Genomic DNA, 220,401 nt, shown 5'->3' with positions numbered 1-220,401 from the left:
AGTGGCAATAAGACAATGCTATATAGTATGCTATATACTGGTGACGGACGGAAGTACTACTGATCCCAGCAGTACACGCTGACTGTGGCAGTACAGTGGCAATAAGACAATGCTATATAGTATGCTATATACTGGTGACGGACGGAAGTACTACTGATCCCAGCAGTACACGCTGACTGTGGCAGTACAGTGGCAATAAGACAATGCTATATAGTATGCTATATACTGGTGACGGACGGAAGTACTACTGATCCCAGCAGTACACGCTGACTGTGGCAGTACAGTGGCAATAAGACAATGCTATATAGTATGCTATATACTGGTGACGGACGGAAGTACTACTGATCCCAGCAGTACACGCTGACTGTGGCAGTACAGTGGCAATAAGACAATGCTATATAGTATGCTATATACTGGTGACGGACGGAAGTACTACTGATCCCAGCAGTACACGCTGACTGGCAGTACAGTGGCAATAGACAATGCTATATACTTGTGGCGGAAGTACTACTGATCCCAGAAGTACACGCTAACTGGCAGTACAGTGGCAAATAGAAAATGCTATATACTGGTGGCGGAAGTACTACTGATCCCAGCAGTACAAGCACGCTGACTGGCACTACAGTAGTATGACTAGGAGGCTGGGGGGGCCCTGGCTAGCCTAGCTGGTGAGAGAGTCTAACCTGCCTGCCTACCCAAAGCTAAACCCAACTTCAAGTGGCGGAGAAATGACGCAGTTCGTGTATTTATTTACCCGAACCACGTGACCCGCTCGGCCAATCGCAGTGCGAGCCGCGTGTTCGAGCCCGAACCACGTGACCCGCTCGGCCAATCACAGCACGAGCCGAACGTTCGGGAAACGTTCGGCCATGCGCTGTCAGGCCGAACATAAGTTCGGCCACATGGCCGAACGCATGGTCGAACACCACGAGGTGTCCGGCGGAGCCCGAACCGAACTCGAACAGCCCAAAATCCTGGCGAACCCGAACAGTGGCGAACACTGTTCACCCATCACTACTCAGGAGAGTGGGAATTGGATTGTACCCCATGTGGCCTGTCTGGAAGTTATTGGGTGAATCTTGGAAACTATAACATTATAACCAATAAGGGGCACCAGACAGGGATGCCCGGTATCTCCCTTGTTGTGCACCCGGGCTATAGAGCCACTGGCTGAAATGGTGCGGTGATCCTGGGAGATAAAGGATTCTAATTTGGGCATTTTGTTTGCAGATGACTCCCTCTTGTTTTTGAGGGATGCTCATGGTTCCGTCTGACAGACTTTTACCACCATAAATACATTTGGATTTTACTTGGGTCTCCTTGTTAACCATTCTGTGACCACCTAACACAGGATGGCGGCCGCAGAGTGGCTCTCTCGTTCCTCAGTCACGCCATATGGTGTCATCTCACGAGGAGCGAGATTAGATAGGAGCTCGTGCCCGCACAAGCGTGAGCACCTGTCAGTAAACAGAGCCGGCTGCAGTGATCAGCCTGCCAGCCTGCGATTGCAGCTGGCAGGCTGTTTTTTCATAATAAATTAATAAAAATGTATGTATAGCGCTGCAATATTGCACAGCCCTGTACAGAGGGCAGCCTTGTAACTTAACTGTCCCTCTGATGGGCTCACAATATAATCCCTGCCGTAGCCATATGTCTAGGTATGTTTAGTGTAGTGTATGGATCGTAGTGCAGGGCCAATGGGGGAATGGAGAGGGATATAAAAATATACATTTAAAAAGAGAATAACAGGGTGTATATATATATATATATATTGCAGCAGCAATCAAATACCAACAAAGGAAAGCTCTATTAGTGAGAAGAAAAGGGGGTCAAGTTAATTTGTGTGCTAAGTTGTATTACCGAGCAATAAACAATTAAAGTTGAGAAGTGCTGCATTGTACAGAATCGCCTGGTCACTAGGGGGTATAAACCTCTGGTCCTCCAGTGGATAATTGAGACAAGTCATGTTTAATGCCCCTGGATCTTTTTCTTCATCCCACATTCCTTGAGGATATTACGTCAGAGTGTGTCACATCAGATATTTACAATACATTGTCCTGTCCCCTGACCCTGTACAGTCTGAGAAGTGAAATATGGCTTCTTTAATTGATCACTGTAGGGGTACGATTGTGGCATGTCCTAAACGTCCCCTATCAGCAGTGGCTAGAGCTATCCTGGCCAAAATGGTGATGATGCCAAAACTCTTATATATTATGCATAATTCACTAGTCTGGCTCCCCTTGGGGATTTTTTTAAATATTAAACGAATATGTGAGTCATTATCGAATTAAAAAAAAAAGCTCCTGGAATCAGGCTGGAATATCTGCAGTATCCTAAGGGCATACATGCAAAAATGGCACCCGGAGATTTGGGCGCAGGGTGAAACTGAAAACCTGCCCCTGCAAAAGTCCCGGCAGTGTTAATTACTATTCCCCCTCCAGGCTGCCATGGACTCAGGGAAGATGCAATTGGGCTGCCAGCCGGTGGCTGAATTGCACTGGGTTGTTATTCGTAATTTATGCTCCGTGTTTTGCCAGCGCCCAAATTACCCTCTGAGTGTCGCTATAGCTGTAATTCACATTACAGCCTATGGGGGGGGGGCTAGCGGCACCCAAATGTCCAGCGCCCCTTTTACATGCCCCTATCCTAAGGATGGGGGGACTAACAGTACTATTTTATGGCAGCACAACTGCAACATCTAACGGGTTGGGATGCCCCTGACTTAGAAGACCTCTCTAGAGACTTGGTGAACTGGCCTCTGAGGTCTCACTCTGTGTATCACGCTCTGGAGGCATCTGTATCATCCCATCAGTTTCCTAAACTCTCTACAGTTAATGCTGAGGGTCTGGCTTAGAGCAAGATCTAGGCAGGACGTTGTGGGTTATTCCTGCCAATATTGGGGAAATATGTCTCCTCCCGAGTTTGATATATTGACATGTAAAATGTGCTGGTCAGGTAGCGGCCTGCATCTTCTTACACAGGCGCTAAAGAGGAACTTTATCCCAGGAATGAACTTCATTCCAATCAGTAGCTGATACTCCCATTCCCATGAGAAATCTTTGCCTTTTCTCAAATAGATCATCGGGGGCAGAGGGGGGTTTGTATGGCCAGGCAGATACTATGGTGAAACCCCTCCCACAGTGTGATGTCATGACCATGGTTTTCTGTCTGTGAACCTCGTTGCATTGTTGGAAATAATGACTTTTTCCAACTGCTAAGCAAGCAGTATCTCCCTCTGCAAATTTGGTAATAAAGTTACTAAGTATATATTGTTAATAATACAGAGATTGCCATTCCTCAGATGGAACACTTGCTATGTCTCCTGTGTAGTGAATAGAATATAGAGATGACATGATTGTCAGCCCATCACATGCTGTTGTCACTCCCATGATACACAAGGTGTCACTGTTTTGGGTAGCACAGTTGTTATACCGGCTGTACTCAGCAATGGGCACTGATGTGCTGTGTGTGGCTCTCAGGGACTCCTCTGGTGACATCTCTCTGCTCCTGCCTCAGTCTCTGGTGACATTTGTGTGACAGCCTCTTGTCAGGCCACCGCTGGCGTAGCAATAGGGGATGCAGAGGCTGCATGAGCAAACCACATAGATTCCTAATGCAAGCCACAGAGGCCTCTCCACTGTCACTGCTTTACCTTCATAGTAACGTTTGTCAGTCTCCAGCATATCAGTGTAGGAGATGTGAGTAAAGTTTAGTCTCACAAACACATTTTTGTATAGAAATACCTGTATACATACATGTAGATCTGTTCTGTACATGAGTTGTGAACAGGGGCGTAGCAATAGGGGGTGCAGAGGTAGCGACCGCATCGGGGCCCTTGGGCCAGAGGGGCCCCGAAGGGCCCTCCCTTAACTACAGAATTAGCTCTCTATTGGTCCTATGCTCATAATAATCACTTCTATAGATACTTTGAATAGTGGTAATCATTAACAAACTGTTCCCCATCCCCTTCTTGCACCTCTGACACTGTAGTTGCCATTGGCAGATTTTGGTGCGCCGTATAAATTGTTATGTATAGAGTGCTTGGGGGGCCCCATTTTAAAACTTGCATCGGGGCCCACAGCTCCTTAGCTACGCCACTGGTTGTGAAAGAGGGAAAATGAAGAAGATAGAGGCATTCGTTTTCCATACATGTTCTGTCTCTTCCATAGTGGTCTGCGGGTAGTTCCAGGCGTAATGTGGATATGGAATAACTGTAGTAAATTGTATGACAAAAGAAGGGGAGTGCATCACATTGAAGGCTGCAGTTTGCATATTCTCCACAAGATGGCGGTGTCACACACAGGAATATCCGGATTAGAGGAGGAAGTCAGAGGAAGCACAGAGGAGACATTGCTGCTGCTGGAAGACGAGGTAATATTTATTTATTCTATATTGTTTATTCTGCAGCACCTATTGGAGTGCAATGAGCAATTCCCCTTAGTGGGGCTCACAATGTAATGTGCCCACCGCAGTCATAGTCTGATGTTCTGCCACAAGAGGTCAGGGAACCAAGACATAGCTTCCAACTGTCCCTTTTCTTCATTTGCCCTCTTCCGTCAGGACTGAGGTTCAGGTCTATGTAAATATATATATTTTTCTACTGAAAAATGTTATTTCCATGACTCAACTTTATTCTCCTCATTTACATTGATATATTTCTTATTTCCAAATGTTAATATAAAGGAAATCAACTGATGATAGAAAGGACCAGTGTGGTTTGAATGATAAAACAATGTTTTGCTTTTTAACTCTTTGTGATATGCCTGATGATGGGTTTGGTGGTGGGGGGGGGGGGGGCAGGGTTGGGGAAAGGGGGGGGGGGTGTTAGAGGTGTGGCAGGGGTCTTGCTTAAAGCGGACCTGAACTCAGAACTGCTCTCTGCTCTAAAAGATACACAACAGCATAATAACCTTTAAACAAAAACATTTCCTTGTTGCAGCTGATACAAATCCTAAAATACATCTGCACAGTTTCTACTTCCTGATTCATGGAAGCAGACATATTGTTTACAGCTTGTACTGTCAAAGGGGCTTATCTGCCATAGGCAGTCATGTGACACGGGGGGGATATCACATTACAGCTAGTGATTAGACACAAATGAGGGGGAATTACACAGGCTAAACCATTTAAATACATACAGGGTGCATTTCTGTTATGTTTTCCTTGTATCCTGTGCAAGAGTTCTGGTCCACTTTAAAGTGTCCCTTTTTCTTATCTCAAAATTATGGAGGGATTCCATTTACCATCTCACTGACCATCCATGTTGGATATGAATCTTAATTCAGGATTTTATTATCAGACATTTTTTCTTATTGTAAAGTGACATTTCTGGGAAGGACCTCCAGGGTGGTAGTATGAGAGAACACTGGCTCCTTTCCACAGGCTAGGATCAGGGCCGATATTGTACTTTTCACTTCCTAAGGGAACCTGTCAAGATCCATTCCCCCATCCACTCAATAGTGATGCCCCAAACTGTTCGCTGGCGGACATTTCCTGGCGAACATCGTCTGTTTGCACACCGAATACATGGAGAGTATGCTCCGCCCCTCATACATATTCAAGGAGCAAAAAATTAAGCCCTCGTCCCGGAGTCAGGAGACACATGGCAGCCAATCAGCTTTCCCTACCTCCAGGACCCTCTTTCCCCTATAAAAAGCCAGCACGGTAGCCATTTTCCATTCTGCGTTTGGCTTCTGTACTAGGCAGATTAGGTACTAGAGAGAGCTGTGCTGCTGACGGGGAGAGCATTAGTTAGGTTTCTGTGTTCTATGGGTTTAGTGCAGTTTCTTGCTGCTACAGTACTAGTTCACCATCTAGATAACCCTACAGCCCTTTTAACCAGTTCCCATCCTGCATACAGTATAATCACGTCGTCTGAAGTGGCTCCTGAAAGCCACATGACGTGAAAATAAGTTACTGCAATTTTATGAGCACAGGGTGCGTGCTAGCACGCACCTGGGCTCATTAACCTCTATCATCCATCCTACACTAATCACGCATCCCCTTCCTGGGGTCTGATCCTCCCACACCCCGCCTGATCCCTTGTACTAAGCCCTCTTCCCCCATGCATCAATTGGGCAGCAGGCAGGATTAGCAGCATGTAAACAACATACCGAACGGATCGAGTCCCGGGTTGATGACGTCATCAAGCCGGGACTCGATCCGTTCGGCATTAAGACACAGGCAGCAGTGATGCACGGAGGGGAGGCTGATCGCGCTGGAACGAGGTGAGGTATGTTGTTTACATGCTGCTAATCCTGCCTGCTGCCCGATCAATGCATAAGGGAAGAGGGCTTAGTACAGGGGATCGGGCGGGGGGATGGGGGGGTTGTTTGAGAGTGTGCAGTTATGTGTACATAACAGCCCATATAGCATTAAGGGCACACCTACCATTAATGGGGGGAGGGGGGCATAGAGGCACATCTGGCTAGCATACCTGGCTAGCTATGGGGGTGGGGGAGCCAAGGGGCACTCCTGGCTATCTATGTGGAGGGGGGGGGGGGAACAAATCTGCACACCAGGCTGTCCATGGCAGGGTAAAAAAAGGGCATATCAATGTGTTGATACTGGGGGCAGGAGCTAATAAGGGGCACATCTGGCTATACTGGGGCAAAAAAGGGCACACCTGGCTATCCATGGAGAAGTGTGGAAATAGAGGGGTACATCTGGCTATCTGTGGGAGGGGAAGAATAGAGGGGCACACCTGGCTATCAATGGGGGTGGGAGGACAAAGAAGTGAATCTGGCTAATAAAGAGGCACATCTGGGCCTTTTATATGGGGAGGGGCTAATAAAGAGCACATCTGGCTGTTTATACCGGGAGAGGGCAATAAAGGGGCACACTTGGCTATCTATGGGGGGGGGGGGCAGAGGTAATAAAGTAGCACACCTGGTTATCTATGGGTGGGGGGGTATGGCGGAGGGGAATAAAGGGGCACATCTGGTTAACTACGGGGTGGAAGCTAATAAATGCATTTTAGCTTTTTGAATATGTATGCCATGAGGTTAAATTACTGTTATTTTGTCAAATACGGCTTGTAATTACTGATAAAGTACAATGCAAAAAAATGGAAAAAATACACCTTTATTTACAAATAATATATTGTCGCCATACATTGTACTAGGAACATAATTTGAATGTTGAAATAAACAGGACACATGGGCAAATACAATGTGTGGGTTTTATCTATGGTAACACTTTTTAGTTTCAAACTGTAAGGTCTGAAAACTGAAAAATAACGACTTTTTTCATTTTTTTTCTCATTATTCCCTTTACAATGCATACAAAATAAATAATTCTTAGCAAAAAGTACCACCCAAAGAAAGCCTAATTGGTGGCCAAAAAACAAGGTATAGATAATTTATGTGTAATAAGTATTGATAAAGTTATTGGCTTATGAATGGGAGGAGTGTGAAATATAGAAAACTGCTCAGGAGTTTTAGGGGAAAAACACCAGGGACGCGAAGTGGTTAAGGGCTGTATTTTTTTTTCTTGTGATATTGCTGGTCATTGTGTCAACAGTGTACTCTAGATGTTGGAGACCAGTGCAGTGCTGCTAGTGCTACAGCAGTTCACCCAATCGCCCTTGTAAGGGCTGTTTTGCTTGTTATTGTTATATTGCTATTCCGTGTGTGCAGTGCTGTTGCAGACAGGTGTGCTGGTCCTAGTAGTGCACCAAATAGATAACCCAATAATCCTTCACCACGACTACTATGTCATCTAGTATTAACTACTGCCCTGTATAAGGCCTCACTGGCAGGGCCTACAGTTTGAGGTGATTGTTGCACATGCTGTTAAGCTATCTGTGTTACTTGACCTCAGCCCGACCATAGGTGCTGGAAAACCACAATCGCGTGCACTCCTATGAATGTGCGCACAAGCAGGGTGACCACTGCGCACCATTACACAAAGATTGCGGCCAGAGAGGACTAACATTTACGTCCTGGAGGTGTCAGCTAGTAAAAACAATTATTTGCTCACCTGAATTTATCACTAAAGCTAAATTTGCATTTGCAATCTAAAAATCTGATGTTCGCTACATTACTGCCACTCAACTACACTTTATCTGGATTTTTACAGTGGGCTCCTGGCAATACATTCACCACTGATTCACCACTATTTATGCTGTAATACAATCGGTTCATAATATACAATTTTTGCCAAAATAAACAGCAGCAAGTTAACACAATGGGAGTGCTGTGTGTCTCATGTCCAAGAGCTAGGAAAATGCAAAGTGCAAGTTACAAAGCTAGGCTGTTAAAGTGTACACAAGGCGACATGTGACATGGTGAGATAAAATGTGTATATATTGTACAAAATATAATAATAACCAGGCTGTTTTACTTACTTTATTTTGTTGCCTAAAAGAGTTAATTTCTAGGCATTGAAGTGACAGCTTCTGTCCTGTCGGTAATTTGTCAGGAATGTAGTAAACCTCACTGATAAGCAGATTACAGCCATAAAAGTTTTCCTTTCGGAATACAACTTCTGAGGGCAGGAAGAGATAAAATACATGAACTATTGACCTTTTTCTAACTCTGGGACACTTAAAGGATACACGAGGTGACATGTGAGATGATGAGATAGACATGGGTATGTACAGTGCCTACCACACAAATAACTATGCTGTGTTCCTTTTTATCTTTCTCTGCCTGGAAGAGTTAAATATTAGGTATGTAAGTGGCTGACTCAGTCCTGACTCAGACAGGAAGTGACTACAGTGTGACCCTCACTGATGAGAAATTCTAACTATAAAACACTTTCCTAGCAGAAAATGGCTTCTTAGAGCAGGAAAGAGATAAAAAGGATCAATCGATCATAGATTAAAACAGTTAAAACTTAAAAAGGTAGATTTAAACATAAAATAAAACTGTGGAATATCTGAAATAGTCATTTTTAGGAGAAAGAAGATATATACAATAATTTATTAAATTAGTTTATTTTCGCCTCGGGTGTCCTTTAATAGGCTGCCCTGACTAGAGACAGTCAAATATTCAGCCTACTTTGTAAATGTTTCAATATAAAAGAAAACCATGGGATACTTAAAAAGGTCATATTTAGGAGTAGGAGGATAAATATAATTGTTTATCTCATCAGTTTATTTTCACCTCGGGTAAACTTTAGAGTGTATCTGTAGTGAAAAAAGTGCCCCAAAGTGCTCTAAAATTCAGAGGAAATTCCCCATTGATCTGGTGGGAAAATTGCATGGTGTGTATCAGGGCCAGATTTCTGGAAAGGCCACTCAGGCCCGGACTTTTACTGATTATTGTAGTATTTTTTATTGTCATTTTTATTATTAATATATTTTGAACCTGAAGTCGCTCAATCCATATCAGAAATATCAGAAATTCAGAGTGGAGAGTTCGGTCTCTGCTTCATGGAGAGGAACACTTGGCGACCATGGACCTCAATGATGCGTAATTGTATATCCCTCAGGAGCACCAGAAGTTCCTAAGGTTAGCAGTAAAGTCGTGCACAGGGACCCAACATTACCAGTTCCAGGCCCTGCCATGCAGCATTGCAGCAGCACTCTGTATCTTTACGAAGGTCCTGGCAGAGGTGATAAAGTCACTAAAATTGCAGGGAGTTGCAGTCTTTCCCTACTTAGACTTCCTGATAATTTATGCGCAGACAGAGGAATTAGTTCATATGCACAGGGATCTGTATTATTGCAGGTGGGTTGGTAAACCATCCAAAGTCAGCATTGTCTCCAACTCAGGGATCAACTTTTCAGGGATTTTTCTGACAGAACAAAATCCAAAAAAGTTGCAGGATGGAATCAGTCAGCTGTGCAAAGCTCTGCAGAGCTCCCTAAGAATGATCCTGAAGGTCCCGAAGTTTCTCACAGCTTCGTTCCCAACAGTAGAATGGGCACAATTGCACAGTCGACCATTACAAACTTGGTTGTTGCAAGTATGGGACAAGTCCTAAGCAACTCTGGACTCTCATGTCCCTACCAGAGATGATGAGAGTCTAAAATGGTGGACAGAGACAGACAACCTGGTTCAGTGAAGCGTGTGGTGTCAGGAAGAACCAGTAAAAATTTACACAGATGCCAGTGCTTGGGGCTTGGGGGGCAATCTGTTTAGGACCACATCTGCAAGGCAGATGGTCAGCAACTCTGAAGTCAAGTTCAACCAGCTTCAAGAAGTTGACAGCTGTACAGGAAAGTTTTCACAAAGTCACATCCTGATTTATTCCGACAGTACCACATCGGTGGCCTACCTCAGCAAGCAGAGATGAACCAGGTCCCCAATGTTGAGGTCTCTGTTCATAGCAGTCTTATCTTGGGCAGAAACAAAGATTTCCTTGATTTCAGCAGTTCACGTGAAGGGCACGTTAAATTGGGAGTCAGATTATTTAAGCCACCACACATTGGCTCAGGCGTAATGGGAACTCCATCCCTAAGGTCTTCAGTCTGTTAATAGAAAGGTTTGGTCTTCCAGAGATAGATCTCTTAATTTCTCCACAAAACGTAACGCTTTAACTTCCTTCAAAGGACTCCCACTTCATTGGGGATGGATGCTCTGCCTTGGAGGTTCGACCTGGCTAGCACCTTCTCCCCTCTGAATCTTCTGCCCCAGGTGTTGCGGAAGGTCCAGAGGGAGGGGGTCAGAGTTCTGATCTTAGCTCCCATGTGGCCCAAGAGGCCGTGTTTCGTGGATCTTTTATGCAGCAGCCCCCCTTTGTTCTTTCCGAGAGACCTGATCTACTTCTGCAAGGCCCTCTACTTCATCCCAATCCAGAGTTATTCAAACTAGTGGGTTGGAATCTGACAGGGTCATTAATATGCTCATAGCCTGTCGTAAACCAGATTTATATGAAGGTATGGAAGTTCTTGGTGTACTTCTCATACTAGACGCTTGAAGTTTTTGAGTTCCGTTTTAGCATTTTTCTTGGACAGGCTAGAAAAAGTCTCTTGTTAAGTACTCTAAAAGTACAGTTCTCAGCCCTCTCAATTTTCCTGGAAAAACCTTTAGGAAAGAAGGGTTTGATTAAGGATTTCTTTAAAGTGGTGTGACAGTTGGTGTCAGCTAAACAGATTTTCTGATTATTGGTGATCTGCAGTATCACCAACAATACAGACGCTATACCTGATTATGTGGTGATCTGCAAAAACACCAATAATGCTAGTATAGCCAGACACAGGACTACCAATGTGAGATAGTGTAGTGTTTTGGTGCAACCGTAACTTTCATAGTTTTGTCAGATCTTAACAGGACAGATTTCACCAGAACCTCCCCAGTGAGGCTGGGAAAGGTACAGACAGGAAATGCAGAGGTAGTATAGCTGGTCTCTGCCAGGGGTGCTGGCACGAGACAAGAACCAATCAAACGGATACTAACGGAGCTTTACCAGATGGCCTGGAATGACTACCAGGCGACTACAGGAATGGGCGACTAGTTCTCACCAGAGAAGCTGGCAAGGAACTAGTTAACAGGTAGCAAGAAAGCTACGCCAGACCTTTCCAGGGGGGCTGGAAAGGTGATACTAGTGACTCAGATGGTTTTGGCAACGCCTTCCAGAGAAGCTGGGAAGGTCCCCTCAATCACTAGGCCACACCTCACCAGTGGAGCTGGTGAGGATAATGAATAAACAACGAGTGCTCATCAGTGGAGCTGATGAGCCTCAGAGCCACATAGACTAGGCCCCTACAGAGGTGCTAGCTGACAGTGGCTACACGGCAGTACTAAATACGTCCAGACCTCCGGGGCTCTGTGAACACACTAACAGATATGGTAACCTTGTAGTTTGGCAAGACCTCACCAGTGATGCTGGTGAGGTACGAAAGATACACTGACCGCTGGTGAGGTACGAAAGATACACTGACCAACCGTATAATAAAGTACAAACCCTAGCAAGCTGGGGATACTTAAACTGGAATAGAATCTCCCGAGGAGTGGGTGATTCAGACAATACTGCAGGCTAGTGATTACCTGAGATACAAACAGTACTGCACTAATGATCACCTGTGGAGCAGGTGATTCAGACTGTACTGCAACCTAGGAAAAGGCGACACAAACAGTACTGCACTAGCAGGTGATTCAGACTGTACTGCAGCCTAGGAACAGGAGATACAAACAGTACTGCACTAGCAGGTGATTCAGACTGTACTGCAGCCTAGGTGTAGAAAACGCAAACAGTACTGCACTAAATAAAAACTTCACCAGCGCAGCTGGTGAAGCTAGCACCTCACCAGTGGCGATGGCCCACTGGTGAGTAGAATGGTCTGACAGGCAAGATTCGGCAACAGAGAGGTAAGTATCAATACAGAATCGTGAGGCAAGAGAGTAATCGGTAATCAGGCAGAGGTTCAGCAACTAGTAAGGCAGATAGGTGAAAGTACAGGATCAGAAAGCAGGAACAGAGTCAGGAGGAATAGCAGAGTCTTACACAGGAGATCAATACAATACAATATTCTAGTCTAGGTGTGAAGTCCTTGGCATCAACACTTGAGAACTAGTCTAAACAAATAAACAGTAATAAGGTAGCAATATCCTAGACTAGGTGTGAAATCCTTAGCATCAACACCTAGGATCTGGTCTAAGGTCTGAGCGCTAACACGCAGAGTATTCACGACAACAGACAAGGACAGAGTAACAACTCCAGGTTTAAATGCTGAAGGCAGATTCAAGCAGCCCCGCCCGAGGGGCTGAACCAACCTGCAAGGTAGATTGACAGGTAGAAGTCAGCTGACCACAATGTCAGCTGATCTGTCTCCTACGCCCATAAAGGTCCTTTTGCTCCATGCGCAGGCGTGTGGACTTAAGCTGCTGTGCAACAGAGACCCCTGTCCCACCTGAGTCGGGAAGCGACACCCGGGATGGCGTGGCCGCAGAGGTGACATCAGGTGTGATAGCAACTGCGCTGCTTTCCACCACAGAGGTAACATCTTTGATCGTTACAAGTGATTACCAGGATTACACCACTTGAACAGAAAATATTCCTTTAGTGGGACTTATCATTGGTTCAGATGCATTATCAAGAGAACCTTTTGAACCGATTTCAGTGTGTCTTTAACAGTTTCACAGCATCAGAACTTTGTTTTTCTTATCCAAGCCTCATTTTTAGCTGCACAGATGCTAAGCTCCGTCCCATCAAAGAAAAATGCACGGGCATTTTCCCCCTGATACAGTGCAAAGCATGATGGGATTTCTGATGTTGTTGTTCTCGTTGCATAGCAACTGGGAGGGGTGATCAGGACACCAGACAGTTTGAACTGTGTCTCATGCTCCCTGTCACCTCCTTTCAACCATAAAGATGGCTGCCCTCATAAAATCGTAAACATTTGCCTGTTCTTTCAAAGCAGGGTGGGTAAGAGATTGTATTACCCATCATATATTAATTGTTTAGGCTGAAGTTCCTCTTTAAGCTGGTATTGCTGGTTGCGGTTAAGTCAGCTAGAAGGTTGAGTTATTTTCAGGCTCTGTCATTCAAAGATTTTTTCCTTTGCGTCTTTCCTAACACAATTGTGTTTAGGTTAGGTCCAAACTTACTTCCGAAGGTGGTATCGGATTTCCACAGGTATATACAGAATATTATCCTACCGTCATTCTGGCCGAATCCTTCTTTCAAGAAAGAAGAGTGTCACTGTTTAGATGTCAGAACTGCAACAGTTACTTATCTTGATAGAATTAGAGAGTTCAGGAAAACAATTCAGCTGTTTGTACTGTTTTCTGGTTAGTGTACTGGTTAGGGGCTCTGCCTTTGACGTGGGAGACCAGGGTTCAAATCCTGGCTGGGGTCAGTCAGTACCTATTCAGTAAGAAGTCCTTGGGCAAGACTTCCTAACACCTTGAGCGAGCCCTTAGTGGCTGCAGCTCTTGAGCGCTTTGAGTCCAACAGAAGAAAAGCTATACAAATGTTAGTATTATTGTTAGGATTATTTATGGAAAGAACAGAAGGTGCAGCCTCAGAACTGATGGATATACCAGGCGATTGCATTAGCATAAGAAGGTTACTCCCCCTGTTTGGGTAAGAGCTCATTCCACACGCTCCTTAGCTACCTCTTGGGCTGCCAGGCAGCAACATGGACAAGAGAATATCCTTTTTCAACAAGACCTATCATTTGGCAGAAAAGTGTTTCAGGCTGTGGTCCCCTCCTAGATGGTGTAAGTATTACTTGCTTGTCTTTCCTATGGTGTCCCATATGATGGCTGGAGAAAAGCGCCTGTTAGACTTACCGGTGACTGTGTTTCTGCCAGTATATGGGGCACCGCCTATAACCCCTCCCTATCTTGCTCACTTTTCTGGAATGTATGTTGTAGATGGAGGATGTCTGTCAGATCACAGTTTCATGTGTCTTGGTGTTGGTCGCCCTCTTGTCTCAGGTTTCACTCTTTGGTTACTTTTTTGATGAACTGAGGAGGAGGGGGCGTGGCACCTTTTATAATGCCCTTGTGTTAGTGTTTCCACAAAAGGAGATGGGACACACCTCTCCTAATGGTGTCCCATATGCTGGCAAGAAACAGCGTGTCCGGTGAGTCTAACGGGTGCTTTTTTGATCAAGAAAAACTATGACATTTTCCTGAATTATTTGATCTGTCTGCCATAGTGAAAAATGAAGGGCTGTGGAGTCGGTACAAAAATCATCCAACTCTGACTCCTCAGTTTATTGGAATCACAGACTCCAGGTACACAAAATTGTTTCAACTTCTGTTCTCCAAATCCACAGCCCTAGAAAAATGATTATGTATTTTTAGAAACAAATGAATAGTGAATGATCAATGGTTTGATTTTTCAAACTATGTGATGAATCAAGAAAATTAATTGAGCTTAAAAGATCTAAAGAAAAAGATTGTATGGTGTATGGCCACCTAAAGAGGTTGTAAACTGTGAAGCAGGTGGTTTTGGTGCACGACGCTCACCGCCGCGCGGTGCACCATAGCAGCAATGTAATGCAGCGGGGGGAGTGTAAGGGAATTCGGAGCTCTGGCAGTTGCCAGACCCCAAATTACATCTTCCTCCAAGTTGCGACAACTCGAAGGAGGAATAGTACTTAACGCCGCCGAAGAATAGTTTATCGGCAGCAGGGAGAGAACATCATACGGCTCGCCCTGCGCCCAACTCACCGGTGATGCTTACGTATGTACTGGGGTGGTGTTTTTTAAAATGCACAGCCGTCTGTGTTGCAGAACAAGGCCATAAGGTTAGGCCCTTATTATTGTGTGATAAATGTTTCAATTGTGTGTCATGTATGAAATATTATCTGTTAAAAAACAAAAACTGAGCAGCATGTTCACATGTCTCTGTATGTAAGTTAGTGTCTGTTGTAAATAAAGTGAATTTAAGTAGGTGGGTGAATAGTGGGGGTGGTCTCACTTTCTAGGGGTGTGGACTGTGAGGAAGGTGTGACATCATAAGCAGTCGTCCTCCAGGCCCACAGTGTGGAATGAGCTTTAAGAAATGAGTATGTACAAATCTTGTATTACCCTCACTAAGGGCAGCCGTTCTTATTCTCATATCGAGACCGGCATTGGGATGTTACATCGCACCTATTACACCCCGATGCACTTGCAGAGAATCTACCCCGTGAAACGCAATGTACTGCATGCTTTAGAAACTGCAATAGAGCAGAGTCTATGGCACATATATGGTGGTATTGCCCGGTAGTAAGGGACTTCTGGGGTGAGGTTGTCTCTGCTTTACCCTTGAACGGACCATCTCAACAGAACCCTTGATGTTAATACTGGGGGATTAGCCACCTGGTTGGAAGATTCCCCCACACAGATTAGCTCAGCATATAGCAAAGGCAGCCAGGCTACATATCGCAAAGCAGCAGCAGCAGCCTACTCTATTGATGGAAGCAGCTGAAGGCATAGTAACTGACATCCTTATTTCTGTTAATTGTCAGTGACTTGTTCAAGGTGTTCACAGAGACCTGGCAACCCTGGGCTGCATATATGGCAATGCAGAGCCCCAGTCATTAGCTCCTGCTCCTCAACAGTGCCTAGTGTACTTACAATGTGTTCCTCATTACCTGTAGGGGTCTTGGACCCTATTTTCTGCAATATGCACTATTATACACTGCGTGTACCCTTTGATCCTGATTCTGTGCTCCCGAGTTTATTTTATACTGTTTTGATGTAACCTTACCTTTCAATTTATATAATGTATTCTGATGGGTTTAATTGCACAGGCTTTATATTGTGGGGTGTCTGATATGCTTGTTGTTAAGAATTATTAACTCTTTAATAAAACTCTTTGAAATTAATAAACAAGTATGTATATGTATGGGGATATATAGTCGGGACTCCCACAGTGCTGATAATCCTCTGTGTAATATCCCTCTACAGATACCAGCTTCCTGTATAGATCACGTGACCACCTTACTGAACATGGATGAGAAGCAAAGTTACATGACTGAGAGGATATTAGACCTCACCCTGGAGATCATCTACCTGCTGACTGGAGAGGTGAGGATGATTCCTGGGAGGTCACATGACAATATTGTTGTCTCTGTTAGTAGAACACACAGCTGTGAGAGGAGGACTCTGGTAATGAACATGGTATTACTATTGTTTATGCTTTAACAGAATCATAAGATAGCGAGAGAGAAATCTGGTGAGCTAATGATGCCCAGAAGTCATCTGCGTGGCCCCTCCCCCATCACAGAGCCCCCACCTCACTCCCTGACACCAGAGAGGATCAAGAAGGCGATTCTAGAGGTCATCCACAAGATGATGGAACTGCTGACAGGAGAGGTGAGCAGTGCTGGGAATTATGGGAGATTATTCAGTAACAGCAAGGCGTGTGTGTCACAGAACAGCCGTGAGAAACGCAGGCGAATCGGAGGGATTCGCGCAGTCCATTTTCTGATCGCTTCCTGGTTAGATTTGCACAGTCATTGCAGCGAACAGAATGACATTCCTTCTTTTAAAAGACAGCAGGAAGCCTTCAGCAGAGTGTCCCAGGCACCCAGCTGTGCTAAGGGCCCATCCATCAGATGAAGTCAGATAAGTAGCCTGACAGAACCAATTTAATGGAGAGAAAGTGAGACTCCTCGGCCCCGATCTCAGCAGGGAAGCCGACACGTAGCCTTCTGCCTAGCTTCAAAGAGCCCTTCACCTAGAACTGACCTGCTGTAATTCCTAGATGTCTATAATAATCCATAAACTGCTATATTTGTCATATTTCCTGTGTTATAAGGCTGGCAGGCCCTCCAAACTCACAGTGCGTGCTGGGCTTTGCCTGGTGCTGGTACTGAGAAAGTTTCAGAACATTCTGAGGTAAGGGGCTGTCAGGAAGTTTGAAAGTGCCCTGGTGATACCACAGAGGTCCTACCCCTCATGTTTGGTATCAGGGTGCTGGGTAAATCGAGACAGATCTGAAAATGTTAGTAAATCTGCCCTGACCTGTACGGTTTTGTGAGATAGAGCCCATATATGGTTAGATATGATTTTTGGTCCCCAGCAGAGGGGGAGGACTCATCTCATGTTCTAAGGGGGTGTGTGGTTCCTGCCCTCACTCCCTCCTACTGGATCAGGGGTATAAGAATGGCAGAGGACCCAAAATCAATGTCCTCCACTTTGAAACATCATCCTGATTACATCCTTGCCAGCTTGATTACATGCTGGCATCTGGCTTCTTTGGACTTTGACACAGAGTCCTCCACTCTGAAACCAAGGACTTAGCATTTCTTTCCCAGAAAGGACATATTTCCACAAACCTAAGTATTTTTTCCCTCCTTTTATTTTCATACTGGCTATTACTGTTTCTGTAATTGTTGATTTTAATGATTTCTGTATATATTAATTATTTATATTGCGTTTTTAATAAATGACGCTAACGTCCTTTATTTGTTCAGCTACCCTGTTATTCAGCCGCACAAACTGAACCCGGGCTTCTGAAGAGTCGCTACTATTGTTGCTAGCTAGACACAATATAGTGTGTTTAACCGTTTTATTTGCAGCTCTAGAATCTGCCAGTCAGTGGGCTCCTCTGTCCCACGGTATCAGAGGTGGCGGCAGTTATACCCTGAAATAGTGTGTAAATTGTATTACCGTGACTCACAGGCTCCCTTCTAGTCGGTCTGCTGCCAAAATTCCAGCGTTTTCTGTGCACCGATTGCGACCACAGCTTGCATAGTCTGTGTGCTGAACCCGTTTTGAAGGCATTTTGCGGTCCGGCCACTAGGGGCCCTGTGACAATGTTTCTAGATGGTGACTATATCATTGTGTGTGTCAGGTTCCTATAAGGTGTCAGGATGTCACTATCTATTTCTCTATGGAGGAATGGCAGTATATAGAAGGACACAAGGACCTCTACAAGGACACCATGATGGAGAATCAGCCTCCCCTCACATCACCTGGTAAGAGGAGACTTTCATTTCTTGTAAAGAAAAGAGAAGTATGGAGGGTCCATCTAGAGAATTGGTTCTCAAACGTTTTCAGCAGAGGGCACCCCTTGACAAAATTAACAACTGAAATTCAATGTGGTTTAATAAATTGAATAGCAAACAACATAATAAACATCACATGAAGCAACAATAATATGTCCCCTTTAGTTACACAGCAGTTAGGCACCTAAAATGCACCTGAAACAATATACACTCAGCAACAGTCACCTAAAACAACACACACGCCACGCCCCCAAGTAATAGTTACTCTGATCCATGCACCCTTAAAATGTTCACCATGCACCACTAATAACTTGCACCTTGCACTCCTAAAAACTTGCACCCCTAATAGCTTGCACTCTGCACTTTGCACCCTTAATATCTTGCACTCTGTAGCTTGCACCCCTAATAGCTTGCACTCTTCACCTTGCACCGCTAATAGCTTGCACTCTGCCCCTTGCACCGCTAATAGCTTGCACTCTGCCCCTTGCACCGCTAATAGCTTGCACTCTGCACCTTCTACCCCTAATAGCTTTCACTCTGCACCTTGCAACCCTAATAGCTTGCACTCTGCACCTTGTATCCCTAATAGCTTGCACTCTGCACCTTGCACCCCTAATAGCGTGCAGTCTGCACCTTGCACCCCTAATAGCTTGCACTTTGCACCTTGCACCCCTAATAGCTTGCACTCTTCACCTTGCACCCCTAATAGCTTGCACTCTTCACCTTGCACTCCTAATAGCTTGCACTCTGCAACTTGCACCCCTAATAGCTTGCACTCTTCACCTTGCACCCCTAATAGCTTGCACTCTGCACCTTGCACCCCTAATAGCTTGTACTCTGCCCCTTGCACCGCTAATAGCTTGTACTCTGCCCCTTGCACCGCTAATAGCTTGCACTCTGCCCCTTGCACCGCTAATAGCTTGCACTCTGCACCTTGCACCTCTAATAGCTTGCACTCTGCACCTTGTACCCCTAATAGCTTGCACTCTGCACCTTGCACCCCTAATAGCTTGCAGTCTGCACCTTGCACCCCTAATAGCTTGCACTTTGCACCCCTAATAGCTTGCACTCTTCATCTTGCACCCGTAATAGCTTGCACTCTTCACCTTGCACCCCTAATTGCTTGCACTCTGCAACTTGCACCCCTAATAGCTTGCACTCTGCAACTTGCACCCCTAATAGCTTGCACTCTGCAACTTGCACCCCTAATAGCTTGCACTCTGCACCTTGCACCCCTAATAGCTTGCACTCTGCACCTTGCACCCCTAATAGCTTGCACTCTGCACCTTGTACCCCTAATAGCTTGCACTCTGCACCTTGCACCCCTAATAGCTTGCACTCTGCACCTTGCACATCTAATATCTTGCACTCTGCACCTTGCACCCCTAATAGCTTGCACTCTGCATCTTGCACCCCTAATAGCTTGCACTCTGCACCTTGCACCCCTAATAGCTTGCACTCTGCACCTTGTACCCCTAATATCTTGCACTCTGCACCTTGCACCCCTAATAGCTTGCACTCTGCACCTTGCACCCCTAATAGCTTGCACTCTGCACCTTGCACCCCTAATAGCTTGCACTCTGCACCTTGCACCTCTAACAGAGTGCTGCACATAATTCCAAATGCCACTATAGTAACCCTCCTCAGTTCCCCACCAACCATGTAACATAGCTTGAGGAGGGGGACACTGCACATAACGGGGAGTAATTGGAAAGGGGGATCTTCCAAATTAGTGTTTTAGCTATTTAAAAGCAATAGTAAATGCTTGGAAATTGTTTAGAATCAATTATCGTGTACTATGATTAAATGTACAGTATATTTGTCAAGGGGTACTTGTGATAATGTTTACTATGCTAGGGGGTACTTGGTGAGTACAGGGTTTTAAAAGGGGTACATACCAATTTAGTGTTGAGAAACACTGATCTAGCAATGTGCTGCTGGAAGAACCAGTCTTAAAGCGGACCTGAACTCAGAACTTCCTCTCTGCTCTAAAAGATAAACAACAGTCTAATATCCTTTAAAGAAAAAACATTTCTTTGTTACAGCTGATACCAATCCTGCAATAAATCAGCAGTGTGACTAGTTCCTGCTTTCATGTGAGCAGACATAGGGTTAACATCCTGGGTTTACAAATTAGCTGCTCTGCCGAGGACTTCCAGAGCTGATGCAGATGAGAGATCAAATTACACTTGTGGTTAGTCACAGATGAAGGCTAAACTCTCTAAATACATACAGGATGCATTTCACCATGTTTTCCTTCTGTCCTGCAAGAGTTCAGGTCCAGAAAGTCCTTAGAGTTCCACCTGCAGGTGAGTCTGGGAACTGCACAGCTCCGAGCAAGAGGGGAGACATCTGCTAGTAGACAGTGGAAGTTCTCACCAAAGTTCCTTAGTGCTGCCACCAGCAGGATTACACATGCACAGGCCATGACAGTTAGACTGCAGTCTATGGGTAGTCAAGCTGCAACAGGCACCCCATGCACCAAAAAAGCCTGCATCACCGTGCAGATCCCCATCATCTGATAAACACACAGAGACATTGGCCTCAATTCACTAAGTTTATCTCCTGTCTTTAATAACGTTTCTATAGTTATCACCATGGTGATGAGGCATGTAGTATTCAGGAAACATTTTACCTCAGGCAAACCTAAAGTTAACTCTTCTGTCTTTGTTAACTCTTCAATCCTTAAAATAACTCCAGAATTCTAAAGTTAAAGACAGGCTAAGGCCTCAATTCACTAAGCTTAACTCCTGTCTTTAATAACTCTTCTGAGCTATTTTACAGTTATCACCATGGTGATATAATTGTGATAACTGTAAAACAGCTCTGAAGAATTATTAAAGACAGGAGTTAAGCTTAGTGAATTGAGGCCATAGACAGTTAATTGCGCTATTGGCCGGACACTTGCCTTCCTCCGTCCCCCCGTGTGATTGGCCGGCTTGAGATGACAACGGCACTTCCTCCCCCTGCAGTCACACTGCATTATGATTGTTGTGAGTGCAGGATGTAAGCGCTGTGAGCGAGAGAGTAGGCCACGCCCCCCTGACGAAGTCGGAAGCCGGCGAAACTGTGGTAGGGAACCACTCTCCCCCATGGGCCGCCACACCGCCACTTAGCAGCGCAACACCCAGCGACGGTTGTGACATCTGCCACCCGTTCGGTGGCCTGTCTGGACAGGCTCACCAACTGGCCGGTGCCAGCACCCTCCGGTGCCCTGAGTTGATGCATCTGTGAGAGACTATTTGATGTCATGTGACAGCGGACTCTGCCCCTCTGCCTGACACAGGGACACTGTGAACATACAGACTGCTCAACGAGGAATGGGTGAGATGCCACTGTGCACAATCTACTAATTGCTTGCTACGTGCTCTGAGCAAGGCTGAACTAACATGCGAGATGTGATGTACAGGGAGATCTTGTTTGCTACCTGTTGTTTGGAAGCTGCTTTGCTTGGATTAAGGTGGTAATTTGGCTTGTGCTTGCTGTAAACTGTCACTGCTGCTTACCTGCTCAGAAGCTTCTGCTGTTGCAATTGCTGCATCCAATCAAATGTGGACTAATGGTTTCTAACCCAGAATGTTATGAGAACTGTTGAAAGTGTCTACATGTAAAAGAGGACTGAGGAGTAGAATACTCACTAAACAACTACAGTGGCTTGCAGAAGTGTTTGGCCCTCTTGATGTTTTCCACATTTTGTCACATTACTGCCACAAACATGAATCAATTTTATTGGAATTCCACGTGAAAGACCAATACAAAGTGGTGTACACGTGAGAAGTGGAACAAAAATCATACATGATTTCAAACATTTTTTACAAATAACTGCAGAGTGGGGTGTGCGTAATTAGTTAGCCCCCTTTGGTCTGAGCGCAGTAAGTTGCCCATAGACATTGCATGATGAGTGCTAATGACTAAATAGAGTGCACCTGTGTGTAATCTAATGTCAGTACAAATACAGCTGCTCTGTGATGGCCTCAGAGGTTGTCTAAGAGAATATTGGGAGCAACAACACCAAAGAACATACCAGACAGGTCAGGAATAAAGTTATTGAGAAATTTAAAGCAGGCTTCGGTTACAAAAAGATTGCCAAAGCCTTGAACATCCCACGGAGCACTGTTCAGGTGATCATTCAGAAATGGAAGGAGTATGGCACAACTGTAAACCTACCAAGACAAGGCCGTCCACCTAAACTCACAGGCCGAACAAGGAAAGCGATGATCAGAAATGCGATCAAGAGGCCCATGGTGACTCTGGACGAACTGCAGAAGTCTACAGCTCAGGTGGGGCAATCTGTCCATAGGACAACTATTAGTCGTGCACTGCACAAAGTTGGCCTTTATGGAAGAGTGGCAAGAAGAAAGCCATTGTTAACAGTAAAGCATAAGAAGTCCCGTTTGCAGTTTGCCACAAGCCGTGTGGGGGACACAGCAAACATGTGGAAGAAGGTGCTCTGGTCAGATGAGACCAAAATGAAACTTTTTGGCCAAAATGCAAAACGCTATGTGTGGCGGAAAACTAACACTGCACATCACTTTAAAACACACCATCCCCACTGTCAAATATGGTTATGGCAGCATCATGCTCTGGTGGTGCTTCTCTTCAGTAGGGACAGGGAAGCTGGTCAGAGTTGATAGGATAATGGGTGGAGCCAAATACAGGGCAATCTTCGAAGAAAACCTCTTGGAGTCTGCAAAAGACTTGAGACTGGGGCAGAGGTTCACCTTCCAGCAGGAGTCAGGACAACGACCCTAAACATAAAGCCAGGGCAACAATGGAATGGTTTAAAACAAAACATATCTATGTGTTAGAATGGGCCAGTCAAAGTCCAGATCTAAATCCATTAAAACATTAAAGGCTTGACCAGCGCTGCATATAGTCATGTGTCACTCCCACCACCAGCACCACATGGAGAGCGACTCACCCTTTAAGGTGGACCACAAGTTACAATGGTCAGAAAGCGCATCTGGGGCATTCAAAGGCTCCCCTCACCAATACACGCTATCCCTCCTCTGCTGCAGCCACCAATATTAAAAGGGTTCCAGCTTGTTCCACTTTAAACGTTTCCTGGGATAAAAGACATATCACTCATAGCGCAATACTGCATAAAACATCAAGCCTTTATTACATAGTTTTTATAAACTATGGGATAAGACTAAACTAAAATCTTTAGACCTTTTAGCCTCTTTTTATTGTTAATAAATGTCTTTTTATGAGACAAACTAGCGTGTTTTTTCAGCACAGTTCCTCCATAACCACGCTGGAGTGCACATTTTTAATAAAGTTTGCTGAGGGGGGGGGGGAGCCAGGATGAACCTGGACCAATCATAGAGCCCCAGTATAGTTTATAGAACCTCTACGCCGACACAGCCCCGTGCCCCTGATGAGTCACGTGTCATATTATGAAATCGATAGGGCAGAGCTGTGAACGGCGTTCTCGCACGTACAGGCGATAGGAGAGAGGCAGGAGTGGACTCGCACGAGCAGGGATTGAGGACACCTTTGGCCATACCGGGAGGCCGAGCAGGGGAGAGCCCGCGGGAGAAACTCTATGCGATGCCAAACTCGTGGAGCTTGTAAGTGCAAACCTGTAATAAAGGCTTGATTTTTTTTATGCAGTATTGCGCTATGAGTGATATGTCTTTTATCCGAGGAAACTTTTAAAGTGGAACAAACTGGAACCCTTTTAATATTGGTGGCTGCAGCAGAGGAGGGATAGCGTGTATAGGTGAAGGGAGCCTTTGAATCCCCCAGATGCGCTTTCTGACCATTGTAACTTGTGGTCCACCTTAAAGGGTGGGTCGCTTTCCATGTGGTGCTGGTGGTCGGAGTGACACATGACTATATGCAGCGCTAGTCGAGCCTTTGATGTTTTAAAGAGGATCTGTCACATCAAAAGATCCCCTGGGGGGTACTCACCTCGGGTGGGGGAAGCCTCTGGATCCTAATGATGCTTCCCACGCCGTCCTCCGTCCCTCAGGGGTCTCGCTGCAGCCCTCCGAGAATAATGACGTCAATATTTACCTTCCTGGCTCCTGCGCAGGCGCTCTGACAGCTGTCGGCTCCGAACTACATGGAAATACCCGATCGCTGTCGGGTCTGCTCTACTGCGCAGGCGCATGTTTCCGGCGCCTGCGCAGTAGAGCGGACCCGACTGAGATCGGGTATTTCCGTGTAGTTCGGAGCCGAGAGCAGCCACAGCGCCCCCGCTGGAGCCTGCAAAGGTAAATATTGAACTGACAGTCGGGTCTGTCGCCGGCTGTTAGGAGGGCTGCAGCGAGACCCCCGTGGGACAGAGGACGGCGTGGGAAGCCTCATTAGGATCCGGAGGCTTCCCCCACCCGAGGTGAGTACCCCCCAGGGGATCTTTTTGACGTTACAGAGTCTCTTTAATGTTGAACGAGAGGATAAACTCGCCTACTATTGACTTCAGCGAAGCCTAAACCATCTTGTTATGGGATTTTTTAGCACTTGAAGGGAATTGGAAAAGTGCTTTTTAGACATTTAACTGGACTAATTCAGATTTGTACTCAGGGTGACTCACAAGTTTCCAGTAACTGTTGAGCCACCGGATGTGTTTTATCTAGTATACTTTTTATAATTTACTGTTTTATCAGGGTTTATTTTTTCTAATAGATGTGCAATACCTCTGACCATACCTTATTGATCCAATATAGTGTGCGCAGGGCTTAACCAGCTCTTGCTGGAATTGAAAGACAGATCTAAATCCAATCGAGTATCTGTGGCAAGATCTGAAAACTGCTGTTCACAAACGCTGTCCATCTAATCTGACTGAGCTGGAGCTGTTTTGCAAAGAAGAATGGGCAAGGATTTCAGTCTCTAGATGTGCAAAGCTGGTAGAGACATACCCTAAAACACTGGCAGCTGTAATTGCAGCAAAGGTTTGGAATCATGTATGATTTTCGTTCCACTTCTCACTTGTACACCACTTTGTATTGGTCTTTCACGTGGAATTCCAATAAAATTGACTCATGTTTGTGGCAGTAATGTGACCAAATGTGGAAAACTTCAAGGAGGCCGAATACTTTTGCAAGCTACTGTATTTGTCCCAATCCGGACAGCATTTGATTCCCTAATATCTCATGTATGTTTGTATGGTGCACCGGTGAGTGGGGTGTGCTCTGTATGTGTGGCGGGGTGGCCATCCCATGCGGTTTTAATTTGCAAGCCGTCCGAGAAATGTTTGCAACATTAATAAAGGAATAGCTTTGTATTTTTCTAAGTCAGCTGTGGGTATTATTTTTTGCTTTATGACACGCATGTCAGCCCTACTAAACCACTTCAAACTTTGAGTAAATACAGGCTGTTAATTAACTGCGTGTGAAAATAACTACAGAGTAGGTAACTTAACTACAGGAGAGTTAACTTAACTACAGAGGAGGTAACTTAAGAAATGAAGAGATAAGATAACTCTCTGTGTGGAGGTACTTTTTCTCTTGCTTTATTATCTCCAGCATGATCTTAGTGAATTGAGGCCAATGGCCTCAATTCACTGAGGTTATCTCCTGTCTTTAATAACGTTTCTGGAGTTATCACTATGGTGATAAGGCATGTAGTATTCAGGAAACATTTTACCTCACCTCAGGCAAACCTAAAGTTAACTCTTCTGTCTTTAAGTTAACTCTTCAATCCTTAAAATAACTCCAGAATTCTAAAGTTAAAGACAGGCTGTTAATTAACTACATGTGAAAATAACTACAGAGGAGGTAACTTAAGGACTGAAGAGATAAGATAACTCTCTCACTGTGGAAACTTATCTCTACACCTTAATAAGGCAAGATTGATGTATGGATGTAAGTTTTCTCTTGCCTTATTATCTTCAGCATGATCTTAGTGAATTGAGGCCAATGTATTTAATCAGTGTGTGTGTTTCCTACAGATGGATCCAGTAACAGAAACCCACCAGAGAGATATACAGGTCCTCTTTATTCCCGGGACTGTCCACAGGGAGATCCCACCATCCTCCACCATTATCAGGTATGTGGGGCTGAGAATCTACAACTCAAAAGTGACTTCAATTCTACAAGATGATATTTTTCTATGCAGTTAGATTATTAATGCTCTACTTTTCAGGATGTCAATTTATATATTTTTATGTTTTAGGACAAACAACAGATTGTTATAAAAGTTGAACAAGAGATACATATGACAAGTGATCAGCAGTCGATGGAGGAGGACAATGTAATTGGGACAAAACATGCAGCAGGGGGGCGTGTAAAGGTAATTCGGAGCTCTGGCAGTTGCCGGACCCCAAATTACATAATAGTATTTCACGCCGCTGGGTAGTTTAGTGGCAGCAGGGAGAGAACATCATACGGCTCGCCCTGCGCCCAACTCACCGGCGATGAATACGTATGTACTGGGTGGTGTTTTGTAAAACGCACAGCCATCTGTGTTGCAGAACAAGGCCATATAGTTAGGCCCTTATTATTGTGTGATAAATGTATAAATTGTGTGTCATGTATGAAATATTATCTGTAAAAAAAAAACTGTGCAGCATGTTCACATGTAAGTAATGAATGTAAGTTAGTGTCTGTTGTAAATAAAGTTAATTTTAGTAGGTGGGTGAATAGTGGGGGTGGTCTAACTTTCTAGGGGTGTGGACTGTGGGGAAAGTGTGACTTCATAATCAGTCGTCCTCCAGGTCCACAGTGGGGAATGAGCTTTAATAAATATGTACAAATCTTGTATTACCCTCACTAAGGGTAGCCGTTCTTATTCTCATAGCGAGACCAGCATTGGGGTGTTACATCGCACCTATTACACCCCGATGCACTTGCAGAGAATCTACCCCGTGAAACGCAATGTACTGCCAGCTTTAGAAACTGCAATAGAGCAGAGTCTATGGCACATATATGGTGGTATTGTCCGGTAGTAAGGGACTTCTGGGATGAGGTTGTCTCAGCTTTGCACTTGAACGGACCATCTCAACAGAACCCTTGATGTTAATACTGGGGGATTAGCCCCCTGGTTGGAAGATTCCCACACAGATTAGCTCAGCATATAGCAAAGGCAGCCAGGCTACATATCGCAAAGCAGCAGCAGCAGCCTACTCTATTGGTGGAAGCAGCTGAAGGCATAGTAACTGACATCCTTATTTCTGTTAATTGCCAGTGACTTGTTCAAGGTGTTCACAGAGACCTGGCAACCCTGGGCTGCATATATGGCAATGCAGAGCTCCAATCATTAGCTCTTGCTCCTGAACAGTGCCTAGCGTACTTACAATGTGTTCCTCATTACCTGTGGGGGTCTTGGACCCTATACTCTGCAATATGCACTATGATACGCTGTGTGTACCCTTTGATTCTGATTCTGTGCTCCTGAATTTATTTTATACTGTTTTTATGTAAACTTACTTTTAAATTTATGTAATGTATTCTGATGGGTTTAATTGCACAGGCCTTATATTGTGGGGTGTCTGATATGCTTGTTGTTAAGAATTGTTAACTCTTTAATAAAACTCTTTGAAATAATAAACAAGTATGTATATGTATGGGGATATATAGTCTGGACTCCCACAGTGCTGATAATTCTCTGTGTATTATCCCTCTACAGATACCAGCTTCCTATATAGATCACATGACCACCTTACTTAACATGGATGAGAAGCGAAGTTACATGGCTGAGAGGATATTAGACCTCACCCTGGAGATCATCTACCTGCTGACTGGACAGGTGAGGATGATTCTGGAAGGTCACATGACATTATTGTTGTCTCTGTTAGTAGAACACACAGCTGTGAGGTAAGGACTCTGATGATTCTATGATTCTGTTATGCTTTAACAGAATCATCAAATATTGAGGGGGAGATCTGGTGAGATACTGATGCCAAGAAATCATCTCCATGGACCTTCCCCCATAACAGAGCCCTCACCTCACTCCCTGACACCAGAGAGGAACAAGAAGGAGATTCTAGAGGTCATCCACAAAATGATGGAGCTGCTGACAGGAGAGGTGAGCAGTGCTGGGAATTATGGGAGATTATTCAGTAACAGCAAGGTGTGTGTCTGTGTGATGACTGTATTATTGTGTGTGTCAGATTCCTATAAGGTGTCAGGATGTCACCATCTATTTCTCCGTGGAGGAGTGGCAGTATATAGAAGGACACAAGGACCTCTACAAGGACATCATGAAAGACAATCAGCTTCCCCTCACAGGTAAAGGGAGACTTTCATTTCTTGTAACGAAAAGAGAAGTATGGAGGGTCCATCTAGAGAATTGGTTCTCAAACTTGTTCAGCAGAGGGCACCCCTTGCCAAATTAACAACTGAAATTCAATGGGGTTTAATAATTTCAAAAGCAAAAACATAATAAACATCATATGGAGCAACAATAATACAGTATGCCCCCTTTAGTTACACAGCAATTAGGCAACTAAAATGCACCTGAAACAACATACACTCAGCAACATTTACCTAAAACAACACACATGCCACGCCCCCAAGTAATAATTACTCTGATTCATGCACCCTTAAAATGTTCACCATGCACCACTAATAACTTGCACCTTGCACTCCTAATAACTTGCACTCTGCACCTTGCACCCCTAATAGCTTGCACTCTGCACCTTGCACCCCTAATAACTTGCACCCCTAATAGCTTGCACTCTGCACATTGCACCCCTAATAGCTTGCACTCTGCACATTGCACCCCTAATAGCTTGCACTCTGCACCTTGTACCCCTAATAGCTTGCAATCTGCACCTTGCACCCCTAATATCTTGCACTCTGCACCTTTTACCCCTAATACCTTGCACTCTGTGCCTTGTACCCTTAATATCTTGCACTCTGCACCTTGCACCCCTAATAGCTTGCACTCTGCACCTTGTACCCCTAATAGCTTGCACTCTGCACCTTGCACCCCTAATAGCTTGCACTCTGCACCCTGTACCCCTAATAGCTTGCACTCTGCACCCCTAATAGCGTGCACTCTGCACCTTGCACTCCTAATAGCTTGCACTCTGCACCTTGTACCCCTAATAGCGTGCACTCTGCACCCCTAACTAATAGCTTGCACTCTTCACCTTGCAACTCTCATAGCTTGCATTCTGCACCTTCTACCCCTAATAGCTTGCACTCTGCACCCTGTACCCCTAATAGCTTGCACTCTGCACCTTGCACCCCTAATAGCTTGCACTCTGCACCTTGCACCCCTAATAGCTTGCACTCTGCACCTTGTACCCCTAATAGCTTGCACTCTGCACCTTGCACCCCTTATAGCTTGCACTCTGCACTTTGCACCCCTCATAGCTTGCACTCTGCACCCTGTACCCCTAATAGCTTGCACTCTGCACCCCTAATAGCGTGCACTCTGCACCTTGCACCCCTAATAGCATGCACTCTGCACCTTGCACCCCTAATAGCTTGCACTCTGCACCTTGCACCCCTAATAGCGTGCACTCTGCACCTTGCACCCCTAATAGCTTGCACTCTGCACCTTGCACCCCTAATAGCTTGCACTCTGCACCTTGCACCCCTAATAGCTTGCACTCTGCACTTTGCACCCCTAATAGCTTGCACTCTGCACTTTGCACCCCTAATAGCTTGCACTCTGCACCTTGTACCCCTTATAGCTTGCACTCTGCACCTTGTACCCCTTATAGCTTGCACTCTGCACCTTGCACCCCTAATAGCTTGCACTCTGCACATTGCACCTCTAACAGAGTGCTGCACATAATTCCAAATGCCACTATAGTATTCCTCCTCAGTTCCACACCAACCATGTAAGATAGCTGCACATGAGGGGGAGTAATTGGAAAGGTGGATCTTCCGGGGCAGCCAGCATCAGTGAAAAAGAAATAAAAAAATGGCCGCTCACAATACAAGATGGGAAGGGAAAGCTGGATATTTCCAAAGTTACTTTTATGGAAATGACCCTTTATATGTCGGCTTTCTCTCCTATTCTAACACTAACTTTCCCCCGTTTAACACCTAACACTAACCTTCAATTCCAATCCTAACATTCCCATTCACTCTTATTGCTGCTAAACAAGTTTGGCTACATTAGAATGTATATGTAGCTGAACTCCATACCTAATGGAGCACAGTCCTTGCCACTCCCTCCAACCACTCGTACAGCCATATGACTGCTTAGAGATAGATGGGTGCTGCTTTCCTGTACCAAAATCCAGGTCCACCGTAATGTTAGTGTAATTATTGGTCCTGCAGATTTTGGTTGTAACTAGGACCAGACCAGCCCATCAACAATCTGTGCATGCCAATCACTTTCGAGGTTTAAAGGACAACTGAAGTGAGAAGACTATGAAGGCTGCCATGTGTATTTCCTTTTAAACAATACCAGTTGACTGGCAGCCCTGCTGGTCTGTATGGTTACAGAAGTGTATGAATAACACCAGAAACAAGCATGTAGCTAATCTTGTCAGATCTGACAATAATGTCAGAAACACCTGATCTGCTGCATGCTTGTTCAGGGTCTATGGCTGAAAGTATCAGAGGCAGAGGGTCAGCAGGGCTGCCAGGCAACTGGTTTTGCTTAAAAGGAAATAAACATGGCAGCCTCCATATACCTCTCTCTTCAGCTGTCCTTTAAACAATACCAGAAGATCACTAATGAAATACTGGTGTCTGTACAATGGATAAGAGATATGAAACTGTTTATTTTTACAAACATGCAATCATACAAATACACACACCACATTACACCTGCAGTCATACAATGCATAACACAGGGTGCACCACAAGTACCAAAACTCCTCTAACTAGCTTTACGATGGCAAAATATACAGGAGCACCAATCGCTCAATATATGAGCAATGGGAATATACAGGATCACAGAACACTCAGAATATATACAGGAGAGGATAAATCTAATCAGCATACAGGAGGGAAATCAGACAGGCAGAGGTAAGCCAGGAAATCAGATAATACTGATAGGCAAAGAGTAGTCAGGCTAGCAAAGATCAATGCCGGGAAGTCACAGGAACAGGAACATGGAGCAAGGGACACAGAACCAATGGCCAGAGCTGCCAGCAACAAGCAGAATGATCTCGCAATGTGCTGCTGGAAGAACCAGTCTTAAAGCGGACCTGAACTCAGAACTTCCTCACTGCTCTAAAAGATAAACAGTATAATATCCTTTAAAGAAAAAAAACATTTCTTTCTTACAGCTGATACCAATCCTGCAATAAATCTGCAGTGTGTCTACTCCCTGCTTTCATTCAAACAGACATAGCATCCTGTGCTTAAAAATTAATTAATCACCAAAGTTCCTTAGTGCTGCCACCAGCAGGATTACACATGCACAGGTCATGACAGTTAGACTGCAGTCTATGGGTAGTCAAGCTGCAACAGGCACCCCATGCACAAAAATAGCCTGCAGATCCCCATTATCTGATAAACACACAGAGACAATGTAATCAGCCCCTGTGTGTGTTTCCTACAGATGGATCCAGTAGCAGAAACCCACCAGAGACATATACAGGTCCTCTTTATTCCCGGGATTGTCCACAGGAAGATCCCACCATCCGCCACCATTATCAGGTATGTGGGGCTGAGGATCTACAACTCAAATGTGACTTCAATTCTAAGAGATGATATTTTTCTATGCAGTTAGATTATTAATGCTCTACTTTTCAGGATGTCAATTTATATATTGTTATGTTTTAGGACAAACAACAGATTGTTATAAAAGTTGAACAAGAGATACATATGACAAGTGATCAGCAGCCGATGGAGGAGGACAATTTAATTGGGACAAAACAGGAGGAAACTTGTAAGCCTCTCAGTCAAGGTTTATGTGAATAGTTTTTAAGAAGCGCTAAAATGACAATTTCTTACTATCACAGCTTATCATACAGTCATTTGGTTTTGGCCCTTATTCTGACCAGATGACCTTTATCAACATATCTCCCCCAACTCGTAATATGTCTAGCAAATGAGGAGGAGATACTTTACACCATATGAAAGGCCCATCTCTATTCCTCAGTATAATATCATAGTACCAACAAATGAGGAGGAGATACTGTACACCATATGAAAGGCCCATCTCCATTCCTCAGTATAACATCATAGCACCAACAAATGAGGAGGAGATACTTTACACCATATGAGAGGCCCATCTCTATTCCTCAGTATAATATCATAGTACCAACAAATGAGGAGGAGATACTGTACACCATATGAAAGGTCCATCTCTATTCCTCAGTATAACATCATAGTACCAACAAATGAGGAGGAGATACTGTACACCATATGAAAGGCCCATCTCCATTCCTCAGTATAACATCATAGCACCAACAAATGAGGAGGAGATACTGTACACCATATGAAAGGCCCATCTCCGTTCCTCAGTATAACATCATAGCACCAACAAATGAGGAGGAGATACTGTACACCATATGAAAGGCCCATCTCCATTCCTCAGTATAACATCATAGTACCAACAAATGAGGAGGAGATACTGTACACCATATGAAAGGCCCATCTCCATTCATCAGTATAACATCACAGTACCAACAAATGAGGAGGAGATACTGTACATCATATGAAAGGCCCATCTCCATTCCTCAGTATAACATCATAGTGCCAACAAAGGAGGAGGAGATACTGTACACCATATGAAAGGCCCATCTCCATTCCTCAGTATAACATCATAGTGCCAACAAATGAGGTGGAGACACTGTACATCATATGAAAGGCCCATCTCCATTCCTCAGTATAACATCATAGTACCAACAAATGAGGAGGAGATACTGTACACCATATGAAAGGCCCATCTCTATTCCTCAGTATAACATCATAGTACCAACAAATGAGGAGGAGATACTGTACACCATATGAAAGGCCCATCTCCATTCCTCAGTATAACATCATAGCACCAACAAAGGAGGGGATACTGTACACCATATGAAAGGCCCATCTCCATTACTCAGTATAACATAATAGTGCCAACAAATGAGGAGGAGATACTGTACACCATATGAAAGGCCCATCTCCATTCCTCAGTATAACATCATAGTACCAACAAAGGAGGGGATATGGTACATCATAGGAAAGGTTCATCTTTGTTACTCAGTATAACATCATGTTCCCAAGGAATTGGGAGGAGTCATATCGGTTTACATTATTCGGGACACATTATTGTTAGCTTTTTCATTAGCGGAATTCTGAGGAAAAAAAACTGGTTTTAGACCAACAAGCAGATCTGCACTGAAAAAAAAATGTCTTTTTATCAATTATCTTCACTTTCCCATTTTTATCATCCCCAACAGATGGACAGAATATGGGGAGCCCCTCGGAGGGACGTCTTATCCCCCCTCCAGAAGATGCTGCAGAAGATAATGGCGTCACACAATGTTCTCCAGGAGGAAACCCCATTACTGGAAATACACATCACAGGGATCACAGTGCGACTAGAGCAACACATCCCTGTAGCCCTGGGAAATCTTCTGATAAACCAGACACTATTATTACAAGTGTAAACTCAGCAACTCACACCGAGTACAAAGCAAACAGTCACAGCCCTGAGCATTGCCTTTCATATTCAGAGTATGGGAAAAGTATTAGTAGCACAAAATCCCTTCTCAGTCACCAGAATACCGAAACCAGAGAGCATCCCTCTTCATATTCAGAGTGTGGGAAAGAATTAATTGACAAAGGAGTTTTTATCAGACATCAGAAAACTCACACTGGGGAGCAGCCTTTTTTATGTTCAGTGTGTGAGAAAGGGTTTGCTCGCAAAGGTGAACTTCTTAGGCATCAGAAAACTCACACTGGTGAGAGGCCATTTACCTGTTTAGAGTGTGGGAAAGGGTTTACTCTCAAAGCTAACCTTCTTAGTCATCAGACAACTCACACTGGTGAGAGGCCATTTATATGTTCAGAGTGTGGGAAAGGGTTTGCTCTCAAAAGTAACCTTCATAGGCATCAGAAAACTCATACTGGAGTGAGGCCTTTTACATGTTCAGAGTGTGGGAAAGGGTTTGCTCGCAAAGGTAACCTTTTCAGTCATCGGAAAACTCATACTGGTGAGACACCGTTTACATGTCCAAAATGTGGGAAAGGGTTTGCTTTCAAATGTAACCTTCATAGGCATCAGAAAACTCACACTGGTGAGAGGCCTTTTACATGTTCAGAGTGTGGGAAAGGGTTTGCTCACAAAGCTCACCTTTTAAGTCATCAGAAAACTCATTCTGGTGAGTGGCTATTTACATGTTCAGAGTGTGGGAAAGGGTTTGCTTTCAAAAGTAACCTTCTTATACATCAGAAAACTCATACTGGTGAGAGGCCATTTACATGTTCAGAGTGTGGGAAAGGGTTTGCTCGCAACGCTCACCTTTTAAGTCATCAGAAAACTCATACTGGTGAGTGGCTATTTACATGTTCAGAATGTGGGAAAGGGTTTGCTTTCAAAGCTAACCTTCTTAGTCATCTGAAAACTCACACTGGTGAAAGGCCATTTACATGTTCAGAGTGTGGGAAAGGGTTTGCTCTCAAAGCTAACCTTCTTAGTCATCAGACAACTCACACTGGTGAGAGGCCATTTACATGTTCAGAGTGTAGGAAAGGGTTTGCTCTCAAAGGTGACCTTCTTAGGCATCAGAAAACTCACACCGGTGAGAGGCCATTTACATGTTCAGAGTGTGGGAAAGGGTTTGCTCTCAAAGCTAACCTTCTTAGTCATCAGACAACTCACACTGGTGAGAGGCCATTTACATGTTCAGAGTGTGGGAAAGGGTTTGCTTTCAGAAGTAACCTTCATAGGCATCAGAAAAGTCATACTGGAGAGAGGCCTTTTACATGTTCAGAGTGCGGGAAAGGGTTTGCTCTCAAAGGTAACCTTTTCAGTCATCGGAAAACTCATACTGGTGAGACACCGTTTACATGTTCAGAGTGTGGGAAAGGGTTTGCTTTCAAATGTAACCTTCTTACTCATCAGAAAACCCACACTGGTGAGCGGCCATTTACATGTTCAGAGTGTGGGAAAGTGTTTGCTTTCAAAGGTGACCTTCTTAGTCATCAGAAAAGTCACACTGGTGAGAGGCCATTTACATGTTCAGAGTGTGGGAAAGGGTTTGCTTTTAAAGGTAACCTTCTTAGTCATCAGAAAACTCATACTCGTGAGAGACAATTTACATGTTCAGAGTGTGGGAAAGGGTTTGCTCTGAAACGTTACCTTCAGAGGCATCAGAAAACTCATACTGGTGAGAGACCTTTTACATGTTCAGAGTGCGGGAAAAGGTTTGCTCTCAAAAGTAACCTTTTCAGTCATCGGAAAACCCATACTGGTGAGACACCGTTTACATGTTCAGAGTGTGGGAAAGGGTTTGCTTTCAAATCTTATCTTCTTGCTCATCAGAAAACTCACACTGGTGAGAGGCCGTTTACATGTTCGGTGTGTGGTAAAGGATTTGCTCACAAAAGTGAGCTTCATAGGCATAAGAAAACTCATACTGGTGAGAAGCCATTTACATGTTCAGAGTGTGGGAAAGGGTTTGCTGTGAAATATAACCTGCTTCGTCATCTGAAAACGCACACTGGTGAGAGGCCATTTACATGTTAAGAGAGTGGGAAAAGGTTTTGCTCAGGAAGGTAACCTTCTTAGGCATCAGAAAACTCACACTGTTAAGAGGCTTTTTACATGTTCAGAGTGTGGGAAAAGGTTTGCACTCAAAGCCAACCTTCTTAGTCATCACTCATGTTGACAATATACAAATCTTAAAAACCTAAGCAAAGCCTTCAGCAATGTCACACTGGTGAATGGACATTGTCAGACAGACAAGTACAGACTGCTGGAAATCGTTTAAGCCTTCAGCTATAGCAGTTATCTCACAATGGTGAGCGGCTTTTTTCATGCTCAGAGTGTACGAAATCACAGAAGTGATGCCTTCACATACATCAGAGATGTAACACTGGTGGGCAGCCTTTTTCATGTTCAGAGTGTGGGAAATCTTTCAAAACAAAGTCAAAACCTGTAGCTACATCAGAAATGTCACACTGGTGAGCAGCTTTTTTCGTGTTCAGAATGTGGCCAATCTTTTCAACATAAGCACAACATTCAGCTACATCAGCTGTTAGTTGCTTTTAGGTGAAAGAATTGCCATAAACTTTCTTACCTTGTGAAGGGGTTTGTATAATTAAATATTAAATCTTGCAGCCATTGATTCCTAAATAAAGTGACATTTTGAGTATTGTCTTGGAGAGGGAGTGGTTACTGCCTCCTTTATGGAAGCTCTAGTTATTGTTGTTTTTTTTACTCAGTAAAAATGCACAGATTGATGAGTTCTCAACTAGTGGTGTAACAGCATAATTAAAAACTATATAGCAGAATCCCTACATAGCAGACCCCAAATGTCCAATAAAGATAGTTTACCTCATCCCAACTCCACCACGAAACAATCAGCCACAAACCATACATCCACGCAGGCATATTCACCGGACCCCCGTTCTGTGGCCACCCCATGAAGGGCCAATACATCAAAGTACACACCGACGTGACTCCTACAGCAATAGGAAAAGGAAAACTACCCTAAAAAAGAGAAAAAAGAACAGAAGAAAAAAAGAAAGCAGCCAACACAGAAACACAGCACAGAGGAGCACAGCAGGGGGAATCACATGTACTAACATCACCGTTATCTTCCACTGTGATGTTTAGATAAATTCTACCAGTGGGAATATTCATGTTATTAGGCTGCTACAGGTCAGAATACTAATTTGCGTTATCAATAGTGTTATTAAAGTCATACCTCATCAATCCACCACATTCATCTCCACACTTCCAGATTACCAAACCTATTGCAATATCATACATCTTTTTGGTACAGCTAGTTACTTCAGCTGATCCCATCCCACACGTGTGCATAACCAGTCATAACAACAGTTACCACACAGAGGACGCACACTAGACTACCATCCTCTTACTTCCCTTACAACATCCTAACCTACATTCATATTCCCTTCCTTGCATGTTCATCCCCTGTCTCAGTAATGTCACCTCTTCATGCAATAAAACAAACATTGCCTTTTCTTATCCGGGAGGCCTGTCTACAATTCTTATATAATGTTTTCTGTAAGTTGCCTCCAGATCCTATATGCTGTGTTGGAACAATCATATCCGGAATAACAGTGGACAAACATCTCATTATCACAAAGGACATCCATACTGGTGATCCGTTCATTCAGAGCCGGAGGATTGGAGCTCTCCCAGTTATTGATTATCCTATTTTTAGCAACAATCGTGCTGATTTCTTTAATTAGAGAACTTCTAATATTTTTGTTATTTTCTGCACAGCTAAGGATCGCATCACGTGCTGTGAGAACAAAGTTTTCCTTTAATACATTTTAATCAAAGGTAGATACTGTATGTTCTCCCCAAATCTTTTAACTGTGACACAAGACCACCACATGTGCAGCACATTCCAAACCTCCTGTCCACACCTCCAATACCTGGCACTCTGGAAAATTTCTGAATATTAACAAGCATATTATACCATCTGGCAATTGTTTTAAACTCTATGAATTGTAACCTTGTATTATGAACTCTCCAAATGTTGGACCATATTTGCGGCCAAAGGTTTGACTCTAGATCTTTTTCCCATTTTTCACAGTAAGGTGGAAGACTAGTAACATTTTCAGTATACCTTAGAAGTTCATATATCCTAGAGAATGGTTTGTCTAATTTTCTTATTTAATAAAATATGTTTTTCAAGAATGTTTAAATCCTCTTGTATGTCCTTATTTCTAGGGTCTTTTTTTTTTTTTTTTTTTTTAAGTCTCACTTGAATAAAGCCCCATACTTCATCCTGTTTAGTGTTCTTTAAAATACTGGGGAGGCATAAAGTAGGATCCCCCTTGATGCTGGGTCTTGATATTTAGATTGTTCTTATCAAACCAAGATACACTTATACCGGGGGAAGGCAGGGAGAGGCTAGTTTCTCAGTGCTATTTTGTAACCACCCAGAGCAGGATTTTTAATGTTGGCCTGACTAGAGGATGGGTGGATGAAGAATAGAGTCTGTAGATATTATTTGGAATTCTGGAGAACACAGAGTTGAAGTTACATACATTCTCCTTCAGCCATGGCCATATTTGGTTGGGCTGCTTGGAGGAGATCTCGACCTTCCAGTCCAAAACTCTAGTCAGATGCAAACTCATATAGTAGTTAAAAACATTTGGTGCAGCCAATCCACCCTCCTCTCTCCTTCTTGATGCAAGCTTGTAGCTGAATCTATGTTTAACTTTGCTCCTTATGAAATTTGAAAACCTTTTGTGCCAATTCTGGAACTACATGCTGGGGAGGGGAGGCCACTGGAAGACTTTGCAGCAGAAAAATAAGCTTTGACAGAATCAACATTTTAATACTGCTGATTCTGCCGATCACAGTAAAGCAAAGGCGGTCCCATGACTGAAATTTCTTTTTACCATCCGTCACAATTTTTAGGAAATTCATTTCAAATAGATTTTAAGGGTCACAAGTTGATGCCTAAGTATTTAATTGTGTGATTAATTCCATTTGTAATTGTTGTTTTGTTTTATTTTGACTTCTGTCATAGGGGAGCATCCTAGATTATGTATTACCATTGTTTCCACTATTAGGCTTAAAGTTTGGATATCTAGAGAAGGTATCAAATGGTTCCTGGCCTTTTGTAATGGATTTAATCGGCTTGGTTGAGACAGAACTGGGTCATCTGCATATGCAAGGATTTTCTCTTCCTTTTTGTTTTTACCCCTTTAATATCACTGTCCTGTTGAATTGATTCATTTATTGATTCAATACTGAGGTTAATTATCCACTAGGATAGTGGACAATCCTGTCTAACTCCATTTGTAATTCTGAAAATACTGTCAATATAATTGTTTACCTCCACGCCTGTGCTTTGGTTGTTATATAGTTTCCAAATTTTTTGATAAACACAGATCCTAGACTTAATTTTTCTAAGGTAGCAAAAATGAATTCTCTACAAAGGTGGTTAAAGGCTTTTTCTGCATCCACCACAACCAGTACTGCCCCCTCGCCTCTTGTTTTGCATCTGTGTATCAAATTCATTGCTGTATAGATGTTATCTTTAATATGTTTTTTTTTTTCATGAATCCCATTTGTTATTTCCCAAGGATGTTTTGAATTACTCTGTTTAGCCTGTTTGATAGATTTTTTTGTGTATTTTTTTTTCTTTCTTTTTTGTGTGTATATTTTAACATCACAGTTTATAAGAGAGATTGGCCTAAAGTGCACACATTCCTGATTAGATTTCCCCTCCTTCAGGATTAGTGTGATTGCTGCAGGATTGGATTCATCTGAGACGGTAACTCGGCCTTCCTCAATGTTGGCGAGGTTACAGAAGAGAGGAGCCAGAATTGGTGCAAAGTGTTGATAAAACTCCGTACTGAACCCATCAGGACCTGGGCTTTTCTTTTTAGGGAGTTTTGCAGAACTCTGACTTGCACACTGGGGAGTCTAGCTCCTCTCTCTCTGCTTTACTTAATGTGGGAAGACCTATATTGTCCAGAAAGTCTTCAGGATGCAGGAGGTCAGATAGAAGCTCTAGTTATCTTAATACCTAAACCTGGGGAAGATCCCCTTTTGGCTGAAATATACAGAACAATCTCCCTCCTTCCATCAGATATTATAATAGTGGCCTAAATTTTAACACTCAGACCATCCAAAGTGATTAATACATTGGTTCAGCCTGATCAAAACAGGTTTATTCCATTGAAATCAACAGTGATAAGAGCATATCTGATTATACAAGCCTCTCCCACCAACCCAGGTAATAGAGCCAGCTTGTTAGTAGAGATAGCTGAGGCTTCTGACAGTGTTGAGTGGTTTTATTTGTTCTTGAAACTAGAGACAATGTGTTTTGGACGTAAGTTCATCAAATGGTTTAAAATCCTCCATGGTCTGGACCTGATCCAATTCACTTCTTCTCCTAAGTTTTCTCTTAGGAGATCATTTTTCATGTTCTATTTAAAATAACTTTTCAGCACAAAAAACAAATGTAGGTGAAAAGGTTCTGTCAAAATTATCCTGCGTGTTTTCTTGCTTGCTGGTTGCTTAAAAGGCAAGATGTGAAAATATCACCTAGGAGAAAACTTTGGAGAGAGTGAATTGGATTGTACCCCATGTGGCCTGTCTAGAAGTTATTGGGTGAATCTTGGAAACTATAACATTATAACATATAAGGGGCACCAGACAGGGATGCCCGGTATCTCCCTTGTTGTGCACCCGGGCTATAGAGCCACTGGCTGAAATGGTGATCCAGGGAGACAAAGGATTCTAATTTGGGCATTTTGTTTGCAGATGACTCCCTCTTGTTTTCAGGGGATATTTATGTTTTGTTATGACAGACTTTCACCACCATAAATACATTTGGATTTTGCTTGGATCTCCTTGTTAATTGGTACAAGTCATGTTTAATGCCCCTGGATCCTTTTGTTCCAATTCCTTGAGGATATTACGTCAGAGTGTGTCACATCAGATATTTAGGCATTGTCCTGTCCCCTGACCCTGTACAGTCTGAGAGGTGAAATATGGCTTCTTTAATTGATCACTGTAGGGGTAAGATTGTAGCATGTTCTAAACTTCCCCTATCGGCAGTGGCTAGAGCTATCCTGGCAAAAATGGTGATGATGCCAAAAATCTATATATATAATTGAGTAAGTGCCTCAACCTTCAAGCAAGAAGAAGTAGTGCCCTGCTCCCAGGGCCGGGCCAAGCAAGAAGAAGAAGTAGCGCCCTGCCCCCAGGGCCGGTCCTACACTTGCCGCCGAGCTAGAGGGGCTAGTGGGTAGAAAGGGGGTATTGGGCAGAGCGGCAGGGAGGGGGGTCGGACCCCCCCTCTCTCACCAGGGTCCCCCATCTGCGCACCCCTTCTAGCTTAAGTTCTATAATATATACACTCTAATGAGTTCTGGTTCACCATGAGCTTGCTGGTTAGTCTGTACCTCTCGGTGTTACAAGCCCTACTACATACAGCCAAATGAATCCATGCCATGCACTGATGAGGATCAAACAATCCAAAACAGTCTGTATGCATGTCGGATTATTATGGCTCTGTACAAATAAACAAGCAGACACATCATTGCATTCCAGCAGTTCTGAAAGTGTGCTTAGCTTCTAAGGGCAACAATGGTTAATTTGCATATATTCAGCAGTGATGCACTGGGAGACATCTCAAGCTCACTCCAACCTGAATTATCACAATTTTTTTCTGTTTTAAGAAAGCAAACTTTTGTTTTCCTTAGCTTAAGTTCAGCAGCAGCCGCTGCTATTAGTAAGAGGCAATGGGCGTGGATGACTCACCTCTTCCGCGTTCCAGCATGCATTCCACTGTCGTCACTTCCTGCAATGCCGTCCACTTACAATACAGTGGGCGGCATTGCAGGAAGTGACGACAGTGGAAAACACGCTGGAATGCGGAAGAGGTGAGTCATCCCCGGCCGCTGCCTCTTACTAATAGCGGTGGCTGCTGCTGAACTTAAGCTAGAGGGGGAGCGCAGATGGGGGGACCCAGGTGAGGGATGGAGGTCTGACCCCCCCCCCCCCCCTCCCTGCCACTCTGCCCAATACCCCCTTCCACCCGCTACCCCCTCCAGCTCGGCGGCAAGTGTAGGACCGGCATTCATAATTATGTGGCGTATGCTACGCCGCGGGTCGGCTAGTCTTATATTATGCATAATTCACTTGTCTGGCTCACCTTGGGGATCTTTAAAATATTAAATAAACTAAAACATGAGTTAATTTGGGATAAAAAATCACCTTGAATCAAGCTGGATTATCTGCAGTATTCTATGGATGAGGGGGAACTAACAGTACCAAACCCCTGGGTTTATTTTATGGCTGCACAACTGCAACATCTAGTGGGTTGGGATACCCCTGACTTGAAAGACCCCTCTAGAGACTTGGTGAACTGGCTTCTGAGGTCCCACTCTGTGTATCAAGCTCTGGAGGCATCTGTATCATCCCATCACTTTTCTTAACTCTCTACAGTTAATGCTGAGGGTCTGGCTTAGAGCAAGATCTAGGCAGGACGTTGCGGGTTACTCTGGCCATTTTGGGGTAATTTCTATTCCTGAGTTTGATAAATTGCCTTTTATAATGTGCTGGTCAGGTAGAGGGATGCATCTGCTTACACAGGTGCTAAAGAGGAACTTTAACCCAGGAATAAACTTCATCCCAATCAGTCAGTAGCTGATACCTCCTTTCCCTCAAGAAATCTTTACCTTTTCCTGAATAGATAACCGGGGGGTCTGTGTGGCTGACATGGTAGTGAAACCCCCTCCCACAGTGTGATGTCATGACCATGGTCCTGACAGTTTTCTGTCTGTGAACCTCATTGTATTGTTGGAAATATCAACTTTTTCCAACTGCCAACCAAGCAATGTCTCCCTCTGTGCATAAAACTCTCAGCAACGAACATTCCGTACAGATCACCTGGCAGGACTGAAGCGGTGGCCGCCTGTGATTCATTTTTGAGAATGTAGATCAGGGAGAGGAAAGATTTTACAATAGGCAAACACTAACTAAATAATCTATATGTGAGTGTTGTAAAAAATAAGCAGTTCTATTCAATATGTTGTTTTCACTACAGGTGTTTACATTTTAGCACACTGCCCCGCTCAGTTGGGTGCAGTGCGAGCTAAATGACTGCTCACCCTGCTGCTGCCGAATCATGGCATTAAATACTAATCCTCCTTCGAATTGTAGCAACTTGGAGGGAGAAGTAATTTGGGGTCCTTCTGTATAATTACTGTACTGAAGTACTAAAATCGCACATTACAACCTCCCCTCAAGTTGCTGTACTAGGACTGCTAGACGGCAATCCAATGAAAACACACCAACAAAGTCTGATGAAACATTTATGCTATTATGCCAAGCGCAAAATTACCCTTCACTGGAAAGATATGAGAGCTCCGACCTTGAACAGCTGGCTTCGAAACAGTGAATGCTGCCCTACTATTGTACAATCTTACCCGTAGGGTAGAGAGGCCTGCATTGGGTCGGGTACCTGCGGAAATGCGGGTCGCGTTCGGGTACCCATTTTGATTTTTATCAGGTTGCGGGTCGGGGTGTGGGTAGCGAGTCTGCAGGTCGGGTGCGGGTACCAGATTCACCAGAAAGCGGGATGCGGGTCGGGGGTGGGTAGCGGGGCTGCGGGTGCGAGTCTGAAAAATTAGACCCACACAGGGCATCAGGTCGGGTACGTGTGGGTTACCCGAAATGTGGGTCGGGTTCTGGTACCAGTTTTGATTTTATCGGATTGCGCTTTCAGGTGCAGGTAGCGGGTCCGAGCAGATATCAGATTCACCAGAAAGCGCGTTGCGGGTTGTGCGCGTGTAGCGGGGCTGCGGGTGCGGTTGGGGTGCAGGTCTTAAAATGAGACGCGCGCAGCCCTCTACTATAGGGCATGTAATTGTCCAAACACAATTGATAAAATATGGGCAGATTGGAAAAAAACAAAACACTAATCCAGATTCTTAAAAACATAGTGGTCGGGGCTCCAGGGGAAGGAGGACACTACCCCGGTTCCTGCCTTTTTTCTTCTCTCCTCTTGCTACTCATCTTTCCTCACTTTCCTCATCTTGCTTTTTGATAACGAGAAAAAATATAACGCGTAAAGAAAATAGATTGATTCTTAGCAGATTTAAGATTCTATATTGTTCATATAATATTGTTCTTAGACCTGTGTATTAATCTTGCTCCCCGTATATTGTATTGTAACAAGTCAGCATTGATCTAGATATTGAGCCAAACCGAAGATCTTCACTCGCCCCCATTCTGCATGATGATATAGTTGTAATATACTGCCAGATTCTGTCATATCGGTTCTTTTGACTGTAATCTTTATTTTTTACTTTTTACAAAACAATAAAAAAAATTGGATTCCAATAACCAAAGGTTAAAAAGTAGCGCTCCACAACACAGTGATTAATATGGTAAAAAAACTGTCACCAGTTCCTTCAGATAAGGGGTGCACTTGCTCACAAAGTCCACATATATTTTTCACTCAAAGTTCAATTCCAATGAAAGCAGCTCTCCAGTCCAGATATTCTTATGTCCACCAAAACAGGAGGAATTGGATTTCCTTATAAAGACAAACTGCACATAGCGCAATACTGTATATAGATAAAACACCCGGTGGTAACCTCAGGACAGATAAGTAGTGCCTTCACCACTAGGAACACTCAATGGGGTACACTCCCCCAAGTGGGTTACACTCACCGTGTCCTCTCTTGGTATAATAGCATATCAGCCCTACAATAACCTGTGCGTGGAACCTTAAAACCAAAACCTTTAAAAAACAAGAACCGGAACTTCCATAGTGTAAGACTGCAAAATGCTTTTAATAGCTAAAATCAGCATCAACTCTGCGTACCAGATATATAAAACAAAGCGTTTATCTGATCGTGTCAGCCACCACCGCGGTCGTATCCCGCTGCACCGCACCCTCCAATTCCTCCTGTTTTGGTGGTCATAAGGATTGGAGCGCTGCTTTAATTGGAATTGTTGGAATTGAATAAAAACATTTTGTTAAAAGAAGAGATTCTATATTGTGGGGGGGGGGAGGCAAAGACTAGGCTACAAGGGATGCTATATTATGGAGGGAAGGGAAGCACTAGATCACCGTGGATGCTCTATGGAGGAGGAAACTGTGTAGGGAAGGGAGGGGACCGCTAGACACATGACACCAGATAATTTTATAAGGTAGGGAAGAGGACACTACACTCCAGGGAACTGGTTAAGGAAGGAAGGTGGGCCACTAGAATTCTGGGAACTGTAAAGGAGTGGGGCACTAGACACAAGGGAGCTGTATATGGGAGGCAGGGGGACCACTAGACAACAGTAAACTGTCTATAGGAGGAAAGGGGAACCCAGACCCCCAGGGAACTGTATAAGGGAGGGAAAGAGGCACTAGATACCAGGAAAGTGTATAGGAGAGTTAGGGGAACTACTAGACACCAAGGAGCTGTATAGGGTAAGGGGGTCCACTAGACACCAGGAACTGTATAAGGAAGGGAGCTGGGGTTCACTAGACACCAGGGAACTGTATGAGGAAGGGAGCAGGGGTTCAGTAGACACCAGAGAACTGTATAAGGGAGGCAGGGGGGCCACTAGGAACTAGGGAACAGTATAAGGAAGGGAGGGGGCCACTAGACACCAAAGAACTGTAAAAAGGGAGGGGAGACCAAAATACACCAAAGAACTAAAAGGGAGGGGGGATGGTTTAGACACCAGGGAACTATATAGGGGGCACTGGACACTAAGGAATTGTATAAGGAAAGGACAGGGGTCACTAGACACCAGTGAACTGTATAAGGAAAGGGTGGGGTGTCCACTAGACAACAGGAAACTGTATAATGTATAAGGGAGGGAGGATGACCATTAGAATCCAGAGAACTGTATAAGGGAGGTGGGGGCACTAGACACCAGGAAACTGTATAGGTTGTCCTTGACTTTGTCCCAGTTTTCAATTTTGGCCCACTTTGTATTTGAGTTTGCCCAGGAGTCCTGTGCCAATTTGTCTAGTCACAGTTTTGGGCTACATAAATTTAGTTTGTTTACAGCCCATGCAACACATTATACAGAACCGCTAACTTCTGCAGCTCTCTGCACGTCAGGATGCACAGCTTCCTCTAGTGACCTAAATGGGGAGTTGCACACACCTGTTTCCCTATTATCTCTACGCTTGTCTGCTAGTGGCTCACGTCAGCTGGTTGCACAATGATGTGCGGTCATGCATTGCAATGCTCTGCAATCATTTCTCCTGCACTGTTCTCTGCATCGGTTTTTCTGCAAATATTTCCGTCTGCTGTTCATGTGTAATTTCTCTCGTCGTCATCCGTGTTGTTCTTCTGTATGGCTTGGAGACCAGTGCCCCGCCCCCATTTCTCTATTCTTCATCTGTATCCTTCTTCTGTGTGGCTTGGAGACCACTGCCCCGCCCCCATTTCTCCATTCTTCATCTGTGTCCTTCTGTGTGGCTTGGAGACCACTGCCCCGCCCCCATTTCTCTATTCTTCATCTGTATCCTTTTCTGTGTGGCTTGGAGACCACTGCCCCGCCCCCATTTCTCTATTCTTCATCTGTATCCTTTTCTGTGTGGCTTGGAGATCACTGCCCCGCCCCCATTTCTCCATTCTTCATCTGTGTCCTCCTGTGTGGCTTGGAGACCACTGCCCAACCCTCATTTCTCTATTATTCATCTGTGTCCTTCTGTGTGGCTTGGAGACCACTGCTCCGCCCCCATTTCTCTACTCCTCATCTGTTCTTCTTCTGTGTGGCTTGGAGACCACTGCCCCGCCCCCATTTCTCTATTCTTCATCTATGACCTTTTTCAGAGTGGCTTGGAGACCAGTGCCCCGCCCCCATTTCTCTACTCTTCATCTGTTCTTCTTCTGTGTAGCTTGGACACCACAGCCCTGCCCCCATTTCTCTATTCTTCATCTGTGTTCTTGTTCTGTGTGGCTTGGATGGAGACCACTGCTCTGTCCCCATTTCTCCATTGCATTATATCTGCTGAAATCTTGGACCGGTTAAACTCAGATGCATGCACCCATTCAAATGTCTCTAAAACCCCCAAAATACCTAATACTAGTTTCACAGTGGTCAGTTGCATAACACACACGTTATGAGTGTGAACTGCAATGGAGACTGGACATTACCTGTAATGCAAAGTCTGCATACAGCGAGAAAGAATAACGTGATCACAGTACTGTAAACAGGCCTGAGGAATTGTATGGGCAGTGAGTTGACATGCAGCATTGTTCTGCAATGTAAGCTAGCCTTAAAGGACATCTGGCATGAAAGGGATAAGGAGGCTGCCATATTTATTTGCTTTTAAGCAATACCAGTTACCTGGGTGCCCTGCTGATCCTCTGTCTCTAATAGTTTTAGCCATAGACCATGAACAACTAGAATAACTATAAACGCCTGGTTACGTGAACTACAGAAATGGATGAATGACAACTGGCTGAAACTAAATGCAGACAAAAGTCCTTCTGATTGGAGGGCAGAGCATAATAACAAAACAACTTAACTTGCAGTCTTCACCACTGGGAATAGGAGGCACGGATCTACGCAGCTCTGATCATGTGCGTAGCCTGGGAGTTCTAATTGATTGGGATTTAAACTTCAGAACTCAAATCTCTGCTGTGGTGAAATCATCCTATTTTCACCTGAAGAACATTGCAAAAATCAAGCACCTCATCCCCCCAGAAGATCTGCCAACCTTAGTCCACGCCTTCATTAGTGATGGGCGAACACCTGGATGTTCGGGTTCGGGAAAGTTCGCCGCACATGGCCGAGATGTTCGGCATGTTCGGGCCGAACCCCGAACTTTCCGAACATCCAGCTTTTGGGGGCCATATGGGGTCGCAGGCATAAGGGGGGAGCATGCCCCGATCGCGGGGGGGGGGGTCGGAAATTCCCCCCACCCCCTCCGCTAGCGCTCCCCCCTCTGCCCGCTTCCCCATTCAAAAGTTTAAGCAAAGTACCTGTAGTGGATGGCCTGGCAGTGGGCGGCACTGTGGAGTGAGGAGGAGGAGTCCGGAGAGTGACGAGTTGAGGGAGGCCGGGCAGCGGGCGGTTCAGCGGAAGTACCCTTGTGGTACTTCCGCCCTTTCTCTGACCTCACGCCCGCTGCCCGGCCTCCCTCAACTCGTCACTCTCCGGACTCCTCCTCCTCACTCCACAGTGCCGCCCACTGCCAGGCCATCCACTACAGGTACTTTGCTTAAACTTTTGAATGGGGAAGCGGGCAGAGGGGGGAGCGCTAGCGGAGGGGGTGGGGGGAATTTCCGACCCCCCCCCCCCGCGATCGGGGCATGCTCCCCCCTTATGCCTGCGACCCCATAGGGGGGCAGTATTCGGCCGAACAGGGCCCTGTTCGGCCGAACAGGGGCCCTGTTCGGCCCTGTTCGGCGGCCATTAGAAGTTCGGGGCGAACCCGAACTTAAAAGGCCGAACACCATCAGGTGTTCGGCCGAACGCGAACATCACCCGAACAGGGTGATGTTCTGCAGAACCCGAACAGTGGCGAACACTGTTCGCCCAACACTAGCCTTCATCACATCCCGACTGGACTACTGCAATGCTCTCTACACTGGTCTTCCAAAAAAGGCCTTGTACCGTCTACAGCTGATACAGAATACTGCTGCCAGACTGCTAACCAACCAACCCCGTCACTGCCACATAACGCCAGTCCTGCACTCCCTTCACTGGCTACCTATAGAATGGAGGGTCCTATTCAGGATCGGCCTACTGACATTTAAATCCCTGTATAATCTAGGCCCTGGATACATGAAAGATATGTTGCAGCTACGTAGCAATCCCCGCATTCTCAGATCAACAGGTTCTAATAATCTAGTCATACCCAGAGTCCACTTGGAAACGTTTGGTCCCAGAGCCTTCTGTCATGCTGCCCCTACGTTTTGGAACTCCTTACCTCAACAGATCAGGACAGCTCCATCCCTGGACGTGTTTAAATCCAGACTGAAAACCCACCTGTTCAGTTTGGCATTTGCAGAAATATAACTTTTGTTGTGTGAATACTTCATCCTACTAATTACTGAATCTGAGAGAGCCTAAGTGCTTTGAGTCCTATGGGAGAAAAGCGCTATAGAAATGTTATTGTATTATTGTATGACAAGCATGCAGCAGATCAGGTGTTTCTGACATTGTTGTCAGCTCTACAAACAAATCGAATTAGCAGTACAGGTAATAATACTCAGAAGATTTTGTCCGTCAGGACCTGACCTAGTGTACTGAGAATGAAGCAATGTATTGCTCCGTGGGTTGCCCAAGTCAGAAGTATTTAATGACTTATGAGTTACCTCAAATGGCTTCAAAAAAGCCTCACTGCAAGTGGGAGGTCCTTGCTTATCCCCCCCCCACACACACACACACACACAGCAGTAGCAGATTTATCTATATATATAAAATCGGATGTATGTATGTGTGTATGTGCCGCGATCACGCGAAAACGGCTTGACCGATTTGAACGAAACTTGGTACGCAGATACCTTACTACCTGGGATGATATGTTCTGGGGGTCTCGCGGCCCCCCTGCACACCTGGGCGGAGCTACAAACAGCAAATCAGATTCCACCCATTCAAGTCAATGGAAAAAATGTAAAAGGCTGCCATTCTCATAGTAATCGAGCCACAGTCCCCACACTTTGCACAGTTGGTCACTTGGTGACCGAGGTTACAAATCCAGGAAAAGTGGGCGGAGCATAAAACAGCCAATCAAATTTTAGCCGTTCATTTTAAATGGGAAAATGTAAACTGCAGCCATTCTTAGACTGTTAATCGCAGGGTTCTCAAACTTGCCACAGTTGGTCACTGGGTGAATGAGATTAAGATTCAAGAAAGTGGGTGGAGCCTACAACAGCCAATCAAAATTCACCTATTGATTTTCAAGGGGAATATTTAAACTGCTGCTATTCTTACACTTTTAATGGCAGAGGTTTCAAACTTGCTACAGTCGGTTATTGGGTGACTGGGGTCAAAGTTCACTAAAGGGGCGGGGCCACATACAGCCAATCAGATTTCCTTGGTGGATAAACTGCTTCCATTCACACATTTTTGATGCCTAGAACCTGACAGCTCACAAAATTGGTCATTGAGTGACTTTGTGTCAAGGTTACAAAAAGTGGGCGGAGCCAAAACAACTTTTACTGGGAAAATATAAACGGCAGCCATTCTTACACCGTTAATGGCAGTGTTCTCAAACTTTGCACAGTTGGTCATTGGGTCACAGATTAAGATTTTGGAAGGTGGGTGGAGCCTACAACAGCCAATAAAAATTCCCCTTTTGATTTTCAAAGGGAATATTTCATCTGCTACCATTCTCTTATACTGGTAAAAGCAGATGGCTCAAACCTGGTACAGTTGGTCACTGGGTGACTAGGGTCCAAATTCAGGAAGGGGGCGGAGCCACAAACAGCCAGATTTGTTTATTTTTCAATGGGAATATACAAAGTATTGATACCAAGGATCCCAAAGCTGATAAACTTGATAATTGAGTGACTGTATGTCAAGGTTAGAAAAAGTGGGCGGTGCCAACAACTTCATTTTTTACATTGCAGGGTTCCCAAACTTTACACAATTGGCCACTGGGTGACTGGGATGAATATTCAGAAATGTGGGTAGAGCCTACAACAGCCAATCAAAATGTACCTTTTAATTTTCAAGGGGAATATTCACATTGCTACCATTCTTACACTGTTAGTGGCAGAGGCCTCAAACCTGATACAGTCAGTCATTGGGTGACTGGGATCCAAATTCACTAAAGGGGTGGAGCCATAAACAGCCAATCAGATTTGTTAGATTGATTTCAGCCATTCTGTTATTGCCAGGGTTCTCAAACATGACACAGTTGGCCACTGGGTGACTGTGACTAATATTCAGAAAAGTGGGTGGAGCCTACAGCAGCCAATCAAAATTCACCTTTTGAATTTCAAGGGGAATATTTACTTTGCTGCCATTCATGCACTCTTAATGGCAGAGGCCTAACATCTGCTACAGTCAGTCACTGGGAGACTGGGGTTTAAATTCTGAAGGGAGCGGGCCAAAAACAGCCAATCAGATTTGTTTAATTTCAATGGTAAAATGCAACTTATTGATGCCAAAGACCCCAAAGCTCATAAACTTGGTCATTAAGTGACTGTATGTCAAGATTAGAAATAGTAGGCGGAGCCAAAAACAACTAACTTTTTACATGGGGAAATGTAAACTGCAGCTTTTCTTACACTGTTAATGGCAGGGTTCTCAAACTTCACACAGTTGGTCACTGGGTGACTAGGATTAATATTTGGAAAAGTAGGTGGAGCCTACAAGAGCCAATCAAAATTCACCTATTGATTTTCAAGGGGAATATTGAAACTGCAGCCATTCTCACACTGTTAATAGCAGAGGCCTCAAACCTGCTACAGTCGGTCGTTAAGTGTTTGGGGTTCAAATTCAGTAATGGGGCAGAGCCAAAAACAGCCAGATTTCTTTGGTGGATAAACTGCTTCCATTAGCACAATTTTGATGCCAGGAACCCAAAAGCTCACAAACTTGGTCATTGAGTAGTGACTGTGTGTCAAGGTTACAAAAAGTGGGCGGAGTTAAAAACAGATTTTTCTGGGAAATTGTAAATTGCAGCCCTTCTTCACTGTTAATGGCAGGGTTCTCAAACTTAGCATAGCTGGTTACTGGGTGACTGGGATTAAAATTCAGAAAAGTGGGTGGAGCCTAAAAATGCCAATCAAAAATCACATGTCACTTTTCAAGGAGAATATTAAAATTGCTGCCATTATTGCACTGTTAATGGCACAAGCCTCAAACCTGGTACAGTTGGTCATTGGGTCACTGAGGTTCAAATTCAGAAAAGGGGACAGAGCCACAAACAGTGAATCAGATTTGTTTCATTTCATGGGAAAATACAAATTATTGATGCCAAGGACCCCAAAACTCACAAACTTGGGCATTGAGTAGTGACTTTGTGTCCAGGTTACAAAAAGTGGGTGGAGCCAAAAACAAATTTCACTGGGAAAGTGTAAACTGCAGCCCTTCTTACACTGTTTATTTCAGGGTTCCCAATATTTGCCCAGATGGTCACTGAGTGACTGAGATTAATATTCAGGGAAGTGGGTGGAGCCTATAATAGCCAATCAAAATTCACCTGTTGATTTTCAAGTGGAATATTTAAATTGCTGCCATTTTTACACTGTTAATAGCAGATGCCTCAAACCTGCTACAGTTGGTCATTGGGTGACTGGGGTTCAAATGCTGGAGAGGGGTGGAGCCACAAACAGCCTATCTGATTTGTTTAATTTATATGGGAATATACAAATTATTGATGCCAAGGACCCCAAAGCTCACAAACTTGGTCATTGAGTGTTTGTGTGTTAGGGTTAGAAAGTGGGCGGAGCCAACACCAGTCAAATACATACACAGGCAACGCCGGGTCATCAGTGGGTGGAGACAAATACAAATTTCACTGGGAAAATGTAAACTGCAGCCATTCTTACACTGTTAATGGCAGGGTTTTTAAACTTTGCACAGTTGGTCACTGGGTGACTGGGATTAATATTCAGAAAAGTGGGTGGAGCCTACAAAAGTGAATCAAACTTCACCTATTGCTTTTCAAGGGGAATATTTAATTGCTGCCATTCTTGCACTGTTAATGGCACAGGCCTCAAACCTGGTACAGTTGGTCATTGGGTGACTGGGGTTCAAATTCAGAAAAGGGGGTGGAGCCACACACACCCAATCAGATTTGTTTCATTTCAATGCAGATTATTGATACCTAAGACCGCAAAGCTCACAAACTTGGCCAGTGAGTAATTGTGTGTTAGGGTTAGAAAAAGTAGGTGGAGCCAACACCAGCCAAATACATACCCGGGCAACGCCGGGCAATCAGCTAGTTAAAAATAAAAATGTGTGGGGTGTAGCTATTCCCACTGCAGGAGAGGCGTCAGTTGTGTATTGAGGGATGGTCCCATTTAACCACAGCTAAAACGCAAACCAACAAATACAAATGGATGCAGTAAATTTCAATTAAAGCTTAGGCCACACTGGTTCGCCTACTGCTATGCATCTCATTGCGGCTGGACCACTAACATAACCTTCATAGGAGGGGAAAGATGCTGAGGTAGTAAGGGTGATCATAAAGGCTGTGCCTATACATATATACAGTCAGTGTTAGTGTCGAAACTAGTGCTAGTTTCACTCTATACGAGCATCGTCAGGAAAAATTAACAGTGTACAAAAAAAAAATTAGCAGAGCATCCCACCACCAACATAGCATCCCTCAGCAATGCAGCCCAAGTCAGATCTGTATAGGTACAAGCCTGGCTTCTGACATCAGACCTACCATGAAATCATCCTTCAATCGCTCATCCATTTAGGACGCTGCCGCAAGCCCAGCTTCTGACGTCAGACCTACCACTCCTCCTCTCAGCTCATCATCTAGAATGCTGCTTCAAGCCTGGTCCCTGGCACAAGAGGGACACAAGTGTGCTTGCTGGAGCCTGTATGGGTACTTCAGCCCCAACTAAATAGGGGAGATCTTTTCAAATAGGGCATCAGCCCTCCCTTTATACACGTTATAGTGAGTACTTTTCTTCTCTTTTGTCTTCTTATATATACTGTGTCACACAAGAATACATCATACCTTGGCTGGTGAGGTGACAAAACAGCAGACCTATGCCCAACACTAACCTATACCTCTCAAGTGCCTAACACTAACCTCCCCTCTCCTCTCCTGGCGTCAGCATTAGTACATTGCCAGTAAGTTGGGCACCAGTAAGCTTCGCTGAATGACAGTTCATATTTCTGGTGGCATAAAATACTACTCCCCCCTCCGAGTCATAGCAACTCAAAAGGAGAAGCAATTGGGGGTCTGGCGATTGCCGTAGCCAGAATTACCCTTCCATGGGTGTGTATATATATATATATATATATATATATATATATATATATATACACACACACACACACACTATAGTGGCCCCAGCTCAGGCACTTGGTGCCTGGCGCCAAGTCATGAAACCACCTTCTTTGCTCTCCTGTGCCTAACCCTAACCTTCCCTCTCTAGTGCCTAAGACTAACCTCTCCTCTGCATAACACTAACCTCCCCTCTCCTCCGCCTAACACTATCCCCTTCTCCTCTGCCTAACACTTAACCCCCTCTCCTCTGCCTAAAACACAAACCTTCAACTCTCTAGTGCCCAATACTAATTTCCACTCTCCTCTGCCTAACACGAACCCCCTCTCATGTGCCTAGCACTAACCTCCCCTCTACTCTGCCTAACACTAACCCCCTCTCATGTGCCTAGCACTAACCTCCCCTCTACTCTGCCTAACACTAACCCCCTCTCATGTGCCTAGCACTAATCTCCCCTCTACTCTGCCTAACACTAACCCCCTCTCATGTGCCTAGCACTAACCTCCCCTCTACTCTGCCTAACACTAACCTTCCCACCTCTGTTATGTCCAAGAAAGTGACACAACACCAGGCAAACTGTGAAATGGCAGGAAAACCGGTTTGCATATTGGCCGACCAATGTTGGACTTTGGCAGGTGATGTTACAACTACAGTAAATTGGTATATAAGGTTTGCAGGGTCAGACTGTAACCTCTGTTGTTGCTCTTTATATTTTTTTCAACAGGAATTCTTAACTCTAACCAAACTCCTCTCAGGTGAGACAAAGTATTGGTCAACTAACCCGCCTTATTACTATTGTCTGCAGAAAGGCCATCTTTAATAAGTGGATCTACTTGAATGTCCCATCAGTGTGGAACATAAAAGAAACCCAACGCACTTATTCAACCAAGTTGGACACTCAGAGATGTTGGGTTTTCTTTGTACTTTAGTTGGGAGTGTTCTTTTGTTTAGCCTACCCATCAGGTTAGGGATGTGCTGAACTACGAAGATAAGTGTTGTAATATGAAAAATGCAATAACATTTAAAAAATAATAATTACAGAAACTTCCTGATAAGAAAACGTTTATAGCAATTCTTTAATAACATCACAATGTAAATGTAAAAGTTTGTGGTTATCCAGGCTGGGCCTATGTGACATCAGCACCCCATAAGTAAGAAGATTGTGGAGTTGGAAATGTAGAGAAGCTAATTCTGTCAATTCAATTCACTTTATTGTCATTGTGTAACACAACAAAATTACTTTTCATGACAACCCCACGGTGCATATAGGGAACATAGTGATAGTAACAAGGAAGAGAAGAAATTATACAAGTATGCCAGGTATTACAGATGTTTAAACAATTTGTACACAGTGTTAATTATTTCAGAGAGGATTCAGAGTTTATCAAGTTTATGGCGGATGGGAAAAAGCTGTCTTTCAGTCTGTTTGTGTGTGTGCGGATTGATCTAAAACGTTTACCTGATGGAAGGAGCTCAAACAAGGCATTTCCAGGGTGAGTGTTGTCCTTGATAATGTTTTTGGCCCTTCTCACGCTGCGAGTATTATACAAAAGTTCCAGTGATGGTAGTTCAGTGCCAATAATGGCTTCTGCTGTTTTAACAACTCGCTGCAGGGCTTCTCTAGTAGCCTTCGTGCAGCTGTTGTACCAGGCAGTCATGCAATTGGTCAGAACACTTTCTATAGTGCATCTGTAGAAATTAACCAGCAGCTTCTGTGGGAGGTTTGCGCTCCTTAATTTTCTCAGAAAGTAGAGGCGTTGTTGTGCTTTGCCAGTTAGAGCTAAAGCATTGTCAGCCCAGGACAGGTTCTCTGCGATGGTGACTCCCAAAAATTTGAAGCTGGAAACTCTCTCCACAGCCTCTGCATTGATCATTAGCGGTAGGTGAGTAGTCTTTTTGGTGGTCCTAAAGTCCAGGATAATTTCTTTGGTCTTCTTTGTATTTAATAACAGGTTGTTAATGTCGCACTATGCAGTCAGGTTCCTAACTTCTTCTCTGTATGCAGCTTCCTCATTGTCTGATGTAAGCCCAATGACAGTCGTATCATCTGCAAACTTAACAATTACGTTTGAGGTATGGATAGGCTGGCAGTCATGGGTGAAAAGTGCATAGAGGAGAGGGCTTAATACACAGCCCTGTGGCACGCCAGTGCTCAGGGTAAGGGTGGAGGATGTCTGTTTTCCTAGTCTGACAGTTTGAGGGCGATTAGTAAGGAAGTCCAATAACCAAGTACATATGGAGGGAGCAAGACCTAGTGCATGGAGTTTGTTGGTCAGCTGGCTAGGTACAATGGTGTTAAATGCTGAGCTGTAGTCAGCAAAGAGCATCCTAACATAGGAGTTGGGCTTTTCCAGGTGTGAGAGGGCAGCATGGAGAGCTACACAGATGGCATCCTCAGTTGATCTATTTGTTCGGTAAGCAAACTGGTGTTGATCTAGATTTGCTGGGATGGAGGCCTTGATGTGTGTGGCTACCAGTCGTTCAAAGCACTTGGCGATGACAGGGGTTAGAGCAACTGGTCGATAATCATTAAGACAGGTTATCCTAGGATTTTTTGGGACTGGCACAATGGTTGTAGATTTAAGGCATGATGGAACTACACCCAAGGACAGAGAGAGGTTGAATATTTGTGTAAAAACTTTCGCTAGTTGACCAGCACAGGCCTGGAGCACACATCCTTGCACACCATCAGGACCTGCAGCTTTCCTGGTGTTGATATTTGTGAGTGCTTGCTGCACTTCATGTATGTGAAGGATTAATGGCTGTGAGTCTGTAGTGAGCCCAAAGTTGACTGGAGGCCGATTGTTGTGTTTTTCAAATCTAGAAAAGAAGTTGTTAAGTTCCTCTGCTAGGCTGGGGATGTTATTGTCCAGTGTATATTGAGTGCTATTCTTCTTTTTCAGTGTTTTCTCCAACAAGTACTTGAATACTTGAATCTGTGTGTATACTGTAAGTGATCAAGTACAAAGCAAAAATGCCAGATCTACAAACCGAGAGCAGAATCAGCAACCTAGTGCAAGATGCAATTATATATTGAGGCACATACTGGTGCATGAGAGAGAGAGCTGATCGGATCAGATCGGATAAGACTGGAAAGGTCACAATGGTGAAGTGGAATGTAGCCCCTGGCAGGCTTCTACACTAGTTCTGCGGCAGTGTGACATCTCTGATGACGCCGAAGGCTTACCTTAAACTTAAATGATTTCCCACACTCTGAACATGAAAAGGATCGCTCACTAGTGTGACATATCTGATGTAGTTTAAGGTGATGCTTGCGTTTAAAAGTTTTCCCACATTCTGAACAAGAAAAAGGCCTCTCACCAGTGTGACATTTCTGATGACGCTGAAAGATTTCCTTATGTTTAAAATGTTTCCCACACTCTGAACATGAAAAGGGCATCTCACCAGAGTGACATATCTGATGATTCTTAAGGATGTGCTTATGTTTAAAACATTTCTTGCACTCTGAACATGAAAAAGGCCGCTCACCAGTGTGACATCTCTGGTGTGTCTGAAGGTTATACTTCCGGCTAAAGGATTTCCCACACTCTAGACATGAAAAAAGTCCCTCACCAGTATGAGTTTTTTGATGACTTACAAGGGTTCCTTTATGACTATAGCCTTTCCCACAAACTGAACATGTAAATGGATGCTCACCAGTATGAGATTTCTGATGTTTAAGAAAGCTAGCTTTTTGAAAAAACCCCTTCCCACACTCTGAACATGAAAATGGCAGCTCACCAGTGTGACATACTTGATGACGCTGAAAGATTTTCTTACGTTTAAAAACTTTTCCACACTCTGAACATGAAAAAGGCATATCACCAGTGTGACGTCTCTTATGTATCTTAAGATTATACTTCCGTTCAAAAGATTTCCCACACACTGAACATGAAAAAAGTCCCTCACCAGTATGAGTTTTCTGATGACTTACAAGGGTTCCTTTATGACTAATGCTTTTTTCACAAACTGAACATGTATAGGACCATTCACCAGCATGGGTTTTCTGATGTCTAAGAAAGTTTGCTTTATGAGTAAACCCTTTCCCACACTCTGAACATGAAAGGGGTTGCTCTCTGGTGTGAGTTTTCTGGTGACTGAGAAGGGTTGTTTTGCTAATAAAACGTTTCCCACACTCTGAACATGAAAAGCAATGCTCAGGGCTGTGACTGTTTCCTTTGTCCTCAGTGTGAGTTGTTGAGTTTATGCTTGGAGTCATAGTGTCTGGTTTATCAGAAGATTTCCCAGGGCTACAGGGATGTGTTGCTCTAGTCGCACTGAGATCCCTGTGATGTGTATTTCCAGTAATGGGGTTTCCTCCTGGAGAACATTGTGTGACGCCATTATCTTCTGCAGCATCACCTGGAGATAAGATAAGACGTCCCTCCGAGGGGCTCCCCATATTCTGTCCATCTGTTGGGGAAGATATGGAAAGTAAAGATAATTGATAAGAAACCACAATTTTTTTTTCAGTTCAGTTTTAATTGTTAGTCTGTTGGGGAAGATAATATGGAAAATTGCAAAACACATTTGTTTTGTTAAGTTCAGAGTTTTGATTGTAAATTTAATAATTTTTTTCTAAGAAATCTGCAGTGGAAGCGACCAACATCAATAATGTGCCCAATATAATGCTAAATGATATGACTCCTAATTTGTTGGTACTATGATGTTATATTGAGGAATGGAGAAGGGCCTTTCATATGGTGTACAGTATCTCCTCCTCATTTGTTGGTACTATGATGTTATACTGAGGAATGGAGATGGGCCTTCCATATGGTGTACAGTATCTCCTCCTCATTTGTTGGTACTATGATGTTATACTCAGGAATGGAGATGGGCCTTTCATATGGTGTACAGTATCTCCTCCTCATTTGTTGGTGCTATGATGTTATATTGAGGAATGGAGAAGGGCCTTTCATATGGTGTACAGTATCTCCTCCTCATTTGTTGGTGCTATGATGTTATACTGAGGAATGGAGATGGGCCTTTCATATGGTGTACAGTATCTCCTCCTCATTTGTTGGTGCTATGATGTTATACTGAGGAATGGAGATGGGCCTCTCATATGGTGTTCAGTATCTCCTCATTTGTTGGTGTTATGATGTTATACTGAGGAATGGAGATGGGTCTTTCATATGGTGTGCAGTATCTCCTCATTTGTTGGTACTATGATGTTATACTGAGGAATGGAGATGGGCCTTTCATATGGTGTACAGTATCTCCTCCTCATTTGTTGGTACTATGATGTTATACTGAGGAATGGAGATGGGCCTTTCATATGGTGTACAGTATCTCCTCCTCATTTGTTGGTGCTATGATGTTATACTGAGGAATGGAGATGGGCCTTTCATATGGTGTACAGTATCTCCTCCTCATTTGTTGGTACTATGATGTTATACTGAGGAATGGAGATGGGCCTTTCATATGGTGTACAGTATCTCCTCCTCATTTGTTGGTACTATGATGTTATACTGAGGGATGGAGATGGGCCTTTCATATGGTGTACAGTATCTCCTCCTCATTTGTTGGTACTATGATGTTATACTGAGGAATGGAGATGGGCCTCTCATATGGTGTTCAGTATCTCCTCATTTGTTGGTACTATGATGTTATACTAAGGAATGGAGGTGGGACTTTCATATGATGTACAGTATAAACTCATTTGTTGGTACTATGATGTCATACTGAGGAATGGAGATGGGCCTTTCATATGGTGTACAGTATCTCCTCCTCATTTGTTGGTACTATGATGTTATACTGAGGAATGGAGATGGGCCTCTCATATGGTGTACAGTATCTCCTCATTTGTTGGTACTATGATGTTATACTGAGGAATGGAGATGGGCCTTTCATATGGTGTACAGTATCTCCCCTCATTTGTTGGTACTATGATGTTATACTGAGGAATGGAGATGGGCCTTTCATATGGTGTACAGTATCTCCCCTCATTTGTTGGTACTATGTTATACTGAGGAATGAAGATGGGCCTCTCATATGGTGTACAGTATCTCCTCATTTGTTGGTACTATGATGTTATACTAAGGAATGGAGGTGGGCCTTTCATATGATGTACAGTATCTCCCCCTCATTTGTTGGCACTATGATGTTATACTGAGGAATGGAGTTGGGCCTTTCATATGGTGTACAGTATCTCCTCCTCATTTGCTGATACTATGATGTTATACTGAGGAATGGAGATGGGCCTTTCATATGGTGTACAGTATCTCCTCCCCATTTGTTGGTACTATGATGTTATACTGAGGAATGGAGATGGACCTTTCATATGGTGTACATTATCTCCTCCTCATTTGTTGGTACTATGATGTTATACTGAGGAATGGAGATGGACCTTTCATATGGTGTACATTATCTCCTCCTCATTTGTTGGTACTATGATGTTATACTGAGGAATGGAGATGGACCTTTCATATGGTATACAGTATCTCCTTCTCATTTGTTGGTACTATGATGTTATACTGAGGAATGGAGATGGGCATATCATATGGTGTACAGTATCTCCTCCTCATTTGTTGGTGCTATGATGTTATACTGAGGAATGGAGATGGGTCTTTCATATGGTGTACAGTATCTCCTCATTTGTTAGTACTATGAGGTTATACTGAGGAATGGAGATGGGCCTTTCATATGGTGTACAGTATCTCCTCCTCATTTGTTGGTGCTATGATGTTATACTGAGGAATGGAGATGGGTCTTTCATATGGTGTACAGTATCTCCTCATTTGTTGGTACTATGATGTTATATTGAGGAAAGGAGATGGGCCTTTCATATGGTGTACAGTATCTCCTCCTCATTTGTTGGTACTATGATGTTATACTGAGGAATGGAGATTGGCCTTTCATATGGTGTACAGTATCTCCCCTCATTTGTTGGTGCTATGATGTTATACTGAGGAATGGAGATGGATCTTTCATATGGTGTACAGTATCTCCTCCTCATTTGTTGGTACTATGATTTCATACTGAGGAATGGAGATGGGCCTTTCATATGGTGTACAGTATCTCCTCCTCATTTGTTGGTAATATAATGTTATACTGAGGAATGGAGATGGGTCTTTCATATGGTGTACAGTATCTCCTCATTTGTTGGTACTATGATGTTATATTGAGGAATGGAGATGGGCCTTTCATATAGTGTACATTATCTCCTCATTTGTTGGTACTATGATGTTATACTGAGGAATGGAGATGGGCCTTTTATATGGTGTACAGTATCTCCTCCTCATTTGTTGGTGCTATGATGTTATACTGAGGAATGGAGATGGGACTTTCATATGCTGTACAGTATCTCCCCCTCCTTTGTTGGTACTATGATGTTATACTGAGGAATGGAGAGGGGTCTTTCATATGGTGTACAGTATCTCCTCATTTGTTGGTACTATGATGTTATACTGAGGAATGGAGATGAGCTTTCATATGGTGTACAGTATCTCCTCCTCATTTGCTGGTACTATGATGTTATATTGAGGAATGGAGATGGGCCTTTCATATGGTGTACAGTATCTCCTCCTCATTTGTTAGTACTATGATGTTATACTGAGGAATGGAGATGGGCCTTTCATATGGTGTACATTATCTCCTCCTCATTTGTTGGTACTATGATGTTATACTGAGGAATGGAGATGGGCCTTTCATATGGTGTACAGTATCTCCTCCTCATTTGTTGGTACTATAATGTTATACTGAGGAATGGAGAGGGGTCTTTCATATGGTGTACAGTATCTCCTCATTTGTTGGTGCTATGATGTTATACTGAGGAATGGAGAGGGGTCTTTCATATGGTGTACAGTATATCCTCATTTGCTGGTACTATGATGTTATATTGAGGAATGGAGATGGGCCTCTCATATGGTGTACAGTATCTCCTCCTCATTTGTTGGTACTATGATGTTATACTGAGGAATGGAGATGGGCCTTTCATATGGTGTACATTATCTCCTCCTCATTTGTTGGTACTATGATGTTATACTGAGGAATGGAGAGGGGTCTTTCATATGGTGTACAGTATCTCCTCATTTGCTGGTACTATGATGTTATACTGAGGAATGGAGATGGGTCTTTCATATGGTGTACAGTATCTCCTCATTTGTTGGTGCTATGATGTTATATTGAGGAATGGAGATGGGCCTTTCATATGGTGTACAGTATCTCCCCTCATTTGTTGGTACTATGATGTTATACTGAGGAATGGAGATGGATCTTTCATATGGTGTACAGTATCTCCTCCTCAATTGTTGGTACTATGATGTTATACTGAGGAATGGAGATGGGCCTTTCATATGCTGTACAGTATCTCCTCCTCATTTGTTGGTACTATGATGTTATACTGAGGAATGGAGATGGGCCTTTCATATGCTGTACAGTATCTCCTCCTTATTTGTTGGTGCTATGATGTTATACTGAGGAATGGAGATGGGCCTTTCATATGGTGTACAGTATCTCCTCCTCATTTGTTGGTAATATAATGTTATACTGAGGAATGGAGATGGGTCTTTCATATGGTGTACAGTATCTCCTCATTTGTTAGACATATGACGAGGTGGAGAGGTATGATGATGACGGTAATTTGGTCAGAATTGGAGGGCAAAACCAAATGACTATATGACAAGCTGTGTTTCTGGGAAATGGTAATTCAGAATTCATTAAAAATAAATCACATTAACCTTTACTGATAGGCAGACGAGTTTCCTCCTTTTTTATTGTCCCAATTATATTGTCCTTCTTCACCGACTGCTGAGCAATTCTCATACATTCTTTGTGTTCATTTTTTAAAGCAATCTGTTTTTTGTCCTAAAACACAAACATATATAAATTAACATCCCTAAAGGAAACCTGAGATGTTATCAACAGCAGAGTTTATTCTTACCAGGCAGAGATGCTCAAATCCGGAACTGGATGAATCAGAATAGTTGTTATTCGGATTTCATTTGGTTAAACTCAAATCACCTGTGCAGGGTGAGTGGGGGTGTTAATCTTACCTATCATGACGTCTTCTTCGTCCATCCCTCGGCGCCTACCACGGTGCGTTCCACACGTGTCACGTGACTACAAACACTTCCTCCTTCAACCCGGCAGGAGGAAGTGTTTGTAGTCACATGACCGCCGCCTGGACCGCATCGTGGGAGGCGCCGAGGGACGGACGAAGAAGACGTCATGATAGGTAAGATTAACACCCCCGCCCACCCTGCACAGGTGATTTGAGTTTAACCAAATGAAATCCGAATAACAACTATTCGGATTCATCCAGTTCCGGATTTGAGCATCCCTGTTACCAGGGGCTTCCTCCAGCTCCATGCACTCCGTAGGGTCTCTCGAAGTCCTCCCCAGCTGGTCCGGCCTTCTACAATCTTTGCTGCTAATATGTCTAGTCACCGTCCGTCGCACTGCACTGTGCATGCGCTCTTGGCCCATGCCTTTGTTGCACTCCCTTAGCAAGGAGCATTCTGCACCTGTGCAGTGCAGCGTGACTGACAGCGACGGGACATATTACCGGCAATGATTGTAGAAGAAGGAAGTTACCGGGGAGGACATTGAGAGAGCCCACGGAGTACATGAGGCTGGAGGAAGCCCCAGGTAAGTATACATTCTGCTACTTATAACAACTCAGGAACAAGGAAAGCATGAATAATCTAACATTACATAGAAAAATACAATCTTGTAAAGTCTAGAGTCAATTGTAGACCGTCAGCCCCACGTACCTGACAATGGTGGGGGATGGTGTGATCTTCCTGTGAACAATCCGGAGAATAAAGAGGACCTGTACATCTCTCTGGTGGGTTTCTGTTACTGGACCCATCTGTAGGAAACACACACACACACTGACTGAATACCGTGTCTCTATGAGTTTATAAGATGATGGGTGATATCTAGAATGCAATGCAGGCTTCTTTGTTGCATGCAGCTCCTGTTGCTTCTTGGCTACTCATAGACTAATCTAAATTCACAGGGGACAGGATTATGGAGCATGTTAGTGGTGCTCGGCTATCTCTCAACAATCACAGAGCTGATCTTAAATTTGGTGTCTAAATGGTCTGAGCAGTGAGGGAAGCAGCAAAGATAGCACTCTGGTACTGAGTTTGGTTAAATTGTAACTGTACTCATATAGCAGCAATGCGGAGGGGAAGGTTAGTTCGGAGAGGACAGGTTAGAGTTAATGGTGGAGAGGGGAAGGTTAGTGTTAGGAGTGGAGAGGTTAAAATTAGGGGTGGAGAGGGATAGGTTAGTGTTAGGAGTGGAGAGGTTAAAATTAGGGGTGGAGAGGGGAAGGTTAGTGTTAGGAGTGGAGAGGGAAAGGTTAGTGTTAGGGGTGGAGAGGTTAGTGTTAGGAGTGGATAGGGGAAGGTTAGTGTTAGGAGTGGATAGGGGAAGGTTAATGTTAGGAGTGGACAGGTTAGTGTTAGGGGTAGAGAGGGGAAAGTTAGTGTTAGGAGTGGACAGGTTAGTGTTAGGGGTAGAGAGGGGAAGGTTAGTGTTTGGAGTGGACAGGTTAGTGTTAGGGGTAGAGAGGGGAAGGTTAGTGTTAGGAGTGGATAGGGGAAGGTTAATGTTTGGAGTTGACAGGTTAGTGTTAGGGGTGGAGAGGGGAAGGTTAGTGTTAGGAGTGGACAGGTTAGTGTTAGGGGTAGAGAGGGGAAGGTTAGTGTTAGGAGTGGATAGGGGAAGGTTAATGTTTGGAGTGGACAGGTTAGTGTTAGGGGTGGAGAGGAGAAGGTTAGTGTTAGGAGTGGACAGGTTAGTGTTTGGAGTGGACAGGTTAGTGTTAGGGGTAGAGAGGGAAAGATTAGTGTTAGGAGTGGACAGGTTAGTGTTAGGGGTAGAGAGGGGAAAGTTAGTGTTAGGAGTGGACAGGTTAGTGTTAGGGGTAGAGAGGGGAAGGTTAGTGTTAGGAGTGGACAGGTTAGTGTTAGGAGTGAAGAGGGGAAGGTTAGTGTTAGGAGTGGACAGGTTAGTGTTAGGGGTAGAGAGGGGAAGGTTAGTGTTAGGAGTGGACAGGTTAGTGTTAGGGGTAGAGAGGGGAAGGTTAGTGTTAGGAGTGGACAGGTTAGTGTTAGGAGTGAAGAGGGGAAGGTTAGTGTTAGGAGTGGATAGAGGGAAGGTTAATGTTTGGAGTGGACAGGTTAGTGTTAGGGGTAGAGAGGGGAAGGTTAGTGTTAGGAGTGGACAGGTTAGTGTTAGGAGTGAAGAGGGGAAGGTTAGTGTTTGGAGTGGACAGGTTAGTGTTAGGGGTAGAGAGGGGAAGGTTAGTGTTAGGAGTGGACAGGTTAGTGTTAGGGGTAGAGAGGGTAAGGTAAGTGTTAGGAGTGGACAGGTTAGTGTTAGGAGTGAAGAGGGGAAGGTTAGTGTTAGGAGTGGATAGAGGGAAGGTTAATGTTTGGAGTGGACAGGTTAGTGTAAGGGGTAGAGAGGGGAAGGTTAGTGTTAGGAGTGGACAGGTTAGTGTTAGGGGTGAAGAGGGGAAGGTTAGTGTTAGAAGTGGACAGGTTAGTGTTAGGGGTGGAGAGGGGAAGGTTAGTGTTAGGAGTGGATAGGGGAAGGTTAATGTTTGGAGTGGACAGGTTAGTGTTAGGGGTAGAGAGGGGAAAGTTAGTGTTAGAAGTGGACAGGTTAGTGTTAGGGGTAGAGAGGGGAAGGTTAGTGTTTGGAGTGGACAGGTTAGTGTTAGGGGTAGAAAGGGGAAGGTTAGTGTTTGGAGTGGACAGGTTAGTGTTAGGGGTAGAGAGGGGAAGGTTAGTGTTTGGAGTGAACAGGTTAGTGTTAGGGGTAGAGAGGGGAAGGTAAGTGTTTGGAGTGGACAGGTTAGTGTTAGGGGTAGAGAGGGGAAAGTTAGTGTTAGGAGTGGATAGGGGAAGGTTAATGTTTGGAGTGGACAGGTTAGTGTTAGGGGTAGAGAGGGGAAGGTTAGTGTTAGGAGTGGACAGGTTAGTGTTAGGGGTAGAGAGGGGAAGGTTAGTGTTAGAAGTGGACAGGTTAGTGTTAGGGGTAGAGAGGGGAAGGTTAGTGTTTGGAGTGGACAGGTTAGTGTTAGGGGTAGAGAGGGGAAGGTTAGTGTTAGAAGTGGGCAGGTTAGTGTTAGGGGTAGAGAGGGGAAAGTTAGTGTTAGAAGTGGACAGGTTAGTGTTAGGGGTAGAGAGGGGAAGGTTAGTGTCAGGAGTTGACAGGTTAGTGTTAGGGGTAGAGAGGGGAAGGTTAGTGTTAGGAGTGGACAGGTTAGTGTTAGGAATGAAGAGGGGAAGGTTAGTGTTTGGAGTGGACAGGTTAGTGTTAGGGGTAGAGAGGGGAAAGTTAGTGTTAGGAGTGGACAGGTTAGTGTTAGGGGTAGAGAGGGGAAGGTTAGTGTTAGGAGTGGACAGGTTAGTGTTAGGAGTGAAGAGGGGAAGGTTAGTGTTAGGAGTGGATAGAGGGAAGGTTAATGTTTGGAGTGGACAGGTTAGTGTTAGGGGTAGAGAGGGGAAGGTTAGTATTAGGAGTGGACAGGTTAGTGTTAGGAGTGAAGAGGGGAAGGTTAGTGTTTGGAGTGGACAGGTTAGTGTTAGGGGTAGAGAGGGGAAGGTTAGTGTTAGGAGTGGACAGGTTAGTGTTAGGGGTAGAGAGGGGAAGGTTAGTGTTAGGAGTGGACAGGTTAGTGTTAGGGGTAGAGAGGGGAAGGTTAGTGTTAGGAGTGGAGAGGTTAGAGTTAGGGGTGGAGAGAGAATGTTAGTGTTAGAAGTGGACAGGTTAGTGTTAGGGGTAGAGAGGGGAAGGTTAGTGTTTGGAGTTGACAGGTTAGTGTTAGGGGTAGAGAGGGGAAGGTTAGTGTCAGGAGTGGACAGGTTAGTGTTAGGGGTAGAGAGGGGAAGGTTAATGTTAGGAGTGGACAGGTTAGTGTTAGGAATGAAGAGGGGAAGGTTAGTGTTTGGAGTGGACAGGTTAGTGTTAGGGGTAGAGAGGGGAAAGTTAGTGTTAGGAGTGGACAGGTTAGTGTTAGGGGTAGAGAGGGGAAGGTTAGTGTTAGGAGTGGACAGGTTAGTGTTAGGAGTGAAGAGGGGAAGGTTAGTGTTAGGAGTGGATAGAGGGAAGGTTAATGTTTGGAGTGGACAGGTTAGTGTTAGGGGTAGAGAGGGGAATGTTAGTGTTAGGAGTGGAGAGGTTAGAGTTAGGGGTGGAGAGAGAATGTTAGTGTTAGGAGTGGACAGGTTAGTGTTAGGGGTGGAGAGGGGAAGGTTAGTGTTTGGAGTGGACAGGTTAGTGTTAGGAGTGGAGAGGTGAGTGTTAGGGGTGGAGAGGGAAAGTTAGTGTTAGGAGTGGAGAGGTTAGTGTTAGGAGTGGATAGGGGAAGGTTAGTGTTAGGAGTGGAGAGGTTAGTGTTAGGAGTGGAGAGGGGAAGGTTAGTGTTAGGAGTGGAGGAGGTTAGTGTTAGGAGTGGAGAGGGGAAGGTTAGTGTTAGGAGTGGAGAGGTTAGTGTTAGGAGTGGAGATGGTAAGGTTAGTGTTAGGAGTGGAGAGGGAAAGGTTAGTGTTATAGTTGGAGAGGTTAGTGTTTGGAGTGGTGATGGGAGTGTTAGCGTTAGAAATGGAGAGGTTAATGTTAGGATCAGGGTAGGAGATTAGTGTTAGTCACTGAAAGGGGTAAGGTTAGTGTTAGAATAGAGGAGAAAGATGGCATGTGCCACTACATTATAGAAAAAGTAACTTCAGCAACATCCTGCACAAAAAGAAGATAAGAACTTACTCTCTAGATGGACCATAAGTACTGCTGTTATATTGCTGGAAAACTTTGACCATGAAGAACCCACTAGACACTGACACTTGATTTGCAAAATGAACATTTTTATTAAATAAAGCAAAATACTATTGTATTCTTTAAAACAAGAACTTAGGATATTTGTAATTATTCTAACATAATGAGCTATTGTCTCCCTTCTTCAACAGGTTGGGAAACGGGGCCAGTTACAGCTGAACAAAGAAAGACCCCGGGAGGTGTGGTAAGCCTATGCACAATTCCTCACACACACATAGGGCGTCAATTTCTGAATTAATTAAGAACTAAAGTATCCTTTGAGTTCATAAATGTTGTCCTGTTTGTTTTCCTCACCACAGTCTCCCTCTCTCCATTTCTCTCATCAACGCTCTCTGTCTTCCTTCCTCCATTTCTCCAGGGTTGCCAACCTAATTTGTAATTTTTGACGGACAAAAGGCCCAAAAAAGCAGGACACCTCAAATTTTGGACGGAACAGGGGGTGGAGTTAGGGCGGAGTCAGAAGCGCACTTTTAAGTAGAGTTGTGGGTTGGGCTAAGCACTGGGCATTATTTTTTAAGTATTTATATAGCACTGACATCTTCTGCAGAACTTTACAGCGTACATAGTCATGTTACTGACTGTCCTCAGAGGAGCTCTAATTATTACCATAGTCATAGTGCAGTCATGACTGCCAGCCAGAAAGGGGAAACCAACCAAGTCGTTTGGATTCTGTATCGAGTCAAACAGTGGATCAATGAAGAGGACCAGGACAGCAAGGGATCAACAAACCTATGGGGGCTGGAAGAAGCCCTAGGTAAGTAAAAGAACACTATCTATATTCACCTCTGGTATCCTAAAAAAAAGTTATATACTACCTTATGTAGAGGGAAGGCTCTGGATGCTATAGAACCTACCATGTCCTCTCTTGGTGGAACTGTTCCAGCACTGTACCTAGTTCAAATTTGCCACCTCTGGAAGCTCTCCTGTACCCGAGTACTTCCAAAGACGAGCAGCTTCGTATTGCACATGCACAATTGTGCAATCACATGGTACGGAACTGCCTGTCTTCTGAAGCACTTGAGGACAGGAGGGCTTCCAGAAGTGGCAAATTTGAATTAGGTACAGCGCTGGAACAACTCCACTGAGAGAGGACAGGGAAAGTTCTATAGGAGAGTATGCTCTCTCTTTGTGAAAGTATAGGACTTTTTTCAAGTCGCTACACATTTTACAGACATTCTAAACGCTGCAGATTTTCCACTCACTGTCACACAGACTGTTCTGACTCACTTGCTGGCTTCTGCAGCTGCTGACTGTGGCTTGCTAGTGTACACTGTCAGCGTGTCTCCCCTTCTGCAGAGCAGTCTTTTCACAGCATTTCTCCTGCGAGACTCCCTGACTTCATTACAGGACATGTGCTGCTGATGCCTGGGATATTTATGTTATGAGGGAGAGAGCCAGGTCACCGTCCTGCCGCTGCCCAGAACAGTTAATTACTTATTCCTGTCTGGCTTTGATGCAGACGGAGCTGCCAGTAATAGTGCTATGGATGCCTCTCTCTCTCTCTGTCTGTCTGTCGGAGTGACTGGAGAGGCGACAGGAAGATGCATGGTCAAGATAAGAGGACGCTAGACTGACTGCAGTCACTGCCTCCTCTCCGTGACGTGTCCTGTCCTCCTTCTCGTGACTGGCTGGGCCAGGCTGGGCTGCCTGCATCACTTCTAGCTGCCTCTCTCTTATTGGGCAGCAGAAGAACCGGCACCAAAAAGGCGATCTGTCATTGGATGGGACTCGGAGGAGGAGGAGGGAGGCTGAGAGAGGGGGAATACAGCGTGCAAAACGAATTAAAGGAATTTATGTGTATTTAGACGGACGAGTGCCCAGGAAATACGGGCACTATGGACACCAGTTTTTTAACAGCTTTTTTACTGACAGTCCGTCTTTTTACGGACGCTTGGCAACCCTGCATTTCTCTACGATCATCTACACTCCTGTTATCTCCAACTCAAAAACATAGCACGTATCCGACCTTTTCTCCCTCATAACACAACTAAAATGCTACTACATGCTCTTATTATATTTCGTTTGGACTATTGCAATATATTGCTTGGTGGACTTCCCACTATCCGACTAGCACCGCTCCAGTCGGTACTGAACTCGGCTGCTCGTCTCATTCATCTCTCCTCTCGCTCTTCCTCTGCTGCTCCTCTCTGTCAAGCTCTTCACTGGCTACCAATCAACCAGAGGATCCAGTTCAAACTCCTAACCCTAACCTACAAAGCTCTCCACAATCTCTCTCCCCTGTACATCTCCTCACTAGTTTCCAGGTACCAACCCAACTGCAATCTCAGATCTGCACATGAGCTTCTTTTATTCTCTTCTACAATTACCTCCTCATATTCACGTGTACAAGACTTCTCACGTGCCTCACCCCTCCACTGGAATGCCCTTCCACAGCACATCCGACACTCTCCCACCTTTGAAATCTTTAAACGCTCCCTCACAACCCACCTTTTTCGACAAGCATATGCTCTAGGTTAGGCCATGCACCCTTTAACCTCGCATCTATTATATTATATAGCAATATTTGCGATTGTAATCACCAGTTCTGTATTTTGTACCAGTGTTCATATTTGATGTATATCATTGTCTGTATCATTATGTATCCCTAGTTTGTTTTCTTACATTGTACAGCACCACGGAATATGTTGGCACTTTATAAATAAATAATAATATATTTAGTGTCTGTGTTCCTGGCAGTCATTCTCGAAGCAGGTGGTTTCGGCCCCCTGTGTTGGCCATGTAGTGCCTGAGTTGGGCACTGCTATAGCAGTAATGCGGTAGTCCAGGGCCTGAACACAGGGTTGCTGGACTTCTCCCTCTGAGTTGCTATGACTCAGAGGGGGAATAGTATTTAATAGTATTGAGTGGCAGCAGGGTAAGCCGTTATTCGTATTACCCTGTGCCCAACTCAGCGGCGGCGTACATATACACATGCACCATTCTACTTGTCCTCAGCCTGTGTCCCCATTAAGCCTGGTCGTTCCAAGTTCCTGGTCATTAGGCTCAGAGCTCCATTTGCCTCTCTCCAGCTGCATCCCCTCACCTCTCTCTCTCCCGCCTAATAGCCGTCTCCATGGAAACTGGTTTAGATCTGTGTTTTCACTGGCTCCCAAAGCATCATGCTCACCGCCAAAACCCTCCTCAAGCTATTTTTTTTTTTTTACTTTTGAAACTGTGTGCCGCTCTCACTGCGCTCCACACTGCACTCTCCTTTACAAGAAACAAAAGTATTTGCATACCCAGTGATGTGAGGGGAGGCCGATTCTCCATCATGGTGTCCTTGTAGAGGTCCTTGTGTCCTTCTATATACTGCCACTCCTCCATGGAGAAATAGATGGTGATATCCTGACACCTTATAGGAACCTGACACACACAATGATATAGTCACCATCTAGACACACCCCTTGCTGTTACTGAATCTTCCATAAGTCCCAGCACTGCTCACCTTTCCTGTCAGCAGCTCCATCATCTTGTGGATGACCTCTAGAATCGCCTTCTTGTTCCTCTCCAGCGTCAGGGAGTGAGGTGGGGGCTCTGTGATGGGTGACGAGCCATGGAGATGACTCCTGGGCATCAGTATCTCTCCAGATCTCTCCTTCACTATTTTATGATTCTGTTAGAGCATACACAATAGCAACACCATGTTCATTCCCTGAGTCCTCACCTCACAGCTGTGCATTCTATTAACAGAGACAACAATAATGTCATGTGACCTCCCAGAATCCTCCTCACCTCTCCGATCAGCAGGTAGATGATCTCCAGGGTGAGGTCTAATATTCTCTCCATCATGTGACTTTGGTTCTCATCCATGTTCAGTAAGGTGGTCATGTGATCTATACAGGAAGCTAGAAAAAAGAGAGAGAGAGAGAGAAATCAGCTCTTTATAAATTAATCCAGTCAGTCATATATATTTCCATAGTTTTGGCATTTCCTGGTCTTGAGCTGCTGTGGCATCTTATTGACCAAACCTACAACAGGCTCTCCCAGATACCCGACAAACAGCAGGACTAACCAAAACCACGCACATTAGAAACAAAGTTAGAGAGACAAAATGTAAACATTGGTTCAAAACTGTAGATAGAGGCATGAACAAGGATAGCAATGCCGTGTGCTGCTATGAGGCACATTTTTTTGTACTGTTTCTATTTACTCTGCTCTTAAGTTAACTTCTGACCTCTGGATTTGCGAGTCTGAAGCGCTGCGTAATATGTTGGTGCTTTATAAATACAATAAATAAATAAATAAAAGTGATGACAATTAGCCAGCATCCTGCTAAGACCCTTCTGATGTTGTAGTTAAGGCATCTGAATGACATTCATTTATATTTGCAAAAAAGTATCTGTACCTCTGTGACAAATAATCGCTATTTGTCTTAATTTAGCGCAAATCCTGTGCTGGGAAACAGAAGAGTTACCCTTTAAGGTGGTACAAAAAAGACTAGAAAGAGTTATTATGGCCCATACTCACGGGCAGCAAAAGTTGCCTGTCGCCAGCACACGTGAGCGTGTGGGCGACAGGCCGGCGACAGTTCCTCGCCAGGTCCCTCTGCGTACACACTCGGAAGAGGGACCAGCGGCGCGACGGAAGCTGTCGCCGACGTTCCTCCTCCCCCCGCCGGAAGCTCCGCATTCTCAATGGAGGTTACTGTCGCTAGTCCGCGTACTCACGCGGACTAGCGACAGTTGCGGCGGAGGTGCGGCGGCGACTGTCGCCAGGCGATTGAAACTTTCAATCGCCTGGCGACATCAGCGGCGGGCGACAGTTAGGGTGCGTGCTCGTGCGACGGCCCATACAACACGCGCGCGCGCTTTGAATTGACATTGTGGAGCCCTTTCAGAGGAAGTGGGGGAGAAGATAATTGCCAGTCTGTCTGCAGAGGTGCAATAAACTCTCTTCATCAGCCAGCCAGCTAAGGGACTACATGGCACCAGTGATACATGGTTCAAACGCTTCCAGATAAGCTCTTACCAGCTCAACATTGTAAATCATTTACTCCTGACAGTGCAAAAAAGTGCTTCAATTCCAGAGGAGTTCATCCGTCCCTCACCCATCTAAGGTCACTGCAGATATACTTTAAAATTGATCTTTTGTCAAATTTACCGGTAATATTTCTATTAACACCAACTTTATGCAAAGAAGGGGGATTGATACTTAATGAAATATGAAAGTTTTCAGAGTTGATTTGCAATGTGACATGTTCTGAAGCCGATATATCAATCTCTTAGTGAGGAAAAATAATAAATAAGCCGCATCTGATACCTGTGAACTTGGAAAAGCATGCTGAATCAGGAACTGTTAGGGCCCTTTTACACATGATCCGCTGCGATGGGCATGCGTTTGCGTTAGTGCGTGTTGGTGCGCGTTTTTTCCTGACATGTAATAGAAAACCTATTTGTTACAATCCCCACTCGCTGGCAGAGTACAGTACTCTTTTTTTGCGGATGCCAGCGTGTGGAGATTGTAACAAATAGGTTCTTGTTACATTTCAGGGTAAAACGCGCACTAACGTAAACGCATGCCCAACACAAAGGATCAAGTGCAAAAGGAGCCTTATCAAATTAATTATCCTATGCGTTGCTACGGATATATATTTTGTACTTGTTTGTTCCCTAATGAGAGGGGGTGGATCTGGGTTAGAATTGCTGAGTCAACCTATCTCTCCTTGAGATCTCTGCCCTGGCAGAGAGGGGGATAAAGGTCTGTGCTGCAGAACCACGAGGGTCTTTTGCCTGCTTTTTGTGCCTGACCTGATACCATTGGCCAAACCAGAATGGGTCGCTGGAAATATTGTTGGATTCTTTCTTTCTTATCTCCCGTCTTGACTACTGTAACACCCTACTCTGGGGTCTACCAGAAAGCAGACTTGCACATCTCCAATCCCTACTAAACTCTGCTGCCCGTCTCATCCACCTCTCTTCTAGATCCTCTGAGGGAGCCCCTCTCTGTCAATCCCTCCGTTGGTTACCAGTTGCCCAAAGGATCCAGTTTAAACTTCTCACACTTGCATACAAAGCTCTACACAAGCTATCGCCTCCATACATTTCCTCTTTAATCTCCAGATACCTCCCCGACTCTCCATTCCTCACAGGAGACCCCTTTGTCCTCTAGCCTAGTCACCTCCTCTCACTCTCGCATCCAAGACTTCTCACGGGCTGTCCCTTTCCTTTGGAACTCTCTCCCTCAACTGGATTGTCATGCCCCGAGTCCGGAAACCTTCAAACGTACTCTGATAACAGACCTGTTCAGATAAGCCTATAATTTGCTATAGGTAGCACTGAAGGCACACTGCCTCACCACTAACCCCTGTGTTTCCTTCCCTGTTGCCCCCCCCCCCCCACTACCCTCTAGATTGTAAGCTTGCAAGTGCAGGGACTTCCTCCTAGTGTTTCTCATACTGCTGTAATTTTAACATATGCACATGTACCAACTACATATCAACTATGTATGTATTTGTATCTATACTATTCAATGTTATGACTGTAAAGTGTCTTGTATTTCTTATGTATATTTGTTCCCCATTATTTGTTTGTACTATGTACAGCGCCACGGAAGATGTTGGCACTATATAAATAAAAAAATAATAATTCTTTCTACATTATTACTGAATTATTTTACAAAGATTGCTGGACTTGTTACTAGGACTTTTCTGAACGCTGGACTTTTAAAAGACTCAGTAGATGTACGATTATTTCACAGACTGTCTGAGCACCAGTCATTTTCTTTTCTTTTTTCCCATTTCATTTTCTATCCCATCTCTGTTATATTGTTAGATATTTTTGACAATATTTTTATATTCATTTTTATGTATGATTTCATTATGACATAAATGGTTAATGCATTTCAATCTAGCCTGTGTTCTGGATAACTCAGTAAAGAATCCTACCTTCTGAAGAGAAGTTACCAGAGTGTTATATTGTGATCTCTGGCACAGGGTGTTGGTGCTAAGGTCCATCTGACCACAGATACTAGGTCTTCAAAACACTAGCAGGGAAGGTACTTAAAGGGAAACTGTAGTGAGAGGTATATGGAAGCTGACATATTTATTTCCTTTTAAAGAGACTCTGTATTAAAAAAAAAAAAGATCCCTGGGGGGTACTCACCTCAGGAGGGGGAAGCCTCTGGATGCTATCGAGACTTCCTTGTCCGCCTCCGTCCCACAGCGGTCTTGCTGCCGCCCATGGAATGCACAGCTGACAATTTGTTAGGCTGTGCAATATTTACCTTCCCCTGTTCTAGTGCGGTCGCTGTTGTGGCTCTCTCCATGGAAATAGGCAGAAATACCCGATCTCAGTCGGGTCCGCTCTACTGCGCAGGCCCAGGAGACTGGGAATGGCTATTTCCGCCTATTTCCAAGTCGAGTGCCACTACAGCGACTGCGCTGGAGCCAGGAAGGTAAATATTTACATCCCGCTGTTCGGGGAGCTTTATAGCTGCCGCCGTGGGACAGAGGAGGATGGGGGAAGCCTTGATAGGATCCAGAGGCTTCCCCCACCCAAGGTGAGTACCCCCAGGGGAATTTTTTACAATACAGATCCTCTTTAAGTAATACCAGTTTCCTGGCTGTCCTGCTGATCCTCTGCCTCTAATACTTTTATCCACAGACCCTGAACAAGCATGCAGCAGATCAGGCGTTCCTGACATTATTGTCAGATCTGACAAGATTAGCTGCATGCTTCTTTCTGGTGTTATTCAGACACTTCTGCTGCCAAATAGATCAGCAGGGCTGCCAGGCAACTGGTATTGTTTAAAAGGAAATTAATATGGGAGCCTCCAAATTCTTCTCACTTCAGTTGTTCTTTACCCTACACTGCCCACTGGGTAAACATGGTGATGATGGTGAGGGAAGGAGGACTGCGTGGCTTTAGAGTGGAGTTGGTGGCACCATCACGGCTTGAATGCACCAGCCTCCTTTTCTCCTACTATTCTTACTACTTCCTCTGCAGGCTCTTCCTCAGCGGCATCCTCCTCTTCCACTGTGCCCCGCAAGCTCCCCTGTTCCATCAAGCATGTATGACATTCTCATGCTCTGCTGCGCCTGCAAGCTAAAAGCCACACCGGACCTTCACTACTGTCTGCTCTGCAGACACAGGCTGATGACTGGCTGACCCCACACATCCTCACTGATGGAAAAGTTGTCTGTGACAACAGTACTATTCTGTTGTCTGCACTTAAAATTGATGTATTGAACCTGATTAGTTTTGCGGACAAGTACTTCGGATTTCAGAATATCCTGAAGCTGGCCAGGAAAGTGGTTGGGCATTTCTGCTAATCCTACAGGGCTCGCTTTGCTGAGCTTCAGCAGCAGTACAAAATGCCTGTGAGACGCTGAATTTGCGACAGCCCCAGAAGATGGAATTGGACATTGCTTATGTTGGATCGGCTGTACCAGCAGCAACCTGCAGACAATGAGTACCCCTGAGCACTGGCTAGTAGGGCGGTCTCTGGGGAGACAGGTTGGGTGCTCATACGTGATGCCTGCTGACTGTTGCGTCCTTTTGAGGAGACCACTAATCTGCTCAGTCACAGTGAAGGCACCATTAGTGACATCATGCCTTTTTTTATGGAGCATGGAGTGCCAAGTGTCCTTGAGCATGCTGTGGATGAGCTGGAGCGTGAAGGGGAGGAGGAGTTAATGCTGTCACAAACTGGAGAGGAAAAAAACACATATATCCAGGCACTTCGCCTCTAGTTAGGACATTAAATAAATTATTAAGGAAACGAAGGTGCTGAAGGGGGCGTGGCCAGAAAACAGCAAAAATCTATTAACCCTTGGCACTCTCGCATGCAAATGTTCAAACAAATGCATTCACAGATTCACTCATCCAGGCACCACTGTTATTCATATAGCTAAGTTAAAAGCCGGGGTCTTAGTTCACAGTAGAATGCATTCTTATGCTTAGTCACCTACACTGCGCAGAAGTACCCAGGTAAACATAGGTGTCCTAACTCTGGCCCTGTAACATGCATAGTGCAGACATGCAAGCATTCATTGCATCAAACCTATCTAGGAATTAGGAGCACACATCCTGACGTCCTCTCAGGATGTGTGCTCGCAAAAGGGAGCTAACGTAATGTATCCATGCGCACCATGCACATACACCAGCAAAAGCTGGTTACTGAACGCTGTTGCTAGGGTTTTAATTCAGTGCACTCCCCCCCTTCCCCTGTATGTGTTTTTGTCACCATACCAGTTTATGCTGGTGTATGTGCATGGTGCGCATGGATACATTACGTTAGCTCCCATGTGCGATTGGTAAGATGCACTGTCTGTCCCAGGAAAGGACGTCAGGATGTGTGCTCCTAATCCCTAGATAGGTTTGATGCAATGAATGTTTGCATGTCTGCACTATGAATGTTACAGGGCCAGAGTTAGGACACCTACATTTACCTGGGTACTTCTGCGCAGTGTAGGTGACTAAGCATAAGAATGCATTCTTCTGTGAACTAAGACCCCATATCCTTCTCAGCTTACGTACCCTTTAAATCATTATTCCCACCTCTCCTTCCAGACACAGTAAAATCTTGTACAATCTGTTCTAGTAAACCTCCAGCAATAGTAAACTCAATCCCCAGGTCCCAGCCATAAGCCTGTATGAATATACAATGAATGAGCAATGCTGATATAGTAAATTTCTGATATAATACTGCACTTTGCCAGGTCCTTAACTATTCTGATACTTGCCCATACCCACAGCTGCACTAATCTTCCCACTGTAGTCTACCCTACAACCTGTGCAATGCCCAACAGGCATACATACATTACATACATCTGCTAGCACAAATAATATTACCCTTTTCTCTGCCTGTTGTAATGTGTCTACTCTGTGCTTCCTCTGCCCTTTAACCCGGATGTTCCTGTTTGTAACATCACCATCTTGTGGAGAGCAGAGGAACTGTAACATCTATTGAAAAGTGCTCCCCTGTCGGTCATACAAGTTTATTCACCTGTTTTATAATCACACTACACCGTCCTTTTGTACATAGCTCCCAAGTCCCAAATGTTCCTTTATGGAAGAGAAGAGACAGACCTTCGTTGGAAACCAAATGCCTCTCTTTTCCTTATTTTTCCTATTTCACAACTTGAGTACCAATCTAATGTATATATGTATCTCTATAAAACTTCAGGCATGAAGTTTTCATGTCACCACCCCTCCCTCTAGATTGTAAGTTTTTGGCAGGCTCCTCTGCCCTTGTGTATCATACTTGATTGTACACCCTACCCAGAATAAGTGAACTTATATTATTAGCAGCACTACCACTCCAATGTATGATCTGGTATTACACTACAACCTGTATTGTGCTGTGTATCTTATTGTTTTTTTATTACCTGTATTGTTGTATCTATTGTCTATTACCTGTATTGTGTGGTCGCTCACCCCTGTTATCATTGCCTGTAATCCTATCTATTGTACAGTGCTGCGTAATATGTTGGTGCTATAAATCCAATAAATAATAATAATGAAAGACCCCCAGTGAGAAGTCACGCAAGGGCAGGGCTCTCTCACCCTTTTGTGTCTTTGAATTTGTTATACAGTTTATTCATCATGTTACTTTTGTCACTATAATTACCAATACTGTATTTTGTATTGATTCTGTATTTTGTTACCAATTTTGCAGATTGATGTATACCATTGTCTGTGTTATGGCTGGATAGTGTACTAGTTACGGGCTCTGCGTTTGACATGGGAGACCAGGGTTCAAATCCTGGCTATGGTCAGTACCTATTTAGTAAGGAGTCCTTGGGCAAGACTCCCTAACATTGCAGGGTGGCCTCTTGAGCTGCAGCTCTTGAGCTCTTTGAGTCCATCAGGAGAAAATCGGTATACAAATGTGACGATTATTATTATGTACCCCGTGTTTGTTTCTTACTTTGTACAGCGCCATGGAATATGTTGGTGCTTTATAAATCAATGATAATAATGGTGTGCTAAGACCTGGCCCTAGTACCAGAAACAGACAAGTTGGGCTCAAGTGGAGACCATATTTAAATAATAAAATACCAGCTGAAGCCAGATATTTGGTGTGTGTGTGTGTTGGGGGGGATTGCTGGGGGAGAATGTTGCTGCAGTGTACATGAACTCTGCAGGAAGGGAAGCAGGCATGTTATGAGCAGTAGTTCAACAGAGGTTGGCTACTCTGTAGTCTGAACTCTGGTGAAACACAGTGAGTAACCTTACTGTTAGAAGTAGATGGGGGGAGGTTAATGTTAGGATTAGGTGGAGAAGGTTAGTTTTAGGAGTAGATGGGGTGGTTAAGGTTAGGAGTAGGTGGTGAAGGTTAGTGTTAGGAGTAGGAGAGGGGGAGGTTAGTGACAGGAGTAGGTAAGGAAGGTTAGTGTTAGGAGTAGGTGAGGGGAGGTTAGTGACAGGAGTATGTAAGGAAGGTTAGTGTTAGGAGTAGGTGAGATGAGGTTAGTGACAGGAGTAGGTAAGGAAGGTTAGTGTTAGGAGTAGGTGAGGGGAGGTTAGTGACAGGAGTAGGTAAGGAAGGTTAGTGTAAGGAGTAGGTGAAGGGAGGTTAGTGACAGGAGTAGGTAAGGAAGGTTAGTGTTAGGAGTAGGAGGGGGGAGGTTAGTGATAGGAGTATGTAAGGAAGGTTAGTATTAGGAGTAGGAGGGGGGAGGTTAGTGACAGAAGTATGTAAGGAAGGTTAGTGTTAGGAGTAGGAGGGGGGAGGTTAGTGACAGGAGTAGGTAAGGAAGGTTAGTGTTAGGAGTAGGTGAGGGGAGGTTAGTGACAGGAGTATGTAAGGAAGGTTAGTGTTAGGAGTAGGTGAGGGGAGGTTAGTGACAGGAGTATGTAAGTAAGGTTAGTGTTAGGAGTAGGAGGGGGGAGGTTAGTGACAGGAGTATGTAAGGAAGGTTAGTGTTAGGAGTAGGAGAGGGGGAGGTTAGTGACAGGAGTATGTAAGGAAGGTTAGTGTTAGGAGTAGGAGGGGGGAGGTTAGTGATAGGAGTAGGTAAGGAAGGTTAGTGTTAGGAGTAGGAGAGGGGGAGGTTAGTGACAGGAGTATGTAAGGAAGGTTAGTGTTAGGAGTAGGAGGGGGGAGGTTAGTGATAGGAGTAGGTAAGGAACGTTAGTGTTAGGAGTAGGAGGGGGGAGGTTAGTGACAGGAGTATGTAAGGAAGGTTAGTGTTAGGAGTAGGTGAGGGGAGGTTAGTGTTACGAATAGATGAGGGGATAGTGTTAGGAGTAGGAGGGGGAGGTTAGTGATAGGAGTAGGTAAGGAAGGTTAGTGTTAGGAGTAGGAGAGGGGGAGGTTAGTGACAGGAGTAGGTAAGAAAGGTTAGTGTTAGGAGTAGGAGAGGGGGAGGTTAGTGACAGGAGTTTGTAAGGAAGGTTAGTGTTAGGAGTAGGTGAGGGGAGGTTAGTGTTACGAATAGATAAGGGGAGGATAGTGTTAGGAGTAGGAGGGGGGAGGTTAGTGATAGGAGTAGGTAAGGAAGGTTAGTGTTAGGCGTAGGAGAGGGGGAGGTTAGTGACAGGAGTATGTAAGGAAGGTTAGTGTTAGGAGTAGGTGAGGGGAGGTTAGTGTTATGAATAGATGAGGGGAGGATAGTGTTAAGAGTAGGAGGGGGGAGGTTAGTGATAGGAGTAGGTAAGGAAGGTTAGTGTTAGGAGTAGGAGAGGGGGAGGTTAGTGACAGGAGTATGTGAGGAAGGTTAGTGTTAGGAGTAGGTGAGGGGAGGTTAGTGTTACGAATAGAGGGGAGGATAGTGTTAGGAGTAGGTAGGTGTGGTTAGTGTTAAGAGTAGGTGGGTGTGGTTAGTTTTAGGAGTAGGTACGGGGTGGTTAGTATTGGCTATAGATAGGGGAGAGTTTATATGAAAGTTAGCGCCTTTTACATTTAAAGGGTTTTGTTGTCAATAATTTGTATCAAATTATTAAAAACACGAAGTACATATCCAGGGCCGGATTTACCATAAGGCACTGTAGGCACGTGCCTACAGGCACTTTGATGGAAAGGCGGCTCACTCCGTCCTGATGAGAGTGTAAATGAGAGGTTACTCACCCTGCACCCTGTTCCACGGGTCCCTTCAGTTAGGCACACCTCTAGCTACTTAATACTGCATTCCTCTAGCTACCTTAGGGTGACCAGATGGGGTCGGCTAAAAAGGAGGACAGAGACCGTTAGAAAGGAGAACAAATATTGTATGACCAAATAACTCCAACTCCACGGTTACCATCAGAGCAGGATCATTCACCAGGCAACCTAGGCAAGTGCCAGGGGTCTAAAGGGTGTCAAGAGGCCCACCTGCTTCCTTCTTTGACCTCTCTCCACTTCAGCTTACCAAAGGCACCACAAAGGGGTGGCAAATCTAACCAACATTAAACACAAAAGTAATAAAGCGCTCACAAAACCACAATACACAAATGCAAAAAGTCTGGCCTAACAGTGCCAACAAAGGGTAGAATAGTACACCAGTAAAATCGAGTGGAGCGCTGGCCTTTTAAAGAGGCACTGAAGCGAAAAAAATGTATGATATTATGATTTGTATGTGTAGTACAGCTAAGAAATAAAACATTAAGATCAGATACATCAGTCTAATTGTTTCCAGTACAGGAAGAGTTAAGAAACTCCAGTTGTTATCTCTATGCAAAAAAGCCATTAAGCTCTACGACTTTCAAAGTCGTGGAGAGGACTGTTATCTGACTTTTATTATCTCAACTGTAAGTAAACAAATGTATTTTTCTCTGCCAGAGGAGAGGTCATTAGTTCACAGACTGCTCTGAAAGAATCCTTTTGAATGCTGAGTGTTGTGTAATCTGCACATATTAGAGAATGATGCAATGTTAGAAAAAACACTATATACCTGAAAATAAAAATATGAGAATATTTTCTTTGCAGCTAATCTTCTAGTAATTATTCATAGTACGCAACCAATTCATTATATCATATATTTTTTTTCGCTTCAGTGTCTCTTTAAACAGATCATTAAATAAAGGTAGATAGGAAAAGCGCTCAAAAGTCCAGTCCCATAGCTCAATATTCTTCAATGTATCTCACAGAGGTCAAAGTACAGTTCATATAATAGGAAGTGGCACCCCAGTACCACTCCCCCAAGGTAGAATGACTCACCAGATAAGATGGCCTAGTTGGGCCCGTCTGCGCTTTAGGGGTATTGGCCACCCCTCAGCCTCTCTCCAGCAAACCTCCTCCTCTGTGTACTTCCAGATCAGTTGAACCTCCAGGAAAAAACAAACAGACGCTTCACATAGCGTAAAAGGGGGAGAATTTCCCACGTTTATTAAATAAAAAAGGGTTTAAAAAAAAGTTAAAGCAGAGTACTAGCGCGGTGTGGGACTGGAGAGTAAGAAACCATAAACTGTTAGACGGCAGAAAGTCACATCCCACCCGTACAAAAGTCCGCAATGTAGGAAACCGGCGCTAGATGCAAAGGCGCTACACCTGCTATTGCCAAAATTCTGGTGAGTCTTTTATGCTATTTTATTTGTCATGCTGTACCTTGTATCTTTTATCCCCTGTTCACTTTTTAATGTCTTACAACACTCTACTGACATAAATCCTATATCCATTACCAGTACCACACATTGCAAATCTACTGTATATATACAAACCCCATCACTAGCACAAGCACCTTAGTCTCTACCGCCTATTGTTCATTTGTACATCTAACTCCTAATACCATTCAATTCAATTCAATTCACTTTATTGTCATTGTGTAACACAACGAAATTACTTTTCATGACAACCCCACGGTGCATATAGGGAACATAGTGATAGTAACAAGGAAGAGAAGAAATTATACAAGTATGCCAGGTATTACAGATATTTAAACAATTTGTACACAGTGTTAATTATTTCAGAGAGGATTCAGAGTTCATCAAGTTTATGGCAGATGGGAAAAAGCTGTCTTTCAGTCTGTTTGTGTGTGTGCGGATTGATCTAAAACGTTTACCTGATGGAAGGAGCTCAAACAAGGCATTTCCAGGGTGAGTGTTGTCTTTGATAATGTTTTTGGCCCTTCTCATGCTGCGAGTATTATAAAAAAAGTTCCAGTGATGGTAGTTCAGTGCCAATAATGGCTTCTGCTGTTTTAACAACTCGCTGCAGGGCTTCACTAGTAGCCTTTGTGCAGCTGTTGTACCAGGCCGTCATGCAATTGGTCAGAACACTTTCTATAGTGCATCTGTAGAAATTAACCAGCAGCTTCTGTCGGAGGTTAGCGCTCCTTAGTTTTCTCAGAAAGTAGAGGCGTTGTTGTGCTTTGCGAGTTAGAGCTAAAGCATTGTCAGCCCAGGACAGGTTCTCTGCGATGGTGACTCCCAAAAATTTGAAGCTGGAAACTCTCTCCACAGCCTCTGCATTGATCATTAGTGGTAGGTGAGTGGTCTTTTTGGTGGTCCTAAAGTCCAGAATAATTTCTTATGTCTTCTTTGTATTTAATAAAAGGTTGTTAATGTCGCACCATGCAGTCAGGTTCCTAACTTCTTCTCTGTATGCAGCTTCCTCCTTGTCTGATATAAGCCTAATGACAGTCGTATCATCTGCAAACTTAACAATTATGCTACATATACTGGGGCCACTATACACCTGGCTACATATACTGGGGCCACTATACACCTGGCTACATATACTGGGGCCACTATACATCTGGCTACATATACTGGGGACACCTATACACCTGGCTACATATACTGGGGCCACTATACACCTGGCTACATATACTGGGGCCACTATACATCTGGCTACATATACTGGGGACACCTATACACCTGGCTACATATACTGGGGCCACTATACACCTGGCTACATATACTGGGGCCACTATACATCTGGCTACATATACTGGGGACACCTATACACCTGGCTACATATACTGGGGCCACTATACACCTGGCTACATATACTGGGGCCACTATACACCTGGCTGCATATACTGGGGCCACTATACACCTGGCTACATATACTGGGGCCACCATACACCTAGCTACATATACTGGGGCCTCTATACACCTGGCTACATATACTGGGGCCACTATACACCTGGCTACATATACTGGGGCCACCATACATCTGGCTACATATACTGGGGCCACTATACACCTGGCTACATATACTGGGGCCACTATACACCTGGCTGCATATACTGGGGCCACTATACACCTCGCTACATATACTGGGGCCACCCGGGCCACCATACACCTGGCTACACTGGGGCCTCTATACACCTGGCTACATATACTGGGGCCACTATACACCTGGCTACATATACTGGGGCCACCATACACCTGGCTACATATACTGGGGCCACCATACATCTGGCTACATATACTGGGGCCACCATACATCTAGCTACATATACTGGGGCCACTATACACCTGGCTACATATACTGGGGCCACCATACACCTGGCTACATATACTGGGGCCACCATACATCTGGCTACATATACTGGGGCCAGTATACACCTGGCTACATATACTGGGGCCACTATACACCTGGCTACATATACTGGGGCCACCATACACCTAGCTACATATACTGGGGCCTCTATACACCTGGCTACATATACTGGGGCCACTATACACCTGGCTACATATACTGGGGCCACCATACATCTGGCTACATATACTGGGGCCACTATACACCTGGCTACATATACTGGGGCCACTATACACCTGGCTGCATATACTGGGGCCACTATACACCTCGCTACATATACTGGGGCCACCCGGGCCACCATACACCTGGCTACACTGGGGCCTCTATACACCTGGCTACATATACTGGGGCCACTATACACCTGGCTACATATACTGGGGCCACCATACACCTGGCTACATATACTGGGGCCACCATACATCTGGCTACATATACTGGGGCCACCATACATCTAGCTACATATACTGGGGCCACTATACACCTGGCTACATATACTGGGGCCACCATACACCTGGCTACATATACTGGGGCCACCATACATCTGGCTACATATACTGGGGCCACCATACATCTGGCTACATATACTGGGGCCACTATACACCTGGCTACATATACTGGGGCCACTATACACCTGGCTACATATACTGGGGCCACTATACATCTGGCTACATATACTGGGGCCACTATACACCTGGCTACATATACTGGGGCCACTATACACCTGGCTACATATACTGGGGCCACTATACACCTGGCTACATATACTGGGGCCACTATACACCTGGCTACATATACTGGGGCCAGTATACACCTGGCTACATATACTGGGGACACCTATACACCTGGCTACATATACTGGGGACATATACACCTGCCTACATATACTGCGGACACCTATACACCTGGCTATACTGGGGATACCTATACACCTGGCTACATATACTGGGGACACCTATACACCTGGCTATACTGGGGATACCTATACACCTGGCTACATATACTGGGGATACCTATACACCTGGCTACATATACTGGGGACACCTATACACCTGGCTACATATACTGGGGACACCTATACACCTGGCTATACTGGGGACACCTGAACACCTGGTTACATTTACTGGGGACACCTGGCTATACTGGGGACACCTATAGACCTGGCTACCTATTCTGGGGACATCTTTACACTTGGCCACCTATTCTGGGGACAACTATACACATGGCTACTTATACTGGGGACACCTATAGACCTAGCTAGCTATACTGGGGGTACCTATTTTGGGAGAACTGCTGTCAGATCTGTATTTTTGGGGAACCGCTGATGCCAGATTACGTGTATTTTGGGGAACCGCTGCCAGATTGTGTATGTTGGGGGACCACTGCTGCCAGATTACATGTATTTTGGGTGTTACGTGTATTTTGGGTGATCCACTACCAGGTTTCACGTATTTTTGGGAACTGCTTCCAGATTATGTGTATGTTGGGGGAACTGCTGCTGCCAGATTGTCTATTTTGGGGGAACCACTGCCATATTATCTGTATTTTGGAGGAACCTCTGCCCGATTCTGTGTATTTTTGGTGAAATGCTGTCAGATTACATCTACTTTTTGGAGATACACTACGACAGAGCTCAAACTTCCCCTGGCAGACCTTTTATACCACTGCTAAGGCCATGTATATTTGGCCCCACCGATGACCACGCCCACACTATGCGTAACCATTTTTCGGCGTGCCGTGCCAAGCGCGGTGCAGAGGTTTTTAGGGTGAGTCCACTCACTTCTTTTTCCAGGACTAGACCCCTGGAGAGGTTGAATATTTGTGTAAAAACTTTCGCTAGTTGACCAGCACAGGCCTGGAGCACACGTCCTTGCACACCATCAGGACCGCCAGCTTTCCTGGTGTTGATATTTGTGAGTGCTTGCTGCACTTCATGTATGGGAAGGATTAAAGGCTGTGAGTCTGTAGTGGGCCCAAAGTTGACTGGAGGCCGTCCCCACAAAGCAATTTTTCACATTGTATGCTTTATGATATGCAATATCTTGATACGCAAGTTGTTACCGCAGAATTCACTATAGCATTATGTACTGTCTCTTGTCCACAGTTTGTCCCCACGTTTATTGCCTGATGAAGCGGGCTTGGCCTGCAAAACGCGTTGCACTTTTTAGGGTACTGTTTAATTAAGGTGATTGCTACTATTCAGACAGTCTATTGTGTCTGCATTATGGAGGTAAGTCCACCGCTTCCTCCAAACAAATTTTAAAAGTTTTATCCACTTTTATCCTGCTGGCGCCTCTGTTCTCCTACTGCTATGTACAGTAAGAGTCTCCATATGGGTGTTGTCGAGAAAGAAGGGGAAAGAAGACAGGAGTAAAGGAGAAAGAGAGGGAAGAAGAAAGAAAAAGAAGGAGAGGGTAACTCATGGCATTGCAATGAAGGTGGCAAAAGATCTGGATACTAAGCTGACACTGTAGTTTGCAGTTCCCATGTTAGTTTAAACCTAACTTAAAGCAGTTCAACATCCGAAGGGATTCTCAGAATGGAGGTTGGGAAAGCATATGATAATAGTTCTCATATAGTGGGGACCATCTTTTTTCAAAGATTTCCCGTTTATCGTCCAGGATTGCTTTCATTTTATCATAAAACATGTAGAGGTTGATTCACTAAGCTGCGCTGCTGTATGCCACTGCTATAATGACAGCAGAGAGTGTTATAATTCCATGCGCTCCCTATGCAGCCGTAGCATGCGCAGTTAAATTATGCTTGGCTCAAATAGAATAGTTTACATTTCAATATTTTTTATTGGAATTTTCAAAAAGGATTTTTTAAAAAACATATACATCAAAGACATATTATTACACTTGACATATGAATACTTTATACATAATAACTTGTTGTAAGTAACCTTAATCTTAAGTACAAACTTTATAACTTATTTGTAGAGATGTACCTTAAACATATTTATACATCCTTAGAGTAGATATACAGTAATTCTACATATATCTGAGGTAATATAGTTTATTTAAAAGGCTGTCAAACTCTGTTCTAGATAATCCCTGAGAATTTTAAATAGAATAGTTTAAAGAGCTCTTCGTTATACTTAACGAGCACTCCACTGATGAACCTGCCCGCAGCTTGGCGGGTCCAGTAGCTTCGAAGTACGATATTCCAGCACTTTGATTGCCCCTGTAGGTTGCCTGTCACTTAACAGTCAGACTACTGGGCCAATCAAAAAATCAAAGTGCAGGAAACAGGAATATCGTACTTTGAAGCTACTGAACCCGCCGGGCTCCAGCCGAGTTCAGAAGAGCGCTTGTTAAGTATAATGAAGTGCTCTTTAAACTATTTGAGCCAAGCGTAATTTAACTGTGCACGCAATGGTTGCATAGCATGTACGGTGCATTATAACACTCTCTGCTGTCATTAAGCTGCACTGCTGTAGCAGCACGGCTTAGTGATTCAACCTCTTAATGTTCTTATTTATGTTTGACCATTTCAAAGCTCAGAGATTGAGTACCCCAGACACAGGCCATGACTTGTTTAGTTGCTGTGAAGATATGTTAGGTTAATTGATATTGTGTTTTAGTGAGTTGTGGGGGGTTTCAGGTTGAGGAGGGCAATTTCTGGGGACTTAGGAACCTGGGAACCCGATACTGTGTAAATTATCTGGCAAACTCTATGCTAGAGTTTCCTTGCTTTAGGGCAGTCCCACCAAATATGCAGGGTAGTTCCCTTACATCCACAGCCTCAAAAGCATTAGTAAGATGTTATAATTAATTTCTACCACGTTCAAACACAAGGAGCTCTTGGGGATACATGTCCAATCTTTTTGGAGGTCTTCCAGGTCCAGTTCTAAATGTATGTCCTCTTCCCAGCAGCGAACTGTCTGGTTTAGTGGTTGCTGTAGGAGAAATTAAGCTATTGTCAATCATACCGGGAGGGGGGGGGGGGGGGGGTATGGCCCACCATGTAAAGGACTGGGGGTTGTCTAGCGCTGCTTTGAAAGCAGCATGACCTAGGATGGAAGTTAGAGGCGGTGAGCAAACATCAGATTCCCTGACTTTGACAGTGTCCCAGAGGCATGCAGTTTGTGATAGAATTGGGTTTACTAGCAGTTTACACCACTTGGGATCCATCCTTAGTAGATTATGTAATGTTTTGGGTGCACAGATGTTTCTTTCAATATCACACTAAATGTGGGGGGGGGGGGGGCTTTGGGAAGGGAGGGATTTTCTTGCCATGTTGCTAACTGTGCAATTTGAGCTGCTTGATAGTATTTAGTAATGTTTGGGACACTGAGACCTCCCTTGTGTTTAGGTTTGTAAAGGGTAAGAGCTTTGACCCTGTGTTCAGTACTACCCCAAATAAAGGAGACTATTAGTGTTTGTAGGCAACGGAGTGTTTGTTGTGGGATTAGGACAGGCGGTGTTCTAAAGACAAATAATAGCTTCGGCAGAACTACCATCTTCACAGTCACGATTCTACCTAGCCATGAAATAGCTTATTTTTTCCAAGATTCAAGCAAAGTTTTAATGTTACGGATTAAAGTGGCCATTGTATAGGGAGTGGTAGATAGGAGTGAGATAGATAACAATATATAGAGAAGCTTGTGTTGCATCTATAGAAAGTTGAATTTATGCTTTAGGGTTTCTAACAGCAAGGGAGGCAAAATCATTTTCAATGCTTTTGATTTGGAGCTATTGATTTGTAAGCCTGTCATGTCTTCAGATCGGGTGAGTAGGATCAAGACGTTTGGCAGGAAAATAATATTAGTGACAATTAAAATGATATTGTCTGCATATAGACCCAGTTTGTGGTGTTTGCACCCCACATCCTAAACCAGAAATGTCAGGATGTTGTCTGATCATATGAGCCAGTGGTTCCACGCCAGTGTGAATAATACGGGATACAGGGGGCACTGGAAATAGGCATAGGAGTGGAACACAATCCATTATATTGAACGAAGGCTTGAGGGTTGTGATATAATGCTTTCAACCAAGTTTGAAACTTTGAACCAAAGCCCCAGTTCTGTAAAAAATGAAACAAGTAGACCAGAAGATGGAATTAAAATCTTTATGTAGTTGGAGAGAGAGAAGCAAAGTTGGGGTGTTAGTCCGGTTGGCCTCCTCAATTAGATGCGTCAGCCTACTGGAATCATCACCAGCTTGCCACCCTGTGATAAAGCCTTATGTAGGGAGAGAGAGAGAAGCAACATTGTGGTGTTAGTCCGGTTGGCCTCCTCAATTAGATGGGTCCTACATCAGCTTCTGTGAGGAATCATGCATCCCGACAAAGAGCTTCAAAGTCTTCCCCAACAGCAAGCCATGGTTCAATGGTAAGCTGAACCAGCTCAGGAAAACAAAGGCAGCAGCTCACAAATCAGGCACCCCAGAGGACTTTCGCGAGGCCAGGAACACCCTAAACCGCGAAATCAAGGTGGCGAAGCGGAACTATTCAGACAAGCTGCGTCTCAGCCTCCAGTCCAACAATCCACGGGAAGTCTGGAGAGGCCTAAGGGCAGCCACGAACCTGAAACCTCCCCCTCAGCACGCTCCACCCAGCACAGAACTTGCCGAGAAACTCAACGCGTTCTATTGCCGGTTTGAGAGAGACCCCCTCACACTTGAGGCACAAGCAAGCACACCAGAGACGTCACCCGGCACAGGTCCGGTAACTGTCCGAGAAGCGGATGTCCTGAAACAACTCCGGTGGCTTAACCCCAGGAAGGCCTCAGGCCCGGACGGCGTGTCATCTATCTGCCTGCGAACCTGCGCAACCCAACTTGCTCCTGTCCTCACCCCTCTCTTTAACAAATCACTGGCCGAGGGCAAAGTTCCATCCTGCCTTAAAAAATCCACAATCATTCCGGTTCCCAAGAAGCCAGGAAACTGCGATCTCAACAACTATAGGCCAGTAGCACTCACCTCCACCATCATGAAGATCTTGGAAAGGCTGGTCCTCCACCACCTGAAGCACTCCACGGACTCCCTCCTAGACCCACTTCAATTTGCCTACAGGCCAAACAGGTCTATCGAGGACGCCATCAACATCACTCTGGCGCACATCACAGAACACCTTGACAACCCGAACACCTATGCCCGGATCCTTTTCCTTGACTTCAGCTCAGCCTTTAATACAATATGCCCAAACATCCTATACGACAACCTTGTTAATCTTGGCCTTGACCCCCTGCTGTGCTCCTGGATCAAGGACTTCCTCACAGATAGGACACAAAGAGTGAGGCTCGGCAACTGCTCGTCACAGGATAGAACCACAAACACAGGAGCCCCGCAGGGGTGTGTACTGTCACCTATCCTGTTTTCCCTCTACACGAACAGGTGCACCTCTTCCGCAGACTCTGTCAAGGTCATAAAATTTGCGGACGACACCACTATACTGGGGCTCATAGGCAGCAACGGCGAACAAGCGTACAGGGAGGAGATCGCACGCATCTGCAGGTGGTGCAAAGACAATCAACTGGTACTCAACGCCACAAAAACAGTCGAGCTGATAGTGGACTTCAGAATGCGCCCTCACCCGCTCCACCCGGTCTCCATTGAAGACATCGAAGTCTCCAGGGAGTCGAGCGTCCGTTTCCTGGGAGCCACCATCACAAAAGACCTTAGGTGGGCTGAAAACACCTCCAAGGCCCAGAAGAAGGCCCAGCAGAGGCTGTTCTTTCTGAGGCAGCTGAGGAAATTCGGGATGCCGCGGGAACTGATGATCACCTTTTACACCGCTACCGTGGAGTCTATCCTCTGCTCCTCTATTGTTGTCTGGTACGCAGGCGCCACTGCGAGCGACAGACTTAAGCTCCAGAGAGTAATCAATGCCGCTGAGAGGATCATCGGGTCCCCCCTTCCATCTCTGGATCTCCTTCATACCTCCAGACTGTGGTCTAGGGCAGAGGTTCTCAACACGTGGTTCGCGTACCCCAGGGGGTACGCGAGACCACAGTCAGGGGTACGCAGCACAGCTGAGCTGGCTACTCATATCCACTTGTGTGGTCTGCCAGCCGCACTCTGCACGGAAACCACGCTGATGTAACGTTAGATTGTGTTGCCTCAGTGCTGCCCTCTGTGGCAGACATGCGCACAAATCACTTCCTCATTCCGTGAGCCAGCACAATCAAACAGAGCAGCTCAGTCAGACAGACTGTGCTTCTGCGGAGCTGCCCTCAGCACAGAGTAAGCTCAGGTCTGCAGTATGAACAAAGTTCTGTTAATCACACAGTCTCCAGCGTGTTGCTGCACAAGGAATTTCTTTCTGTGTCGTAGCTGGGCTACTGCAGCCATCCCGGCTATAAACTTTCTCACTGGAATGAAAGGAGCGAGCAGCCTGTGAGGGGGAGGCAGAGAGGCATGTCACAGCCCACAGATCTGTCTCTACAATAAGAGATAAGAGGGAAGGATTCATGCTGAGGTGAACTCCATGTGAAGGAAAAACAGGCCTAGGATCCAGCCACTGGGCAGAGCATGTATCTCACCACACAGTTTCATTCATTACTGCAGCACCTGCGCTCCAAGCACTGTATACGAAAAAGCTGCAGCGTGCCCAGTACAAGGGGGAAGCAAGGGGTTCTGTGGTGGGGTTAAATAAACACAAACCAACACTTCCGTGGGGCTTCTATCGTCCTCCTGCAGCTGTCATGTCCCGCGCCGTCCTCCTACCACCCTCTGTTCCCCGCCGCTGGTCCTGGTCTAATATTCGTCTGACCAGACGAATAGATCTCACTCCAGTGCACATCATCGGGAGCTTACTGCGCAGTACGAAGTTTTCTTTTACTGCTCCGTAAGCTCCCGATGACGCGCGAGAGAGCAAGCACCCGCACAGCCGCAATCTAGTTAGACGCGTAATTAGACTGAGACAGGCAGCGGGGAACGGAGGATGGTAGGAGGATGGAGTGGGACATGACAGCTGCAGGGGGCTAATAGAAGCCCCAGGTGTCAGTTTGGGGGCTTATTACCCCCTCCACAGAAGAGCACAAGCTCAGCACGCTATGCTGCAGTAGTGCAGCTTAGCGTGCGCTGGTTACTTACACTCCCTCCTCTCCTTGTAACCAATGGCTGCTCCCCTCCTCCCGCACTGAGCCCCGGCGGATCCAGCAATACACTGTCTGTCACTTGATAGGCAGCAGATTGGGCTAATTAACGTGCAGGGATAACTTCCTATACATACAGCCACTGGACACAAAGGGACTCAGTGCAGAACGAGTGGAGTGGCGGTTAGTTATAAGGAGAGGAGGGAGTGTAAGTTACCAGCACACGCTACGCTGCACTACTGCAGCATAGTATGCTGAGCTTGTACTCCTCTCATTAAGATATATTTATATATATAAATTACATGAGCCCCCCACCCTTAACCTGCCCCCGTGCCGCCTTAAAGGTAGCTGCATTATTGAGTGGCCCTTTGCTCTCTCCCAACAGTGTTCCGTAGCGATGAACATTCCGATTTGTACCGTTATTCCAAACGCTTAAGAACAGAATTGAAATTTAAACTAATGAACACTGCATATTGATCTGAATTCAGGGGCTACTCGGCTAGAACTGAATTGCGATAGGGGGTACTTGGGTCAAAAAAGTTGAGAAACACTGCTCTAGAATATACGAACTTCTAAGGTATACAGAAAATGTTACTAGTCTTCCACCTTACTGTGAAAAATGGGAAAAAGATCTAGAGTCAAACCTTAAAGAGAGTTGGCCGCAAATATGGTCCAACATTTGGAGAGTTCATAATACAAGGTTACAATTGATAGAGTTCAAAACAATTTCCAGATGGTATAATATGCCTATTATGATTCAGAAATTTTCCAGAGTGCCAGGTATTGGAGGTGTGGACAGGAGGGGGGGAATGTGCTGCACATGTGGTGGTCTTGTCCCACAGTTAAAAGATTTGGGGATAACATACAGTATCTACCTTTGATTAAAATGTATTAAAGGAAGACTTTGTTCTCACAGCACGTGATGTGATCCTTAGCTGTGCTGAAAATAACAGAAGTATTAGAAGTTCTCTAATTAAAGAAATCTGAACGATTGTTGCTAAAAATATGATAATCAATAACTGGGAGAGCTCCAATCCTCCGGCTCTGAATGAACAGATCACCAGTATGGATGTCCTTTGTGATAGTGAGACGTTTGTCCACTGTAATCCCGGATATGATTGTTCCAGCACAGCATAAAAGATCTGGAGGCAACTTACAGAAAACATTAGATGAGAATTGTAGACAGCCCTCCCGGATAAGAAAAGGCAATGTTTGTTTTATTGCATGAAGAGGTGACTTTACTGAGACAGGGGATGAACATGCAAGGAAGGGAATATGAATGGAGGTTAGGATGTTGTAAGGGAAGTAAGAGGATGGTAGTCTAGTGTGTGTCCTCTGTGTGATAACTGTTGTTATGACTGGTTATGCACACGTGTGGGATGGGATCAGCTGAAGTAACTAGCTGTACCAAAAAGATGTATGATATTGCAATAGGATTGGTGATCTGGAAGTGTGGCGATGAATGTGGAGTATTGATGAGGTACGACTTTAATAACGCTATTGATAACTCAAATTATTATTCTGACCTGTAGCAGCCTAATAACATGAATATTCCCACTAGTAGAATTTATTTACACATCACAGTGGAAGAAAATGTGATGTTAGTACATGTGATTCCCCCTGCTGTGCTCCTCTGTGCTGTGTTTCTGTGTTGGCTGCTTTCTTTTTTTCTTCTGTTCTTTTTTCTCTTTTTTTTTAGGTTAGTCTTCCTTTTCCTATAGCGGTAGGAGTCACGCCGGTGTGTACTTTGAAGTATTGGCCCTTCATGGGGTGGCCACAGAACGTGGGTTCCGGTGAATATGCCTGTGTGGATGTATGGTTTGTGGCTGATTGTTTCATGGTGGAGTTGGGATGAGGTAAACTATCTTTATTGGACATTTGGGGTCTGCTATGTAGGGATTCTGATCTATAGTATTTTCCCTTAGAAATATATTCTTTATGGAGAAGAAAAGATAATTATAGGAAAACCCAAAACTTATCAAATAAAGCTAGCCTAATTACCTCAAACCATGATGACAACACGACACAACTCAGGAGTGCGGCAAGATTAATGCTGTGACACCACTAGTTGAGAACTCATCAATCTGCGTGTTTCCTGAGTTTGGAAAAAAAGATAACTAGAGCTTCCATAAAGGAGGCAGTAACCACTCTCTCTCCAAGACCATATTCAAGATGTCATTTTATTTAGGAATCAACAGCTGCAAAGTTTGATATTTAATTATAAAAACTTCTTCACAAGGTAAAAAAGTGTATGTCAATTATTTAACCACAGCTGATGTAGCTGACGGTTGTGCTTATGTTGAAAAGATTGGCCACATTCTGAACATGAAAGAAGCTGCTCAAGAGTGTGACATTTGTAATGTAGCTGAAGGTTCTGACTTTGTTTAAAAAGAAACCAAAAAAATGCTTAAGGAGGTATTAGTGCGGGGCATATACTCCAAGCAATAAAGACACATGTGTTAAGAAAATATCAAAAATGCTTTATTATTCAAAAAAGAAAGAGAAATGCTTAAAAAGGTTACACACATAAAAACAAAAAACCTCCTGAAAGCTGTCAGCACCCCGCTCACTCATACCGCACACACAGACCACCATACCATACTGAACCCTACATGCGCTGCTGGTACCACTCAACTGTAAGAACTCATGCATGAGCCAATAAGGTATATTCCAGATTGGATATAAATACTCTAGGTAAGAAGTCCACTCTATTGCAGCGACAATCTCATATAAAGTGACCTCCGGCAACTCCGCAATCCGTAGCCCACATGGGAGATGAGAGATGAGCACTCCAAGCATCAACAGTAACAGTACTTTAGGGCAGACAGTTCATAAGGGCACAAATAGGAAGCGACAGTATGCTGCATGACAGGGAAACGCCAAGCAAGACCAAGCAATGCGTAGGCAAGGGCGACAGACACCATAAGCCAGCTGCACACAATGCAGAAATTGAGCACAATGAATCCTCCAAAAGGGCTAGGCATACAATACCCGATAATTGGTGTCCTGTCAGTTCCAGTCCAAGGATGTAGCAGGAGATATATAGGAAACCTCCATCCTGTCAGCAGCAATGGCCGCAGCAGTGGCCATCAGATGAACAAATCCCAGGGTGTCTGTGTGCCCTCCGTGCAAAAGAGAGCAAAATCCAGACTACAAGGCAGAAGTGGGGTCCAGAGGCAGAGGCAGAGTATGCTGAAGGGGACAGAGTCCAGCTCCAGCCTTGTTTAAAAAGATTTCCCACACTCTGAACATGAAAAAAGCCGCTCACCATTGTGAGATAACTGATGTAGCTGATTTATATCAGTCTGTACTTAATGTCCATTCACCAGTGTGTCATTGCTGAAAGCTTTGCTTGTGTTTTGACTTCTAGCTGACTGCGTCATGTCAATGGGTGTGGCCGCGGCGGCAGCCCAAGGACCGCCTAACGCCTATCGGCGTAAAGTCCTGGGGCTCTGTTTTGCAGGAAATCGTGCGCAGGCTGTGCGCATCTCCTGCTTGGTGGGTGGAGCTATTGCCACTCAGGAGACTGTTAGAAAGCGTAATCACCGTCTAATTACTGGTACAGCAATGCGATCTATAGCAGCGCTGTACTGGGGACAGCCTGTCACCTCCTGAGCCACAGGGGTGATCGGCTGTCATAGGTTGAAGCCTATGACAGCTGATCACGGGGGATTGGCTGGTGGGGGAAGGGAGGGAGGGGGGTATACAACAACATGAAAAAAAATACTTTTTTATTAAAAAAACATGTATAAACAAAAACAAACAAACATCTAGGAGGCGATCAGACCCCACCAACAGAGAGCTCTGTTGGTGGGAAGAAAAGGGGGGGGGGGGGGGGTCACTTGTGTGCTGTGTCGTGTGGCCCTGCAGCTTGGCCTTAAAGCTGCAGTGGCCAATTTATTGAAAAACTGCCTGGTCTTTAGGGGGGTTTAACAATGCGGTCCTCAAGTGGTTAAAGATTTTTATATTGTCAACATGAAAAAGGTTGCACACCAGTATGAGTTTTCTGAGGACTAAGAAGGTTGGCTTTGAGTGCAAACCCTTTCCCACACTCTGAACAGGTAAAGGGCCGCTCACCAGTATGAGATCTCTGATGTCTAAGAAGGTCACCTTTGTGAGCAAATCCATTACCACAGTCTAAACATGTAAATGGCCTCTCACCAGTGTGAGTTTTCTGATGACTAAGAAGGTTCCCTTTGACAGCAAACTCTTTCCCACACGTTGAACATGTAAACGGCCTCTAACCAGTATGAGATCTCTGATGCCTATGAAGGTTACCTTTGAGAGCAAACCCTTTCCCACACTCTGAACACATAAAGGGCCTCTCACCAGTGTGAGTTTTTTGATGCCTAAGAAAGTCACCGTTTTGTGCAAACCCTTTCCCACACTCTGAACATGTAAATGGCCACTCACCAGTGTGAGCTTTCTGATGAGTAAGAAGGCGAGCTTTCTGAACAAACCCTTTCCCACACTCTGCACACATAAAGGCCCTCTCACCACTGTGAGTTTTCTGATGCCTAAGAAAGTCACCTTTTTGTGCAAACCCTTTCCCACACTCTGAACATATAAACGGCCTCTCACCAGTGTGAATTTTTTGATGCCTAAGAAAGTCACCTTTGTGTGCAAACCCTTTCCCACACTCTGAACATGTAAAAGGCCTGTCACCAGTATGAGCTGTCTGATGACTAAGAAGGTGAGCTTTCAGAACAAACCCTTTCCCACACACTGCACACATAAAGGCCCTCTCACCACTGTGAGTTTTCCGATGCCTAAGAAAGTCACCTTTTTCTGCAAACCCTTTCCCACACTCTGAACATGTAAATGGCCACTCACCAGTATGAGCTTTCTGATGACGTAGAAGGTGAGCTTTGCGAGCAAATGCTTTCCCACACTCTAAACAGTTAATGGCCTCTCACCAGTGTGAGTTTTCTGATGACTAAGAAGGTTACCTTTGAGAGCAAACCCTTTTCCACATTCTGAACACATAAAGCGCCTCTCACCAGTGTGAGTTTTCAGATGACTAAGAAGGTCACCATTGCAAGCAAACCCTTTCCCACACTCTGAACATGTAAAGGGCCTCTCACCTGTATGAGTTTTCTGATGCCTAAGAAAGTCACCTTTGTGAACAAACCCTTTCCCACACTCTGAACATAAAAAAGGCCGCTCCCCAGTGTGAATTTTCTGATGTCTGATAAAAACTCCTTTGTCAATTAATTCTTTCCCACCCTCTGAATATGAAGAGGGAAGCTCTCTGGTTTCGGTATTCTGGCGACTGAGAAGGGATTTTGTGCTACTAAAACTTTTCCCACACTCTGAATATGAAAGGCAATGCTCAGGGCTCTGACTGTTTGCTTTGTCCTCAGTGTGAGTTGTTGAGTTTACACTTGTAGTAATAGTGTCTGGTTTATCAGAAGACTTCCCAGGGCTACAGGGATGTGTTGCTCTGGTCGCGCTGTGACCCCTGTGATGTGTATTCCCAGTAATGTGGTTTCCTCCTAGAGAACTTTGTGTGACGCCATTATCTTCTGCAGCATCATCTGGAGGGGAGATAAGACGTCCCTCCGAGGGGCTCCCCATATTCTGTCCATCTGTTGGGGATGATAAAAATGGGAAAGTTAAGATAATTGATAAAAAGACACCATTTTTTCAGTTCAGATCTAATTGTTGGTCTAATAACAGTTTTTTTTCTCAGAATTCTGCAATGGAAACAGCTAACATCAATAATGTGTCCCGAGTAATGTACACCGATATGACTCCTCCTAATTCTTGAGAACATGATGTTATACTGAGTAATAAAGATGACCTCCACAGAAGAGCACAAGCTCAGCACGCTATGCTGCAGTAGTGCAGCTTAGCGTGCGCTGGTTACTTACACTCCCTCCTCTCCTTGTAACCAATGGCTGCTCCCCTCCTCCCGCACTGAGCCCCGGCGGATCCAGCAATACACTGTCTGTCACTTGATAGGCAGCAGATTGGGCCAATTAACGTGCAGGGATAACTTCCTATACATACAGCCACTGGACACAAAGGGACTCAGTGCAGAACGAGTGGAGTGGCGGTTAGTTATAAGGAGAGGAGGGAGTGTAAGTTACCAGCACACGCTACGCTGCACTACTGCAGCATAGTATGCTGAGCTTGTACTCCTCTCATTAAGATATATTTATATATATAAATTACATGAGCCCCCCACCCTTAACCTGCCCCCGAGCCGCCTTAAAGGTAGCTGCATTATTGAGTGGCCCTTTGCTCTCTCCCAACAGTGTTCCGTAGCGATGAACATTCCGATTTGTACCGTTATTCCAAACGCTTAAGAACAGAATTGAAATTTAAACTAATGAACACTGCATATTGATCTGAATTCAGGAGCTACTCGGCTAGAACTGAATTGCGATAGGGGGTACTTGGGTCAAAAAAGTTGAGAAACACTGGTCTAGGGCAAACAGAATAGTGAACGACCCTACTCACCCTGGCAGCAGATACTTCGACCGTCTGCCCTTGGGACGCCGCTACAGATCGATCCTCACCAAGACCACCAGACATTTGAACACTTTCTTTCCCCAAGCTGTTCTCCTACTGAACTCGAGCTACCACCCCTGCAAAGCCCCCCTAGCCGTGCACTGACGCTGCACTACGGCCCAACTACGTTTCATCCTCACCCCCCCCCCCCCCCACCTTGTAATCTGTTTGATGTTTGCAGACTTTTTTAGCTCCTTCTCCCATCTGTGTGAACTGATCTGTATAAAATCTGTGTGAACTGATCTGTATAAAATCTGTGTGAACTGATCTGTACAAAATCTGTATCTGCATACTCCTGCCGTGTGTACCACAAAAAGTTCCGGGTGCGTCAGTCGACGTACTTGGCGAAATAAAGCTGATTCTGATTCTGATTCTGGTCAGCCTTCTGGAATCATCACCAGCTTGCCACCCTGTGATAAAGCCTACTTGATCTCCGTTTATTAAATGGGGGATTTTGGCGTTTATTCTAGTAGCGGGGATTTTATTCATGAACAATTTTAGATCAATGTTTAGAAGAGAGATAGGATGGTAATTTGCCCAGTTGCTGGGGTAACCCCCTGGTTTGGGTATCATACTTATCCATGCAATTAAAGATTAGGGTTTAAACAAAGCTCCCTCAAAGATACTCTTAAGAGCTTTTATGAGTTGTAGGGACAGGATTTCCTTAAATTGTTTCTAGTAGTTAGCGGAGAAGCCGCCCGGGCCTGGGGTTATTGTTCAACCTCAACCCCTTAATTTCCACTAAAACCTTTCCTCTGTAATATTACTTTCAAGTAATTATTTGTAGGAATCAGATACGTTTGGTCATTTTAATTTTTTTAAAGTGGTCTGAAATTCAGCATCTATTCTTTGCTCTAAAAGATTTCTTACAGCTTTAAAGCTACTATCACAAAAAAAAATATATGTATGTATAAGAACAGCATTCAAACACTTAAACACAGCACTTTGTCCTGCCGTAGAAAGCCCTTTCAGGGTACGAACCGATCTGAAGTGTAGTCTGAATCTGAAGTTTTCTACATTCCTCAGTTGTTACATTGTGTGTAACAACTGAAAATTAGCTTTCTCTGCTGCAAGCTTGCACACAGTTCAAAACAGCTCTCTAGAAGATTTTATAATAAAAAGCAGCTTGAATAAAATGCAATGGGAGTTTTCAGAGCAGATAAACTGTACTTTGGGAACGTGTAATTTGTAAATGGACAATGTTACTTGTGCAGAAAAGCAAATATGGTAACTGTATGGGGAATAAAATGTAGGAAAACATATTTTCATTGAATGTAATGTCAGAGTTTCAGACAACTTGAAGATTCTGGAATTCACCAAATAAAATACTGCATCACTCTTTCATACACCCAAGCATACATGAGCGATCTGGTTCCCCTTTAAAAAGCCATCATTTTAAAGAGGAACCAGAACACTCATGTATGCTTGGGTGTATGAAAGAGTGATGCAGTATTTTATTTGGTGAATTCTGAGAATCCCTTCGGATGCAGTATTTTATTTGGTGAATTTTATGGGAGAAATCTCTTCTGTCTTGATATATTATGTATATTCCTATACCTAATGCTTATAATAAAGAATATTTTACCCTATAAGGGACCTGTAGCAGGTGATAATTATTAAAATAGACTTTTCAGCACACCTTATGAACTCTCTCTCTCTCTCTCTCTATATATATATATATATATATATATATATATATATATATATATATATATATATATATATATATATATATATATATATATATATATATATATATTGTTTTGTTTTGAGGTGGGATAAGGGATACAACCCACCTAATCAGGTTGCAGCGGGAGGAAGTGTGTTTTTTCCGACCCAAATTTGTATTGGATTGGTGAGCCAAATTTCAGAGTCCTGAAGGCCCTATTGAAGCGTTATAATTATTAATAGGAGCAGCGCCCTCCATTCTCTATAGTAACTTGAAGATTCTATCTGTCAGCAGTGGGTTTACAGCATCGAGAGAGTGACACAATCTATATAAACCTTCTTTAAATATATCTACCACTTTTATTGGATTACAGGTATGGAGCTTCAGAACTTTCTTTAGCCGAATTGTTTTTCTCAGCATGTCCGACTGGCGGAGTCTCCTAGCTGACATTGTTTCTATTAGTGTGGAACTTAAAGAGACATTGAAGCGAAAAAAAAATATATGATATAATGATTTGTATGTGTAGTACAGCTAAGAAATAAAACATTAAGATCAGAGACATAAGTCTAACTGTTTCCAGTACAGGAAGAGTTAAGAAACTCCAGTTGTTATCTCTATGCAAAAAAGCTATTAAGCTCTACGACTTTCAAAGTCATGGAGAGGGCCGTCTTCTGAAGTTTATTATCTCAACTGTCAGTGAAAGCTTTTCTTTTTCTCTGCCAGAGGAGAGGTCAATAGTTCATAGCCTGCTCTGAAAAAATCATTTAGAATGCTGAGTGTTGTGTAATCTGCACATATTAGAGAATGATGCAATGTTAAAAAAAAAAACACTATATACCTGAAAATAAAAATATGAAAATATTTTCTTTGCTGCTAATCTTCTAGTAATTAGTCATAGTACACAACCAATTCATTATATCATTTTTTTTTTCGCTTCAGTGTCTCTGTAAATCATTGCCATCTAATGTGTTTTTCAGCAACGTACGCAAATATGAGTTTAAGTGCTTCCCTTGCTCTGTTATTTGTTTGTCTATTGGGGGGGGGGGGGGGGGGTCAATCTGGTAAGCAGTACTTGTAAGTAGATAATCTAATTCTAGCTTAGATTGTTCTGCTAGTTTCTCCCTTTTATGTTTAGATGCTATTTGAATAAATTTCCATATAATAGTAGCTTTGTGTGCTTTCCAAGCAGGTATTAGGGCTCATTGACACTGGAGGGTTTTACTACAGATTTCAGCTTGCCTGCAAATCGCTAGCACAATCTTTTGTTTTCCATGGCATTTTAGTAAGGGAGCTTTTAGGACCATTGTAGCCCCTTACACACTCCAATGAGTTCTGGGTCACCATGAGCTTGCTGGTTAGTCAGTACCTCTCGGTGTTACAAGCCCTACTCCAAAGAGCCAAATTAATCCATGCCATGCACTGATGAGGCTCAAACAATCCGAAACAGTCTGTATGCATGTTGGATTATTATGGCTCTGTACAAATTAACAAACTGACACATCATTGCATTCCAGCGGTTCTGGAGGTGTGTTTAGCTTCTAAGGGTAACAATGGTTAATTTGCATATATTCAGCAGTGATGCACTGGGAGACATCTCAAGCTCACTCCAACCTGAATTATCGCAAATGCTTTGTTTTAAAGCTAATGGTAACCTATATTTAAATAAAAAAGCTAGATACCCACCTACGGAGAGGGAGGCTCTGGGTCCCATAGAGCATCCCCTCTCCTCTCCCGGTCCTCGTCATTTCGCTGGCTCCCCCGTAGCGGTACTCAACCATTTCGGTCAAACACCGCTGTTTCCCGGCCGAAGGGAGGCATCGGAAATGCTTCGGGAGCCCGAGTGCTCCCGAAGACGGGCCGCTCTACACTGCGCACGTTCGAGCGCCCACTATGACGTACTCTCGCGTGCGCAGTGTGGAGCCGTCTGTCTTCAGGAGGACTCGGCTCCCGAAGACTTCCAAAGTCCCCGCGGTGGCGGATGCGAACGAGGGAGCCAGCGCAGCACCGAGGGCACCAGGACAGGAGAGAGAACGTTTATTAGGACCTCTTCCCTCTCCTTAGGTGAGTATTTGACTTTTTTTTATTTAATATGGGTTCACATTAGCTTTAAGAAAGCAAACTTTTGTTTTCCAATGCAATTCAATTGGTAGTGTTCACACTGTAGCGATCACCAGTGATAAGTGATTTGCTGAAAACTCAAACTTGGTGCACGCAGCATTTTTGGAGCGAAAGCATTTCAATGTTAAAGAATCACAAAATGTCATCTCTCCACAATCACTTTCCTGTACAGTGAAACATCACAGAAAAATTGCTTTGCAAAATGCTAGTGATTTGTCTCTAGCATTTTGTGCTTTTCAGTGTGAATAAGGCTTAGGTGTGGTATATCGGCATCTGCTTTATTAGGGGTAAAGTACAGCATTTCTTCAATTCTGATGTGATGGTGCCTAGAATGTCCAGTTTGGCTAAGAGCAATGGATTAAGTGAACAAATAAACCCGCGTGGTACACTTAAAGTGCGCTTTAACTTTCTATAGCAGTGGATTGTAGTGATGACGCACTGGCGCTACTTAAGGGGTTTGCATACTGGATAAGGCACGTTGCTGCCTTCTGGGTAATGGATGGCAAATCATTTTATTTGTTTCTTTTTATTATGTGAATAATATTATGTGAGGTCTCCCCTCTGGTATGTTCTCAAGCCCCTCCCAATGGATGGTAATTTGAGCTGTGATTGGCTCAGCACTGTACTTGGATACTACAGAGTGTCCTGTATGGATTATAGCAGCTTGACAAAGGGTTATACACCCTGAAACAGAGGTCTGTCCCTGCTACAGTAACTTCTTGTACATGCTTGATTAATTAGACACATATAATTTCTGTATGGTGGTAAAGACCACAGACTTTGGAGTTTTTTTGTATTGAAAAATGTGTTTGTGAGACTGAACTTTACTCACATCTCCTACACTGATATGCTGCTGACTGACAAACGTTACTATGAAGGTAAAGCAGTGACAGTGGAGAGGCCTCTGTGGCTTGCATTAGGAATCTATGTGGTTTGCTCATGCAGCCTCTGCATCCCCTATTGCTACGCCAGCGGTGGCCTGACAAGAGGCTGTCACACAAATGTCACCAGAGACTGAGGCAGGAGTGGAGAGATGTCACCAGAGGAGTCCCTGAGAGCCACACACAGCACATCAGTGCCCATTGCTGAGTACAGATCAGCTGGTATAACAACTCTGCTACCCAAAGCAGTGACACCTTGTGTATCATGGAAGTGACAACAGCATGTGATGGGCTGACAATCATGTCATCTCTATATTCCATTCACTACACAGGAGACATAGCAAGTGTTCCATCTGAGAAATGACAATCTGTTATTAACAATATACACTTAGTTACTTTATTATCAGATCTGCTGCAGAAGACAAAGTATACAAATATTGGGCCTTATTTGGCGTAATATTGAAATGTGGCGATGATGGAGCCCCTTGGTTAGCGTTGCAATGGGGGTGCTGTGAGGGGGGGGGGGGGCAGGGCGGTGGTCTCCAAGCCACACAGAAGAAGGACACAGATAAAAAATAGAGAAATGGGGGCGGAGCAGTGGTCTCCAAGCCACACAGAAGAAGGACACAGATAAAGAATAGAGAAATGGGGGCGGGGCAGTGGTCTCCAAGCCACACAGAAGGACGCAGCTGAAGAATAGAGAAATGGGGGTGGGGCAGTGGTCGCCATCCAAGCCACACAGAAGAAGAACACAGATGAAAAATAGAGAAATGGGGGCGGAGCAGTGGTCTCCAAGCCACACAGAAGAAAAGACACAGATGAAGAATAGAGAAATGGGGGTGGGGAAGTGGTCTCCAAGCCACACAGAAGAAAGACACAGATGAAGAATAGAGAAATGGGGGTGGGGCAGTGATCTCCAAGCCACACAGAAGAAGGACACAGATGAAGAATAGAGAAATGGGGGCGGGGCACTGGTCTCCAAGCCATACAGAAGAAGGACACAGATGAAGACGAGAGAAATTACACATGAACAGCAGAAGGAAATATTTACAGGAAAACAGATGCAGATAACAGTGCTGGAGAAATGTCTGCAGAGCATTGCAATACATGACCGCACATCATTGTGTAACCAGCTGACGTGAGCCTCCAGCAGACAAGCGTAGAGATAATAGGGAAACAGGCATGTGTGTAACTCCCCATTTATGTCACTAGAGGGAGCTGTGCATCCTGACGTGCGGAGAACTGCAGGAGTTGCCAGTTCTGGGAAATGTGTTGCTGGGCTGTACCGCTCACAGAATAGCAATCTGCAGTCCCTCAGCTTAGTAACTCAGGAGCACAGTGTGTTCATTGTTGCAGCTTTGCCTAAATAACACATACTTCAAATATTAGTCATAGAGAACGAGGCTTGTCTGTAGACTTGCCTGGTGTCTATGAAGGTCTGACTTCACAATAGAGATTTCCCATACTCTGAAGGCGAAAAAGGCTGCTAACCAGTGTGACATTCCTGATGTAGCTGAAGGTTGTGCTTATGTTTAAAAGATTTCCCACACTCTGAACATGAAAAAGGTTGCTCACCTATATGAGTTTTCTGATGTCTAACAAGTCCAGCTTTTAAAGTAAACCTTTTCCCACACTCTGAACATGAAAAAGGTTTCTCACCAGTGTGCAATTTCTGATGTCGCTGAACACTTTCCTTATGTTTAAAAGTCTGCCCACACTCTGAACATGAAAAAGGCTTCTCATCAGTGTGACATTTTTCATGTAGCTGAAGGGTGTGCTTACGTTTAAAAGATTTCCCACACTCTGAACACGAAAAAGGCCGCTCACCAGTATGAGTTCTCTGATGTCTTATGAGTCCACCTTTTAAAGTAAACCTTTTCCCGCACTCTGAACATGAAAAAGGCTTCTCACTAGTGTGCCATATCTGATGTAGCAGAACGCTTTCCTTATGTTTAAAAGATTTCCCACATACTGAACATGAAAAACAATGGTCAGAGCTGTGACTGTTTGCTTTGTCCGCAGTGTGAGTTGTTGAACTTATGCTTGGAGTAATAGTGTCTGGTTTATCAGAAGATTCCCCAGGATTACAGGGATGTGTTGCTCTAGTCGCACTGTGATCTCTGTGATGTGTATTCCCAGTAATGGGGTTTCCTCCTGGAGAACATTGTGTGACACCATTATCTTCTGCACCATTATCATCTGGAGATAAGATAAGACGTCCCTCTGAGGGGCTCCCCATATTCTGCCCATCTGTTGGGGAAAATAGTGTGGTGAATTGAAGGCAATATATGGAAAACAACAATTGTTGTTTTTACAGTTCAGAGGTTTTAGTCTAATAATTGTTTATTCTCAGAATTCTGCAATGAAATCATCTAATACCAATAATGTGTGCCGTATAATGGTAACTGATATGATGCCTACTCTTCTGTTGGTACTACTATGATGTTATACTGAGGAATGAAGATGGACCTTTCATATGGATTACAGTATCTCCTCCTCATTTGTTGGCACTATGATGTTATACTGAGGAATGGAGATGGGCATTTCATATGGTGTACAGTATCTCCTCCTCATTTGTTGGTACTATGATGTTATACTGAGGAATGGAGATGGGCCTTTCATATGGTGTACAGTATCTCCTCCTCATTTGTTGGTGCTATGATGTTATACTGAGAAATGGAGATGAGCCTTTCATATGGTGTACAGTATCTCCTCTCATTTGTTGGTACTATGATGTTATACTGAGGAATGGAGATGTGCCTTTCATATGGTGTACAGTATCTCCTCCTCATTTGTTGGTACTATGATGTTATACTGAGGAATGGAGATGGGCCTTTCATATGGTGTACAGTATCTCCTCCTCATCTGTTGATGCTATGATGTTATACTGAGGAATGGAGATGGGCCTTTCATATTGTGTACAGTATCTCCTCCTCATTTGTTGGTGCTATGATGTTATACTGAGAAATGGAGATGGACCTTTCATATGGTGTACAGTATCTCCTCATTTGTTGGTACTATGATGTTATACTGAGGAATGGAGATGGGCCTTTCATATGGTGTACAGTATCTCCTCCTCATTTGTTGGTACTATGATGCTATACTGAGGAATGGAGATGGGCCTTTCGTATAGTGTACAGTAACGTCTCCTCATTTGTTGGTATTATGATGTTATACTGAGGAATAGAGATGGACCTTTCATATGGTGTACAGTATCTCCTCCACATTTGTTGGTGCTATGATGTTATACTGAGGAATGGAGATGGGCCTCTCATATGGTGTACAGTATCTCCTCCACATTTGTTGGTGCTATGATGTTATACTGAGGAATAGAGATGGGCCTTTCATATGGTGTACAGTATCTCCTCCTCATTTGTTGGTACTATGATGTTATACTGAGGAATGGAGATGGGCCTTTCATATGGTGTACAGTATCTCCTCCTCATCTGTTGGTACTATGATTCTATACTGAGGAATGGAGATGGACCTTTCATATGGTGTACAGTATCTCCTCCTCATTTGTTGGTGCTATGATGTTATACTGAGGAATGGAGATGGGCCTCTCATATGGTGTACAGTATCTCCTCCTCATTTGTTGGTACTATGATTCTATACTGAGGAATGGAGATGGACCTTTCATATGGTATACAGTATCTCCTCCTCATTTGTTGGTGCTATGATGTTATACTGGGGAATGGAGATGGGCCTTTCATATGGTGTACAGTATCTCCTCCTCATTTGTTGGTGCTATGATGTTATACTGAGGAATGGAGATGGACCTTTCATATGGTGTACAGTATCTCCTCCTCATTTGTTGGTACTATGATGTTATACTGAGGAATGGAGATGGGCCTCTCATATGGTGTACAGTATCTCCTCCTCATTTGTTGGTACTATGATGTTATACTGAGGAATGGAGATGGGCCTCTCATATGGTGTACAGTATCTCCTCCTCATTTGTTGGTACTATGATTCTATACTGAGGAATGGAGATGGACCTTTCATATGGTATACAGTATCTCCTCCTCATTTGTTGGTGCTATGATGTTATACTGGGGAATGGAGATGGGCCTTTCATATGGTGTACAGTATCTCCTCCTCATTTGTTGGTACTATGATGTTATACTGAGGAATGGAGATGGACCTTTCATATGGTGTACAGTATCTCCTCCTCATTTGTTGGTACTATGATGTTATACTGAGGAATGGAGATGGGCCTTTCATATGATGTACAGTATCTCCTCCTCATTTGTTGGTACTATCATGTTATACTGAGGAATGGAGATGGACCTTTCATATGGTGTACAGTATCTCCTCCCCATTTGTTGGTACTATGATGTTATACTGAGGAATGGAGATGGGCCTTTCATATGGTGTACAGTATCTCCTCCTCATTTGTTGGTACTGTGATGTTATACTGAGGAATGGAGATAAGCCTTTCATATGGTGTACAGTATCTTCTCCTCATTTGGTGGTGCTATGTTATACTGAGGAATGGAGATAGGCCTTTCATATGGTGTACAGTGTCTCCTCCTACAGTGGCATTGCATGTGACCCACTAGCACATACTGGAAGCTCACATGAGATGCTGCTGTAGCCATAGATATAAGAAGCCGGGCATGCAGCAGGAGATCCCAACGCTGAGAGCGGATGAGTGACATGGTGCCTTATGAATCTTTTCATCGCATCTCTACACAGGGAGAGATGGTAAATCTGGGCCTGGCTGTATTGGTGGGGAATGATAATTTAGAGCTACTTAAAATAATTCACATTAACCTTTACTTATAGTGGGACAAGTTTCCTCCTGTTTTATTATCCCAATTATATTGTCCTCCTCTGTCGGCTGCTGATCACATCTCATATAGGTTTCTGGTTCAACTTTTATAACAATCTGTTCTTTGTCCTAAAACACAAAATATATAAATTAACATCCTTAAAATGATACCACGAAAAAGCTAGCAATACTTATAAAAATAGTTCGAGTTTGAAGACATTCAGCCCTTATAAGGAAAGCATGAATAATATAACACTACATAGAAAAATATAATCCTGTAGAGCCTGGAGTCAATGTTGGTTTGTAAACCCTCAGCTCCACCTACCTGATAATGGTGGAGGGTGGAAATTTCCTGTGGAGAATTCTGGGAGTAAAGAGGACCTGTACATCTCTCTGGTGGATTTCTGTTAATGGATCCATCTGTAGGAAACACAGACATTGGGCTCGATTCACAAAGCGGAGATAACCCAGTTAAAGACTTTAGGCGTGATAACCATTTTATCATGCCTAAACTCAGTTTAGGCATGATAAGTTTAGGCATGATAAGTTTAGGCATGATAAGTTTAGATAAGTTTAGATCGCGCGCAAAGTCCCGCACGCAAAGCAGCGCCATTAAACTCTATACGAAGTGCACCAGACTTTGCTAGCGCAAAACTTTTGATCAGCTGTGCACTGCGGTGCTAACCCAGTTGGTGCTTAAACTTATCACGCCTAAAAACTTATCACACCTAAACTTATCATGCCTAAACTTATCACACCTAAACTTATCATGCCTAAACTTATCACACCTAAACTTATCATGCCTAAACTGAGTTTAGGCATGATAAAGGGCTTTTCACTAGCGTGCTAACTGTTAGCACCGCTTTGTGAATCAGGCCCATTGACTGAATACCACGTTTCTGTTTATTAGATGATGGGTGCAACTGGATGAGAATGCAAGCTTTTTTTGGTGCATGTTATTGTGCATATTGTGTCTCGGCTACCCATAGACCGCGCTCTTTCTTTGCCAGGGACCTGAATTTTGGTGAATAATAGTGGCATTGATCTATAGGTCAACAGTCTTATAGCCAATCTTAAATTTGGTGTCCAATCTGTCTGAGCAGCGAGGGATATAGTGGGGACTGTGTTCTGTTTAGTGTGGAGTTTAGCTACATTGTAGCTGAAGTCATATAGCAGCAATGGTGAGGGGAAGGTTAGTGGTAGGAGTGGAGAGCTGTTAGTGTTAGGAGAGAAAAGGGTAAGGTTAGGATCGGAGTCAGAGGTTAGTGTTAGGTGTTAAAAGGGGAAAGGTTAGCGTTCAAATAGAACAGAAAGAGGGCATTTGACAAAAGATTGCCATAAAAGTAACTTTGGCAGTATCCTGCACTTAAAATACAAAACAAACAAGACAAGAGCATACACTCTAGATCAGTGTTCCCCAACCCTCTCCTCAAGGCCCACCAACAGTGCATGTTTTGTGGAAATCCACAGAGGTAGTTAATCAGCTCTGCTGCGACACTAATTACCTCACCTGTGCATGATTGTGGTTTTCTGCAAAACATGTACTGTTGGTGGGCGTTGAGGACAGGGTTGGGAGATGGACCTTCTATTCTGCTTTCTGCTTTACAAGAAATGAAAGTCTCCTCTTACCTGGTGATGTGAGGGGTGGCTGACTCTCCAGCATGGAATCCTTGTAGAGGTCCTTGTGTCCTACATACTGCCACTCCTGCATGGAGAAATAGACAGTGATGTTCTACCACCTTATAGGAACCTGACACACACAATGATACCGTCACCACCCAGACACATCCCTTGTTGATACTGGATGATGTCCCATAATTCCCAGCACTGCTCACCTCTCCTGTCAGCAGCTCTATCATCTTGTGAATGACCACTAGAATCTCCTTCTTGTTCCTCACTAGTGTCAGGGAGTGAGGTCGGGGCTCTGTGATGGGGGACGGGCCATGGAGATGACTTCTGGGGATCATTAGCTCTCCAGATCTCTCTCTCGCTATCTTATGATTCTATTAAAGCATAAACAATAGCAATACCATGTTCATTCCTCACCTCACAGCTGTGTGTTCTACTAACAGAGACAACAATAATGTCATGTGACCTCCCAGAATCCTCCTCACCTCTCCAGTCAGCAGGTAGATGATCTCCAGGGTGAGGTCTAATATCCTCTCAGCCATGTAACTTTGGTTCTCATCCATGTTCAGTAAGGTAGTCATGTGATCTATACAGGAAGCTGGTATCTGTAGTGGGATAATACACTGATTATTATCTGCACTGTTGGAGTCTGGGCTATATATCCCTTTCCTTACATATATTGAAAGACCATGAGCTCTAGTGTTGTCTGGATCATGAACGATTCGGATTTTTGATCCGGATCTTTTTTGTGAGTCGAATCATCCGGATCATCACAATGAGTGATTCGGATCACAGTGGAAGAAACAGGAACTGCAGCTTCTGCTGAGCTGCTAAGAGTTAAGCCTCGTTCACATCATACGCACTTCAGTGCAGATATGGAAGCGCGTATGATGTGCTGAAACGCAGGAACGGCAGAAGGGCAGCAGTACGATGCGCTGGGAAGCGCTTGCGTACTGCTGCCTGCATTTTGCCCACAAGCGCAGAGCTGATCCCATCACTGTTAATGGATGGGATCAGCAGCGCAGCGCCGCAGATGGCGTGCATAAGCAGTAGAGGCAGCTCTTTGCTTACAAAGTTAAAGGGACACTTAAGTGAAAATAAAAAAATGATTTTTACTCACCTGGGGCTTCCCTCAGCCCCCTGCAGCTTTCCGGTGCCCTCGCAGCCTCACTCTGATTCTCCTGTCCCCGCCAGCGGCTACTTCTGGTTTCGGCGACAGCCGTAGACAGGCTGGGAACGCGAAGAATCACTAGCATTCCCAGCCTGTCGACGGCTGTCGCCGAAACCGGAAGTGGCCGCCATCGGGGACAGGAGATTCGGAGTGAGGCTGCGAGGGCACCGAACAGCTGCAGGAGGCTGAGGGAAGCCCCAGGTGAGTAAAAATCATTTTTTTATTTTCACTTAAGTGTCCCTTTAATAACTCCTGGTCTCACACAGCCACTATCACTGAGGCTGCCATATTTATTTGCTTTTAAACAATACCAGTTGCCTGGCAGCCCTGCTGACCCTGTGTCTAATACTTTTAGTCATAGACCCTGAACAAGCATGCAGCAGATCAGGTACTCTGACTCTGGTTTTACTGAATTTACCATATGCTTGTTCCTGGGTTTTGACTCAGACACTACTTATGCCAGATCATCAGCAGGGCTGCCAGGCAACTGGCATGGTTTATAAGGAAATAAATATGGCAGCTTCCATATCCTTCTCACCTCAGGTTTCCTTTAAAGGAGTACTGTGGGTTTTTTTTAAAAAGAAAATAGGACACTTACCTGGGGCTTCTACCAGCCCCCTGAAGACATCAACTCCCGTGCCGTCCCTGCAGGATCTTGCGTTTGCCGTCACCGGTCACGGTGTCATTATCACTGCGGCTGCGCGGCCGGGACTGTGCACGTCCTCGCTTCCGATAGCGTCATCGGGAGCTTACTGCGCAGGAGCAGTTCGAGAAAGCCTTGTACTGTGCAGCAAGTCCCGATGACACGATCGTGAGCGAGGACACACGCGGCCCTAGCTGCACAGCCGCAGTGATATTCGTTTAGTTAGACGAATAATGACACCGTGAGAAGCGTCGGGGAATGGAAGATCCTGCAGGGACGGCACCGGACTTAATGTCTTCAGGGGGCTGGTAGATGCCCCAAGTAAGTGTCCGTTTTTCTTTTTAAAAAACCCCACAGTACTCCTTTAATAGACCCTGTGTGTTGCTGTGCTGCATACAGTACACACCACAGAAGGAGAGGGAGACAGGAGGAGTAATGATAGATGTATGGCTCAGTATACACACACATGCAACTACGAAAATAATGACACATTACAGAGTTGGATTTAAATAACGTTTTAATTAACACAATAGTAAAATAACAATGTAAAAGTGCAAAAATGCAAAAACTGTTTTTTCTTCAACATGAACATACTATTCTATAAAGGGAACCTAAACTGAGAAGGATATGGATTACTCCCTATAAAATAATACCAGTTGCCTGACTCTCCTGCTGCGCCTGTGTCTCTAATACTTTTAAGCCTAGTACACACTAGCAATTTTGATAGGCCAATCATTGTCAATTTTACCATCTCCATGTAGTATGACCATTTAGCTATATAATCTGCATAGAATTGAAAATCTGTTTGGCCCTCATACTACATGGAGGTGGTAAAATTGACCAATCGTTGGCCAATCAAAATTGCTAGTGTGTACTAGCCTTAGCCACAGCCCCTCAACAAGCATGCAGATCAGGTGCTCAACTGAAGTGTGACTGGATTAGCTGCATGCTTGTTTCAGGTGTGTGATTCAGATACTGCTGCAGCCAAAGAGATTAGCAGGACTGACAAGCAACTTGTATTGTATAAAATAAAATATCTATATCCCCCTTAAAGGAGTCATCAGCGGTGAAAAGTAGAAAAATGAGTGCTACTTACCCGGAGCCCCCAGCTCCTAGCAGGCCCCTTGCCGCAGGTCTGCTGTCAGCCGTTCGCCACCGCTGCCTCTCGGTGGTTGGCCTCTACTGCGCCTGCGCGAGCGGTGCTGTCAATCACCACCACGTAGACCAGAGCGTACTGCGCAGGCGCAGAACTAGTGTGCCTGCGCAGTACGCTCCAGGCTTGAACAGGATGTACAGTGCAGGGAAAGTCCTGTTCTGCTAGTCATTTCACCCCAGTCTGCTTCCCTAGTGAAATGATTCAAATGATTCGGATCAAAGATCCGGATCGTTTCAATGATCCAATTCGAATGATCCGAATCCTTGAAAAGATCCGGACTTCCCATCTCTAATGATCTTTAGTAGGCCACTTCCTGGTCACTGGAGAGGGGTGGGAGATGATGTCAGAAGGGTGTGGCAGGAGAGAGGGGAGCTTCAACTCCTGGGTGTGGCTGAACCAGCAAGAGCTATACCATGGAAGTCATTCCCACCATCTCCACACACAAGGAACACATCATTCCCATCCCCCACACCCAAACATCAACTCACATCCAGACCTGTTCTCCAGCCACCTGCTATGTGTGAGAGAAAAATAATACATCCCTGGCTTTCTGTCTGACCCAACACACCCACAGGCATTACATTACAAAGCCAGCACAAGTACACACCATAGCTCTGCAGTGACACAGACAGCAATAAAACCAGTAACAATTCTGGCTATTTTTGAGAACACCACATTGGAGGCCCTTGCCTAGAGTTTGTCTCCTAGTTCCTGGAAATGGGTTTTTTTAGGACCTTTCATCTTCCACTAACTTTGTCATTGGTACCAATGTGTGCCAAGACAGATGTGTCCTCCCCAGCCACACACATCAATTTGCCTATGCGATCCGCCACATTCCGAACCCGAGTACCTGGGAGACAACATACTGTACGGCATGCATGGTCTGTTTGACAAATTACCCTATCTGCTGATAATAGAGTCCCCTACCACCAGCACCTGCCTGGCCTTAGCTGCACTCCTACTCCCATCCTCCTTGCAGAAGTCAGTCCCCTGGTTGCTAGAGGCGATATCCTGCTGCAGATTTGCTTCTCTAGAATAAGCATCCCCAATGTCATGCATATTTGTTAGGATGTGCTAATTCAGGACTAACGTCCCTTAATCTTTTCCCCTTCCACTTTTACTGTGACCCAGAACCCTACCTCGCTATGCGGTCCCCTCTGCACTCCACCCTCCTGTTCACTGATCTCTGCCAATACCTGTTCAGTGAGAACAAGACACTTCTCCATGTTATTAATGGATCTCAGTGTTTCGAGCTGCTCATTTAGCTCCTTGATCAGGTTTTCTAACTCAACAACTTGTACACACCATGGACAACAGTACACACCCCGAACTTTTGTTCCAGGTATGTATACATTGCACAAGTTGTACACTGCACCACAATGTTCAAGATGGAGGCCATGCTAAAACCTAACAGGATTTAATAAAAAAAAAAAAAAAAGTAATAAAATTTGGCAGTAAAATAACCAAGTCAAGGGTACTCACCTATTGCAGATGCTTCAGCTGCCTGTGTTCTAACACCTGTTTTAACACTTATGCCACTTGTCTCAAGCCACTCAGTGAGCAAGCCACAGACTGAGCAAGCTCAGAGACTACTAGAGCTCAGTGTTCTCCCCAGGCTGTTTTAGCTGGGCGCTCCACCCAGCTAGTTTTGGTGAACAACCGGCTGTCATCAGCTCACTTGCTCCTCTGCTGTAAGCACAGTTGTGCAAAGGAGCGTCGCACCTGTATCCTCTTATCTCACCCCACCAGGCTATTTTTTCATGCCACCGGGCTGGAAAAAAATTCTGGGGAAATCATTTGACTAAATAGCTTGTGTAACAGTGAATCCCTCGCCCTGGTTAATCTCTGTCTGCTAATCAAACAGGAGGGGAAAAAACAAGGAAAAATATACATTTAAAAACTGAAAATTGCTGCTCTCACTGTTCTAGATATCAGATAAAACAGCAATACACAATTCACCCGATATCACAACAGCAATACCCAATTTATCAACAATATACAGTATAATCAGTGCTTACAGCTTACCAGAAGTGAAGTGAAACTAGCCCTCCACCAGAATTATTGTATCTGCATACATTGTATCTGCATACATGTTCCCCACTATTTGTTTTGTACTATGTACAACACTATGGAAGATGTTGGCACTATATAAAAAAAATAAATAAAAATAAACGATAATAATAATAATAGATGTGTTTATGCCCAAGACAGAATCTCCAGGGGGAGGACAGCAGGTCCCAAACTCTTGTCCCGGCTTGTTTATATACGGGACTGTTACCGGGTTGTCTGAAAGAGTCATCACATATTCTGATCCTACAAACTGTCTTCCAAGGCTATTAGTGCTTCTCTGATAGTCAACAGCTCTTTGAATTGAATTGGAGGAATTTAACCTGAGGTCTGGGCCCCGCTTGCCCTGGACATGCTTGTTCAGATAGTGGGCCCCCCAACCGCAAGAGCTGGCTTCCGTAGTTATTCTGACTGAGTACTCCACTTCTCATCAATTAGGACATTAAGGAATTAATGAATAGGACAAACCTGTCCCAGTAGGGTTTATAAACCCTTATCAATCTCATCCTATGGTGAAGGCTCTGTAGTCATGACCACATTTTGTTGTTAGTCATAGATGCATTTCAGAGTTCAGAGGTCTCCTTCACACTGAGTAAGTATTTTGGGGATTTTTTATTGCTATCAGTGCCAATTCTGACTCCTAGTCTGATAGGGCCTCCTTAATAATTTCCTCATTAGAGGAACGGTCAGGTTCTGGTGTGGGGTCCCTACTGGGGTGAGCCACTGACGGGGTAACCTGAGGAGTCCCAGACTTGCCTGATATGGTCATTCAGGGCCTCAAAAATTAACTGCATTTCTGCAGCAAATTACTCTTGAAAGTTTTTTCATAACTTTTGAGGAATCCCGCTCTACCAAATCCTCCAGATAGTTATAATTTACAGTGAGGACTATGTCTGATAATAAAATCCTGAATGAAGATTCATATCCAATAGGGATGGTCAGTGAGATGGTAATTGGCTTCCTCAGAAACTGGCCTTTTGTTGTGGCAGAACATCAGACTATGACTGCGGTGGGCACATTACATTGTGAGGCCCACTAAGGGGAATTGCACATTGCACTCTAATAAGTGCTGCAGAATAAACAATATAGAATAAATATTACCTCGTCTGCCAGCATCAATAATGTCTCCTCTGTGCTTCCTCTGACCCCTCCCCCCACCTCTTACCCGTGTTTTCCTGTGTGTAACACTGCCATCTTGTGGAGGATATACAAACTGCAACCTCCAATGAAATGTGCGCCCCCCATTATTACAGCTATTCCACATCCACATTACACCTACGTAGTTCCCAAGTCCCAATTGCCACTCTATGCAAGAGATAAATATCTATGGCCCACAGATTATCTATCTCTTGCATAGAGTGGCAATTGGGACTTGGGAACGATGTAGGTGTTTTGTGGATTTGGAATAGCTGCAATAACCAATGGGGGGGAACGCATTACATTGGAGGTTGCAGTTTGTATATTCTCCACAAGATGGCAGTGTTACAGACCGGAATATCCGGGTAAGAGGGGGAAGTCACAGGAAGCACAAAGGAGACATTGCTGCTGGCAGACGAGGTAATATTTATTATATATTGTTTATTCTGCAGCACCTATTAGAGTGCAATGAGCAATTTCCCATAGTGGGGCTCACAATGTAATGTGCCCACCGCAGTCATAGTCTGATGTTCTGCCATAACAAGAGGCCAGTTTCTGAGGGAGCCAATTACCATCTCACTGACCATCCCTATGGGATATGAATCTTCATTCAGGCTTTTATTATCAGACGGCCTCAATTCACTAAGCTTAACTCCTGTCTATAATAACTCTTCTGAGCTGTTTTACAGTTATCACCATGGTGATATAATTGTGGTAACTGTAAAACAGCTCTGAAGAGTTATTAAAGACAGGAATTAAGCTTAGTGAATTGAGGCTCATTGTAAAGTGACATTTCTGCCTGGTAACGTCCTCCAGGGCGGCAGTATGAGAGAACACCGGCCCCTCTGCACATTAGCAAGCAGGTATAATAAGGTCAGGGCTCCTCTCCATGCCCCAGTCTGCACTGTGTTTTCTGGCCTGCAGGACTTACATGTGGTGGGGTTAGGGACCCTGGTCTATAGCCTTGTGTTGTAGCCATTAAAGCTCCTGGCTCCCTACCCACCCGTGCATGCCAGTCTGCTGACAAAATTGCCTACCCATCCGTGGATGCCAGAATGTATCCCCCAGTACAGTGCTGTGGAGGTTAGTATAGTGTATGGAGTACATTTGAAATCGGCGCAGGATACAGCGGTATGTGGCTGATCCTACTTCTGCACAAGTCCGGGCCGTTTTAATTACTATTCCCCCTCCAGGCCACCATGTATAGTGGGGGAATGAAATAATTTGGCTTCCAGCGATTGCTGGAGGCCGAATTATTGTGTTTTTTAAGCAACCTCACTGTGTTTTTTAAGCAACCTCACTGAGAGCTGCAATAGGAATGATTCCTATTGTAGTCTATGGAAGCGCCGGCTGTGCCCAAATCTAGCAGCGCTGAAAAGCACTGCTCCGAGTGTATGAGGGTATATTTCCTTTCCTCCCTCTGTCCTTGCTTTCCTGGTGGGCGGTGGCTTGCAGGGCCTGCTGCTCTGTTGAGATCAGTGGGGAATACGCAGAGTGCTCCAACAAACTAACCTACATTGTCGAATTAACCTACATTCCATTGACTTTACTATCCCCTACCCTTCCTTAACCCTAACCCTCCGGCCTATGTGTTTGTCAATGCATGTAGGCAAATTCGACGGGTAGGCTATTTAGTCGGCAGAACTGCTTTGGTGGAAGGAGGATGACTGTATACCTCCTTCAGCATAGCGGGTGAAATTTGAAGTCCGGAAGGGATTTAGCCATGCCCTCGCACAACGCTCCCGTGGAGGGGACGCCAAGGCTTCACATCTGCTGACCCAGTGCCATACGGGTAATTCTGGAACACACACATTGTTGATTGGCCGCTTTTCCTACTTCCACGTAGTATGGGAACTTACCTGCACAACCTGTTTATAGTATTCAAAATCTGTTTGGAAGTTGTAAAATTGGTCAGTGATTTGCCAATCAAAATTGTATATTTGTGTACCTTTAGACCTATAGTCAAGAGGTTTTCCCTGCACCCTCTGCTGCTGGCAAGCCTGTGGAGAATGTGGCTATGCCAGGACCTGGCATGGAGGAGGCAGCCTCAGGAAGCATGGGGGGGGGGCAGCAATGGCAGCACATGAAGCATACAGTCAATAATGTGGAAAACTCCTGAAGGAAGACTCAATGTAACCAAATCTTTTAAAAGGAAGTGAGAGGGATACGGAGACTGCCATATTTATTTCCTCTTAAACAATACCAGTTGCCTGGCAGCCCTGCTGCTCCTCTGCCTCTAATACTTTTATCCACAGACCCTGAACAAGCAATACAGCAGATCAGGTGTTTCTGACATGCTGCATGCTTGTTTCTGATGTTATTCAGACACTACTGCAGCCAAATAGATCAGCAGGGCTGCCAGGCAACCGGTATTGTTTAAAAGGAGACAAATATGGAAACCTCCATATTCTTCTCACTTCAGTTGTACTTTAATGAAAAAGAGCATGCAATGGTGGACCAAGTGCCCCAAACTGGATGCAAGCCTTTCTCAGTACTCGAAGGACGCAGATCTGTCCATTGAAGACACTGGGGGACTTTGAGACACAATTGACAAAAAAGTGGAGGTCCTCTGGGCATGGGAGACCATACCATTTCTCTCTAGACCCACTATTATCTCGATCTGTATAACCTAATCTTTTAAAAGGAGTCTTTTTAAAGTCATCACAGACAAATCACAAAGAAGCCTGATAGCCATGATGAGCCCATGATAGAATATTGTCAATAAGCAGGAGGGCGTGGCTTCCACCAATGTGTCTAGAAGGGCGTGTTTCAGACAATGAATATGTCCAAGTGTGGTCTCCAGGCCGCACTGCCCCATAGCATAAACTGAAGTGCAAGGTCAGTCCGCCAAAGCCCCAGGTCGGACACCCAGTATAAAGTCCACAAGAACCAGCACACTTAGGGATTTCTTCCAAAACTCACAGAAATCTTTATTACAAAATCTTCAACATCATAAACATTAAAATACGTGAGCCATCACAGGGACAATCCAGCAATACGATAACCGCCAAAGATGGCCAATGTCCATCAAAAGCCTAGTCCCCAAGCAGACAGAGTATTTATCAGGCTGTGGAGTCGGTACAAAAATCCACCGACTCCGACTCCTCAGTTTAGGATTCCTCCGACTCCTCTAATTTGCATATTACAATCTTGTTGATTGAAAGTATGTAACATGAAATTCGTCTCTTAACTGCCAACGCTTAGGAATTTTAGAAGACAACTGAAGCGAGAAGGATATGGAGACTCAGACTGCCATACTGATTCCCTTTAGTCATAGACTAAAACTAGTCCTTGGTAAGAGTACTTGTAAAAGGTACAGGCCGGAACAAAGAACATCTATCAGGCCCTAGGCAATGTAACTGTGGGTACATGTAAGAATGATGTGCAGGTACTCTGCAGGAGAATGAGGAGATTCTTCCTCTATTACACATTCTTCATGCACAATCTGAACAAGGTTTATGGGTGATAGACAACACCTCTGTGTTCAATGTGCACAACATTCTCAGTGGATTCCCTGCAGCTTTGTGGAGAGTGCATATGTAGAGTATAGTACTACTGTGTAACAAAGTAAACCTGAGCCAGATGAAATTAACGTTTTATACATACCTGGGGCTTCCTCCAGCCCCCTTCAGGCTAATCAGTCTCTCGCTGTCCTCCTCCACCACCTGAATCTTCTGCTATGAGTCCAGGTACTTGAGCCAGTCTGGCGTAGTGCGCATGCAGACACTCTGCCGCCGGGAACACACTACACCTGCGCAGTACTGTTGCGCAGGTGCAGAACGCTCCTGGCTGTGGAAGCGCCATGCGGCCGGACTGCGCTGACTGGCTGAATTACCGGGACTCATAGCAGAAGATCCAGGTGGTGGAGGTGGACAGCAAGGGACTGATTAGCCTGAAGGGGGCTGGAGGAAGCCCCAGGTATGTATAAAACTTTTCTTTTCATCCTTCTCAGGTACCATTTAATTCGTAGTCACCAAACCAAATTTTAACAACATATCAAATTATTTGATTTCATGAGCAAAGAGCTGATTTGCATAAATCAGCATCAACACAGAATTATTTCCATCTCATTGACCATCTCTATTAGTCACATAGCTACACATCAGGCTTTATTCTTACAGCATAGATGTTATTTAGTATATATAAGAGATTCCCGTGTACACATCATATATACAGTCACAATCAGATGTGTATATCTGACTTTAAAAATACGGGGACTGCTTTATTGAAGCAGCACAAGTAACTAATTTTGATTGGTTTATTTCATTTTTGTGGACTAAGCACAGCTATTACTGTATGTATAAATTATTTATGATGACTATTATCTGAGAAATAGAACATTTTATCATATTTTCTATTTTAATTACAGTTTAAATTCATTAGGAGTCGGAGTCGGTGCATTTTTTCCCCCGCCTCCGACTCCAGGCACCCAAAATTGCTCCGACTCCACGACTCCGACTCCACAGCCCTTGTATTATTAGCAATTGGGTAGACAAAGGTCACCATCATATAGAAAGTCCAAACATCATGGCAGCCGGTGGCTGGAGAACAAGTCTGGATGTGAGTTCATGTTTGGGTGTGGGGGAAGGGGATGGTTTGTAGCAAATGTGTGGAGGGTAGTGATGAGCTCACAAGTAGTGAGCTATTCAAACCGTGATTAAAATGAGGCTTAATTGCCTCAGGTGTGCAGCTGGGAGAGAGGGGGTTACTTATCCATAAGTCCGCTGTCCTCAGTCTATGCGTTCCAAACGTCTTGCACAAGTCCTATTGGAAGCCGGAAGAAGGAAGTGCGCGGTGGTGAGTCTTGCAACGTGTCCAATAGGACGCATGCAAGACGTTTGGAAAGCATAGAGGACTGCAGACTTATGGGTAAGTAACCCCCTCTCTCCCAGCTGCACACCTGAGGCATTTTAATCACGGATTCGAATAGCTCACTACTCGTGAGCTCATCACTAGTGGAGGGGGTGGGGATGACTTCCATGGCTTGGCTCTTGCTGGTTCAGCCACACTCAGGATGGGTTGATTTGGAGGAACTCCCCTCTCTTCTGCCACACCCTTCTGACATCATCACCCACCGCTCTCCAGTACCCAGAAAGTGGCCTTATGGAGATTATGGGCTTTCAATATACAGTGGGATGCGAAAGTTTGGGCAACCTTGTTAATTGCCATGATTTTCCTGTATAAATCATTGGTTGTTACGATAAAAAATGTCAATTACGGTAAATATATAATATAGGAGACATACACAGTGATATTTGAGAAGTGAAATGAAGTTTACTGGATTTACAGAAAGTGTGCATTACGGTAATTGTTTAAATAAAATTAGGCAGGTGCCATTTTATTAATTCCAAAACCTTTAGATCTAATTATTGGAACTCAAATTGGCTTGGTAAGCTCAGTGACCCCTGACCTACATACACAGGTGAATCCAATTATGAGAAAGAGTATTTAACCTCCCTGGCGGTCTGTTAGAAACCGCCAGGGGGCAGCGCAGCACTATATTTAAAAAAAAATGTTTTTTTAAATCATGTAGCGATGATTTAGGGCTCGCTACATGATAGCTGCTGTACAGCGGTATCCCCCCGCCCGCTTCGATCGCCTCCGGCGATCTTTGATCAGGAAATCCCGTTCAAAGAACGGGATTTCCTAAAGGGCTTCCCCCGTGGCGGGGGACGGGATGATGTCATGGACGTCGTGACGTCTAAGGGAGTCCCGATCAACCCCTCAGCGCTGATTGGCCAGGCAGCGCATGGGGTCTGGGGGGGGGGCTTTACGGCACGGCGATTTTGCGCGGAGCGGCGGCGATCGGAATGCACACGCAGCTAGCAAAGTGCTGGCTGCGTGTTGCAAAGAAAATGATGCAAATCGTGTTGCAAAAAAAAAAAATGATGAGAAATCCTCCTGCGCGGCAAAGCCCGAGCTGAGCTCGGGCTTACCGCCAGGAAGGTTAAGTAGGAACATATTGAGGAAATGGAAGACCACAGGCTCAGTTCAAGTTAAGGCTCGAAGTGGCAGACCAAGAAAAATCTCGGATAAACAGAAGCGACGAATGGTGAAAACAGTCAGAGTCAACCCAAAGACCTTGATGTTGTCATCATCTTGCTGCAGATGGAGTCACTGTGCACTGTTCAACCATTCGGCACACTTTACACAAGGAGATGCTGTATGCGAGAGTGATGCAGAGGAAGCCTTTTCTCCACCCACAGCACGAACTGAACCACTTGAGGTGTGCTAAAGCACATTTGGACAAGCCAGCTTCATTTTGGAATAAGATGCTGTGGTGATGAAACTAAAATTGAGTTATTTGGGCATAACAAGGGGTGTTATGCATGGAGGAAAAAGAACACAGCATTCCAAGAAAAACACCTGCTACCTACAGTAAAATATGGTGGTGGTTCCATCATGCTTTGGGGCTGTGTGGTCAGTGCAGGGACTGGGAAGCTTATCAAAGTTGAGGGACGCATGGATTCCACTCAGTATCAGCAGATCAGACAAATTTGAAGCTGCGCCAGGGCTGGATCTTTCAACAAGACAACAACCCTAAACACTGCTCGAAATCCACTAAGGGCTTGTTTCCACTGTTGCGACGCGATTTCGGCCGCATTCCGACGCTTGTAAAAACGCATGCGGATGCGTTTCCACATGCGTTTTTACCCGCGATTTCGCCTGCGATTTCGCATGGCAGGGTGCCATGCGAAATTAACCATGACACTGCCAGGGCTAAATAAAATTGAAAAAGGTGCGAAATCGCACGCGAAATCGCGGGTAAAAACGCATGTAACAAACGCATGCGTTTTTACTAATAAATACATTAGCGGCGATTCGCACGGATTCCCGACGCAGGCAAAATCGTTGGCTCTTTTGTGCGTTTTTTTCACGCTGAAAAAAACGCACCTCAACAACGCTACAGTGGAAACAGGCCCATCCACTTGTATTACATGTGCGGATCTGCATGCGTTGGACGCATGCAGATTCGCGATAGTGGAAACGAGCCCTCCGGCGTTCATGCAGAGGAACTAGTACAATATTCTTGAATGACCATCTCAGTCCCCAGACCTGAATATAATTGAAAATCTGTGGTGTGAGTTAAAGAGAGCTGTCCATGCTCGGAAGCCATCAAACCTGAAAGAACTAGAGATGTTTTGTAAATATGAATGGTCCAAAATACCTTCAACCAGAATCCAGACTCTCATTGGAACCAAAGGGAAACGTTTAGAGGCTGTATTTTCTGCAAAAGGAGGATCTATTCAATATTGATTTCATTTCTTATTTGTGGTGCCCAAATTTATGCACCTGCCTAATTTTGTTTAAACAATTATTGCATACTTTCTGTAAATCCAATAAACTTCATCCCACTGTATGTAAGGCTAGGGATATATTTCTTAGACTACAACAGTGCAGATAATCATCAGTGTAATATCCCTCTACAGATACCAGCTTCCTGTACAGATCACATGACCACCTTACTGAACATGGATAAGAACCGAAGTTACATGACTGAGAGGATATTAGACTTCACCCTAGAGATCATCTACCTGCTGACTGGAAAGGTGAGGATTCTGGGAGGTCACATGACATTATTGTAGTCCCTGTTAGTAGAACACACAGCTGTGAGGTGAGGACTCTGGAAATGAACCTGGTATTGCTATTGTGTATGTTTTAACAGAATCATAAAATAGTGAGGGAGAGATCTGAAGAGCTACTGATGCCCAGAAGTCATCTCCATGGCCCCTCCCCCATCACAGAGTCCCCACCTCACTCCCTGACACCGGAGAGGAACAAGAAGGAGATTCTAGAGGTCATCCACAAGATGATGGAGCTGCTGACAGGAGAGGTGAGCAGTGCTGGGAATTATGGTACATTATGCAGTAACAGCAAGGGGTGTGTCTAGATGGTGACTATATCATTGTGTGTGTCAGGTTCCTATACGGTGTGAAGATGTCACAGTCTGTTTCTCTTTGGAGGAGTGGGAGTATATAGAAGGACACAAGGACCTCTACAAGGACATCATGATGGAGAATCAGCCTCTCCTCACATCACCGGGTAAGAGGAGAATCTTATTTCTTGTAAAGTAGAGAGGAGAATAGAAGATCCATGTAGAATGTATGCTCTTGTCATGGTTTTTTTTTTTTTTAGATATATTTTTTAGAGCAGGGTATTGCCAAAGTTACTTTTGAGGCTGGGGACATAAATCATTAATTGTAGCACACTGCAGCAGCGTGAGTTAAATAAACTTACGCACCCTAATGATATCAGCGCGATTTAATGACAGAGTGGGTATGCTACGTGCGCTACAGGCAGCAAAGGGCACGCTCCTTGGCAACGGCAGCTCCTTGTGAAGTCCCGTGCAATAATAATGGCGCGCCCACTCTGTCATTAGTTCACGGTAATATCATTAGGCCGTGTAAGTTCATTTAATTTGCGCTGCTGCAGCGTGCTACAATCAATGGATCAAGCCCAATGTCCCGTCATATGCCCTCTTCCTTTCCTAACTCTAACCTTCCTCCTTTCTAATGCCTAATGCTAACCTCAGACCTCGGATCCTAACCTTCCCCTTTTCACTCCTAACACTAACCTTCCCCTCTGCACCCCTAACACTAACCTCTCCACCACTAACACTAACCCTTCCCTCTCCACTCCTAACACTAACCTCTCCACCCCTAACACTAACCTCTCCACCCCTAACACTAACCTTCCCCTCTCCACTCCTAACACTAACCTCTCCACTCCTAACACTAACCTCTCCACCCCTAACACTAACCTCTCCACAGGGCTGTGGAGTCAGAGTTGGAGTCGAGGAGTCGGAGTCTGAGCAATTTTGGGTACCTGGAGTCGGAGTCGTTGATTTCATAAACTGAGGAGTCGGATGATTTTGTACAAAATCCACAGCCCTGTTAAGTATTAGACTAAGGGAGTCTGAGTCATATTGGGTACCCGGAGTCAGAATCTGAGTTGGAGTCAGAGTTGTGGTTTCACAAACTGAGGAGTCGGAGTTGTAAGATTTTTGTACCGACTCCACAGCCCTGCCTCTCCACTCCTAACACTGTCTTGTCATATGCCCTCTTTCTATTCTAAAGCTAACTTTCCACTTTTCATTCCTAACACCAACCTTCCCCTCACCGTTGCTCCTATATAAGTTCATCTATAATGTAACTGAACTCCACACCAAACGGAACACAGTCCCCACTGCTTCCCTCGCTGCTTAGACTGATTGGAAGCCAAATTTTAGATTGGCTATATGACTGTTGAGAGATAGATCAGCACCACTATTGTGCGCCACAATCCAGGTCCCTGGAAAAGTTAGCGTGTGGTCTATAGGTGGTCAAGACACAACATATGCCCCATGCACAAAAAACAACAACCCTGCATTGTCATCCGGTTCCCTCCTTAATCTGATAAACAGAGACACGGAATTCATTCATTGTGTGTGTTTCCTACAGATGGATCCAGTAACACAAACTCACCAGAGAGTTGTACAGGTCCTCTTTATTCCCAGGAATGTTTACAGGAAGATCACACCATTCCTCACCATTATCAGGTAAGGTGGGGTTGAGGGTATTCAAACCCAAAAGGGCTTCATACTCTATTTTTTCGATGTATTGCTAGCTTATTCATGCTCTCGTTTTAAGGATGTTAAATTAGACCTGAACTCTTGCACAGGACTGAAGGAAAACAGAAAAATGCACCCTGTATGTATTTAGATAGTTTAGCCTGTCTAATTGCCCCTCATCTGTGTCTAATCACAAGTTGTAATTTGATCTCTCCCCTGTGTCACCTGACTGCCATGGTAGAGATGGCGGATAAGCTCATTTGAAAGCACAGGATGTTAACAATATGTCTGCTTCCATGAATCAGAAACTACCAACAGTGCAGGCTTATTTTAGGATTTGTGTCAGCTGTAACAATGAAATGTTTTTTTGTGCAATAGTTACTATGCTCTTGTGTATCTTTTAGAGCAGAGAGGAAGTTCTGAGTTCAGGTCCGCTTTCATTTATAGATTTATATGTTTTTGTGTTTTAGGAGGAAGAACAGATTGTTATAAAAGTTGAACAAGAAGAATATATGAGATGGGATCAGCAGCCGATGGAAGAGGACAATATAATTGGGGCGATAAAACTGGAGGAAACTTGTCTACTAATAAGTAAAGGTTGATGTGAATAATTTTTAAGAAGCTCTAAAATATCATTTCCCACCAATACAGCCAGGCCCAGATTTACCGCAAGGCAGTGTAGGCTCATACCTACAGGCGCCTTGAAAGAGGCGGCTCCCCTCCCCAATTGCCTTCTTCTCCCCCCCCCCCCCCCCTCTCCCTCCACCCCTCTGTAGAGATGCAATGAAAAGATTCATAAGGCACCACGTCATTCAACCATTCTCGGCATTCCAGCGTTGGGATCTCCTGCTGCAAGCCCAGCTTCCCATATCTATGGCTATAGGTGCATCTCATGTGACCTTCCAGTATGTGCTGGTGGGTCACATGAGATGCCACTGTAGTCATAGAGGTGATGTTGGACAAAGTGGGGAGGAGATACTGTACACCATATGAAAGGTCCATCTCCATTCCTCAGTATAACATCATAGTACCCACAAATGAGAAGGAGATACTGTACACCATATGAAAGGCCCATCTCCATTCCTCAGTATAACATCATAGTACCAACAAATGAGAAGGAGATAATGTACACCATATGAAAGGCCCATCTCCATTCCTCAGTATAACATCATAGTACCAACAAATGAGAAGGAGATACTGTACACCATATGAAAGGGCCCATCTCCAGTCCTCAGTATAACATCATAGTACTAACAAATGAGGAGGAGATACTGTACACCATATGAAAGGCCCATCTCCATTCCTCAGTATAACATCATAGCACCAACCAATGAGGGGGAGGTACTGTACATCATATGAAAGGCCCATCTCCATTCCTCCGTATAACATCATAGCACCAACAAATGAGGAGGAGATACTGTACACCATATGAGAGGCCCATCTCGATTCCTCAGTATAACATCACAGTACCTACAAATGGGGAGGAGATACTGTACACCATATGAAAGTCCCATCTCCATTCCTCAGTATAACCTCATAGCACCAACAAATGAGGAGGAGATCCTGTACACCATATGAAAGGCCCATCTCCATTCCTCAGTATAACATCATAGCACCAACAAATGAGTAGTGGATACTGTACACCATATGAAAGGCCCATCTCCATTCCTCAGTGTAACATCATAGCACCAACAAATGAGGAGGAGATACTGTACACCATATGAAAGGCCCATCTCCATTCCTCAGTATAACATCATAGTACTAACAAATGAGGAGGAGATACTGTACATCATATGAAAGGCCCATCTCCATTCCTCCGTATAACATCATAGCACCAACAAATGAGGAGGAGATACTGTACACCATATGAGAGGCCCATCTCGATTCCTCAGTATAACATCATAGTACCAACAAATGAGGAGGAGATACTGTACACCATATGAAAGGCGCATCTCCATTCCTCAGTATAACATCACAGTACCTACAAATGGGGAGGAGATACTGTACACCATATGAAAGTCCCATCTCCATTCCTCAGTATAACCTCATAGCACCAACAAATGAGGAGGAGATCCTGTACACCATATGAAAGGCCCATCTCCATTCCTCAGTATAACATCATAGCACCAACAAATGAGTAGTGGATACTGTACACCATATGAAAGGCCCATCTCCATTCCTCAGTGTAACATCATAGCACCAACAAATGAGGAGGAGATACTGTACACCATATGAAAGGCCCATCTCCATTCCTCAGTATAACATCATAGCACCAACAAATGAGGAGGAGATACTGTACACCATATGAAAGGTCCATCTCCATTCCTCAGTATAACATCATAGTACCAACAAATGGGGAGGAGATACTGTACACCATATGAAAGGTCCATCTCCATTCCTCAGTGTAACATCATAGCACCAACAAATGAGGAGGAGATACTGTACACCATATAAAAGGCCCATCTCCATTCCTCAGTATAGCATCATAGCACCAACAAATGAGGAGGGGATACTGTACACCATATAAAAGGTCCATCTCCATTCCTCAGTATAACATCATAGCACCAACAAATGAGGAGGAGATACTGTACATCATATGAATGGTCCATCTTCATTCCTCAGTATAACATCATAGCACCAACAAATGAGGAGGATATACTGTACATCATATGAATGGTCCATCTCCATTCCTCAGTATAACATCATAGCACCAACAAATGAGGAGGAGATACTGTACACTATATGAAAGGCCCATCTCCATTCCTCAGTATAACATCATAGTACCTACAAATGGGGAGGAGATACTGTACACCATATGAAAGGCCCATCTCCATTCCTCAGTATACCATCATAGTACCAACAAATGAGGAGGAGATACTGTACACCATATGAAAGGCCCATCTCCATTCCTCAGTATAACATCATAGTACCAACAAATGACGAGGAGATACTGTACACCATATGAAAGTCCCATCTCCATTCCTCAGTATAACATCATAGCACCAACAAATGAGGAGGAGATACTGTACACCATATGAAAGGCCCATCTCCATTCCTCAGTATAACATCATAGTGCCAACAAATGAGGAGGAGATACTGTACACCATATGAAAGGCCCATCTCCATTCCTCAGTATAACATCATAGTACCAACAAAAGAGGAGGGGATACTGTACACCATATAAAAGGTCCATCTCCATTCCTCAGTATAACATCATAGCACCAACAAATGAGGAGGAGATACTGTACATCATATGAATGGTCCATCCCCATTCCTCAGTATAACATCATAGCACCAACAAATGAGGAGGAGATACTGTACACTATATGAAAGGCCCATCTCCATTCCTCAGTATAACATCATAGTACCTACAAATGGGGAGGAGATACTGTACACCATATGAAAGGCCCATCTCCATTCCTCAGTATAACATCATAGTACCAACAAATGACGAGGAGATACTGTACACCATATGAAAGGCCCATCTCCATTCCTCAGTATAACACCATAGCACCAACAAATGAGTAGGGGATACTGTACACCATATGAAAGGCCCATCTCCATTCCTCAGTGTAACATCATAGCACCAACAAATGAGGAGGAGATACTGTACACCATATGAAAGGCCCATCTCCATTCCTCAGTATAACATCATAGCACCAACAAATGAGGAGGAGATACTGTACACCATATGAAAGGCCCATCTCCATTCCTCAGTATAACACCATAGCACCAACAAATGAGTAGGGGATACTGTACACCATATGAAAGGCCCATCTCCATTCCTCAGTGTAACATCATAGCACCAACAAATGAGGAGGAGATACTGTACACCATATGAAAGGCCCATCTCCATTCCTCAGTATAACATCATAGTACCAACAAATGAGGAGGAGATACTGTACACCATATGAAAGGCCCATCTCCCTTCCTCAGTATAACATCATAGTACCAACAAATGAGGAGGAGATACTGTACATCATATGAAAGGCCCATCTCCATTCCTCAGTATAACATCATAGCGCCAACAAATGGGGAGGAGATACTGTACACCATATGAAAGGCCCACCTCCATTCCTCAGTATAACATCATAGTGCCAACAAATGAGGGGGAGATACTGTACACCATATGAGATGCCCATCTCCATTCCTCAGTATAACATCATAGTACCAACAAATGAGGAGGAGATACTGTACACCATATGAAAGGCCCATCTCCATTCCTCAGTATAACATCATAGTGCCAACAAATGAGGAGGAGATACTGTACACCATATGAAAGGCCCATCTCCATTTCTCAGTATAACATTGTAGCACCAACAAATGAAGAGGAGATACTGTACACCATATGAAAGCCCCATCTCCATTCCTCAGTATAACATCATAGTACCAACAAATGAGGAGGCATCATATGATTTACCATTATACGGCACACATTATTGGTGTTAGCTGATTCCATTGCAAATTTCTGAGAATAAATAAGCATTGGACTAAAAATCAAACCTGTAAAAACTTTTCAGTATATTGCCTTTATTTTGCATACTATCTTCCCCAACAGATGGACAGAATATGTGGAGCCCCTGGGAGGGATGTCTTATCCCCCCTCCAGATGATGCTGCAGAAGATAATGGCGTCACACAATGTTCTCCAGGAGGAAACCACATTACTGGATATACACATCACAGTGCGACCAGAGCAACACATCCCTGTAATCCCAGGGAATATTATGATACACCCGACATTACTAGAAGCATAAACTCAACAACTCACACTGAGGACAAAGCAAACAGTCACAGCTCTGACTATTGTTTTTCATGTTCAGTGTGTGGGAAAAGTTTTATTAGCAAAAAAATCCTTCTCAGTCACCAGAAAATTCACACTGGTGAGCAACCTTTTTCATGTTCAGAGTGTGGGAAATCTTTTAAACATAAGGTAAGCGCTCAGCGTCATCAGAGATGTCACACTGGTGAACGGCCTTTTTCATGTTCTGAGTGTGGGAAATCTTTTAAACATAAGCACAACCTTCAACTACATCAGGCATGTCACACTGGTGAGAAGCCTTTTTCATGTTCAGAGTGTGGGAAAAGGTTTAGTTTAAAAGGTGGACTTGTTAGACATCAGAAAACTCATACTGGCGAGTGGCCTTTGTCATCTTTAGAGTGTGGGGAATCTTTAAATCATAAGCAAAGGCTTCAGCTATATCAGCACTGTCAGACTGGTGAATGGCTTTTTTCATGTTCAGAGTGTGGAAAATCTTTTACACATAAAAAAAGCTTTCAGCGTCATCACAGATGTCATACTGGTGAGCGGCCATATTCATGTTCAGAGTGCGGGAATTGTTTTAAACATAAACATAACCTTCAGCGTCATCAGCAATGTCATATTGATGAACAGCCTTTTTCTTGTTCAGAGTGTGGGAAGTCTTTTAAACATAAGGGGAGTTTTCAGCGTCATCAGAGGTGTCATACCGATGAACAACCTTTTTCATGTTTAGAGTGTGGGAAATATTTTAAACATAAGGTAAGCTTTGAGCGTCATCAGAGATGTCACACTGGTGAGCGGCCTTTTTCATGTTTACTGTGTGAGAAATCTTTTAAACATAAGCACAACCTTCAACTACATCAGAGATGTCACACTGGTTAGGAGCCTTTTTCATGTTTACTGTGTGGGAAATCTTTTAACCTCCCTGGCGTTCAGTTTCCTCAGGATTTATGTGCAAAAAGTGATCCAATTAATTTTCATAACCTTTTTTCCCTGTAACTTGCCAAAATGTGTCAAGCAAGGGTCCAGTATACAGTGCAGGAGAGTTTTAACGTGTATGCACGTCAATACTGTTCACAGCATGTTTTGTATTGACGTGTATAACCGTCAATACTGCTAGGGAGGTGTATAAGCATAACCTTCAGCTACATCAGGAATGTCACACTGGTTAGCAGCCTTTTTCGCCTTCAGAGTGTTGGAAATCTCTGTTGTGAAGTCAGACCTCCATAGACACCAGGCAAGTCTACAGACAAGCCTCATTCTCTTTGACTAATATTTGAAGGAAGTGTTATTTAGGCAAAGCTGCAACAATGAACGCACTGTGCTCCTGAGTTGCTAAGCTGAGGGACTGCAGATTGCTATTCTGTGACCGGTACAGCCCAGCAACACATTTCCCAGAACTGGCAACTCCTGCAGTTCTCCGCACGTCAGGATGCACAGCTCCCTCTAGTGACATAAATGGGGAGTTACACACATGCCTGTTTCCCTATTATCTCTATGCTTGTCTGCTGGTGGCTCACGTCAGCTGGTTGCAAAATGATGTGCGGTCATGTATTGCAATGCTCTGCAGACATTTCTCGAGCACTGTTATCTGCATCTGTTTTCCTGTAAATATTTCCGTGTGCTGTTCATGTGTAATTTCTCTCGTCTTCATCTGTGTCCTTCTTCTGTATGGCTTGGAGACCAGTGCCCCGCCCCCATTTCTCTATTCTTCATCTGTGTTCTTCTTTTGTGTGACTTGGAGATCACTGCCCCGCCCCCATTTCTCTATTCTTCATCTGTATCCTTCTTCTGTGTGGCTTGGAGACCACTGCCCCGCCCCCATTTCTCTTTTCTTCATCTGTATCCTTCTTCTGTGTGGCTTGGAGACCACTGCCCCGCCCCCATTTCTCTATTCTTCATCTGTGTCCTTCTTCTGTGTGGCTTGGAGACCACTGCCCCGCCCCCATTTCTCCATTCTTCATCTGTGTCCTTCTTCTGTGTGGCTTGGATGGAGACCACTGCCCCGCCCCCATTTCTCTATTCTTCATCTGTGTTCTTCTTTTGTGTGACTTGGAGACCACTGCCCCGCCCCCATTTCTCTATTCCTCATCGGTGTCCTTCTTCTGTGTGGCTTGGAGACCAGTGCCCTCCCCCATTTCTCTATTCTTCATCTGTATCCTTCTTCTGTGAGGCTTGGAGACCACTGCCCCGCCCCCATTTCTCTATTCTTCATCTGTATCCTTCTTCTGTGAGGCTTGGAGACCACTGCCCCGCCCCCATTTCTCTATTCTTCATCTGTGTCCTTCTTCTGTGTGGCTTGGAGACCAGTGCCCGCCCCCATTTCTCTATTCTTCATCTGTGTCCTTCTTCTGTGTGGCTTGGAGACCACTGCCCAGCCCCCATTTCTCTATTCTTCATCTGTGTCCTTCTTCTGTGTGGCTTGGAGACCACTGCCCCGCCCCCATTTCTCTATTCTTCATCTGTATCCTTCTTCTGTGTGGCTTGGAGACCACTGCCCTCCCTCCCCCCCACAGGAGGGGCTCCATCATTGCCACATTTCATGATCTCGCCAAATAAGGCCCAACAGTTGTATACTTTATTTACCGCAGCAGATCTGTTAGTAAAGTAACTTAGTGAATATTGTTAATAAAGAGATTGAGATTTCTAGATGAAACATTGTCTATGTTTTCTGTGTAATGAATGAAATAAAGGAGAATATGTGTATATGGGTGTAGGTCAGGCATCGGCAAACTCGACCCTCCAGCTGTTACGGAACTACAAGTCCCACAATGCATTTTCCTTTATAAGTCATGACTGTGGCTGTCAGACTCCTGCAATGCATTGTGGGACTTGTAGTTCCTTAACAGCTGGAGGGCCAAGTTTGCCCATGCCTGGTGTAGGTAGATATATACACCTAATTAGTGCATATAAGAAGAGATGTGGGTGTACAGACAGGATGAGGTGAATGTGCTCCTTTATGTTGGCTTTTTATACTATATGTGTGCAATTTCTTATTTATTAAAAGTAAATAAAGATGATAAAATGAACTATGATGCAAACTATTCCCTGGACATAAGTGTGTTACAATGAAGCATTTAATCACATCCAGACAACTGTAAGAAATGTCCGAGTTCTTAAGAAAAAAAAAAAGAGAGATTACAAAATAAATGTAAAAAATAAAAATAAAAATCTTACCCTATTTATTCAATGAAAACACACACAATAATATATCAAACACGCAGTGGTGGCTCCAGCTACAATTGGGGAGGGGGAGGGGGGGGCACAGAGGGCATGATGGCTGGCTGTAGAGGCCAATTTTGGTGATCAAAATCAATGTTTGTAAGGTTGAACTTTAGATATTTTTTGCCCAACTCAGGTGGTAAAATGAAGGCTTAGTTTATTAATTAATGATAGCAACCAAATGTAAATATCACAAACAGAACTCAGAGACTTTTGAGCAGAGCAGATTGTCCAAATGATGGTGCTATTATTGAAAAAAGGTTAGCTACAGATGTGCTTGGCTACTTTGTTGGCATGCTTTAATCCTTACCTGTTAGCAAGCTGCTCTTGCATGGACAAATCCCAGACAAATTGTTCCAGCCACCAGCCTGTGTCTTATCACTCTACAAGCAACGGGAGGGGGAAGAGGAAGAAGGGATACAAGCTTTACTATATTGGGTAATATATAAGTAAAGCAGTAAGCTTTTAGCTTGTAGGTGTAACGATTGGTGTCAGCAACACAGATTTTTCTGATTATTGGTGATCTGCAGAATCACTAATAATGCTAGTATAGCTAGACACGGGACAACCAATGTGGGATTGTGTTTTGGTGCAACAGTAATGAGAAGAGGAGATCTCCCGTGGAGCAGAAGATTCAGACAAAACTGCAGCCAAGGATCCCCTGAGGAGCAGGGGATTCAGACTGTACTGCTGCCAGTGGACACCTGAGGAGCAGGGACCACTGACTGTGCTGCAAGGATGATCACCTGAGGAGCAGGTGATTAAGACTACACTACAGCCAAAGTTCTCCTGAGGAGCAGGAGATTCAGACTGTACTGCAGCCAGTGCACACCTGAGGAGCAGGGACCACTGACTGTGCTGCAAGGATGATCCCCTGAGGAGCAGGTGATTACGACTCTACTGCAGCTAGCGGACACTTGAGCAAGTGTTACAGACAGTGCTGCAAGGGCTGATCACCTAAGGAGTAGGTGACAGCTCTTAGAGATTCCTCACGAATGGCTAGGCCCACTAGTGAGGACAGGAAGGTCAGACAAGCAGGGTAGGCACGTACGGACAGATAAAGTACAAAGACGGAAGGCTGATTCGGTGTATAGGTTCAGGCTGAGTCGGCAACAATAATCAGATAGACAGAGGTACCGAATCAGCAAACAGGAGAGTAGTCAAGGAAGCAGAAGGTCATAACAGATAAACAATAGCAATGTAGCAATATCCTAGTCTAGGTGTGAAGTCCTTGGTTTCAACACCTGGGATCTAGACTAAGGTATAGTACAAAGATAACACAATGCAATTAGTACTTTAAAGTGGTCTAACACCCAGCATTTCAACTTTGCTTTAAAAGATTGCTTACAGCTTATAAACTATTATGCCAGATTTTTTTTTTAGCAGAAATTCACTGAATGGATTAAACATGACATTTTAGTGCTGCATTTAGCTAGAAATCCTCCTCCGCTTGCTTGTTTAGTTACAAATGTATCTATCTACAATGTAACAAACAAACACTGCTCTGAGAGAACAAAGAGGGCTTCCCTGGCAGGCTTTTCAAAGGTCTATTTGTATTCCAAATAAAGATACATTTGTAACTAAAGATAAGAACGGATGCGGATTCCTAGTTAAATCCAACACTAAAATGTCATGTTTAACCCATTCAGTGAATTTCTGCTTAAAAAAAATCTGGCATAATAGTTTGTAAGCTGTAAGCAATCTTTTAAAGCAAAGTTTTAATGCTGGGTGTTAAACCGCTTTAAGCTATCAACGTAAACTGGCTAAGTGTGGATCCCCAGCTCCAGCTGGTTCTAGCATACTGTAGGATCTGACTAGGGTCTGAGCGCTAACACGTTAGCATTTGCAACAGCAGACAACCAGCAACTGACAGGCAGGTCCTATATATACTCAGAGTGCTCCACAGCGCCGCCCTAGTCACTCAGCCAATCCGGAGCACTACTGGAGTCAGCTGACCGGCTGATCAGCTGACTCCTCTTTTACTTGCATAAAGGTCCTGTCGCCTGGCGCGCGCAGCTCTCAATCTATGTGCACTAGCAGTGGTGCTCAGCAGAGCTCGAATATTCGAGTAGCTCGAATATTCGAGCTCTTTTTTCAGCTATTCGAGCTCGAATACCGAGCTCGAATAGCTGCAGCTACTCGAATGGGCTATTCGAGTGAACTCGAATAGCCCATTCACTATTCGAGCTAACAGCGCTATTCGAGCTCAAATACCGAGCTCGAATAGCGTCATAGCCCAGATTGATGTCCTTAGAGCCAATCAGAGGGCTCCCAGGCCCTCTGACGGCAGCCAATCACAGAGGGGGACCCTGGCCAGCCCCTACCCTATAAATAGCGGCCGCCATGTTCCGTTTTTCCGTCCTTGCCTGACTTTGTACAGAGAGAGATCTGCTCCTTTGTGCTTTGGCTTAGCAAGAGCTTTATTGTGGTCAACTACCTAGCGTTTTTGCTCACATACACCTCCTATACACACCTATATTGTTGTTAGTTAGATAGACATTGTATTTTAGTTAGTAGCTTGTGTGTTACATAGAGACAGACACAGCTGCTGCAGGCAAGCTTACACTGCTTTAGGCCTCAGGGCCTTGCCTGTGTGGGCAGCTGTCCTCCTGTGACTGTCCTCTGTTAGTTTATTATACCAGTGTTTCTGCTGTCCTACCTTTACTACTGAGTGATTGTATTTTGTAGTAACTGTACTAGGACACTCACTGTCACTGTTTATTCATAGCTCCTGCGTGTGTGCGTGCACAGTACACACACACACTCTATTTCCTTTTGATTACTACTGATTATTGTAATTTCTAGTTGTACACTTACTTACTACTTACTACTAGGGACACTCAGTCACTGTTCATAGGCTAGCTCCTGCGTGTGTGTGTGCGTGCACTCAGTACACACACACACTCTATTTCCTTCTACTTAATCTGATTACTACTGATTATTGTATTTTCTAGTTAGTGTACTAGGGGACACACTCACTGTTCACTGTTCACACTTATACTGATTACTGAATTATTGTATTTTGTATTAGTACTGTACTAGTAATCACTTAGCGATCTAATCACTTAGTGATTAGTGTCACCTCACCCACCAACCCACTCCATTAAAGTACCCCACTTTTTCACCCGCCCTTTTAAAAAACTTTTTTGTTTACGCCCAAAACATCAAAGATGTCTGGAAGTGGCAGCCAGCGCGGTTTGGGCAAGGGGAAGGGCAGCAAGGGAATCAGGAGGAGAGGGAGCAGCATTGTGGCAAGCCGCGGCCGCGCCACCATGCACAGTTCCGCAGCAGCTGCGTCAGTGGCTAACATTCCTCCTTTAGCCACTGGCCGTGGACGCCTTGGGCGCCGCCCAGCAGGAGCAACTCGCGCTGCAGAGACGCAGCAGCAGCAGCAGCGTGTAGTACCTGCTCCTATTTTCCTCCAGCCGGGTCGGAAACGTCCCATTGAGGAAAAGGATGCAGACACTGTGGTGCAACTGATGACGGAGGATGAGCAGCCCGCCATCAGCTCTGCATCCGAGGCCTCCACCCTCACCACCACCACCCCTGTTCGCAGCAGCCGCCCAGCAGGGCCTGGGGAGGAGGCCAGTTCATCGTCAGTCGCCGACCTGTCATTCAGCAGTCTTTTGACCCCAGGCATCATGAGTAAATTGTCTGCTGTTGTTGGCGATCTTGAGGAGGAGATGCTGATCGGCACTTTGGGGGAGGAGGGATTGGACAGCAAGACTGTGGCGACAGTCAAGCAGCCCATCCATGCATCAGGAGAGGAGTTTGGGGGGTCATCATTCCAGCAGGACATGTTTCAGGAGGGGGAGGATGATGATGATGATGACGTGGTGACAGACAAAGACTGGGTGCCGCCACCACCAGCACCTGGGGTTGTCATCATCAGCAGCTCTGAGGAGGAGGAGGAGGATGCGCTTGTGGGCCTTGCAAGGAGGCGCATCATTGCAAGCATTGGCAGCAGTAGGCAGGTCCCACAGCCTGCTGGTGTCTCAGGCTCAGCAGCAGCAGCATCTGCCAGTACCACCACCAGCCGCACCCAAGCCCCCGCCCCAACCACCACAGGGAGACTGGCAGCAGCGGCTCCAGGCCGTAGGGGGTTGTTTTTGTCACCAATCTGGCGATTTTTCACCATGCCCACAGTGTACAGCAAGTACGCCACTTGCAACCACTGTCAGCGGAAGTTGAGCAGAGGTGCAGACCCCTTAAAGTTCAGTACCAGCTCGCTCATCAACCACCTTGCTGCGAAACATTTCCACCAGCATGAGGAGTTCCAGAGGCTGAAGGCTTCTGGTGCTGGCAGTGGCACCCAGTGGTGCTCAGCAGAGCTCGAATATTCGAGTAGCTCGAATATTCAAGCTCTTTTCCAGCTATTCGAGCTCGGTATTCGAGCTCCGAATAGCTGTAGCTATTCGAATGGGCTATTCGAGTACACTCGAATGGCCCATTCACTATTCGAGCTATTCGAGCAAACGGCGCTATTCGAGCTCGGTCCCGAGCTCGAATAGCGTCATAGCCCAGATTGATGTCCTTAGAGCCAATCAGAGGGCTCCCAGGCCCTCTGACGGCAGCCAATCACAGAGGGGGACCCTGGCCAGCCCCTACCCTATAAATAGCGGCCGCCATGTTCCGTTTCTCCGTGCTTGCCTGAGACTTGTACAGAGAGAGAGTTGCTCCTTTGTGCTTTGGCTTAGCAAGAGCTCTATTGTGGTCATTTACCTAGCGTTTTTGCTCACATACACCTCCTATACACACCTATATTGTTGTTAGTTAGTTAGACATTGTATTTTAGTTAGTAGCTTTTGTGTTACATAGAGACAGGCCAGCTGCTGCAGGCTTACAGCTTTAGGCCTCAGGGCCTTGCCTGTGTGGGCAGCTGTCCTCCTGTCCTCTGTTTATTTCTCTCTATTCTATACCAGTATTTCTGCTGTCCTTTACTACTGATTGTATTAGTATTGTAGTTATATACTGTAACTGTACTAGGACACTCACTGTCATTGTTCATAGGCTACTAGCTGCTCCTGCGTGTGTGCACTCACTTTCTGTGTACACACTACACACACTCTATTTCCTTCTGATAACTGATTGATTATTGTAATTGATTATTGTAATTAGTTAGTTGTACTTACTGTTACTACTTACTGTACTAGGAGTCTAGGACACTCAGTCACTGTTCATAGGCTACTAGCTCCTGCGTGTGTGCACTCACTGTCTGTGTACACACTACACACACTCTATTTCCTTCTGATAACTGATTGATTATTGTAATTAGTTAGTTGTACTTACTGTTACTACTTACTGTACTAGGAGTCTAGGACACTCAGTCACTGTTCATAGGCTACTAGCTCCTGCGTGTGTGCACTCACTGTCTGTGTACACACTACACACACTTTATTTCCTTCTGATAACTGATTGATTATTGTAATTAGTTAGTTGTACTTACTGTTACTACTTACTCTTACTGCACTAGGAGTCTAGGACACTCAGTCACTGTTCATAGGCTACTAGCTCCTGCGTGTGTGCACTCACTGTCTGTGTACACACACTACACACACTCTATTTCCTTCTGATAACTGATTGCTTATTGTAATTAGTTAGTTGTACTTACTGTTACTACTTACTCTTACTGTACTAGGAGTCTAGGACACTCAGTCACTGTTCATAGTCTACTAGCTCCTGCGTGTGTGCACTCACTGTCTGTGTACACACACTACACACACTCTATTTCCTTCTGATAACTGATTGATTATTGTAATTAGTTAGTTGTTTGTACTTACTGTTACTACTTACTCTTACTGTACTAGGAGTCTAGGACACTCAGTCACTGTTCATAGGCTACTAGCTCCTGCGTGTGTGCACTCACTTTCTGTGTACACACTACACACACTCTATTTCCTTCTGATAACTGATTGATTATTGTAATTAGTTAGTTGTACTTACTGTTACTACTTACTGTACTAGGAGTCTAGGACACTCAGTCACTGTTCATAGGCTACTAGCTCCTGCGTGTGTGCACTCACTGTCTGTGTACACACACTACACACACTCTATTTCCTTCTGATAACTGATTGCTTATTGTAATTAGTTAGTTGTACTTACTGTTACTACTTACTCTTACTGTACTAGGAGTCTAGGACACTCAGTCACTGTTCATAGTCTACTAGCTCCTGCGTGTGTGCACTCACTGTCTGTGTACACACACTACACACACTCTATTTCCTTCTGATAACTGATTCATTATTGTAATTAGTTAGTTGTTTGTACTTACTGTTACTACTTACTCTTACTGTACTAGGAGTCTAGGACACTCAGTCACTGTTCATAGGCTACTAGCTCCTGCGTGTGTGCACTCACTTTCTGTGTACACACTACACACACTCTATTTCCTTCTGATAACTGATTGATTATTGTAATTGATTATTGTAATTAGTTAGTTGTACTTACTGTTACTACTTACTGTACTAGGAGTCTAGGACACTCAGTCACTGTTCATAGGCTACTAGCTCCTGCGTGTGTGCACTCACTGTCTGTGTACACACACTACAAACACTCTATTTCCTTCTGATAACTGATTGCTTATTGTAATTAGTTAGTTGTACTTACTGTTACTACTTACTCTTACTGTACTAGGAGTCTAGGACACTCAGTCACTGTTCATAGTCTACTAGCTCCTGCGTGTGTGCACTCACTGTCTGTGTACACACACTACACACACTCTATTTCCTTCTGATAACTGATTGATTATTGTAATTAGTTAGTTGTACTTACTGTTACTACTTACTCTTACTGTACTAGGAGTCTAGGACACTCAGTCACTGTTCATAGGCTACTAGCTCCTGCGTGTGTGCACTCACTGTCTGTGTACACACTACACACACTCTATTTCCTTCTGATAACTGATTGATTATTGTAATTAGTTAGTTGTACTTACTGACTGTTACTACTTACTTACTTACTGTACTAGGGACACTCACTCAGTCACTGTTCATAGGCTAGCTCCTGCGCGTGTTTGCGCGTGCGTGCACTCACTGTCTGTAGTGTACACACACTAAATTTACTTGTGATTACTACTGATTATTGTAACTGCTAGTTGTACTTCCTGACTGTTACTACTTACTTACTGTACTAGGGACACTCACTCAGTCACCTCACCCACCAACCCACTCCATTAAAGTACCCCACTTTTCACCCGCCCTTTTAAAAAACTTTTGTCTATACGCCCAAAACATCGAAGATGTCTGGAAGTGGCAGCCAGCGCGGTTTGGGCAAGGGGAAGGGCAGCAAGGGAATCAGGAGGAGAGGGAGCAGCATTGTGGCAGGCCGCGGCCGCGCCACCATGCACAGTTCCGCAGCAGCAGCGTCAGTGGCTAACATTCCTCCCATAGCCACTGGCCGTGGACGCCTTGGGCGCCGCCCAGCAGGAGCATCTGCAACTCACGCTGCAGAGACACAGCAGCAGCAGCAGCGTGTAGCACCTGCTCCGATTTTCCTCCAGCCGGGTCGGAAACGTCCCATTGAGGAAAAGCATGCAGACACTGTGGTGCAACTCATGACGGAGGATGAGCAGCCCGCCATCAGCTCTGCATCCGAGGCCTCCACCCTCACCACCACCACCACCCCTGTTCGCAGCAGCCGCCCAGCAGGGTCTGGGGAGGAGGCCAGTTCACCGTCACAAGTTGGCGACCTGTCACTCAGCAGTATTTTTACCCCAGGCACCATCAGGGTATTGTCTGCTTTTGTTGGCGATTTTGAGGAGGAGATGCTGATGGGCACTTTGGGGGATGAGGGATTGGACAGCAAGACTGTGGCGACAGTCAAGCAGCCCATCCATGCATCAGGAGAGGAGTTTGGGGGGTCATCATCCCAGCAGGACATGTTTCAGGAGAGGGAGGATGATGATGACCCGGTGACAGACAGAGACTGGGTGCCACCACCTCCAGGGGATGTCGTCCTCAGCAGCTCTGAGGAGGAGGAGGAGGATGCTCTTGTGGGCCTTGCAAGGAGGCGCATCATTGCAAGCATTGGCAGCAGTAGGCAGGTCCCACAGCCTGCTGGTGTCTCAGGCTCAGCAGCAGCAGCAGCAGCAGCATCTGCCAGTACCACCACCAGCCGCACCCAAGCCCCCCCCCCCCCCCCCCAACCACCACAGGGAGACAGGCAGCAGCGCTTCCATGCCGTAGGGGGATGTTTCTGTCACCAATCTGGCGATATTTCACCATGCCCACTGTGTACAGCAAGTACGCCACTTGCAACCACTGTCAGCGGAAGTTGAGCAGAGGTGCAGACCCCTTAAAGTTCAGCACCAGCTCGCTCATCAACCACCTTGCTGCGAAACATTTCCACCAGCATGAGGAGTTCCAGAGGCTGAAGGCATCTGGTGCTGGCAGTGGCACCACACCCATCACTGCACAGCCTTCAGCAGCAGCAGCAACAGCAGCCACCCGCCCTCCTGCTCCTCCAGCAGCACCAGCAGGAGTGCGGAAACGCACTGCTCCTCCCCCCTCTGCAACTCCTGCCGCCGACACTGAGGCCTGTTCTGGCAGCCAGTCCTCAGTGGCCTCCTCCGCTGTGTCTGCTGATTCCCGTGCCAGCAAAAGGCCACGCCAGAGCCTTTTGAGCGAGTCCTTCCAGGGGGTGGTTAGGGCTCTGCCTCCCAGCAGCCGTCGCGTGCGGCAGCTGAACGGCTTGCTGGCACGGGCCATGTGCTCCCAACTCCTGCCGTACACGCTCGTGCAGGAGGGGAGCGACATTCGTGCGCTGCTTGCTTGCGCAGCCCCAGACTGGCAGCTCCCCAGCAGACACTTTTTCTCCCGCAAGGCCATTCCTGCACTGCACCGCTTTGTGATGGCCAATGTGGAGCGAGGGCTGGAGCACGCGGTTGGTGAAAGGGTCCACGTCACCATGGACTCCTGGAGCAGCCGCTTCGGGACAGGCCGCTACCTGTCCTTCACTGTCCACTGGGTCAGCTTGGTGGAAGGGGGTGAGGATGGGAGAGCAGCAGCGGGCACAGCAGCAGCAGCAACACAGTGGGTGGTGCCACCCCGCAGGGTCAGGGGAACTGCAGCAGGTTCCTCTGATCCTCTGCCATCCTCCGGCACACCTGGCCAAACCCCCCGCCTCAGCAGCAGCGTGAAGGCCCGCCACTGCCAAGCGCTGCTGCACTTGGTCAGCCTTGGGAAGACCAAGCTGACGGCAACCCATGTGTTGGCCAAACTCCAGGAGCAGGAGAGGATTTGGCTGACCCCCAGAGGCCTCAGAGTCGGAGAGGTGGTGGCCGACAATGGGGCCAATCTGGTTGCCGCAATAGACAGGGGAAACCTGACCCACATCCCCTGTCTTGCCCACGTGCTGAACCTGGTGGTGCAGAAGTTCTTGCGCACCTACCAGGGGATGGGCGAACTGCTGGAAACGGCAAGGAACGTTGTGCGTCACTTCCGGCGCTCGGCTGCAGCCTGTGCGAGCCTGGAAGACGTGCAAAAGGAGCTGGATCTGCCACGCCATCGGCTGATCCTTGACGTTCCGACTCGCTGGAACTCCACCCTGGCGATGTTGGAGCGTCTGGTTGAACAGAAGCACGCTGTCAACCAGTACCTTGCCCTGGCCACTGTTTCCGCCGCTCAGAGAAGGGACAAGACCAGCAACATCCCGTCCATCGTCCCCGATGATGACTGGAGGCACATGCAGCAGGTGTGCTTAGTGCTGGCTCCCTTTCTGCAGGCCACTAACATGGTGAGCAGGGACCATGCTATGGTCTGCGAGTGGGTGCCCCTGGTTTGTCTGCTGAACAGGGCCCTCGATGCTTTGCTGGAACAGGGAGCGGCAGCCTTGGACCAGCAGGAGCGGCAAGCAGCTGCACAGTCCACCTCTGAGGGGGAGGAGGAGGAGGACTTGGTGGAGGTCCCTGACCTTGCTGGTGATGAGGGGGAGCAGCACAGTGCAGCTGAGTTGGTGCGGGGGTGGAGAGAGGATGAAGCGGCAGAGGAGGAGGATGAGGACAGCAGCACTGCCGTCGATGTGCCAGCAGACGTGGCCCGCCTCTTCCCAATGGCAGCGCACATGCTGACGTGCCTGCGCAGAGACCCCAGGGTGATCCAGATGAAGCAGAGGGAGGACATCTGGATCAGCATGATGTTGGACCCACGCCTCAAGGGGAAGTTGAGCCAGTTCCTGCCGCCTGCAGGAGGAGACCCAGCGCAACAAATAAGGAGCTTGCAGCAGGCCCTTGTTGAGCGCTTGGAGGAAGCCTTCCCCCAGCCTTCCACCCCCACTGTCCAGCAGCCAGCACAGAGGCAGCAGCAGGTGCCTGTATCCAGCAGCAAGCGCCCCACAGACCTGCTGTCTCTCAGCCATGAGCTCTACAGGACTGTAGAGGCTCCGGCAGCAGTGACTAGAGAGGAGGTGCATGCAGCAGCATCCTCCACCGGTCACAGCCAGTGCCTGACCCGCATGGTGGCTGACTACATGGGGTCCTACAGCGGGCTTGACAGCGATGCCCCTGTTGATCCCATGGAGTATTGGGTCAAGCGCCTGGAGATCTGGAGCGAGCTGGCGCAGTACGCCCTGGAAGTGCTGTCCTGCCCCCCTTCCAGCGTGCTGTCCGAGCGCTGCTTCAGTGCAGCTGGTGGTGTGGTCACCGAGAAACGCTCACGTCTGTCTCACAAGTCTGTGGACAGACTGACGTTTCTCAAGATGAACCAGGCGTGGGTGGAAGGCGAGTTCCTGGCCCCTGTTGTCGGCGAGAGGGGGACATGAACTGGCTAAGAACCATCGTTAATGTGCCTTACCACCCTTTACCACCTCCTGGCTCCTGCTCACTAAGCCAGCCTGGTTCACTTTGACTATTACGTCGCCTGCAGCCACACATTTTACACCTACAGTGGGCTGCTGTGTACTGCCCTTCTGCTGTCTGTCTGAGTTTCCCACTGCCAGGGTACACAGATTTACCTTCTGCTGCCACTCTGCCACCAGCTATTACGTCAAACAATAGCTATATATCTGTGTAATTTGTTTTACAAACAAAACCAAAAAACCATTAAAAAAAAAAAAAAAGGTTTAATTTTTCTGAGGTGCCCGGGTTGAAAACTGTGTTGTCCCAGTTGTGTATTGGACACGATGTGGGCTGCACGACCGCTGTCTGGGACCTCCTGTTGTGTTCATTTACGGCCTGGTATCACCGCTAGGTACCAGGGCTATTATGTCATGCTGCCTGCCTGCTGCCACACTCACACTACTCCTCCATTCCTCCTGCTGCTGCTGTCTGTCTGTGTTTCCCACTGCCAGGGTACACAGAATTACCTTCTGCTGCCAGTCTGCCACCAGCTATTACGTCAAACAATAGCTGCACACATAATTACTCCTTCATTCCTCCTGCTGCTGCTGCTGTCTGTCTGTCTGTGTTTCCCACTGCCAGGGTACACAGATTTACCTTCTGCTGCCACTCTGCCACCAGCTATTACGTCAAACAATAGCTATATATCTGTGTAATTTGTTTTACAAACAAAACCAAAAAACCATTAAAAAAAAAAAAGGTTTAATTTTTCTGAGGTGCCCGGGTTGAAAACTGTGTTGTCCCAGTTGTGTATTGGACACGATGTGGGCTGCACGACCGCTGTCTGGGACCTCCTGTTGTGTTCATTTACGGCCTGGTATCACCGCTAGGTACCAGGGCTATTATGTCACGCTGCCTACCTGCTGCCACACTCACACTACTCCTCCATTCCTCCTGCTGATGCTGCTGTCTGTCTGTGTTTCCCACTGCCAGGGTACACAGAATTAGCTTCTGCTGCCACTCTGCCACCAGCTATTACGTCAAACAATAGCTGCTCACATTACTCCTCCATTCCTCCTGCTGCTGCTGCTGTCTGTCTGTGTTTCCCACTGCCAGGGTACACAGATTTACCTTCTGCTGCCACTCTGCCACCAGCTATTACGTCAAAAAATAGCTATATCTGTGTAATTTGTTGTAAAAACAAAACAAAAAAAAACAAAAAAAAAAAAAAGGTTTAATTTTTCTGAGGTGCCCGGGTTGAAAACTGTGTTGTCCCAGTTGTGTATTGGACACAATGTGGGCTGCACGACCGCTGTCTGGGACCTCCTGCCTGCTGTGTTTATTTACAGCCCTGGTATCACCGCTAGGTACCAGGGCTATTATGTCACGCTGCCTGCCTCATTGACTGCCTGCTGCCACACACTCATCCTCCTCCTCCTGCTGCTGAATTTACCTCCTGCTGTCTGTGTGTTTCCACTGCCAGGGAGCACATACAATGGCGCTTCCAACATGCGTGCGCCACCAGCTCTTTGTTACGCTCAAAAATAGCTGCATTTCTTTAAAAAAAAAATTTGAAAAGAGAAATAAGTGAAGAAGAAGATGATATAGAAGAAGAAGAAGAAGATGAAGAAGAAGAAGAAGAAGAAGAAGAAGGAGAAGAAGATGAAGAAGAAGAAGATGAAGAAGATGAAGAAGATGAAGATGAAGAAGAAGAAGATGAAGAAGAAGAAGATGAAGAAGAAGAAGATGAAGATGATGAAGAAGAAGAAGATGAAGAAGATGAAGAAGATGAAGATGAAGAAGATGAAGAAGAAGAAGATGATGAAGAAGATGAAGATGAAGAAGAAGATGAAGAAGATGAAGAAGATGAAGAAGAAGATGAAGAAGATGAAGAAGAAGATGAAGAAGATGAAGAAGAAGATGAAGAAGAAGAAGATGAAGAAGATGAAGAAGATGAAGAAGATGAAGAAGAAGAAGAAGATGAAGAAGAAGAAGAAGATGAAGAAGATGAAGAAGATGAAGATGAAGAAGAAGAAGATGAAGAAGATGAAGAAGATGAAGAAGAAGATGAAGAAGATGAAGAAGATGAAGAAAAAGAAGATGAAGAAGAAGAAGATGATGATGAAGAAGATGAAGAAGAAGACAATATAAAAGAAGAAGAAGATATAGAAGAAGATATAGAAGATAAAGAAGAAGAAGTATATACAGTACTGAACAAATTTCTGGACACAACTTCTCTTTTCAACTTTTTTTTTTTAAAGGAACATCCCCACATAATCACTTGCTGTTGTTACTTGGAAAAAAAGAGGTTTCTTGCATCATTCACCCTCAAAACAAGTGTTGGAAGCTATTTAAGGCCATTTCGAATAGTCAGCTCGAATAATGAGCTCGAATACCGACTCGAATAGTGAGCTCGAATTCCGAGGTCGAATCGAATAGTAAAAATTATTCGACTCGAATATTCGACTGACCTCGAATAATTTACTATTCGAATTCGACCTAACTCGAATTTTGAAAAGGGGTATTTGAGCACCACTGGTGGCACCACACCCATCACTGCACAGCCTTCAGCAGCAGCAGCAGCAACAGCAGCCACCCGCCCTCCTGCTCCTCCAGCAGCACCAGCAGGAGTGCGGAAACGCACTGCTCCTCCCCCTCGGCAACTCCTGCCGCCGACACTGAGGCTTGTTCTGGCAGCCAGTCCTCAGTGGCCTCCTCTGCTGTGTCCGCTGATTCCCGTGCCAGCAAAAGGCCACGCCAGAGCCTTTTGAGCGAGTCCTTCCAGGGGGTGGTTAGGGCTCTGCCTCCCAGCAGCCGTCGCGTGCGTCAGCTGAACGGCTTGCTGGCACGGGCCATGTGCTCCCAACTCCTGCCGTACACGCTCGTGCAGGAGGGGAGCGACATGCGTGCGCTGCTTGCTTGTGCAGCCCCAGACTGGCAGCTCCCGAGCAGACACTTTTTCGCCCGTAAGGCCATTCCTGCACTGCACCGCTTTGTGATGGCCAATGTGGAGCGAGGGCTGGAGCACGCGGTTGGTGAAAGGGTCCATGTCACCATGGACTCCTGGAGCAGCCGCTTCGGGACAGGCCGCTACCTGTCCTTCACTGTCCACTGGGTCAGCTTGGTGGAAGGGGGTGAGGATGGGAGAGCAGCAGCGGGCACAGCAGCAGCAGCAACACAGTGGGATGGTGCCACCCCGCAGGGTCAGGGGAATTGCAGCAGGTTCCTCCGATCCTCTGCCATCCTCCGGCACACCTGGCCAAACCCCCCGCCTCAGCAGCAGCGTGAAGGCCCGCCACTGCCAAGCGCTGCTGCAGTTGGTCAGCCTTGGGAAGACCAAGCTGACGGCAACCCATGTGTTGGCCGAACTCCAGGAGCAGGAGAGGATTTGGCTGACCCCCAAAGGCCTCAGAGTCGGAGAGGTGGTGGCCGACAATGGGGCCAATCTGGTTGCCGCAATTGACAGGGGAAACCTGACCCACATCCTCTGTCTTGCCCACGTGCTGAACCTGGTGGTGCAGAAGTTCTTGCGCACCTACCAGGGGATGGGCGAACTGCTGGAAACGGCAAGGAACGTTGTGCGTCACTTCCGGCGCTCGGCTGCAGCCTGTGCGAGCCTGGAAGACATGCAAAAGGAGCTGGAGCTGCCACGCCATCGGCTGATCCTTGACGTTCCAATTTGCTGGAACTCCACCCTGGCGATGTTGGAGCGTCTGGTTGAACAGAAGCACGCTGTCAACCAGTACCTTGCCCAGGCCACTGTTTCCGCCGCTCAGAGAAGGGACAAGACCAGCAACATCCCGTCCATCGTCCCCGATGATGACTGGAGGCACATGCAGCAGGTGTGCTTAGTGCTGGCTCCCTTTCTGCAGGCCACTAACATGGTGAGCAGGGACCATGCTATGGTCTGCGAGTGGGTGCCCCTGGTTTGTCTGCTGAACAGGGCCCTCGATGCTTTGCTGGAACAGGGAGCGGCAGCCTTGGACCAGCAGGAGCGGCAAGCAGCTGCACAGTCCAGCTCTGAGGGGGAGGAGGAGGAGGACTTGGTGGAGGTCCCTGACCTTGCTGCTGATCAGGGGGATCAGCACAGCGCAGCTGAGTTGGTGCGGGGGTGGAGAGAGGATGAGGCGGCAGAGGAGGAGGATGAGGACAGCACTGCCGTCGATGTGCCAGCACACGTGGCCCGCCTCTTCCCAATGGCAGCGCACATGCTGACGTGCCTGCGCAAGGACCCCAGGGTGATCCAGATGAAGCAGAGGGAGGACATCTGGATCAGCATGATGTTGGACCCACGCCTCAAGGGGAAGTTGAGCCAGTTCCTGCCGCCTGCAGGAGGAGAGCCAGCGCAACAAATAAGGAGCTTGCAGCAGGCCCTTGTTGAGCGCTTGGAGGAAGCCTTCCCCCAGCCTTCCACCCCCACTGTCCAGCCAGCACAGAGGCAGCAGCAGGTGCCTGCATCCAGCAGCAAGCGCCCCACAGACCTGCTGTCTCTCAGCCACGAGCTCTACAGGACTGTAGAGGCTCCGGCAGCAGTGACTAGAGAGGAGGTGCATGCAGCAGCATCCTCCTCCGGTCACAGCCAGCGCCTGACCCGAATGGTGGCTGACTACATGGGGTCCTACAGCGGGCTTGACAGCGATGCCCCTGTTGATCCCATGGAGTATTGGGTCAAGCGCCTGGAGATCTGGAGCGAGCTGGCGCAGTACGCCCTGGAAGTGCTGTCCTGCCCCCCTTCCAGCGTGCTGTCCGAGGAGGAGGAGGAGGAGGAGGAGGATGATACACTACTGAAAAGAATTTTGGACACAACTTCTCTTCTCTTTCCACCTTTTTTTTTAAAGGAACATCCCCACATAATCACTTGCTGTCGTTACTTGGGAAAAAAGATGTTTCTTGCATCATTCACCCTCAAAACAAGTGTTGGAAGCTATTTAAGGCCAATTCGAATAGTCAGCTCGAATAATGAGCTCGAATACCGACTCGAATAGTGAGCTCGAAGTCCGAGGTCGAATCGAATAGTAAAAAATATTCGACTCGAATATTCGACCGAATTCGAATAATAAAAAGGGGTATCCGAGCATCACTGTGCACTAGAAGGACCAGGCAACACAGCAGCATGTAGCTGCGCGGCAGAGGCCGCCGGCTGACACGCGGAGATAGCCGCCATGCCGCTTGGCCATGCGGCGGTATCTAGACTATCCTTTACAGTAGGCCTTCTTCAGATTCTATTCCTATTCATTAACAATTTTAGAACATACAATCAGAATAAGGTAGAGAGATTTTTTGCAAATATAAGTGTCATCCAGATACATTAATTACAAGGGATCTTGCAAGAATTGTGAGGTATTTATGGCAAACAGATAAGACCCTTGGTTTACTTAACACCTACATAGACTCAGGCTGATATGAAGAGTTTTTTACAGATCCTATCCTGTTCCCTGTACACTGCTGGAAACCGTGAACTGTATAATACGGAGCAGGGAGGCACTCTGGGGGCACAGTGATTCCCGGGGGGAAGGGGGGGGGGGGTAGTAGTGCCCCATTGTAGCACCGCCCACGACTGAAAGTGTTTTAGATAATAATAACCAATCTGACCATTCACAGAATCAAAAGGCATAACAATTACATGCAAGACATTGAGATGAGAATACTCTGGCAATGCAAGTTCCAAAGATCTGCAGAAGGATTGTAAATGCTGAAAACAAAGTTTGCCAGGGCTGGAGGCCCTAATGCAGCCCCTCAGCAATCACTGTAATTGAAATGCAGGGATGGAAGGAATTATCTGTATGTTATTCAACAATGCGATTCCACAAATGAGAGAGGCTGAAAGTTTGAATTTCAATGATGTGCTGACAATACGATGCAAATATCCTGCTGGAATTTATGCAGAGATTGTTGTTCCTCCAGGCTTGCAGGACCATGCTGCCCCTCCCAGGAAAATAAGGAATGTTCCAGATTCATATAAAGAGATAATTCTATTTCTTCAGGCTTGCAGGACCATGCTGCCCCGCCCAGGAAAATAAGGAATGTTCCAGATTAATGTAAAATGATGATTCTATTCCTCCAGGGTTGAAGGACCATGCTGCCCCCCCCCCTTATTTTCGGGAAGGGGAATGCCCTTCCCGAAAATAAGGAATTTTCCAGATTCATTTAAAGAGATGATTATATTCCTCCAGGCTTGCAGGACCATGCTACTCCCCACCCCTTCCCGAAAATAAGGAATGTTCCAGATTCATACAGTATAAAGAGATAATTCTATTCCTCCAGGCTTGCAGGACCATGCTGCCCCACCCAGGAAAATAAGGAATGTTCCAGATTCATATCAAGAGATAATTCTATTCCTCCAGACTTGCAGGACCATGCTGCCCCTCCCAGGAAAATAAGGATTGTTCCAGATTCATATAAAGAGATAATTCTATTCCTCCAGACTTGCAGGACCATGCTGCCCCTCCCAGGAAAATAAGGAATGTTCCAGATTCATATAAAGAGATAATTCTATTCCTCCAGGCTTGCAGGGCCATGCTGCCACGCCCAGGAAAATAAGGAATGTTCCAGATTCATATAAAGAGCTAATTCTATTCCTCCAGGCTTGCAGGGCCATGCTGCCACGCCAAGGAAAATAAGGAATGTTCCAGATTCATATAAAGAGATAATTCTATTCCTCCAGGCTTGCAGGGCCATGCTGCCACGCCCAGGAAAATAAGGAATGTTCCAGATTCATACAAAGAGATACTTCTATTCCTCCAGACTTTCAGGGCCATGCCTCCACGCCCAGGAAAATAAGGAATGTTCCAGATTCATACAAAGAGATAATTCTATTCCTCCAGGCTAGCAGGACCATGCTGCCCCGCCGACAGAAAATAAGGAATGTTCCAGATTCCTATAAAGAGATTATTCTGTTCTTACAGGCTAGCAGGACCATGCCGCCCCTCCCAGGAAAATAAGGAATGTTCCAGATTAATATAAATACATAATTCTATTCCTCCAGGCTTGCAGGACCATGCTGACCCACCCAGGAAAACAAGGAATGTTCCAGATTCATATAAAGACATAATTCTATTCCTCCAGGCTTGCAGGACCATGCTGCCTCGCCCAGGAAAATAAGGAATGTTCCAGATTCATATAAAGAGATAATTCTATTCCTCCAGGCTTGCAGGGCCATGCTGCCCCGCCCAGGAAAATAAGGAATGTTCCAGATTCATATAAAGACATAATTCTATTCCTCCAGGCTAGCAGGGCCATGCTGCTCCTCCCAGGAAAATAAGGAATGTTCCAGATTCATATAAAGACATAATTCTATTCCTCCAGGCTTGCAGGACCATGCTGCTCCTCCCACAAAATAAGGAATGTTCCAGATTCATATAAAGACATAATACTATTCCTTCAGGCTTGCAGGACCATGCTGCCCCGCCCAGGAAAATAAGGAATGTTCCAGATTCATATAAAGACATAATTCTATTCCTTCAGGCTTGCAGGACCATGCTGCCCCTCCCAGGAAAATAAGGAATGTTCCAGATTCATATAAAGACATAATTCTATTCCTCCAGGCTAGCAGGACCATGCTGCCCCGCCCAGGAAAATAAGGAATGTTCCAGATTAATATAAAGACATAATTCTATTCCTTCAGGCTTGCAGGACCATGCCACCCCTCCCACAGAAAATAAGGAATGTTCCAGATTAATATAAAGACATAGTTCTATTCCTTCAGGCTTGCAGGACCATGCTGCCCCTCCCAGGAAAATAAGGAATATTTCAGATTCATATAAAGACATAATTCTATTCCTTCAGGCTTGCAGGACCATGCTGCCCCTCCCAGGAAAATAAGGAATGTTCCAGATTCATATAAAGAGATAATTCTATTCCTTGAGGCTTGCACAGGACTAGAGGTGTACCGAACGCTTCGCCGGCGAACGGTTCCAGGCGAACATTGGGGGTTCGCGTTCGCCTGCGCCAGGCGAACTTTTCCGGAAGTTCGATTCGCCCCATAATGCACTATGAGGGTCAACTTTGACCCTCTGCATCACAGTCAGCAGGCACATTGTAGCCATTCAGGATACAGCAAGCCCTGGAGCCCCACCCCCCTTATATAAGGCAGCCTCCGGCAGCCATTACAGTCACTCGTGTGCCTGCTAGAGAGAGGAAAGGGACAGCTGCTGCAGACTTTTTCTCTTAGGGACAGATTAGTTAGGTTCTAGGCTGCTTTGCTTGTTCCTGACTGATTAATATTGCTTTTAAAGCACCCAGCAACAGCTCTTTTCAGAGCTCAACCTGTACATTTTTTTTTTCTGACACTTTTGTTGCATGCACAGCCTTGCTAATTGATAGTGTGTGTGCCACTGCCAGCAGCCCAGCACATTCAGTGACTGACTGCCTGTGTGTGTGACAGGGAGCTGCACATTGTACTACCCAGTACTGCATATACCCCAGTACCTGTTGTGTTTACTTAACCCACCTCATCACTGCATATACCTAGCTTTGTGTTGAGTGAACCCAGCTCACTGCATCTAACTACCCAGTACCTGTTGTGTTTACTTAACCCACCTCATCACTGCATATACCTAGCGTTGTGTTGAGTGAACCCAGCTCACTGCATCTAAGTCTAACTACCTGTTGTGTTGAGTGAGAACCCACCTCACTGCACCTTAAGTACCTTTACTGTATACTGTTCAGTGAACCCAGCTCACTGCATCTAACTACCCAGTACCTGTTGTGTTTACTTAACCCACATCATCACTGCATATACCTAGCGTGGTGTTGAGTGAACCCAGCTCACTGCATCTAACTACCTGTTGTGTTGAGTGTGAACCCACCTGGCCACCTCACTGCATCTAACTACCTGTTGTGTTGAGTGAGAACCCACCTCACTGCATCTTAAGTACCTTTACTGTTGAGTGAATCCAGCTCACTGCATCTAACTACCTGTTGTGTTGAGTGTGAACCCACCTGGCCACCTCACTGCATCTAACTACCTGTTGTGTTGAGTGAGAACCCACCTCACTGCATCTTAAGTACCTTTACTGTTGAGTGAACCCAGCTCACTGCATCTAACTACCCAGTACCTGTTGTGTTTACTTAACCCACCTCATCACTGCATATACCTAGCCTTGTGTTGAGTGAACCCAGCTCACTGCATCTAATTACCTGTTGTGTTGAGTGTGAACCCACCTGGCCACCTCACTGCATCTAACTACCTGTTGTGTTGAGTGAGAACCCACCTCACTGCATCTTAAGTACCTTTACTGTTGAGTGAACCCAGCTCACTGCATCTAACTACCTGTTGTGTTGAGTGTGAATCCACCTGGCCACCTCACTGCATCTAACTACCTGTTGTGTTGAGTGAGAACCCACCTCACTGCATCTTAAGTACCTTTACTGTTGAGTGAACCCAGCTCACTGCATCTAACTACCTGTTGTGTTGAGTGTGAACCCACCTGGCCACCTCACTGCATCTAACTACCTGTTGTGTTGAGTGAGAACACACCTCACTGCATCTTAAGTACCTTTACTGTTGAGTGAACCCAGCTCACTGCATCTAACTACCCAGTACCTGTTGTGTTTACTTAACCCACCTCATCACTGCATATACCTAGCCTTGTGTTGAGTGAACCCAGCTCACTGCATCTAATTACCTGTTGTGTTGAGTGTGAACCCACCTGGCCACCTCACTGCATCTAACTACCTGTTGTGTTGAGTGAGAACCCACCTCACTGCATCTTAAGTACCTTTACTGTTGAGTGAACCCAGCTCACTGCATCTAACTACCCAGTACCTGTTGTGTTTACTTAACCCACCTCATCACTGCATATACCTAGCCTTGTGTTGAGTGAACCCAGCTCACTGCATCTAATTACCTGTTGTGTTGAGTGTGAACCCACCTGGCCACCTCACTGCATCTAACTACCTGTTGTGTTGAGTGAGAACCCACCTCACTGCATCTTAAGTACCTTTACTGTTGAGTGAACCCAGCTCACTGCATCTAACTACCTGTTGTGTTGAGTGTGAACCCACCTGGCCACCTCACTGCATCTAACTACCTGTTGTGTTGAGTGAGAACCCACCTCACTGCATCTTAAGTACCTTTACTGTTGAGTGAACCCAGCTCACTGCATCTAACTACCCAGTACCTGTTGTGTTTACTTAACCCACCTCATCACTGCATATACCTAGCCTTGTGTTGAGTGAACCCAGCTCACTGCATCTAATTACCTGTTGTGTTGAGTGTGAACCCACCTGGCCACCTCACTGCATCTAACTACCTGTTGTGTTGAGTGAGAACCCACCTCACTGCATCTTAAGTACCTTTACTGTTGAGTGAACCCAGCTCACTGCATCTAACTACCTGTTGTGTTGAGTGAGAACCCACCTCACTGCATATAGCTAGCATACCCCCGAGATGGACAAAATGGACAAACCAGGTAGAGGAAGAGGTAGAGGCAGACCCAGAGGAAGGCCACCAGGCACCGGCAGGTCTGTGGCTGTGCGAGGTGGTGTTGCTGTGATTTCATGCGGACCTGCCCCAAAATACAGTGCTCAGAAGAAGGCACGTGCCATCACTTCCCAAAATCGTGAGGAGGTGATTGAGTATTTAACACAGAACACCTCATCTCCCGCAGCCACCAGCGCTACAACAAGCACCACATCCGCTGCATTTGACACTTCGCAGGAGTTATTTGGTGGTGGTGGTGAAATCACTGATTCCCAGCCACTACTGCAACAACAACAAGAAGGCGCAGGTACACCACCTCATACGTCTGAGTTAGGTGGCGATAGTATGGACGTAACGTGTGTGGATGGGGATGATGGTGGACCACCTGAAGTTGGTGCACTTGAGGAGGTGTCTGAGGAAAGCGCAGCTGGCCAGGAGGATTATGATGACGATTATACGGATACCACATATGTTCCCGGTAGAGGAGATGACCAGGGGGACAGTTCAGAGGAGGAGTCAGAGAGGAGTAGGAGGAGACGACTCCATGATAGAAGCAGAGGGAGCTCGTCCTCAGAAACAGCTGGGGGCAGTGTCCGGTGCCATGTATCGCCAGCAATGGCCAGGGAGCACACATGCCCTTCAACGTCAGCTGCTGCTGATGCCACCGTAGCGCCATCAGCCCAGGGGGGCTCAGCGGTTTGGAAATTTTTTCACGTGTGTGTCTCAGATCGGAGCAAAGCCATCTGTTGTCTCTGCCAGCAAAAATTGAGCCGTGGAAAGGCCAACTGTCACGTAGGGACAAGTGCTTTACGAAGGCACCTGGAGAGAAGGCACAAACAGCTATGGCAAGAACACCTGAGGAAAAGAAGCACCCCTCAAAAGACAAGCAGCGGAGAACAACCGTGGCAGCCGTCACAGGGGGCTTCTGCTGCTCCACGTTCCCATGGTATTGTTCGTGGCTGGGGGGAGGAAGAATGGATACACTTTTAAACAATTTAAAAATACAACCATCTAAACTTTCAAACAATTTAAAAATACAACCATCTAAACTTTCAAACAATTTAAAAATACAACCATCTAAACTTTCAAACAATTTAAAAATACAACCATCTATCATTTTCAAAAAATTTAAAAAAGGGGCAAAAAAACTTGCCCTCCGTAAAACATTCTTGGCAAATGCTTTCGACTTGGTTTGTCTTCCGCTGGCTCAAGGGTCCATCTGACCACAGATGCCTGGTCTGCAAAGCACGGTCAGGGCAGCTACAGCATGAGTCTCAGCAGGCTCCCACTTCGGGCCGCAATCCAACCTTCATTCCCCGCGGTGACAATGGCAGACTTGCCCTCCATAACGGATTCCCGTTAAAGGATTTAAAGTTAATTCATTTCAAATACACAGCAGGGCCTCGAAAGTCCGCCTCCTGTATTGTTATTTTTGGTCACTACCTCGGGGCGGGCGTGCATGCCTACCTGCTGCCCTCCTTGGATGTGTAGTGGTAGCCGTTTCTCAGGCTCCACACCGGATTCCATCCCTCATTTCCCGGCCATTACCCGGGGTCACAAATGACAGACTTGCCCGCCTCCATATGATTCTCGTGAAAGGAATGTGGTGTCATCTTTGCCCGCCATAACTGGTTCTCGTTAAATGATTTAAAGTACATTCATTTCAAATACACAGCAGGGCCTCGAAAGTCCGCCTCCTGTATTGTTATTTTTGGTCACTACCTCGGGGCGGGCGTGCATGCCTACCTGCTGCCCTCCTTGGATGTGTGGTGGTAGCCGTTTCTCAGGCTCCACACCGGATTCCATCCCTCATTCCCCGGCCATTACCCGGGGTCACAAATGACAGACTTGCCCGCCTCCATATGATTCTCGTGAAAGGAATGTGGTGTCATCTTTGCCCGCCATAACTGGTTCTCGTTAAAGGATTTAAAGTACATTCATTTCAAATACACAGCAGGGCCTCGAAAGTCCTCCTCCTGTATTGTTATTTTTGGTCACTACCTCGGGGCGGGCGTGCATGCCTGCCCGCTGCCCTCCTTGGATGTGTAGTGGTAGCCGTTGCTCAGGCTCCACACCGGATTCAAACCTCTCATTCCCCGGCCATTACGCGGGGTCACAATGGCAGACTTGCCCGCCTCCACAGGATTCTCATTGTAGCGGTACTGAACAAGTACACAGCAAGTAGAAAATGTAAATTAAAAACAAAACGTAAGCTTTTTAACAATGCCATGGAAAGTTGAGAAGGAAGTCACACATTACCTGACATCACTGAGTGAGGAAGAGCAATCACGCCATGTTGCGCAGTAGTCCAGCATGGCCGTCACTACACAAACAGCTGTTTGCGGTGCGTTACACAGTGAGTTTGGTGTGTCAGTGTGAAGCAGTACTCTAATTACACTCCCTGTTTGATGTATACACATGCAAGATGTTTGAAAGCACGTTAGGCCTGCAATTTAGCATTCAATGTGATTTCTGCCCTTAAAACGCTGCTTTGCGTCACATCCAGATTTTTCACCGGGACTTTTGGCATGTATCCCACTCCGCCATGCCCCCCTCCAGGTGTTAGACCCCTTGAAACATCTTTTCCATCACTTTTGTGGCCAGCATAATTTTTTCTATTTTTCAAAGTTCGCCTCCCCATTGAAGTCTATTGCGGTTCGCAAATTTTTCCGCGAACCGAACCTTCTGCGGAAGTTCGCGAACCCGGTTCGCGAACCGAAAATCGGAGGTTCGGGACATCTCTACCGATCATTTTTTAATTAAAAAATAAATGGGGAAATGGAACGTTTTATTGTATGGTATGTGGCCACTTTTAGCCTCACTTAGATGAGAGTCAGAGAACAAGCAGTGGCTGAACGCTGTCACTGGGGTCAGCTCAGCAATGACCCCTCTAAAACACACAAACTGTAGGGAAAGGCACCCCAAAGGTTGTATACAATCCATTCTGAGTGGATAAAGAATTGGTTTTACCTCAGACTGATGGTATAGAAATTCATTTTATTTTGCGTGACACCAGAAAGGGAGTCGCGTTTTGCCAGACCTGCCTGCTTCTTCAGGTCTATAGTACAGTGTCTGAATGCAGCTGTATCCACGGACTTGGAGCATCCCTATGGCCTATATTGATATAGGTACTCCAAGTAGAAGAAGAAGGGAGGTCCCATGAAACGCGTCATCCTTTCTGGCGTGAATAAAAATAAAATGAATTTCGATACCTTCAGTCTGAAGTACGACTGTATCATTGTCCCCTCAGAATTGATTTCCATTTTTTTTAATTGGCATAAAAGAGTGACTGACAGAAAAAAAACAAAAGCAACATGGCCATAACATGAAAGGCCAAGAATAGCCGTGTTTTTGAAGTAGAATACTGTGGTCAACAGACCAGTAACAGAATAGACTGAAAGGGGAAGTTGCAATGCAGGCATAAAAACATTGTAGTACACAGATAGTGTTATCATCTATCACCTCTGCCAGTTTATCTCCTTAATTTGCCCCAGTGGCAGGCCAGTGATCATTTTGATAGGCATGGGAAGCATCAACAATAGCAATACTTCTGGGGTATTCGATATCTCTACACCCAGACAATCATGGATCATTTTGCAAATACTGAGCCAGAAAGAAGTCAGACCAGGAGTGTCACACGTGTGTCTTGCTTCCAGTCTATCCACTCAGAATTTGTGTACAGTTCTCCCCCCCCCCCCCCCCACCCCATGTCCCCTGTGATATTTAAACAGCGGATCCTTTGCTTTTTTTGGTAATGTGACCCAACTCATCCTGGAGAAGATTTCTCCACTTCCCTGATACTGTGGTTACCTATCGCTATCAGCAACCCAATTTTGTAAGTAGTACTTGTCTCATGTGCACTGTCATATCTAGCTTGCTTTGTAAATATATGTGAGCACCTTCAGCAGCTTCTCCCTTCTCAGCCTTATGTCACGCTGAGCTGCCCTCAGCCAATCAGTGAGGAGCAGGAATGGGGGATGGGGGGGGGAGGGGGAGATGACAAGCTTCCTTCTTCTCAGCAATGTACCAAATAGAGCCAGGCTGACTGAGATAAGATTTATTACAGCAGAAACATGATTATAATGGAATACTTGCAATGCAGGGTCAGGATGTAGGATTGTTAATAATAAACACAGACCAGGAAATTTGTTTTTATGGCTGACAATCCTGCTTTAAAGTGTACCAGAGATGAGTTAAGTTAAAAGTTTTATACATACCTGGGGCTTCTTCCAGCCCTATCCGCACGGATCGCTCCCACGCGGCCGTCCTCAGACTTCTCCAGCTCCGGTACCGGGTCCCTTAACTTCGGCCAGTTACGGCCGGTCTGAGCAAGCGCAATGTGCTCTCTCCATCTCTCCGGCAGTGAATAGTACTGCTCTCTGCCAAAGAGAGAAGGAGGGAGTGCACTGCACTTGCTCAGACTGGCTAAAGTTACGGATGGGGCTGGAGGAAACTCGTCTCTTATTTCCTTTCAGGAGGAGGTCATCTAGCCCACCACAGGCTTCATTTAATTGTTTTTTACCCAGCTTCTGGGGTACATTAACAGTGCTGGCAACAGATGTACATTTCATACTTCACATTTGTTTTCTTGCTTGCGCTCGAGCTAAAAAGAAATATTCCAGACAGCTCTCTGGTATGATTTATTGTAAAATGAATATGGAACCATTAACGTGTACCCGGAGGCAAAAATGAAGTATATACTCACCTCAGTAGAGTGATGCCTCTGGATACTTCAGGGGCTTCTTGCCCCTCCCCCAAGCTTGCCTCTGTGCAAGAGAGACTCCAAGCCTTTGAAAGACCCAGAGGCTTCCCTCTACTAAGATAAGTCAATATATGTTCATGCCATAGTTCAGGAGATTTAATGGCTGATCTTGATAGACAGGCCTAACGCGTTAAGTCCAGGAGGTTACCCAGAAAACAAATGAGGAAGATAAAGTGGGTATGACATAACCTATGCTATGGCTGCCTATTACGGCACTGAGGTCCCCAGACTTACTACCAAGCGTTCAGTTCCTGGGCACTGTCACCACAATTCATCTGACAATAAGAGAAGTCCTGGAGGGCACACCATCAAAACATCAGTCGGGTGCTTGATACTGGGACATAGGCTATGTCTCGAGTAAAACTGTAGTCAAATGTATCAGCACACCGATTTTCCATAAATTCACGCTCTTTTATTGAGCCATGCGTTACCACAAAAAAAGGTATAAAGCCGACAATTGTTTCGGGGGGGGGGGGGGGGGGGGGGCGCGCAGGGTCCCCCTTCTTCAAGGCGTGTAGTTACACGCCTTGAAGAAGGGGGACCCTGCGCGGCCCCGGAAACAATTGTCGGCTTTATACCTTTTTGTGGTAACGCATGGCTCAATAAAAGAGCGTGAATTTATGAAAAACCGGTGTGCTGATACATTTGACTACAATTTGACTACACAATTCATCTGAGATAGGAGGAAAATACCACTAAACCCAAAAGAAGGCTCAGCCAAGGTTGTTGTCCCTTAGGCCTGGGATCCACTACAAAGTGTAATCGCAATCACTAGTGATTTGTGGTAGCACTTTGTAAGTGATTTTGGAAGCAATTTCCCTGCTCCTATAAAATACATTAGAATGGAAATGCTCACAAAATGCTGCATGTCCTGCGATTGTGATTTCCCAAATCGCAATCGCTTCAGTGGAATCCTCCCCATCCACTTACATTGGCAAAGCATTTTGGGAAATCCCTAGTGATTGAAAGCGACCCCAAAATACTGCCAAAAATGCGCTAGTGGGTCCCAGCCGTGAGACAACTGAGAAAGTTTGCTATCCTCCGTCAGAGATCTGCTGTAACTCACAAGATTCAGAAAGCAGCATCAGGCTGCTACCAGCCATTAAATCAAAATGGCGATAGACAGGTTTAAACTTTAAAGAGTAATCAACCAATGTGGAAAAGATCATCAGTTTACCCCTGACACTGCTGGACTCCCTCCACCTATAGAGACTATTGTCCAGGGCCAATAGGATAACGCACAACCCTTCCAACTGTGTACGTATTATAAGACTGGCGGTGAGATGGAGCGGCGGGAGCACCGAATGATGGCTCTCCCTGCTGCCGCTAAACTCCCCAGCAGTGTTAAATACTATTCCCCCTAAGAGTCATTGCAACTCAGAGGGGGGTGTAATTTAGGGTCCGGCGATCGCTGGAGCCCTGTATTACTCTTACGTGCCTCATGCAGCATAGTATTGCTGCTACAGGGCACCTGGTTTCGCCACACGGCACTCGCCAGCTTCATTCCCACCACGGCAGGAAATTCTTCAACCGGTTCCCTTCTCAACATAACCTCCCCAGCCTCCCACACCTACCTGAAATCCTCATATTACTGAACTTATACCCTATACCCTATACGTGTGCCTAAAATTGTTTTGTTTTTACTGTCTGATATTTGCACTATGGCCTGTGACTGATCCCATGTGAACCACAAACAATTCAGGTTGCGATATCTGCTAATAACGTTGATTCTGATTCTGAACATACTGAGAACAGGAGGCCTGCAGTTCCTCTGATCTCCACATGGTGGTGATCATGCACACACCACGTGGAACGCACAGCCGGGAGAGGATGAAACGCAGAGACAGGAAGTGATTAGGGAGGTGGGAAGTAAAGGAGGAGACATTGTTGGGACTGGCAGCATAGGAGGTAAGAAAGGACATTATTTCATGTTTATCTCCAGTAGCCCCACATGTTTCCTCCCTATCAATTGCAGCTGCTGCTATACATAAACATAAGAATCATATAGGGACTTTGTGTGTTCATGTATATAGCTTTGACTTATTCCTCAGCCCTGTACAGAGATTACTGATCCTTTCTCATCAGTCTCTGAACCAGAGGAGCTTACACTCCAATGTCCCCACCACAGTAATGCACTAAATTACTCTGTTGTACTGGTCCGAGCCCTATCACATAGAGCCATGTCAATCCCTGCCATGCACTGAGGAGGGCAACAAGTCAGAAACAGGCTGTCAGCATGTGGGGTTGATTCGGCTCTGTAAAATGTAAAACTATAGGCGTGCTATACACCAGCGGTTCTGGATGTAAGCCTGGCTCCAGGGGCATAAAGAGATAATTTGCATATTCAGTAGTGGTGCATTGTTGGTAACCACAGATGTTCATTTAAAGCTGAATTATCGCAAATACATTCTGTTTACAAACCAAGCACTATTATTATACATTGATATAGTGCTGACATATTCCACAGCGCTGTACAGAGATCACTGATCCATTCCCATCAGTCTCTGCACCAGAAGAGCTTACACTTTAATGCCCTCACTACATCATCCATACATCTGCAGTTTACTGTTGTTATTGATTTGTATAGTGGTATTATCTCCACTAGCATTGTACAAAGTAAGAAACAAAAATATGGGTACATAAAAGCATGACACTGGTACATAATTTAGAATTTACAGTTAACATAAATGTCACAATGCCTAATACATTGTGACTAACAAAATTTACAGCAATTTATAAGTAACAAAAAGGCCCTTCCCTCATGACATTACAGTCTAAACCAGCGGTAGGGAACCTATGGCTCAGGAGCCAGATGTGGCTCTTTTGATGGCTTCACCTGGCTCACATACAAATCAGTAGGGGTTGATTCCCTAAGCTACACTGCTCAAGCAGCGCAGCTTAGTGTGGCAGCGCAAGTACATTTTTCAAAGTAGGCACACTACTGCTGTAGAATGCACTACTAACGTACTCGCAATATCTCAAAACTAATGGCTACTCCAATTGTCCCACTCTGGATCCTGTCAGGTCCAGTGACTTTTTAGGACGAGATCCCCACACTTTGATTATGCAGGGATCTCGTCCTACAAAGTGAATCAACCCCCATGTCAGTTAGCTAATTGTACAAGCTGTTAGTCGGTATTTCACCTGGCTATCAGGGAAATTGCTGATGTTGCTGAAACCCAAGAAAAGCTGAAGACGTATCTGACACGTCAGCTGCCCGGAGGATCAACTGTATACACATCACCATGGCAACAGGGGTGTGAGCTCTCTGCTGCGCATGCACACTGCCCCAGTTTGAAACATATTGTACGCCTCTCATGGATTTACATTTTAAAATATGTGGCGTTTATGGCTCTCTCAACCAAAAAGGTTCCTGACCCCTGGTCTAAACTGTGATAAATGCCAGATAAACCACAAAGCAACCAGAAAAATGTTCTGTGGACAGATGAGACAAAATAGAACTTATTGGCTTGAATGAGGAATTTCATGTTTGTTGAAAAGCTAACACTTGGATTTCAGTATAAGAAACATACTGTGAAACCTGGTGGTGGCAGTATCATGGTTCTAACCCGCTTTGCTTCATTCGCAACATTGGATCACTTTCCTCAATAAATAAATAAGTCTAATGTTTCGGAATCATTTCTTTAAGTGGATTCTCATGATGTAGTTTAGGACTTTTGTGAAAAAAGAGATCACATACAACATTCTTATATAGTCCAGAGTCCATTAGTGTAGATAATGCTCACTTTATTATCCTTCTGCAGATACAAGCTTCCTGTACAGATCACATGACCACCATGATGAGGATGGAGGTAGACCGGAGTCACGTGACTGATAGGATATTAAACCTCACGCTGGAGATCATCTACTTGCTTACTGGCGAGGTGAGAAGGATTCTGGGGAGGTCACATGACATCACTCTTGTTTTTAGTAATAAAAAATACCTGAGAGCAGAGGAGGATTATGGGTGGTCACATGATCCACCCTTGTTTTTAGTAATAAAACATACCTGACCGGAGAGGGTAGGAGGACAGGTGTATATGGTGATGATTGTTATTGTATGGTTTTATGCAGGATTATGAAGTGGTGAAGAAGACATCAGGTGAGCTACTGAAACCAAACAGTCGACTATATGAGCCAAAACCTCTCCCACCTCGCTCCCAGGCCCTCCAGAGAAACCGTGAGAAAATGATTCTAGAGGTCACCAATAAGATCATCGAGCTACTGACCCTACAGGTGAGCAGTGCTGGGAATTATGGGACCTTATCCGGTAACAGCAAGGGGTGTGTCTCTGTTTGGTGACTATAATTGTGTGTGTGTGTGTCAGGTTCCTAAAGGATATGACGATGTCACAGTTTGTTTGTCTGTGGAAGACTCTGATAGTTCAGAAAGACACAAGGACACCATGGTGGAGAATCATCCGATCCTCACATCACTGGGTAAGAGGAGACTTTCATTTCTTGTAAAGCAGAGAGCAGTACTGAGGGTCCACCTAGATCCCCCATCATCTGATAATCACATAGAGACAATGGAGGACATTTATCAAGAGTGTCTGAGACAAACTATTAGTAGGTTTTCAGAAATCCATGCAGAACTGTCTCAGACATCCTAAGAAATCACTAAATATTGCAGATTCCTTCTTAAACTGTTAGGAATAGGAGGAGTTAGGAAGGTCTCTCAGACAGTGCAGTCTGTGAGAGGAATTGCTTTTGCTGAGGTAACCAATACATCTGCTGTATTGCATCAATGCCCAGCGCTGGAAGGGATAAGCACAAAACAGCTTCACAGGACACCTGGCAGCAGGGGGGAGGAGCAGTTCACAAATCATGTCTCTCTGCGGCACTATCTGTAGAACTGCAGTTAAGCACTTCTTAATCTGCAGCAGTTTAGGGATGAATTTGCACTTTTCTTAACTGTAGTGCAGCTCTAGAAATCCATGCTAATGCTTTGATAAATCTGTCCCAGTGTATTCAGTCACTGTGTGTTTCCTACAGATGGATCCAGTAACAGAAAGCCACCAGAGAGATGTACAGGTCCTCTTTATCCTGGGAATTGTAAACTGAATGACCACATCGCCCACCGACCTTATCAGGTGCCAAGTTTAATCTCAGTACACACCAAAGGCTGCAGGCCACAGTGCAAAGCATCTTCGTAGATGGGAGTCACTTGTCCTCAGCCTACGAGCGGGCCGCACTGCCCTCAGCCTACGAGCGGGCCGCACTGCCCCAGCCTACGAGCAGGCCGCACTGCCCCCAGCCTACGAGTGGGCTTCACTGCCCCAGCCTACGAGCGGGACGCACTGCCCTCAGCCTACGAGCGGGACGCAGTGCCCTCAGCCTACGAGCGGGACGCAGTGCCCTCAGCCTACGAGCGGGCCGCACTGCCCCAGCCTACCAGCAGGCCGCACTGCCCCAGCCTACGAGCGGGCCGCACTGCCCCCAGCCTACGAGCGGCCCCACTGACCCAGCCTACGAGCGTGCCGCACTGCCCTCAGCCTACGATTGGGCTGCACTGACCTCAGCCTACAAGCGGGTCACACTGCCCTCAGCCTACGAGCGGGCCGCACTGCCCTCAACCTACAAGCGGGTCACACGAGCAGGTCGCACTGCCCTCAGCCTACCAGCGGGCCGCACTGCCCTCAGCCTACCAGCGGGACGCACTGCCCTCAGCCTACCAGCCGGTCCCACTGCCCTCAGCCTACGAGCGGGTCACCCTGCCCTCAGCCTTCGAGCGGGCCGCACTGCCCTCAGCTTACGAGCAGGTCGCACTGCCCTCAGCCTACCAGCGGGCCGCACTGCCCTCAGCCTACGAGCGGGTCGCACTGCCCTCAGCCTACCAGCGGGCCGCACTGCCCTCAGCCTACGAGCGGGTCCCACTGCCCTCAGCCTACGAGCGGGTCACACTGCCCTCAGCCTACTAACGGGCCGCACTGCCCTCAGCCTATGAGTGGCCCGCACTGCCCTCAGCCTACGAGCGGCCCGCACTGCCCTCAGCCTACGAGCGGCCCACACTGCCCTCAGCCTACGAGCGGCCCGCACTGCCCTCAGCCTACGAGCGGCCCGCACTGCCCTCAGCCTACGAGCGGCCCGCACTGCCCTCAGCCTACGAGCGGGCCGCACTGCCCTCAGCCTACGAGCGGCCCGCACTGCCCTCAGCCTACAAGCGGCCCGCACTGCCCTCAGTCTACGAGCGGGCCGCACCACACAGATGCCAGGAGGGTTCACACTTGCGCAGTAACATAGAGCCGCTCATTTATGAAGGAAAAATCCATGCATAAGTGGCTCCATACGGCCGTGGTCGCACACGGAAAGGAACTCAGCCACTTCAGGTCCGCTTTAAAGCAAACTGAACTGAAAATTAAAAGTCAAAATAAACATACACACGTCATACATACCTCCCGTGTAGTCACGTTGCTTAAGTGCACTACAGGAGGAGCTATGTGATACTGTCGGAGATGTGTATTAAGCAGCGGTGTGGCAAGCTATTGATGCTCCCCTACAGCTTTAGCACAGTCTGTTGCAGTGGAAATGGAAGGAAGTACAAGTGATTTATTTTAATCTTAAAGCCTTTTTTTATCTAAAATAAAAATAAACACGTTAACATCACTCATCAAGGGCCTGCTAAATATGTTTGTACTGGACATACTCTGTTTCATGACAGTGGTCCTTTAATTTACTTTTAAAACATGTTGGGCTAGAGTAGCCACTTCTGACCATCTTCCTGCTGCTCGTTGTCTGTGGGGACCGTCTCTTACCCCGTTCCAGGACCTTTTCCCACCAACAGCCTTCTGGATATTCTCCAGTAGGTGAACAAGTGATCCTGACCAGGCTATTCTGGGAAAATATTGGTCTGAGGGGCCTGTCAAATATTAAAGAGGTTGGGAATGGGAAGGACCCCGGAGACAACAAGCAGCAGGGACACCGTAGCAGCAGGCAGTCTAGACCATGGGCTTAATTCGTAAGTTTTCACTTCAGGGGTACTTAAAGGACAACTGTGTGAGAGGAATATGGAGGCTGACATACTTCCTTTTAAGCAATACCAGTTGCCTGGTTATCCTGCTGAACAAGGATGCATCAGATCAGGTGTTTCTGACATCATTGTCATATCTGACAAGATTAGCTGCATACTTGTTTCTGGTGTGACTCAGACATTACTGAAGCCTAATAGATCAGCAGGGTTGTCAGGCAACTGGCATTGTTTAAAAGTAAATAAATATGGCAGCCTCCATATACCTCTCACTACAGTACAGAGGAACTGTTACCCATACTTTATCCCAATTAGTAGCCGATACCCCATTTCCCACAATAAATCTTTAACTTTCCCCGAATAGATCATCTGGGACAGCTGATATTGTGGTGTGACTCCTCCCAAAGTGTGATGTCATGACCAAGGTCCTGACAAGTTGCTGTATGTGAACCTTGTTTCATTGTGGGAAAGAGTATGTTTCCAACTGCTAAACAATTAGTATCTCCCTCTGTGCATAGAACTCTAAGTAACAAACATTTCGTAGAGATCACCTGGCAGGACTAAAGCTGTCACCACCAGTGATAAATTTCAGAATGTAAATCTGGGAGAGGCAACTGTATTCATTATGTTATTTTCACTACAGTTACTTTTTCAATAATCATACTGCTTTGTTTTTTTAGTGGGAAGAACAGACACATATGAGGGTTGAAGAGGAAGCAATGATGGACAGGGACCCATTGGAGACAATGAAAGAGGAAGGAAGAGACACATGTGTGAGGAGTGATCAGAAGTCTGTGTGGGAGGCCTCAGTACTGACAACAGTTAAAGGGGAACATGCAACGTATGTGGAGCATGATAAGCAACCTAAGATGGACAACAAACCGATGGTGACAGCCAAAGAGAAAGAATCAAAGACAGATCTGAGGGGTGATCAGTCGTCTACGGAGGAGCTTGAAATCCTGAGGATATTGAAAGAGGAAGAGGAGGAGCATCTGAGGTACAACTGGCAGTCTGCGGAGGAAGTAGGGACGTTGATGACTGTTAAAGTGGAAGACTGTCCTATAGACATGAGCTCTGGTAAGTAGTAATCACTGAATGCACAAATCTTTCCCACTCTCATTTTGCTTCTAAAGGTGCCCATTACTTGTTTACTTGTACAACTTTCTTATACAGTCGACTTTACGATTGCATAATAGCGATTGGCTGAAACTAGAGGGTTTTAATGTCGCCGATCCACAAAAAGTAATTTGGTTTCTCTGGAAAACATAAACTCATGGGTGGCTCAAAAGAGTTAAAACGTAACTTTATTATTGCACATCAAAAATTACGACAAGCACCAGAAACGCAAAGTGTGCGTCAATACCCATTAAAAATACACAAGCCGTTATTTTGTCTAATTATCAATGGGGCACCCCCACATACACTGCACAACAACTCATTCATACAATCACATCCACTGTATACAACTTCAGTGTACTACTGAATCAGCTGTGGACTGTGTCGGGCCTAACATTTCATGAGGACTGAGAGAACGAGCAGAACACCAGCAGTTATACCTCCCGATCGATTCCTGCGCTTGTACGGTCCTGGGGGGAGGCTTGGCAGATATACCATGGGGCGAAAGAGGGTTAACTCTTTGCACACTCACATGCAAATGTTCAAACAAATGCATTCATGGGAATCAATCATCCCACCCAGGACCACTGCTATCCCTACAGCTAAGTTAAAAGCCAGGTCTTAGTTACAAAAGAATGCATTCCATCATGTAGTCCCCAACACTGCGCAGAAGTACCCAGGTAAACATAGGTGTCCTAACTCTGGCCCTGTAACATGCATAGTGCAGACATACAAACACATTAATTGCATCAAACCTATCTAGGGATTAGGAGCACACATCCTGATGTCCTCTCCTGGGACAGATAGCGCATCATACCAGTCGCACAAGAGAGCTAACGTAATGTATCCATGCGCACATATACAAGCATAAGCTGTGTGCATGCTGACAATAGTCACAGACTGGAAAAAGGGAGTTCACTAGATTAAACCCTGGCCACAATGGTCAGTTACAAGAAAAAAATATATATCCAGGCACATCACCTCAAATTAGGGCATTTATCTTCCTAGCGACCGCGTCATGCTGATGGGGGTGGCCGCGCTGGCAGCCCCAGGACCGCCTAACGCCGATCGGCATAAAGTCCTGGGGCTGACTGTTAGACGGCGAAACTGCCATCTAATTGCCTTGTACAGCACTGCGATCTGCAGCAGCGCTGTACTGGGGACAGCCATGTGACACGGCTGTCCCTCTGGGAGACTGGAGAGCGATCCGCTGTGATAGGCTGACAGGGGGAGGGGGGGGGGGGGGAGAGGGGTATCAAGATATAAATAAAAATGTCAAAATTTTATTTTAAAAAAACACATATTTATAAAACAATACACAAACATCTGGGGGGCGATCAGACCCCACCAACAGAGAGCTCTGTTGGTGGGGAGAAAAGGGGGGGGGGGTCAATCACTAGTGTGCTTTGTTGTGTGGTCTTTAGGGGGGTTTAGCACTCTGGTCCTGAAGTGGTTAAACAAGTGATTAGGGAGGTGCTAAAGGAGGTGTACCCAGCAAAATGGCGAAAGAGCGTTAACCCTTTGCAGACTCGCATGCAAATGTTCAAACAAATGCATTCACATGGATCACTCACCCATTCACCACTGTTATCCCTACAAATTTAAATTAAAAGCCTGAGTGTCTTAGCTACAATGCGCAGAAGTACCCAGGTATTCATAGGTGTCCTCTCCATGAGGCAAGACTCCCATGTGGGTACTGAAATCAGTAACCGCAGATGCAGCTTAGCCTGACATCCACGCTGTCTCATGCACTAAACAAGGAATCCTGTCTCCTCCACATTATTATTATTATTTAGTATTTATATAGCACCGACATATTACGCAGCGCTGTACAGTCTATATATACATCTATATCTATACATGGCCTGTACAGCTGGTGTATAGTAACAGTGGAGGAATGCTCACTACAGACCTCAAAGAGCAGGTTCAGCAAGACCTGAGCTTTCTTAAGGCAAAAGTATCCCCAATTTTCTTATACAATCGACTTTCTGATTGCATAATAGAGATAGCATTGGTTAAAATTAGAGGGTGTTATTGTCACCGATTGACAAAAAACTCATTTGTTTTCTCTGCCAGATGTCCATCCATTTTGCAGATTGATGTCATCTTAAAAATTCTAATCCCATTTATGGCTGCAACACGGTTTAATCCTCTATGTAATATGAGGAACGACCTAAAATATTCAGTAAAAAGGATATTTGCTCAGGTTTGGGAGAAAGGAGTTTCCCAGTGCTTCAAGGATTCACTGGGGAATAAGAAGGTAAGCCAGGAGCCTATGGTGCAGGATGACTGATTAGTTTGACTCACAACAGAGACAATGTCAATTTTATTATAGTAAGGGGAGGGAGACACCAAGAGCCCAATATAGTGTAGTATGTACTGGCAGTATAGTGTAGGTGAACAAAATGTAAGAGTGATACTCACAAGTCAGGGTTACCTTCCAGGTAACCACTGTATAGGCAGGTGGGGAGATTAAACCTGTCCCCACTCAGGATTAAGAAGCCGCTCTCTGTAGATTAGAAGAAAGGGGCCAATTCCCCTCCACCAGGGGTGGACACAGTATTGTAAGCAATGTAACAGAGGCGCCAAAAGTATAAAAATAGATAAAATGTTAAAAAGACAGGGAGGTAATGGGTGTACTTACCTCCCTGATGCAGACACAGGTAAAAAGTCGGGTTTTCGACAAAATAACGTTTTATTTATATACTCCAATATTTTGCAACGCGTTTCGTGGGCTCAACCCACTACATCAGGCTATAAATAGGAGCAATCAAACTGTTCACAGTGTTTGATTGCTCCTATTTATAGCCTGATGAAGTGGGTTGAGCCCACGAAACGCGTTGCAAAATATTGGAGTATATAAATAAAACGTTATTTTGTCGAAAACCCGACTTTTTACCTGTGTCTGCATCAGGGAGGTAAGTCGACCCATTACCTCCCTGTATTTTTTACATTTTATCTATTTTTATACTTTTGGCGCCTCTGTTACATTGCTTACAATACAATGTCAATTTTATACTCACAAAGGTGGGTTGCAACCACCAGAAAGAGCCTTGCGGGGAGATGCCGACTCCTGCCCGGGTTTCAAGGTGATGTGAAGACAGGAACTGGGTGGTTGCTCTCCAAGGTAGATTTTTAGAGATAACAAAAACCCCAAAATCTCAGGATTGAGGGGTAATAATGATCTGGCAAAAACATTGGTTCTGAAGGGCGTATATTAAATTATTTTTCCACAGTTTAGCAATGGAGATATGTAATTCTTAAAAAAAATAATCAGCAACAAGTGTGTGTGATTGCACACCAAAAACATAGAATAATGAATAAAAAATGGGATATGTTTCAAAAACATATCAAAAACATATTACAGGAAACTAACATCCTCCTCCAGTGGTAGACAGGTCATGTGTATGCTCGGTGTGTATTATATCCCACAAGTGGGGCTTGCACTCTTTTGCAGGTAGGCACTTGCCTGTTTTTAAGTAGCGCTGTTCATTTCCTTGCTATATTTCAAAAAAAATGCACCACTTTAATTGCTCAAAATAAGCTAATTAGCAAGCGAAAGGAATATGGAGGCTGACATATTTACAGTATTTCCTTTTAAACAATACCAGTTGCCTGGCAGTCCTGCTGATCTCTTTGGCTGCAGTAGTGCCTTAATCTCCCTGGCGGTCTATTAAAACCGCCAGGGGGCAGCGCAGCACTTCAATTTTTATTTTTTTTATCATGTAGTTAGCCTAGCGCTAGCTACATGATAGCCGCTGTGCAGCGGCATCCCCCACCCCCTCCGATCGCCTCAGGCGATCAGCGCAAACAGGAAATCCTGTTCAGAAAGAACGGGATTTCCGGTTTGGCTTCCCCCGTCGCCATGGCGACGATCGTCATCAACGTCATCGACGTCGTGACATCATCGGGAATCCCGATCCACCCCTCAGCGCTGCCTGGCGCTAATAGGCCAGGCTGTGCAAGGGGTCTGGGGGGGGTGCGGCATATAGCGGCGAATCGGCGCGGAGTGGCGGCGATCGGGAAGTACACGCAGCTAGCAAAGTGCTAGCTGCGTGTACAAAAACAAAAAATTATGCAAATCGGCCCAGCAGGGCCTGAGAAATCCTCCTGCACTTCCGCCAGGGAGGTTAATAACACCAGAAACAAGCATGCAGCTAATCTAGTCATTGTTGAGCCAGACCACCTCATCTGCATGCTTGTTCCGGGTCTATGGCTGAAGGAATCGGAGGCAGAGGATCAGCAGGACAGCCCGGCAACTTGCATTTTTTAAAAGTAAATAAATAGGGCAGCCTCTATATCACTCTTGCTTCAGTTGTGCTTTAAATAAAATATTTAAAAATAAAATGTACACACACAAGCTAGATTTCTGTTGTTTGTAACAATGATTTGTGATCCTTACGGGTAACAGTCTAGTGAGTACTGACATTGGAAGCCTCTGCCCGGTGACCTGATCTGAGTTTATTTTGTTGCCCATTGTTGTAGTTGTTATGGTGAGCTGCAGCTGGATACACATATGTACGCTTATATCTTGTGTATCATGATAGCAAACACATACAATACTAATCTGTTATTAATCATTTCCCCCACCAGGTGGAGACAGTGTCGGGAATACCTCACAGGGACACGTCAGCTTATCTCCAGCTTATAATACCGGACAGAACAGCCTTGTTCAGTATTCCTCAGCAGTAAACCTGCCTTACATGTGTTCCGAGTGTGGGAAAAGCTTTAGGCAGAAGGCGGAGCTTGTTATACATCACAGAACTCACACGGGTGAGCAGCCGTTTTCCTGCTCAGAGTGCGGACGACGGTTCAGCCAGAAGTCCTCCCTTGCCCGCCATCTGAAGCTTCACACTGAGGGCGGTTCCCTGTCCTGTTCAGAGTGTGGGAAATCCTTTGGAACAAAGTCAGATCTTTACGTCCATGAAAGAATCCACAGGGGTAAGGAGATATTTTTGTGCTCTGAGTGTGGGAAAAACTTCATAAGTAAAACATTGCTTCTTTTGCATCAGAGGGTTCACACTGGTGAAAAGCCCTTCTCATGTCCTGAGTGTGAGAAATGCTTTTCACAAGAAATGATCCTTAAGAAACATTTAAAGATCCACCTTGCCAAGAGACCCTTCATTTGTGAAGAGTGTGGGAAACGTTTTGCTCAGAAATCAAGCCTCACCATACACCAGAGGATTCACACAGGTGAGCGACCTTTTACCTGTTCAGAGTGTGGGAAAGGCTTTATTTGGAAAACCACGTTTATCACGCACCAGAGAAGTCACATGGCCGAGCGCCCCTTTTCCTGTTCAGACTGTGGGAAATGTTTCTTTTGGAGAGAAGCTCTTCGCAGGCACCAGAAAATCCACACAGGGGACCGTCCCTTTTCATGCTCTGAGTGTGGGAAATGTTTCATCCGCAAGGAAGAACTTCTTGCCCATGAAAGGAAACACACCGGCGAGCGTCCTTTTTCATGTTCTGAGTGTGGGAAAGGATTCACTCAGAAGAAAAACCTTGTGGCACACCAAATGCTTCACACGGGGGAGCGGCCTTTTTCATGTTCAGAATGTGGGAAAGGTTACTTCCGGAAGGAACGCCTCCTGTTACATGTGAGAAGCCACACTGCCCGATGTAGACGGCAGAAAAGCAGTTAAACCTTTAGAGCGTAACTCTACTAAAAAAAAAACAACACACACAATAGTCACAGAGGTATTTATACAAATCTACAAATCCCTCAATCGCCATAGGTGGATCCCAGTGGGTGTGGTTGCTGGCTGGCAAAATTTATCTCTATGAGACTCTGGTGATCACATCTTCTAGCTATGACCATGGGCTCTCTTCTTGCTTACTATTGGCTCTTTATGTCCACCAATGACTGCGCTGCGTGTGCAGAAGGAGGAGGTGCAGAGATTTCACTTCTTCACCTCCTGCAGAAAAAGAACAGACCGTAGTGTTGTCATGTTTACTATGTGTATATTGTCTGTACAGAGACCTGAATATATATATATATATATATATATATATATATATATATATATATATCCTCCTACTCCTAAAAATGGCTTTTTTACGTATCCCATGTTTTTTTTGTTTTTTTTATATTTAAACATTTACAAAGTAGATTGAATGTTTACTGTCTCTAATCAGTTCAGGAACACAGGTTTTTCTCCCTTAAAATTCAAAACAATTTTCACATTTTCTTACTGTAAGCTGTGTGTTCTTTTGTTTTACTGTCATGTTTTGCTTTGTTGTTCTGCTGTATGAAAGAATAAAATACCAGATATGTGATCGCCTTGTGTGTGAGAATCCTGACATTACTCCTTTGTGTCCTCTGGTAGTAATCCCATCAATCTCTACTAGGAGGAGTCTCCAGTGGCCGTGGTAGGTGGTCACAGGCTCCACCCCTGAGGAACATCTTCTGCCTCTTCATGCTGTAGTTATTTCTGGTAGACAGAAAAACAAAAGTTATGTGTGGTGCTTTTACAGAACATGATATTGGTAATGGATGTACCTTTAAAGGAAACTTGACAGAAAATGAAAGAAAAATATGTATACATACCTGGGGTTTCCTCCAGCCCCCTTCAGGCTGATCGGTCCCTCCCTGTCCTCCCAGGACACTTGGATCCTCCGCTAGGCGGACCGGTAATTCTACGAGTCAGGGTGTACTGCACTTGCACAGCCCCACATGCGCCCCGTCGCTGTGAGTGTTCTGCTCCTGTACAGTATGACTGTAGCCGACTGGCGGACTTACCAGGCCGCCTAGTGGAGGGTCCAGGTGGCGTAGGAAGACGGTGAGGGAGCAATCGGCCTGCAGGGGGCTGAAGGAAACCCGATGTATGTATACATTCTTTTCCCTTTTGTCTCAGGAACACTTTAAAGGGACACTTAAGCCAGGAATAAAAAATCAGTTTTACTTGCCTGGGGCTTCTACCACCCCCCTGCAGCCGTCCTGTGCCCTCGCAGTCACTCATGGAGCCTCCGGTCCCCTACCACCAGATAGGAATGCTTGCAATCAGAGCAGGGACAAAGTCCTCCATCACCCAAGGCTGAGACACCAAAGTGTGCCCCTCCATCCCACCCACCCCAGCCGTCACACACCGATCACTATTAGACTAAGAGGCGCCCCAGTTCCCCCAACTCCTTAATCTCTATTTATCTGGCTTGCAGTCACTGCCATGTATCCCCTTTTCTTATTTCTCTCTGCTTCAAACACAATAGGGGAATGATAAACTGAGTGAGTTGTGCCCCCCTCCTACACTGTGCCCTGAGGCTGGAGCCTCTCTTGCCTCTGCCTGGCCTGCTTGCAGTGCAGGGTTAGGTTGCAGGCTGCATAATAAAAACAGAGCAGTGGATAAATGGAATTTGATTTTGTGGCTGACAATCCTGCTTTTATTCAACACTTAACTTGCACTAATAAATATACATACAGAAAGTTAAAAGATACAGGAATGTAGCTCACAATCACTGGGTGCTATTCCAAACCCGAGCTGTGGCTGTAGGCAATGAGCACTGTCCGCTGTAAGAAGAGGATCGAGCTGTCCATGAGCTGGCTCCGTAAGGACTATGCGTTTTGATGCACCGCGTCTTCATCGGGTCAGATGACTAGCCATGTTGGCTGTGATTGGGAGAAACACCTGAATCTTTTTATTTTCTGTATGTATATTAGCACAAATTGTGTGGAATTAAAGAGGATCTGCAATAAAGAAAACTTCCCCGGGGGTACTTACCTCAGGAGGGGGAAGCCTCTGGATCCTAATGAGGCTTTCCCCCATCCTCTTCACCCACCGGGACCCAGTACTGAAAGCCCCTGAACACCAGTGATGTAAATATTTCCCAGCACAGGCGCAGTAGCGGCTTTCCGATGGACTCCAGCGGAAATAGCTGAGCCTGATTGCAGTAGAGCGGACCTGATCAGGCTCGGCTATTTCCGTGGAGACCGATCGGAAAACCGCTACTGCGCTGGAGCCGGGAAAGTAAATATTGCAGGAACTACTGCAGTGTGCCTGCCAGTTTTTTCTTCTACTGTTGGCACTACTGCACTTGCGCCACAGCCGACAAGCAAGTCAGTTGATTTTTGGGGAGCTGCCAGCGCTGGATCCCTTAGGGCCCATTTCCAAATGTGCATGCAGATGCGAATTCGCATGCGGTTGTATGCAAATTTCCATGCAAATTTTGCATACGATTTCGCATGGATGACTGTATGCGAATTTAACCATGGCAGTGCCTGTATACTTTTCCATTGTTTTTATGCGAAATCGTATGCGAATTTGCATGAAAATTCGCATACCAAAACCGCATGTGAATTTCCTATTAAATACATTGTATGCAAATCGCATAGCAGTATGCGAATTCTGATGGCTCTGCCATGCAGATTTTTTCTGCACAGAAAAACGCTCAGAAATCCTGACAAGTGGAAACAGTCCCATCCACTTGTATTGTCTATGCGAATCTGCATACAGGAAATAGAGGTGGGCCGAACGGTTCGCCTGCGAACGGTTCCATGCGAACTTCAGTGGTTCGCGTTCGGGTCCCGCAGGCGAACTTTTGCGGAAGTTCGGTTCGCCCCATAATGCACCATGAGGGTCAACTTTGACCCTCTACATCACAGTCAGCAGGCCCAGTATAGCCAATTAGGCTACACTAGCCCCTGGAGCCACTCCCCCCCTAATAAAAGGCAGGCAGCGGCGGCCATTACGCTCACTCGTGTGCCTGCGTTAGTGAGAGTAGGGCAAGCTGCTGCAGACTGTCTCTCATAGGGAAAGATTAGTTAGGCTTAGCTTGTTCCTGGCTGCATACCTGTTCTGTTCAGTGAGCCCACCATACCTGTTCTGTTCAGTGAGCCCACTGGATACCTGCATACCTGTTCAGTGAACCCGCCACTGCATACCTGTTCTGTGAACCCACCACTGCATACCTGTACTGTGAACCCACCACTGCATACCTGTTCAGTGAACCCACCACTGCATACCTGTTCAGTGAACCTGCCACTGCATACCTGTTCTGTGAACCCACCACTGCATACCTGTACTGTGAACCCACCACTGCATACCTGTTCAGTGAACCCACCACTGCATACCTGTTCAGTGAACCTGCCACTGCATACCTGTTCTGTGAACCCACCACTGCATACCTGTACTGTGAACCCACCACTGCATACCTGTTCAGTGAACCCACCACTGCATACCTGTTCAGTGAACCTGCCACTGCATACCTGTTTAGTGAACCCACCACTGCATACCTGTTGTGTTCAGTGAACCCGCCACTGTATACCTGTTCAGTGAACCTGCCACTGCATACCTGTTCTGTGAACCCGCCACTGTATACCTGTTCTGTTCAGTGAACCCGCCACTGCATACCTGTTCTGTTCAGTGAACCCGCCACTGTATACCTGTTCAGTTAACCCGCCACTGCATACCTGTTGTGTTCGTTGAACCCGGCACTGTATACCTGTTCTGTTCAGTGAACCTGCCACTGCATACCTGTTCTGTGAACCCACCACTGCATACCTGTTCTGTTCAGTGAACCCGCCACTGCATACCTGTTCTGTTCAGTGAACCTGCCACTGTATACCTGTTCTGTTCAGTAAACCCACCACTGCATACCTGTTCAGTGAACCTGCCACTGCATACCTGTACTGTTCAGTGAACCCGCCACTGCATACCTGTTCTGTTCAGTGAACCCGCCACTGTATTCCTGTTCAGTGAACCCGCCACTGCACTCTCGCCATGGTGCGCACCAGTCCAGCACGGCCGTCACTACACAAACAGCTGTTTGCGGTGCGTTACACGGTGAGTTTGGTGTGTCAGTGTGAAGCAGTACCTTAATTACACTACCTGATTGATGTATACACATGCAAGATGTTTTAAAGCACTTTAGGCCTGTCATTTAGCATTCAATGTGATTTCTGCCCTTAAAACGCTGCTTTGCGTCAAATCCAGATTTTTCCCGGGGACTTTTGGCGCGTATCCCACTCCTCCACCTGGGGGTCCAGGTGTTAGACCCCTTGAAACATCTTTTCCATCACTTTTGTGGCCAGCATAATTTTTTTTTTCAAAGTTCGCATCCCCATTGAAGTCTATTGCGGTTCGCGAACTTTTACGCGAACCGAACCTTACGCGGAAGTTTGCGAACCCGGTTCGCGAACCTAAAATCGGAGGTTCGGCCCCACTCTAGGAAACGCATGCAGATTTGCTCTAGTGGAAATGGGCCCTCAGACTTAGGAGCAGGCTGTGGAGTTGGAGTCAGAGCAATTTTGGGGTACCTGGAGTCAGAATCGGGAAAAATGCACCGACTCCTAATGAATTTAATCTGAAATGAAAATTGAAAATATGATAAAATGTTCTATTTCTCAGATAATAGTCATCATAAATAATTTATATATACAATAATAGCTGTGCTTACTCCATGAAAATGAAATAAACCAATCAGAAAGTACTTAATAAAGCAGTCACCGTATTTTTAAAGTTAGCATTGCATTAGAAAGAGCTTTTCAAATCACAACGGCTTAAAAGCTCTTTAACCATCTTAGCGGTATGGACGAGCTCAGCTCGTCCATCACCGCCGACGGCTGCCGCTCAGGCCCTGCTGGGCCGATTTTGCTCAAATAAAGAGCAGCACACGCAGCCGGCACTTTGCCAGCCGCGTGTGCTGCCCGATCGCCGCCGCTCTGCGGCGATCCGCCGCGAGCAGCGGCGAAAGAGGGTCCCCCCAGCCGCCTGAGCCCAGCGTAGCCGGAACAAATAGTTCCGGCCAGCGCTAAGGGCTGGATCGGAGGCGGCTGACGTCAGGACGTCGGCTGACGTCCATGACGTCACTCCGCTCGTCGCCATGGCGACAGGAGAAGCCAAACACGGAAGGCTGCTCATTGCGGACTTCCGTGTTACTTCTGGCTGCCGGAGGCGATCGGAAGAACGCCTCCGGAGCGCCATCTAGTGGGCTTTCATGCAGCCAACTTTCAGTTGGCTGCATGAAATAGTTTTTTGTTTATTTAAAAAAAACCCTCCCGCAGCCGCCCTGGCGATCTTAATAGAACGCCAGGGTAGTTAAGTGCGAACCAGGCCTAAGGCTTTATTCACATTTTAAATCGCAAGCCCAATCGCTGAGCGCTTTTGTTAGTGCTTTTTAAAGTGATTTTGCTGGAATTTTTTGAATGATTTACAATTTTTCAAAGCGCTTTTGTTTGGCGATTATCGCTTTTGTTTCTGTAGACAATCAGGAAGTGAACTCTTTGACCTGCAACTGAATCTCTTTAATGTAGTTTGTGATGAAAATCGCTCACAAAATCGCTTATCCAAGCGCTTTTTAAAGCACTTAGCAATTTTACTATACCTTCCATTGAAGCGCAAACGCTCTGAAAATAGTGCAGGAGCTGCATTTGCGATTAGAAACAAAGCTCATGGCTCATGTGAGAGTACTCGCGTAGAAATTCATTGCTCAAGCGCTTTTAAAGAGCTTTTTAAAATCAGCAGCGCTTAAAAAAATCTCAAAGTGCTCATAGGGCTTGATTCACTAAACCGTGATAACTCAAATATCACACCTTATCAAACTTAACATGCCTTATCAGAGTAGCATAGTGAGCAGCGCTACGAACTTATGCCTGCTAATTGGCAATGGCACTTGTCCTGCCCTGAGCCCATGCGGGTTCGTAGCACTCATTATGCTACTCTGATAAGGAGTGTTATCTTTGATAAGGTGTGATATCTTTGATCAGGTGTGATATTTGAGTTATCACGGTTAAGTGAATTGACCCTGTAGTGTGAACAAGCCCTTATACAGAAAGTCAATGAGATGGAAATCTGCGTTGATGCTGATTTATGCAAATTTATGCATTCCCTTTGCTCATGAAATCAATTAATTTGATATGTTGTTAAAATTTGGTTTGGTGAGTATGAATTCAGTTACACAGTAGTACTATACATATGCACTCCCCACAGAGCTGTTGTGAATCCATAGAGAATGTTGTGTCCAATGATCGCAGAGGTGTTGTCTATCACCTGTAAACCTGGTTCAGATCGTACATAAAGATTGTGTAATAGAGGAAGAATCCCCTCATTCCCCTGCAGAGTACCTGCACATCACTCTTACATGTACCCACAGTTATATTGCCTAGGGCCTGATCCATGTTCAGATCGTACATAAAGATTGTGTAATAGAGGAAGAATCCCCTCATTCCCCTGCAGAGTACCTGCACATCACTCTTACATGTACCCACAGTTACATTGCCTAGGGCCAGATCCATGTTCAGATTGTGCATGAAGAATGTGTAATAGAGGAAGAATCCCCTCATTCTCCTGCAGAGTAACTGCACATCACTCTTACATGTAAACAGAGTTAGACCTGGAACCCACTACAAGTCGCAAAGCGCTATTGCAATTGCTATTTCATGAGCGTTTTCTGGCGATTTTCATAGCGTTTTGAATAAAATGCATAGTGTTTTGGTAGCGATTGCGATTAGCAATTTGTGACTATCGCTTTGCTATTTGATTGGTTCATCCTTTTTTTGTTTTGGTTACCCTGTGTTTTTTAAGGCAAATTGTGATTTTTAAAGTGGCCTACACACCTGATTGGCTGACTGGCTCCGCGTGCAGGGCCGGCCCGCTCATGAGGCGGGGTGAAACATTTGCCTCAGGCGGCACATCTGGGAAGCGGCACCCGCCTGTCCATGGGTGCGGGGGCCCGCCCGCCGAGCTGGAGGGGTAGCAGCCAGAAAGGGGGTGTTGGGATTAGCGGTGGGGAGGGGGGTCCCCCCCCCTCCCTCGCCTGGGTCCCCCGATCTGCAATCCTCCTCCAGCTTTAAAAAGTTCCACTGGCGTCACTTCCTGCAACGTCGTCCACTTACAATACAGTAGGCGGCGTTGCAGGAAGTGACGTCAGTGGAGCGCATGCTGGAACGCGGAAGAGGTGAGTGATCCCTGCCCGTTGCCTCTTAATCATACGCTGGTACTTAACTTTTTAAAGCTGGAGAAAAGCGCAGATCGGGGGACCCAGCCGAGGGAGGGGGGTCCGACCCCCCCCTCCCCACCGCTAGGCCCAATACTCGCTTTCTGCCCGATACCCCTCCAGCTCGGCGGCCCCCCCACCTATGGCTGGGGGGATAGGCAGCGATTTTTTCTAATTTTGCCTCAGGCGGCAAAAAGTCTAGGGCCGGCCCTGTCCGCGTGTCCTTAAAAAGAGGAGGAGGAATAAGAGGAGGAGGAGGAGGAATAAGAGGAGGAGGAGGAGGACACATAGGTGCTGTGTGCACCCCATGCTGCTGGAAATGGAGTTAAAGATGCATTTGTGTACACTCTGTTATGACCTGCATGCTCTTCCTCAGAATTATTTTGCCTATGGCCGAATGACCATTCCAAGTTAAGAAGCATGTTCATAATTCATCACTCTTATCTCTCATCATTGTGTACCATGTGTCTATTTTCTGTTTGTACATATGTTTGTCTTAAGGTGGCCACTAATGATCCAATTTTTAGTGAAAAATCGTTTGAGTGATCAGAAATTCTGATTGGATTGGTTGTAAATAATCTCCATTGATGGGCACAATCGATTATGAACGATTATAAAAATAATTGTCCGATTTGATTTTGGTCAAACCAAAATTTGGATTTTTCTAGTTGGTTAGTTGATGGTGTAGTGAACGATTTTTCTTCTGATCAGAATTTTCTGATTTATCGAACGATTTTGCGCTAAAAATTGGATTGTTAGTGGCCGTGGCCACTAACGGTCCAATTTCTAGCGAAAAATCGTTTGATCAATCAGAAAATCCTGATCGGAAGAAAAATCGTTCACTACACCATCAACGAGCCAATCTTTGCTTTCTATCTATCACAACCAACAAGAAAAATCCAAATTTTGATTTGACGAAAATCCAATCGGATGACCTTTTTTTATGATAGTTTGTAATCGATTGTGCCCATCAACGGAGATTATTTACAACGAATCCGATTTTTTGCTAGAAATTGGATAGTTAGTGGCCACCTTTAGGCCTATACCTTGAAATCTTCAGCAATGTGTTTGTGTCTCATATGAGTTGTCTTAAAAATGTAATATCAAAATTTGTAAACCATAGTTCCATTTTACATAGCTGAGACAATATATTAGTAATGAACCGGCTTGAACTGTGTGCAGCCAGGGTATATACATTCCAAACTATTAAGTGCAAAATGTTTTTGTTATTTTATATGTTATTTTATTTTTAGTTTTTTTCTTTTGTTGCATCAATATTTTGTTCATCTTTACAACAGCCACAGAAATAAAGTGCTATTTTAACATAAAAGGACACAAAGGGATAGGATGAAGGGGCAGGAGACACAAAGCTGGGAAGGGTAGAGGGAGAAGGTCATTATTGGGGGCATAGGTGATGTATTAACCTTCCCAGCGTTCAATTTCCCCAGGATTTCTGTGCAAACAGTGATAAAATTTATTTTTAAAACTTTTTTTTTCCTGTAACTTGCCAAAATGTGTCAAGCAAGGGTCTAGTATACAGTGCAGGAGAGTATTGATGTGTATGCATGTTTATACTGTTCACAGCATGTTTTTTTGAACGGACATTTCTGTCCATACCGCTAGGGAGGTTAAGTACGATGACAAAAATATCAACTAAGGTCTTGTTTACATTATAAATCACCAGCACTATCGCAAGCGCTGAGCGATTTACTGACCTTTTGTAAGAGCTTTTCTAAGCGCTTTTGCTGAGCGATTACGATTTTCACTTCATGATGGAAGTCAGGAAGTGATTTCTTTGACCTGGAAAAGAATAAATACAATGTATTTATTCATAAAAGCGCTGGGGAAATCGCTAGACAAAGCACTTTTTCAAGCGCTTTGCGATTTCCCTATACCTTCCATTGAACCAAAGCGTTCAGAAAATGGTACATGTAGCGTGTTTCGATTTTAATAAAATTGAAATGCGCACATGTGAACACTCTCATAGGAAATGATCGCACAAGTGCTTTTAGGGCAATTTCTAAAATCGCCAGTGCTTAAAAAAAACGAAAGCGCTCATAGTGTGAATGAGGGCCTGATTCACAAAGCTTTTTCACCTTTTTTCCTCTGTTTTCACCTTTATCTATGTTACATTTTTAAGCTTCCAAAGAGCACAAATATGATTTAATTAAGGTAAGAAAAGCAATATTGAAATGAAGTTAATCAGGAATACTTACTTTGAGTGATTGTTTTGCTTGTAAATGTACTAAAAAGGTTATTTTTATCAGTTAGGTCAGCTGATAAATAAGTCATTTATGAGAAGTTTTGTCAATAGAGCCCTAAGGCCGGATCCACACTATAAGCTCTTTTCTGAGCGCTTGCTGAGTGCTTGTGATTGCTGAGTGATTTCTGAGTGCTTCTTAAAAATAACTCCCATTCACTTTCATTAAAATCGCTGTAAAAATCACCCCTTATGCACTGCGATTTTTATGTGATTTTTACTTTAATGAAAAAGAATGGGAATGATTTTTAAAAAGCGCTAATCAATCACAAAGCACTCAGAAAAGCACTTCTATGTGTAAATGGGCCCTAAGTGTGCTAAACTATGTAATCCGAGCACTGTCCCACAATCCTGCTCCAGGGAACACGATATATGTCACTTCACGTACAGCACACCTGAAGTGACAGGGATATGGAGGCTGCCATATTTATTTGCACATTGCCTGACTGTCCTGACTGCATTAGCTGCATGCTTGTTTCAGGTGTGGGATTCAGAAATGACTGCAGGCCAAGAGGACTGCCGGGCAACTGGTATTGTTTATAAGGAAATAAATATGGCAGCCTCCATATCCCTCTCACTTCACGTGTGCTTTAAGGTGCCCACTAATTATGCAATATTGATTGTACAATCTTACCCCTTCTATGTAATATGAGGTTCTACCTACCTGTATACTATCCATGCAAAGTATATCTTAATGTGGTATGCATACCCCAGGGGCCTACTTTAGTAGCAACTGTCACTATGGGGTACTTAACCTCATCAAATGTAATTCTTTATAGACACGATAGCAATGATAAATCATATACTGTGTAAACAAATCTGAATAAGTCCTGTATATAATATGGTTGTCTGTCAAAAGTATCAAGGAATCTTTAGAAAGCATCTCATCTATGCACAACAGATTACTGCTAACAAATATACATGTGTCAATGGTACTTAGGGGGTACTACTTGGGCAATAGACTCATGAATAAATGCTGCAATAAACACAGCTCTAGATAGGTAACAGCACAAAGCAGTATAGCGATGGCTGCAGTTCCTCCGTTCGCCACAAGATGGTGATAGTGAAGCGCAGGCAGGAATAGGGGCGGTCTATAGACCGGAAATGCTGGGGCTGGAGGAAGTAGAGAGAAGACATTGTTGGGACTGGCAGCGGAGGAGGTAATAATAAGAGTTTATATCTATATTTACACCCAGTTTCCCCTCCCTGCTGTATAGCAATGATGGGCAGGATAAATAGCTTGTCATGATGAGGGCAGTAGCTGCATGGAAGATGGAGGAGTGATTCTATGTAATAGGGACTATGTGGCTGGACTATAAACCAGCAGCTCTGGGTGATGCCCTTTAATTATATCATACATATGAATTCTCCAGGTCTTATGGCTAGGTAGATGCAGTTTACGCACCAATTATGTCTGCATAATGTAGATGTGTATGTATTTAAAGTGTACCTGAGATTAAAAAAAATATATATATACCTGGGGCTTCCTCCAGCCCTCTTTAGGCTAATCGGTCCCCCCAGGCCGGATGGATCCTCCGCTAGGCGGCCTGGTCAGTCAGCGCAGGCACAGTAGTACTGCACAGGCGCAGAACGCTCCTGGTGAGGGGGGCGCACGCATGGACAAGCTGCCTATGCGCAGTTCCTCCTGACTGACTGAATTGCCAGCCCACCTAGCGGAGGATCTAGGAGGCGGAGAAGGAGGCAATAAGCATGAAGGGGGCTGGAGGAAGCCCCAGGTATGATATATACAGTATATTTTTTTCTAGATCTCAGGTGTCCTTTAAAGGGATAATTACAACAATTCTGCAAAGATGAGTGGGCCAAAATTCCTCCAGAGCGCTGTAAAAGACTTGTTGCAAGTTACGCAAACGCTTGATTGCAGTTATTGCTGCTAAGGGTGGCCCAACCAGTTATTAGGTTCAGGGGGCAATTTCTTTTTCACACAGGGCCATGTAGATTTGGAGGTTTTTTTTCTCACTACATAATAAGAACCATCATTTAAAACTGCATTTTGTGTTCAATTATGCTATCTTTGACTAATAGTTAATGGTTTTTGATGAGCAGAAACATTTAAGTGTGACAAACATGCAAAAGAATAAGAAATCAGGAAGGGGGCAAATAGTTTTTCACATCACTGTAGGTCCACATTTTCAGTGTTCTCCCCAGGCCTTTTTATCTGGGTGCTCCACCCGGCTAGTTTTTGTAAGAACCCGTCTGTCATCGGCTCACCGCCTCCTCTGCTGTAAGAGAGTAACAGAGTTGTGCAGAGAAGAACCTGTTCTGTATACTCTCATCTTGCCCCACCTGGCTACTTTTTCATGCCACCTGGCTGGAAAACATTTCTGGAGAGAACACTGCATTTGTGGACCTTTTCCCCCTAAGCAAAGAAAAAAGTGAAGCCCCTAACTACTATGCAAGCAGCCATTTCAGACGTCGAGGATATATGGTATGTAGTATTTTCCACAATAAACTGTTCTAGCAATGTTAGATCTTGTTAGGCAGTTTTGTCCCCCAAGTGACATAATTAAACAGCATGTTTCCCCCAGTGAAAGACCTGATTTTCATGACAGACCCCAGGAGCAAATCAGCCCCCATGACATCCCAGTAACAAACATGGCAGCAATATACAGCCATTCTCTACCCTAATACTGACCTCAACAGACCCTACACTCACCCAGCATCTGTCACCACATCCTCATCTGTGTTTCTATCCTGTCCTCTCGTTTACTGTCTACAATAATAGGAACTATTGCTCAGTCTCCTGGGGTGCTACACTGACATTGTGCAGAGTTCTGAGTACTGAAACAACAACAAGATGTGGGCATCTCTAAGCTGAACCGGACTCATCTGGCTCCAAACTTAGCTTGATCGTCTCAATTAAGGGCTCAGCTTGTGCAAATTTGCATTTGCTCTCCTTTGCCAAAATATGCAGAGCCTTACACTAACTACACTGCAAAATGTGGCTCTGCGGGGGTAAGTTTACGCAAAACATTTTACACATTAATATGGGTGCCGCAAGTAAGCTTCCAATGCCCCCAAGAGTGCAGAGCAGCATGAACAGAGCCCCAAGCCCTCTCACTGCTCAGAAGTGCTGCAGATGCAACTGGGGGGCACCCCCCAACATGGGCACTGCCAAGGAGAGCCACAGCTGCACCCCCCCCCCCCTTCAGCATGGCCTCTGACAGGGAGAGCCACAGCTACACCACCCCCCTTCCCCAGCATGGCCACTGCCAGAATGAGCCCCCCCCCAAAAGGATAGGTACCTACCATGTAACGCATAGCGGCCATCTGTGTCGGTATGCACATCTGCAAAATTAGTGCAACTTGGAACACCACTGAGAAAGGGGAGCAATGCAGGGCGCCCCAAGCCTGTCATAGCTCAGGGCACCTCCCACGTAATGAATGGGGGGGGGGCAGGCACAGACGGTTTACGCCAAGTTTGCCACCACCCAGGGAGGCCCACCCATCAGCCACATGAGTCAGGTTCAGCTTGGTGAAGCACACATCTTCTTGCTGTTGTAGAGTGCTGAGTACACTGCACTATGAGCTACATTCTGTGGCTGCCTTACCATATTCCCAAATCTACTCATGTGGCTTTCATTGTGAATAGCACCGCAAATAGCCACATTTAGAAATAAGACTGACTTTGCATGGCAAAATGGGCAATCTCTGCTATCTTGAGTGTACAGCACAGTCCAATGTCCTGCAGTACAGGTAATTCTCACCTTATTATCCCTCTACAGAGAAGACATCACATGACCACAGCACTGAGGATGGATGAGAACCAGAGTCACATGACCGAGAGGATATTCAACCTCACCCTGGAGATCATCTATCTGCTGACTGGAGAGGTGAGGAGGATTCTGGGAGGTCACATGACATCACTCTTATCTCTATTAGTAAAACACACATGACTGGAGAGGAGGATTCTGGGAGGACACATGACATCACTCTTATCTCTATTAGTAAAACACACACCTGAGTGGAGGATTCTGGGAGGTCACATGACTTCAGTCTTATCCCTGTTAGTAAAACACACACCTGACCGGAGAGGTGAGGAGGATTCTGGGAGGTCACGTGACTTCAGTCTTATCCCTGTTAGTAAAACACACACCTGACTGGAGAGGAGGATCCTGGGAGGACACGTTACATCACTCTTATCTCTATTAGTAAAACACACACCTGTCTGGAGAGGAGAGGAGGATTCTGGGAGGTCACACGACATCACTTTTGTCTCTATTAATAAAATATACAGCTCACCAGAGAGGTGAAGAGGATGCTGGGAGGTCACATGACATCACTTATCTCTAATAATAAACACAAACCTGACAGGAGAGTTGAGGAGGACCCTGGGAGGGTCTTGTCATCACTCTTTTCTATAATAACATAACACATATCTGAATGGAAAGAGGAGAAGAATGCTTAGAATATATAGAGTAATAAATGTCACATTTTATACAGGACTTTGAAATAGTGAAGAAGGGATCTGGTGCTCTTTTGACACCCACAAGCTGTTTCCATGGCCCACCACCCACCACAGAGACCCCACCTCACAGCCTCACACCTGAGAGAAACAAGGAGAAGAAGGTTTTGCAAGTTATCAAGAAGATGATGGAGCTGCTGACAGGAGAGGTGAGCGGTGCTGGGAATTATGGGACATTATCTAGTAACAGCAAGGGGTGTGTTTGGGTGGAAACTGAATCATTGTGTGTGTCAGGTTCCTATACGGTGTGAAGATGTCACAGTCTGTTTCTCTATGGAGGAGTGGGAGTATATAGAAGGACACAAGGACCTCTACAAGGACACCATGATGAAGAATCATCCTTCCCTCACATCACCGGGTAAGAGGAGACTTTCACTTCTTGTAAAGCAGAGAGCAGTATGGAGGGTCCATCTAGATCCCCCCCCCCCCCATCATCTGATAAATACATAAAGATCATGTAATTCAGTGTGTGTGTGTTTCCTACAGATGTCTCCAGTAACAGAAACTCACCAGAGCGATGTACAGGTCCTCTTTATACCCAGGACTGTTCACTGGAGGATCCCACCATTCCCCCCCATCATCAGGTAGGTGCAGAGCTGAGATCAGGGAGTTATATTTTGCAATATAGTCTAGGAATATTTTCTCCCCGGGTAAAACTCTCCACATTTCACAGATGAGATGGATTTTGATAATATTCAGTTAATTGCTTCTCAAACGTTCTCCCGAACTATAAGACATTTCACTGTTTCTTGTACTCTCACCTGAGCACAATGTGATCTTTCCTGAGTTTAGAGTGAAGAACAGACTGATAGAAACAAAGAGGATGAAGTCAAAGTCACAACAGACGTGGGTGGTGATTTGCTGTATATAGAAGACGATGACATCATATTTATCAGCGAATCAGGAACAGCAAAACTAGGTGAGCCAAAAAGGGCCGTACTTTATTGTATGTTTATTATGTAGGTGGTGATTAGTTTCCATTAATGGGAATAATTAAACCATCTCCATTCCTCAGTATAACTTGATATACTCATGAATTTTGTCATGGTTTAAACTTTAAAGGATTCTTAGAAGCTCCTGGTGTCAAATAGCTGAAAGGAGTGCCTTGTTTGAAAAGTTAACACCCTCTGCTTCCTTTTCACTGCCATTATCCAAGGCTGGTGTGAAGTTCATCAAGTGTGACTAATCTTATCTGTTTGAAACATCCCCCCCCCCCCAATGTAGAATGGGTTTGTTTGATTTTAGCTTCTGGGCAATTAAGTATAATTAGGAGAGTCTTTATCTGCCTTCCATTTTCTGCTGCTTGCCAGGGCTTGAAGTAGAAGAATACTGCCTGTAATTGACCCTTAAATGTAAAAAGATGATGCTATTGAGCTGTCCTGGGAGTTAAAAATGATGTTCACTCGCCTTTTCCGCGTATAACAGCGAATGGCCTGACGTGCATTTCACGGCTACATGAAACAGGAAAAGCTACACACACACGGTTAATAGTATAGAATCACACCAAGCACTGCTATTTAGTAGGAGGGCTTTTCGGTCTCTTTAAGCCCCCTATCCATTCCTAGTGGTTTGAGTCACCCCGAGCTACTTGGTTACTCTATTGTACTGGTCCAAGCCCTATCCCATACAGCTATATCAATCCCTGCCATGTACTGATGAGGACCAAAAGTCCGAAACAGGCTGTCTACATGTGTGGTTAATGCAGCTGTGTACAATTTTAAAGCTATATGCTTGCTATACACCAGCGGTTCTGGATGCTTGCCTGGCTTACAGGGGCATAAAGAGATAATTTGCATATTCAGTAGCAGTGCATTGTGGGTAACCACAAATGTTCACTTAAAGCTGAACTATTGCAAGTTTCCTTCTGTTTTTAGAAGGCAAATCACACCAATATAGAATCAGAATCCCATTTTTCAGACGTTCATACTGTATGTGGTCAATACAACCAGTTCAAATAACACCGATCTCAAGAAACGTCAGCCAGAAAAATGCTGCCTGATAAACTAATCACCCACCAACAAAATGGCAAGGTGCGACGCTAATAAGGTGACTGGGATCGGGGAGATTCTCCACACTGAGATAGGCTTGTTGTGCCAGGGATTGGCGAAACTTGAACTGTGATTCCACTAAAGACTTAAAGCGGATCCGAGATGAAAAACTAACTATAACAAGTAACTTGTCTATATATCTTATCTAAAGTTTAGATAGTTTACACAGCAAATCTAGCTGAAAACAGCTTCAATAGAATATGATTATTTCTTCCTGTGATACAAAGACAGCAGCCATGTTGTTTGTAAACATTACAAACCGGCAAGCTTATCTGGATCTTCTGTGAAAAAAACCTAATCCCCCCTCCTCCTCCCTCCTCCCCCCCTCCTCCCCTTTGCCTCTGAAATCTCTGGCTAGTAATACCTCCCCTTCCTTATGCCCAGACTGAGCTCCCATGAGCCCTTGCTAATGCCAAGGCTCTCTGAAAAACTGAGTTTTAAAGAGTATTAAAACAAAAACAAAAAAGTATTTGGCTTGAGGAATACTCGATCACTTGGGCAACATTGCAGGGCTGTACAGACGTGTTGTGCTGTTATGTGAGGGAAGGAGGGCCGATTAAGCTGCGCAGGAGGTGCGCCAGGCAGTGGGCGGGTTGAGTATGGAGGTCAGTACTCTCAGCCGAGTTGATCCGCCAGGCTAGTTGCTGGCTGAAGCGTCGGAGGGCCGCTGTACATGCGCTAAATGCTTGGCAGAGGCAGTTGTTGAGTTTAATCTTGCGTGCGTGTACAGCTTAACAATGTATGCATTGTGTGCATTCACCCTGTAATTGAGATTGTGCGTACATGTGGATGGACCCCGTACAGCTGCTGTCTATGTGGTTACTTCTCCACATTCAGCGTAGACTATAGGATCGGTATCGTTAGGCTGCATGGTACATGGTATGAGTGTCCTGTACTCTAGCAGTACCTTATATATTCGCGTATAAGCCTAATTTTTCAGCACAAAAAATGTGATAAAATGTTACTGCCTCAGCTTATATGTGAGTCAGAGGAGCAAGTTTTGTTACTGTCAGAGGAGCATAAGGCTTGTGTTCTAGTGATCTTACTCTTGCCAGTTGGTGCCCTACTGTGTCTGTGTCTCCCATTTCCTGCAGCACGGTGTAAAGAGTGTGCTGCTCAAGACTACCTGTATCCCCTGGCTTGTGGAGTGGAGCGTGCAAGCAGCGTGTCAGCAGTGCAATGATGGGGTATTCGTCCTATGTGGCAATCGCTGTGTTTCGTATCTATGATGCTGTCTAGTGGCGTCTTAAGACACAGCTGTATCATCCTTAGGGCACATATGGCTGTGGGGAGGGGCTGACTTGTACTGGAGGCACATCTGGCTACTGTGGAGGGAGCTATACTGGGGAGGGGGCTTATACACGAGTCAATCACGTTTTTTCTGGTTTCTGAGGGAAAAGTGGGGACCTCGGCTTAAATGCGGGCCGGCTTATATGCGAGTATATACGATATATATTACTATATACAGTAGGTGATTGAAAAACTTTTTGCATGAAGATCTTACATGAGTCGTCTGTTTATTATTACTTATTATTTATATAGCACTGACATGTTCCGCAGCACTTTTACAGAGTATATCTAGTCTTGTCAGTATCTTTCCCTCAGAGGAGCTCACAATCGAATTATTACCATAGTCCTATGCCAGTGTAGTCTAGGCGAAATTCAGGGGAAACAAACTTCAATAAACTTGTACATGTATGGGATGTATGAGGAAACTGGAGTGCCCGGAGGAAACCCATACATAATCAGAGAGAGCAACTTCAATCCCTCCGGCCCCCGCTGTCCCAGTGCTCACCCCCTCCTGTGTTTCCTGAACCTCAATCTATAAAGCAGAGTATAGCCACAGCAGAGGCAGCGCTTCTCTGACCTCCATCCTGAAGTCCAGCACTGTGCATCCTCCTGTCACTGCTCACCTCTTCCTCTAGTGCCCAGCATCTCTTCCTGCGTGTCACATGATTAAGTGCAGAGCACTAAAGGGAGAAATGAGCGGATAGGATGGACACACAGTGCTGGGCTCCAGTGGGGTCAGTAAAAAGGTAAGAGACGCATGGCTACTGCACAGGAGGGATGGCACTAACGCCACCAAGGAGAGGCACAGGGGGACTAATGGAGGCACAGAGGGGGACAGAAAGGGCATAGGAAGACAGAAGGTGACACGGGGGGGGGGGAGGGAGGGAACACAGGAGGTACGGTGAGGGGCAAAAAGAGGGAGACTAAAGTTGGCAGAGGCGGTGAAAGGTGGCACAGGGGTACAGAAGTAGCACAGAGGGACACACTGAAGGTACAGAACAACAAAAAGGGACACTGGAAGGACAGAGGTGGCAAAGATGGGCACCGTGGGAGCAGGTGAGGCACAGATGGGGACACTTAAAGCACATGGGTGGACAGAGGGATACAGTGGAGACACAGGCGAACAGAGGTGGCACAGAGGGACACAGTGGAGGCACAGGGGGGGGGGGGGAAGAAGTGGCACAAAGGGGGACACTGGAGGCACAGAGGGACACAGTGGTGGCATGGGGGGCAGAGCTAACACAGATGGGGGACATAGGATGGCAAAGGGAGATGCAGGGGATAGAGATGACACAGGTTAAGAACGACGCTTCAGTCCTTATTTCATTTGTTAACTGGGACTACCTGTACTGACAGTAATTTATGTTTTATATTCAGTTAGGAACAATCCATCAAGTAATAAATAATTTTTTCTCAGCAGATGTACGTGATGTCAGGAAGCCCTCAGACAGACCTCTTATCCCATCTACACAGGATACAGCGGGAGAAAACGGAGCCGTTCCTGGAAATATACACCAGAGATGGTACTCTGCGGAAATAACTGCAAATCCCTCTCATTGTAAGCAATCCCGTGATAAGTCGCCAGCGATTGCCCCCAATTCCCATCCAAGACGTCTGACTTCTGAAAGATCGCCCAACCTATTATTTTCTAAGGCATCTTCCTCCGCAGGACCGCATATCATCACACACAGAGGTGGAACAGTTACACAGAAAGCTGGGGTATTCCTGCTGCAGAAGCCTCCCTCTGACCATCAGCCATATTCCTGTCCAGAGTGTGGGAAATGCTTTAGTCAGAAATGTTCCCTTGTCCAGCATCTGAAACTTCATGAAGCCCAGAGGTCATTGTTATGTTCTGAGTGTGGGATCTATTTCAGATCGAAGTCTGAGCTTTCTGTACATCGGAGACTTCACACCGGCGGGGAGATCTTTTTCTGTTCGGAGTGTGGGAAATCCTTCATATTCAAATCCTACCTCATAAGGCACCAGAGGGTGCACACCGGGGAGAAGCCTTTTCCCTGTTACGAGTGTGGCAGATCGTTTGCGCTGAAAAGCAATCTCAATGAACACATGAAAGTTCACAGCGGGAGGAAACCGTTTGCCTGTTTAGAGTGCGACAAATCTTTCACTAAAAAAGCATACCTCCTCATACACCAGAGGAGTCACACAGGTGAACGTCCCTATTCCTGCTCAGAGTGTGGGAAACGTTTCGCGCAGAAGGGTACTCTCCTTACACACCAAAGAAGTCACACAGGTGAGGATCCCTTTCCCTCTGCAGAGAGCTTGCAGTACTTCCAGTGGAAAGAGAAGCTGCTCAGCTCTCAGAAAAGTCACACAGCAGGGCATCCTTTTGCACGTTCAGAGGGTGGGAAAAGTTACAGTCACAAAGCAAATGATCTTATGCCTCAGAGAAGTCACACAAGTGAGAGGCCTTTTTCCTGCTCAGAATGTGGGAAATGTTACACGCAAAAACAACATCTATATAGACATCAGAAAACACATGTCTACTGATGCATATTTTATATTTTTATGTACATATGTGTGTAGATTTATTAATGATGATAGCCTGCTGTCTGTTTGACTTTGATCAGTCAGCCTTTTGTGTGGATTCAAGAAACAAAGGCTTCCTGTGTTCATATTTCTTGGTATGGACTGTTTAGTTCCCCTGAATCTTTCATGTTGTTTCTCTTTTTTCTTTTGTACAGACTTAATTTAGTATCAGTAGTTTTACACCCCCAGGAAAACCTGGTGTGGGAGATAAAGAGCATTTCTTTTTTAATCTCACTTTATGTCTATTACAAGATTAATAATATTGGGCCTATTTAGTAGTTTTATAGCGGGCATCTTCCATAGCGCTGTACAGAGTATATTGTCTTGTTACTTAACTGTCCCTCAGAGGGTCTCACAATCTAATTCCTACCATAGTCTAAGGCCAGTGTTGTAGGTAACCAATTAAAGAAGAAGAACTCTTTCTGAATCTAGATTAATTAATAAATCTGCTTCCCCCCCCAAATATTCCTCTAGCCAGTGTTTACCCATTGTAAAATCTGTCCTCGTCCTGATTTACATACTTAAAGAGGATCTGTAACATGAAAAGATCCCCTGGGGGGTACTCACCTCGGGTGGGGGAAGCCTCCGGATCCTAATGAGGCTTCCCACGTCGTCCTCCATCCGTCAGGGGTCTCGCTGCAGCCCTCTGTGGAGTCCGTGCTGCGGTGACGTCAATATTTACCTTCCTGGCTCCTGTGCAGGCGCTCTGACGGCTGTCGGCTCCGAACTACACGGAAATACACGATCGCCGTCGGATCTGCTCTACTGCGCAGGCGCAAGTTTCCTGCGCCTGCGCAGTAGAGCGGACCCGAATGAGATCGGGTATTTCCGTGTAGTTCGGAACGGAAAGCCGCCACAGCGCCCCCGCTGGAGCCAGCAAAGGTAAATATTGAACTGACAGTCGGCACAGTCGCCGGCTGTTCGGAGGGCTGCGGCGAGACCCCCGTGGGACAGAGGACGGCGTAGGAAGCCTCATTAGGATCCGGAGGCTTCCCCCACCCGAGGTGAGTACCCCCCAGGGGATCTTTTTAATGTTACAGAGTCTCTTTAAATTTATCATAAGAGATGACATCACTGTGTAATGTTTGTTGTGTGTTTCGACACCTGGTGTCCTAGAGTACTTTGGATGAAGGCTGCGTAACTATATAACCCAGGCTAAACATCACTGGCAGGGCGGGGTTACATACCAATATACAGATAATGCAGCAGACCTGCTCAAACACACTCCACCACTGAGCTGCACCACACCCGCTCAGACTGACTCCACCCCTGAGCTGCAGCACACCTGCTCAGACAGACTCCACCCCTAAGCTGCAGCACACCCGCTCAGAAAGACTCCACCCTGACCTGCAACACACCTGCTCAGACAGACTCCACCCCTGAGCTGCAGCACACCTGCTCAGACAGTCTCCACTTCTGAGTTGCAGCACACCTGCTCAGACAGACTCCACCCCTGAGCTGCAGCACACCTGCTCAGACAGCCTCCATTCCTGAGCTGCAGCACACCTGCTCAGACAGACTCCACCCCTGAGCTGCAGCACACCCTCTCAGACAGACTCCACCCCTGAGCTGCAGCACACCCGCTCAGAAAGACTCCACCCCTGAGCTGCAGCACACCCTCTCAGACAGACTCCACCCCTGAGCTGCAACACACCCGCTCAGACTGACTCCACCCCTGAGCTGCAGCACACCCGCTCAGACAGACTCCACCCCTGAGCTGCAGCACACCTGCTCAGACAGACTCCATCCTGAGCTACAGCACACCTGCTCAGACAGACTCCACCCCTGAGCTGCAGCACACCTGCTCAGACAGACTCCACCCTGAGCTACAGCACACCTGCTCAGACAGACTCCACCCCTGAGCTGCACCACACCTACAAAGACAGATATATCCCCTCCTGCAACAACATTAACCCCTCTGTTTAGCTGAGCCTATCCCAAGACTAGCCCTGGGGAGGGAATGAAAAGGCCCGCCCAATCTTTCCATTCCAGAGTCTGGGGCAACTGAACAACTAAACTAAAGGACATGCAACCCTGGGTTGCAAACTACCCTGGACTCTTTCCCCTGCTGTTAAAGCCAAAGATGGGAGGAAAGTATCTTCCATGCAGGACCCATGGCTTGAGTCCTGTACAATTGAAATAAGAAGTGCTGCTGATGCTGGAACTAGGATAATAACGTCAAAGTGGGTATCCTGAATAATTTTTACTATATGTCAATACAGTGCCTCTTTAAGTTAACTGTATGTAGATTAAATTAAGGCAGCCAGGGCTGCAAGGCAGGAGCGGGGTAGCCGCTACACCTCCATTCCAGCGCTGCAAGGCAAGAGCACTAACCCCTACACCTCCATCCCAGCGCTGCAAGGCAAGAGTGCTAGCCGCTACACCTCCATCCCAACACTGCAAGGGAAGAGCACTAGCCGCTACACCTCCATCCCAGCGCTGCAAGGCAAGAGCACTTGCCACTACACCTCCTTCCCAGCGCTGCAAGGCAAGAGCACTAGCCCCTACACCTCTGTCCCAGCACTGCAAGGCAAGAGCACTAGCCCCTACACCTCTGTCCCAGCACTGCAAGGCAAGAGTGCTAGCCCCTACACCTCCATCCCAGCGCTGCAAGGCAAGAGCACTAGCCCCTACACCTCTGTCCCAGCACTGCAAGGCAAGAGCACTAGCCCCTACACCTCTGTCCCAGCACTGCAAGGCAAGAGCACTAGCCACTACACCTCTGTCCCAGCACTGCAAGGCAAGAGCACTAGCCCCTACACCTCTGTCCCAGCACTGCAAGGCAAGAGCACTAGCCCCTACACCTCTGTCCCAGCACTACAAGGCAAGAGCACTAGCCACTACACCTCCTTCCCAGCACTGCAAGGCAAGAGCACTAACCCCTACACCTCTGTCCCAGCACTGCAAGGCAAGAGCACTAGCCGCTACACCTCCATCCCGGCGCTGCAAGGCAAGAGCACTTGCCACTACACCTCCTTCCCCGCGCTGCAAGGCAAGAGCACTAGCCCCTACACCTCTGTCCCAGCACTGCAAGGCAAGAGCACTAGCCCCTACACAACTGTCCCAGCACTGCAAGGCAAGAGTGCTAGCCCCTACACCTCCATCCCAGCGCTGCAAGGCAAGAGCACTAGCCCCTACACCTCTGTCCCAGCACTGCAAGGCAAGAGTGCTAGCCCCTACACCTCTGTCCCAGCACTGCAAGGCAAGAGCACTAGCCACTACACCTCTGTCCCAGCACTGCAAGGCAAGAGCACTAGCCCCTACACCTCTGTCCCAGCACTGCAAGGCAAGAGCACTAGCCCCTACACCTCTGTCCCAGTACTACAAGGCAAGAGCACTAGCCACTACACCTCCTTCCCAGCACTGCAAGGCAAGAGCACTAACCCCTACACCTCTGTCCCAGCACCGCAAGGCAAGAGCGCTAGCAGCTACACCTCCATCCCAGTGCTGCAAGGCAAGAGCACTATCCCCTACACCTCTGTCCCAGCACTGCAAGGCAAGAGCACTAGCCCCTACACCTCTGTCCCAGCACTGCAAGGCAAGAGCGCTAGCAGCTACACCTCCATCCCAGTGCTGCAAGGCAAGAGCACTAGCCACTACACCTCCTTCCCAGCGCTGCAAGGCAAGAGCGCTAGCAGCTACACCTCTGTCCCAGAGCTGCAAGGCAAGAGCACTAGCCCCTACACCTCTGTCCCAGAGCTGCAAGGCAAGAGCACTAGCAGCTACACCCCTGTCCCAGCACTGCAAGGCAAGAGCACTAGCCACTACACCTCCTTCTGAGTGCTGCAAGGCAAGAGCACTAACCCCTACACCTCTGTCCCAGCACCGCAAGGCAAGAGCACTAGCAGCTACACCTCCATCCCAGTGCTGCAAGGCAAGAGCACTAGCCACTACACCTCCATCCCAGTGCTGCAAGGCAAGAGCACTAGCCCCTACACCTCCTTCCCAGCGCTGCAAGGCAAGAGCACTAGCAGCTACACCTCTGTCCCAGAGCTGCAAGGCAAGAGCGCTAGCAGCTACACCTCCGTCCCAGAGCTGCAAGGCAAGAGCACTAGCCACTACACCTCTGTCCCAGAGCTGCAAGGCAAGAGCACTAGCAGCTACACCTCTGTCCCAGAGCTGCAAGGCAAGAGCGCTAGCAGCTACACCTCCATCCCAGTGCTGCAAGTCAATAGCACTAGCCACTACACCTCTGTCCCAGAGCTGCAAGGCAAGAGCGCTAGCAGCTACACCTCTGTCCCAGAGCTGCAAGGCAAGAGCACTTGCCACTACACCTCCTTCCCAGCGCTGCAAGGCAAGAGCACTAGCCCCTACACCTCTGTCCCAGCACTGCAAGGCAAGAGCACTAGCCCCTACACCTCCATCCCAGCACTGCAAGGCAAGAGTGCTAGCCCCTACACCTCCATCCCAGCGCTGCAAGGCAAGAGCACTAGCCCCTACACCTCTGTCCCAGCACTGCAAGGCAAGAGTGCTAGCCCCTACACCTCTGTCCCAGCATTGCAAGGCAAGAGCACTAGCCACTACACCTCTGTCCCAGCACTGCAAGGCAAGAGCACTAGCCCCTACACCTCTGTCTCAGCACTGCAAGGCAAGAGCACTAGCCCCTACACCTCTGTCCCAGCACTACAAGGCAAGAGCACTAGCCACTACACCTCCTTCCCAGCACTGCAAGGCAAGAGCACTAACCCCTACACCTCTGTCCCAGCACCGCAAGGCAAGAGCGCTAGCAGCTACACCTCCATCCCAGTGCTGCAAGGCAAGAGCACTAACCCCTACACCTCTGTCCCAGCACTGCAAGGCAAGAGCACTAGCCCCTACACCTCTGTCCCAGCACTGCAAGGCAAGAGCGCTAGCAGCTACACCTCCATCCCAGTGCTGCAAGGCAAGAGCACTAGCCACTACACCTCCTTCCCAGCGCTGCAAGGCAAGAGCGCTAGCAGCTACATCTCTGTCCCAGAGCTGCAAGGCAAGAGCACTAGCCCCTACACCTCTGTCCCAGAGCTGCAAGGCAAGAGCACTAGCAGCTACACCCCTGTCCCAGCACTGCAAGGCAAGAGCACTAGCCACTACACCTCCTTCTGAGTGCTGCAAGGCAAGAGCACTTACCCCTACACCTCTGTCCCAGCACCGCAAGGCAAGAGCACTAGCAGCTACACCTCCATCCCAGTGCTGCAAGGCAAGAGCACTAGCCACTACACCTCCATCCCAGTGCTGCAAGGCAAGAGCACTAGCCCCTACACCTCCTTCCCAGCGCTGCAAGGCAAGAGCACTAGCAGCTACACCTCTGTCCCACCCAGAGCTGCAAGGCAAGAGCGCTAGCAGCTACACCTCCGTCCCAGAGCTGCAAGGCAAGAGCACTAGCCACTACACCTCTGTCCCAGAGCTGCAAGGCAAGAGCACTAGCGGCTACACCTCTGTCCCAGAGCTGCAAGGCAAGAGCGCTAGCAGCTACACCTCCATCCCAGTGCTGCAAGTCAATAGCACTAGCCACTACACCTCTGTCCCAGAGCTGCAAGGCAAGAGCGCTAGCAGCTACACCTCTGTCCCAGAGCTGCAAGGCAAGAGCGCTAGCAGCTACACCTCTGTCCCAGAGCTGCAAGGCAAGAGCGCTAGCCCCTACTCCTCTGTCCCAGAGCTGCAAGGCAAGAGCGCTAGCAGCTACACCTCTGTCCCAGAGCTGCAAGGCAAGAGCGCTAGCAGCTACACCTCTGTCCCAGAGCTGCAAGGCAAGAGCGCTAGCAGCTACACTTCCGTCCCAGAGCTGCAAGAGCACTAGCCACTACACCTCTGTTCCAGAGCTGCAAGGCAAGAGCGCTAGCAACTACACCTCTCTCCCAGAGCTGCAAGGCAAGAGCGCTAGCAGCTACACCTCTGTCCCAGAGCTGCAAGGCAAGAGCACTAGCCCCTACACCTCTGTCCCAGCACTGCAAGGCAAGAGCACTAGCCCCTACACCTCTGTCCCAGCACTGCAAGGCAAGAGTTCTAGCCCCTACACCTCCATCCCAGCGCTGCAAGGCAAGAGCACCAGCCCCTACACCTCTGTCCCAGCACTGCAAGGCAAGAGTGCTAGCCCCTACACCTCTGTCCCAGCACTGCAAGGCAAGATCACTAGCCACTACACCTCTGTCCCAGCACTGCAAGGCAAGAGCACTAGCCCCTACACCTCTGTCCCAGCACTGCAAGGCAAGAGCACTAGCCCCTACACCTCTGTCTCAGCACTACAAGGCAAGAGCACTAGCCACTACACCTCCTTCCCAGCACTGCAAGGCAAGAGCACTAACCCCTACACCTCTGTCCCAGCACCGCAAGGCAAGAGCGCTAGCAGCTACACCTCCATCCCAGTGCTGCAAGGCAAGAGCACTAACCCCTACACCTCTGTCCCTGCACTGCAAGGCAAGAGCACTAGCCCCTACACCTCTGTCCCAGCACTGCAAGGCAAGAGCGCTAGCAGCTACACCTCCATCCCAGTGCTGCAAGGCAAGAGCACTAGCCACTACACCTCCTTCCCAGCGCTGCAAGGCAAGAGCGCTAGCAGCTACACCTCTGTCCCAGAGCTGCAAGGCAAGAGCACTAGCCCCTACACCTCCTTCTGAGTGCTGCAAGGCAAGAGCACTAACCCCTACACCTCTGTCCCAGCACCGCAAGGCAAGAGCACTAGCAGCTACACCTCCATCCCAGTGCTGCAAGGCAAGAGCACTAGCCACTACACCTCCATCCCAGTGCTGCAAGGCAAGAGCACTAGCCCCTACACCTCCTTCCCAGCGCTGCAAGGCAAGAGCACTAGCAGCTACACCTCTGTCCCACCCAGAGCTGCAAGGCAAGAGCGCTAGCAGCTACACCTCCGTCCCAGAGCTGCAAGGCAAGAGCACTAGCCACTACACCTCTGTCCCAGAGCTGCAAGGCAAGAGCACTAGCAGCTACACCTCTGTCCCAGAGCTGCAAGGCAAGAGCGCTAGCAGCTACACCTCCATCCCAGTGCTGCAAGTCAATAGCACTAGCCACTACACCTCTGTCCCAGAGCTGCAAGGCAAGAGCGCTAGCAGCTACACCTCTGTCCCAGAGCTGCAAGGCAAGAGCACTTGCCACTACACCTCCTTCAATGAAGGAAGAAAGGAGGGGAAGAGTCGGCACTACATAGAATACATTCCGCTGGTAGGAAGGGTCTGTGAAGTCAAGGCAGGTGTGACCCCATTGGTCTAGGCAGTGTGCTCTGACTGAATTGTACAGAAATCTATTGAGGAAAGAAAATGCAGAGTCGGCACTACTGCTCCTAGTACATTTATTGCCAATAGGTGTACATCAAATCACGTGCAGGGTGAATGGGTAAAACATACCGTGCATTAGAGGCTGAAGGTGGAGAGCTGATGGTGGGCGCTAGGTGCAGGAATAGCCTGACGGCCGTTTCGCGCTATCCAAGCGCTTCTACGGAGGCTGTGAAACTTGGGCTGGCTGACCGGCTAGAAATATCCTCTGCTCGGGCGTTCGGCGCACTTCCGCCTACTGGTACCGCCCCTATTCTTCCCCTGTAGCCAATCACGCAATGGAGCGCATCTGCGCTCCATACATGACTTCCGTGCGGAAGAAGAACTCAACTACAGGTGCTGCAATGTGCCACACTACATTAGACGGGCAACTGAGCTATTGCTCTGCAGAATACCTGTAGAAGATTTGGCGCCATCATGTGGCCATAGACCAGACTGCATGAACTAAACCTAAAAATATATAAATGTAGAAAAAGTGTGTACAATGTGTGTACGCTGAGAATGCATAATTCATGGCCACATGATGGCGCCAAATCTTCTACAGGTATTCTGCAGAGCAATAGCTCAGTTGCCCGTCTAATGTAGTGTGGCACATTGCAGCACCTGTAGTTGAGTTCTTCTTCCGCACGGAAGTCATGTATGGAGCGCAGATGCGCTCCATTGCGTGATTGGCTACAGGGGAAGAATAGGGGCGGTACCAGTAGGCGGAAGTGCGCCGAACGCCCGAGCAGAGGATATTTCTAGCCGGTCAGCCAGCCCAAGTTTCACAGCCTCCGTAGAAGCGCTTGGATAGCGCGAAACGGCCGTCAGGCTATTCCTGCACCTAGCGCCCACCATCAGCTCTCCACCTTCAGCCTCTAATGCACGGTATGTTTTACCCATTCACCCTGCACGTGATTTGATGTACACCTATTGGCAATAAATGTACTAGGAGCAGTAGTGCCGACTCTGCATTTTCTTTCCTCAATAGATTTCTGTACAATTCAGTCAGAGCACACTGCCTAGACCAATGGGGTCACACCTGCCTTGACTTCACAGACCCTTCCTACCAGCGGAATGTATTCTATGTAGTGCCGACTCTTCCCCTCCTTTCTTCCTTCATTGATGTTTTACCTTATTGAACTCCATTTGTATGTCTGAGCACACAATATGACTACTTCAACAGCTTCAAATATTGATGTATGCACTGAATCTGGGGAGGAAACCACAGACAGTGAAATTGAAGTGGAAGGAGCCGTAGCAAGTGGCAGAAGTGACATTAAAGACTTCTTTAAGAATCGAGCAGGGTCTAGTACTTCGAGCAAAACAGTGGGCGCTAGGGTAGCGGAAACGACTTTAGAGAGGCTGAGTGATAAAGAGGTTAAGCTTTTCTGGACATTAACAACCTTGCAACAATACAAGGATGATAAAATCACAGCAAGAGGTTTTAGACGATATGTAGAACCATCAGAATACCAGGATGATGAGGAGTTTGTTGGCAAGTAGAAAACAGCCTTCCTGGAGTTAGCAGTTAAGCTACAGGATATCGTTCTAGAACGCACAATACAGGAACATACAAAGACACTCAAAGAGATTGAGAACACTAAGCATCGATACCAGGAACTGGTGGAACGCACTCGATATACTAAGACTCTGAAGAAGATTGATCGCAAACTGACTGTGGTACAAGACACCATTAAAGAGCGAAAATTACGAAAATTCCAGAGAGATAGAGACGATTATCGTCAAAAGAGATATTTCTCCTGGCAACAAGTTAGTAAACCAAGAATCCCAAGGAAGGGGAAGGGACACTGGACAACAGACACAGATTCCAGTGACGAGGAGAAAAGAAACGTGAATAATCCTTCTGACAACCCTTCTGGGAAACCAGGGTCTGACCAGCGACCTCACCCTTTAGGCGGAGCACAAGGAGGGGAAGAGGGAAGCATAAGACAAAAAAGAAAAGGACGTCACTTACAGTGGGAGGACAGGAAACATCCCAAGAATCCGAAACGGAGAAGGAACTGAACCTTCCCACATCAATTTACAGCGAGACTTTGGAAATCTTGAATCTCACTGACGTGTCACTTCCGGATGGAGTAAAAGATCTTTTGCAGAAAGGCCTTAATTACAGTCTTGCCACCGACTTTGATTACGCTAAGTTTAAAGTTGACCTTTACAAGAATATCAGACGCCTTAATATCAAGCTACAGTTCCTTAAAAAAGAATTTCCAGTTAACCAACCTAAAGCTATGTGCTGGGGTGATGCCAAAGTGGGTCCATTGGGCTTTAGTCCTGAGATCGAATGGTCTGATCAAGACCAGCAAAATTTGGATATCCTAAAAGAATTGGAGTCACAAGCAGATGAAGGATTAAAAAGCACGCAAAAGTATTTTAGGCCCTGCAGATCGGTTGTCCCTTTTCATGTACAGCCAGGTTCTAGTCTCGATATTTATCAAAAAGTAGTAGAGAGAGAGATGAAGGCACAAATCTACCCCAAGGCAGATAATAACCTTTCTACTAAAGAAATACGGGCCCTGAAGTGGTTGCAGAATCGCCCTGACCTGCAAATACGTCGGGCAGACAAAGGAGGAGCTATCGTGATATCATCAACAGAGCAATATAGAAATGAGGCAATGAGGCAGCTACAAGATACCACGATATACCAACGCCTTCCTGGGGATCCCACCATCCGATATCAAAATCTCCTAAGAACCTTGTTACGTAGAGGGGCGGAGCAGGGTATCATTACACCGAAGCTAGCCAATGATCTTTTGCCTAGTCATCCCATTAAGCCCATATGGTATCACATACCGAAGGTGCACAAGTCCCAGACCGATCCCCCTGGCCGGCCCATCGTTTCTGGGATGGGTTCGGTCACAGAGAGGTTGTCCAGGTATCTGGACCACGTCCTGAGGCCACTACTCGATTTAATTCCCTCCCACTTGGTAGACACCACTGATGTCCTAAGGGGAGTGGAGGACTATCCTTGGCACGAATGCGACCTCTTGGCTACTATAGATGTGGAAAGCCTTTATAGCAGAATTCCACACAACCTGGGCATCGTAGCAGTTAGGAAGTTTCTGGATTACACAGACAAAGACGATCAATTTAAAGACTTCGTTTGTGAATGTCTCCGGTTTGTGTTAACACACAATTCGTTTATTTTTGACGAACAATGGTACTGGCAGACCTCGGGTACTGCTATGGGAACATCTGTCTCCTGTACTTATGCGAATCTTTTTCTCGCATGGTGGGAGGAGGAGTATATACATTCCCCTCGTAACCCCTTCAGAAGTCAACTCAGGGCGTGGTCCAGGTACGTGGACGATGTGTTGGTGTTTTGGTCTGGGACTCGTGCCACCTTTGATGAGTTTGTGCATTATATTAATGCTAATGAGGCCAATATGGCCTTCACAGCGAACACAACACAGGAGAGGGTAGCCTTTCTTGATCTAGAGCTAATAATCAAGGAGGGCAAGCTAGTACCAATAGGATTCCGTAAAGAAACAGCATCAAATGCCCTACTCCACAAAAATAGCTTTCACCCAGAGCATGTAACTCGCACACTCCCTTACGCCCAGTTCCTCCGACTACGTCGCAATAACGCGCTCGACGAAGATTTTCGCCGGCAGTCGGAGGATCTGGGCAAGAGACTTTTGGCAAGAGGATACCAAGCCGAACAAATACAACAGGCCTTTAGAAAAGCCAACTCTAAAGAAAGAACAACTTTAATGAGTAAAAAGAAGAAAGACATATCTGCAACTGTGAAGAAGACACCAATGACGTTTGATTATACAGCAATGTCAAACCAAATCAAATCCATCATGGTTAAAAATTGGGACATTTTGCTAAGAGACCCTGTCTTGAAACCTTTGGTGGTTGAAGGACCCCTGTTCTCCTTTAGACGTGCCCCCACAATAGGATCAAAGGTCAGCAGAAGTGAGTTTATTACCCCGCATAGAGGCAGCTGGCTGGAGAAATTTAAATCCCATGGGAACCATAAATGCGGCCATTGCGTATCGTGCAACCATATTAAAGTTGGAAAAAGCTACCAGTTAGGGCCCCTACGACGTAAAGTTAATGCATTTTTCACGTGTCAGACAGAGTACGTCGTTTACGCTATATGGTGTCCCCGCGGTCGCTTCTATGTGGGAGAAACCACAAGATCAATTAACAGACGTTTTAGAGAACATTTTAATTCCATCAAATCAGGCCATGGTTCACCCAGATTGATTGAACATGTTAGAGAAGTACATAACAGTAACCCCGCAGTATTAACTGTTGCAGGCATTATCCATGTCCCTCCATTGAGAAGAGGAGGAGATCGGGAAAAAAAGCTCAAAAGGGAAGAAATACTGTTAATTATCAGGACTGAAGCTATGGGCCCTTTAGGTCTTAATGACTACGTCGATTTATCATGTTTTCTAGACCCTTAAAAATGTTTATTAAAATTGTTTATTAGGATGATATATCAAACAATATTGGAGAGCTGTTTACAACCACCTTGTTCCCCTAATCGACTAAGTGTGTGTCCTAATTGAATTATATGTCAAACTTTAAGTCCAGAGCACTGGAGACAGTGCTTTTTATAACTTTCTACCTCCATCACTCAGCCTTCCTCTCCCCCTTTTTTTTAGCCTGCTCAAATTTGAGCATTTTAATGCACCATGTAGGCACCATACTGCCATACACCCTGTTTTATAGGTTTTATAGTCACCTTAACATCTGCACTAATTTTTCTAGCACCAGTACACTTTAGGAGTCACTCCAGTTTGCACTTTATCTGGTTATAACCAGTCCGAATTATGCATTCTCAGCGTACACACATTGTACACACTTTTTCTATATTTATATATTTTTAGGTTTAGTTCATGCAGTCTGGTCTATGGCCACATGATGGCGCCAAATCTTCTACAGGTATTCTGCAGAGCAATAGCTCAGTTGCCCGTCTAATGTAGTGTGGCACATTGCAGCACCTGTAGTTGAGTTCTTCTTCCGCACGAAAGTCATGTATGGAGCGCAGATGCGCTCCATTGCGTGATTGGCTACAGGGGAAGAATAGGGGCGGTACCAGTAGGCGGAAGTGCGCCGAACGCCCGAGCAGAGGATATTTCTAGCCGGTCAGCCAGCCCAAGTTTCACAGCCTCCGTAGAAGCGCTTGGATAGCGCGAAACGGCCGTCAGGCTATTCCTGCACCTAGCGCCCACCATCAGCTCTCCACCTTCAGCCTCTAATGCACGGTATGTTTTACCCATTCACCCTGCACGTGATTTGATGTACACCTATTGGCAATAAATGTACTAGGAGCAGTAGTGCCGACTCTGCATTTTCTTTCCTCACTACACCTCCTTCCCAGCGCTGCAAGGCAAGAGCACTAGCCCCTACACCTCTGTCCCAGCACTGCAAGGCAAGAGCACTAGCCCCTACACCTCCATCCCAGCACTGCAAGGCAAGAGTGCTAGCCCCTACACCTCCATCCCAGCGCTGCAAGGCAAGAGCACTAGCCCCTACACCTCTGTCCCAGCACTGCAAGGCAAGAGTGCTAGCCCCTACACCTCTGTCCCAGCATTGCAAGGCAAGAGCACTAGCCACTACACCTCTGTCCCAGCACTGCAAGGCAAGAGCACTAGCCCCTACACCTCTGTCCCAGCACTGCAAGGCAAGAGCACTAGCCCCTACACCTCTGTCCCAGCACTACAAGGCAAGAGCACTAGCCACTACACCTCCTTCCCAGCACTGCAAGGCAAGAGCACTAACCCCTACACCTCTGTCCCAGCACCGCAAGGCAAGAGCGCTAGCAGCTACACCTCCATCCCAGTGCTGCAAGGCAAGAGCACTAACCCCTACACCTCTGTCCCAGCACTGCAAGGCAAGAGCACTAGCCCCTACACCTCTGTCCCAGCACTGCAAGGCAAGAGCGCTAGCAGCTACACCTCCATCCCAGTGCTGCAAGGCAAGAGCACTAGCCACTACACCTCCTTCCCAGCGCTGCAAGGCAAGAGCGCTAGCAGCTACATCTCTGTCCCAGAGCTGCAAGGCAAGAGCACTAGCCCCTACACCTCTGTCCCAGAGCTGCAAGGCAAGAGCACTAGCAGCTACACCCCTGTCCCAGCACTGCAAGGCAAGAGCACTAGCCACTACACCTCCTTCTGAGTGCTGCAAGGCAAGAGCACTTACCCCTACACCTCTGTCCCAGCACCGCAAGGCAAGAGCACTAGCAGCTACACCTCCATCCCAGTGCTGCAAGGCAAGAGCACTAGCCACTACACCTCCATCCCAGTGCTGCAAGGCAAGAGCACTAGCCCCTACACCTCCTTCCCAGCGCTGCAAGGCAAGAGCACTAGCAGCTACACCTCTGTCCCACCCAGAGCTGCAAGGCAAGAGCGCTAGCAGCTACACCTCCGTCCCAGAGCTGCAAGGCAAGAGCACTAGCCACTACACCTCTGTCCCAGAGCTGCAAGGCAAGAGCACTAGCAGCTACACCTCTGTCCCAGAGCTGCAAGGCAAGAGCGCTAGCAGCTACACCTCCATCCCAGTGCTGCAAGTCAATAGCACTAGCCACTACACCTCTGTCCCAGAGCTGCAAGGCAAGAGCGCCAGCAGCTACACCTCTGTCCCAGAGCTGCAAGGCAAGAGCGCTAGCAGCTACACCTCTGTCCCAGAGCTGCAAGGCAAGAGCGCTAGCCCCTACTCCTCTGTCCCAGAGCTGCAAGGCAAGAGTGCTAGCAGCTACACCTCTGTCCCAGAGCTGCAAGGCAAGAGCGCTAGCAGCTACACCTCTGTCCCAGAGCTGCAAGGCAAGAGCGCTAGCAGCTACACTTCCGTCCCAGAGCTGCAAGAGCACTAGCCACTACACCTCTGTTCCAGAGCTGCAAGGCAAGAGCGCTAGCAACTACACCTCTCTCCCAGAGCTGCAAGGCAAGAGCGCTAGCAGCTACACCTCTGTCCCAGAGCTGCAAGGCAAGAGCACTAGCCCCTACACCTCTGTCCCAGCACTGCAAGGCAAGAGCACTAGCCCCTACACCTCTGTCCCAGCACTGCAAGGCAAGAGTTCTAGCCCCTACACCTCCATCCCAGCGCTGCAAGGCAAGAGCACTAGCCCCTACACCTCTGTCCCAGCACTGCAAGGCAAGAGTGCTAGCCCCTACACCTCTGTCCCAGCACTGCAAGGCAAGATCACTAGCCACTACACCTCTGTCCCAGCACTGCAAGGCAAGAGCACTAGCCCCTACACCTCTGTCCCAGCACTGCAAGGCAAGAGCACTAGCCCCTACACCTCTGTCCCAGCACTACAAGGCAAGAGCACTAGCCACTACACCTCCTTCCCAGCACTGCAAGGCAAGAGCACTAACCCCTACACCTCTGTCCCAGCACCGCAAGGCAAGAGCGCTAGCAGCTACACCTCCATCCCAGTGCTGCAAGGCAAGAGCACTAACCCCTACACCTCTGTCCCAGCACTGCAAGGCAAGAGCACTAGCCCCTACACCTCTGTCCCAGCACTGCAAGGCAAGAGCGCTAGCAGCTACACCTCCATCCCAGTGCTGCAAGGCAAGAGCACTAGCCACTACACCTCCTTCCCAGCGCTGCAAGGCAAGAGCGCTAGCAGCTACACCTCTGTCCCAGAGCTGCAAGGCAAGAGCACTAGCCCCTACACCTCTGTCCCAGAGCTGCAAGGCAAGAGCACTAGCAGCTATACCCCTGTCCCAGCACTGCAAGGCAAGAGCACTAGCCACTACACCTCCTTCTGAGTGCTGCAAGGCAAGAGCACTAACCCCTACACCTCTGTCCCAGCACCGCAAGGCAAGAGCACTAGCAGCTACACCTCCATCCCAGTGCTGCAAGGCAAGAGCACTAGCCACTACACCTCCATCCCAGTGCTGCAAGGCAAGAGCACTAGCCCCTACACCTCCTTCCCAGCGCTGCAAGGCAAGAGCACTAGCAGCTACACCTCTGTCCCACCCAGAGCTGCAAGGCAAGAGCGCTAGCAGCTACACCTCCGTCCCAGAGCTGCAAGGCAAGAGCACTAGCCACTACACCTCTGTCCCAGAGCTGCAAGGCAAGAGCACTAGCAGCTACACCTCTGTCCCAGAGCTGCAAGGCAAGAGCGCTAGCAGCTACACCTCCATCCCAATGCTGCAAGTCAATAGCACTAGCCACTACACCTCTGTCCCAGAGCTGCAAGGCAAGAGCGCTAGCAGCTACACCTCTGTCCCAGAGCTGCAAGGCAAGAGCGCTAGCAGCTACACCTCGGTCCCAGAGCTGCAAGGCAAGAGCGCTAGCCCCTACTCCTCTGTCCCAGAGCTGCAAGGCAAGAGCGCTAGCAGCTACACCTCTGTCCCAGAGCTGCAAGGCAAGAGCGCTAGCAGCTACACCTCTGTCCCAGAGCTGCAAGGCAAGAGCGCTAGCAGCTACACTTCCGTCCCAGAGCTGCAAGAGCACTAGCCACTACACCTCTGTTCCAGAGCTGCAAGGCAAGAGCGCTAGCAACTACACCTCTCTCCCAGAGCTGCAAGGCAAGAGCGCTAGCAGCTACACCTCTGTCCCAGAGCTGCAAGGCAAGAGCACTAGCAGCTACACCTCTGTCCCAGAGCTGCAAGGCAAGAACGCTAGCAGCTACACCTCTGTCCCAGAGCTGCAAGGCAAGAACGCTAGCAGCTACACCTCTGTCCCAGTGCTGCAAGGCAAGAGCGCTAGCAGCTACACCTCTGTCCCAGAGCTGCAAGGCAAGAGCGCTAGCAGCTACACCTCTGTCCCAGAGCTGCAAGGCAAGAGCACTAGCAGCTACACCTCTGTGCCAGAGCTGCAAGGCAAGAGCGCTAGCAGCTACACCTCTGTCCCAGAGCTGCAAGGCAAGAGCGCTAGCAGCTACACCTCTGTCCCAGAGCTGCAAGGCAAGAGCGCTAGCAGCTACACTTCCGTCCCAGAGCTGCAAGAGCACTAGCCACTACACCTCTGTTCCAGAGCTGCAAGGCAAGAGCGCTAGCAGCTACACCTCTGTCCCAGAGCTGCAAGGCAAGAGCGCTAGCAGCTACACCTCTGTCCCAGAGCTGCAAGGCAAGAGCACTAGCAGCTACACCTCTGTCCCAGAGCTGCAAGGCAAGAGCGCTAGCAGCTACACCTCTGTACCAGAGCTGCAAGGCAAGAGCGCTAGCAGCTACACCTCCATCCCAGTGCTGCAAGGCAAGAGCGCTAGCAGCTACACCTCTGTCCCAGAGCTGCAAGGCAAGAGCGCTAGCAGCTACACTTCCGTCCCAGAGCTGCAAGGCAAGAGCGCTAGCAGCTACACCTCTGTACCAGAGCTGCAAGGCAAGAGCGCTAGCAGCTACACCTCCGTCCCAGAGCTGCAAGGCAAGAGCACTAGCCACTACACCTCTGTCCCAGAGCTGCAAGGCAAGAGCGCTAGCAGCTACACCTCTGTCCCAGCACTGCAAGGCAAGAGCACTAGCCACTTCACCCCCATGCTGCTTACAAAATCAATTTAAAAGCTAATGTAACTTCTTAGCTCAGATTCTGTGTGCTGTTTTTAAGGCCTGGTACACACCTTGCAATTTTCTATTAGGATCCTATTTCTGATTGACAAAATAATATAGAGCCTACTGATTGCCAGCGACTGATCTGAAGTTCAAAGTCAAGCTCTTTCTCAATTGGAAGCAGTTGCTGGAAAATACTGGCTATTGTGTAGGTTTCCTCTTGTTTAATTTTCGTTCGCAATGTCCAATTGCAAATCTGACCGGAATGTTAAAAAAAATCTCATACTTGTGTATGCTTGTTTTCTTCTATCTCCAATCCATGTCAGATCTGTTCACCCTCACAAATAGGATCTGACATTAAAATGGTATGGTGTGTACCAGGTTTAAGGCTTTCTGTGCCTTAGGATCAATCTTGGTAACTTAATAAACTCATTCAGGTTTCAATACTACCTGTATGCAGATGATACACAACTGTACCTCCCGGCCCCAGACCTTAACGCCCTCCTCACACAGGTTCCCGATTGCCTGTCTGCTATATCCTCTTTCATGACCTTTCGCCTCTTACAACTTAATATGAGTAAAACAGAACTACTCATTTTTCAACTGTCTATAGCCACCTTTCTGCCTGATATAACAATAAATATTAAGAACAGTCCCATAAGTTCAGTTCCCAAAGCACGGTGCTCAGGGGTGATATTTGACTCTCTCTTTTATTCTTCACATTCACTCCATAACCACCTCCTGTCATCTCCAATTCAAAAACATCTCACACATCTGACCTTTTCTCACTCAGGACACAACTAAAATGTTAATACATGCTCTCATAATAATCTCATTTGGACTATTGTAATATAGCTCCTTACTAGTTTCCAGATACCACCCCAACAGCATTCTCAGATCGGCACATGACTTTCTTCTGTCCTTTAGAATAATTTCCTCGTATTCATGTGTACAAGATTTCTCATCCGCCTCACTCCTCCTTTGGAATCCCCTTCCAAAACACTCTCCAACCTTTGAAATCTTTAAAGGGGAACTTCAGCCTAAACAAACATACTGTCATCAAGTTACATTAGTTATGTTAATTAGAATAGATAGGTAATATAATCTCTTACCCACCCTGTTTGAAAAGAACAGGCAAATGTTTGTGATTCATGGGGGCTGCCATGTTTGTCATGGGGGCAGCTATCTTTTTGGTTGAAAGGAGGTGATGAGGAGCAGGAGACACAGTTCCAACTGTCCTGTGTCCTGATAACCCCTCCCAGCTGCACACACTAGGCTTCAAATGTTAAATTCAAAATGTTAAAAAAAAAATGCACCAAAACAGCAGACCGAGAACAACAACATCAGAAATCCCATCATGCTTTGCACAGCATCAGGGGAAAAATGCCCGGGCAGTTTTCTTCTGTGCAGCTAAAAATGAGGCTTGTATAAGAGGAACAAAGTTCTGATGCTGTGAAACTGTTAAAGAAACACCAGGCCTTTTCAGTGCTGCTGAGTCGATTTTTAGTCCGGTGGTTCACTTTAAGCAATCCCCCAAAACTCACTTCTTCAGACAAGCATTCAGTCTAACTTTGGCCATCCCCTTTCAACCTCGGGCCAAGTTGTGCTCCTTAGATAACATAAAAACACACTGCCTCTGGCTATACATATTGTATACTACCTAGTTTCTTGTTTCTTCCCTATTACTTTAGATTGTAAGCTCACAAGGGCAGAGCTCTCCCACTTTTAGTGTCTTGGAATTTGCTATACATTTTGATTGTCATGTTACATGTCAGTGTAATTACTGTCTACCTATTTCTTAATTATGTACCAATGTCAATATTTTATGTAAGGTATTGACTGTATTATGTACCCCGTGTTTATTTCCAACTCTGTGCAGCTCCCAGGAATATGTTGGTGCTTTATATATCAATAACAATAACTTACATATTTTTTCAGTTATTAGACTCTTCCAAATAGTAAAAAGTGAAATTCACGACATACGATTCAGGGAAACTCATCAGCCTTTGTTATGTTTAGTGAGGAAGTCGGATGCGGGAGGTACTTCCTGTGGATGATGCCACACGTGTCAGAGATTTCAGACATGATATAAACAGAAGACTGACTGCAGGCAGTTCCATATTATTTCTCAGGTTATTAATTCATGTATTTTACTTCTTTAGCATAGTTTTATCCCTATTCCCATCAAAGCATATAAACAGTCGCCTCTGTCTGTCTCCTCCAGTTATAAGGCAAAAAGATGGATATCAAAACTGATTGAAATTTTGTCTTGGAGCCACAAAGCACAAAAGCATGATCTAAGCCGAAAGCAGAAAACATCCGAGTGGGAGTGTGCTCTTTCTTCTCTCCCCTTACAACAGACTGCAGCTTTTTGCTGTTTTCTGTACAATAAAATTACTTATCTCAGGCACATTGGGTATGAGGAAGAAAATGCTTTTTAGATGAGAGAGAAAACACTTATAGGGGAAGCCAGCAGTGCTCCCCTCTGACCTGATTGTTTAGTGCAAAGGTAGAAATTGGTATTGAGGACACTTGCACCTCAGGCTAAGGATTGAAATGACAACAGATAAGGAAAACTGTTTCTCATAACAATGACAGTCTTGCTTTGTCCTGTTTCTGTAACAAAGATACAGTGTAAAAGGGAATGCCAGAATATGTTAAATAAACGTATTCCACAATTTGTATGAGTTTTCACAATTCATGTTTGCATACTGTTTTCCTCTGCTTATAATACACTTTGCAATATTGCCTAAAACAGCATTTATACTATTAAAAACACTGTGTATCATAAAGTCAGTTTTAGTGGCACTTAAAGACTGTGATTTATGTACACCTCCTGCTGTGTAAGCCATGAAAAGCAGGGAGGGAAAACACAGAAGACTTTGTGGTGGTGTTACAGAGATAAAGCTGAAGAACCACCCTGGCGTTCTATTAAGATCGCCAGGACAGCTGCGGGAGGGTTTTTTTTTAATAAAAAAAAAACGATTTCATGCAGCCAACTGAAAGTTGGCTGCATGAAAGCCCACTAGAGGGCGCTCCTAACCCATATTTCTGATCGCCTCCGGCGATCCGCAGTAACAAGGAAGGCCGCAATGAGCGGCCTTCCTTGTTTCGTTTTGCTCGTCGCCATGGCGACGAGCGGAGTGACGTCATGGACGTCAGCCGACGTCCTGACGTCAGCCGCCTCCGATCCAGCCCTCAGCGCTGGCCGGAACTGTTTGTTCCGGCTGCGCAGGGCTCGGGCGGCTGGGGGGACCCTCTTTCGCCGCTGCACGCGGCGGATCACCGCGCTGCAGCGGCGATCGGGCAGCACACGCGGCTGGCAAAGTGCCAGCTGCGTGTGCTGCTTTTTACAGCGAGCAAATCGGCCCAGCAGGGCCTGAGCGGCAGCCACCGGCGGTGATGGACGAGCTGAGCTCATCCATACCGCTAAGGTGGTTTTAAAGGGCACCTGAAGTGAGAGATATATGGAGTTGCCATATTTATTTACTTTTAGGCCTTGTTCACATATAAAAATGCAAATGCAGCGTTTTTAGATGTGCAGGTTTTATTTAGCGCCTCCCAGCGCTCCACTGCGCGCTGCATTTTTGTTAAAAGTGCTTTTCAGAGCTCTTTTCCAGAACGTTTTTTTCATTCACTCCCTGAGGCAAGTCAGGAAGTGTACTCTTTGATCCGGAAAATAATAAATACAATGTATTTATTCTTAAAAACACGAACACAATTTCTGAACAAAGTAACTTTGTGAGCGTTTTTGTGGTTTTCCTATACCTTCCGTTGAGGCAAAATTGCCTCAAAAATGGTACAGGCACAGCTTTGCTGAGCGGATCGCAAACGAACCACTCAGATGTGAACTCTCTCATAGGGAATCATTGCACAAGCATTTTTAGGACGATTTTGAAAATGGCTTGCGCTTGAAAAAAGGGCAAAAACGCCCTTCATGTGGACGAGCTCTTACACTTACCAAATGCATCGCCCCAGGTTATGCCGCATCCCCGCTGCAATGGCCATGCACACTTAAAGGATTCCTGAGGAGAAGCAATAAATCTCTCTTAACTTACCTGGTGCTTTTGCCAGCCCCTAGAAGTCTTTTGGATCCCTCACCACAGCTCCGGGCCTCCCCAATGTCCCGCCTGTAAGTATCGCCAACCAATCGGCAGGTCGGCGCTTCTGCACATGGGTTTGAGCGAGCACCGGTGCCTGCATGCATCACCGGCGCCCGACGATGTGGACACATTCGTGTGCCGTTATTCTCGTGTGCCCACACACACAAGTGCCCACCCACCGTGATACATGCAGAACACCGGGGAGGATCGGAGCTGCGGCGCGGGGACCCAAAGGACTTTTAGGGGGTGGAAGGTAAGTAAAGAAAGACTTATTGCTTCGCCTCGGGACTTCTTTAACGCGGTGGGGCGGAAGTATACAAACCCGGATTATGCAGCTAAGCAAGTCAATGGGTGATGCACTGAGTCAGGGCCGAGGCATAGGCTGGAGAGGCTCCAGCCTCAGGACGCAGTGTAGGAGGGGGCGCACAATTCATTCAGCTGTCATTCCTAATTGTGTTTGAAGCAGAAATAAATAAGAAAAGGGGATACATGGCGGTGACTGCAAGCCAGATAACTAGAGATGAAGGTGTGGGGCCCTGGGGAGCCTCTTAGTCTAATAGCAATCAGTGTGTGACGGCTGGGGTGGGAGGGATGGAGGGGCGCACTTTGGTGTCTCAGCCTTGGGTGCTGGAGGACCTTGTCCCGCCTCTGACTGAGTGTAAACAATGGGAATCCCAGTGATGTACTTCCTGACCTGCAGGGAGAAAGTCACTAACTAGGGGGCGCGATATGCGTATGATCCTGTCCCCACACCGTGGCGCAAGGTCATATGAAGGCCGTTTTCTGTGGTGCAATGTTTTGTAAAAGTGTAAAACTGGCCTAAAACAATACCAGTTGCCTGGCAGCCCTGCTGATCTCTGTGGCTGCAGTAGTGTCTGAATGACACATCTGAAACACGCACGCAGCTAATCCAGTCAGGCTCCAGTCAGAAACATCTGATCTGCAGCATGCTTGTTCAGGCCATCTGGCATTCAGCCAAGCAAGAAGTGACACGCGCTTGACGTCACTTCCTGCTTCAGGGTATGTGGAAGTGCACGGAGGCATATTGTAAAAATACATCGGTCATTTGTTAAATTACCCCACATAGCCATAGACTAACATGATGCCCGGGACAACGCAGATTGCCTCAAATCGATGCAGGAGCCGCACGGTAATTTAGTTCTAGACCTGCATCGGGGATGCGGCAAAACCGTCACTTCCATCGCATTAACGACGCAGTATGAAGGTCTCCATAGACTTTCATTGCCCGGCAGGGGGTGCGGTAAAAATACCACACCGCCCCGGTGTGAAAGGGCCCTCAGGGTCTGTGGCTAAATGTATTAGAGACAGAAGATCAGCAGGACAGCCAAGCAACTGGTATTGTCTAAATGGAAATACACATGTCAGCCTCCATATACCTCTCAGTTCAGGTGTCCTTTAAGTTGGCCATACATTAGGCGATGGCCACCAGATCGACCATCAGATAGAACCCTTTATGACTGAATCTGATCAGAGAGGTATCTATGAGCTGCTCACACGCTGCAGACCGATGTGGAAAGTTACCATACTACAACTGCAACATGTCATGGCCCCCCAGGTCTCCCCCCATGTAATGTGCTTTCCCTGGGCCATGCAGGGCTCTCCTTTGCTGCCATACTGACGTCAGCAGAGATCGATTAACTTGAAATGGGGCTCTAGGCAAGATGCCAAAAGTGAACCAACGCTGTTAGTCATCTGACTTTGGTAAAGTAAGATGGCAGAGGTTAGTCAGAAAAGGTACTAGACAGGCCCCTGGGAGCCCATCATGCCCTAGGCACCTGCCTACATTGCTTGTGCTCTGGACATCAGTATTTGCGGCATCACATGGTACAGGTGCACAACAGCAATGAAAAGAAGATACGGAACACAGGAGAAGGCCCTGCAGTGGTCAGTTGAACCTGCGTCATTCACCACGGGCCTGAGGGGGCAGTACACTATTCATGGGGGGAAAGTGTCCGGAGGTCCATCAGTCATTGGGAAAATCTAACGCCACTACTGCCGCGTACCCGGCCGAACCCTTTTTGACAGAGAACTTTCCAGCATGCTGGATCAATTTATTCGATAAATTTTGGCTTAAAATCAATTGAAACGACAATGGGGAAGCCACACTGCAGCATTGATCTCTGCCATTATGATCGAATCTGGAGGATCGGGTAATGTATGGGCACTTTTAGCCTGCGGGCAGCACGGTGGCGTAGAGGATAGCGCTCTCGCCTTGCAGTGCTGGGTCCCCGGTTCGAATCTCAGCCATGTCTACGTCTGCAAGCAGTTTATATGTTCTCCCCGTGTCTGTGTGGGTTTCCTCCAGGCACTCCGGTTTCCTTCCACACCCCAAAAACATACAGATAAGTTAATTGGCTTCCCCCTAAAAAAAAAAAAAATTCCCTACACTACAATACACACACTACACAATACACATAGACATAGGACTGTGGTAGGGACTAGATTGTGAGCCCCTCTGAGGGACAGTTAGTAACAAGACTATATACAGTGGCTTGCAAAAGTATTCGACCCCCCTGAAATTTTCCACATTTTGTCACATTACTGCCACAAACATGAATCAATTTTATTGGAATTCCATGTGAAAGACCAATACATAGTGGTGTACACGTGAGAAGTGGAACGAAAATCATACATGATTCCAAACATTTTAAAAAAATCAATAACTGCAAAGTGAGGTGTGCGTAATTATTCAGCCCCCTTTGGTCTGAGTGCAGTCAGTTGCCCATAGACATTGCCTGATGAGTGCTAATGACTAAATAGAGTGCGCCTGTGTGTAATCTAATGTCAGTACAAATACAGCTGCTCTGTGACGGCCGCCTCAGAGGTTGTCTAAGATAATATTGGGAGCAACAACACTAGGGGTGGGACGACGAATCCGGCGAATCCACGAATCCCTTGAATATTGGGAAATATTCGAGATTCGTGGATTCGAATCCCGACGCCATTTTTCACTACACGAATCCGCCGAATCCCGACGCTGCATCGCCGCTCCCCGCCACGCTCGCACTCGTCCTCCCCCGACCTCCTCCGACAACCCCCGCGCCTCCTCCGTTCGCCAGCATCAACTCACCTGAGCGGAGCGCAGAGCGGCAGACCTCTCGTCGACTTCCTGGTTCCCCCTAGTGACCGGCTCTTACAATGATGTCATCAGTAAGAGCCGGTCCGGCCACTAGAGGGAACGGAAGTATCGAAGAGGTCTGCCGCTCTGCGCTCCACGGAAAGGTGAGTAGATACTCATGCAGGGGTGAGCGGAGGAGGCACGGGGGACGGAGGGGGCCGCGGGGGGGGGGTTGGCGGTGAGCGGAGGAGGCACGGGGGGGAATGGAGGAGGCCGGGGAGGGGGGTTGGCTGTGAGCGGAGGAGGCATGGGGAAGGCCCCTATACCTACCTACAGGCCCCTATACCTACCTACCTAAAGGCCCCTATACCTACCTACCCATCTACCTACCTACAGGCCCCTATGCCTACCTAACCACCTACAGGCCCCTATACCTACCTACCTACCTACCTACCTACCCACCTACAGGCCCCTATACCTACCTACCTAAAGGCCCCTCTACCTACCTAAAGGCCCCTATACCTACAGGCCCCTACACCTACCTACCCACCTACCTAAAGGCCCCTATACCTACCTACCTACCTAAAGGCCCCTATACCTACCTACCTAAAGGCCCCTATACCTACCTACCTAAAGGCCCCTATACCTGCCTACCTAAAGGCCCCTATACATACCTACCTACCTACCTAAAGGCCTCTACACCTACCTACCCACCTACCTAAAGGCCCCTACACCTACCTACCTAAAGGCCCCTACACCTACCTACCTAAAGGCCCCTATACCTACCTACCTACAGGCCCCTATACCTACCTACAGGCCCCTACACCTACCTACCTACCCACCTACCTAAAGGCCCCTATACCTACCTACCTACATACCTACCTAAAGGCCCCTATACCTACCCATCCATCTACCTACCTAAAGGCCCCTATACCTACCTACCTAAAGGCCCCTATACATACCTACCTACCTAAAGGCCCCTACACCTACCTACCCACCTACCTAAAGGCCCCTACACCTACCTACCTAAAGGCCCCTATACCTACCTACCTAAAGGCCCCTATACCTACCTACCTAAAGGCCCCTATACCTACCTACCTACAGGCCCCTACACCTACCTACCCACCTACCTAAAGGCCCCTATACCTACATACCTACCTAAAGGCCCCTATACCTACCTACCTACATACCTACCTAAAGGCCCCTATACCTACCCACCCATCTACCTACCTACAGGCCTCCCTACCTACCTACCTACCTAAAGGCCCCTACACCTACCTACCTAAAGGCCCCTACACCTACCTACCTAAAGGCCCCTATACCTATCTACCTAAAGGCCCCTATACTGGAGTGACCAGACGTCCCGGATTGCCCGGGACACGTCCCGGATTCGGGGTCCGCTGTCCCAGGCTTAATGAGGTCCCGGGAAACGTCCCGCTTTCAGCAGCGGGACGTCCCGGCCTCGGGACTCTGGCCACTCTCTCCTCAATGAACTGGCAGCGGCGTCTATAGACGCCGTGCCAGTTCATTGCCTGAAGCCCCGCTCCAGCCTCCTCTTCCGGTGTCTGTTTCCGACATCGGCAGGCGAGCAGGGCTACGGCAAGATGGCTGCCGAAGCCCTGTACTGGAGACCTATTTGTGTCTCCACTACAAGGCTTCGGGCGCCATCTTGCCGTAGCCCTGCTCTGCCAGGCTGTCAGCGCGGGCGACTGCAGGAGAAGTAAGACGGTCCCAGGAGCAGCGCGCCAGAGGCCGGAGACTTCTGCCAGGTGAGTAAATGCTTTCTTTTCCAGGTGAAATGTTTGCCCGCATTGTTTCTTTTCCAGGTGAAATGTTTGCCCGCATTGTTTCTTTTCTGGTGAAATGTTTGCCCGCATTGTTTCTTTTCTGGTGAAATGTTTGCCTACATTGTTTCTTTTCTGGTGAAATGTTTGCCCGCATTGTTTCTTTTCTGGTGAAATGTTTGCCCGCATTGTTTCTTTTCTAGCGAAATGTTTGCCCGCAGTGCGTTTCTTTTCTGGTGAAATGTTTGCCCGCATTGTTTCTTTTCTAGCGAAATGTTTGCCCGCAGTGTGTTTCTTTTCTGGTGAAATGTTTGCCCGTATTGTTTCTTTTCTAGCGAAATGTTTGCCCGCAGTGCGTTTCTTTTCTGGTGAAATGTTTGCCCGCATTGTTTCTTTTCTAGCGAAATGTTTGCCCGCAGTGCGTTTCTTTTCTGGTGAATTGTTTGCCTGCATTGTTTCTTTTCTAGCGAAATGTTTGCCCGCAGTGCGTTTCTTTTCTGGTGAAATGTTTGCCCTCATTGTTTCTTTTCTAGCGAAATGTTTGCCCGCAGTGCGTTTCTTTTCTGGTGAAATGTTTGCCCGCATTGCGTTTATTTTGTACCGACATGTTTGCCCGCATTGCATTTATTTTATACTGTCATGTTGCCCGCATTGCATCTATTTTGTGCTGACATGTTGCCTATTGCGTTTATTTTCTGGTGTCCGGGGTAACTGTTACTGCATTTATTATTTAATGGTCATAGATGGCTATGTTTGCTGCTTTGTGGTTACGGTATACTATTAGCATCACACAGTTTCTGCACACCCATGATGCAAAGTCTCGTTTGACCACATCATGGCGTAAACACTGCTTTCTTATGCCTCGCTGTTACATCATTACGTTAGCTCCGCCCATACAATGTCATGGCCACGCCCATTTTTCGGCGCGGCAGCCCCCCCCAGTCTTCGCCGCTGCGCGCTCCTCAGTCCTCCCCACTTTTCGCCTCCCCGTCCCAGGTTGGATCCACAAAAATCTGGTCACTCTACCTATACCTACCTACATACCTACCTATACTTAAGGCCCTATACCCTGCTACTACATATACTGAAGGTCCCTTTACCTACCTACCTAAAGGCCCCTATACCTACCTACATACCTACCTATACTTAAGGCCCTATACCCTGCTACCTATACTGAAGGTCCCTCTACCTACCTATACTGAAGGCCCCTATACCTAGTTAACTACCAATACTGAAGGCCCCTATACCTTGCTACCTATACTGAAGGCCCCTATACCTTGCTACCTGTACTGAAAGCTACCCATATACTGAAGGCACCTTTACCTCGCTACCTATGCCTGGGTACCTATACTGCGGGCAACTATACCATGGATCGCACAATTCTTATGTGCAGGATTCGTTAGATTCGGGATTCGAAAGGTTCGAGATGTTCGAGAACCTTTTTAGATTCGGATCCGGATTCGGATTCGAAGAAATTGTGGATTCGTCCCATCCCTAAACAACACCATGACGTCCAAAGAACACACCAGACAGGTCAAGGATACAGTTATTGAGAAGTTTAAAGCAGGCTTAGGCTACAAAAAGATTTTCAAAGTCTTGAACATCCCATGGAGCACTTTTCAAGCGATCATTCAGAAATGGAAGGAGTATGACACAACTGTAAACCTACCAAGACAAGGCCGTCCACCTAAACTCACAGGCCAAACAAGAAGAGCGCTGATCATAAATGCAGTCAAGAGGCCCATGGTAACTCTGGACGAGCTTAGTATTAGAGGCATGGCCAGTTCATGCACAGTAGTATTAAGGGCAGGGTCTGTCCATACACAGCAGTATTATTGGACTCAAGA

At 46.0% G+C, this 220,401-nt stretch overlaps 3 protein-coding genes and 1 pseudogene across 5 annotated transcripts; 3 read left to right on the top strand and 1 right to left on the bottom strand.

Annotated features, from left to right (window-relative positions):
• Positions 1-4,325: 4,325 nt before the first annotated feature.
• LOC137537089 (uncharacterized) lies at positions 4,326-132,715 on the top strand (annotated as a pseudogene).
• LOC137535258 (oocyte zinc finger protein XlCOF6-like) lies at positions 95,676-115,758 on the bottom strand. Its single transcript, XM_068257075.1, has 8 exons — positions 115,713-115,758; positions 110,060-110,179; positions 109,781-109,948; positions 109,575-109,650; positions 108,271-108,365; positions 107,948-108,074; positions 104,747-105,421; positions 95,676-97,575 (listed from the first exon to the last, which is right to left on the bottom strand). Exons 1-8 carry the CDS (start codon positions 115,725-115,727, stop codon positions 96,881-96,883), a joined length of 1,971 nt encoding a protein of 656 aa, XP_068113176.1. The 5' UTR covers positions 115,728-115,758; the 3' UTR covers positions 95,676-96,880.
• Positions 132,716-161,094: 28,379 nt separating the features above from the next.
• LOC137535260 (gastrula zinc finger protein XlCGF57.1-like) lies at positions 161,095-173,319 on the top strand. Of its 3 annotated transcripts, XM_068257076.1 has the most exons (7): positions 161,095-161,145; positions 163,002-163,121; positions 163,312-163,473; positions 163,565-163,676; positions 164,232-164,329; positions 166,884-167,280; positions 171,913-173,319. In XM_068257076.1, the coding sequence occupies exons 2-7, from the start codon at positions 163,026-163,028 to the stop codon at positions 172,959-172,961; spliced, it is 1,914 nt and encodes a 637-aa protein (XP_068113177.1). In that variant the 5' UTR covers positions 161,095-161,145; positions 163,002-163,025; the 3' UTR covers positions 172,962-173,319. The 3 variants fall into 3 exon arrangements, with proteins under 3 accessions (XP_068113177.1, XP_068113178.1, XP_068113179.1); XM_068257077.1 differs by lacking the exons at positions 163,565-163,676; positions 164,232-164,329; XM_068257078.1 differs by lacking the exons at positions 161,095-161,145; positions 163,002-163,121; positions 164,232-164,329 and having other exon boundaries at positions 163,388-163,473.
• A 10,308-nt stretch (positions 173,320-183,627) lies between these two features.
• On the top strand, positions 183,628-193,327 carry LOC137535262 (zinc finger protein 154-like). Its single transcript, XM_068257080.1, has 7 exons — positions 183,628-183,666; positions 186,250-186,357; positions 186,968-187,138; positions 187,224-187,347; positions 187,476-187,573; positions 187,782-187,908; positions 191,748-193,327. The coding sequence occupies exons 2-7, from the start codon at positions 186,262-186,264 to the stop codon at positions 192,833-192,835; spliced, it is 1,704 nt and encodes a 567-aa protein (XP_068113181.1). The 5' UTR covers positions 183,628-183,666; positions 186,250-186,261; the 3' UTR covers positions 192,836-193,327.
• Positions 193,328-220,401: the final 27,074 nt, after the last annotated feature.

This window comes from Hyperolius riggenbachi, chromosome 10, assembly GCF_040937935.1.
Source record: "Hyperolius riggenbachi isolate aHypRig1 chromosome 10, aHypRig1.pri, whole genome shotgun sequence".
NCBI classification, from domain to species: Eukaryota; Metazoa; Chordata; class Amphibia; order Anura; family Hyperoliidae; genus Hyperolius; species Hyperolius riggenbachi.
The sequence above is the reverse complement of the archived record's forward strand: the minus strand, read 5'-3'. Positions and strand labels throughout refer to the sequence as shown.

What these genes read in the sequence shown, in the direction of transcription:
- LOC137535258 (XM_068257075.1), bottom strand. An exon ending in GCCACCCCTCACATCACCAG is followed by an intron (nt 108,366 to 109,574) that starts GTAAGAGGAGAC and finishes TGTTTCCTACAG; the next exon opens with ATGGATCCATTAACAGAAAT. An exon ending in TTGTCCCACTATAAGTAAAG is followed by an intron (nt 105,422 to 107,947) that starts GTTAATGTGAAT and finishes TTTCCCCAACAG; the next exon opens with ATGGGCAGAATATGGGGAGC.
- LOC137535262 (XM_068257080.1), top strand. Translation starts at nt 186,262, where the DNA reads ATGACCACAGCACTGAGGATGGATGAGAACCAGAGTCACATGACCGAG. An exon ending in TGGAGCTGCTGACAGGAGAG is followed by an intron (nt 187,139 to 187,223) that starts GTGAGCGGTGCT and finishes TGTGTGTGTCAG; the next exon opens with GTTCCTATACGGTGTGAAGA. An exon ending in TCCTTCCCTCACATCACCGG is followed by an intron (nt 187,348 to 187,475) that starts GTAAGAGGAGAC and finishes TGTTTCCTACAG; the next exon opens with ATGTCTCCAGTAACAGAAAC.
- LOC137535260 (XM_068257076.1), top strand. Translation starts at nt 163,026, where the DNA reads ATGACCACCATGATGAGGATGGAGGTAGACCGGAGTCACGTGACTGAT. An exon ending in TCGAGCTACTGACCCTACAG is followed by an intron (nt 163,474 to 163,564) that starts GTGAGCAGTGCT and finishes TGTGTGTGTCAG; the next exon opens with GTTCCTAAAGGATATGACGA. An exon ending in TCCGATCCTCACATCACTGG is followed by an intron (nt 163,677 to 164,231) that starts GTAAGAGGAGAC and finishes TGTTTCCTACAG; the next exon opens with ATGGATCCAGTAACAGAAAG.